Source organism: Sciurus carolinensis, chromosome 1, assembly GCF_902686445.1.
Source record: "Sciurus carolinensis chromosome 1, mSciCar1.2, whole genome shotgun sequence".
NCBI lineage: Eukaryota > Metazoa > Chordata > Mammalia > Rodentia > Sciuridae > Sciurus > Sciurus carolinensis.
In genome coordinates, this window is record NC_062213.1 from 43,566,183 (window position 1) to 43,854,540 (window position 288,358).

Sequence of the window (288,358 nt, forward strand, 5' to 3'; positions counted from 1 at the left end):
GTTGCTGCATCAGTATCAGATCCAACCTAGGGCTTTACACATACTTGGCAAAGCATTGTACTACTGAGTTACATCACCAACATATTAGTGGTTTCTTTCAAAGTTAAAAATAGTCTTGTATGATTCAGCAATTGATCTCCTAAATATTTAGTTAAATGAGATGAAAACTTAATGTCTACCCCAAAATCTGCACACGTTTACAGTAGTTTATTCATATTGCCTCAAACTGAAGGCAAACACAAGGTCCTTCAAATGACAGATAGATTTTTTTTTTTTTTTGGTACCAAGGATTGAACCCAGAGGTACTTAACCACTGAGCGACATCGTCCTCCCTTTTTTACTTTTTATTTAGAGACAGGGTCTCACTGAGTTGCTAAGTGCCTCACTGAGCTGTTGAGACTGGCTTTGAATTCATGGTCCTCCTGTCTTAGCCTCCCAAGTCACTGGGATTATAGGCATGTGCCACCATGTCTGGCAATAGCTTTTATTTTATTTATTTATTTATTTTTAAGAGAGGTTCTTGCTATGTTGCTCAGGCTGTTCTTGAACTCTAGGCTCATGAGAGTCTCCTGTTTCAGTCTCCTGTGTAGCTGGGAATACAGGTGCATTCTACTGCATCCAGCTTTATGAATAAATAAACTCTGTTATATTCAGACAGTAGAAAAATATTTAGAAAGCTATTAAGCCATGAAAAGACAAGAAAGAACTTTAAATCAATACTGTTTAGTGAAAGAAGCCAGTCCGAAATGGCTACATACTGTATAATGCTAACTATATGGCATTCTGGAAAAAGCAGACTGTAGAAACAGTAAATAGATAACACTCTTCTGCTAAGAGGGAGAGAGGGATGAATAGGTAGAGAACAGGAGATTCTTAGGGGAAAGAAGCTGTTCTGTATGGAGGGCAACATGCATTTGTCAAAATTGTACAACACTGAGTAAAACCTAAGATAAACTATGACTTAGTTAATAATAGTATCAATACTGGTTCATCAGGTGTATGAAATATACAAAGTTCCACCAGCAATGTGTGAGTGTGCCTTTTCCCCCATATCCATGCCAACACTTATTATTGCTTGTGTTCTTTATAATAGCCATTCTATTTGTTGATCACCTGTATATCTTCTTCTGTGAAGTGTCTGCCCAATTCCTTAGCCCATTTTTTGATTGGGTTCTTTGTATTTTGGGTGTAAAGTTTTTTAAGTTCTTTATAAACTTTGGAGATTAGTGCTCTATCTGAAGTGTGTGTGTAAAAGATTTTCTCCCACTATGTAGGTTCTATTTTCACATTATTGTTTCCTTTGTTGAGAAAAAGCTTTTCAGTTTGAATCTATCCCATTTATTGATTCTTGCTTTTATTTTTTGCGCTATGGGGGTCTTGTTAAGGAAGTCTGGTCCTAAGCCAACGTGATAAAGATTCGGGTCTGCTTTTTCTTCTATTTGGTGAAGGGTCTCAGGCCTGATTCCTAGATCCTTGATCCATTGCGAGTTGAGTTTTGTACAGGGTGAGAAATAGGGGTTTAGTTTCATTTTACTGCATATGAATTTCCTGTTTTGCCAGAACCATTTGATGAAGAGGCTATCTTTTCTCCATTGTATTTTTTGGCACCTTTGTTTAGTATGAGATAACTGTACTTATGTGGTATATCTCTGTGTCTTTTATACTGTACCATTGGTCTACCTATCTATTTTGGTGCCAATACCATGCAGTTTTTGTTACTATTACTCTACAGTGGAGTTAAAGTCTGGTATTGTGATACCTCCTGCATCACTCTTCCTGCCCAGGATTGCTTTGGCTATTCTGGGTCTTTTGTTCTTACAGATGAATTTCATGATTGATTTCTCTATTTCTATGAGAAATGTCATTGGCATTTTAATTGGAATTGCGTTAAATCTGTATAGTGCCTTTGGAAGTATAGCCATTTTGATAATATTAATTCTCCCTATCCAAGAACATGGGAGATCTTTCCATCTTCTAAGGTCTTATTCAATTTCTTTCTTCATTGTTTTGTAGTTTTCATTGTAGAGATCTTTCACCTCTTTGGTTAGATTGATTCCCAAGTATTTTATTTTTTTGAGGCTATTTTGAATGGAATTGTTTTCCTCATTTCCCCTTTAGATGATTCATTGCTTATGAATAGAAATGCTTTAGATTTATGCATGTTGATTTTATATCCTGCTATTTTGCTGTATTTATTAGGGTATGGAGATTCCTCAGAAAACTTGGAATGGACCCACCATTTGACCCAGTTATCCCACTCCTCAGTTTATACCCAAAGGACTTAAAATCAGCATACTACAGTGATGTGAACATCAATGTTCACAGCTGCTCAATTCACAATAGCTAGATTGTGGAACCAACCTAGATGTTCTTCAATTGATGAATGGATAAAGAAACTGTGGTATATATACACTATGGAATATTACTCAGCCATAAAGAAGAATAAAATTATGGCATTTTCTGGTAAATGGATGAAGCTGGAAAATATCTTGCTAAGTGAAATAAGCCAAGCCCCCAAAACTAAAGGCTGAATGTTTTCTCTGATAAGTGGATGACAATACATAACAAGGGGAGGGGTGAGGAGAAGAAAAGAATGAAGGAACTTTGGATGGTATAGAGGAAAACGGGGTGGGAAGGGGTGGGGGAAGGAAAGATAGTAGACTGAGACAGACAGTATTACCCTATGTATACGTATGATTACATGAATGGTGTGAATCTACATTGTGTACCATAGAAATGAAAAATTTTATCTCATTTGTGTACAACGAATTAAAATGCAGTCTGTAAGAGAAAATGGGAAACTTTAGATTATGTAGAAGGAAATGAGAGGGGGGGGTATGAAAAATGGTGGAATGAGACAGACATCATTACCCTATGTACATGTATGATTACACAAATGGTATGAATCTACATTGTGTACAACCATAGAAATGAAATGATGTACCCCATTTGTGTACAGTGAATCAAAATGCAAGAATTTTTTTTAAAAAATTAAAAGTTAAATTAAAAAGATTACTATATGAATAAAGAAAGAAAAAATAAATATACAAAGTTAAGAAAAGATAATAATAGGGGAATCTTTGAACGGGGAAGAAGAAGGTATATGAGAACTTTCTGTAATATCTGTTCAACTTTTGTAAACTGTTCTAAAAAAAAGAATCAAACTGTCACACACTAATCTCAGGTGTAAAAGACTATCAAAGCTTAAGTGTGTTAGCTTTGTGTCACTGTGGCAAAATATCTGAGAAAACAACTTAGGAGAGAAAAGATTTGTTTTGACTCATGTTTTCAGTCCATGGTCAGCTGGGTTCATTGCTTGTTTGCCTAAGGTAAGGCTGAACATCATGGCAGAAGGGCATAGTGGAGGAAAACTGCTCATCTCATGGCAACCATGGGGAGAAGACAGAAAGAGAGACAGACTCACAAGATATTGTTCTCAAGGGCAAAGACTCACTCCTTTAAGTAGGTCCCACCTCCTACAGTTTCCATCACTTTCCAATAATGCCAGCAAATTAGTAATTTACTGAAGAGGTCAGAGTCCTCATGGTTCAATCATTTCCCCAAAGACCCACCTCTGAACATTGCTGCATTGGGGTTCAAGTCTTCAACACTTAAGACTTTGAGGGACATTCCAGAACCAAACCGTGGCAGTAAGAAAATCAGACTATATAAAGACTAATAATGAAGATACAGAAACTGAGTAATGACAAAATAGAAAAATATTAGAAGTAAATATGAATGCAAAAACTGGTTCTTTGAAAAAACTAATAGTAAAAGGGATATACTATTAGGTAATAGAGAAAACTGGCTGGCAATGGAAGGGGGTGCATGGAAGATTTACTTTGAAGATTAATTAAATATTTAATATTTCAGACATACTAATAGGTACAACCAATAACATAAGGCACACCTTATGAAACCACCACCAAACATAAGAATAAAAGATAGTCCAAACATTTGAAGCCCTTTTGTTCTTGTTCATTACCAATTCCTCCAGCTTGCCACTAACTTGAAGTTTTAGTTTTTATTCCAATGTACTTTATAATTTTACAATATATCTGCCCCTCAAATTTTATATTATTTTGCATTTTGGAAGCATGTAAGTGCTATTTTACTGGGGATCTAACCCAGAGCCTCACACATTCTACACAAGCACTTCTACCACTGAGCCACATCTCCTGGCTTTTAGATTATTTACATTAGAAGACACAGACTTGTTCATTCTTACACCCGTTATATACTCTTATATAAATACACTGTGTACTTATTTCTTGTGTAGTGGCAATCAGGTTTTCAGTTCTTGTCCAAGTATAAAATGTGTATGAACATTCTCATATTTGTAGGTATTTTGGGGGGATGTGCACGAGTTTCCCTAAAAGAGGGGTAGGCATATGTTATTTTACTTGCTATTTCCTAAGTTCTCTACCAGGGTTTTTGCCAATTTAGATGGCCAAACAAGCTGTGTGCATGCATTTCCAGTACCTGCAATGTTCTTCAGCACATGACAGTTTTTTAACTGACCTCCTTTTTATATCATTCATGACATTTTCACTTACACAATTCTTTGAATTTTATTTCAATGAATCCTCACAATCATCCTAGGCGTTAGGTACTATTCTTCACATTTTACAGATAAGAAAACAAAAAGAGTCTCCGTTTGCTGAAACAATTTTCTTTTCTTCTTCTAAAACTCATGCTTTATTTCGCAACTTCGCTCACTGCATCTCCAGAGCTAGAAAGGTTGCTTTTGAGACGGTACAGGGGGCCGGTCCTCCAGAGTCGGTAAGTTCCCTCCGCCAGCCTTTCAAAGCCCTCTCCACCCACCCCTCCCCGAGGTCGTCGTGGCTCCGTAGCGCTACAGAGCCACACGGTTTGGACCACTGGATACGCCGTAGTTTCCTCCTCCTCCTCCCCGCTCCGTCCCTCTGGGCTTTCAGAGGGCGCCCTTCGCCGCGCTGGAGAAGGCGGGGTTGGCCACTTCAGGCAGCAAGGCGCGTCGGGATAGGCCGAGGCTCGAAGCGCTAGGGCTGTGATCGCCGGAAGTGCTTCCGTTTCTCCCTCTCCGGAGCAGCTGTCTCCGAGGTTGGAGCGCTGCCCCGGAAGTCCTCCCCCCGTCCTCCGCCCGCGGCAAACATGGCGGTGGACTCGGCGATGGAGCTGCTATTTTTAGATACTTTTAAGCATCCAAGCGCTGAGGTAAGGCTTAGCGACTTGATTTCGACCCTACTCTTCGACTTGAGGACTTTCACAAAAAAATCGTTAGCGTCCTGGATTTTTCCTCTTACCGATTGTCGCTTTAATTCCTCGTGCACACACACCCCATCCCCCAGCTTGGGTGTGAGCTCCGCGTCTGAGGGAGGGGGCTGCAGACCCTTCACTTCCTTGCTTTAACTTGCATCCCGCTCCCCGCCGTCTTGCTCGAGTTGGCTGCTTTGCTGGCATTACTTTTTAGTGTTATTATTTTTTTTTTTTCTGTCAACTTTGGGCCTTGAGAAGGGTCGAGGTTCTCAGGTTTACCTGGGTGCAGGAGGTGTCTTGGGCCGCTGGTCTTTGACAGGAGTGCAGGAGGCTGAGCAGCTCCCTCTGGCTTCGTGGTTCCCGAGTTAACGACGTTTCTAAATTCCTTCTCTTAGGTTCTTCTTCTGATGGAAGTTATGTTGCTCAGCTGTGGTACACTTTCGGCTCGGGATTGTAGTGCTCTCCAGTTTGTCACGAAACTTTTATAGTTTGAAAAAGATTTCACACATTAGGACATAAGATGCGTACGACGTCTTTGTGTGGAAAATATTTAAAAGTAGGAAGCATTGAGAGAATCGTGTCAAAATTGTTTTCAGAAAGCAAATGTATTGCCTGAGGGGCGAGGGCAGAGTGTTTTGTAGCAGTGTTTCTGTGCCGAATCCTTAGGGGCTCTTAAATGTATGATGCTTGACTATAGCTGGTTAACTACAGGTTTCTGAAAGCCGGTCAAAAATGAACTTTCATGAAGTCCGCAGAGAAATTGCGGGTGTGTATGTGTGAGCAAACCTCCCCTTTTTCTGTCTTAATGTAAATCATTTTAGAGAACTATTCTTTCTTCGAAGTTTTTTTTTTTTTTTTCCTGGTACAGGGAATTGAACCCAGGGGCGCTGTACCATTGAGTTACATCCCCAGCCCTTTTTATTTTGAGAAAGGGTGTCACTAAGTTGCCCAGAATATCCTCCAACTTGTGATCCTACTACCTCAGCCTTTCAAATTAGCTGGAATTACAGACGTGAGCCAACAAGCCCAACTAGACTATTTCTTTTCTTCTGTTTTTATGAAGAGTATATTCTTGTATCAAGCTCCATGAGGACAGGTAGACGTCTCTTATTCTTGGTTGTATTTCCAGTGCTTCAACAGTATCTTGGAAAATGTGGGTGCTCAATAAATGTTTGAATGCAAAATGTTTGAAATAGTCTTTCTTTCATGAAACAGTGATGATATGGGAAGTGGTTGGTTCTTTGATCTTTTTGTTTATTTAAAAATTATTTTTAGTTATTGATGGACCTTATTTTATTCATTTTTTATATGTGGTGCTGAGAATTGAACCTGGTGCATCACACATGTGAGGCAAGTGCTTCACCACTGAACCACAACTTCAGCCCATTGATCATTAACAAATGGTTTATAAGTCAGTAAAAGTCAAACGTTTAGGAAGTTTTGGGTTAGTATATCTTACTGACAGTGAAATAATATTTGACCTTGCATTCCATGTTGGTCAGTTTGCATGGTTTGTTTAATGACTGCTATACTCTGACTGCAATTCCAGCTAAGTTTTAGAAAACCCACAATAGCAGCAGTACTTTAGCAGAACCTGTCATGTACAGAAGTAGAGAACAGGTAAATATTTGAGGAAAGCATATGATGAATTAGTCCTGTACTAGTCTAGTTTAGGAAAATAGGCATTCATTCATTCATCACTTAATCAATCTATTATTCCTTCATTCATTCTCAGACAAACATTGCAGGCCATTGAAGACAGGTCAGGTAGTAAATGCAGTCCTCTGGGGATGACTAGGAAAGCTTTAGTAAAGGTCACATTTGAAATAAGTCTTGAAGGAGAAATTTATGGGAGCTAAGATTTTTTTTTTTTTTTTTTTGTACAGGGGATTGAACCCAGAGGTGCTTTCCACCCAGCTATATCCCCAGCCTTTTTAAATTTTTTATTTTGAAACAGGGTCCCATTAAGTTTCTTAGGACCTTCTAAGTTGCTGAGGCTAGTCTTGAACTTGTGATTCTCCCTCCTCAGCAACCCCCCCCCCCCCAGTCCCTGGGATTACAGGTGTGTGCTGCCATACCTGGAGGAGATAAGAAATCTTGAAATGTTTGTTCTCAAAAATTCATAACTAACTTGGTTGTGGGGACGTGGACCTGTAGTCCCAGTTACTTGGGAGAGTGAGAGCCTGGGTGACATAGTGATATACCATATTAAAAAAAAAGTTTATAACTGAACTGATTGTAGATTAGGTCCACAAAATTAACATTCTAGTTAGAATGTGACAAGTACATAAAGAGGCACAATGGGATTCCTTGGAATTTACCATCTTGTTTCAAAAATGCTTCTCATATTTTAACACCAATTGGTATTTAACTTCCTTTGTGACTATAAAGGCTGCATGATTTCAGAAGAGATACTCTTCTTTTGAGAGTATTAGGAAAGACTTCATCAAGGCATTTAGCAATATGAACTTGGTCTTTGGTGGAAAGGGTATGTATCACAGCTGTAGTTAGGAAAGGAGCATATTTTACTGGAATAGTCAGTCATTTGGATATACTCAAGGTAGCAGGGTGATGTGGCACCTGAGGGACAGTTCAAAGCCAGATCATGGAGCTCTTTGAATGTTCAATGAAGGATTATAGATCTTTTGTACAAGTGGAAAGTTTGTGAGCAGGCAAGTTATATGATTAGTGAACTATATTAGGGGAATTAATTGATTGGTAGTACCTAAATTTATTCAGGGAAAACAGGTGTCCAAATCAGGAAGAAAAAGTAAGACATGATAAAAGGTTGAGGTAGCAGATGGGAATTAATGCTTGTTAGCCTTTGTTGAATACTTTTTTTTCCCCGTGTTGGGGTTTGAACCCAGGGACACTTTACCACTGAGCTACATCCCTAACTCTTTTTTATTTTATTTCGAGACAGGGTCTTGGTAAGTTGTCCAGGTGGGCCTGGAACTTGCCTTCTTTCTGCCTCAGCTTCCTGAGTAGCTGAGATTGCAGGCATGCACCACATTGCCTGGCTGAATTCTTTCTTTATGTGAGACAGTATGTTGATTATTAATTTTTTTTGTTCTTTTTAGGTATACACCACAGTAGGGTGTGTTTTGACATATTATGTATACATGGAGTATAACAGTCTAATTAGGATCCCATTCTTCGGGTTGAACATGATGTGGAGTTTCACTGGTCGTGTATTCATGTATGAACATAGGAAAGTTATGTCCAGTTCATTCTCCTGTCTTTTCTGTTGTGTGTTGGTTATTTAAATAAATTACCTCTGATTCTTCCATCTGTTTTGAAAAGGTAGTTATCTTCATTAGATACAGAAGATGAAGCCTGAGAGGTTAGGCGTCTTTTGTAAAGTGACATAACTAGATTAAGATATCCAGCATGCATTTTCCTGCCGTGGTATATGCTTACCCAGTGGGACTGAACAGGAAGGAATACCTACAATATACACTTTGGATATAAAATTGATAGGATGGAAACTGAATATGTGTATTTAAAATGATAGATTCTAGTTTTAGAGACTAGGGAACTGGTGGGGCTGTTGATAGTGCTGGAAGAGTCTGGAAGTGAGTTTGATGGGAAAAAGATAATTTTAGCTTTTTTTTTTTTTTTTTTTTTTAAGATTTTTGTATTGTAGGACTGCAGATTAAATGTAGGGCCTTGCTAGACAAGTGCTGTACTGTTGAGCTATGTGTCCATCCTGATAGTTTTAGCTTTTTATGTGTTTAGTAGTAAGATTTGCCCAGTAGGAAGTTGGGAATCTGTTTAAAATTATTTATGAAAAATACCTTTTTTTTTTTTTTTTTAAGTATTGATGATTGAACCCAGGGGTGCTTTACCACTGTGCTACATCCCAGTCCCTTTTTATTTTTTTAATTTTGAGACAGGGTCTCATCAACTTGCTTAGGACCCCACTAAGTTGACAAGACTGGCTTAGAGCTTTCAATCCTCCTCTTCGGCATCCTGAGTGGTTGGGATTACAGGCATGTGTGACTGCAGCTGGCTTATGAAAAATACTTTTGAAGGTGAGGGTACAGCTGTAGGAGTGGCGATACAAGTAAAAATAAAAAGCTATTGCCCTTGTTCTCTAAGGAATTTGTAATCTGGTAGGGAAGGTAAACTTTTAGTTACCTTAAAGGGATCTGAGTGGTGCTAAATGAATTACAAATTATGTTTGTGGTTGGTATGATACTCTTATAAAAATGAAAAAATAAATATTTTAGTAAATTTGAATTTCATTCCAGAAAAATTAGAAAATGCAGTAAAGCCTATGCTTTCATAGTACCACCTTTCTCAGTGACAACTGTCATTAATACTCTTTGCTCATCATTTATTTTACAACAATCTCCTTTTCATCCATAAAGAAGTGTTAAACATTTATAAGGTCAATCCCCTGATTTCAGAATATAAGCAGTTAAATTTATTAACAGATCTTGATTATGAGGAAATAATGTTCCAATAAGTGACTAAAACACTTAACATTGGGAATCAAGAATGCAAGATACAACTAAAATTAATATAACATATTTGAAAAATTGTTTAAAGTCAGTCTTAAATAAGAGTAACTGGTAAACAAGTACGAGTGGAGAAACACTGTATTTTGATATTCCTGTTGATATAAGTGAATTAATTTCCTTCCTTTCTCCCCAAACCTATTATAATCAGTATTTACTTAGAATTTTGTAGGAGTAATTAAGTTTTCTTTATACTAATGTTTTCCACACCTTCTAGTGAATATGACTATGCTTAAACATATGTACCCACTTCCTACATTAATGTTCCAGTAGTTTTGTAGTTTCTGTTTTCACCTTATGTGTTGTGCATCCTTATAAATTGAGAAATTCACATATATATCAGTTAAACAGTAAGCTTCATTTTAAAAAATTTTCTTCTTTTTTGACTAGGTAATACATGTATGAGGTACAAATTCAAAAGGTACAAAAGGGTATATAGTAAAAAGTCTTTCTCTCATTCCTGTCCCCTAGCCATCCTGTTTTCTTTTCCTTAGATGTCTTATATAATATCATTTTAAATTATCTGCATATTTCCTTAAATGGTGATACTATTATTTATGTACTAAATTCTCATACGTTTAGGTTCTGACTTTATAAAGAGTGCCGTGATATTCTTGAGTCTGAATTATTTTATACATTTTTATTTCTTTAATATTACTTTTAAGAGTGGAACTGTTGGGTTAAAATATAGTCTTGGGGGAGTGGTCAGTGTTGGAAAGTCCTTCCTTTTTGTGGTCGTTTTAGAGTTTATGAAACCAATTTTCAACTCATCTGCAGAAGTGATGACAGAGGTGATGGGAGCAGATAAGATAGCTAAGGCAGAGGGTAGAAAGAGTACGAAGTTCTAAGAGATGGAAGAATAAGGAGCGGGAGGCAGCTATGCTGTGACCTTTAAACACACAGTAACTCCTGTGGATGAATGTGTCTCAGAGTCATGGAATCTGACTAGTCTATTCTTCATATTTCTGTTACCTCCCTGATCATAAACCTTCCATGATTTCCCATTGTCAACCTGCTTTAAAAAAAAAAAAAAAAAAAAAAAAAACTCTCTGAGAACAATTTGATCACCTTTAAGCATCTATTAAATGTACTTCATTCATTAAAAAATATGCCAAACATTGTGAATATACAGTAAACTGAGACTTGGTTCTCATCTCCTTGCAACATATACTTTAATGTAGAGAGTTAAAAGAGGCAATTATAGTTCAGTTTGATAAGAAACTTTGGGTACACAAGGGAGAGATGCTTAACTAGGCTTAATCAACTTTCTCTTGAAAGTTGTAATCCCAACTTCTCCAGAGGCTGACACAGGAGGTTCACAAGTTTGAGGCCAGACTTTGCAAGTTAGTGGGACCCTGTCTGAAAATAAAAAATAAGAAAGAACTTGGGATATAACTCAGTGGTAGAGCTTGGGTTCAGTTCCCAGTAAAGAAGAAAAGAAAGTTGACATCTACAAGGATTTGGGACATAGGGGTATCAGAAGATTCTAAACAGGGAGAACAGCGTAAATGAGGGCATGAGGTTGAAAAAGAGTGTGGTATGTTAGGGGTGTAACTTTGGAGTGATTAAGGGACCAAGCTTATCTCTAAGACCTAGGAATTTGGCTTGGCTATAGGAAGGAGCAGGGGAGCGATATATTTATAGTCTAGGAAGACCATGTTGCAGTAGGATGGGTCGGAGGGGAGCAAGAAATCCCAGTTAGGAGAATCATTCTTGATATAATTCAGATTAGAGCAGTATAGTACATTGAACTAAAGGAATGACAACAGTAATGAAGGGAAATAGAGATATGAGAGCTATTTAGAATATAATCACTAGGAATTGGTATTTGAATGAATGGGTAATTTAGATGAGACTGAGAAACAAAAGATGATAATTTCTTGGGCATTGGGTGGACAATGGTGCCATCACTGATGTAGGGGAATTAGGTTTTGGATTGCTGCGTTTGTGATGCCTGAGGGACATTCAGGTGGAGATGCCTAGTGGGCTATCCTGTATAACAGTCAGGGGCTCAGGAGAGATGTCCTAGTGGACTGTTGTGTATAACAGTCAGAGGCTTAGGAGAGAGGTCCTAGATAGAGATACAGTTGTGAAGTTGCCTTATGACTGTGGATGAATTATTTCTTGTAATTCTTTCTGATGGTTATGCTCAGCTACTGTGCCCTACATTCCTCCCTCCTTTTGCTCTCTAGGCACGGTAAACTATGCTTGCAATTTCTTGAACCTTCCAAGTTCTTGTTTACATTCTTTTTGTGTATGCTTTCTCCTTTTGCCTAGAAAGCGCTCTTTCTTCCACTGATTCTTGTTTTCCTAGAAGACTTACTTAGCCTAGGTGCAAATTCTTTGGGGATACCTTCCCTGACACATCTTTTCTTCCCCCCAAAATGGTTGCTCAAAATCTGAGCTAGGTAAGTACCACTCTGAGTTTTTCAAGCATCTTGTCTGCCCTGTATGTATCATGGCAGTTTCTCTTTTTACTATAATAAGTTGTTTGTTCCTTAATGGAAGAGATTGTGTCTTGACTGTTTTTCCTTAGAATCCAGCATGCCTACCTGTGTGCGGTGGCACACACCTATAATCCCAGCAGCTTAGGAGGCTGAGACAGGAGGATTGCGAGTTTAAAGCTAGCCCCAGCAATGGTGAGGTGCAAAGCAACTCAGTGAGACCCTGTCTGTAAATGAAATACAAAATAGGGCTGGGGATGCAGTTCAGTGGTCTAGTGTCCCAGAGTTCAATCCCTCCCCCCCCCCCAAAAAAAAAAAAAAAAAAAAAAAAAAGAATCCAGAATACCTTAGAACATAATAAACATTTAGTAATGATTAAAAATAAATGTTTAATAAGAGTGGTAGCAACTAGTAAAGAAACTCTTCTGTTTATAAACAAAATATATTTTGAAAGACTTTTTAAAATTGTTAAATTAATTTTTTTAGGTCCACAGTGAGTATACCCTAACTATTGCTAATACCATTGATTAGCAGAGGAAAGGGTGGAGAGGAGGATAGAATTGATAAACTTTTGTTTAAAGTTTCCTTTGTACATATAAAAGCATGTATAACTGTGTAAGCCAAGGAACTTCTATATAGTAAAGTTCTTTAAAGTAAAGAGGTTGTTACCAGAGGGAAATATAGCACCAAAGTTAGATATATTATACTCATTTCTTTTATATAAATCTAATGTATTTGTTGACTATCTAAAGTATTATCATAATAATTGGGATACAAGTTCAGCTCTAACAAAATCAAACATAATGGCTTTACATAAATAGAATTTTCTCTTTCAGTAATCTAGTTGAAAATAACCTAGGACTCATATAACTGTTCTACAGCATTGGGGACCCAGCTTTCCACCTGTATTGTTCCAGTTATTCTTACAGTATTATCTGCATTCTTACAGTATTATCATAACATCTATATTCTAGAAAGGGTGCAGAGCATTGGAAGAAAAAGTGGAAGATAGGTTCAAAAGTCTGAACCTTCTCTTTAAGGGCATGACCCAGAATTGCCTACATCATTTCCATTTATATCAGTGAATTTAATAATCACATGTTCACATTTGTGTCTTGGGAATCTGGGAAATAGCCTTTGGTTCAGTTGTGCCCAGCTAAAACTTCTCTAGAAGAAGAAGAAAATGGGTATTAGAGAACAATTAACAATCAATCTCACTTTACGTTCATCCCATTTATTTTATTCCAATGTGAGTTTAAAGTACAATTGAAGTGTAAGCATTTTTGTTAGATTTCTATACCTATATATTATAATCTCCAAGTTTAAAATGCAAAATTAGGAAGTCATCCGTTACATTTCCAGGGAAGACTAACCTGAACATTTGTTCTTTTGGTCTGTTATGATGGGCATGATATTCTTTGCAGCTGGAAGACTCAGCCTTTCCAAGTACAAATAAAGTGAACCATTCTTCTCATGGTGAACTTTAACTACAAAGTAAAATGATGGTTGATTGAACTTCTAGGAAAAGATGATATAAAATAATTCAAAAAAAGTGAAATTTTTTATGATTGATCACAAGAGCTGCATTTGTATAATTGTGTCAATAGTTACATAGGGATAAGAATATATTGAATATAATTTATGCTATCCATTTAATTTTTTTGGTTGGAATTCTTCAGCTATTCAGTATCTTAATGATTTCTCTGATCCTTTGACATTATTTGGTATGTAAAGTTTAGCAAAGTAAGCTTATTAAGTACAGCTCTGCAATCATCTATAATTCAGAAATTCAAAAATTCAGAATTCTAAATTTTTAAGTATTATTTTGAAAGTAATAAAACCTTGAAACTGCCCTGAATTCATTTTTGACTGTGCAATCTAATTTGAACTAATATTTTGCTAGTTATAATCTTTATTTAGTGTGAATGCTGATACATTTTGCTGTAGACATATTGTTGTTTTGATTATAAGATATTGATTGTCCCAGAAGCCACTGGAATTCTTAAGTAATATGTAGTATTTGTATCATAACACCTTTCTAAAGATTAAAAAAATCAGGATTTTGAAAAGCAGCTGGCTCCAGATTCACTTAAGAGATTATGAACTATATTCATCTAAGCAAAATATCAGCAGGGAGATAATGCACTGCAGAAATGTTATATTAATTGAGAGACTTAACAGGTGCATTTTATCATCAGCCATTAAAAAATGATTTATGCAGCATTGTAAAATATTTAATGATATGGAGTTTAAGGTAATTTGTGATGTTTCGAATGAGAAAAAATTAAAAGATGAGTTTGTTTTGAATTGGGAAGCATTATTTTGCTTACAGTGTGTCTCTTCTCCCCCTCCTTTTTAAAAGCAAAGTTCTCATATAGATGTGGTTCGGTTTCCATGTGTGGTTTATATCAATGAAGTCCGAGTCATACCCCCAGGAGTGAGAGCCCATAGCAGTCTACCTGACAATAGAGCATATGGGTAAGTCACTTTCATTGCAAAACTGTTTTTTGACTAACGACTGTCTCATTAGAAACTTTTTCTTGTGGATATGGGTATGTGTGTGTGGTGGGGGGTGGGGCTGGGGTGCTGAGGAATCAACTGCCAGGCCTCACTCCTCATGCTAGGCTATTGCTTTTTTAGAGCTACATCCCCAGCCTGTGAAACATCTTTTTTTTTCTTTTATTCTTTTTTTATTTGTTCTTTTTAGTTTTTACATGACAGTAGAGTCTATTTCGACATATTTGTATAAACATGGAGTATATCTTATTCTAATTAGGATCCCAGTCTTGTGGATGTATACAGTGTCGAAACTTACTGTGATTGAAGCTTATTTTTAAATGTAAAATTTTAAGTACTATTTTGCAAGTAAGGGTCACTCTGCATTGTAATTGTAACTCTTAAGTTTTCTATATAATGCCTGTATCAAAATAAACTTAAAAAGTGGAATTATTTGACCTAAGTTGTAGGTGAGATTTTTAAAAATTTATCCTTTTTTTAAAAAAAGGTGATAGAAATGGGCTTACATTTTCCAAAATATTCTGGGATAACATAATAGAGTGGAAAAAGTGTTTTTAACTTGGTTTTTTTCCTTGAAAATAAATAAGAATGAGTTTGAATATTTAGATTTTTTTTTTTTGTACTGAGAATTGAACTCAGGGGCATTCAACCACTGAGCTACATCCACAGCCCTTTTAGAGACAGGGTTCCACTAAGTTGCTTAGAGCCTCACTAAGTTGCTTAGGCTGGCACTGAATTCAAGATCTTCCTACCTTAACCTCTTGAGCCGCTAGGATTACAGATGTGTGCCACCACACCTGGCTGTAAGTGTAATTTTAATACATTATTGTATTTAAATTTTTTTATGATACCAGTTTTCATAACTCAGTGGCGATCTTCTTAGTTCAATACTTGTATCTTTTTATAAATTTGTGACTTCAAATGAGCCATTATAAGTAGTAAGTAATTATTTGGTACTTTCTCTTTCTTAGGTTCTGTGGTAATTAAAATGTAAGACCGGGGCTGGGGAGATAGCTCAGTCGGTAGAGTGCTTGTCTTGCAAGCACAAGGCCCTGGGTTCGATCCCCAGCATCACAAAAAAAAGACTGTAAAATGTAAGACCATCATCTCTGACATGGAGCTATAAATAACTTTAACAACTGACAAAAACAGAGGACTCTAGTCTTTTTTTGTAACATGAATAATCATTATTTTAATACATGGATTAGAGTTATAAGCCAAATTTTGGTTATAGAAACGTGTCTACATATAATATCTTACATTAATTTTTAATTTATAGCCTTGATATTAGTTTTATGTGTCAATACCATATTTCATTCTATAGATGCTATGGATAACTCAATTTCTATTACATAAAAGTGTTAAACCTACTATTTGATGGTCTTATGAGACAGAATCAAAGTTAAAGGCTCATTTCTTCCTAATTGTGAAAAATAGTTGTTTACTTATAGAAATAATCATGAAATCTTCAGAAGTGCTATTCAGAAATTAACACATACAAAATAAAACAATAAGAATGTTTAAAGGTGTTTGCAGTGGCACAACCCCGTAATCCTAGTGGCTGGGAAGACTGAAGCAGGAGGATTGAGAATTCAAAGCGAGCCTCAGCAAAAGTGAGGTGCTAAGCAACTCAGCGAGACCCTATCTCTAAATAAAATACAAAAAAGGGCTGGGGATGTGGCTCAGTGATCGAGGGCCCCTGAATTCAATCCCCGGTACCCCCCGCAAAACAAAATAAAACAAACATTTGATGTTTTAAAATAATTTGCTTTATATCTTTATTTAATTTTTAGATAATTTGCGTTATATCTTTTTCTGCTTAAAAATATTAAAACTCATGTTTTCTTATACATTTCTTCCTACTTTTCTTATAGAGACATGTAGAATGGAAAAGATAGGGTAATGATAGCATATACAACAGTTTTCTCTAATTACACTGCTTTTGACCAAGAAAGGTCTATTAGTTATCTATTTCTCTTTAACAAATAGCAGCAGATTTTTGCAGTCTGAAACAATAAAAAATTATTATCTTATGTTGTTTCTGAGGGTGTTTTAGAGTGGCTTAGGTGGCTCAGATTCCCTCCTGAAGTGGTTATCAGGGAGCAGGTCAGAGCTACAGTCTCAGAAGGTTTGAGAGAGGCTGCAGAGTTTACTTGGAAACTCACTCATGAGTCTGCTGTCAGGAGACTGCAGTTGCTTGCCAGGAGATCCACTCTATGGGATCCATTCTTACATCATGATATGACTTCTTCCAGAGGGAGTGATCTAAAAGTGAGAGAGAGCATGCTCAGGAAGGAAGCCACACTCATTGTGTTTCATAACTTAGTATTGGAACTGACACTATAGCTTTTACCATATTCTATTGGTTACATACTATAGGACAGTGTGGGAGGGGATTATACAGGTTGTGAATACAAGGAAACAGGTCAATGGGGGCCATCTTGGAAGCTGGCCACCATAGCAGGCAAAATGGATTTCTGTCATTAGCTACAGTGGATATGAATATTTATTACATTTTCCCTCCTATCTCTCTTCCTTTTTCTTAGCTAGGATTAGAGGCTTATTCATGTTGTAATAACTCCAAATATGAAAGTATCAGAAACATCTTTATACATGATTAATATGTTACAGAAAAATAAATCATTTATGCAGTAATACAAATGTAAGAATAGGAAGCCTGGAATCTCAAGGTTGAAAGTAATGTTAGAGTGGTGGCACATGCCTGGAGGATCTTGAGTTCAAAGCCAGCCTCAGCAGCTTATTCAGGCCCTAAGCAACTCAGTGAGACCCTGTCTAAATAAAATACAAAATTGGGTTGGGGATGTGACTCAGTGGTTGAGTGCCCATGAGTTAAATCCCCAGTACCAAAAAAAAAAAAAAAAAAGGTGTTAGAGAGCCAATAATATTTATGCAACATACATCACAATAGTGTTTTTTCTATTATATTTCATTAAAATTCAGAAATATGAAGATAAAATTCCTGTAATTGTTCCATCCTGAGAGAATCCTAGCATTTGTTATATGTGTGTATATTCATGAATGTTTGTATATGTAATTTGCTATTTTTTCTAAATATGCTTTCATGTAAATTTAGATATTTTAGAGTTACTAAGTTATAATATAAAAGTCTAGTGCAAATTACCTTCAAAAAAAATTTTTTTTTTTTTGATGGTGCTGGGGGTCTAAATGGAGGCTCTCTGCATGCTAGCAGGTGCTTTACCACTCTACCATTATGCTATACCTCCAGCCCAATCTTTGATTTATTTATTTATTTATTTTTTGTACTGAGGATTAAACCCAGGGGCACTTTTACCATTAAGCTACGTCCCAAGTTCTCTTCTTTTTTTTTTAAATATTTTTTTTAGTTGTCGATGAACCTTATTTATTTATTTATATGGGGTGCTGAGAATCGAAGCCAATGCCTCACACATGCTAGGCAAGCACTCTATGACTGAGCTACAACCCCAGCCCCCCAGTTCTTTTTTATGTTTTATTTTTGAGTCATGGTCCTGCTAACTTGCTGAGGGTCTCACTACTTTTCTGAGACTGGCCTTGAACTAACCCAAGTAGTTGGACTTACAGGTATGTGCCTCTGTACCTGGGAATTTTTTTTTTTTCCCTGGTCCCAAGGGTACTCTACCTCTACCACCGAGCTACACACCTAACTCTTTTTATTTTTTATTGAGATAGGGTCTTGCTAAGTTTCCAAGGCTAGTTACCAACTCCTGCCTCAGCAGCTGGAGTAGCTGGGATTAGAGGCCTGTGCCACCACTACTGGCCTCCATATTTGATTCTTTAAATTTTTTTTCAGTGACCAAGACCTGAGCCTTTGGGAGTTCAAAAGTTTTTTCTTGAGACTTTGAAGGCCATGGTCTAGTATGAAGAGGAAGGATGGGAGGAAGACAGTAGAGTTGCTGGGCACATAATGGTTGATTCAAGTAAAGTAAATGTGTGCTGCTACTTTGACTATACTACATACTAATTTGTATTTTCATTTTTTCATATTATTTGAAGAATACTTTTATAGTATTAAGTATTATTTGAATATGTGATTTATAATACCTGCATAGTCTATAATGAATGACTGCTGTAATTATAGGGCCATTAGATGATTTTTAGTTTTGAAGTTACAAGTAATAGCATGTTTAACATGCTTTTGAAAAAGTCTTTGTTTGATATCAGTGTTTCCATAGAAACCCTTCCTAGATAAAAGTGATAGGAATATTTTTTTCAGGCTTCTGAATTTTATTGCCACATTGCTTTTCAGAATGATTGATTGTACTTCTATCAGAAGTTCACGAAGGAATCTCTTTTGTAGCACTTTTTTTATGCAAATGAACAATAAAGTGTGTGATGTTTAAAATCAAAATTTTAGTTGAGCCTAAGGAATTTCAGTCAAGGGTGCTAGATACAGTATCTTTACATTAAGTATAAGAAGATTTTAGTCTAATGCAAATTGAATAGGATTAAATCTTAACTATAAAATCTACCAAAAAAAGAAAACTTGAAATAGGTAAATTACTACTATACAAATTTTAATTTAGGCTTTATAATTATTTTTGCTGGTGAATGGGACACTAAATATCACAATAATTATTTGTCTTTAAACACATTAAAACTTAAAATATTTAAGGTAATTTACCAAGTAGCAGGTGAAGGATGATTAAAATGATCTTGATTTTGATTTTGATGATTACATTTTTATTTTTGAATTTTATTTATTTATTTTATTTTTTTGTGGTGCTGGGGGTTGAACCCAGGACCTTGTGATGTGAGGCATGCACTGTACCAACTGAGCTATATCCCCAGCCCTAAATTTTTATTTTTAATAATTGTTTATTTATTGGAATTGAATCCAGAGGCACTTTACCATTGAGCAACATCCCCAGCCCTTTTTATTTTGAGACAGGGTCTTGCTAAATTCCTAAGGCTAACATTGAATTTGTGGTCCTCTTGCCTCAGTCTCTAAGGCACTGGGATTACTATGTGCACCACTACACCAGCCTATTTTTAATAATAAAGTGAATAGTTGATTACTTGTGAATTGAATATGGGTAGATTTCATTAAATACCATGATTAATTGCATATTTTAGTTATTTAAATCCTAAGAATGTTATATCCTAATTCTAGGATTGCTCTTAAATTTGTACTTGCTGTATTTTTGTATTAACATAGAATTAATTGTTAGAAAGGCTGATATTTCTACCGTTTTTGCATTTGCAGGGAGACATCTCCACACACGTTTCAGTTAGATTTGTTCTTCAACAATGTAAGCAAACCAAGTGCCCCAGTTTTTGATAGGTTGGGAAGGTATGTACCTGCTAAGTAATTTCATCAGAAATGTTTCATTCTTTAGATGGAAGTAAAGCCTTTTTCTGGTTGTAGACCTGCATTCCAGGGTTTAATTTTTATTGATTGCAATACAAAGGAAATGTCAAATTTCTAAGAAGATGTTGAGTTGACAGAATAAAATTTTACATGTATGAAACATTAGCCAACTTTTGTTTACTTTTTACTTGTATGTGCATTTCTTATGCACATGCTACTGTCACATAATTCGTTAGTTATCTAATTTGGAAAAGATTGTTTTTTGATTCTTAAATTATGTAAACAGGAAATTATATAAACAAATGAGAGTTAATATTTTGAGTGTGTCTTTTATATTACACTACTGCACAATTTGAAATTCCATAGTTACATTTTATAAAATAAGACTTTATTAATAGATGTCTCCTTTTTGGATTATCCAATACATACTAGATATTATTAGAGCTGGTTGTTAAAATGTCTACAATCAAATTGACCACTAAGTGGGTTTATTTAGAACTCATTTTTACAGATCAATAAAGTAAAAAAATTTTAAGACAGTTTAAAAATGGAAAAATTTCTGTTCCTTTCTGTAATTAGAAGCTTCTTACACCTTGCTCTTTTTTTTTTTTTATTGCTTCTTATTTATTATGAAGTTGATAATTTAACCTTTTCTTTTTTCTGATTCTCTTTTTTATTGTATTGCTGGGGATTGAACCCAGGTCATTGTGTATGTTAGGCAAGCACCATACCACTGACCTATTTTCTCTGCCTGACCTATTTTAGAGGACGGGGAATCTAGATAACCTAAATAACTATTTTTTTCATAAGGTAGTTTGTTTTATGTCCATACTTGATAAAAATAGAATGCTTGCTTGCTTTCATTTTGGTTTTGGAAATTGAACTGAAGGCCTTATGTATGCTAAGCATGCATTCTACAGTGAACTGCCCCCAGCCCTTGAGTGATTAAAATTTTTCTTCCTAGTATACATTATTTTTAAGACTATACTGGTGCAATTCTCTGCTCTAGCTCTACGTTATAGTCACCCAGAGTGCTTTTAAAAATACCACAAGCTGATTAGACCAGTCCACAGGAGTATGATTTATACTTTTTCTTGATAAAGTTTTTGGGGCAGCAGGTTTAACCCAAATTTTGTGCTTTATTTAATCAAAACAAAAAATCTATTACTTGGTATATTGAAATAGTTGAATTTAGAAAGATTTCTTCATGATCTGTGATGTTCAGTTTTTGAGTCTGTATATTTATTTCTATTATTTTGGCAGCCTGGAATATGATGAGAATACATCTATCATCTTTAGACCCAATTCAAAGGTAATTGTGGAAGTCAGTTTTCACCTTGTTCACTGCTATTCATTCTCATTATCATTCACAGTTTTTGATCGAAATAAATCAGTGCTGCACAATGTCATTTCTTGTCTGTGTCCCCTTGCATCCAGAAGCTATTTTAAAATGGAGCAAAGACATTACAATGTCATTCTCTACCTAAGGTGTCTAAGAGTATTTTTCCCCTTAATTTATATATGAATCTGAAGAGGCCAGCATTTGTGCCTTTCCTTCTTTTATTTAATGGACAAGTTCATTTTACATTTTTTCCCCATTTTATATTTTATTTTGAAAAAGGGTCTTGACAAGTTCCTTAGAGCCTTGATAAGTTGCTAAGGCTGGCTTTGAACTTGGAATCTTCCTGTCTCAGCCTCCCGGGCTACTAGGATTACAGGTGTTTGCCACCATGCCCCGCTGGGGTCTTTCTTTCTTTCTTCCTTCCTTCCTTTCCCCTTCCCTTCCCTTCCCCTTCTCCTTCCCTTTCCCTTCCCTTCCCCTTCCCTTCCCTTTCCCCCACATATTAATACTTGGGATCACGTGTAGTTTAAAAAAATTTTTTTTTAGTTGACAATAGGCCTTTATTTTATTTATTTATATGTGGTGCTGAGAATCAAACCCAGTGCCTCGTACTTGCTAGGCAAGCATTCTGCCGCTGAACCACGACCCCAGCCCTGAGGTTTGATTCCTAAGACAGGTTCTTCCAACACTTGAATGTTCTTATTTGTTAAAAGGGAATGATAATGTTTGTTTTGACCACCTCTCATATTTATTGTGATCATCTAGCAATTAATGTAGATAAGCTCTGAAAAGCAAAGTTGTTAAATTTATTTTATAAGGAGAGATTGAAAGTTAATGGCATTGATAAGTCTGATCTTTTTAGGAGAAATTTTCTTTACAAAGACAATTCGTTTGATGCCTTTGGGTATCCATACTTTCAAGTGCACCATGGGTACACAAAATATACCTCTGTTTATAATTTGGGAATTTAAGAAGAATGCTATACAATTGCATGGACTTTATTTTTAAGACTGGGCACAAAAAATTGTGATTTTTGTTTATCTCTGTGACCCCTTAGCTACTTGTTTAATTTGCTAATTAGCAATAATTTCCACTTAATTTCATTCTTATTGCTCTTTGTTGGGTCTGGTTACACTTTTTGAATAGGGTTAACAAAAAGCATAGGACCGGAGATATACAGTCTTAGGCCAGGTTTAGATATGGAAACCCTGGAGTGTCATATAAAAACTGAGCCTCTGGGTGAATTTTGCTAATGTGACCTTTTGCATCTTTAGCATGTTGTGAAGTCTTTAGTCAAACCATAAACTAATTTGATTTCAGTTTAGTTCTGGCATATTCATTTGAATGATCCCCCTCCCCCCCCAAATTAGGTGAATACTGATGGTCTAGTGTTGAGGGGCTGGTATAATTGTCTGACTCTGGCAATATATGGATCAGTGGATCGAGTGATAAGTCATGACAGAGACTCACCACCACCTCCACCTCCACCTCCACCACCACCCCAGCCACAGCCAAGTTTGAAAAGGAATCCAAAACATGGTGAGAATTTTTAATTTGCTTTTGCCATCGAACATGTCTGTTATAGTAAGAAAATCTAATTCAGAGAGTCTTCTATCTTAATCCTTGCCTAAGACTTTGCAAAATGCTTTTCCATTTCCCATTCTTTTCTGTAAGAATTGATTTTTATTTTAAAGTTCTTTTTTTTTTCTCTATTTTCCTTTAGAGCTTTTAAAATTAATGAGGGAATGTTTCATTTAAAATGCCAGTGATAATACAATCTAGTGATGATTCTTCTTCTTTTTTTTTTTTTTTTTTCCAGTGCTGGGGATTGAACCCAAGGTCTTGTGCTTGGGAGGCAAGCACTCTACCAACTGAGCTATATCCCTAGCCCTCTTCTTTTTTAACAAACTTACCTCTAAAAGAATTAAAAGAATTTGATATGTATGCCTGAAATCCTTATGTTAATGGAATTTTTTTCAGGAATGCAGTACAAATTTGTTTGAATGAATAAATCTTAACTAATGCAGATTTTTCCCCCTTTTGCGAGTTATTAACTGGAAACAAAAATAAGAACTTCAGTACACTTTAGTTGCTTTTGTTAAGTAGCAGGGCTCATGTTTCACAGGGTCTTTTCTGCCTACTTCAATATTAATCACTATAAGGAGTTGAAATGAGATTCAGGAATACAATTTGAAATTATAATTGAAGTCATGGGTAATTTTTTTACTTTACAATTATTGTTTTATAAGCTTAAATAAAATAGTCTTTGTTTCTCTTTATGCTGATAAGACAGTGTGGGGTGAGACCTTTTTCTCTGATGGTGGTCACACACTGTACTTTTATCTCATATCTTACCTGCTATGCAGTTAATCTTTTACTTTTTCTTTTTTTAATTGGAACTTTATGGTTATATATAGTAGTTAAGTTTATCCCAACAAACTCATACATACATGGAAATCGATTTCAGTTCATTAGTCCCCCCTTTTCCTTCTGTTCCTCCCCACTGCTTGTTCTTCTAATCTTTCATTCTTCTGTGCTTGTCTTTTGTGCCAGATTGTGAACTCCTTCTGGACAGAGAATATGTTTTAATTATAATTATGTCTTTAAAAGTTTTATCACAGTGTCTTACATATATAGTGGCAACTCTAAAATTTTATTCAGTTTATTGACTTTTAAAAAATTAACATGTAAGCTCATATATTTTATTTTAAAATTTATTTTATTTTTAATTTTGTTTGGTACTGTGAATTGAATCCGGAGGTGCTTTGCCCCCGAGCTACATCCCCAGTTCATTTTATTTTTTTATTTTGAGACAGGATCTAAGTTGCTGAGGGCCTTGCTGAGTTGAGGCTAGCCTTGAGTTTGTGCTTATTCTGCCTCAGCCTCCCAAGTTGCTGGGATTTCAGGTGTGCACTGTTGTACCTGGAAAAATTTTTAATTTTTATTTTTTAATTGACATGTACAAATTGTACATATTTATGAGACACTTTGTGATATTTTGGTACATGTATTTGTTATATAATGTTCAATGTTCAAACATTATCATATGATTATCATTTCTTTCTGATGAGAAGACTCAAAATATATAGTATATTATCATCATCTGTAGTCACCCTACTATACACTAGAACACCAGAACTTTTTTCTCCCATAGGAGGTTGCAAAGAAATGTACAGGGAACTCCTGTGTATTCTTTACCCCCACCTAATATTAGTACCTTTATAATTGTAGTATACTATCAAAACTAGAAAATTGGCATTGGTACAACCTGTAGAGCTTGTTCAGATTTTACCATTTAGACATGAACTCATTTTATGTGTGTGTGTCCCCAGCTCTGTGCAATTTTATGTCTGCAGACAGCCTTGAATGATCACCTCCAGAATCAAGATACTCCTGTACCACCATCACAAGATGTCCTTGTGTTACCTCTTTAATGACTGAACCCATCCCCCTGTCTCTAAACTTTGGCAACAACTAATCTGTTTATCCTATCTATAATTATAGTCACAAATGTTCCTTAAATGGGATCATGCAGTATCTTTTTGAGTTGAACTATTTTTGTAGTACTGGGGGTTGAATTTTGGCTTGACTTATGCTGAGCAGGTGCTCTACCACTGAGCTATATCCTGAACCCCAAGATTAACTCTTTATTCAACATAATTTCCTTAAGAATTGTGCCCTTTGTTACACTTACTGATAGTTTGTCCCATTTTTTTCAACTGATTAATACTACATAGCAGTTTTTTTCTCTCCCTTTTTCTTTATTTTTTTATTATTTGTTTTTATTTTAATTTTTGCTTTTTTTTTTTTTTTTTTTTTTTTTTTTTTTTTTTTTTAAGGGTGCTGGGGATTGAACCCAGGTTTTGCCCTAAGCACATGCTCTATTACTGATCTATATCCTAGTCCATACCACAGTTTATTTAACTCTTCACCATTGAAGGACATTTGAGAGTAGGTTCTAATTTTCAGCTTTTACAAATGAAGTTAAATGTCTGTATACATTTTCCTGCATGAAAATAATAGTTATAACTGTAGTTATTCATGCCCAAGAGCATATATATTATATTTTAGTATGTGGGAAGTTGGGAATTCTAATATTACCAATTAATTAGCAAAAATTTTGTTAAGATTCCATGAAGGAAAAGTTATTATTAAAAAATTATGGAGATGAAAAATTCAAATGATGAAAAATATTTTTCATGCATTTATTTCACTTTCATAATTTGAAGGTTTCTTTCTCTATCCAATAAAACCTTAGCTGATGGTGAGAAAGAAGATCAGTTTAATGGAAGCCCTCCAAGACCACAGCCAAGGGGACCAAGAACTCCTCCAGGACCTCCTCCACCTGATGATGATGAAGATGATCCTATGCCTTTGCCAGGTATAAGTAAAATCAGCACTAGGACCTCCCCTCCCCGCTTAGAGTTAATTAGTGCTTTATAATTAAAGGAAAGAATTAGATGCTGGTAATCAGAACTTGATAACTGCCTTCCTTTCTCTCATCCTGTCCAGTGTTTCCTTGTGTTTTTCTTTTGGCAAGTGAACTTGTTAAAAAAAAAAAAAAGAAATTAATTCACTTGAAGCTGAACCAATATTGCTTTGAAAATAAAGCATTAATGTGCTGTAATGGTATGTATAGACAAGTACTAGTTAAAAAGAAATAGTGTGTATTAGAAGAGATAAAAATCTATAAAGTTACCTAAAGGCTAAAAAGAAAAATAGCATATAAATGTAATAGTATACTTTATTAATTCTCACTTTGTACTCTTTTTTTTTTTCTTTTTCTTTTTTCTTTGATACTGAGTATTGAACACAAGGGTGCTTAACCACTGAGTCACATCTGGAGCCCTTTTTATTTTTTATTTCGAGACAGGGTCGGAGTTGCTAAGGACCTCATTAAATGACTGAGGCTGGCCTTGAATTTATGATCCTCCTGTCTTGGCCTCCTGAGTTGCTGGGATTATAGGCATGTGCCACTGTGCCTGATACAATGTATTCTCTTAGTATCTTTTTTTTTTTGTTTTGTTTTTGTTTTTGTTTTTAGTTGTAGATGGACACAGTACCTTGATTTTATTTTTATATACGTAATGCTGAGGATTGGACCCGTTGCTTCATGCGTGCAAGGCAAATGCTCTACCACTGAGCTACAATCCCAGTCCTCTTAATATCTTTTAAAAGCAAGTAATTCTGCCACTTTTTAAAAAGAGTATTTATGAACTAAATCATCCAAAATGCCATTGAGTAGTTGTGGTATCTAGTTCTGCTGCTTCATGTAATTTAAACTATTAATCTGTGCCTTAAATCTAAATTTTTTTCAGTGTCTGGTGACAAGGAAGAGGATGCTCCCCATAGAGAAGATTACTTTGAGCCCATTTCTCCTGATCGAAATTCTGTTCCTCAGGAAGGTCAATATTCTGATGAAGGAGAAGTAGAAGAGGAACAACAAGAAGAAGGAGAAGATGATGAAGATGATGTGGATGTAGAGGAAGAAGAGGATGAGGATGAAGATGATCGACATACAGTAGATAGTATTCCTGAGGAGGAAGAAGAGGATGAAGAGGAAGAAGGTGAAGAGGATGAAGAAGGCGAAGGTGGGTTATATTATATAGGACTTTGGTTTTATGTACTAGAAACTAGATGTTTTTTTAAGCGATGCCCAGAGGATTTGTGACAAAGATATATGGGTTTTAGGAAACCCAGATGTTAGGAAGCCAGGCCCCAAGACAGGACTACAAATGAGATTTTCATCATTTTTATGTGTCTACTTTATTCTCTGTCAATTAACTCTTGTTTATTTTCCTCACAGCTTTAATCTCTGTTTAACCAGCTTAAACTGTGTAACTGTCAGTCACATTTCCAGTTTCCTAGGAGAGAGATTCTGTTTGACTTGCTATGAGTTGCTCCTTGATGCCATCAGCTCTGGCCAGGGAAACAGGGTCAAGTAATAAATACGTGATGGTTAGGATTTGACAGCAATTTTCAGAGTAAGGAGTAATGTTGTAACCTGGAAGGAATTCCTAAAGATTTTTGGCATACAGACCTTTTAGCAAAACACTACATTATTTTTAGAAATTTAGGGATGGAAAGTCTTAATTATACAAGGACATATGGCAGAATGATTCAGTCCTTTAATTAGGTTTATTTTTCCTTTGGAAGCAAAAAGTGAGAGATATTTGAGTTAATTGACTCTGAATTTGTCCTGTAAATTACATGTAATGTTAATGCATTTGTGCAAAATGACAGAAAATCTGCTTGACTTTTTTCTACAATAATGAGGGTGAGGGTCATTTCAGAATCACAGAGCTTTTTACACAATACACAGGTAATTTGATTATTGAGTGATGCTTCTGTTAGTTTCCCCTATTCCCAGATTATCAAATAATATTTTTAGATTTACTGTATATGGCTGGCAAGTAGATTTCATCCAGGCACTTTTCTTAATCTGGGCAATTTGGCAGAGAATGTAAAAGAATGAGGCTGGTTAATTTTTAATATAAGATATTTGGCTTATCTCAGAGCAAGACCCCTAACTGGCCTTTATCTTTTCAGATAGCAGGTATTGCTAAGGTTAAGCAAAGGAATGTCAAAGTGGACTGGAGGAATTCTCTGGATATGTTTTCTTTCTTTAGCCATTATTGCTCATCTCCATTTACCATAGCCAGGCAATAGTAGTGTTAGAAATTAAAACTAACAAGTTTTGGTTTTAGTTTTATTTTATTTGACTTAGAAAAAAAAGCTGAACATGCCATGATAAGAAAGCTTTATTTTGGCAAATCTGAACTTTTTAAATGAATAAATTTTCCATAATAATATGACATAGATCTAGCAAACTGTGTGACAGCCAGATATAGAAAAGTAAAAATTTAGGAATATGAAATATAAAAAAACTATAATATTTTTCTGAAATTGTTCAATTTAACCTTATTATTTTGGTATTAAATATTAATTTTTACTTATCTTTAATAATGTTTTCACACTATTTTTTTCATCTTAAAATACTCTCTCAAGAGGGCAAGCTTAATTTTTTCTCTCCTGAAAGAGATATTTTTGTTACTGAGAGGCATGTCTAATTTTATTTCCATGAGGCAAAGATATCTGTTACAGAGTTTGTTTTAAAGCTGAATATATATAATAGCAGAATTTTCTGTACCCATAATTATCCTACTAGAAATTATGAAATGTTGGCAGTTGTGGGTGCAGAAGTTGATTTTGTTCAGGAAATTATGAAATCTTATTGTTTTCTATACTATAAAATAAACCTTTTTTGATCCACCACAATTTATGCATTAAACAACAAAGATGTAATACTTAAATGTTATGTAAACTGATTTTCAGGTGATGATGGTTATGAACAAATTTCCAGTGATGAAGATGGAATTGCTGACTTGGAACGTGAAACATTTAAGTATCCAAACTTTGATGTTGAGTACACTGCTGAAGACTTAGCTTCTGTTCCTCCTATGACATATGATCCATATGACAGGGAACTGGTACCACTCTTATACTTCAGCTGTCCATACAAGACTACTTTTGAAATTGAAATCAGTAGAATGAAGGATCAAGGCCCAGATAAAGAAAACTCTGGGGCAATAGAAGCCTCAGTGAAGTTAACTGAACTGTTAGATTTGTATCGGGAAGATAGAGGTGCAAAATGGGTAACAGCTTTAGAAGAATTCCAAGTTTAATAATAAAGGGATTAAGCTATTTGCAATTGAAAAACACAAAACAGGACTCCCTTGGCCAGTTGGTAGACTGGACAATGCAAGCTTTAAATTTACAAGTAGCCTTTCGCCAACCCATTGCCTTAAATGTCCGGCAGCTCAAAGCTGGGACTAAATTAGTGTCCTCACTGGCTGAATGTGGGGCTCAAGGAGTCACGGGACTGCTACAAGCTGGAGTGATCAATGTATTATTTGAGCTCCTCTTTGCTGATCATGTCTCATCTTCCCTTAAGTTAAATGCTTTTAAAGCTTTGGACAGTGTCATCAGTATGACAGAAGGAATGGAAGTTTTTTTAAGAGGTAGGCAGAATGAAAAAAGTGGCTATCAAAAACTTCTAGAGCTCATACTTTTAGATCAGACTGTGCGGGTTGTCACTGCTGGTTCAGCTATTCTTCAAAAATGCCATTTCTATGAAATCTTGTCAGAGATTAAGAGACTTGGTGACCATTTAGCAGAGAAGACTTCATCTGTTCCTAACCACAGTGAAACTGATCATGACGCAGATGCTGGACTTGAGAGAACAAACCCAGAATATGAAAATGAAGTAGAAACTTCTATGGACATGGATCTTTTGGAATCCTCAAATATAAGTGAAGGGGAAATAGAAAAGCTAATTAACCTCCTAGAAGAAGTTTTTCATCTAATGGAAACTGCACCTCATACAATGATCCAACCTCCTGTTAAGTCTTTCCCAACCATGGCACGGATTACTGGACCTCCAGAGAGAGATGATCCATACCCTGTTCTCTTTAGGTGAGACATAATTGTTTTGGGGAAATACATTTCATACATCATTATAGGAAATTATATGTGGCGATTTTTAAAATTTTTTTGTAGGTATGTAAATCAAAATAGATATTCAGTAGTGAAACTGAAATATGTTGAGTGAGCCTATATTGTGTTAGTACTTAAAGCAGACTTAGGAACATAAGTGAAAGATAGTAAATAATTAACAGTAATGTGTGTATAAGCATGTCTGTGCCGAGAAATAAATGAGGAACTGCTGAGTTGCTTTTATCTTTAGTTAATACAATTTCACCATTGTAAATAAGAGGATTTTTATTTTGCTTTAATTTTTGAGGCTTACTTTTTTGGTATTTTGCCTATAAATAATTTGCTAACCAACATAAAAAATGGCATTTTTGTTATACTTTATTATTTCTGGGATTTGTTTTTCTTGATTTGGGGCAAAGTGCACTACCAGGATATGGGATCCCTATACACTCTGAAATCTGCACCTATCCATTCCTGGGTTTAGCTGAAGCTATCAGACCTTGTCTTAGCTTGAGTCCTCTCAAAGCATAACTTGTGTCAAAGTCTTGGATGCAAGTAATTTCTTTGAGAGGTTATCCTAGGAAACAAATGTATGAGAAGAGTAAAATAAAGGAGAAGAGAAAAGCCACGAAAGGAGTTATTTTTAAACTTACTGGCTTTAGAGAAAACTCTGAGAAAGAAAGGTAGAGAGGCATAAAGTGAATATTAAGACTGGGTATTGTCAGCCCACAGACTGAATAGTGGGAGAAGGTCGGTGATATAACCTTGGGGAACAGTAATAGAGTAGGAGTTTGGGTGGAATATGTAGAAGAAATAAAAAGATAAAATGAGCTGGGGTTGTGGCTCAGTGGTAGAGCGCTTGGCTAGCATGTATGAGGCACTGGGTTTGACGATTCTCAACACCACATAAAAATAAATGAATGAAATAAAGGTCTATTAACATCTATAAATATGTATATATAAAAAAAGAAAAAATGAGAACTAGGAAAGAATGTTGTTATGAAAACCAAGGAAGAGGTAGTATTTGGGAAACAGTCAAGAGTATGTTGTGTCAGATTCAATGGAGAGTTTCAGAAAATAAGATAAAAAGTCATGTGATGAATTTTACAGTGTAGATTGCAATTGGAACTTAGGCAAAAGCGGCTTAATGTAGTAATGGGAGAGGAAGTGTGAAGAGTCACTGGGAAATGAGGATATGAAAGCAGTCTAGGTTTACTGTTTTGAGATCCTTGACTAAAAGGGAAAGTTAAGAAATAAAACAGCAGCCAGAAAGAGATTCTGGGGTCAAAAAGGAAGATTTGTAGTTTATAGGAGTTTGGAAACATTTATGTATTTTTAAATATCCTTTTAGAAGAGTATCTTTTTTTGTTTGGTACCAGGGATTGAACCCCAGAAGCTTAACAGCTGAGCCGCATCCTCAGCCCTTTTTATTTTTATTTTTTTTAATTTTTACTTCTACAGACTGCATTTTGATTCATTGTACACAAATGGGGTACAACATTTTATTTCTATGGTTGTACTCAATGTAGATTCACTCACACTATTCATGTAATCATACATATACATAGGGTAATACTGTCTGTCTCAGTCTACCATCTTTCCTTCCCCCACCCCATCCCACCCATCTTCCTCTACACCATCCAAAGTTCCTCCATTCTTCTCTTACTGCCCCTCGCTACCCCTTCCCCATTATGTGTCATCATCCACTTAACAGAGAAAACATTCAACCTTTGGTTCTTTGGGCTTGGTTTATTTCACTTAGCTTGATATTCTCCAACTCCATCCATTTATCAGCAAATACTATGATTTTATTCTTCTTTATGCCCGAGTAATATTCTATTGTGTATATGTACCACAGTTTCTTTATCCATTCATCAGTTGAAGGGCATCTAGGTTGGTTCCACAATCTGGCTATTGTGAATTGAGCAGCTATGAACATTGATGTGGCTGCATCACTGTAGTATGCTGATTTTAAGTACCTTGGGTATAAACCGAGGAGTGGGATAGCTGGGTCAAATGGTGGGTTCATTCCAGGTTTTCTGAGGAATCTCCATATTGCTTTCCAGAGTGGCTGCAACAATTTGCAACTCCACCAGCAATGTATGAGTGTGCCTTTTTCCCCACATCTGCGTCAACACATTATTGCTTGTGTTCTTGATAATAGCCATTCTAATTACAGTTAGATGAAATCTTAGGGTGGTTTTAATTCGCATTTCTCTAATTACTAGGGATGATGAGCACTTTTTCATATATTTGTTGATCACCTGTATATCTTCTTCTGTGAAGTAACTGCCCAGGAAGAACATATTTGTAGACTGAGAAGAGTGACATTTAAAGTCAAGGAAGAGGGAGATATAATTTATTATACAGGTGTAGGAGATAGTAATAATTGCTGGTGCAAGTTTTGGTAGATGAAGTCAAGAGTACAGATATGGGAGTTTGAGAGGAGAAAGGAAACCTTATGAGAGTGCAAATATAGATACATTTGTAGTGTTTGAGATAATAAGGGAGTTGAGGCACTTCTTACTGATAACTTCAGTTTTAATAAAATAGGATATGAAGTCATGCAGTGAGGATGACTGAGTAGGGAATATAAAGAAATAGGTGATGCTTTCAGTTACTAAAGAGAAACTAGTAATTAACTGTTTATTAAATGTTATTTTCCCCATACCTGGAGGAAGTATGCTTTCATATCAAACTGGAGAAAACAAAGGGCTTTGGATGCTGTGCTAAGGAATTTCGATTGTACTTTTAGAAATGGGAAGATCTTGAATATTTTGGAGTAGCAGATGTGATTAAAGTAGTGTTCTAAATTTTTATGTCACCATACATATTGGAATGAAAGAGAATTTGGAGTTATTAGGTAAGTAAGCTAGTCTGAAGATTCTAAATATTAGGTATTAAGAACTCAGCCTAATATTGTGGCACTTACCAGGAGTGAAAGGACAAATATGCTTATTATCTAGAGTTTGTGGGACTGGGATTGTAGCTCAGTGGTAGAGTAATTGTCTAGCCCGTGTGAGGCACTGGGTTCAATCCTCAGTACCACGTAAAAATAAATCAATAAAATAAAGGTATTGTGTCCTTGTACAACTAAAAGTATATACATATGAAAAAAGTTTGTGGGGCAGGGGTTGTAACTCAGTGGTAGAACACTTGCCTAGCACATGTGGGGTGCTAAGTTCAGTCCTCAGCACTACATTAAAAAAAGTATGTGTATATATCTATATGTGTGTGTGTGTATTTATTTGTATATGCATACATATATATAAATAAATGTATTGTGTCCATCTACAACCAAAAAAAAATTAAAAAAAAAAGTTTGTGAAAGAACAATGACTAGGACATAGCATTGGGACCTTGTAGGTAAGAGGAAATGGAAAGGACCTACAGTTTTCAGATCTTTAGTTATGGAGACCTCAGTTAACCTCTAGTTAAGGAACTGTGCTTTCCTTGACAGAAACTGGCAAATTAGGAGGAAGACTGGAGTTTTTTTGTTTTTTTTTTTGCGGTACTGGGGATCGAACTGATCAGGGCCTCTACCAGCTGAGCTATCTCCCCAGCCCAAGACTGAATTTTTAAAAGTGAATAATTGCATTTTGGAGGGATTAATTTAAAGTGATAACAAGGCTTTAACAACCTTCAGAAGCAGACACCTTTTTAATGTCCCCAAGATCAGCCCCAGGATTGTCTAGGAGGACTCATAGAACTTAGTGTGTAGATGTATTCAGCAAAGGATCCCAAACACAATCTGTATAGGAATAAGGTACCTGGGCCAAAGACTGTAGAAACCAATCATAAACTTCCAAAATTCCTTCCTCTCTGGAGTCACAAAGGACCTGCTTCACTCCCTCAACAACAGGTGTGGCAACAATGTGAAATGTTGTCCAGGCTTTTACAGAAATTTAATTTTTAATTGACAAATCATTGTGTATGTTGTATATGTTTATGAGGTATAATACGGTGTTTAGATATATGTACACAGTGTAGAATGATTATATCAAGCTAATGGACACCCAGGCTTTTTGTTGTGAGACAGCTATGCAGACACTCATGGTAGCTACCTTGTGCCAGAGTTCTAGACCTCTAGAAGGAAAACAGGTGTTCAACTTAAATCATATTGTTGCATAAATGGCATTGGCACAGTAAGCGGTTTTAACAGTTGATGGCATAGGACCCATCCAGAATTCTAGTTTCCATATGCTAGACAGGGCCATCCTCACAAGCAGGGCTTTCTAAGGATAAAGCCCTTTCTGAGTCCCGCTGTGTTAACTATTTTCTGAATGGTCCTTAAGGTAGCAAAAGATATGCACTTAGAATAATTCTGGAGTTTTGTCATCTTCAGAGTTCTGTTTGGGTTCATGGTAATCAGTCAACTGGGTGATGTTTATTATCACTAGTCATGATTTTAACAAATTATTGATCATGATATGTATTGTCATGAATATCATGATAAAAATATAATAAAGAATCCTGAACAATAACAGAATTGAAAAATCCATTTTAGTTTTTAATAAAAATAATTCTGACCTTTTTTTCCTTTTTGCAGTATAGGGGATTGAATCCAGGGCCTCATACATGCTAGAAAAATGCTCTACCACTGAGCTATACCCTAACCCACCAAATTCTGGTCTTTAATCTACTTGTTACAATTGTTCACAGAAGCTGTTTTACCATTTGCAATGACTAAAAATGTGGAGTCAGACTTTCAAATAATTTTTATTCTTTTTAGCACTGAAAAAATTAGGAATTTTTCCTAACTCAAATTACAAACTTATATTAAGCAAGTCTTCTTTTGTAGCTAAGAGATGTTTTGTTAGATTCCCCCCATTTTTGAATGTTTGAAAAAAAAGTCTTAAATTTTTGTTTTTTTAATCTTTAAGTTTTATTTTGAAAAAGTTGATTTTAGAAGAGTTTAAGCCTGGTAGGCCCTGTAAGTAAGGAAAGAAATGCATAGATAAGGAACCTGATGCTCAAATAAATTGTCTGTGACATTTGTCTGTTTTGGAGTGTTGGTTAAGTTTCACTTTCCCCCTAAAATTATGTATACTAAAGGATACTTATATCTGATAAGAGTGATATATGAGGTAGTATTAACTATTCAAATGCTAAAAGTGTTAATTTGAAAAGTTTTTTCCCCCTAGAGATACTTAGATCTCTGGTAAATCTGCATCTATTATATGCTTCAGATTATATGTAGTATCTTTTTCCTGGCTACACTAGTTCACATATATTGATATGCCTCAGATAGAGTGGTGAAAAAGGAGCATTTGATAAGTGGTTCAGAAAAGAAGGTCTAGAATTTAGAGTGAAGGTTAACACTGGAGAGAGAAAAACTCTTCAACAGTTATTTATTGAGCATGTACTGAGTGTTTGCTAGGAGGAAGCCTCTGAGAACTTTCACTTTTATTTGGCCCAGTGGAGAGAAGACTTGATAATCACATTATTGTTATTATTTTTGTGGTTTTTAGTTAAAGCATAATATTTCTGAGGATAAGGAATTAAGGCCATTAAAATTTTTCACTCTCATCTTGTCTAGTGAATGTTGAATAAATGAGAGTGTTTTGCACTTATTTGACAGTATATCCATTAACTTTTCTACAGGTATCTTCACAGTCATCACTTCTTGGAGTTGGTTACCTTGCTTCTGTCAATTCCAGTAACAAGTGCCCACCCTGGTGTACTACAAGCCACAAAAGATGTTTTAAAGTTTCTTGCACAATCACAAAAGGGCCTTCTTTTTTTTATGTCGGAATATGAAGCAACAAATTTGTTAATCCGAGCTCTGTGTCACCTTTATGATCAAGATGAAGAGGAAGGTCTCCAGTCTGATGGTGATGATGCATTTGCCTTGTGGCTACAGGACTCAACTCAGACGTTGCAGTGTATTACAGAACTCTTCAGCCATTTTCAACGTTGTACCGCCAGTGAAGAAACTGACCATTCAGATCTTTTGGGAACCCTTCACAATCTTTATTTGATTACTTTTAATCCTGTGGAAGATCAGCTGTTGGCCATGTTTTCAGTCTTGAGAAAAATCTACAAAGTCTCATTACTCTAATGGAGTACTATTCCAAAGAAGCTTTGGGGTAATTTTCTACTTACTCCTTAAATTTTCACTTAGATCATTAATGGGCTAGTTTCTTTAAAAAAAAGGTTTTCTTTGAATGCAAAAACTATTTTTTTATATAATACATACCTCATTAATTAAGAATTAGAATGACAGAAATCTCTAAAATATAATATGTGGCTCCAAAGCAATGGATCTTCTGATAACATCTTTCATTTGCTCTATGGTCTTGACAAAGACTGTAATTGTAGTAACCCTATTGATATGTGTAAAAGGGAATCCGAAGACCCAGGGATACATATTTAAAAGCAGTGCACACTCTTCTTGTCTTTTACGCTTGCCTTCTAAAGCATTTGTAGCGCTCTGGTTTCAGAATTGCTTGACTAGGTGGGGGGAATTGAGAATGAATGGTTTTAAAAAGCCTGCTCAGTAGGGCAGAGGGTTTGTAGTGCATGAGAAGAGACATGCCCTCTTCCAATGCGGTAGCATCTCAGTAACTGCCTTCACAATGTGGACTTGATTACTTCTTGAGTGACAAATCTTTGGAGCCTGTGAAAGGCAAACCACAATGGCTTCTATGCCTAGCTATATCTTATTGGTTCTGTAATGGAAGACTGAGTGATAATGTCAGGTAATCACATTTGTTCCTATTTATTCAATTGAACAAAGATTTTAAAGGAGACCAGTGAAGTATAGTCCTAATATTTAATTGTTATGAAATATTCTTGTTAATATTTCATTATTCTTCTGTCTTCATGTCTTAGGAGAACTTTCCTTTCCTTTGTAGTTTGCTTTTATTTTTATATACAGTCGGCCCTCCTTATCTGTGTGTTCTATTTCTGAGGATTCGACCAACCATGAATTGAAATATTCAGAAAAAAAAATTGTGTCTGTACTGAACATGCATGGACTTTATTTTCTTGTCATTCTTAAGCAATATAGTGTAATAACTATTTACATGACATTTACTTTGTATTAGGTATTATTATAAGTAATCTAGAAATGATTTAAAGTATATGGGAGGATGTGTGTAGATATATACAAATACTAAGCCATTTTACATAGGGATTTAAATCTCCATGGATCCTGAGGGATGACTGCATTGTTAAGTAGTGTTTTCAGGTAAACTGGATATGAACTGTAAAATCTGATTTCTTATCTTCAAGAAGTTAGTCATGTTTCATTGTAAATTTCCTTAGTGTCTTTAAATCCGAATAGAAAATAATGTTTAAAAATTATTCCTAAAATACTGTTTTTTTAAATCCCATACTTAAAAACCTTATTTTGTTTCAGCGATTCCAAGTCTAAGAAGTCAGTAGCTTATAATTATGCATGCATACTTATTTTGGTGGTGGTTCAGTCTTCCAGTGATGTTCAGATGCTAGAACAACATGCAGCATCTCTCTTGAAGCTTTGTAAAGCAGATGAAATAATGCTAAATTGCAAGGTATGGTACCTGAAGTTATTTTAAGCATTTATAATACGTGAAGGGAAAAGCCTTGGAATATCTATAAATTAATGCTTTGTCATGTTTTGATAATACATATAGTAATCTGTTTTTAACTTCTCGAAATGACCTTTTGTAAAAATAGTTTATAATACTATAAAACAAAAGGTTCGATTTGTTTTTATATATAAATGAACAGGTTTGAAAATGCCTGAAAAGTCATTAATGTTGGTAGTTGATTAAAGTTTCTAATCAAAACAGAAAAGATAGCTTAAGGGCTGTGGATGTGGCATTAGTGATAGAGTACTTGCCTAGCACATGCAAGACTCTTGGTTGGATCTCCAGTAACATACACACAAAAAAAGTTAAGTTAAAGAAGAACTCAAAAGTTTTGTTTTTGGTATAGCTTTGCCTGTGCATGTATTTTGTTACATATATTTATTTCTAAGTATAGCACTATTCTAAATATAACTTGGAAGTCTACTTGTGGATTAACATTTGTGTTATCCTCAAAAATGAAGAATAATAAATATGAACTTTTTTAAAAAAATGTACCAATTTTTTTTAAAGTGTACTTCATTCAATATTGAGTGAAGATTTTACAAACTTATATGGGCAGTCTTAAAAAGCTTAAGTTAGCTAATCACAATTTTTAAATTATTTTATTGTTTCTTGGTTTTCTAGACATTATCAAGTAGAAATTTTGATAACATTGAGTAAATATTGTAAAAATGCTATAAAATGACATGTGGCCTCTTTTATTTATCTGTCTATCTATTATCTCTCTATCTATCTATCTATCTATCTTCAGGGGCAGTTTCGGGGACTGAACTCAGGTGCACTGGGTCACTGAACCACATCCCCAGCCCTATTTTATGTTTTATTTAGAGACCTTAACCCCTCGCTTTTTTGCTGAGACTGGCTTTGAATTTGTGATGATCCTCCTTGCCTCAGCCTCCCCCACCACTGGGATTATAGTCATGTGCCACCATGCCTGGCTCTTCTTTTATTTTTAATCCTAAATCTTATGTGAGATATCTCCAGTAAAACTTGGAGCTTCCCATAGTGGAAATAATTTTTTTTTTCTAAAGTATGCTCTTTTAAAAGAGGGGCACACAGTACCTTTAATGATGTTATTTTCTTGGTGATAGGTACATGGATATGTCTTTTTAGTATTTTGTTCTTTATATCTTTTATTTGAGCTATATAGTCTGTATAAAACTTAATTTTAAAATGCATTGGCAAATTATTGAGGTGCACAGCTGATGGAGTGCAGAACCAAAGAGACATGTGACTACTATTTTCTTTTTTCTTTAGTCATGCCTGTAATCAGTTTGAAACTGGTATATCACTTTTTACATTAGAATGCTTTTCTAAAAATGTTTTTAGAGAAAGGTTTATACAATAAAACTTCTTGGAGAATTTTAGTTTGGTTGCTATAAATGGCATATTTCACTTGTGTTTGATAATTAGAGTTTGTTGCCATTATTTTGGGGTGCTAGTGATTAATTTTATAAAGGCAAATTAAGAAATTGACAACATTTAAATTCTGTGTTGAGGGAGGAGGCACTCAGTATCTTATGGGGTTGATCCTATGGGAAATTAATACATTTTGTTTGTACTTTTTTGGCAGCAACTAAGTTAGGTAAATATACCTGTATTATATTAGTTTAGAAGCAGTTTATAAATCTTTTTTAGTGTTATAAATTGATTATTGCAAAACATTCATTTTAATTAGGTAGACTAATTAAATGTTTAAGCATTTATATTTCAGTTTTCAGAAACCAGATAGTCAACTACTTATTTTTGAACCAATATAATAGGTCTATATTTCCATTTCATTTTAAAACTTGTTTAAAGAACAAGACACGAGTTCATCCCTGTATGCAATTTAGATATTAAAATCAATACAATTCTGATAATGTTTTTCTTTGGGGAAAATACCTTACTTCCTTTGTTATAAAATTGTCTTTTATTTTTAAAAATCATAGATTTTTGTTTTGTTTTGTTTTCAAGAACTTGGCAAGTGGCTTGAACCTCTGAAAAACCTTAGATTTGAAATTAACTGCATCCCAAACCTAATTGAATATGTTAAACAGGTAAGTAAAACTTAAGTGTTTTAATTTTATGGAACTTTGTGATAGAGCATTAAATCACTTTTATAGATAATACAGATATTGTGTCCTTGATTGATTTATTAGACTGTGTAGGTAAATTGGTGTATGGATGTAGATAATTGTGTGTGTACATGAATACACATGCACATAACCCTGTGTACTGTATTGCTTTCTGCTACCAGGTTTTGTCCTGATTTTTCATTTGAATTGGGAGATATCTCCTGACATTTTGATGATATTTACTAAAGTTTGTAAAGTTAAATGCTACGGTAATATAGCATATAACTATTTCAGTTAAACTTTTAATTACTGAAAAAGAATTTCATTCAAAATACTTAGGTGAAAATTGATAGACCAGTTTCAGCACAGTGGGGACTAATTCTGTTGTTAATTTGAGATAGTCATGTCTATAGTTGAAATAATTCATAAAAGATGAAATCCATAAAATCTATAAAATTCACTGTAGTACAATTAAAAATAATCATGTAATTAAAATAATTCAAAACTATAATCATGGCATTCATAGTCTTGGATTTTTTTTCTTTTTCTTGGCTCCTTAGTTGGTCAATGTGTAGCATAGGAAGGAAGAATAAAGGCATTCATAGATACATAAAAATTTTAAACTGAAGGGCAATATGGACTTTGAATTATCTCTTTTTTCATTTAGCAGGTGAGCTGTGCGTGTGTGTGTTTGAGAGAGAAAAGTATATGTAAACCATTTTGGTCTTGGAATTGCAGTGTATTATTAAAGATATATATAGATATACACAAGATATATGTGTATGTGTGAAAATGTATATACGTGAGATAGATATATTGATACACATACACACACCCGATCTGGGTCTACTGTTTTTAGAATGACTTAGGATAATAGCAATTAATAGATATTATATAGATCATCCAGTTTGTTTCCATTCTGAACTAACAACACAGTATTGTTTGGGTTTGTCTGTTCCAGATTTTTCTTCACTAATATCTCTGTTCTTTTCATTCTCTCCTAAGAATATTTTTTAAGTCCTATGGTGCCATCATGGTCTTTTTGTGTTCTTAGCTCTTTGCTTCAGACATATGCAGCCTTTAATAGTATTGTCTTTTATTTAGCAGAAGTACAATTAATGTCCTGTAAATTCAGATTGTCATGCATTCAGGGTATTCGGGCATGGCAGAGTGAAATAAATATCAAATGACTTTAGTAAAAGTATTTAGTAAGAAATATATTTTAGAAATTCGAATTACATGCTAATTGAAAGTTTTGATTTTTATGTATTCTTATCCTCTTAATTGCCGTTCTCCTCAGAAGTTCTGAAAACAGTAGAACCAAACTGGGTGTGGTGGTGCACACCTGTAATTCCAGCAACTCTGGAGACTGAGACAGGAGGATCACAAGTTCAGAGCCAGCCTCAGCAATTTAACAAGGCCCTGAGCAACTTTGGGAGACCCTATCTCAAAATGAAAAATAAAAAAGGGCTGGGGATGTGGCTCAGTGATTAAGTGCTGCTGGGTTCAATCCCTAGTATCAAAAACAAAAAAACAACACAAACAAAAAAAACTGTGGATCCAAGACTTACTTCATGGTGTTATTCCCTGTTGCCCTATGTATTTTTGTAGAGCTGTAAGAAAAAAATTAAAGGAAAACATTATCTAAAGTAGGAAACATGAGAAAGGATTTTTAAAACTTGTTTATATTCTGAAACTTAGCAGTTAGAGTAGGAAAATTTTGAATTTTTTTCACATTTTAAAACCATGTTTAAGGCTAGTCTATTAAAGTTATAAAAACAGGTCTAACTTTGTTGATAAGAGACGGCAGGTGCTAAGGACCTAAACTATATTTCTTTTTCCTCTAAGAAGGCTCTTGACTTGGTATCTGCATTTAAAAGAAAAATCTATTCTATATAACCCAGAAGCATTCAATGTTGATTCCTCAACTTTGAAAGAGGTTTAGTACCCATAGGGCTTTTATTTTTTATTTTTATTTATTTATATTTTTATTTATTTATTTACTTTATTTATTTATTTATTTTGCGGTGCTGGGGATTGAACCCAAGGCCTTGTGCTTGGGAGGCAAGCACTCTACCAACTGAGCTATATCCCCAGCCTGGCTTTTTTTTTTTTAAAGCGTTTTTTAAAAAAATATTTTTTAGTGTCAGTGAACCTTTATTTTACTTATATGTGGTGTTGAGACTCAAATCCAGTACCTCAGGTATGCTAGGTAAGTGTTCTACCATTAAGCTACAACCCCAGCCCTAGGGCTTTTAAAATATATGCTTCAGTTTTGGGAGAGATGTATAAAATGGGTATCCAGAAAAAAGCTATTTTAAACTCTTAATATAGGACATCTCATACATTTCTGTATATTTACTTTGTTTTAGTACTTTACATATACTTGTATGTTACAGTTCTTTTTATTTATATAATAACAATGTAGTACAGCATATGCCAGATGAAATAATTTGATACATTTCTTTAGCTTGAGGGCCTCTATTTTAAATATATAAAAATGTAAAATGTCCTACATATTTAACTTAAATATATATATATTTTTTTCCCCTTTTCTGCTGTTCTGTTCTTTTGTGCTGGGAATCAAACCAGGGCCTTTGTTAAGCAGGCGCTCTACACTGGAAGCTTATATTTTTAACTAATACCATGCCTGAAATTTTCTCTTATTTGATGGGTACCAAGAAACTAAACACTGTTCATTTTTACTTTTAAAGAATATTGATAACTTGATGACTGCAGAAGGAGTTGGCCTTACTACTGCTTTACGTGTTCTCTGTAATGTGGCATGTCCACCACCTCCTGTTGAAGGTAATGTAACTATTATACATTTTAAACTACTGTTCTTTAAGTCTAATATAAATACTGTTTATTAAATAATCAAAATTCTTAAATGATTATTAACATATAAATAATTAATTTTTTTTCCCCTTATTTTATATAAAGGTCAACAGAAAGACCTGAAATGGAATCTTGCTGTTATTCAGCTTTTTTCTGCTGAAGGAATGGACACCTTTATTCGGGTTCTACAAAAATTGAACAGTATTTTGACTCAGCCTTGGCGGCTCCATGTGAACATGGGGACTACCCTTCACAGAGTTACTACTATTTCAATGGCTCGCTGCACACTCACTCTTCTTAAAACTATGTTAACGGAACTCCTGAGAGGTGGATCCTTTGAGTTTAAGGACATGCGAGTTCCTTCAGCACTTGTTACTTTACACATGCTCCTATGCTCTATCCCCCTCTCAGGTCGTTTGGATAGTGACGAACAGAAAATTCAAAATGACATCATTGATATTTTACTGACTTTTACCCAAGGAGTTAATGAAAAACTCACAATCTCAGAAGAGACTCTGGCCAATAATACTTGGTCTTTAATGTTAAAAGAAGTTCTTTCTTCCATCTTGAAGGTTCCTGAAGGATTTTTTTCTGGTCTCATACTTCTTTCAGAGCTGCTGCCTCTTCCTTTGCCCATGCAAACAACTCAGGTATCACTTACATATAACATGCATCTTATAAATGACTGCAATAACACTTTTAATAAAGCCAGTGATTTGGTTAAAAACAAAAACTAATTCTCATCCCTCTTCCCCCCAAAAGACATAACTGGATGAGGGTGAGTTAAAACTGAAGCAAGTTGGTCATTGAAGAAGTACAGGGGTAATGTTTTAAATAAATTTTTGTTAAAGTGAGTTTTATTATGCTGTTACATGTATTTGTACTTAAATTTTTCTGTTATTTTAAATCCTTTCCCCCTTTTATCATGTGTTAGAATTTGCAAATAACTAGGTTGCTTCACCAATGGACTCTGCTCAACTGACTGCTAACCTGAGAACAATGAGATTTTTTAGACTCATTGAATTCAAAGCAAATGTTTAATTGTATAATAGAAAATTAAATGTTTTAAGCATGCACAAAGATGTTCTTTTTATAACAGTTCTTCCTGAACAGTTTTTGTGACTATAAATAAATATTAAAAATCTATGTACACACACATTATACTTTTTTAACAGGTTATTGAGCCACATGATATATCAGTGGCACTCAACACCCGAAAATTGTGGAGCATGCACCTTCATGTTCAAGCAAAGTTGCTCCAAGAAATAGTTCGCTCTTTCTCTGGCACAACCTGCCAGCCCATTCAACATATGTTGCGGCGTATTTGTGTTCAATTGTGTGACCTTGCCTCACCAACTGCACTTCTGATTATGAGAACTGTGTTGGATTTGATTGTAGAAGACTTGCAAAGGTATTTTTATTTTGCATTAAGAAATTTTTCCTCAAGTTATTCTTGACACAGATACACTTTTTTCACTTAGAATTTGGAAACCGTGGTTTAGAATGCCCAGATAACATATATATGTTGTAAATATATACATATACATGTATGTATGAATAAATATGTAAATTATTTTTAATTAGAACACTTTATTTCATCATTTTATGTACAAGATACCTTGGAGGTCTTCATTTTGGACTTCTGAAAAGTGAACTATAAGGAACTATAAGTGAACTATAAGGAAATAGTGACTTAAGAAAATTGCTGGGCGTGGTGGTGCACACCTGTAATCCCAGAGGTTTGGGAGGCTGAGGCAGAAGGATTGCAAGTTCAAAGTCAGTGTCAGCAACTTATTGAGGCACTAAGCAACTCAGTGAGACCCTGTCCCTAAATAAAATACCAAAAAGGACCCGGGATGTGGCTGAGTGGTTAAGTGCCCCTGAATTCAATCCCTGGTACAAAAAAAAAATTTATATATAAAATATCAAACCTGAATTTATAAAATTTTACAGTAATTGATTGTAAAATTCCAGATAAATTGTCATTATATTCAAGGAATGAAATGTTTCATGCAAAATTTGTATAAGTTTAAATAATGCCTTTAAAATCAAGAGTTGTGTTTACTAAATGTATTGATTTTATTTCAGCACTTCAGAAGATAAAGAAAAACAGTATACTAGCCAAACCACCAGGTTGCTTGCTCTTCTTGATGCTCTGGCTTCACACAAAGCTTGTAAATTAGCAATTTTGCATCTAATTAATGGAACTATTAAAGGTGATGAAAGATATGCAGAGATATTCCAGGATCTTTTAGCTTTGGTGCGGTCTCCCGGAGACAGTGTTATTCGCCAGCAGTGTGTTGAATATATTACATCCATTTTGCAGTCTCTCTGTGATCAGGTATTTATAATCATTTTATAAAATCTGTGTGTGTGTGTGAGTGTACACATGTGTGTGCTTTAAAACTTGTCTTTATATTCATCTTGACTGAATAAAGAGCTCTCATGTATGTTGTATTATTCCTGCTATTTAGGAATATAAATTTGATAAGTGAAGGAACAGTAAAATAATTTGGTGCTTCATATAGGGTTTGTATTTCATGGGTTTCTCCAAAGAATTTTTTTCTTCTCCTTTGTAAGATTGCAACAGTGGTAATTTGCTTTATATACTATTGTTTGGATTTTTTTTAGGTTTGGTTAATATCTGCTATGTTAATTTTCTTTCCAGTTTTATTACACACTAAGCAATTCTTAAATTTTATAGCTGTAGTTTTGGTTGAGTTAAAATGTTAATCTTGTTAGGGCAACTTCTGAAGGCATCCAAGATTACTCTGACAGTTTCAGTGGGTTTTGTCTACTGGGTTTATGACTATTGGCTAAAAGTAGTAGTATTTTCCCTTGCTGTCTACATTATTGTTTCATGAGATAATGATAATATTTTTAAATTTTAAAGCCCATTGGGATTGGAATCTTTAAGGAAGATTACCATGCCTAATTGTATTTTAGCTTGTTTGCTAATATCAAGTGGTTATCAGATGTGATTTTTTTTTTTTTCCAGGCAGGGTATTTTTAAATAAAATCCCAGGTTGGAAGACAAAAATTCGGTTTGTTTACATTTAAGATTCAAATCAAGGAGGAATATTTTTTGTGTGACTTCCTTTAAAAAAAGGAACCTGATAGAAAATAATTTTGCATGTTGTCAAAGGATATTTTAAATCAAAGTGTCCGTTTGATTGGTATTTAAGTAATCCATCTTGGATTGCATGACTGTTCTTCCTCCCATATCACACAGATCACATCCATGACCTCACTTTGTTATCCCTCCCTTCTGATTCACACCTTTGTTTTATAGCCCCAAGCTTAGTTGAATACTAATTTGCAGTTTTTTGAAGTAATTAAAGGTGATTAAATATAAAATATACCCCAGAATACCTCTATATACTTTTGCTTCTGTAAAAAGGGTTGTGGAAGTTTTTAGAGTTATCATTAGTTAACCTTGCTTTGTATTGGAAAACTAGAATTTTTAAAGTATATAAAAAGTAGAGGGGAATATGTAATTGGAGGACTGCTTAAATGTTTATTTGCTCCATCACTTTTTATGATGGTTTAAATTCCCATATTAATATGTTAAAATGTGTTTCTCTGAATGGTTTCTTTATAAGCTAAAAAAAGATACCATGGAATAAATGATAAAGTGATTTAAAATAGTTTAGTCCCCAAAACCTTTTTATTTAATCGTTTGGAAGTAGGAAGTATACTTAATAAAATATAGAAGGAAAGTATTTTTAAAATGTGTTCCTTTAAAGTAAAAATACCATAAAGTAAAATATTCAAGCATTTCTCTAGCGTGTATTGGTACATTAACTCTCTTTGTGTGTGTGGTACTGGAGATTGAACTCAGGGATGCTCTGCTACTGAACTGTATCACCAGTCCATTTTATTTTTCATTCTGAGACAGGGCCTTGCTAAGTTGCTGAGGCTGACTTGGAATCCTTTTGCCTCAGTCCCCATAAATTTGATTACAGGTGTTCACCACTGCACCTGGCCTTAAGTTAACTTTTATAAAAGGGGCAAACAAGTCCTTTGTTCTTGATGTATTTGAATCTATGTTTGGATGGGATCATAACAACAATATTTTAATGAGATAATTTTTAAGAATTAATTGCTCTGTACTTCTGAATAAATAGTTAAAATCTGTTTTTTTCCCGGTTCCTTTCCTCACCTACAGGACATTGCACTTATTTTGCCAACATCTTCTGAAGGTTCTATTTCTGAAATGGAGCAGCTCTCCAATTCTCTACCAAATAAAGAACTGATGGCCTCAATCTGTGACTGTCTATTAGCTACTTTAGCTAACTCTGAGAGCAGTTACAACTGTTTGCTGACATGTGTTAGAACAATGATGTTTCTTGCAGAGCATGATTATGGATTATTTCATTTAAAAAGGTAATGCTTTGTCAAACAAAATATATACTGTTAGATTTAATTTTTTACTATTGTGCATCCCCCAATTAATTGATTTATACCTATTGTAGAAGGTTGAAGGTATTATTTATTTCATGGGAAAATTTTTATGTTTATGGAAAGACTCATTAGCGGTGCAGTAAAAGTGTTTTTTAATTTTTATTTTAACTGGGCGCAGTGGTACACGCTTGTAATCCCAGCAGCTCAGGAGGCTGAGACAGGAGGATTGCGAGTTCAAAGCTAGCCTCAGCAATGGTGAGGTGCAAAGCAACTCAGTGAGACCCTGTAAATAAAATACAAAATAGGGTTGGGAATGTGGCTCAGTGATAAAGTGCCCCTGAGTTCAATCCCCAGTACCAAAAAAAAAAAAAAAAATTATTATATTTTATTGGTGAGTAATATTCTAGCAGTCTAAGTTGTTTTTAACTTCCAGTGATTATGAATAAAGCTATTCTAAACTTTTAATGCAGATACAGGTTTTTGTGTGTACCTTCATTTCTCTTGGGTAGATACCTCAGAGTGAAATTATTGGGGCATGTGCTAAAAGTATGTTTAACCTTTTAAGAAAGTGCCAAATTGTTCTCCAAAGTAGATATATCATTTTGCATTCCCAGCAGCAGTGCTTTAAAGTTCTAGTTGCTCCTCATTCTTATCAGAACTTGGTGTTGTCAGTTATTTTGTTTGTTAAGTGGGGTTTTGCTGTGTTGCCCAGGCTGGCCTTGAACCCCTGGTTCATATAATTTCTACCTCCCAAGTAGCAGGGACCACAGTCAGTACCTCTGTGCCCAGCTTTGTTAGGTTTTTTGATTTTAGATATTCTGATACTTTTTTTTTTTTCTTTTTCTTTTTTATTTCTTTTTCTTCTGCCCCACCCCACCCCCCATACTGGAGATTGAACCCAGAGGTGCTCTAACACTGAGCTACATCTCCAATCCTTTTTATTTTTTCTTTTGAGACAGAGTTTTGATAAGTTGCCCAGGCTGGCCTGGAACTTTTCTGGGATTATAGCATGCACCCCCAGCTTATATTATTTTTTCATAGATTGTGAATGTATAACTCACTTGCTTAAAGTTTTATGTAGTGGCTAATAATTTGTATTGTCCATTTTTTAACCCATTCTTTTTTCATGAACAGTTTTATCTTTTTCTTTATATTTTCTCATTCCTGTATCTTTCCATTTTATTATGTTCTCAAGAGCTGGAATCTTATCTTTCTTCCCTTTGTTTTGCTTCCCCAAAGTCTTGCATGATGTCATTTCAGAATCTAACCATATTTTCCAAACAAACCGTGCATGTTTAATACTAATATCATATTTATTTTCATTTTGGCTAACTATATTATAACTTAAAGAATATAATTGAATATTAGAATAGTTTTTCCTTGAATTCTCTTGGTCAACTAAGAACTGTATAAAGGTCTAGAATTATTTTAGCAGGACTGTATATTATCAAGATTTTAGATATATATTGCAATTGTTGTGCTGAAATCTTTCTGTATTGAGGTTGGCAAACTGTTCTGTAGACTAGATCCAGTCTGCTTCCAGTTTTTGTAAATAAAGTGTTCCTTGAACACAGCCATTGTTTATGTAGTGTCTAATACTACTTTCCTGATGTACCAACAGAATTAAGCAGTAGTGACTGAGACTGCTGTTGTATAAAAGAGGTAAATAAACTGAGCTTGTATATAACCTGCATAGCCAAAATTATGTACCATCTAACTTTTAACAGAGAAGTTGATGACCTCTGCTTTAGACCTTTGATTCTTTTTGTCAGATTAAAGTGTTGTAGGAATAATCATTCTTTGTAACTGTTAGGTAATTTAGGCTTTCTGGGCAAGGTTTTGAGTTAGCTTATGTTAGAGAAGTCCTCAAGTCCCTCAGCAAATAGGGAACTATTAAGTTTCTGATGCTAGGCTTTATAAATTTATTATTTGGGAAATTTTTGTCTTTATAAGCTTGAAGCTTTAAAAGGAATTGGTAACTATAGATATCACTTTGTTACATTGTTTGTGTATATGTGAAAGTATTTTTTCATTTTTAAAAATGTGGAATATGTTTTACTCTGTCTGAACTTAGTTCATTTCTTATACTAGCTTTATATGCTCATATCTCCAACACAATATTTCATCTTTATTTTCTTTGTTTACAGTTCGTTAAGGAAAAACAGTAGTGCTCTGCATAGTTTACTAAAACGAGTGGTCAGTACATTTAGTAAGGACACAGGAGAACTTGCATCATCATTTTTGGAATTTATAAGACAAATTCTTAACTCTGACACAATGGTAAGTGTGTGTGTGTGTTTTACAAACTTAATCATAATTTTAGAAAACACAAGTTAAAAAATATCTTGGAACTTAGAATAGTGCTTTGTTTTCTCTACCCCCATCCTACTCTAAATACTGACTTCTGATGTATTTTAGAAAAATGATATTTAAGAGTAGAATATATTGAGGGTTGGGATTGTGCCTCAGTGGTAGAGTGCTTGCCTCACATGTGTGAGGCACTGGGTTTGATCCTCAGCACCACATAAAATGAATAAATAAAATAAAGGTATTGTGTCTATAACTAAAAAAAAAATTTTTTTAAAGAGTAGAATATATTGAATTTTTTAAAATTTAGTAGGCATTGTTAATTTGTGAAAATCCTATTACTTTGCAAGAGAGAAAAGTACTACCTATATTGCCTCCATTTATAATTTTTGCCCTTGAGTTACCTTGCTGGATTAATCAGAATAGTCAAGTTTTGCCAATCTCTTTTCATGAGTTTTAGTGTTGATTGATCTCTAACTTGAATAAAAAGAACAAGAAAATAAAATGATTATGTGTATTTGTTTTAAAGAGACATTTTACAATATTTTGACATTAAAGGGAAAATAGTCTATTTCTTTTTTAATTCATTGAAAATCAATTGAAGGTAAGGAATAAGATAGAATAGGACAGATCCACCTTCACCATTTTCTATATAACTAACCTTAGGCAAATGAGTCAGGGTATTTGAAATCATCCAGGAAGGTTTTTTTTGTTTTGTTTTGATTTTTTTGTTTGTTTGTTTTATTTTTAACTATAACCTGTCAATTTATGGGGTGCAGTGTGATGGGTTTTCCCCCAACATTTTTTATTGGTGCAATATAGTTGTACATATTTATGAGTTTTGTTATTACAAAACCATAATATTTGTAAGTGCACACAATATAACAATATAATTTGGATAATATGACTACTCAGCACTTCACCCCGCTCTCCCCAACACCCTATTCTCTAAAGTATTTATTTACTGTCAATTAAGCATTAACTGATTGTGTTTTATTTTTTAAGAAATATTTTTAGATGTTTATTTTATTCACTTTTATTTTAGACCTTTATTTTATTCACTTATTTATACGAGGTGCTGAGAATCAAATCCAGTGCCTCACATTTGCTAGGCAAGTGTTCTCTACCACTGATCCACAACTCCAGGCCCCTAAGCGTGTTTTAGATGTGATTTGGGGATGACTAATACTACTAAAGTATTTTGGGTCCATCATAGATATGAATTAAGAATTATTTTGCTGGGTGCAGTGGTGCATGCCTGTAATCCCAGCAGCTCGGGGAGAGTTCAAAGCCAGCCTCAGCAACTTATTGAGGCGCTGAGCTAATCAGTGAGATCCTGTCTCTAAATAAAATACAAAAAAGGGTGGGGATGTGGCTCAGTGGTTAAGCACCCCAGGTTTAATCCACAGTACCAAAAAAAAGGAATCATTTTATTAACTCTAAAAGCTTATTGTTAAAATTTAATTAAGATTCCTTGTGCTGGGGTTGTGCTCAGTGGTAGAGTGCTTGCCTAGCTTGTGTGAAGCACTAGGTTCGATTCTCAGTACCGCATATAAATAAATAAAAATAAGGCCCATTGACAACTAAAAAAAAAAAAAAATTAAAAAAAAAAAAGATTCCTCTTGCCAGGTGTGGCACATGTCTGTAATCCCAGAGAATCAGAAGGCTGAGACAGGAGTTTTGCAAGTTCAAGGACAGCCTTAGCAACTTAGTAAGACCCTAAGCAATTAGTGAGACTCAGTCTCAAAATAAAAATGAAGTAAAAGACTCAGGGTGTGACTTAGTGATAAATGTTCCTGGATTAAATCCTTAGTACTCCTCTGCCCTCCCTTTAAAAAAAAAAAAAAAAAGAGTCCTCAAAATCATGTTGTATTGTGGATCAAATTCCAAAAACCATCAATAGACCTTCCTTTAAGAGGTATTTTGGGGCTGGGGAGATAGCTCAGTCGGCAGAGTGCTTGCCTTGCAAGCACAAGACCCTGGGTTCGATCCCCAGCACTGCAAATTAAAAAAAAAAAAAAAAAAAAAAGAGGTATTTGGGGTAAAATAACTTTGGAAATATTTCCCCCTTTGGAGCTCAGCTGTACAATTTATTATAGTAAAAGGGTTAATAGGTCCTGAAAGTGTTACAGTCAATGCAGCTTTGCTTAAATGTATAGCTTTTAAAACACCTGTGTTGCTGAAACTGGCTTTGAACTTGGGATTCTCTTGCCTCAGCCTCCCAATTGCTGGGGTTACAGGCATATTCCACTCCACCCAGCTTGTCTTGATTAAAGTTTGTCTGTTGTAGGTAGCATATAGGGTTGAATTGTATTTTGTTTTTTACATCCTGTCAGTTCGAATGGTGTCAGTTTAAATGGTGTATTCAATTCATTTGTGTTTCATTACTGGTAAGGTTGTATTTATGTCTGACAGTTTGAATCTTACATTTTTCTTCCCCTTCTTTGTACCCACTATGCCTTTTGTGTTAAACAGATGTTTCCTACTCAATTGCCATTTTGACTTCCTTTATTGTTAGTTTTACTAATTTTTAAAATTTATTTTTGTAGTAATTTCCCTGGAACTACAATTAACATCTTCATTTAATATAGTCAAGTTCAACTTAATACCAACTTAATTTCAATAGTATATCAAAACTACTACAATATGGAGAAAAATAGTTCCTTTCTCTCCCCTTTCCTTTGTGCTGTTATTGCCATACAGAATTCAACCGTATACATTAAGAATCCATCCACACAGTTTTTAGTAATTGCTCTCATTCAGTTGTCTTTTAATTTAGATAGAAGAAAAGATACAAACAAATATGTTTGTACTTTTTAAATATTCACTTATGTAGTTCATTTTTATTGGCACTTTTTATTTCTTCATGTGGATACAGATTAATACCTAATGTTATTTCTTTTCAGCGTGCCTGACATACTCCCTTTAGTATATTTTTATAGAGTAGGTCTGCTAGGACAAATTCTGTTTGTCTTTAATTTCTCCCTCATTTTTGAAAGGGTAGTTTTACAAATTAAAGGATTTTTAATTGGTAGTCTTCCAGCATTTTGAATGTATCTTCCCATTGCATTCTGGTTCCATGTTTCTAATGAGAAAGCAGCTGTTGCTCTTATTGAAGTTTCCTGTTATATGTGTCACCCCTTTTGTCTTTGGCTCTTATGGTTATGATGTATTTAAGATTATTGTACTTGGAGTTAGTTGGGCTTCCTGCAAATATAGATTAATTTACTTCATCAAATTAGGGAAGTTTTCAATCATTTTTTCAGATATTCTGATTCCTTTATTCCTCTTCTTTTGAAATTCTTATTACAGGTTGATGATTTCAATGGTTATCCCACAGATCTCTGAGGCTATTTGTGGTCCTTCATTCTTTTTTCTTTGTTTCTTAAAAGCACGTAATCTCAGTTGACCTATCTTTAAGTTAACTCATTTTTTCGTTGTTGCTGGGGATCAAATCCAGGGTCTCATGCATGCTAGGCACCTAGCTCCAAATTCACTGATTCTTTCTTTGTCATCTCAGATCTGCTGTTGAGCTTTCTACTCACTTTTTCATTTTTGTTATTATGGTTTTCCACTCCAGAATTTTTATTTTTGCTTTCTAAAAAAATAATTCTTAGACCTTTAATTTTTTTGGTACCAGGGTTTGAACCCAGGGGCACTTAACCATTGAGCCACATCCCCAGCCCATTTTCTTTTTTTTTTTTTTTTTGGGTGCTAGGGATCGAACCCAGGGCCTTGTGCTTGCAAGGCAAGCACTCTGCCGACTGAGCTATCTCCCCAGCCCCCCATTTTCTTTTGATACAGAGTCTCACTAAGTTGCTGATCCTGGCTTTGAACTTGTGATCCTCTGCCACAGCCTCTGGAGCCACTGGGACTACAGGCATGCACCACTGTACCTGACTCCAGTTTCCTTTCAAATTATTAACTCTTCTCTTACATTCTGAATAATTCTCTGAGTTCTTATCTTCCTAAGTGAACATCAGATTATGTTTCCTCTATTGCATAATAACTTTTGGTGTCTATAGGATAAATTCCAAACTTTGTAGTATGACATTCAAGAACGTCCACTATCTGGCCAAAAAGCTAGTGTTGCAGTCATTACTTCCTTAGAAAACATTTCTATATTATACCAGTGATCATAAATATATTTTTTATTTTATTTATTTATTTATTTATGTATTTTTTGTGGTGCTGGGGATCGAACCCAGGGCCTTGTGCTTACGAGGCAAGCACTCTACCAACTGAGCTATCTCCCCAACCTGATCATAAATATTTTTTAAAAATATTTTTAGTTGTAAATGGACACAATAACTTTATTTTATTTATTTGAATTTTCTGTGATACAGAGGATCAAACCCAGTGCCTCACACATGCTAGGCAAGTCCTTTACTACTGAGCCACAAACATAGCCCTCATAAATCTTTCTTTCCTTGGTCACATTTCTCTTGCTGATGTCTCTGTCTCCCCCCATCTCCCCCCACTGATAAAACAAATGTGTTTATCAGTGCCTGTTTTAATGAATTTTAATTCTGAAATTTTTTGAGATTTACTCTTCCTTCTTTGCTCTTAATAGCATGTTACTTGGATTTCTTTATTATAAATCATATATATATATATACATATATATATGTGTATATATATATATATTTTTTTTTTTTTTTTTTCCCCACTCCACTTTGTGAAATTACCTCAGGCCATAAATCTGAATTAGCTTTTTCTCAGAATACTTGTACAGTGTCTCATACAGGCTGGGCACAGTGGTACACACCTGTAATCCCAGCAACTCTGGAAGCTGAGGCAAGAGAATCACAAATTTGAGTCAGACTCAGCAATTCAGCAAGACTTTCTCTTGAAATAAAAAATAAAAAGGGCTAAGGATATAAGCTCAGTGGTAAAGAATCCCAGGGTTAGCTGGGTACAGTGCATGCCTGTAATCCCAGCAGCTTGGGAGGCTGAGGCAGGAGGATTGCAAGATGCTATATGAGATAGCTTTTTGCTTCTGGGCTAAGAACCTGTGCAGCACATCACTATATTGAATACTGTAGGCAGTTTTAACACAGTGGTAATGTCTATGGCTTCGCCAGGTGTTAGGAACTTTTCATCTTCATTATAACGTATGGGATCACTGTAGTATGTGCTTTATGTTGTTCACCAAAGTGGTGTTCTGTATTGCCTGAGTGTATTAGGAAGTGCTGGCCTCATAGAATGAATTAAGAACTATTTCCTCTGCTTCCATCTTCTGATCTAATTTCTTCCTTAAATGTTTTATAGAATTCACCACTGAACCCATCTGGGTTTCTTTTCTTTTTTAATAAAGTTTTGAAAGTACTACTCTTAGGCATGTACATGATACTCAACTGTAAGTTTTCTTTTCATATATAACAATGTGGATGATTTTAAAGTAGAAAATATTCACTTTTCTGTGTGATAGAAGGTAGTCTTAAGTGATTGTTGCTGTTTTCTTTAGTTGTTTGCCTTGTCTCTAGAAATACAATTTCAGGGTCTTTCAGTTCTTATTTTAGTAAGTATTTTATAAGTTTCTTTTTCTTTTCACATTTTTAATTGGTGCATTGTAGTTATATATAACTATGGGATTTGTTGTTATGTTTATACGTATATACATTATAACAATATAATTTGGTGAAGTTTTTTTAACTTTTGAGCATCAGTCAGTGTTTTGTGTCCTATGAGTAATAGAGGGTTTGCAATTAAATATTTTTTCTTGAGAATTCTTGATATTAGTAAGTTGAATATACATATGTGTTTCCCTGTTTATTTTGTGAGTCTCAAACTTACTTCAACTTCAACTAAAATCCTTAAAACTGTTTGTACTTAATGTAAAACCAAACATTGAGGAGAAGATTGCAGCAAGTGGCTTAAATATCTAAGTAAGTTTAGAAGCATTTTTGAAAATTTCTCTGCTCTCAAATTTAACTTGTGTGTGATATTTGCAGGGATGTTGTGGAGATGAAAGTGGTCTCATGGAAGTGGAGGGAGCTCATCCGTCACGGACAATGAGTATTAATGCTGCAGAGTTAAAACAACTTTTACAAAGCAAAGAAGAAAGTCCAGAAAATTTGTTCCTGGAACTAGAGAAACTTGTTTTGGTAAAAAAAAAAAAAAAAAAAAAAAAGAAAAAAATAAAATAAAATAAAAGCAGAGTATTCCTGAGGCATATTTTGTTCTTAAACTAAGTTTTTCACAGCAACCTTTTTAAACAGTAATCTTTAGGACTGGGAATATAACTCAGTGGAAGAACACTTGCCTAGCATGCACAAGGTCATGAGTTCAATCCCCAGTAGTGTGAAACAACAACAAAACCACCAACAACAAAAAACTAAGAAATAATTCTTAGCTGGATATTTCTACTACTCTGATAAGTCTTTGGATTAATAATTTGGAGTGGAGTCCTCTTTACTATTGTGAATCTTAAAGGAATAAACGTAAATAAAGGTAGTATTTTTCAAATTGTCAATTTCTGTATTCAGCATACTCCCTGCTGCATTATTTAGAAATAAAATAAAATGGGGAGTGCTGGAGATATAATAGTGATAGAGCTCCTGCCTATCGTGCACAAGGCCCTGGGTTCAATCCCAAACACTGAAAAAAAAAAAACAAAGGGGAAAAAAAAGATGTATGATTTTGGTGTTTATTTTATTTTAATATGTTTAATGTTAAGTTGAAAATTTCTTGATGATGTTCCACATTCTTTAGTAGTGAAATAATTTAACTCTTTCTGCTAAAAAGAGTCAGTAGATTACAACTGTAAGTGTTCAAGTTCTATCTGCACTTTCTTATCCCGCTTTTGTTTATGTCTAGGAACATTCAAAAGATGATGACAATCTGGATTCTTTGTTGGACAATGTAGTTGGACTTAAGCAGATGCTGGAGTCATCAGGTGATCCTTTACCTCTCAGTGACCAGGATGTAGAACCAGTACTTTCAGCTCCAGAATCTCTCCAGAATCTGTTTAACAATAGGTAAATCAAGTAATGTTTTATATTTGAGTAAATATTACCTATGTAATGGCGGGAAACTAGAGAGGGTCAGCTAACATTTTTTTTTGGGATAAAGGGTGAGTTAGTAAAAATTCTGGTTCTGCAGAATGTTCTCTGTTGCATATTCTTTTGTAGTTTTTAAATTTATTTTGCTTTTTAAGAAAAACTTTTTTAAAATATCCAATTGTAATAATAATGTAAATGATGCTGATAAAATGATAGATGTTTAGAATTTGTTTAAGGTAAGGGGAGATGATTCAGCAATAAGCAAATCCAAACAAGAGGAAATCAACAGTTGCTGAAGCTTACAAAGATTTTAAAATCATATCTCTTTCCATGTGCTCTTGTTTGCATATGAAAATTTCCATGATGAAAATTAAGATTACAATAATTGTATTATAACCTATGATTTCTAATGTAATATAATTTGATTATATTAGAATTGTGGGCTACCAAAATGTGTGTTGTCTGCAGAAATTTATTACAAATAAATCAAATCACCATTTGCTTTAAGAAAAAAAAATATCCAAACCATGCATGGCATGCACTCTATGCATAGCATGCACAGGCTGGCAGAATAGGCAAAGATTTACTTATCTCTGATGTAGAGGATATATGCCTCTTAATCTTTGGTGCACTACAGCTTTAATGAGCTTTTGTGTGTGTGTGTGTGTGTGTGTGTGTGTGTGTGTGTGTGTGTGTTAATGGGGAATGAACCCAGGAGTACTGGCCTCAGAACTTGAGATTCTCCTGCCTCAACCTTCCTGGTCACTAATATTGTAGATATCTGCCACCATGCCTGGCTTCTAATGGCCTTTCAAGTTTCTAGTTTTAAATGATTCTTAATTATTGGGAATAACTTTTTGAAAGTCTTTTAAGTGCTAATTTTAGTAATACTTCAGAGGATCATATTTTTGATTATACCCTTCTATAGATTATACTTAGAAGATAAGCTAAAATATTTGATTTTAAATTCTGCTTTTTACCAAATACTTTTCATTTCCTAGGACTGCATATGTGTTAGCCGATGTCATGGACGATCAGTTGAAATCTATGTGGTTTACTCCATTTCAGGCTGAAGAGATTGATACAGATCTGGATTTGGTATAAAGTTTTTTATTACTAAATATTTAGAAAAAAGTGATTGATTTTTTTTGTTCATTTCTTTGTGTGTTGTTAACATTATAATAGTTTACCTATTATATAGCTGGTCAGGTCTACTTCATGATCAGTACATTATTATGCCAGTTGCCCACTTACTGGTATGTAGAACTCTCTGTTTTTTATGCTGCTTGTTTTGCTTCTTTTTAGTTAGTGATTTTTATTTTGGGAATGTGACTTTTAAGGGAAAAAAATGACATTTTTGTGTAACTACTCTGAAGTACTTTATTTTCTTATATCTTTAGGGTATAGAATAGAGAAAATTATCCCATGAAATAACAGTTCATTCTTTTGGGGGTGGCTCAAACAGGGTGTCATACATGTTAGGCAGATGTTCTTGTTCTACCTCACAGTTACATCCCCACTCTCAACTGTTTATTCTTGCATTTGGTGGGGGGGATTTGTGCCAGGGATTGAACCCAGGGGTGCTCAACCACTGGGCCACGTCTCCGGCCCATTTTACCTTTTTATTTTGAGACAGGGTATTGCTAAGTTTCTGAGACTGACTTTGAACTTGCAGTCCTCCTATTTCAGCCTCCTGAGTCACTGGGATTATAGGCATGTGCCAGTGTCTTAAAATAAAGAATGGAAAGGACTGGGAATGTGACTCAGAAGTTAAGCACCCTGGGTTCAGTCCCCAATACCAAAATAAATAAAAGAATAAGATTTTTAAAAATTATATATAATTCAATTGAAATTTCATTAAATAATATAATTTTAGTATAAATTGGTCAGTGAATCATTAGAACTGTATTTTCCAGTAAGACCTCATAGAATGATGGAAATGTTCTATAATCTGTCTGCCCTGTTCAGTACAGTAGCCAGTAGCCTCATGTAACTTTTGTACAGTTGAAATGTAACCAGTATGATTAAGGAACTGAGTCTTATTTTGACTTAATTTTAGTTAATTTAAATTTTAAAAGGTATATGTAATTAGTGGCTATATATGGGCAGTACAGATGTAAAATATTTGTGTTAAAAGTTGTTCTTTTTGACTGGGCACAGTGATGCACGCCTGTAATCCCAGCAGCTTGGGAGGCTGAGGTAGGAAGATCATGAAATCAGAGTCAGCCTCAGTAAAAAATAAGGTGCTGAGCAACTCAATGAGATCCTGTCTCTAAACTACAAAAAAGGACTGGGGATATGGCTCAGTGGTTGAGTGCCCTTGGGTTCAACCCCCCCAGTACCAAAAAAAAAAAAGCATGTTTTTTCATAACTTAAGTTTAACCACAACTGTCCTACAGTGATCATTGTCACATAGATGAGAGAAATTGTAGGTCTCTTAAGCATGATAAATTTGCAATGCAAACTTAATTTTGGTTTCTTTGAAATTAAACTTATGTTGGAACCTCATTAGATGCATGGAGCTTTGGGAATCTGTGGTGAAGAATCATTTTATAGTAGAAATGGGTGGTTATACAAGGCTGGCAGAGTATGTCATTTTCAGATTCTTTTGAAAACATTCTAGAGGTATTGCAGTGTTAATTTATATGGCAAGATCCTGAGTTTCCTCTCAGGCAACACAAGCCCTCTAGATTTATAGCCCTGCTTTGAGAAGGAGTGCCACTAAAGAAAGTCATTGAATTCCTAAGTTGTTTAAAATTATCATTAACTACCAATGATGTTGCTTTCTGAAAAGATGAAGAGAGGTAGATCTATAGTTCATTTACTATGAGAGTTAAATATAATTTATAAATAATTTCTATAGTCAAATGTTACATTAGTAATTATATTTAAGTTGTATTTTGTTTCATTTTTATGACACAGGTAAAGGTTGACTTGATTGAGTTGTCTGAAAAATGTTGTAGTGACTTTGATTTGCACTCAGAATTAGAGCGCTCATTTTTGTCAGAACCATCATCTCCAGGAAGAACCAAGACTACTAAAGGATTCAAACTTGGGAAGCACAAACATGAGACTTTTATAACTTCAAGGTAAAACTTTTTCTGCTAAAGGTACTATTTTAAGATAAATGCATGACTATTTAACATAGCACTTGACTCATGAATGTTATTTGGATTTTTTAAAAGATAATTTGGCTAAGATACACTCATTATTTATGTTATATCTGTCTGTCTGTCTGTCTCTCTTTCTCTTTTTCCAATGCTGGGCTTGAACCCAGGTCCTCAAATTCGCTAAGCACGCATTCTACCACAGAGCTAGCCCCAGCCCCTGTTATGTTGTTATTTATGAAAGTTTGGAAGTGTTGAATAAGAAATGAACTGAATTGTTTTAAAAAATTGTTAATCATATAAATGAAATGTGAGTGCTATTCTTAACTAGTTTGTTGTATTACTGCAGAAAGTAATATAGATACTTGCAAAGTTAACAGAATTGGAGAAAGAAAAAAATGAAATTGAGTTTTCAAAATTGCAAAGATCGACTATTTTCATGAAAAAGATGAAGAAAATTTATTTCATTAAGTATTTTTGTTTTAATAGTGGAAAATCTGAATACATTGAACCCGCCAAACGAGCTCATGTTGTGCCACCACCACGAGGAAGGGGCAGGGGAGGATTCGGACAGGGCATACGACCTCATGATATTTTTCGTCAGAGAAAACAGAACACAAGTAGGCCACCATCTATGCATGTGGATGACTTTGTTGCAGCTGAAAGTAAAGAAGTGGTCCCTCAAGATGGAATACCCCCACCAAAACGACCACTCAAAGTATCACAGAAGATTTCTTCTCGTGGTGGGTTTTCAGGCAATCGAGGAGGACGGGGTGCTTTTCATAGTCAAAATAGGTTTTTTACACCACCTGCTTCCAAAGGTAAGAACTTAGGTGTGTTTTCTAATGGATTAGAATATTGAAATATTAAATTATGTGATTCAAATGGCAGATTTAGATAAAGTTTTTCTGTTACCACAGTTGAACTGCTTGTAGATCAGTTATACCATTGGCAGAGTATTCTGTTGGATAGGGGAGCAACCCCCTGCTTTTTAAGTTAACCTTTGATATAGTGCAGTTTTAGTGAGGACTGTAAAAGAAATCTTGGCTAATTATTTTCCGTTTTACACTGACAATTTTATTTGTCCTGAGTAATATTCATACATTATTTTCACAACTGAACTTCTTAACAATTTCCTTAAAATTGTTCTATGTAGTTCACCATTGCTTCTTATCTCTTTGCTTCCAAGTATTGTATTTAATGTATTTTAAATTGTTTTAAGAGTTTAGAAACTGACTAAGAGAAATTACTCTTCACTGGTGACTTGATTTAGGAGGGTAGAGGGAACAGGATAGGAATTTACGTTAATAGCAAACACTAAATTCTCTTTCAGGAACTCTATAAGCACTATTTATAGTACTCTTATCAATCCCACGATACAGGTTCTGTTAATACCCCACTTTACAGAGAAGAAAACTGTCTGTCAGCTAACTAGTATTTGAACACTGGTAGCCTCTGCTCATAACTACTATCATGCTTCCATGATATAGTATATTCAGTTTATAGAATTAGAGTTTCTCTTCCATTAATTCTGAATATTAAGAAAAATCTGTCACATCTTCCTTAATCCAACTGAGGCTATGAAAAATAAAGATTTCAGTTGCATTATTTGTGTTTAGGAAACTACAGTCGTCGGGAGGGAACAAGAGGCTCCAGCTGGAGTGCTCAGAATACTCCTCGAGGAAATTACAATGAAAGTCGTGGAGGCCAGAGCAATTTTAACAGGGGCCCTCTTCCACCATTGAGACCACTTAGTTCTACAGGTATGTGTCCTCCCTACCTGATACTACTGAGAGAAGGGAAGTGAATTCCTTCTTTTACAATTGTTGAGTGACTCTCATTTGAGAGAGAGTAATTAAGAATATTGACTTACAATTCTAGAGTCAAGTTTATATCTTTGAAATAATGCCCAATGCACATCTTCTGTCAAGGTAATCAGATCTTTAAATTCTGAACTGCCATTTCATGGTGATGTGCTGTATTTTAATAATGAAAGTTAATCCTTATACCCATTTAACCTATTATACGTATTTAACCATAAAGTATTTTTTAGATATACATGATAGTAGAGTGTATTTTGACATATTATACATACATGGAATATACCTTATTCTAATCAGGATCCCATTCTTGTGGTTAACTGCAAAGTATTTGATAATAGAAATGTCTTTATATAATTTATTCTGTTTTTATTTACAGTATTGTGTATATAAGAACATAATTTGTTTCTTTCAGCGCTTGGGATTTAATCCAGGGGTGCTCTACCATTGAGTTATATCCCCAGCCCTTCAAATTTTTTATTTTGAAACAGGGTCTTGAAACAGGGTGGCCTGGAACTTGCAGTCCTTCTGCCTTAACCTCCCAAGTAGCTAGGATTACAGATGTGTGCCACTGCGCCTGACTTGTAATCTTCTTTTTCTTTTTTTTCTTTTTTTTTTTGGGTGCTGGGGATCGAACCCAGGGCCTTGTGCTTACAAGGCAAGCATTCTACCGACTGAGCTATCTCCCCAGCCCCGTAATCTTCTTTTTCTAAAACACTATCAAGTTCAGGATTTTTGCCAGAAGTGGCTTTGGTTTTAAATGCACATTTATTAAATAACAGTTTTATTTGGGTATAATTCATAATTCTTGTATATCATATACTTTACCTACTTAAAGTATACAATTCAGTGATCTTTATTACATTCCTAGAGATTTTAGAAGAGTTTAAATAATGAAGAGGATCTGGTAGCATACGTTTGTAAACCCAGTGACTTGGGAGGCTGAGGCAGGAGGATTAAGTTTGAGACTAGCCTCAGCAATTTAGCAAGACCCTAAGCAACTTGGTGAGACCTTGTTTTAAAATAAAAGATAAAAAGGGCTGGGAGATGTGGCTCAGTGGTTAAGTGCCCCTGGGTTCAATCCCTGGTACCAAAAAAAAAAAAAAAGGAAGAGGAATTTTTGGCTTGAACTGTGTCATAAATTAGTTCCTACTTAGTGTGAAAGGAAAGGATGATGAAACTAAAAACTATGTTCTTTCTTTTATAGGTTACCGCCCAAGTCCTCGGGACCGTGCTTCTAGAGGTCGTGGGGGACTTGGACCTTCCTGGGCTAGTGCAAATAGTGGCAGTGGAGGTTCAAGAGGAAAGTTCGTTAGTGGAGGCAGTGGTAGAGGTCGTCACGTACGGTCTTTCACACGATAAAAATGCTTTGGGGAACATCCTAAGTGTATATGGACATTTCATGAGGACAATAAAAAGACATTTAAGGACCAATTTAGACTTAGCAGTTATCTGGAGACATCTGAGAGAATATTTTTATCTGAAGAAAGCAGATTTTGTTTCATACCTAACCTAAGATTTCAATAAAAATCCAAACTTTGTATGTATGTTTGTATATATTTTTCCCCTTTTTATATGACTATTTATTTAGAAAATTTCTAGGTAGAAAAACTAAATGACTTGTTTTGTATTTTTCTTGCCTATGCCACAGATGTTCCCAGTCTTTCTCAGCCCATGGCACCCTTTAATGTCTCAGTAACTTTTTTACAGCATACTTAGGTCAAAAGAAATACCTGATACTTTTGTTTATTAAGTAGTTAGGTCCAGGCAATTTATGTCATCATCACTAGTAACTGCGGACACTGCACGCCATCTCAGACTTTGGAATCAACATCATTTTCTTCTTCACTATGCTTATTTCATAGTACTTTTTATCATATTGCTGAAAATTTTACAAAGATACGCTGTCATAGAAAGGAATATAATGTTATCTAATGTTGAAAATGTTAAACTACCTCAAATTAGTAGTGTATGTGGTGTCCGACACGTGTTGCTATGTTTCCTCAAAATTTCAAAATATTCTCTGGCATCTATGTTAATTAATTTACTAAGGTGCCCTGGTTAAGGTTTGGGAATCATACCTGTACCAAAAGAAACAAAACACTTCTCTCTCCTACGTTAAAAAGAAAAGCAAACTTACTTTGTGTTTTGGCTTTGGACCATCTGATGTTGTTTTATTATATAGTTCATTAAAGCCTAAAAGGAGGCATATCCTAATACTGTTATTTTGGGAATCAGAAACATCTAATAAATGCTGGACTTTATATTCAGAAGTGAAGCTTACAACTTTGAGGAAGTAGCCATATTTTCCCCAAGGTATGTCTTAACACACTGAGCCTATATAAATGGCATAAAATATAGAGTTCTCTTAAAACAAAAAATAAGTGTATGAGTCTCATTCCATTCTTTTATTACTCTCTGTTTTGGGGAATTATTTGTGAGTAAATAGAAAGTCTCAGTTCTTCAAGAAAATGCCTTAAAGAAAAGCTCAGCTCTAAAGATTCTGATTTTTAACTGGAAGATAATGGAAAACTTCATAACTAGTGGCTTCCCAAAACCCAAATGTCTTAGTATGCTCAGGCTGCTATAACAAAATACCACAGGCTTAAGCAACAAAACTTTCTTATTTCTGGAGACTTAGAAATCTCAAGATCAGGGTGCTGGCATGATTGGGTTTTCATGAGGGCCTTCTTGCTTGTTCTCACACATTCTTTCCTCAGTGGCTTGCTTGCGAAGAGTTCTCATGTCTCTTCCTTTTTTTAATAAATGTACTAATCCTATCATGATGATCCTACCCTCAGGACAGTCTAAACCAAACTTCCCCAAGGCTCTACCTCCTAATATGCTCATATTCAGAGGTTAAAGTTTCAGTATAGAAATTTAGCACATAAATTAACCTAAACCCCCTTCAATCCTGAAACATAATAGGTTCATCTTCTCTAAAGATGTTTTTTACATATTGGGTGAATTAGAAATTTGTCTCTAATGCCTTACACAAATACACGTTAATGTTTCCCAGGTAACTGTTTCTTGAATGAGAACATCTGAATGTGTGTGTGTGTATATACATATATATATACACACACATATATATATATATATATACATATTTTATGATTTATTTTTTGGATAAAGTTGAATATAATCTTCAAGAAATATCAGAGAGGGCTGGGGAGATAACTCAGCTGGTAGAGTGCTTGCCTTGCCAGCACAAGGCCCTGAGTTCGATCCCCAGTACCACACACAAAAAAAAGAAATATCAGAGAACAGTTTTTGTTATTTTAAGTCTTTTAGGTTATTACCAGTAATGCAGGTGAGCAAAGGTAATAAATTATTAGTGTAGAAGCAAATTAATGTCAGGAAAATTGAACGTGTCCTGAGTAACTAAAAGTTCTACATAAATGAGAAGGGAAGGAATCTAATACATTGATCACCCTTATTTGCATATATTACTCAGTATAACAACTTAGCAAAGGAGGTTTAATCCTTATTTTCAGATTGAACAAGCTAAGGAGCATGACTCAAATGTGGTAGAAACAGGATTTAAAACCAGGTTGACTAGTTCCTAATTCCTTACCTCCTGACCATCTTGGAGAAGTAAGAAGCTACTTTTTAGGTTAGGTATTATCAGAATTCATCATATGGAAGTAGAGTTCCAAAGACCTATTTAATTTTAGTTTTGAGACAAGGTCTTGCCTAAATTGCCAAGACTGGCCTTGAGCTTGTGATCCTCCTGCCTCAGTCTCCCAGAGTGTCTAGAATTACAGGTGTTTGACACTGCACTCGACAATGGCATTTTTTGCATGCCATTTTAAAGCAAAAGGGAACAAATGAAATAGACAAATGAAAATTCTTAAAATGTTTTCAAGTTAATAAATCTCAACAATATTTGAGTTGGCAAACTGTACCTTATTCCCCAGTGAAGGTCTCTTGGTTTGCTGGAGAGACTTTGGGACTATTTTTGTTAAGCTTTGAACTAAAGTAAGCTTAATGGCTTCTCTGCTCCCCTCCCAAGTCTGCAGCTGCTTGAAGTATTTACTCTGGGGTGGAGTAACTTCTGTTAGACATTCTGGTAACCCAAGAATGGGACACTTGCTGTTAAGCATTTCACCTGCCCCTTCTTGAACAACTTAGAGTTCTTTGAAATTCATTGTTCTCTAAGTTAAATAAAGAATCAAAAATAATTTACCTGAAAGAATTGTATAAAGCAAATATTGAAAACAGTTCCATAAGCATGTATAACTTTAGAAAGCTGTTCAACAGTTTTATCTCTGAAGCTTATTTGTTCTGATTAAAAAATGGGGAAATTTAGTAGCTAGGTATTAATCTTGGCTTGGTTATTGATTCATTAATTTTCTTTGTGTTATGAACATATTATCGGGGCCTTTTAAGAACACATCTAGGGCTGGGGGTTGTAGCTAGAGCGCTCACCTAGCACATGCAAGGCACTGGGTTCGATCCTCAGCACCACATAAAAATAAATGAAAGTTATTTTAAAAAATAAAAACTGTATTCTAAAATATAAAACAACTAAGAATGAACAAGTATTTGTTGTAGAGTTAAAGTAAAAAGCAATTCAAAATTGGTAAACTGTATCAACTAAAAGACAAATGGGATAACAACTGAAAAAAGAAGGATTGCTAGAAAAACTTAACATCAAACAAAACCCCAAATAACCCAACCAATAAACAGGCTAAGCCTCTGAACAGACACTTCACAAGAAATACAGTCAGTCAATAAAGGTACAAAAAAATGTTCAACATCTCTTTAACAGAGAACTATAAATCAAAACTACTCTTCATCTCACTCCAGTCAGAATGGCAATTACAAGAATACAAACAATAATAAATGTTGGCAAGGATGTGGGGGGAAAGGTACAATTATACATTGCTGGTGGGACTGCAAATTGGTGCAACTACTATGGAAAGCCGTGTGGAGATTCCTCAGAAAACTTGGAATGGAACCATTTGACCCAGCTATCCCACTCCTTAGTTTATACCCAAAGGATTTAAAATCAGCATATTACAGTGATGCAGCTACATCAATGTTTATAGCAGCTCAATTCACAATAACTAAACTATGGAACCAACCGAGGTGTCCTTCAATAGATGAATGCATAAAAAATGTGGTAGATACACACACACACACACACACACACACACACAGGAATATTAGTCTTAAAGAAGGGTGAATTACGGCATTTGCTGGTAAATGGGTGGGACTGGAGAATATCATGCTAAGCAAAATAAGCCAAACCTAAAACACAAAAGGCTGAATGTTTCTCTGATATGTGGATACTAATTCACGATGGGAGATGGCTAGGGAAGAATAGAGTTACTTTAGGTAGAAGGGAGTGAAGAGAGGGGCAGGGGTATGAGGGTAGGAAGGATAGAATGAATCAGACATTTTTACCCCATGTATATGTATAACTATAGGACCAGTGGTAACCTACATCATGTATAAACAGAAGAAAGGGAAATTATACTCCATTATATATGATGTATCAAAGTGCATTCTACTGTCATGTAACTAAGGAAAAAAAATGTTAAAGAAAAAATAACCAAAAAGGGAAACAACCTCAACAATAGCTTGAGGTCTAAGCTATATTACAATGCAATTGTACAAAATTAGGGTTTTTTATCCATAGCATTCTACTGTATCTATTAGAATTATGTTGTATGTATGTTGTAACTATCATAATATTGCCTAAAACACAATAGGTATTCAATAGTAGTTAATGCACAATAAATAATTACATACATTAATAAGTTAAAAAAAAAGGAAGAGTTGCTGGGCACAGCACCCACCTGTAACCCAGCAACTTGGGAAACTGAGGCAAGAGGATGGCAAGGCCAGCCTCAGTAACTTAGCAAGACTCTGTCTCAAAGCAAAAGTTAAAAAGGGGCTGGAGATGTAGCTTAGTGGTAGTGAGGCCCTGAGTCCAATCCCAAAACTACTGCAAAAGATAAAATGGGTAACCAGATTCAAAGGAGGTCTCCATATTTTCTCCTTTCCACCCCCCAGGAGAAATGTTCAGCTCTGATGTTGGTTGTTGGTTAATCAGTTAGCTATTATTACCATAACTAAGAAATAATGTTTTCTAATTCAAAATTAAGACTTATAGGGAGAGGATAAATGAAGTCTCATTTTCTACAGAACAGTAGCCTAACTTGGTTACAACCATCAATGATATATTTCAAAATGACAAGAAGAGTAAGAAATTTCCAATATAAAAATTATGAATGTTTGAAGAGATGGAAGTATTTACAATCCTGATTTGATCATACATTATATCTACATTTTGATTTACTATAATCTATCATATAAAGATGTACATATACTATGTTTAATTTTTAAAAATTTTGAAAAGTTATAGGCAACTTTTACCTCTAATACTTATATTACCTCTAATACATTATATTACCTCTAATACATATAATTTTACCTCTAATACATTATATTGACACTGAAGACAACATAATGTTCTTACAAAAAATATTTAGTGGTGATACACTTGGGTATTTAATGATTAAAGATGGAAATGAACTGAAGTTTACCAATATATTTCTTTCTTTCTAAAGATGTCTGGGTTCACTTAATTGTCTTATTTTTATTTTTTGGACTGGGGATTGAATCCAGTGGCACTTTACCATTAAGCTACATCAGTCCCTTTTTTTTTTTTTTTTTTTTTTTGGTACCAGGGATTGAATCCAGGGGTGCCTACTCACTGAGCCACATCCCCAGCCCCTTTTATTTTCAGGCAGTGCTCTCCGAATTGCCTAGGGCCTCACTAAATTGCTGAGGCTGCCTTTGAAATTGCAATCCTCCTGCCTTAAACTCCCCAGCCACTGGGATTACAGGTGTGCACCACTGCACCACTGCCCCTGGCTCACCAGTCCTCTTATATATATACATATTTTTTAAATGATATATTATCATGCTAAAATCATTAAAAAAACCCTTCCAAAGTCATAGTGGTACACATTCTTTTCAACATGGCATTTGTCATTATCATTGATGGCATACAGCTTCTTCAGATCCTCTTCCCTTCCACAGAAGAATTCAATCATGAATAGCATTATACAACTCAGTATAAAATAAATTCTTCCAAATATGCCCAATGTGATCAATCCTTTATAAACATCAGGAAACATATACCATCAACTTGGATGACCAAGAGTCCCACTGCCTTAGAGGCTTAACACTCATATCTCAGTCATGGTTGCATAACCAGGAAAATGAACATCATGATGGACTCCTGCATCCTTCACATTGTGCTCACGGACAAAGCCAGTGTAGTTTCTATGTGTGTTCTGGGGTGGGGGCAAAGCCCTGTGTTCCACCTGTTACCACCACTTTGACAGTAGTCACTGGCAGCAGAGAGCCATTTCCTGTCATGCTGGTCTGTTCCAGAATTCTGTGGAAGAGTCTCTATCTCCACCAGCACAGGATCAGAAGATGTGGAAGAAATTACAGACAGTAGATCTTAGACTCCAAGCCTGTTGGGAATCATTACTCTGGGTAGAAACATTGTGAACATTGAGTTCTTCAAGTTTTGCTGTACTTGCTTTCAAATGCAAAGTTCTTCGAGAATATCGTTTGCTAGGTCTTTCAAAGATCTTCTTGCCTTACTGGTCTTTGTGGTCTGATACTGTTTTCCCACTATATCTAAAACGTGATCCTAGTGGAATAAATCCTGAATGATGAGAACTCTTTTGGACAGGGTCTCAGAGGTGGAAGAAGGCATGATGCTCTACAGCACATTTCCATAAATGTTTGCATGCTTTTGGATGATCCAGTCTAAAAGCAAATGTATGTTCCTGCTCTTTGCCCTGATCATCATCCTCTATACCCCTAGGGTTGTTTTATTCTTCTTAAAATCTATTTGGGTTATATTGGGTCAAAAAAAAAAAAAAAAAAAAAAGCCAGTTTTAGAGTCTCCTTCAAAAACAAGGACTCCTGTTGGGGTCAGTCCCAAACTATAGTCATCCCCATCTTCAGCCTTGACCACATGCATGCCAACCCCATACATTTCTAGTCATTTGACTTCATTCAGATAATTGGTTTCAACTTGGGCTGGTGTCTGACTTCTGTATTCCTTCCATGCCTCAAAAATAGCCATCTCTTCAATCTGCATGGTCACAAACCTGAACTTGGAGACAAGTTCAGGACTGTGTTCAGCAAGATCATAGTGACTAAGTTCAGCTTGCAGATTATAAGCTGCCAATTGTACTGCTGTATCAAAGGGACATTCTAATTTTCCACTAAGAATATCTTGTTTTAACTGAGGGACAAATAAATACAGGATTAGCTCTTCACAGAGATTATTTGGTTCTGAGGAATACAACTTAACTTGAAGATGCAGATAATAAGGTGAACCAATTTCTACTTTTCTTTTTTATGCTTTCTGTGCCATCCGACCAATGTGCTACTTGTGCAGAATCCATAAATCTCAAACCAAAATAGTCACTTTCAATAAGGTCCAGGTGATACATAATCTGATCAACAACTCTGACTTTTTTAAGGATGGGGACAGCTCCTCAGGGACGCCAAGAAATGGTGACCCACAGCACACACCTCCACCCTGTGCTGATCTCGGGCGGCTCACCAGTCCTTTTTATTTTTGAGACAGGGTCTCACTAAGTTGCTGAGGTTGACCTTGAATTTGTGATTCTCCTGCGTTGGCCTCCCGAGTAGCTGGGATTACAGGTGTGTGCCACCATGTCCAGGTCACATAATTGAATGAAATTTTTATTTGTTTGTTTGTTTGTTTTTGGTGGTTCCTGGGATTTGAACCCAGGGCCTTGTGCATGCATTCTACTTCTGAGTTATATCCTCAGCCCCAAATTTTAATTTTTGAAACTACATTTGCTTCTTTGGTATCTTCTAGTCTCATGACTTTAAATAGCATGTCTACATATTTTAAAATTCCAACCTATACCTTTTCTGTACCCCTAGATTTGCATCTCATCATTTCCACTACATCTCCAATAAATAATACCTCAGTTTGACACAACCAAACTGAACTCCAGCCAACTTCTTTTTCTCAGTAAGTGGCAACTCCATGCTTTTAGTTTCTCAGGCTAAAAACCTTAGAGTTGTCCTTACCCCCTCAGTTGCACACTTTACCCCTGAGCTAGCTGGCTTCCATCTTCAGACCATATCCAACTATTGTCTTCTCCACTGCAATCACACATCTAGTGTTGAGTCAACTGCAGTGTAGGAAAGAAGAATTTTCTTTTTTTCACTCTAAGACTACCCCAAATTCATATATTTAAAAATCCCATCCCCCCAACGTGATGAGATTAGATTAGGAGGGAGGTGTCTTTGGGAAGTGATTAGGTTATGAGAGTGCGGTCCTCAAGAGACACAGCTAGAAGGTAGCATCCGTGAACCAGAGTGCAGGTAGTCATCAGACACCGAATCTGCCAGTGTCACCGTCATGGATTTGCCATCTTCCGGAAATGTGAAAAGTATATTTCTGTTGTGTGTAAGCTACCAGTTTGTGGTATTTCATTATAGTAGACCAAACGGACTAATGTAGAACCTCTAATGACCAAATTTTGCATAATTTGAGAAACAAATAGTGATAAAGTTGGATTACGTTATAGAAAAAAAATAAATATATTTGATTCCATACTGAAATAAAGAAATGATTGAATAGATAAATAAGGGGTCAAAGGGAACAGATAACTCTTTCTAATCGAAGCACTCTAAAAAATGTAAAAGGAATTAGCTCCCTAATTGGTAATTCCATTGGGTAAATATCATACTGGAATTTGTTATTGGCAAGATCACTGATAGATGCTAAAACCAGTAGGTAAAACTGAGTAGAAACAGGATATTAACATTACCTCAAAAAGTTTTCTCCAAGATATTTACCAGTTACAAAGGGAAAACTAATTTTACAATGAAGAAATCCAGAAGATACCTTAACCAAGCTGTCGAATTTAATATTACCAATAAGACATCCAACATCATGTACCCCTTAAGGTGATGTGCTGAGAAGAACTTATCACTTCCACTCTATGTGTGCCCAAACTGCATAACCTTAATGAAATGATGAGAAAACATCAGACAAACCCAATGCAAGAGACATTTCTGCAAAATAGCAGACCAGTTAGTACTCATTAAAAGTGTTAAAGGCTGGGGTTCAATCCCCAGCACTACCACCAAAAAAACAAAAAAAACAAACAACAAAAAAGCCAAGCTTATTGTCATCATGGTACACACCCGTAATTCCAGAGACTCAGGAGACTGAGTTAGGAGGATGGCAAGTTCAAGGACAGCCTCAGCAATTTAGTGAGACCCTATTTCAAAATAAAAAATAAAAAGGACTAGGGATGTAGCTCAGTAGTAAGTGCCTCTAAGTTCGATTCTCAGTACCCCTCTCAGCCCAGGAAAAAAAAAAGTGTCACGGTCATGAAAGACAAAGGAATTCTGAGGAATTATTACAAATTGGAGGAAATTAAGGAGGTAGGACAGCTTAATGCATTGTAGATTGGATTGGATTCTAGATTGGATCCTGGAACAGAAACGAGGTAGTCACTTGCTGGTGGCAAATGCAGTGGTAACTGGGTATTTTTATTGTTGTTGTTTGGGGGGTTATTCTGAAAGTTGATCTAAAAATTGCAGTGGAAAAGCAAAGATGTCTGTTGAGAAGTGAAGGGGGAAAGTTCACTTTCCATATAAATAAGGATATCCTTCCACTGATATATTTTCAGATGAAGTGGACCCTGATGATGAAATGAATACTAAATAGTCACTATGAAGAAGAAATTGTAACTTAGAAGCTCTAGTTCTGCACTCAATGCTGCTGTACTATGCATCCTGCAGAGATATTGGGTGTTCAACTCCAGAACACTGTAATAAATCAAATATCTCAATAGAGTGGGTTAAAATTTTTTTTTGGTTCCCTAGTGCTTATAAGTTAAGTATTGTATGGTATGATATCTTAAAAAAATGTAGATGCCTTAGTTTTAAAGTATTTGAAGCTGATGCACCTATAATGCAGCTACTAAGAAGACTGAGGCAGGAGGATCACTTCAGCCCAGGAGTTGAAGCCAGTCTGAACAACATAGTGAGACTCTGTCTTTAAAAAAAAATTTTTTTAAAAATTGCTAAAAAATGCTATCATCTGAGCCTTTAGTTAGTCACAATCTTTTTTTTTTTTTACTGGTGGAGGCTTTTACCTTATGTTGATGGATGCTGACTGATCAGAATGATATATTGAACAAATACACTAATTAAGGCATTGGGATAGAGATATTTGTGTGATGATTCCTAAGGTTTGCCTTCTAAACAAATATTAATCTCAATATTTAACAAAATGACAGAGCTCTCAATAGCTGTTAAAAACACTGTTGGCACTTTATCACCTCTAGTAACTTCGTTGTTAATTCGAAATCTAAAAGGAGACCTAGTATGCTACTGTATTCTTTAAAAGATTTGAACAGTGATTTTGTACTGTATAGCTTAAAAATCTAGAAGAAAGTATTCTGAATTTTTTGACCCTAAAGAAATAATAAATATTTGAGGTGGTAGATATGCTTAACCTGCTTATACAATGTATAAATGTATGGAATCATCACAATGTAACCCTATTAATATGCACAATATTTGTGTTTTCAATCTATCAGTTAAAAAATAAATTTAACTAAAAAAAAAAGCTAAATAGTATGCTTGTTCAAAATGTAAACGTGGGGCTGGGGTTGTGGCTTAATGGTGGAACACTCACCTGGCATGTGTGAGGCACTGGATTCAATTCTCAGCATCACATATGAATAAGTAAATAAATAAATGTCCATCAACAACTAAAACAAAAAAAAAAATTTTAAATGTAAACCTTGGTCTGGTTGTGGTTGTGCATGCCTGTAATTCCAGCAACTTGGGAGGCTGAGGCAAGGAGGATCACAAATTTGAGGCTAGTCTGGGTAATTTAGCAAGATTCTGTCTTGAAATAAAAAGGGTTGGGCAATTAAAATTAAAAATTTTTTTTTTTCTTAAAAGGACTGTGGTAGGTGCCCTTGGATTCAGCTGCTAGTTTTGCAGGGTGTATGTAAACCTTGGTGCACAGGATACAGAGATTTATAGCTTTTGCAAAGCAGAGAAGAAAATGAACTAGGGTGGGGGAAAAGAACTAATATTGACTAAGTGCCTGTCCATGCTCGTGACTCATTTTACAGACCATCTGAGACATCTTTACTTAAGAACTCGTCCCCCAAAGACTACACTTTCAGGGATCATATCTATAGTTACTAGAGAAGTTTCTCAGGTCTTATAGAGTACGGGAAACCACCGGGGGCGTGGGGGGTGGGAGAGGGGTGGGGGTAGTGTTACCTCCTGAGCTTGAAGCTGGCTCTTGCTGTTTCTTTGCTGTATCTGTTTCTTTGCGGCTGATGATCGTTCTCTTCCTTACTTGAAGAGTGAGAGGGAGAGAATACTGTCTGAGTGGTTTTTGTTATGGGGGAAAAAAAATCCTAAAAAAAGGAAGTAAGCATAATTACTTTTAGATTTGCTAGGGGAGTAAGTGCTTTTGCACTATCTTTGAGAAGTGAGCGGGTGTCGCAAGTTTCCGCCCTTGATTGAGCACTTCCACGTTTCTTTCTTTTCTTCTTCTTTTTTTTTTTTTAATATTTTTCCAGTTGTCAATGGACTTTTGTTTTATTTATATATTTTTACGTGGTGCTGGGAATCGCACCCAGTGCAGTCACTGTACCACTGAGCTACAACCCCAGCGACCTCCCAGGTCAGGACTTTAGGTCAGGACTGCTGTGATTTGGAGGAGGCCGGGGGCTCCTGTCTGGAGGGACCCGTTCACCGGGCGCGGGCAGCCCAACCGGTTGGGCCGTGTCTCTCCAGGACCGCGGGGGCTGCGGGGCGGCGGGACCCCAGGGCAGGAGGGCTTCGGCGACCTTTCGGGGGCGGCAGAGGCGGCGGGCAGCTAGGGTTTGGAGGAGGGGTTCGGAGCAGGGCGCGGGCGGAGTCCAGCCGCAGCTCCCAGCGATCCGGTGAACTCGAGGAACGAGGCGAGGTGAGCCGACCGCGTGCACCCGCTCGGCGGGGCCGGACCTCACAAAGCGATGGCTTCGCCAGGATGTGCAGTTTCCAATCAGATCATCCCTGTGGAAGATGTCTTCACTAGCCTTTGTAAAACCACCCATCCGCTGGCTGATCTTGCCTGCCCTCTCCCGGAAGGAATTGATTGATCTTCTACAGCTTGAGATTTATCTCATTGATGAAGATTTTGAGTTTTTTTTTTTTTTTTTTTTTTTTTTTTTTTTTTTGCCAGTTTGCATTAGACTAGACTGGAAGCAGGCAACCTTGAAGAAAGCACAAGAGATGCTGTGAGTGGGAGAGATGCCATAGGAACAGCGGTGGTCACGTTCACTACCACAGGACCAGAAAAATAGATATATTTTTGGGCTGTGTGTATGGGTTTTAAGTATTTTAAAATCAGAATACTTCAGAATCAGACCAATTAACTATGCTGCTTATCCCAGAGTTGTGTAATTTGTAAATGTTTAACAGAACTCTTTGGAAACTTTCCTTTTATAATTCAGCAGGTGATGTCAACCAAAGTATGTGTTATGTGCACTTAAAGGTTGATTCCTCATCAGTCACTACAGCACTGTTCTCTTGTTCAAGAGAGGTATTACCTTTTTTTTTTTTAAAGCAGTTCTCTTTATAAAGGGTTATTGATGTTTGTGGATTCTAAAAAGCATGTTTATATAAATACCATATAAATAAAATTTGTATTTAACAAAATAATATGTATTTATTTGCTTTTAATTTTTTGCAGATCAAAACAATATGAAATTGTAGATGGAAATGCTTCTGTTAAATTAGGTCTGCCAGTCAGGCAGGGGCACAGGCCTGTAATTCCAGCAGCTCAGGAGGCTGAGGCAGGAGGATCCCAAGTTCAAAGCTAGTAACTTAGTGAGGCCCTAAGTAACTCAGCGAAACCCTGTCATTAAATCAAATATAAAAAGGTCTGGGGATGTGACTCAGTGGTTTAAGCTCCCTGGGTTCAATCCCCGTACCAAAAAAAAAAAAAAAAAAAAAAAAAAAAAAAAAAAAAAAAAAAGGTCTGCCACCAGTTTGTACCTTCATACACATTCAGAAATGCTTCCTTTGGCATTAGGTATGAATTGTTCTGAGTACTGCTACCAGTACTAAAATGAACCAAAAATTTGTACTTAAATGGTGTGAACTCGGAGAATCTATGTAAATGAAACTTTTTCTTACTATCTTCCCCAAATTATGTGGTAATTTGTTTTTATGTACTGTTTATATGCAGCAACATTTGCTCCGATTTTTAATTTTTTTTTGTACTTGTAGATGGATAGCATGCCTTTATTTTATTTAATATTTATGTGGTGCTGAGGATTGAATCCAGTGTCTCACATGTGCTAGGCAAGCCCTCTGCCACTGAGCTACAATCTCAGCCCCTGCTCTGAATTTTTGATGATGTTGGAACATTATCTGCAATTTTACTTACAAATAATAGAAATAGAACATCTTAATTTTTAAAACTCAATGTTAAACATTGAAAGAAGAAAAAAAAAAAGAAAGAAGAAAAGAAAAGAAGAGTCGCCCCTTTGGGAAGGCTAAAGTAGTTGGGAGTTACTTGGAGTCCCAGCCTGTCTCATACAAGGCACCTACGGAATAACTTTAGTGCAATGTCCTTTTATCAGCTTGGATTTCCTTTTTTTTTTTTTTTGATCTTCTATAAATCTGAAAAACTTTGTGAGGTAAACTCAATGGTGGTTGACTGATAAGAAAATCATAAGTTAATGTTTTGACAAGCAGTCAAGGAGGGTGTTAGGTGACTCATTTCCTGACAGTACAGTATCTTTGCCTTGCTGAACTCTATGGATGGTGTACTCAGCTGCGCCCTGAGCAATAGTCAAAAGGCAGGGTATAGTTGAAAGGTAGGATGAGCATTATTTCCTGACAGCATCTGGAAAGGGAGGCACCAGTCCCTTTCAGTCCTTGGAATATCCTGTCTGTCAAGAATGGCAATACTTTGGGCGTGTTGTCATATTGTTCCTGGGAGAATAAAACATGTTGTTTATATAGCTGTGCTTAGAGAGAACAACTAGAAGCTAGTATCTCATCTCTCCTGTAATCTGCCCCATGCATCTTTTACCTTTGCTAATTTTAGTGTGTATGCTTTCACTGTAATAAATCGCAATTGTGTGTATAGCAGCTTTTCTGAGTTCCAAGTCTTTCTAGCAAATCACTGAACCTGAGGGTGGTCTGGGAAACACCAACATGAGAGTAAAAGGGAGATGAGGTTAGAAAGGTTGTACAGGGATCAGATTATGAATTCTTTGAGTGCCATTTAAATAAGTTTATCACTTCAGTTTGAAGACAACTTGCAATACCATCAAACTTAAAGAAAATTTGACAGACCTCTATTGAAGTGTCTACAGTTTTAGCTGAACAGAGCAATAGTGCAGTGGGAACAGGTCTTCACTTCCCATGCTTTACCGATGTACCCTTTGTTAAAAAGGGAAGCTGTTGCCCGATGGAGAAAGCCCCTCCAGACAGAGGACTTACACTCACCTAATGGAAGGCTCCACTGTGATAAGTAAAACGGGAAGTCTTATGAAAGATCCCTGGGTTTTAAAAACATTTTTAATACCTTTATTTTTTTATATGTGGTGCTGAGGATGGAACCCAGTGCCTCACACATGCCAGACAAGTGCTCTACCACTGAGCCACAACTCTAGCCCCAGATCCCTGAGTTTTAATGCAGAATAAACTTAGCTATCCTTTTTTTTTGTAGTTTCAGTGTTCTTTTCTTCCCCCAAAGATGAGTACAGAGCAATTAATTCAGTCACAGTTGGAAGGAAGTGTCAGATATACATTTAGCATTTATTGAGTACCCTTTTGTGTACCTGGTACTGTGTAATTACTTAGTAGCTTATTAGCATTGTAGCTTCTGGGCTCAGAATGTGGGATCATTCCTAAAAGTTTGCGTTTTCCACTGGTAACATCGCTGAAAGCTCATTATTAATGCAAATTGTCAGCAATTGGGATCAGACCCATTGCTCCGTGTATGAGCAATCCCTCAGAGGGTTCTGATGCTGACACTGGTGTGTGAAAATCAGATGTCAGTCTTTCTCTAATAGGGAGCAGTCACCAAGTTTGTTGAACTCTTCATTCAACAAATATATATTGAATGTCTTCTATGAGATGGTACTGTTTAGCTACACTTGCAGGAAACAAAAATTGCACTCACAGCTTAAATTTTGAGAGTAATAGAAAAACAACAAACAAGTATATTAGGGAGTGCAAAGATAAACTATAAAGTAGGGTAAGGAGTAGAGCATGAGACAAGAGAGTAATGGTTGGTCATATAAGGCTTCTTGAATAAGGATTACCTATAATCTGGATGAAGTGAGTAACTGGGTGCAAATCTGGAAGAAGAATGTCCCAGGCCACCTTCAGCCAATCTGTTTTAGGTTTTCTGGATTTTCCAGATGACATTAAGGTAAGCTGCAGACACTATGAGGGCAGGTTGTTTCCTAGTCATAGTAAAATACATTTATATTAAGTAAAAAACATGATGCAGAACAAATATATACACGTACATTTCCAGAGTTCAAGCGGATATACAGTTTTCTTTAGAGGCATGTCAATACATTTCATAGCACTACAAACATCCAAGGCATCTGAGAAGTTTACAGTGGTCCACAGTACTGCAGGAGAGAATAAAATAAAATAAAATAAAATAGCTGTGGATCACTACAAGCTAACTAGACAAAATCAAGTTCCAATATCACCCTTTGGATTAAAGTGCTCTAATAGAACCAAGGCTGCAGTCAGCACAATCCTGAAAAGGGATTCTGCTGCCATTCATCTTGCTTCCTGCACTCACTGTAATGAGGGCATATGCAGAAGAGATTCTCCATTTAATAACTGCCACCATCTCAACCCATGCCCACTCTTACTTTTTTATTTTTGGTCCCAGCCCAGGTTTATGAGCCCTGGACAGGTCCCAGATGGCAACTCTTGTAATCCTGGCCCCAGCAACTGCTAGCAGCACAACTGAAGCTATGAATGTCTCTTTAGGATTGGAAAAAGTCCTGAGGGGCAGTAGTTCTTTAAGCACTTTTTCCTTTTATTAGATGCTGTCATATTGTTGTTACTTTACACATTTACAGTCCTTTTTAAAATTATATTTCTGCAAAGACCTTATTTCCAAACTATTTACATCCTATCTGCAGTGTAAGAATTCTCATCAGTTCACATCTCCATTAAACCCTCATTTTTTTTTTTAAGTTTCTTAATTTTTGTCAAGCTGTTAAATAAAATCCAATAAATGACCTTTGACCACTTTCTATTCTTTCAGACATGCCTTTCTAATTCCACATTTCTCAGGACTGGCCAACTATGTCATTGTCTTGGAAGGTGCTCAGTAAATATCCATTGAATGATGTCACTTCCCTGATTAAAATCCTTTAATGCTTTTCCAAGTCCGGAGGAGGTCCCCTTTTGTAAGGGTCAAGTAATTACTCATCTTTATATTCCCAGAACTTAACAAGGACTTTAAAAAATATCTTTTGAATGAAGGCATGAGTTTAACGACGGGTGCGTTTCTATGATTGCTCTTTTATACTGAATTACAACTTATTACCTGCCCACGTACGCTGTGAGGTCTGTAACCTCAGTCTCTACATCTGTCTCAGCAATAAATCAGTATTTCCTGTATTGAACTGTAAACAGGAGACAAACTTCCAAGTTTGTCTTAAAGGGAAGCGCAAAGGCACAGGCGCAGTGACGTAGCAAGGTCGTCCAATCAGTGGGCCGGACGATGCGCCGGAGCGGAGAGGTAGTGCGCACGCGCGACGCCTCACTCGCGATTGGCTGCGTGAAGGCGGGATGCTTGAGCTCCTGTGGCAGTGAGGGGTTTGCCGTCCGCCCGCGGTTTGCTTCTTAGATTGGGCGAGCAGTTTGTTAGATTGTTGCCGGTGTGTCGTTGGAGGGGTAGGCCTGAGGCTGCGACAGCCGGTGAGCATATGCGGGACAGAGTGGGGAATGGCGCCAGACGGGCCGCTGAGGGGGAAGGAGGGCTTTGGGAGCGTCTACGGCCGCCTCGCGCGGGTCGCGGAGCCTCGATCTGAAGTGCGAAAGTCACCCTGGCTGCTGGCCCAGGGGGCGGAGGCCGGGCGCCGGGCGCCGGGCGGTGGGGTGGTGAGGGCGGGCGTTTGTGTGGAGACTCCCGGTAGGGGCGTTTCCGCCGCAGAGCCCGGGGGTGCGTGCGGGCTCCCGTGCGTTGGGGTTTCGTTCCTACGCGGTGGAGCCGCTTTCCCAGGCCTGGAGGTGAAAGTTCCGCCAGCGCTCCGTATGGTGTCAGCGCAAACGAGGTATAAGAACGAGCGCCTTCCAAAAGGGCTTTTATCCAGCCACAGCTCAAGTCACTCCCCTCTTTTCCCCGCCTCTTTTAAAGCCCTTTAAATTAATTACTATCTGGAGATTTTGTAGCAGATGTAGTGAAGTCAGAAAGTCAATGGAGCACGTAAGGCCTGAAGAGACATAATTATTATCAAAAGTAGCTGCAAGTCAAAAAGCAGGATCAATGGGGGTGTGTGTGGGGGTGAGGGAGTCTGTTGCTGGCTGTTGGCAGAGTTGTATTATTTATATGATTGCATCCTAGAGGTTTGATGGTTGCAACCTCCCCCCACCCCCATACAAATCCAAAGGATCCCATAGAGTTTGGTCATGATCCTGTATGCAGAACTATATTCTTTTCTATCCCCCTCATGGGACGGGACCTTTAACGTAGCTACTCTAGTAGGACCTTATGTATTAAACCCCTAATAATAATTATAGTGGAAATACTACATATAACACTGAGTGCTACTAGGAGTCAAGTTTTGTTCTAAGTACTTTAAGTATTTAATCCTCCCAACATGCCTGTGTGTGAATAACGTATTCACTTATAGATAAGGAGACTGAGACACAAAGAGACTCACAGTGCAAGAGCACATTCTAGGAAGTGTCAGTCTAGATTTTTATTTAGGCATTTGCATTTAAAACTTTGTTCTTGGGTGTGCGTGAGGGGCGTTGGGGAAAAACACAACTTTTGCTCCAAAGGAAATAAGAGAATTTTTTTCCAAGCCAAATATGTGTGACCAAGGCCAGGGAACAGATTCAGGTTACCCTGCATTACGTGCTCCACTGAGGAAGAGTATATAGTCACAGAACAAAAGAAAGTAATAAATCAGTGCATTTACCAAACACGTTGGTGTAAACCTCAGGTGGGCAAAAGCAGAGATAGGGGAATCTCTTTTATAAGTTTTAGATGTTATAACTTTTTTTTTTTGTACTGGGGATTGAACCCAGGGGCACTTAATACTGGGCCACATTCCCATCCCCCCCCCCCCCCCCCCACGGTGCTGGGTATCAAACCCAGGGCCTTGTGCATGCAAGGCAAGCACTCTACTGACTGAGCTATCTCCCCAGCCCCCATCTTTTTAAAAAAATATTTTATTTTGAGATAGAGTCTTGCTAAGTTGCTGAGGCTGACTTTGAATTTGCAATCCTCTGGCCTCAGCCTCCTGAGCTACTGGGATTATAGGCATGTGCCACCATGCCTGGCAGTTATAATGTTCTTAACTTTAGAGTTGGTGGAAGCTAGAGATCTGATAAGCTTAATGATAGATTTCAAGACTTTTACATAGTAGTCATGAGAATGGCTAGTTATACAAAGAGGTTGATGGTAAATGGCCATTAAAAGATATGAAAGCTGGTCGCAATAGCTCATGCCTGTAATCTCAGCTGCTTGGGAGACTTGGGCAGGTGGACGACAAATTCCAGGCTAGCCTGAGCAATTTACCAGACCCTGTCTCAAAATATATAGAAAAGGGTTGAGGATATACTCAGGGGTAGAGCTCAGGGTTCAATTCCCAGTGCAACAACAGTAACAGCAACAACAACCAAAAAGAGACTAAAGACTAAATAAGAATTTTGGATCTCAATCTATAACATTCTGTCTTTTCACAATATTCTAGTCAGCTCTCTGATGGAGACACAGATTTAAAGAGTTATGCCAGCAATTTTTATTTATATATATCTTATTATACCTGATAGTATGTAACCATTATTCTTTGTATTCAGGAAAGCTACAGAAACTAAGACATCTACGTAGCTTTTCCACGGTTGCAATCCACAGTTGCAAAGTGCAATGTTAGGAACTTTGACTCTCAAGAAAGTCCATTGTTTAAAGTTACTGTAAAGTGGGCAGGAACCAGAGAAGTGGAGCTGGTGAAACATTGTGGTTGTCTAGCATAAGAATTCCTCTGTTACCAGGAGCTGTGTGCCTGAGATCAAGGTCAGAGTTGATAAGACTCTTGCACAGAGCCTCCTCATGCAGGGCATTGCCACAGCAGCTAAGCATCTTGTGCCCTTGCATAGTAACATTTCCAGGCACCAGGCATGCCACAGCCATGAGGTCATCAGAGACCCCCAATCTCAGTCACTGCTCTCCCATCCTGTCACTGCTCTGAACATTACATTTCATCATATACGTACATATATACTTTAATATACACAATGAGGTTGTATTTAGCCATAAAGGATGAAATTACGTCATTTACTGAAGAATGTATGGAACCCGAGTACATTACTTTAAGAAAAACAAACCACACTCAGGTTAAGGGTCAGATGTTTTCTCTCTTGTGGAAGCTAGAGAAGAAAAAGGAAAAGAAAAGTGACTGATCTCATGAAAGTAGAAGGGAAATCAGTAGATGGGAGGGATGAGGGGAGGAAAAGGGGAAACACTCAGGAATGATATCTGCTAAATTATATTGTTACATGATGCATGTACAAATAAGTAACAATGATCCCACCATTATATATAACTATAATGTGCTAAAATGTAAAGAGGAAAGCTGTGCCTGCACCTGTCCAAGTGCATCTCCAGGCCACCTTGCCTTGCCTTGCCTGCCTTGCCTATCTGTCCTGCTGCTCCACCACAGGCACCCGGTTGGCTTTAATGCCATCTAGAATAATAGTTTACTAGTAGACACATGATTATTTTATTTCAATTGAGAAATAGTTAACTAAGAGCAGTAAGTTTTTATCTGAACTTCTCATTTCACTTGACAATTAAGTAACTGTGTATAAATGCAGGGTCTAACGTTTACTCATTTTATTGCAGTTAGCTTGTGGCATTTTCAGATTTATATCATGCTAGGGGTGTGACTTTTTTAAAGTTCTACGTTTAAGTGATCAGAAATCATTGGTTTTTATAATTTGCTCTAAGATTGTGCTAATAGGCATCTATTTTATCCTTGAATAAGAAACTGTAGAAAGTCACCTCCACTCTAATCCCTTAAACTATATAGAGACATATCAGATACTTACATAGTTCATCATTTTGACATTGCTGAAATTGAGAAATGTCTAATTATCAATGACTGGCTGCATTTTTTTTCTTGGATACATAAAATAATGGTATAGCTTACAGTTGATGGCATTTTAGATTTAATGAAATATGAGAATTAAAAATCTAATAGGCTGGGCATGGTGGTGCATGCTTGTAATCCCAGTGACTCAGGAGGCTGAGATATAAGGATCGGAGTTCAAAGCCTACCTCAGCAATGGTGAGGTGCTGAGCAGCTCAGTTGAGACCCTGTCTCTAAATAAAATACAAAATAGGGCTGGGAATGTGGCTCAATGGTCAAGTGCCCCTGAGTTCAATCTCCAGTACCCCCCTCACCAAAAAAAATAAAAATGAAAAAAAATCTGAAGTACTTTTTTGCAAAGGTAACATTCCCATTGTAGAAAATTGAAATATAAAAAAATTCAGAAGAAAATAAAAATTACTGGTTATTCTAACACCTAGAAATGATGTCCTAGCATGTGGTTTTCTAGTCTTTTTGAAAGATTGTATATTATAATATGTATTATATCTAATTTATTATAGCTAATTTATGGTAGTATAATTTGCATTGTCAGGCATATGCTTGTTTTTTTTTTTTTTTTTTTTTTTTTTTTGCTTTTTTTTTTTTTGCAGTGCTGGGGATTGAATCTAGGCCCTTGTATATACTAGGCAAGTGTTCTACCATATCCCAGCTCTAGTTAGGTATAATGTTTTATGAGTTTCTGTATACAGTTGATTACATATCCCTGTAACCATTCTATAATCTCATATAGATTATCACTCTAGAAAGTTCTCTTATGCTTTGTTTTCTAGTCCTTTTCTTTTTACTCTTTTTTTCCTTTTTAAAAAATTGGAATGAGACTGAGCATGTTTTATGGCCATGGTATATCAAAAACATTTCTTATGTCATTAAACATTCTTTTAAAGTGTGATTCTACTCTTTCTCCCAATTAATAACTGTAGAATCGTTCATATAACAAATACTGAATGCCTTTTATGTTTGGTAGTGATGAATGGACTACAGGTTGAGTATTACTTATCTGAAATGTTTGGGATCAGAAGTATTTCAGATTTTGAATTTTGAAATGTTTGCCTATACATATTAAGATATCTTGGGAATGAGACACAAGTCTTAACATGAAGTTCTCTGATGTTTCCTGTAACCATAGATAATCTGAAAGTACTATACGATTTTCTTTTTCTTTTTTGTATTCCTTTTTTGATCATGGCCTCCCTTAAGAGAGGTCAGCTATGGAATTTTCACAATGGTGGTTCTCAAAGTTTCAGATTTTGGAGTATTTTGGAATCATATTTTGGATTAGGAATGATTAACTTGTATAAAACTTTATACTTGACAGTTCAGGAGAAACAATAGTAATTTTATTGTAGTGTGGAAAGTGCTTGTATTGTGCATACTTTAGAGGTTTTTCTCATCCATTTTTGCGGTGGGAAGTATACTCAGAGATAAGTGTTACAAAAGATAAGGTGGAATTGCTGGGCATGGTGACTAACATCTGTAATGCAGTGATCTGGAAGGCTGAGGCAGGAGGGTTGCAAATTCAAAGCCATCCTCATCTATTTAGAGACCCTAAGCAACTTATTGAGACCTATCTCAAAAAAATAAAAAGGGCTGGGAATGTGACTCAGTGGTTAAGTGCCCCTGAGTTTATTCCATAGTACAGAAACAAAAAATAAACAAACACCCTCCCACACAAGGTGGAATTAATCAGGCAAAGAAAAATCAGAAAAAGAATTTCCAACATCATGTAGGGGAAAATTTGTTCAAAGATCTAGAGGAAAAGAGTATGACTAGTTTTAGTTGCAATAATAACTCAAGAGTAAATGAATAGAGTGTATTCTATTATGTGGGTGGGTGTACCATAATTTATCTATTACCTTGTTATTCACATAGATTTCCTTTTTTTCTGCTATAAGTAATACTAGCATGATTATCCTTATGCATAATTCTGTGAATGTATTTTTTTAAAATATTTGGTTCTGGGTATCAGACCCAGGGACTGCTGAACTACACCCCTATACGTTTTTCATTTTTAGACGGGGTCTTGCTAAGTTGCTAGGCTAGTCTGGAGATCGTGATCTTCAGCTTCCCAAGTTGGTGGTATGTGCCACTGTGCCAAGCTTGAATGTGCTTTTGATGTTTTCTTAGGGTAAATTACCAGAAATGGAATTTCTGGGTTGCAAAAATAATTTTGGTAGACATGGCTTATCTTGTTTAGTGTTTTATGAAATTGCAGAGAATCAGAGTGCTGCTATCCTTACATGATGTATGTATGTGATGTCCTTGTCTTCCACCTGTTTCTCCTTCTAGTCCTAGTGGAAATAATATTGAACAAAAGTCAGAAAACCATGCACAATTTGTGTGTGTGTGTGTGTGTGTGTGTATTTGTATTCATTTTGGTACTGGGATTAAACCCAGGGCCGCTGAGCTACATCCCCAGTCCTTTATATTTTATTTTTATTTTGAGACGGTCTTGCTGAGTTGCTGAGGCTGGCTTCGAACTTTGATCCTCTTGCCTTAGCCCCTGAAGTCACTGAATAACTGGCATGTGCTACCATCTTGATTTGCATATTTAAAAATCCTATTATTTTAAAGGAAATAGGGTAACTAATTGAATGATAAACATGTCTTGGTAGGATTTTATTCATTCATTCATTCAAAAAGATTTGTTAATGATTGCAGTGTATCTGGCATTGTGATTCATACTGATTTTTTATTTTTTTCTTGGTACTAGGGTTTGAATCCAGGGGCATTTAACCACTGAGCTCATCCCCAGACTGCTTCTTATTTTATCATTCTGAGACAGGGTCTTCCTAAGTAGCTTAGGCTGGCTTTGTTTTTTTTTTTTTTTTAATTGTCGATGGACCTTAATTTTATTCATTTATTTATATGTGGTTCTGAGAATTGAACCCAGTGCCTCAGACATGCCAGGCAAGCACTCTACCACTGAGCCACAACCCCAGCCCTGAGGCTAGCTTTGAACTTGTCATTGCCATCTTCCTGCCTCAGCCTCCTGAGTTGCTGGGATCACAGGCATGTGCCATCATGCCCGGCTTGTACTGCTTTTTTGGAATGATGAAGAAAACAGTCATGATTACCACCCTCATGTGGTTTAAGCTACATGCTTTGTGTGTGTGTGTGTGTGTATGTATATATATGTATATACATACACACACACATAACTATGTTTCCTTAGATTTTCAAATTTTTATTTAAATTAGTTAAAGATAATACTAGGATTATATAATCTGTTGTATTATCCAAATGGAAATAATAATATGCTCAAGTTCACATCTTTCATTTTAACCTATGAGTTCTTTTTAAAAGCCCTTTATTAAAACCATACTAGCTGTTGAACTTGTTTTCTAAGTCTTATTACACGTTTGTTCTCTTACCTTTTATAATATATCATTGCTGTAATAATGAGCTATTTTTAGTGAATGTTGATCCATCGTGGGGGGTGGGTAGGGAAGAATGAAGGAACTTGGGATTTTGCAGAGAGGAGTGAGGGGAGCGGGGGTGGTGGGGTTGGGAAGGATGGTAATGAGACAGATATTATTACCCTATATACCTCTGTGGAAAATTAAAAAAAAAAAATCCATTCTGGGGGAAAAAAAAAAGGAAGGGGCAAACTTCCTTCTATAATAGTTATGCTTGTAATGTTTAATGTTCTGTTCAGAATACATACAAACTTTTGGGGGTGTAGCTATGTTTATGGCATTGATTGTGGTAATAGTTTTACAGGTGTAAAACTCCCAAATTCATCAAGTTTTTTCCTTTTATTTATTTATTTATTATTTTTTTTCAAAAACATTTTTTTTTTTTTTATTTTTTTTTTATTTTATTTTTTTTACGTTTACATAGGGTAATGATGTTTATTATATTTTTCCCCTCCCCCCCACCCCTCCCACCCCTCCCACCCCTCTTTTCCCTCTACACAGTCCTTCTTTCCTTCATTCTTACTGCTCTCCTTAGCCTAACTCTAAACCTAACCCTAAACCTAATGCTAGCCCCTCCCACCCCCCATTATATGTCCTCATCCGCTTATCAGCGAGATCATTCGTCCTTTAGTTTTTTGAGATTGGCTTATCTCACTTAGCATGATATTCTCCAATTTCGACCATTTGCCTACAAATGCCATAATTTTATCATTCTTCATTGCGGAGTAATATTCCATTGTATAAATATGCCACAGTTTCTTTATCCATTCATCAACTGAAGGGCATCTAGGTTGGTTCCACAATCTGGCTATGGTGAATTGAGCAGCAATGAACATTGATGTGGCTGTATCTCTGTAGTATGCTGATTTTAAGTCCTTTGGGTATAGGCCAAGGAGTGGGATAGCTGGGTCAAATGGTGTTTCCATTCCAAGCTTTCTGAGGAATCTCCACACTGCTTTCCAGAGTGGTTGCACTAATTTGCAACCCCACCAGCAATGTATGAGTGTTCCTTTTTCACCACATCCTCGCCAACACCTATTGTTGCTTGTATTCTTGATAATCGCCATTCTAATTGGGGTGAGATGAAATCTTAGGGTAGTTTTGATTTGCATTTCCCTTATTACTAGGGATGTTGAACATTTTTTCATATATCTGGTGATTACTTGTACATCTTCTTCTGTGAAGTGTCTGTTCATTTCCTTAGCCCATTTGTTGATTGGATTATTTGTATTCTTCGTGTAGAGTTTTTTGAGTTCTTTATAGATTCTGGAAATTAGCGCTCTATCTGAGGTATGGTTGGCAAAGATATTCTCCCACTCTGTAGGCTCTCTCTTCACATTTCTGATAGTTTCCTTTGCTGAGAGAAAGCTTTTTAGTTTGAATCTATCCCAGTTGTTTATTCTTGCTTTTATTTCTTGTGCTATGGGAGTCCTGTTAAGGAAATCTGATCCTGAGCCAACAAGTTGAAGATTTGGACCTACTTTTTCTTCTATAAGATGCAGGGTCTCTGGTCTGATTCCGAGGTCCTTGATCCATTTTGAGTTGAGTTTTGTGTAGGGTGAGAGATAGGGGTTTAGTTTCATTCTATTGCATATAGTTTTCCAGTTTTCCCAGCACCATTTGTTGAAGAGGCTATCTTTTCTCCATTGCATATTGTTGGAACCTTTGTCTAGTATGAGAAAATTGTATTTATTTGGGTTTGTGTCCATGTCCTCTATTCTGTACCATTGATCTACCTGTCTATTTTGGTACCAATACCATGCCGTTTTTGTTACTATTGCTTTGTAGTAGAGTTGAAGATCTGGTATTGCAATACCCCCTGCTTCGCTCTTGCTACTGAGGATTGCTTTAGCTATTCTAGGTTTTTTATTCTTCCAGATGAATTTCATAATTGCTTGCTCTATTTCTGCGAGGTACATCATTGGGATTTTAATTGGAATTGCATTGAATCTGTATAGAACTTTAGGTAGTATAGCCATTTTGACGATATTAATTCTGCCTATCCAGGAACATGGGAGATCTTTCCATCTTCTAAGGTTTTCTTGAATTTCTTTCTTTAGTGTTCTGTAGTTCTCATTGTAGAGGTCTTTCACCTCTTTTGTGAGATTGATTCCCAAGTATTTTATTTTTTTCGATGCTATTGTGAATGGAGTAGTTTTCCTAATTTCTCTTTCTGAAGATTCATCACTTATGTATAAAAATGCGTTGGATTTATGAGCATTGATCTTGTAACCTGCTACTTTACTGAATTCACTTATGAGTTCTAAAAGTTTTCTGGTGGAATTTCCAGGTTCCTCTAAATATATAATCATGTCATCAGCGAACAGGGATAGTTTGAGTTCTTCTTTTCCTATTCGTATCCCTTTAATTTCTTTGGTTTGTCTAATTGCTCTGGCTAGAGTCTCAAGGACGATGTTGAATAGAAGCGGTGAAAGAGGGCATCCCTGCCTTGTTCCAGTTTTTAGGGGGAACGCTTTCAGTTTTTCACCATTTAGAATGATATTAGCCATGGGCTTAGCGTAGATGGCCTTTATAATGTTTAGGAATGTTCCCATTACCCCAATTTTTTCTAGTGTTTTGAGCATGAAGGGATGCTGTATTTTATCAAATGCTTTTTCTGCATCTATTGAAATAATCATGTGATTCTTAACTTTAAGTCTGTTGATATGGTGAATGACATTTATTGATTTCCGAATGTTGAACCAACCTTGCATCCCTGGGATAAAACCCACTTGATCGTGGTGCACTATCTTTTTAATATATATTTGTATGCGATTTGCTAAAATTTTGTTGAGAATTTTTGCATCGATGTTCATTAAGGATATTGGTCTGAAATTTTCTTTCCTTGATGTGTCTCTGTCTGGTTTAGGTATCAGGGTGATATTGGCTTCATAGAACGAGTTTGGTAGGGTTCCCTCCTCTTCTATCTCATGGAATAGTTTGAGGAGTATTGGAATGAGCTCTTCTTTAAAGGTTTTATAGAACTCGGCTGAGAACCCATCTGGTCCTGGACTTTTCTTTGTTGGTAGGCTTTTGATGACCTCTTCTATTTCATTGCTTGAAATTGGTTTATTTAAGTTGTGTATGTCCTCCTCGTTCAGTTTAGGTAGTTCATATGTCTCTAGAAATTTGTTGATGTCTTCAAGGTTTTCTGTTTTGTTGGAGTATAGATTTTCGAAATAGCTTCTAATTATGTTTTGTATTTCACTCGTGTCTGTTGTGATGTTTCCTTGTTCATTCCGAATTTTAGTAATTTGAGTTTTCTCCCTCTTTCTCTTTGTTAGTGTGGCTAAGGGTTTATCAATTTTATTTATTTTTTCAAAGAACCAACTATTTATTTTATTAATTTTTCCGATTGTTTCTTTTGTTTCGATTTCGTTGATTTCGGCTCTGATTTTAACTATTTCCTGTCTTCTACTACTTTTGGTATTGGTCTGCTCTTCTTTTTCTAGTGCTTTGAGCTGTAGTGTTAACTCGTTTATTTGTTGATTTCTACTTCTTTTTTTGAATGCACCCCATGAAATAAATCTTCCTCTAAGTACTGCTTTCATAGTGTCCCAGAGATTTTGATATGATGTGTCTTTGTTCTCGTTTACTTCTAAGAATTTTTTTATTTCCCTCCTGATGTCTTCTGTTATCCATTCATCATATAATAGTGTATTATTTAGTCTCCAGGTATTGGAGAAGTTTCTGTTTTTTATTCTGTCATTTATTTCTAATTTCAATCCATTATGATCTGATAGAGTACAAGGTAGTATCTCTATCTTCTTGTATTTACTAACAGTAGCTTTGTGGCATAAAATATGGTCTATTTTAGAGAAGGATCCATGTGCTGCTGAGAAGAAAGTGTATTCATTCTTTGTTGGATGGTATATTCTATATATGTCTGTTAAGTCTAAATTGCTGATTGTGTTGTTGAGATCTATAGTTTCTTTATTCAATTTTTGTTTGGACGATCTATCCAGTGATGAGAGAGGTGTGTTAAAATCGCCTAGTATTATTGTGTTGTGGTCTATTTGATTTCTGGAATTGAGAAGGATTTGTTTGACGTACGTGGATGAGCCAATGTTCGGGGCATAGATATTTATGATTGTTATGTCTTGCTGATTTATGCTTCCCTTAAGCAGCATGTAATGTCCTTCTTTATCCCTTCTGACTAGTTTTGGTTTGAAGTCCACATTATCTGAGATGAGGATGGATACTCCAGCTTTTTTGCTGTGTCCGTGTGCATGGTATGTTTTTCCCCATCCTTTCACCTTTAGTCTATGGGTGTCTTTTTCTATGAGATGTGTCTCTTGCAGGCAGCATATTGTTGGATTTTTCTTTTTAATCCAATCTGCCAGTCTGTGTCTTTTGATTGATGAATTCAGGCCATTAACATTCAGGGTTATTATTGTGATATGATTTGTATTCCCAGTCAATGGACTCATATTTGTTTTTGACATGATTTGGTTTCTCCTTTATTTGGCTATTCCTTTAGGCTAGCGCCTCCTGTTGCTGATTTGCATCGTTGTTTTTCATCTCTTCCTCATGGAATATTTTGCTGAGAATGTTCTGTAATGCTGGCTTTCTTTTTGTAAATTCCTTTAGCTTTTGTTTATCATGGAAGGATCTTATTTCATCGTCAAATTTGAAGGTAAGTTTTGCTGGGTATAAGATTCTTGGTTGGCATCCATTTTCTTTCAGGGCTTGGTATATGTTGTTCCAGGCCCTTCTAGCTTTTAGGGTCTGGATTGAAAAATCTGCTGATATTCTTATTGGTTTCCCTCTGAATGTAATTTGATTCTTTTCTCTCGCGGCCTTTAAAATTCTGTCTTTATTTTGTATGTTAGGTATTTTCATAATAATGTGCCTTGGTGTGGGTCTGTTGTAATTTTGTATGTTTGGAGTTCTATAAGCCTCTTGTACTTGGTTTTCCATTTCGTTCTTCAGATTTGGGAAATTTTCTGTTATTATTTCATTGAATAGATTGTTCATTCCTTTGGTTTGTTTCTCTAAGCCTTCCTCAATCCCAATAATTCTCAAATTTGGCCTTTTCATGATATCCCATAGTTCTTGGAGATTCTGTTCATGATTTCTTACCATCTTCTCTGTTTGTTCCACTTTGTTTTCAAGGTTAAATATTTTGTCTTCAATGTCTGAGGTTCTGTCTTCCAGGTGTTCTATCCTATTGGTTATGCTTTCTATGGAGTTTTTAACTTGGTTTATTGTTTCCTTCATTTCAAGGATTTCAGTTTGGTTTTTTTTCAGTATCTCTAACTCTTTATTGAAATGATCTCTTGCTTCCCGTATTTGGTCTTTTAACTGTTGATTGGTGCGATCATTTAATGCCTGCATTTGCTCTTTCATCTCCTCCTTCAATGCCTGCATTTGCTCTTTCATCTCCTCATTAGCTTCCCTGATCGTTTTAATTACGTACATTCTGAACTCCCTTTCTGACATTTCTTCTGCTGTGCTGTCATTGGGTTTTATTGATGTAGTATCTAGGTTTGTTTGGGACATTTTCTTCCCTTGTTTTCTCATAATGGTCAGTTGTCAGTGGGACCCTGAGATGTTGCAGTTTTCCACTATTGGCTTATAGTGTCCCAGTAGATTTCCAGTGTATCACCTCCCAGCCTTCAGTAGCCTGATGTCTTGGAGGAATCTGATAAAGCAGCTCATTCGAAGAATACTGCCCCTAGCCCCCTACTGGTTCCACGTTTTGGAACTGGCTCTGTGCGGAAATGCTCTCACTGTGGGCCTGCACCGTGTAGCTGGCCGTGTGGGAAGAGCCCACTGCCGGAGTGTGGAAGACTACCTTGGGAAGACTCAAGCTGCCCTGCCCGGCTCTGCTAAGCCACCTCTATCTGGGCCTGCCACCCGGGCTGAGCTTTACCCAGTGGGCAGACTCACCCGTGGCTCCACTTCAGTCCGAGTCTCTCAATGCCTCCCCTTCTTAACTCCTGGGTTGTGGAGCGACCGGAGGTGCAGTCTCCCTCTAGGCCGCCATCTTGGATCGCCCCGTGAAGAGAGCCCGCAGCCGGAGTGGGCAGAGCCGCCTGAAGAGGTCTCCGGCTGCCCTGCCCTTATCCCTGAGGCTGACTGCAGATCGAGGCTCTCCGCTGGTTCTTTGCAGGAGTACACTGCACTGCAGGGGCTCCGGGACTCGGAGCGTGCTCTGTTCAGACAGGCTCTCACTAGGGGGCCAGTTCCGTTCCGAGAACCTGGAGAAGCTGGCTGTGTGGGCGGGGCCCACCGCCGGAGTGCGCAGGACTGCCTGTGGATGACTCTAGCTGCCCTGCCCGGCTCCGATAAGCCACCTCTATCTGGGCCTGCCACCCGGGCCGAGCTTTACCCAGTGGGCAGACTCACCCGTGGCTCCACTTCAGTCCGAGTCTCTCAATGCCTCCCCTTCTTAACTCCTGGGTTGTGGAGCGACCGGAGGTGCAGTCTCCCTCTAGGCCGCCATCTTGGATCGCCCCGTGAAGAGAGCCCGCAGCCGGAGTGGGCAGAGCCGCCTGAAGAGGTCTCCGGCTGCCCTGCCCTTATCCCTGAGGCTGACTGCAGATCGAGGCTCTCCGCTGGTTCTTTGCAGGAGTACACTGCACTGCAGGGGCTCCGGGACTCGGAGCGTGCTCTGTTCAGACAGGCTCTCACTAGGGAGCCAGTTCCGTTCCGAGAACCTGGAGAAGCTGGCTGTGTGGGCGGGGCCCACCGCCGGAGTGCGCAGGACTGCCTGTGGCTGACTCTAGCTGCCCTGCCCGGCTCCGATAAGCCACCTCTATCTGGGCCTGCCACCCGGGCTGAGCTTTACCCAGTGGGCAGACTCACCCGTGGCTCCACTTCAGTCCGAGTCTCTCAATGCCTCCCCTTCTTAACTCCTGGGTTGTGGAGCGACCGGAGGTGCAGTCTCCCTCTAGGCCGCCATCTTGGATCCTCTCTCAAAAACATTTTTAATGAAAAAATCATCTCCAAATAAAATTTCATTCAGTTCCACAAATATTTTTGTGGAGTACTGTCACTGTGAAAGGAGCAGTAAAGAACTTGTAAACTATAATCCCTTTATATAAGGAGCATATAGTTTTTTTTTAATTAAAATATTTTTTTATTTTTACAGACATTTTGATTCATTGTACACAAACGGGGTACAGTTTTTTGTTTATATTGTTGTATACAATGTATATTCATGCCATTCATGTAATCATACATGTATATAGGGTAATACTGTCTGTTTCATTCTACTGTTTTTCCATTCCCACCCCTTCCCACCCCTTTTTCCTCTACACCATCCAAAGTTCCTTCATTCTTCTCTTCCCCCCCCAACCCCCATCGTTTTATATTATCGTGCACTTATCAGAGAAAATATTCAGCCTTTGGTTTTTTGGGTTTGGCCTATTTCACTTAGCATGATATTTTCCAACTTCATCCATTTACCAGCAAATGCCATAATATTATTATTCTTTATGACTGAATAATATTCCAGTGTGTATATATACCACAGTTTCTTTATCCATTTGTCAATCGAAGGACATCTAGGTTGGTTCCACAATCAAGCTATTGTGAATTGAGCTGCTATGAACATTGATGTGGTTGCATCTCTGTAGTGTGCTGATTTTTAAGTCCTTTGGGTATAAACCGAGAAATGGGATAGTTGGGTCAATGGTGGATCCATTCCAAGCTTTCTGAGGAATCTCCATATAGCTTTCCAGAGTGGCCGTGCTAATTTGCAACTCCACCAGCAATGTATGAGTGTGCCTTTTTCCCCACATCTGCGTCAACACTTATTATTGCTTGTGTTCTTGATAATAGCCATTCTAATTGGAGTTAGATGAAATCTTAGGGTGGTTTTAATTTGCATTTCTCTAATTACCAGGGGTGAAGAGCACTTTTTCATATATTTGTTGATCATCTTCTTCTGTGAAGTGTCTGACCATTTCCTTAGCCCATTTATTGATTGGGTTCTTTGTATTTTTGGTGTAAAGTTTTGTAAGTTCTTTATAAACTTTGGAGATGAGTGCTCTGTCTGAAGTGTGTGTGGAAAAGATTTTCTCCCACTCTGTAGGCTCTCTTTTCACATTATTGATTGTTTCCTGTGCTGAGAAAAACTTTTTAGTTTGAATCTATCCCATTTATTGATTCTTGCTTTTATTTCTTGTGCTATGGGGGTCTTGTTAAGGAAGTCTGGTCCTAAGCCAACATGATGGAGATTCGGGCCTACTTTTTCTTCTACTTGGTGAAGGGTCTCAGGTCTAACTCCTAGATCCTTGATCCATTTTGAGTTGAGTTTTGTACAGGGTGAGAGATAGGGGTTTAGTTTCATTTTACTGCATATGGATTTCCAATTTTCCCAGCACCATTTGTTGAAGAGGCTATCTTTTCTCCATTGTAAGTTTTTGGCACCCTTGTCTAGTATAAGGTTTCTGTACTTATGAGGGTATGTCTCTGTGTCTTCTATCCTGTACCATTGATCTACCTGTCTATTTTGGTGCCAGTACTAAACTGTTTTTGTTACTTTTGCCCTATAGTAGAGTTTAAGGTCTGGTATAGTGATACCTCCTGCATCACTCTTCCTGTCATTATTTTTTGACAGTGATAAATATTTAAGACATTTTTTTCATACTTGTATATGGGGTAATAATGTCTGTCTCAATCTACCATCCTTCCCATCCCCACTCGCCCCACTCCTCCCCTCACTCCCCTTTGTATAATCCACAGATCCTTCATTCTTCCTTGCCCACCCCCCACTATGGATCAGCATCCACTTATCAGAGAAAAAATTTGGCCTTTGGTTTTTTTGGGTTTGTCTTATTTCACTTAGCTTGATATTCTCCATCTCCATCCATTTACCAGCAAATGCCATAATTACATTCTTCTTTAAGGCTGAATAATATTCCATTGTGTATATGTACCACATTTTCTTTATCCATTCATCTGATGAAGGGCATCTAAGCTCATTGTATAGTTTACCTATCATGAAATGAGCTGCTGTAAACATTGATGTGGCTGCATCACTGTAGTATGCTGATTTTAAGTTCTTTGGTATAAGCAGAGGCATGGGATAATCTTAAATGGTGGTTCCATTCCAAGTTTTCTGAGGAATTTCCATAATGCTTTCCAAAGTGATTGTACCAGTCTGCATTCCTATCAACAATATATGAGTGTACCTCTATCCCTACATCCTTGCCAACACTTATTTTTGATTGTATTCGTAATAATTGCCATTCTGACTGGAGTGAGATGAAATCTTAGAGCAGTTTTGATTTGCATTTCTCTAATTGCAAGAGATGGTAAACATTTTTCATGTTTGTTGGTCAATTGTATTTCTTCTGTGAAGTGTCTGTTCAGTTTTTTAACCCATTTATTGATTGGGTTATTTGTTTTTTTGGTGTTAAGTTTTTTGAGTTCTTTATATATCTTGGGGATGAGTGCTCTGTCTGAGGTATGTGTGGTAAAGATTTTTTTCCCATTCTGTAGGCTCTCTCTTCAAATTGTTGATTGTTTCCTTTGCTGAGAAGAAGCCTTTTAGTTTGAATCCCACTGCATTTATTGATTCTTAATTTTACTTCTTGCTCTTTAGGATTCTTGTTAAGGAAGTCAGGCCCTAAATTGATATGATGAAGATTTGGGCCTACTTTTTCTTCTGTTAGGTGCAGGGTCTCTGTTTTAGTGCCTAAGTCTTTGATCCACATTGAGTTGATTTTTGTGCAGGGTGAGAGAGGTTTAATTTCATTTTGTTACATATGGATTTCCAGTTTTCCCAGCACCATTTGTTGAATAGGCTATCCTTTCTCCAACGTGTATTTTTGGCACCTTTGCCTAGTATGAGATAACTGTATTTATGTGGATTTGTCTCTTTGTCTCCTATTTTGTACCATTGGTCTACATGTCTGTTTTGGTGCCAATACCATGCTGTTTTTGTTACTATTGCTCTGTAGTATAGTTTAAGGTCTGGTAGTGTGATGCCTTCTGCTTCACTCTTCTTGTTAAAGATTGCCTTGACTATTCTGGGTCTCTAACTGAGCCATATCCCCAGTCCAATTTCTTTCTTTAGTGTTCTGTAGTTTTCATTATAGATGTCTTTCAACTTTTGTTAGATTGATTCCTAAGTATTTTATTTTTTGAGGCTATTGTGAATGGGGTAGTTTTCCTAATTTCTCTTGTAGTGGATGTGTCATTTGTGTATAAAAATTCATTTGATTTATGGGTACTGATTTTATATCCTGCTACTTTGCTGAATTCATTTATGAGTTCTAGAAGTTTTCTGGTGGAACTTTTTGGATTTTCTTTTCTTTTTTTTTTTTTTGGTGCTGAGGATTGAACCCAGGGCCTTGTGCTTGCAAGGCAAGCACTCTACCAACGGAGCTATATCCCCAGCCAATGGATTTTCTAACTATAGAATCACATCGTTGGTAAATAGTGATAGTTTGAGTTCTTCTTTTCCCATTTATATCCCTTGAATTTCTTTCATCTGTCTGATTGTTTTGGCTAGTTTCAAGGACAGTGTTGACTAGAAGTGGTGGAAGAGGGCATCCCTGTTTTGTTCCAGTTTTTAGGGGGAATTTCATTTTTTTCTCCACTTAGCATGATGTTTGCCATGGGCTTAGCATAGATAGGTTTTACAATGTTGAGCTATGTTCCTACTATCCATAGTTTTTCTAGTGTTTTGAACATGAAGAGGTACTGTATTTTGTCAAATGCTTTCTCTGCATCTGTTGAGATTATCATATGATTCTTGTCTTTAAGTCTATTGATGTGGTGTATTACTTTTATTGATTTCTAGATGTTGAACCAACCTTGCATTCCAGGGATGAACCCCACTTGTGGTGCACTGTCTTTTTAATATACTTTTTTTATGCGATTCGCCAAGTATTTTATTGAGAATTTTTGCATCTATGTTCATGAGGGATATTGGTCTGAAGTTTTCTTTCCTTGATGTATCTTTGTCTGGTTTTGGTATCAGGGTGATACTAGTCTCATAGAATGAGTTTGGAAGGGTTCCCTCCTTCTCTATTTCATGGAATAATTTGAGGAGTTTTGGCGTTAATTCTTCTTGGAAGGTCTTGTAGAACTCGAATGAGAATCCATCTGGTCCTGGACTTTTCTTGCGTAGTAGGCTTTTGATGGCGTCTTCTGTTTCATTGCTTGAAATTGATCTGTTTGAATTGTGTATGTCCTCCTGGGTCAGTTTGGGTAGATCTCTATAAATTTGTCAAAGTCTTCAAGATTTTGTATTTTATCTGAGTATAAGTTTTCAAAATAGTTTCTAATTATCTCCTGTATTTCAGTAGTGTCCAGCATGATAATTCCTTTTTCATCACAAATTTTAGTAATTTGAGTTTTCTTAGTCTTCTTTCTCTTTGTTAATTAGCTAAGGGTTTATCAAGTTTATTTCTTTAAGAACCAACTTTTTATTATGTCAATTTTTTGAATTGTTTCTTTTGTTTCAGTTTCATTGATTTCAGCTCTGATTTTAATTATTTCCTGTCTTCTTCTGCTTTTGGGTTGATTTATTCTTTTTCTAGGGCTTTGAGATATGATGTTAGGTCATTTATTTGTTGACTTTTTATTCTTTTAATGTATGAACTCAATGCAATGAACTTTCCTATTAGCACTGCCTTCATAGCATCCCAGAGATTTTGATATGTTGTATCAGTGTTCTCATTTACCCTTAAGTGTTTTTTTATTTTCTCCTTGATTTATTCTTTTTTCCATTCATCATTCAGTAGCTTGCTATTTTGTCTCTGTGTGTTGGAGTAGCTTCTATTTTTCACTTTATTGTTGATTTCTAGTTTCATTCCATTATGATCTGATAGAGTGCAGGGTAGTAGTTCTATTTTTTTGTATTTGCTGTGAGTTGTTTTGTGGCATAACTTGTGGTCTATTTTAGAGAAGGATCTATGTGCCACTGAGAAGAAAGTGTATTTGCTCGATGATGGATGAAATACTCTATATATGTCTGTTAAGTCTAAACATTGATTGTATCATTTAATTCTGTAGTTTCTTTGTTTAGTTTTTGTTTGTAAGATCTCTCCAGTGGTGAGAGAGGTGTGTTAAAGTCACCCAATATTATTGTGTCGTTTCTTAAAATTGAGAAGGGTTTGTTTGATATATGTAGATGCTCTATTGTTTGGGGCATATATATTTATGATTGTTATGTCTTGTTGGTGTATGGTTTTTAAGCAGTATGAAATGTCCTTCTTCATCCCCTACGACTAACTTTGGTTTGAAGATGGGAGCTTCCGCTTCCAGGATAATCAAAGATGGCTGCACTGGCTTTTAAACGTTTTGGCAAGTGGGGAGCTGCAGTTCAGGGCGTGGGTGTGGTTGGGCCGCGGGTCCTGCAAGTCCTGACTGTTGTCTCAAAATGTCAGCAGCCATGTGTAACCAGACCTGCGGGTACTCTGACCATGGACTTCCAGGTAACAACGAGCAGCTGGTGATCCACTGGTGGTCTGCGGTCAGTCTACACGCTACTGGTGGATGATTGGCAGGTGGACCTTGGGCAGTTGGTGATGGGTAGGTGAAGGGCAGTCGATGGGCAGGCAAGAGGCAGGCATACAGGCAAGTGGCGGGTGATAGGTGGCAGTCAGTGAGCAATCTGCACTTAAAAAGTAGTCGATATGCTGGCAGACTGCAAGTGATTACAGTGGACAAATGGGGTAAACAGCAGGGGATCGATAAGCAGCAAAGACTGCCTCACAGAGAAACAGATAGCCTCTGCTTGAAAACTGAGTTACAGAGTGACAAGGAAGACAGCCTCCTTCTAGTCTGCCATCTTGGATCTCCCACTTTGTCTGATATGAGAATGGAAACCCCTGCTTGTTTATGCAGTCCATGTGAGTGATATGCTTTTTCCCCATCCTTTCATCTTCAGTCTGTGGATGTCTTTTCCTAGGAGGTGAGTCTCTTGAAAACAGCATATTATTGTGTCTTTTTTTTCTTCTTAATTCAATCTACCAGACTGTGTCTTTTGATTGATCAGTTTAGGCCATTAACATTCAGAGTTATTATTGAGATATGATTTGTATTCCCGTCATTTTGCTTTAGTTTTTGTTTTTAACTTGATTTAGTTTCTCCTTTGATTCACCTTTCCTTTAGTGTAGTTCCTCCCTTTGCTGGCTTTCATTGTCCCTCCCCCCAACCCATGGAATATTTTGCTGAGAATTGAACAGCCTTTCTAGTTGTGAATTCTTTTAACTTGTTTATCATGAAAGGTTTTTATATCATCTTCAAATCTGAAGCTTAATTTTGCTGGATATAAGATTCTCGGTTGGCATTCATTTTGCTTTAGAGTTTGATATATGTTATTCCAGGACTTCCTGGTATTGAGGGTCTGGGTTGAGAAATCAGCTGAGATCTGAATTCGTTTCCCCCTGTATGTAATTTGATTTTTTTCTCTTCAACCTTTAAAATTCTATCCTTATCTCTGACATTTCTTCTACTGTGTTGTCTATGGATTCTATTGTTGGAGAATCTTGTTTTTTTTTGTGCTGGGAATTGAACCCAGGGCCTTATGCTTGTGAGGCAAGCACTCTACCAACTGAGCTACATCCTCAGCCACATCTTGGTTTGTTTGAGGCACTTTGTTCCCTTATTTTTTCATGTTGTTTGTGTGTCTTCTCATCTAGTGGTATGGAGCTGAGGCAGTACAGACTCTACCCTGTAGTCTTTTAGTGTCCCTAAAGGTTTCCAGTACCTCGCCTTTAAGGGGGAGAACAATATTAACAGCACCCAATGCAAACAATATACCACCTTAAACCAAATGGCTTCTATTAAGGTGTTTACAGTTTTGTCACAATAGACAGAAATGAAGTGTTCAATTATTATCTGCAATATAAACAGTAAGTTTGCTAAGAGGATTTTCCGTTTCAAATGATGGACCATGAGGGAATAGAAGTAGTGTAAGATGTGATGTTTATGAGGGAGAGAAGATACAGGTAAAAATTTATAGTAAGAGCGAGGGAGGAATTAATAGAAGTTGACTGTTAGTATGAGAGAAATGAGAAAGAGAATCTAGGGAGAGAAAAAAATATACGTAGTTTTTTTTTTTTTTTTAAAGTAGAAATATAGGAATACACAACAAAACTGTCATATATTATTCAGATATCCCGTTCCTCAATAAATTTGATGCATGAACAATATTTGGATTCAAAGATGGTAGAGGTGTGAGACAGAGGGTGAAAAATGAAAAAAAATGGAGGAATGTCTCAGTGGAAAATTGATTGAATGATTGCTTCTGTTGTCTTTCAAAAATTTTCTCAGCTTCCCTTGTCCACCAATAGGTGGAGTTGTCTGAAGTTTAATGTTAGTTCCAGTCCAGTGGGTGCCAGACTGGTTGGGTGGGTGAGCTGAGAGCAAGATGCCCTCACATCCTCTTATAGTCTTCCTACCTGTTGTAGCTGGCCCCTTCTGTCTGTGCACACTTCAGGACTCACTGAGCTGGAGAGAGCCCAGTTTTCTCCAGTTTCTTCCACCTGTGTTTTCCTGGGGAACTGCCCCTAGATTCTGGCTTTCTGTAGGCTTGCTGGACCCAGACTGGCGTATACAAATGCAGTTGCAAATCTGATGAACCTGGGCTTCAGCTTCCTCATACCCTGTGTTGCTTCAGTTCCAAGATCTCAATGCCCTTTCAGCTTGCAGAGAGACCACCAGGCAGGTGCTCACAACAAAGAAGTGACCCTGCAAAGAGGCAGCCAGATGGCAGCTACTGCCACACCGACCAGAAGGACCTCAGGTGAAGCTAGACCTGCAGGTACCCCAATATATCTCCAGGCTCTGGCCTGAGTCCCCAGACTGAGATGGCCACGCCCTGAGATGGCGGTTTCCATGGTGTCAAACCTGCAGGTCCTGGCCGTCATCCTCAAATGGTTGCAGCCACATGTAACCAAACCTGTGGGATTTCCAGGCAACAGCGGGCAGCAGTCTGCAGGCTAATGGCAGAGGATTGGGGGGGTGGATGTTGGGCGGTGGGTGATGGGTAGGTGAAAGGTGGGCAAATGTGATGATAGGCAGCAATCAGTGAGCGATCAGCACTCAAAAAGCAGGTGATGTACTGGCAGAGGTGGGTGATCCGAGTGGACGAATGGGGTAAACAGAGGGGCTTGGTGGGCAGCAACAACTTCCTCACAGAGAAACAGTATTTCCTCTGCTGCAATCCCAGTTATGGAGCGACAAGGAATGCAGCCTCCCTCTAGTCTGCTATCTTGGATCCCTCATTAAGTTTTATACATTAAAGACTGCTTTTTGTATATATATAAAAAAAAAGAAAATGGGGAAAAATGAGATATTTTTATATTTGGGTGTGCTTCTAATCAGTCTTGGACAATTTCTGTTTTGGGTATTTTTCAGGTCAGTCAGTGCTGCTGAAAATGAGACGATCTGCAGCACCAAGTCAGTTGCAGGGTAATTCCTTGAAAAAACCAAAATTTGTACCACCGGGAAGAAGCAATCCAAGTTTGAATGAAGAGATTACAGAAGTAAATCCGGATATAAAATTACTTGAGGTAAAATAAAATTATGGAGAATCATAATAGAGAGAAGGCTGTTTTTCCTTTTTTTGGTACCAGGGATTGAACCCAAGGGTGCTTAACCACTGAGCCACATCCCTAACCCTTTTTATTTTTTCATTTTGAGACAGGGTCTCACAAAGTTGCTTAGGGCCTTGCTAAATTGCTGAGGCTGGTTTTGAACTTGTGATCCTGCTGCCTTAGCCTTCCTAGTTGCTGGGATCACAGGCATGAGCCACCTCCCCTGGCAAGAATGTGGTTTTTAAAAATATAATTTAAAGTACTTAACTGCTTATAGAAATTTTCAGTGTTTATGAAAAAATTTTCCCAGAATCTTAGAAATATCTTTTTTTTTTTTTTTTTTTTTTTTTTTGTAGTGCTGAGGATCGAACCCAGGGCACTCTACTGACTGAGCTATCTCCCCAGCCCAGAAATATCTTTAAATATATAATATAAGCACATTTATGATATGCGTGTTTGTGTGTATGTGTGTAAGCTGTATGCTTACCCACTGAGCCACATTCCTTCCTCTTTTTTTTTTTTTGAATTTTTAAATTTTGAGACAGGGATTACAGGCGTGCACAACCATGCCCAACTATGTCATGTTTTAAAGGAATCATACAGTTGAGTTTGTAAAATGAACTTGTGATAACCATAAATAAAAATCTCTTCAAGGGAGAGGGTAGAGATTCTTATAAAAATGAATAATTTTATCATTTTTCTTTTTTTTCATTGATCTTTTAAAGTTATCATATTATAAGTGCAAACTTCTTTAGATAAGATGATTTTAAAGAGAAAATATATAAATAATCCTTTGTATCACTGTTTCTGGCATTTACTTAAATTTTTATCTATTGTGAATAATGCTGTTATGAACATTGGCTTATCAATTTCTAGTTTTGATCTCTGTGTTCAGTTCTTTTGGGTTTATACCTAGGAATGGAATTGCTGGGTCATGTGTAATTCTATGTCTAGTTTTGTGAGGAACCACAAAACTGTTTTTCATAAATCTGGTACCATTTTACCTCCCTATCAGCATGTATAAGAATGCCAATTTTTTTTTTACATCTTCAGAACACTTGTTATCTTCTATTTTTTTTTTTTTTAAATTTTAGCTAGTTTGGTACATATGAAGTGGTATTTCATTGTGCTTCTGATCTCCATTTCTCTAATTACTAGTGATGCTGTAATTAGATGATTTTCTTCATGAGATACAGATCATTTTTTTAACCTTTTTTTGGAGAAATGTCTGTTTAAGTCCTTTGGTTTTTAATGGTTGTCTTTTTGTTATTGAAAAGCATACTAATTTTTGACTTTTTTTTTTGTTCTGCTTGGGTTTCTTTTATTCTGCATTTAAAAAATTTCTGTAGTCTTCCAAGTATATTGTTAGCGTCTACCAAGACAAGAGTTCTGGCATACTGTAAAAAGAAAACATAGGCTTTCATTTTTTTAATAAAGCTTCTTTCTTTTTAAAAATAGCCTTATTTAGATATAATTTACATACTGTACAGTCCACTTACTACAATTCAGTGTTTTTTACTATATTTACAGAGTTGTGCAACCATTACCGTAAACAATTTTAGAATGTTTTCATCATTCCAAAAAGAAACCTCATGCATATTAACAGTCACTCTTCAATTTTCTACAAACATTCCAGCCTTGGCACTGCTAATCTACTTTCTGTCTCCAGATTTGCCTCTTACAAACATTTCATATTAAGAGCCTCATACAACATGTGTCCTTTTGTGACTTTTTTCTCTTATTGTATTTTCAAGGCTTATCCATGTTGTAGCATGTGTTCATAATTCATTTATTTTTATTGCCAAAATATCATTTTTTCTTGCTCCCATAACAAATTACTACAAATTTGTGGCTTAAAACAATACACATGTATATTTTACAGGTGTGTAGGTCAAAAGTGCAATACAGATCTTATTGGGTTAAGATCAAGGTTTTGGTAGGTCTGCATTCATTTGTGGAGGTTTTAGGGAGGAATCTGCCCACCACCTTAGTCACTTAGTAGCTATCTTGGGTGTCAGATCCACTGTTGTAGAATTGCAGTGTGTGTTCAAGTAGCCCTTATTTTACTTAATGGCTTGAAAACACAAGAGTAATGATGCAGGCAATTTGGGTATGCCAAAGAGAAATCCTAAAGTTCTTCCTTCAAGTGAAGAGAGGAAAGTACAATAAGATATTTTGAGAGAGGGTAAGAGAGGAAGACCACATTTACATACTTTTGTTATAGTATATTTTTATAATTTTAAACCACCACTTTAAATCACTTTAAACCACCATTGTGCCTAATTTATAAATTGAGCTTTATTGTAAGTATGGGTATACAGGAAAAGCCATAGTATATATACAGTTCAGTATCATTTGTGGTTTTAGGCATTCACTGGGGGTCTTGGAGCATAACACCATGGATAAGTTGGGGTGGGGTCTCTTGTAATTGCTTGGGGTTTGAATGTGTCTCCCAAAGTTCTTGTGTTAGACATGGTTATGGTTTGAAATTTAAACATTCCTGAAAGGTTCATATACTAAAGGCTTTTTGCCAGTCTGTGGCATTATTGGAAGGTAGTAGAACCTTTAAGAGGTAGGACCTATTTGGAGGAAGTTAGGTCATTGGGGTTGCATAGTTGATTGATATTGGGAACTCAACTGGCACCTTCCTGTGGTATTTTTGCTGCTCAACTGCCCTGAGGTAAGAGCTTTGTTCTATCACATGCTACAGGCCAAGTTATGATGAACTCAAACTTCCAAAACTAAGCTAAATAAATCTTTCTTCCTTTATTAAGTTGATTTTCTCAGGTTTTTTGTTGCAGTAATGAAAATCTGATTAATAGACATTTAATCCCTAATATTAGGTATTAAGAGGTAAGACCCTTAAGAAGTGATTAGGTCTTGTAAGTCTTGTTCCTCATTAATGGATTAATGGATTGATGGTGTTATTTTGGGAGTAGTTATTGTGGAATTGGGTTTCTGATAAAAGGATAGTCTTGGCTTCCTTCCCTTCTTTCTTGGATGTGTGCTTTCTTGCCCTTCTGCCTCGCGTGGAAGGTACAACAAGGAGGCCTTCCATGTGTTTGTTCACACTTATATGCACAGAAAGAGAATAAAACAGGAAAGCAAATGGAGCAAAATGAAAAATTGTGAATCTGGGTAAAGGGCATATGGGAGTTCTTGAACTACTTTTGAAATATTTTTACAAATTTGAAATTACAAAATGTTGCAAAATTAAATTTATGATCAGTTGACTTAGTTTAACATCTTATGAGATAGGTCGTTTTTTAAAAAATGTGACTACAAACCATGGAATTTATTATGATAAATATTTATAGTGATATGACAACTTTGTTATTGTGAATACTTATTATTGTTAAAAAATGTCAAACATATTCTGTGGGAGGCAGAAAAATGGCCTTCCCAAAATCTTCCTGTCTTAATCCATGAAATTTGAAATTATGTTATCTTACATGGCAAAAGGGACTTTGCTGAAATGATTAATGTTAAGGACTTTGGGATGGGGAATTTATTTTGGATTATTTAAGTAACTCTAATACAGGTCTGTAAAAGTGGAAGACAGAGATAAGAGGGTCAGAGAAAGAAACATGACTGTGTTTGGTCAGAGAGGTGTAACATAGTTGACTTTAGAGATGAGGAAGAGGGCCACAAACCATGGAAAACGAGTGGCTTCTAGAAGTTTGATAATGAAATGTGTTCACCCTTTGATCTTCCAGAAATGAATACAGCCCTGCTGATAATCCTGATTTTAGCCCAGTAAGACCTAAGTTTAAGTTCTGATTTATATAACTATGAAATGATAATTAAAAAGTTTTAATGGTACTAAATTTGAGGTAATTTGATACAGCAGCAATAAAAAACACACATGTACAAAAGTAAAGAAAATAGGGTACAGCAAATCTCCTTACCTCCTCTGCGTGTCTTCAGTTATTGACGATTTTTGACTTATCTTAATTTCATCTTTACCTTGAGAGCTCCCTTCCCAGGTACTTTGAAGAAAATCCCAGGACTCTCTTTTCAGTAAATGTTTAGTGTATGTTTCTAATATTTGTAAGGGCTATTTAAATCAAATGAACAATGGACAGATTCTGGGAGCCATCCATAACCTCACATCAGTTAGATTTGAATATCAAGGTATATAATTGCAGGAAAACCTAGCATTTACTATTTTCACACCTAAAAAATAATTGTATTTAAATGTTGATTTTAGTATTGGGAAATTAATCAAGATAAAGAACATTTGACTATATGAATGACAGGTTTTGATTTCTTTGAAAATTCTGATGTTGTTTAAAATACACTGTAGCTATACCCATAGTTTTCATCTGTCATGTCTTTCAGATTTGATAACATAAACTTGTTTTAAAAATGATAGAAGGGGGGCTGGGGAGATAACTCAACTGGTAGAGTGCTTGCCTTGCAAGCACAAGGCCCTGAGTTCTATCCTCAGTACCGCAAACAAAACAAAACAAAACAAAACAAAACAAACCAATAGAAGGGGCTGGGGTTGAGCTCAGTGGTAGAGTGTTTGCCTAGCATGTATGAGACACTGGGTTTGATCCTCAGTACTACATAAAAATTAATTAATAAAATAAAGGTTTTGTGTCCATCTACAACTAAAAAAAATAGAAATTGGGTTTTAATTCTTAAATATCTATTCTTGATGTAGATATACAGAAACTGGTAGCTCATTTAAAATTAGGAGTCTATTATAAAAATATGGGAAGTTAGATTCAATTTCTGCTTAAAATATGTATTTGGTTCTTTTAGGGTGTAGCAAGTAATGCATTTCTTCAGGCAGAGAATGATTCTGGAGTATGCAGTTCAAATCTTTTGCCTACTAAAGGAAAAACTAGGGAAATTAATGATGGGAATAATTACAGTGGGAAATGTTTTGAAGCATCTGCAGTGACAACATTAGATTCACCTCCTTTAGGTAAGACTGAACTTCTTATTGATCAGGTTTGTATTTGACCAGTCATATTATAGTATTTAAATGATTATTCAAGAATGAATGTATTTTATTTGATAACTGTTGATGTAATACCACTAGATTGTTGGTAATTCAGATCTTTTGTTGTCATAACTTATCTTTAATGATTACATTAGTAGCCGTGCAATTGAAGTCTTATACTTTATGACATTGCTTTATTTAATACTATTTTAAGGGAACTTATTGGTCAAATATGATCTTTGCTTCAGGTATCACAATTGTATAAAATTTTATTTAAAATTTTTTTGTAATAAACATGTTAATGGGACTAAAATTAGGGAGGTGTACTTGAAATGAGTTAGTTGTTAATTTATTATAATCTGCAGTAACTTCATATCAGTTACATTAGAATTATCAAGGTATATAATTGCAGGAAAACCAAGCATTTAACATGTTTCATTCTGCCATTGTTGAATTGAATTAAAAGAGTGATTATGGTTCTTTTTGCATCTGTAAGAGATACTATATTTCAGGTAACTAAAAAAAAATATAGTTAAAGTGGTTCACTTGTTTGAATGGACAGATTCTGGGAGCGACTCCATCTGTTGGACTGTAGAATGGTAACTGCCATCCTCATGACACCAGTGCAAATCAGTAAAGTACTTTAAGCATTTAACCCTTTTGAAGGAGGTTCTTGAACTTTGTGATGATTAATGAATTGTACTCATGAATGGGTTCTTTTTTTAAATTTTTTTTATTTTTACAGATTTCATTTTGATTCATTGTACACAAATACATCTTTTTGTTTCTATGGTTGTGTACGATGTAGATTCATACCATTAGTATAATCATACATGTACATAGGGTAATGATGTCTGTCTCATTCCACCATTTTTCATATCCCTCCCTCTCATTTCCCTCTACATAATCTAAAGTTCCTCCATTCTTCTCTCACTCCCCCACCCCCTTCTATATCATCATCCACTTATCAGGGAAAACATTCAGCCTTTGGTTTTTTGGGATTGGCTTATGTCACTTAGCATGAAGTTCTCCAATTCCATCCATTTATCTCCAAATACCATAATGTTATTCTTTATGATTGAATAATATTCCATTGTGTATGTATGCCACAGTTTCTTTATCCATTCATCTATTGAAAGGCATCTAGGTTGGTTCCACAATCTAACTGTTGTGAATTGAGCTGCCATAAACACTGATTTGGCTGCATCACAGTAGTATGCTGATTTTAAGTCCTTTGGGTATTAACTGAGGAGTGGGATAACTGGGTCAAAGGTGGGTCCATTCAAAATTTTCTGAGGATTCTCCACACTGCTTTCCAGAGTGACTGCACCAGTTTGCAACTCCACCAGCTATGTAAAAGTGTGCCTTTTTCTCCACATCCACACCAACATCTATTATTGTTTGTGTTCTTTATATTAGCCATTCTAATTGGAATAAGATGAAATCTTAGAGTTGTTTTAATTTGCATTTCTCTAATTACTAGAGACATTGAACACTTTTTCATATATTTTTTAATCATCTGTATTGCTTCTTCTGTAAAGTGTCTGGATAGATCCTCCAAACAAAAACTGAACAAAGAAACTATAGAACTAAATAGTACAATCAATGATATAGACTTAACGGACATGTATAGAGTATTTCATCCATCATAGAGTGAACATACTTTCTTGTCAGCAGCTCATGGATCCTTCTCCAAAGTAGACCATATGCTATGCCACAAAGAAGCCATTAGTAAATACAAAAAAATAGAGATATTACCTTGTATTCTACCAGACCATAATGCAATGCAATTAGAAATCAATGATAAAAAAAAATTACTCCAACACCTGGAGACTAAATAATATGCTATTGGATGATGCAGTGATAACAGAAGACATCAGGGAGGAAATAAAAAAGTTCTTAGAGGTAAACAAGAATGATGACACAACATATCAAAATCTCTGGGACACTCTGAAAGCAGTACTACGAGGAAAGTTCATTACATTGAGCTCATACATTTCTTGTTGTAGCAGAAAGGAATTCTGTGTTTTCCTGATTGGCCAGTAATGTGGTGTCATGTATGTATTTCTTGGAACTTTTCAAAAACTGTAACTAGTGTCAGGGTGAGGTTGAGAAAGACTTTGGGAGTTGGAATTGATTTAGGAACATACCTAGGGACAGCTCTGAGTTTATCAATTTAATTGCTGCCCTATCTTACTGATTTGCTCTCCCTTTTTTCTTTCTTACTTATCTCCATTCCTCTTTTCTCTCCTCCATCTTTGTTAGGTGAATATCCTATTTCCCCAGGATTTCTTTTTGACTGTGAAGCCTGAGAAAGATAATGATTCATGTGTGCTTGCTTCTTTTCTAGGCTGGTAGCCGATCACGAGAGAATGATATTTAGACTCTGGAATATAATCTGTGTTACTGATTTGGGCTTTTTTTTTTTTCTACAATAGTTTCTCATTCACTTCCCTGCTAAATGTGAGAAGGGAATTAAGAGTTAAGATAAATTGAAGAGAGAATTAATTTACTCAAGCCTTAATCCCTTAATCCTTCTCTGATTTAGTAAATTCACTGGACTGGGGAACCTTTGCCAACCTCCTGATACTTTCCTGCCTCATTCAGAAAGAGGTTAACTAGGGTAAAAAAGCTTTGTGAGAAGTGTTTTGTTCTCTATGGTAGATTGCTGGGGAGAAATCCAATATACAGAAAAACATAGAGATGAGAGACATATAGTATAAGGTACTCACCTTTTACATCCTTTCTGTTCTAGATCTAATCTGTTCTGATGTGAGGTGCAAGCTGGTATGTTCCAGTTAAAATATGTCCCCATTTTTCCACATCATCTTTTCAGTTTGAAAAATTTCCTACAATGAAGAAATTGAAAGAATAGGCCAGTTAACATCCTAAATTCAATAGTTTACCAATGTTTTGCATTATTTATACACTTTTTTTTTTTTTTTTTTTGTGGTTCTGGGGATCAAACACAGGGATCCTCATACATGCTGCACAGGCATCTACTGCTGAATACACCACACCCAGCCCTTCTTTCTCTTTCCTTATGCATATACTTTTTCCCCCTGAACTTTTTAAATGTAATTTGTGTATTTGATGTTATTTTACCTCAACTTTAGCATATATTTCTTAAAATAAATGTTTTCTCCTATATGACATTATTATTATACAAGATTACTATTAATAACATTTAATATACAGTTCATTAGTAATATTATTTTTATATAAGTTGTATAAGTTTGGTTTCTTTCACAATTTGAAGTAGCCCTATTAAGTATATTTTCACTCCATTCAGCTTCACTGGGCACTTGAAGTCTCTTTATAACACTACGTATTCCTCATGAGAGAATGGTCTACCACTGAATGACTTCCTCCAAGGCCCAGAGAATGTGCTTCTTTGAGGGTTGTGGTAGAAGGGCCCACTTCTGTCTTTTTTTGTTGTTCAAGTGTCACAGCCCTTTCTCTTTATGAACAGTCCAGCTTAGTCTTTTGAGATTGGTTTTGTGAAAACCAAGTCCTGTGACAGGAGAAATATAGAGTTGTATTGTGTTCCCTAAGAGAATATGATGAAGTCCTAAGCCTGGGTACCTATGAATGTGTCCTTATTTGGAAATAGATTCTTTCCTGGTGTTAGGATGTTAAGGTCAGAGCAACTCGGGAACCTGAGGCAGGAGGAGTGCAAGTTCGAGGCCAGCTTCAACAACTCAGTGAGACCCTGTCTCAAAATAAAAAACAAGGGATATAGCTCAGTGTTAGAGCATGTGTGAAGTCTTGGGTTGCATCTGGTACCATACCAAACCAAATAAAAAAGCAAACAAAAAACCCCAAAATAAAGATGAGAAAATACTGACTTTTTGCTGTCTCTAAATCCAATGACTGGTATCTTCATGAGAGAGAGAAAGAGAAACAGATCAAAATGAGGCCACGGGACAACGAAAGCAGAGAGCACCAAGGATTGTTGGCAACCACCAGAAGCTAGAAAGAGGCAAGGAAGATTCTTTCTCCTAGAACTTTTAGAGAGCATGACCCTTCTGACACCTTTATTCTGTATATTTGATCTCTATACTCTCAGAGAATTTTAAAATTCTGTTGTAGTACTTTATTACAGCATTCTTAGAAATTAATACGGGAAGTCGTAGACCTCTTAGATATTCAGACTTTCAAAGACTTTCCCCTTTTATAGAAAAGGGAAAGAAGAAAGACATTCTTTAATTCTTGAGTCTTTTTTTTCTGCCAACACTGGAGATATGACTCAGGGGTGCTTTACCATTAAGCTACGTTCCCGGTCCTTTATTATTTTTCATTTTGAGATAGTGTCTCACTAAGTTGATTAGTGCCTGGCTAAATTGCTGAATTTGTGATCCTCCTTGCTCAATCTCCTGGGTTGCTGGGATTACAGGCATGTACCACCAAGCCTGTCTCTGAATATGCCATTTAAAGAGAATCATTAAATATGTAGTCCTTTGTGAATTTTATTTATTTATTTTTTTTGGGGTACTGGAGATTTATTTAACCCAGGGGGCTATCCCACTGAGCTATATCCCTATCACTTTTTATTTTTTATTTTAATACACAGTCTCACTAAGTGACAACCTTTTTTTTTAAAAAAATAGGTAATACATGCACATGATTAAAATTCAAAAGACCTGAAGAATATGGTGAAAAAATAAAAAACATCCTTTCTCTTATCTCTAGCCATCTAGTTCCCTCCTCAGTGGCAATTATTTTTTTGTGTGTATCTTTGAGATATTCTACATATTTGGAAACATATTTGTATGTATATATTTTTCTCATATAGCAGTTTCATTATTTGTGTTGTTCTAATACATTACATTACTAAATAGTACATATTTGAAATGTTTACTAAAATAGTATGTCTTTGTACTAAAATAGTACATCTTTGAAATGTTTTTGTTAATGCATTTAGAATTACCTCATTATTTTTAAAGGCTAATTCTGTTGTAAGGATGTGTCAAATATATATTTAACTAATGCCTTATTAATAGTTATTTAGGTTGTTTTAGATATTTTCTTATTACAAACAAAGCTAAAATAAGTGTTTATATATAATGTACATATTTGATAATACATTCATAGGAGAATACCTTGGAATGTGATGCCGATCACAAGGTATGTGTATTTATCATTTTGATAGTTATTGCTAAATTGCTCTTTGTAGATGTTATTGTGCAGGTTTATACTACCAGCAATGCTTGAGCAATATATGTATCATTTATTGAGATCTCAATTTATATAGAATTAGACTTTTTTGTATTTCACAGTCTAGTAATTAGGAAGTTATTTTGTTACGCTTTTAAACTTTTTTAATATTACATTTTAATATTATTTCAAGCTTATAGAAAAATCCAAGACTAGTACAAAGAACATCAACAAAGTTTATGTTTTTGTGTGTTTTGTGTATGGAATTTTTTGGAGCCATTCGAGAGTGATTTGCTGACATGATGCCCCATCAACCAAAATTCTTCAGTATGTGTTTCCTTATCAATTCTAGACTTCTCTATGATGAAGTTTGAAAGTGTACCTGTCAAAAATCAGGAAATTAACATTGCTATAATACTGTCCCTCCAATTCACAGATCCCATTTCAATTTCTCTGCTTATGCCAATGATATCTTTTATGATTTGAATATTTGTGTTTTTCCAGAATTCATATGTTGAAACCTAATCAATGTTTTGTGGTTTTAGGCAGTAGGGACTTTGGAAGGTGTTTAGGTCACAAGGGCAGAGCCCTCCTGAATATCACTGTCCTTATAAAATAAGCCCCAGAGAGCTGCCTTACCTCTTGTACCATATGAAGAAATGGTGCCATTTAAGAACCAGAAAGTGGTCCTCACCAGATACTGAATCTGCTTGTGCCTTGATTTCAGATTCCTTAGGCTCCAGAACTGTGGGAAATAAATTTCCATTGTTTATAAGATGCCCAACTTGTGGTAACCTGAGTGCATTAAGACAATGTCCTTATGGCAAAAATAAATTTAAATGAACAATAAACTTTTTATCTGCAGTCCAGAATTATGTGTTGTATTTAGTTGTCATGTCTTTTGGTTGCTTATAGTCTGGAACAATCTTAAGTCTTTGCATATCTTTTGTGACTAATAATTTTACAGAGTATGGGTCATTCACTTGTAGAATGTTTCTCAGTTTGGATTTGTTTGATGTTTCCTCATGATCAGAGTAAGTTTATATATTTTGGGCAGGAATATCACAGTAATAATTCCTAGTATATCATCATAGAAGGCATATGATTTTAGTTTATCCCATTATTGAAAAAATTGCTATCTGAAGGGTGTTTTTACTCTAAAATTATTTTTCCTTTGTAATTAATAAGTAAATATGGGGAGTCATTTTGAAAATATTGATTCTTGCCTAAAATTTATTACTATGATTGTTTTCAAATGCTGATTTTCTTAATTTTATGTATGTATGTATGTTTGAAATCAGGGATTGAACCCAGGGGTGCTTAGCCACTGGGCCACATCCCCAGCCTTTTTTTAATGTTTTATTTTGAGATAGAGTCTTGCTGTGTTCCTTGGACCTCCCTAAGTTGCTGAAACTGGCTTTGAACTTGTAGATCCTCCTGACTCAGCCTCAGAGTCACTGGGTTTACAGGTGTATACCACCGTGTCTGGTATTAATATAAATTAATTTAAAATAAATATTTAATTTATTTAAAATAAAAATTTATCAGTTTGAATTCTACTGTAGGGAAAAGCTTTCCTTTCTCCTCCATTATTTGGTAATTAATTTTTATGGATTCATAAATTTGTTTTATTCAGTAGTTTATAATCTATTGTTATAATTATTTTGTAATACTCAGATTGCCTCAGATTTGACTAATGATAACCCCTTTACAAGGACTCCTATTTCTTTTTGACAATTCACATCAATTTTTGAGTACTTTGGTACTATGTAGTCCAATAAGATCTTCCTTGCCCTTGCTCTTGAAATCAACTAAGGACCCGACTTCCATTTTAGTGGAGAGTGGTATTTAAAAACCAGTCTGGTTTTGGTATATTCATTGATCCTGCAGTGTTACTGGTTTTAGCCTTTTCAGCAATCAAAGGTAAGAGATATAGATTACTAACATATATAGGGGATTGAACCCAGGGGTGCTTAATCACTGATCCACATCCCAGCCCCTGTTTGTATTTTATATAGAGACAGGGTCTCACTGTGTTGCTTAGTGCCTCGCTATTGCTGAGACTGGCTTTGAACTCAAGATCCTTTTGCCTCAGCCCCCGGAGCTTCTGGGATTACCAATCTCCGCCACCACACCAGGCTCATATATATTTCTTTATTTTTTTCTCATATATATTAAAAAGAATGAGTTTGGGGCTAGGGATGTAGCTTAGTGTAGAGCTCATGCTTAGCATGTACAAGGCCCCAGCACCAAAACAAATAAAAAACATTCCCCCTGCAAAGCCAAACAACCATGAGTTCATACTGACACCTTCAATTCCAATTTAGTTCCACAGTTTATTTGTAGCACATTCTTTTATGGTGAAAAACTTGATTTTATCCTAAATATATTTACCTGTTTTATTTATTTCACTTTTATATAACCAGTTTATCAAAATGGAACCAAAATTAAAAGTAAATGTTTTTGTGGAAAAAGAAGTTTGATATTTTATATCCTTATTAAGAGTGGTTATTTAACATAATTTATATTCTGCTTTTTCCTAACAAAAATTATGGTGCCAGGACAAAGGTTCTCTTGACTTTCTTAGCACTATCATACAGAGGTTTTTTTTTTTCCCCCCAAAATATTTATGGATTTCTTATTTCCCAAGGGCCTAAAATTCTTTGATATTCAAATCAGTTTTTTTTTAATACACCTAGTATGTCAGCCTGTCATTTTGCAGTTAGTTGTCATTATTGTTATTCAGGTTTTTTTTTTTTTTTAAAGGATATTAATGCTAATCTTTTTTTTAAAAACGTTTATTTTATTTATTCATTTTTTTTTAATGTGGTGCTGAGGCTTGAACCCAGTGCCTTACATGTGCGAGGCAAGTGCTCTACCACTGAGCCACAATTCCAGCCCTGTCATTCAGTTTTAAAAGAGACTTTAATATTCTATTTAAGCCTGAAGGGACATTTGAATGGGAACTAATTTTTAAAAAATCTGTGATCAGTTGATTAGTAAATATTTTTTCTCTTTTGATGACTCATTTTCTCATTTTACAACTTTAGACATAACTGTAAGGAATCAGATATTGATATTAGACCCACTAATAACTTTTTCCCCATAGAAAATTTCCCATACAAAATAAAGGGTTGAGGAGTCCATATTTTGCCCTTTAAGGTTTTTATTTATTTTTATTTTTATTTTTTAAAATGAGGATTTCCGTCAGAATAAACAGGTTTCATGATTTCGGGAGTATGTAGAGTTGTGTTCAGATTATTAGACAATGTCAATAACCCATTCTGTTAATGAGTGGAAATTTGATAGGTGTATCCTCACCCCTTATAAAAACACCATTGAAATAATTCTCCTCTAACTAATTTGCTTTTAGTTCTCAGGTTAAAGAAGGACTTTTGAGGCAACCTACACACTGCGACTGTTCTTTTGATTTTCTGCCTTGAGTATAAGTGAATAATTTTGCTCAAGTTTATCCTGGTATCAGTTTGGTGAAAAAGATCCCAGTCATGTGAATATTGATCTTCTCATATGCATCCTTCTAAATCATTTTGAAGCATATTTGAAACTACTTAGGTATTCTTCAGGATCATTTTAGGAGACTGGATTATTAAATTCTCTCTTGAGCATAGAGCATAACCTACTTTTTTGTTTAAGGAGAGCTCTTATGGAAAGAGGCAACAGTAGAATGATATTGAATAGTAGTTCTTTTCTTTGTCATTTCCTCCTTCTTCTCCTACCCCTCCCACCTCCTCTTCCTCCTCCTTGCAGTGCTGGGGTTGAACCCAGGTCTTGTACAGCTAGACTCTACCATTGAGCTGTACCTTAGCCCAAGGCTCAATTAAATTTGAAAAAAAAAATGTGTATATACATATATATGTATAGTTTATTACATAATGTTATGATATATGTATAAATCCTAAAATGGTTACTGTTATGAAGCAAATTAACATATTCATTCTCATAGTTACTGTTTGTGTGTGTGTGTGTGTGTGTGTGTGAGAGAGAGAAAGAGAGAGAGAGAGAGAGAGAGAGAGAGAGAGGCAGATAGAATCTACTTTAAACCCTAATACGATACAATTTTATTAGCTAGTTCTCAGTTGTGCATTAGAACTCTAGACTCATTAATTCTACATATTTGCTATTTTGTACCCTTTGGGTAGGTCTTTTTCCATTTGCTCCTCCATTACTTCAGGCTCCATACTCTTTGTATGTTTGACTTTTTTTTTTTCCTTCTGATTTTACATATAAGTGAGATCATGCATTTTTCTTTGTGTTTGACTCACTTCACCTAGTATGATATCCCCTAGGTTCACCCACGTAGCAAATGACAGGATTTCCTTCTTTTAAAGGGTGAATAATATTCCTTTTGTGTGTGTGTGTGACATTTTCTTTATTCATTCATCCATTAGTGGACACTTAAGATTGTTTCTGTATCTTACCTATTGTGAATAATTCTGTAGTGAACATGAGAATGCAGATCGCTAGGAGGTGGTGATTTCATTTCCTTTGGGTATATATCCAGCAGAGGGATTAATGAATCATATGGAAGTTCTATTTTTAATTTCTTTAGGCACCTCCATGCTGTTTACTATAACGACTTGCCCAGTCCACATTTCTATCAGCAGTGTATTTCTCCACATCCTTGCCAACATGTGTTATCTCTTGTCTTTTTGATAATATGTGGAGTGCCATCCATGGCCTGCATAAGAGTCAAGCTTGATTGAACTATTAGGGAAATCTGGCTTCAGGAACTCACAATTATGGAAAATTGTTCAAGATTGAAGCATGTGGTCACCTTGCAGTTGAAAGAAGGGCCCGGATGTGGGAATGACCTGCTAGAGCCAAATGGCTTGCTTAACTCCAAATCCTGTTTTTCACAGAAGCAGCTCCTCCTGGTCCCCCTTTGATCTGTACTGCTATAAACAAACACTGAAAAGTGTGGGCTCCTTCCTTTGTTAGAGCCAGTCCCTTATGATTGACTCAATAGGTCATGGCCCTGCTTCAAAGATCATTCTGTCTTATGTCGTTTTTTTATGATAAATTAATTTCTTAACTATTATTTTGCAGCCAGCCCATCCCTTCTACAGGAACCCTTTCCCTTGCCCACATGGACGTGGGTGGAGAATAATAGTCTTCCTAATAAGTGTGAGATGATATCGCATACTGGTTTTTATTTGCATTTCTCCATTGTTTAATGATTTTGAGCACCTTTTCATAAACCTGTTGGCCATTTTTATGTCTTTGGAGAAATGTCTGTTTTGGGTTTTTGCCCATTTTCTAATTGGGTTATTTCTTTTTAATGCTCAATGTTAGGGACTGTTTTGACTTCCGGTAAAATTTGAAGGACCTTGATGGACTAGCTGCAAGTTCTCCTCTTTCCACTCCTGTGGATATGGTCCTCTAGCTGAACAACTCTCCTTATGAAAGGGTTCAGATAGAGTTCCTGTTTATTATGGAGTAACAGGTTTCAGTTCCTAGCTGGCTACAAAAGTAAACAAGCCAATCATATTCTGCAGGAGGCAGTGGACTTCTCATCCTTTTAGTACTACAAACCTTGTCTCTCAAAGCCACTGGTTGTTCACTCTATTCCCATGTACATCCCCTATGAGGCCTTCAGTGAATAGTGTCCCCCACTTCCCCAGAATCTGAGTGCATGTGGAGGTTCGGAGTGCATGTGACTGTTGAACTTCTCTGTCCAGTGTCAGATGTCATGTGTTTGGCTATCTTCGTAACCCTAGAACAGGAATTCCTGCTTCATTAACTGGATGAATAGGAGGCAATTAAAAACAGGGGGAAGTGGGGACACACGTACATACATTTTTCTAAGGAGGGAAACTGCAGCTTTACTGTGTTTCTAAAATAGTTTTAAAATTCTTGCCATCCCTACCCACAAAAACTGCTGAATAAGCTTTGTGAGGTGTATTTTCTGAACTGTCTTTAAATTTTTTTTTCATTCTCTAGCATGTAATTTGGTCTAAGACTTCTCTTCTAATGGCAGTGATTCATAGCATTTTTGTGTATTCCTGATGTTTTAAACTATAGTATCTATGGTCCTTTCATAGAATCTGCTTTAGAAAGTCAAACAGTATATTCATTGTGTATGTAGAACTAAACAATAAATGAAACATTGGTTTCTTGTTTTAGAATTTCATTAAGTGTGAATTTTTTTATATAACAGTACTGTCTGTTGTGGTAGAAACTTTTTTTTCAAATGTTGCTGAAATTCTTTGACAAATGTAGAAGATTCAAAAATATTTACATAATGAATTCATGTATTCATATATATATATTTAACTACTAATAGCATTTCTTAGTAAATTTTGTAAATCCTTTGAGGTAAAATATAACTCAAATGTTAACTGGGTACTATCAATCTTATGTTGTATAACTCCTCATGTAAATCTAAAGAAAAGTAGTTGTGATTTTAAAAAAATTGAATCAGTTGGTCTTTGGTTATAATCTTACATTCTATAGCAATTGTTTGCTTAATCAAAGATTTTCATTTTTAAAACATATCTTAAAAATTTTTCTTTCCAACACAAATATCATAACTGAAATAATACTTTGTTTTTTAAAACTTATCTCCACTAAAAATACTGTGTGTGTGTGTGTGTGTGCATGTGTGTGTGTGCGCACAAAAATCCAAGCTCTTTTCTAGCTGGCCAAAAGTATAAGCTCAGCTCTTATTATAAATAATTTAAAAATATTTCTGGTTATTTAATTATAATTTGAAGTGACTTAATTCATGTCAGTTCTTGTTTGACTCTTGTGAGGAAACATCAAATTTACAGTGTATTTTTGACAATGTCTTTTATTACTGTCTAGTTCATTATCTTTAAAATTTTGTATAATAAACAGCTTATTGAATTTTGTTCTGCTATAGGAAATTTCATAATTACATAACTTCATGATATTGATTGTGAAATTTGAGATTTATTCCAGTTTTTCTCTCCCTCTCCCTCCTTTTTTGTTCTTTTACTATTTCAGTTGGAGGACTAGCTTCTGTATCAGCATGCAGTTCTGTATTACTAATATAGCTTCAAAAACATTTTTGAAATTTATTAATCTGCTTGTGAAATAAATATAGTCTCCACATATAAAGTCATTGAAGAATCTGTTTCATCTTTTTGCCAGCATCAGCATAGGCTTTTGCAGTATTCTGATTTTCTTCATTCCATTCTTGCCGTTTTCTTGAGGTTTTTTAATGTTCATACAGACCATGTCTTGCAAGTCAATTTGGGTTTATTTTTCATTGCATAATCCAAGAAATCCAAAGAAATACCAAAAAATAAATCCAAAAAATCCAAAGAATTGATATTTCTTGGTAAATTCAAGAAATACTGAAGCCAGTTCTACCATCATCACCAAAATGTCTTCTGAATATGAATACAAATATGACATCTAGGGTGATCCTGTACATTTGGGCTAGTTTTACCTGAACTTCTGTTTCCTTTCTTCTTCCTCCTCCCACTCCTTTCCTCCCCCTCCCACCTCCCCTCCACTCCCCCTCCCTTACACACTTTGTTACTGGGGATTGAACCCAGTTGTGCATTACCACTGAGCCACATCTCCAGCCCTTTTCAATTTTTGAGACAGGGTCTCATTGAGTTATTTAGGGCCTCACTTAATTGCTGAGGCTGGTCTTGAACTTGTGATCTTACTGCCTCTGTCTCCAGAGTCACTGGGATTACAGGCATGTGCCACTGTGCCCAGCTGAACTTCTGTTTTAGGTGCTGTTGCCTTCCCCAGGTAAAGGATATTCACCATTCATTTCTTCTGAAGTAGTTGTTGATCACCAACATACTGGTCCAGATAGTTACTGTGACTCATGATGGTGGCCAATCCTCAGGCAGCCAGGGAAGAAAAATTATGTTCTTTTTATTTTCATTCATTTACTTTTTTTGGTGTTGAACTGAACCTAGGTGCTCATGAGAGCTAATTACCTGGTTTACTACTGAGCTACACTCTAGCTCCTTTACCTTCTGTTTGAATTAAAATCTTGTCCAATCTAAATTTTTAAATTAGACAATTTAACAGTAATATAAGTAAAACAATCTCGTTTTACTTACCTAGCATGTGTGAGGCCCATGGGTTCAATCCCTAGAACCACACACACTTGTGTTTCAGTTTAATAATGAATCATAATATAGAATATTACTAATTGTGCTGTCTGTGTGAAATATTCAGATAAGTCCATCACAGTGTTGTATCAGAGCATAGAAAAAAAAGTCGTTCAAACTCACTCATTTTGTTAAACAAGCTCTATTACATTGGTGATGTGTTTATGTATAATGTCAAAAGGAAAAATTGTGCAATTTAGTGAGCCCTTGGCTCGAAAATAAAAAGGGCTGGGGAATGTAGCTCAATGACAAAGTGCCCCTGGGTTCAGTCACCAGTCCAAAAAAAAAAAAAAGTACCTGACAGGTTAAACAGGCAAAGAAAGAAATTTTATTTTATTTTGTCTTTTAAGGATGCTGGGGAATGAACCCAGGGCCTTGTGCTTGCTAAGCATTGGGTCTACCTCTGAGCTCCAGCTCCAGCCGTAGGCAAGGAAGACTTTATTCAATATTAGTGCAATAGGGGAGAGAGTTGGACTCAACTCTCAGTACAACTGGAATTTATAGCCTAGTTGTAGGGTAAGTAGGTAAGTACATGGAAATTTGGTAATGGTACTTGGTTCAGTGTTAAGGGTGGGTGGGAGAAGGAACTTCATTAAATATCAAGTGGGCCATTAAATATCATGGTGGCACATGCCCGTAATCCCAGCAGCTCAGGAGTTTAGGCTGGAAGATTGTGAGTTCAAAGCTATCCTCAGCAACAATGAGGTGCCAAGCAACTCAGTGAGACCCTCTTTCTAAATAAAACAAAAAAAGGGCTGGGGATGTGGCTCAGTGGTTGAGTGCCCCTGAGTTCAATCCTGGTTACATGCCCCCCCCCAAAAAAAAAAATAAGTGGGAGGATGAAGAATTTGATAAGCTACCAACAGTGAGAAATGCTTAATAAACTGTCTTAGCACTATTCTTGTTAAAATTGTCCTCATCAGACCAAGAATTAGTTCTAGTTGAAAAGAGCTCTCAGAGGAGCAAAGTTTGGTTAAGGAGGGAATCCTTGTCAATAATATTAGAAACAAAGTTTCATATGTGACAAAAAGGTTAAGGTAAAATATAATCCTACCAAACAGTAAAGTCGTATTTAAGGGACAAATAATGCTGCTTGTTTTAGTTAGCTTTTTTGTTGCTGTGACCAGAAGACCTGACAAGAACAAATGTTAAGAAGTGGTAAAGTTTATTTTGTCTCATGGTTTCAGAAATCTCAGTCCATAGACGGCCAACTTTTTTGTTCTGGGCATGAGCTGAGACAGAACTTCATGGTGGAAAGGCTTGACAACTAGGAAGCAGAGAGTGCTCTATTCACCAAGGACAAAATATAAACCCCAAAGGCAAGCCCCAGTGGTTGACCTTCTCCATCCACACCTTACCTGCCTACAATTATCACCCAGCTAATCCATATCAGTGGATTAATCCACCAAATCCACCCTTTAGGTTAAATCTCTCATAATCTCATCATTTTTTCTTTGAACTTTCTTGCATTATCTTACACATCAGCTTTTGGGGAAACCTTATACCTAAAGCATAATACTGCCTAAGTTTAAAAATTTGTTTAATTAAAATTTAATAAAGTTAAATTCTGTTTAGACCCATTAAAAATGAACAGTAATCTATATGTGACTTGTATTGAATAGCAAGGTTCTAGATCTTTTTGTGAGTATATTTGTAGAAACATGTATCTGCATTCTCTATTACATAACATTTTCTACTTACAGAGGTATTTAGCTTTATTTTATTTTATTTTATTTTATTTTATTTTATTTTATTTTATTTTATTTTATATTATAAATGTTGGGGCAAGGGTACCATCTCTTTCACTTCTGAAGATTTGATATTTGATATATATTTTTTTGTTTTTGGTATTGGGGATTGAACCCAGTACCACTTAACCACTGAGTCACATCCCCAGCTCTTTTTATTTTTGGGGGAGGAGAAGGTCTTGCTAAATTGCTTAGGGTCTTACTAACTTGCTGAGGCTGACTTGGAACTTGTGATCCTTCTGCTTCAGCCTCCCCAGACACTGGGTTTACAGGCATGCACCACTGTGCCCAGCTGATATTTGAGTATGAGAAATAGGCTTACCAGCAGGATATATTTGAATTTGATAGTAGACTTAATAGCAGGAAAAAGGCATACAAGTCTATTATGTGCATAGCATCATCATAGGGGTATGATGATAGCAAGTATTCTGTAATCCAGGAGATTTAGACGTTTTATATACCCTTCTTTATAGGGTGTAAAGAAGAGAAAAATAAAGAGAGAAATGGGCTATAGGTAATTTTAGCAGAAGAGTAAATGATATTTAGGGTAGATAGAGGACCTGAAAAACAGACATGACCTGGGACAAAGTTCATTTGAGTTCTGGGTATGGTGTTTGACTTTCAGTCTCTTCTGTGATAGCTTAGTCTTTCTTGGTTGATGAAACTGGGAAGGATGGGAGGCAATTGTATTTCCTTTTGGTCCATGGATAGATAGGGGAACTTCACAGAAAGTCTCTTCTTGTACTTTGGGGTAGAAAGGGAAGAGAAATGGAGTGACAGATGAGGTAAGGTGAGAGCACTTTGGTTGTGAGATTGCTCTTCAAAATATTCAGCTTGTGAAGCATCATACTTTGGGGCTCATTTTGGAGCCCCAACATAAGCATAATGGGATTATGGTGTGCATATTTTTAACTTGCTCTTCATTTACCATATTTTAGAACTTGTTTTACATCAATATATAGAAATCTGCCTCTTTCATTTAATGCTGCCTAAAGTAGATATGGATATGCTGTATGATTTTAACTAGTTACAATTAATGTGTTTTTAGATCGCTTCTAATACTATGCAACTACATAGAATACTTCATTGCTTCTTGTGTGTATTTGAGCATTTTTAAGTTAGATTTTGAAAAGTAAGTTTACCACAATTGTACTGTTTTTAGTCATCTTAAATATTAAGATACTCCTAGATCATTACTCATGGTGTCATTTTACACTCTTCTCAACAGTACTGAAGAACACTCCCTTGCACGCTCATTCAATCTATGTGTGTGTGTGTTTGTGTGTTTGTGTGTGTGTGTGTGTGTGTGTGTGTGTATGTGTGGTACTGGGGATTAAACCCAGGGTCATTCTACCACTGAGATACATCTTTGACCCTGTGTATTTTTAATTTGTGTATTTTAATATATTTTTATTTTATTTTACTATTATTATTATTTTTGATACTAAGTATTAAACCCAGGGGAGTGTAACCACTGAGCCACATCCCCAGTCCTTTTATATTTTATATTGAGACAGGGTCTTGCTAAGTTACCTAGGGTCTTGCTAAGTGAATGTTTTTTATTTTTGGGGCCTGCTAAGTTACCCAGTCTGACTTTGAACTTGTGATCCTTCTGGGCCTACCGAGTATGCTGGGATTACAGACTTGTGCCACCGTACCCAGATACCCTCAACCACTCTTAACATTTTCAGTCTTAAAATTTTTTGCAAATCTTTGGGTGAAAATCATTTTTAGTATACATTTCCTGATAATTAGTGAGATTGAGTTCTTTTTTTCATATTTTTATTAGTATTTCATTTCTTAACACAATATTTGTATTTCTCCCAAAAATAAGGCAATACTATCTAAATAAAGTACATATCCTGTGTTTTTGATATCTTTAGTTCTCCTTCATTGTTTCATTTATTTATTTATTTATTTTTATTTTTTGGGTGCTGGAGATTGAACCCAGGGCCTGTGCTTACAAGGCCCCTCCTTCATTGTTTTGAAGTCTTAAAAAAAGCTAGAATGACTTTGACTATAGGGCCGCCTTGTGGTTGTTGGAGTGGGTCAGTTTTTCTTTTTTTTTCTCTTTTTTTTTTTTTTTTTGGGGTAACTGAGATTGAACGCAGGGGCGTTTAACCACTGAGCCACATCCCCAGCCCTTTTTTATATTTTATTTTGAGACAGGGTCTTGCTAAGTTGCTTAGGACCTCACTAAGTTGCTGATACTGGCTTTGAGCTTGTGATCCTCTTGCCTCAGTTTCCTGAGCTGCTGGGATTACAGGGGTCAACCACTGTGTCCAGTGGGTTGGTTTTTAATATGTATCATTTACATTAATATGAATTGAAAACCTCTGAAATGCTTCAGAATCTGAAACTTTTTGAGCGTTGGTATGACTCCTCCTAGTGGAAAATTGCATAGCTGATCTTTTGTGTAGTTGAAATGTAGGTGCACTAAAAATACTGTATAAAATCACCTTCAGGCTATATGTGTAAGATATATATATGAAACATAAGTGAATTTTGTATTTAGACTTGAGTTCCATCCTCAAGATATCACATATCTGCAAATATTCCCAAATTTGAAACCCTAATAACTTCTGATATGAAGCATTTCAGATAAGGGATACTCAACCTATATTTACTGAGCTATAAAAGTACAAAAGCAGAATGAAAAACTAGTACTATTACAGAATCAGATTACCTGTAGAGTATGTCAGAAAACAGGTAGCATTCTGTAGAGCACTCAGCAATCTTTCACCTTTTTTTTTTTTTTTCCCCGACAGATAATACATTGAAATCTTCTAGCACATTTTCCGGTTCAAAGTGATAATAACTTTAATTTCTTCTCTTAAGAGAATGAAAACAAGATAATTGAGAGTATATAACATTTCTATGAAACTACAGTTCCCTGTACAGGAGTGTTTATAGAGTCACCTTTGTTTTCTTTGGGCTTTGCACAGTGGTTGGGAGCATTTTTATGTGTTTGAAAATTCGCTGAGTTGAACCTTTTTCAAATAGATTATAATTAATTCCCTTATCATGAGAAAATAGGTTTGTTTTGTTTACATTATTATTTATCATGTTTTCATACTAGGATTAAGCATGGAAAGTGATGGCCTTGCAAATGGCTAGATTAGGTGTTTCCTTTTATAGTGTATGTTTTGTATTATAGCTAAGTAAAAATTTGTTATAACAGCAAATGTGATTTTGTGGTGCACATTCCTAAGGTGTGATTATGCTGTTTCTCATCATGAATATTTTTACACATGGTAAAGCAGGCTAGTAGATTCACATACATTATAGCTAGAATAATTCATTGCTTTAAAATGTAATTGCTACCTGGTTTTTACATTTAGAGTTCAACAAAAATTTATTCTTAAATAACAACAAAAAATATGCAGGGGCTAATGTAGACTGTGCAATGAAGGAGAAGCTTAGCTTTACTGTGGATTCTGAGCTGGGTGTAACCTAACTAGCTAGAGGATATGCAATTCCTGATTGACAGCAGGACCAGCATTATGCAGATTTTGTAAGAGAGAACACCCAGCTCAGAAACATGATTAGAGCTCTGTTAGGAATCACTACGTTCACCACTCATATCTTTTAGTTTTCGGTCTACTGGATTTGTAAACAAATAGAACAAAACAGTTCCTTTTTTGTTTTTATTAAAGTGATACTGCAGTGCAGTTTCAATCTGACAGGCATACATGTGTGAAAATTTGATATTCTCACTAAATTAGCTAATTTTTAGCTGTGTTTCATGATTATCTTTAGACCTTTGTGCATTAAATTCTATCTGGAGCTGTTCTCTTTATACACAAGTGTGTTTTGCTTGTGCCTTCCTGTCTTCTTCAGTGAGAAGCTTTATGTAGGTCAGGCTTGGCTTAAGCAGATTTCCTGAACCTGCGTCAGCTTAAGCTGGAGGAATTTTAATAAACCCTCCCCTGTAGGCGTGGGCCTAAATGAGGCTAGCCTAGTTAAGCCTGATCTTTTTCTGTTTGTGAAAAGAGCTGAGCAGAGCTGAAGGCTGCATGGTGGTTTCAGAAACTGCCTACTTAATTTGAAAAGAACAATGGTAGGAAAGGCTAGATCTTCCAATTTTACTTTATCTGAAAAGCTTGATTTGCTAAAGCTTGTGAAGCCATATGTGAAAATTCTCGAAGAACACACTAATAAACATTCAGTCATAGTGGAAAAGAATAGATGTTGGGATATCATAGCAGTTAACTATAATGCAATTGGAGTAGACCGCCCTCCACGAACAGCGCAGGGCCTACGCACCCTTTACAAAAGGCTCAAAGAATATGCCAAACAGGAGCTATTGCAGCAAAAAGAGGCCCAATCAGATTTTAAAAGCAGTATTTCTGAGCCAACCAAGAAAGTTATGGAGATGATTCCCCAGATTTCCAGTTTTTGCCTGGTAAGAGACAGGAACCACATACAAAGGTAAGCTTTATTTTATTTTGTTGTGGAAAATTATGGCGCCTCCTATCTATTGGGCTTTGGCTTAGTTGTGATAGAGATATGCATAGTAAGTATCCCCACAACGGGAGCAATGAATAGTGTCTTTGTTTTGCTTTCTTAAAAAAAGAAAAGTGAGGCTATAAGGAATTTTTCTGCTGCATTAGATTTAAGCCACTTTTTACTGTCTTCCCCTCCCCCTTCCCTCTTATAGTTCTAAAAGTGAAGGTTAGGGAGGAATAAATGGGATGAAATCTGTGACATCACTTTATAAACTTTTTAAGCTTTAAAATTAAATTATTTAATTTGCCTCTCAGAGCTACCTTTTTCTTCTATTAAGATTACATCTCACTGGATTTTTCAATTTTATATAAAATTTGTATGAAGTAAGTAGTTTTAGGAGAAAGGAAACCTTTGCTTTTTATGATTTGTCACTGTCTACACTTAATTGAATACATTGAACATAGAACTAAAATCAACATTTAAGTAAACTTATTATTGATATTATTAGTTGTATATTTGAAGACAGGTTAAATTATTTTTCTAACATTTAAAATAAGATAACACAACTAAAGGGAATTAATGCCTAATTAAGAGATTCAGATTACTTAATGAAATTAAGTTTTTGTTTTTATTCACTCATGGTCTAGTTTCACTTTGATCTTGGCTCATTCAGGAAAGGGTAAGCTTTCTCATGCTGCCTTGAAAGGATATCAAACTATGAATTTTATTATACCCATAATAGCAACTGAGTTCTTGTAGGGTTAGAAACAATTTTTGAGTTAATTGTGCTCTAAGTAATGTTTTGTCTGTAAATCTTCAAAACTGTATTATTTTGTCACTAATTGAAATTTTAACCCTTGGCAAAAGATAAAAATGGCAGTTAACATTCTTCTGAACCTTTTAGGGTAATTTAAGCAAACTGTAAACCCCTTGTTAGTTGAAGGGTCTTTTAAACAAAGCTTTTACACAGTGTGCTTTCTTATTAGTAGGAGAGGCTTTATGTAAGCAAAATTATTAATTACCTGTGAAATCTCTTTGAAGTTAGGAGAGGAACAGTAGAAACTTTTTAGCCAAGAAATTCTGTTATTTTGGTAATTTACTAGGAAAATTTTTTCAGCCTAGTTTCTTACTATATACTGCTTATTTCTACACGATAGCACAATTAAAAAAAATCACCAGTGGGAATCCAGGACACTGATACACAGTGGATTAATTCTTGGAACCGCTGGTTAAAATGTTCACTATGATGACAAATGATGAGATCTTCCCAGTGTGCTGGATGTCCAATAAATTCCACAGTAAATTCACTGTATGCCATGCAACACACTCATAATTTCCACCCCCCTCAAATCATAAAGAGTTTTTGCTTTACAGGCATAAAACTACTTTTTTTCCTATTACATTTTCTATAATTCAAAAACTACACATAGAAACACTACAGTTTTAGTTAGTTGAATATTTTAAAAATACAGTGAGTATAAAAGAGAAATAATATGTAAATATACAAGAATCTTTATATTTTGGCCATTTGTATATGTATACATACATCATATAAATGTACATGCAGTTTTGTGGGGGGGGCACTGACTTTTAAAATGAATTGACTTGACTTACACATTTCTATACTTACTGTTTGAATAATAGCAATGTTTTTAGATTTTAAAGGGAAGAATATAAGAAAGATACCACTTAAATTCTTACCCATGTTAGTGTCTACACTGACATTTTCTCTGTATTGGCTTACTCACTTAATATATATTTAATATACTTATTTGATGTCATCTTGAATCTTTATATCAGAAATTTATAATTATTATATACTCTTAATTATGTTTCTACATAAATATGACTCTTAATGCACCAAACTCTTCTTTTTTTATAAGGAAATATTAATGCTTACATTATTTAATGTGTTTAAAAATATATAGCTGATTTGTGAATCTGCTTCTACAACTTACATTGAGTTATGTCTTTATCTTTACCTTTCTTTAATGTCAGATTATACTTTGTTTCTACAGCCTCTTTGATCCTTTAAGTGCAGATCCAAATTTTAGAAGTCCTTTATCATTTTTGCTACTTTTCTTAAGGCTTTTTTTCTAGTTTGTTGTGCTTGTAATGTTTCAACTAAAATGGAATGGAATATTCCAGATATAAGCATATTTTTAATATACATGGGAGGAGTGTTATTTTATGTTTATACTATTATGCATACTAAATTGGAACAGTAATTATGTGAATTTTTAAATTAAAACTTAATTTTTATGTGTAGCTTTAACCTTTTTTCCAATCCAAATTTTAGTAGAGATATTAATAGAAGCAAATCTTTTTAATTTGAATTACATTTATAGTCCATTGTTTTGTTTTTGGAAATCATAAAATGACCAAAAAAACCCCCAATAACAATAAAACAATTTACATAATCTACAAATAGTTTCATTTTTACAATATATCTTGTTGAATTGTTTAATTTGTATCTTCTTAGACAAATATCTGATATTTCTGGCAACTTAACACCATTAGTAAGTAACATATGGGAAGTTTTATTTTTTTTCCTTATTTTCTACTTGAACGTGTTCCAACATTTTAATCATCATCTAGGATGTATTCCTAATGATGTTATTTATCATTTAAAAAATGTTCTTTAAATAATGTTAACATATTTCCATTAATGTTCCAATAATCTCTTTCCTCTCTTTAATTTTTCCTTTTAAGTTAGGCAGAAGCATAATTAAGAAAAAACTCAAACAAGAATATCTATATAGATATATAGATATATATACACACATATACACACACATGTATGTACATATATATGTATATATTCACACACATACATGTATATTCTTAATAGCTTCATGTTATACTTTATTTTTTTAAAAACAGGATTTTAAAGTGCATTGTATTTATAATATCAAAAAATATTATGCCAGCGTGTATATTATGCTAAAAATTCTTAATTGCCTCTACTAGGAATGCATAGTTATGGGAATTGTTGTAAATTTAATAAAACTGCAATGTGTCTGTACAGACCATTTAAAAATACTTCATATAAAAAGCATTTTATTTGTTCATTTATTCAGTCGACACATTTACTGTGTTTTAAGTACTGTGCTATATTATGGTAGATGCTGGGCATACTGTGATGGATAAAACCCCTTGCTCTTGTTAACTTTACCTGCCCGTGATTGAAAGACTTAAGCAACTGCATCATGTGGTTCAGGATAGGTAAAGGGGAAATGCTAGTGTATCTGAAATAGAATAGTTAGGATGACCCCCTGATAGCTGGGCATACTCCACATCCATGTAAGACCTTAGTTTTAGGTTTTGGGGCCAATGCAGGAATTGGTACCCATAGATGGCTTCCACTACCTTCCTAGAAGCCATGAACCTTGATTGTTTTTATAGCAATCCAAAAGAACAAAAGCAGGAGATCTGGATAAGGAGTTCTCTTACTGGGGAGAGTAAGGCACAGAATACAGTAAATGACCCTTAACATTATTTAAAAACCTTGAGGTTATAGGGACAATTAGTATCTCCTTTGAGAGCATTAACAATGGCTTTTCTTTTTTATTTACCTCACTAACCCTATATAATATTTGTACTTTTAAGACCCCAACTTTGAAGTTAATAATGGAGGGCCAGGAATTTGGCTCAGTGATAGAGTACCTGCCTAGCATGCCAGAGGCCAGGGGTTTGATCCCCAGTACCACAAAACAAGACACACAGAAAAGATTATTGATGGGGAGGATACCTATATGTATGTGTTATTGAAATCCTAATATTAGTCTTTTTAATTTGTTATTCCCGGGGTTAAACTTTGTTTCACACTTTTCTTTCTTTTGCTTTCCTTTTCCTTTCTTTTGTCTGCCTTTTCTTTTTTTTCCCTCCTTCCCTTCCTCCCTTCCTTCCCTCTTCTCCCTTCTCTCTCTCTCTCTCTCTCTCTCTCTCTCTCTCTCTCTCTCTCTCATATAGTGATTGAACCCAGGATGCTCTACCACCGAGCTACATCCCCAACCCTTTTTATTTTGAGACAGGGTCTCTCTAAGTTGCTGAGGCTGACCTTGCACTTGGAATCCTCCTGCCTCAGCTTCCCTAGTCACTGGAATTACAGCATGTGTCCCATGGCTTCTTTATAGTTTTCAAGCTTAATAATTAGATGTATATTAAATATGAAGCATGCTCTAAATGTACTCATATCTTCATTTGGTTTACATTTTATAATGCTTTTTTTGTGTGCTGTAGTGCGAACTTGGATGAACCTACACAAGCTGGTACCAGTTCACTACAGGTAATGTTGGATCACCATCCTGTTGCTATTACAGTGGAGGTGAAGCAAGAAGAAGACATTAAACCACCTCCTCCACTGGTTTTAAATCCTCAACACAGTGATATTTTAGAACAAAGAGAAGAACATGAATTAGTACATGTTATGGAAAGATCTTTGTCACCATCACTTTCCTCTGTTGATATGAGAATGACATCGTCTCCATCTTCTACTCCAAGGAGAGATGATTTTTTTCGGCATGAAAGTGGAGAACATTTTAGGTCACTATTAGGGTATGATCCTCAGATCCTGCAAATGTTGAAAGAGGAGCATCAGATAATTTTAGAAAATCAAAAAAATTTTGGATTATATGTTCAGGAAAAGAGGGATGGATTGAAAAGAAGGCAGCAGCTAGAGGAAGAGCTACTGAGAGCAAAAATTGAAGTGGAGAAGCTGAAAGCAATTCGCTTACGGCATGATCTACCTGACTATAATAGTCTCTGAGTTTTTTTTTTTTTTTTTAAGTCTTTCAGTATGATAATTTTAATTTTGTCCAACATTACTTTAGGAATATCCTGAAGCAGAATAGATATTGGAAAATGCTATTATGGAGAAACTTTTGACATGATTTCTTTCTTTTTTTTGAGGCATGATTTCCTTTTTAGATATCAAAACTTACTGATGTGTTGATTGGTAATATTTTTCATCATCTTCCCCAATTTATTTTTAATAATCATTAAAATATATACAAATATGAATGTGTATGTATACACATTCTTTCAAAGTTCTGTCTTCAGCAGTTTTTGTTAGAACTTTGAAAGCTATAAAGGTTTTAGTCAGTCCAATTTGGAAACTATATTGACTTAATAACAAGAAGCTTCTCAGTGAGGCTGCAGATGCAGCTTGGTGGTAGAGTTCTTGCCTAGCATGTATAAGGCCCTGGGTTTGATCCCAGTACGACTGCCACCACTACTGCTTGTGTATGACACTTTTTTTTTTTTTTTTAATTATAGCTTTATTTATAGTTATTCACAGTGGTTAGATTAATACTGACAAACTCATACATGCATGGAAATCATTTTCAGTTCATGATCCCCACTTTTTCCTTCCCATCCTCCCTCCCCTCTCCCATTCTTCCTCTACTCTACTACTTCCTCTATTCCTTTTGCTCATCTATTAATTCATATTCGATTGGTTCTTTATGTTATTCTATCCTTCCCTCCCCCTTTATTTTATTCTAGCTTCTACATACAAGGGGAAATGTTTGACCTTTGAATTTCTGAGGTTGGCTGATTTCACATAGCATGATATTCTCCATTTCCATCCATTTCCTGGCAAATGCCACAATTTCATTATGACATAGTTTTTTATGTTTTCATCTTTGAAGGAGCCTTAGATTTTAGGGGTGGAGGAAATGGAAAATACTTTTCCCCTCCTCTTCAATTTAGAGGTAATGAAACAGGTCAAAGGGGGAACTTAGTGACATGGCTTGAGGTAATAAAGCAATGGCAGAGCAAGGACCAGTACTCACTTTTTCTTTGTGTATCTCTGCCCCTCCCCCTAATTTATTCTATACAAGTAAAAATCTGCTAAAATATTCGCCGGATTTCTAGATTTGAAACTATGAAGAATTTATTTCATTAAAGTTGCTTTTAGGCCTTGCAACGTAGCTTAGCAGTAGAGTGCTTGACTAGTATACATTAGGTCCTAGGTTCAATCTGTAGGATCACAAACAACAGAGCAACAAAGAATTACTGTTAACAATTATTAGGTCATAAAACCAAGGGAATCATATTATCCCATACCCTTTCTCTTTTTTGTTCTGTAAATCGAGATCAGATATCATACTGAAGTTGTATTTTGACTGTGTAAAGTTATATTCTGTTTCATTTTAAATTTATTGTTCTGAAATAGGTTTCTTTAACAGTAAAATCAGAATAAAAAAATGAAAATTTTACTTTGAAAGTAGGAAAAAATGTTTATAATTTAACGAGATAGCCTTGTTTTGGATAAACATTGCTATTTTAATATTTGTGGAAATAAAACGTTGATTTTTAAAAAACATACTAAATTCTGTTAAATTTTTATTATGTGTTTTACTTAAGAATATCTATTTTGGTGGGATTTTGTTGAGGAAGAATTTTAAACCAAGCTTGAGAATGGGTAGCTAAAGTTTCAGCAATACAGAGAGAAAGTATGTTTGAAGTCAGAGTGAGCACTTGAAAAAAGCAATGGAGAGTGGGAAAAAGTAGATCAGGGTGTGCAAGCACAAATGGAGTGCTAAGCCAGTGATTTTAAGTGAGATTATAGAGAGCCAATTCATACTGTGGTAACCAGGACTTGTCTTTGGAGGTAGCTTTTTGTTTAGCTTGAGTAGAATTTTACATGCAGGAGTAAACCAGAAACCTGCCATTTATATAATATTTTTCAATTTTAAAACATTCACAAATAATTCAAAATGTTTTTAAGATACCATACAGACATGTGAGTGAGCTTCATTCAACCATGGAACTTCCAGTTTGTGACTTTTGGAGTAGAGCTATCATTCTCCAAGTGTGGGGCTTTGTAACATCAGCATCACTTGAAAACATTTTAGAAATTCCAGTTGAATCAGAAACTCTGAAGATGGGGGTCCTGCGGTCTTTTGTAATGTGCCCTCTATGGATTCTGATGCGGGTTAAACTTTGAGAGTCATGAAATAAGAGTTTTTTTTTTTTTTTTTAAACAATATTGGGGATTAAATCCAGGAGTGCTCTACTACTGAGCTGTATCTCCACCCCTTTTTAGTTTTTATTTTGAGACAGGATCTTACTAAGTAGCCCAAGGATAATGTGGAACTTGCAATCCTCCTATCTCAGCTTCCTGAGTTGAGGTGCCCCATTGTACGTGGCTTGAAATAGAGTATTTTACAATCTAGCATGGTGCCTACGTCATGTTAGATACTCAAAAATTTTTGTGAAAAAGCACAAAAGTTGAAGTGAGTGAAGGGTTATCAATTTGGATGTTGGTTGATGCCAGATAATGGATTATGTTAAATGTTATTTTTAAGGAGTCAGACTTAACTGGCAAATGTTTGATTATGGAGACAATATGATTAGAGCTGTGATTTAGGAAGAGTATAGTAACATTTAGGAGTAGGCATTGTAGTGAGAGAATATTTAATTGGAAATTTAGATTATGGCTACAAAAACAAACAAAACTCTATGGGTACTATTTTAGCTTGTTGGTTACTTAATTGGTTGAATTAAAAAAGCTTTTTATATCTTCTATTAGAATTAAGTTTTTTATTATAGAAATGCATATATATATCATATCCTTTTGATAATTTTATCTTTCTTTAATCTGTACTATGACTTTCCTTTGAGTGTCATGAGTTTTCTAATTTGAGGTAATATTTTTATAATATAATTCTAGTAAATACTTCTTTACAGTAGACACCTTTACTTTTTGAAATTAGAATAGAGATTGTTTTATGAAATTTAATCATATGATGATTTCAGCATGCTACCACTTGAAATTGATAATGAATGTTCAATTTGAGTATTGACTTTATATAACAAAATCAGTTTTCCAAAATGTGTTTTGTGGAATGTTAATTCTGTGAGATGTTTTTAGAATATTTCTCTGTTCATAAAAGTACAACATATATCTTTTGGTAGTTTGGTTCTAAAGTCATTGTGGAAGGTAAAAAAAAAAATTCATGTATATACAAAATGGTATGTATGTATATTGCCTTTGAAAATTCCTTTACTGCCCATCAGATGGCATAATCTGGTATAATTGTATTTTTCTCCAGAATCATTCAAGTTTGGTTGTTTCAGGTGACACAGTTCCCTAGCATTTAGGACTGTGCAGATTAAGAAACTTTATTTTCATGTATTTTTAAACACCAGAATTACGTTCATTGTATTAAGTGTACTGAAGCAATTTTTTCTGAGTCTATCTTGTTTGATTTTGATTTGCAAAAGTTTAAATGTATGTAATTCTCTATTCTCTAACCACTTCCTTTCTGCAAACATGATTACCATAGTGCAGTTTATAAGAATTCCTAAATAAAGAAAATTGCTCGTTTGACCACTGAACCTTTTTTTTGGAGGCTGTTTATTATCCTTCAAAATATCTTAGGGAAATTCTGAGGTAAACACCTTCCCCGCCTTTTTTTTCTTTTTGATATCGAAATATTTTGAGTTTGGGGACTACTTACCAATTTCCATTAGCAGTTTTTATTGAGGACAATATCACTAAAAGGAGAAAGAAATTCTGCTAGTGCCAGTGAAGTATACATTGAAGCTTCTAGACATCGTGCGTATGGAGCTTTATCTATAAAATGTAGCACTGGGAAAATATTGATGAGTGATTTTATTTGATTTTAGATTTGATTCTGTAGAAGTATTTTAAATTTGAAAAATAAATTGAAAGGTTTTTTCATTTAATGTATTAATCTAGGTAGCGGATAAGTTATTTTTGCCAACTTCCTGTCTTCCTTTTATCCATATGAGCTTAAATGGAGATGTTATTTTTATTACAACTTACGGTTTTTCTAAACTATGTATGATTTATAATGGTATCCTGAGAAAAGTTTAATTTTCTCATTTCTAACATGTCAGGTTTCTTGGAATATTAAAATTCTTTTCATGTAATGAGACAGCTTTTATTATTTCATTTTTGAAAGAGTCGATCTTCCCTTTTCCATCTTTATTTATGTGAAAATGTTTAAAATATGAATTATTTTCCATGTGCTTCTTTTAGAACAATATCAAATTTTAAAGACCTATTTAAATATCTTAGAGTGCAATAAATTGTATTTAATATATACCATTGATGATGGTGGTTAAACAAATCATTTATTAATACTTATTCTTTTAATTATGAGTAGTAACATTATATTGATTTGTATATTTTTTTATTGCCATAGGACAAAGAATTCAATACAATAGAGATGAAATTTTTTGATGAGGCATAATTGAAATAAATTTGTTTAGATGATTGTATAATACCAAATGTACCTGTCTAAATATTATATTTTTTTCAAATGTCAAGACCCATAAATTCTCAAAATCAAAATTTGATAGTGAGGGCTGGGGTTGTAGCTCAGTGGCAGAGGGCCTGCCTAGCACGGGTGAGGCTCTGGTTTAGATCCTTAGCACTACATAAAAACAAATAAAAATAGAGGTTAAATTCTTAAAAAAAAATTGATAGTGAATTTGATTGTAAATAAGAATTAAATGAAATATTGTTGCATACTTAAATACAAGAGTAAATTCTACTGAAACATTAACAGAATCATACTAAATCTTTGTATACAATTTTGAGATTTAATTTTTTATATATCTTTTAAATTGATTAAAACTAGTATTTATGATTTGAAATTAAGTTTTCAATAGCTTTGTAAATAGTGGAAAGCAAAATAAATGAGTGAACACAAAAATACCAATCAAGTCAACCCAGGCAATTAAAAAAAAAATGGACGTATTAGTATTACACTTTACTGATCTTTTGTGTTTCAAAAATATGTGTGGTGCTGGGTGTGGTGATGCACAGGTTGAGGCAGGAGGATTGTAAGTTTGAGGCCAGCCTGGACAAGTTAGCAAGATCTTGTCTCAAAATCAAAATTAAACAGGGGTTGGGGCTTGGGATGTACCACAGTGGTAGAGCACCCCTGGGTTCAATCCTCAGCACTACCAAAAAAAAAACAAGTATGGAATTCACAAAGGTTTTTATAAACCCCAACATTTTTATTAAGAAACCCATCAAGCATACAAGAAAAAGTTGAAAGAATTTCATAATAAATATTCATATGCCTACCACTTAGATTTTGCTTGACATAATGCTTGATTAGAGCAGGCCATATAGCACATCTTGTAGAGTGCCAGCCTCTCATGCTGGAGGCCCAGGTTCGAGTCCCCAGCACTCTGGGGTTCTGGAAATAACAAACATAATGCTTGATTAGAGAACTTATACATTTGACTTTTTTAAAAAGTTTTTATATGTATTTTGTAGTTATAGGTGGACACAATATCTTTATTTTTTTATTTTTATGTGGTGCTGAGGATCGAACCCAGGACCTCGCATGCTAGGCAAACATTCTACCACTGAGCCACAATCCCAGCCCATACATTTGACTTTTAAGAAATTGCCAAACCTGTTCCCAAAATGATTATACCATTTTACAATTCAATCAATAGCATGTTTTCATTTTTAAAATAAAGCTTTACATGTTCAATAATCAGAATGTCAGAATTGAAATTGAATAAGTTCTAATATTTCAATGAATTAAAAATATCAATTAATGTTTTACTATATTTGCTTTATTGAATATTTATCTATACTTTTTTTTTTAAGAAAAACACTGAGCCAGGTGTGGTGGTGCACACCTGTCAAAACCAGCCTCAGCAAAAGCGAGGCTGCTAAGCAACTCAGTGAGACCCTATCTTTAAATAAAATAAAGTTATATTGCTTTGCTAGGAAAGGAGAAACACAGAGTACTCCTTCCCAGAGTCTGTGTCTTAGATCTTCTGGAGACATCCCTTATTCCTGTGGTGGGTGTGTGCTCAAGGACAGATAACTTTCCTAGGATGGGAAAGAAAGGTAATCCTTATTACGCCTTGTTATTCCTCTGGTCTCAGTATATTGTACTACCTGGTGTTTAAGCCAAAAATTTAGGAGCCATTCTTTATTATTGTATTTCCCTAACTCCACACCCAGTCCATTAGCTCATTCTGTTGGCCCTACCCTCAAAAGAACCTCTGAAACTAATTCCTTTTCACCATCTACATTGGGACCAGCCTCAAGAAAAACATTTTAAAACATGTTGCAGAATTAGAATAGTTTACCCCTAATTGTTTCAACATTACTGAGTTTGATATTTATTTACATACAAATAAATATTTGTGTAGTTTTTAGGTAAAACACAAACCTTAAATGTACAATTTGATAAGTTTTGGAAAATACCTACATTTGTATTGCTCAAACCCCAGTGAGGATTTAAAATGGTATAAGAATTGGAGGAAAAGAAAGGTGGATTTGGAGGAGTCTGGGTTAGCCTGAACCCTGCTGATTTAAGATGAATCATTCCACATAGTGGGAAAGAATTTACAATGTTAGCTCTGTGGTAGCCTAGTTTGGTTGAGGCCCTGGGTTCAACCCCCAGTACCAGGCATACACACAAAAGATATAGAATGTTATCATCAGAAAGTTCCTCCTGTCTCTTCCTAATTAATCTCCTGGCACCTTAGGCAACCATTGTTCTAATTGTTTAAAAATCTTGCTTAGGTTTTTCCTGTTCTAGAACTTCATGGAACCAGGCAGTATGCATATTTTCTTCTTTTTTAACTTAGTGTTTACTTAGGTTAACTTAGTGTTTTTAATATTCACCCAATTTCATATATTGAATTAGTAGTTCATTGCTTTTTATTGCTGTATAGTATTTCATTGTATAGATGTATCAGTTTAATCCATTTTCTTTTGATGGACTTCTGGGAAATTTCCAGAATTTGGCTCTTATGTATAAATATTTTATGAATATCCTTCTACAAATTTTTGTGGACATAATGCTTGATTAGGAAATTTTACATTTGACCTTTAAGAAACTGCCAGACCTTTTCCCCAAAGTGATTGTACTATTTTATACTTCAATCAACAGTATATGAGTTTTTTTTTTTTAAATAAAGCTTTGCATGTTCAATAACTGGAATGTCATAACTGAAATCGATGAATAACTTATCTGATATTTAAATGAATTAAAAATGTCAAGCAGATAATTTAGATACCTAGATTTTTTTTCATTTTTGTACTTACTGCATATATTCTCTGATGTGAGGTATTGAAATATGATGAACTGTGTAGTCTTTGTCATCCTCAAAAAGTGTATTCAGAAAATGATCTTTAATGCAAAGAAGTATCTTCTAAGTTTATTTTACACATAATGTTATTTGTACTTAGTTGACATTCACTTTCTTTTATTGGGTAAAGAAAACTATGGCTGATTATCTGTTTGAAGGGATTTGTATATTAATGTTTATATGTTTTTTGGTGTAATAAAACTTTGTCTTAAATTTATATTGCAGTTATATGTTAATGTATGTTAAAAGTTTAAGAGATTTGGTAATTTTGAAACTCAAAAACAATTTGCAAGACTATTTGCATTCTTTATTATATGAGATATTTTAAATTTTATTTGTACCATTGAAGACAACATTAAATTTTTTTTTTAATTTTAGTTGGCAATGGACCTTTATTTTATTTATTTATATGCAGTGCTGAGAATCAAACCCAGTACCTCGCACGTGGTAGACAAGCTCTCTGCCACTGAGCCACAACCCCAGCCTGAAAACAACTTTTGGGTTTATAATATTAAATACTTGCAGTTGTGGGATGTATAATTAAGTCATCCTATACTTAGGAATCACTCATTAAGATGTTAATTCCCACTCTTAATAGTAAATGACATCTTCTGCAAAGCATGGTTCCAAACATCCTTACCTTATGAAACTTCCTGATAGACCTTCATGTGATATGTTCATGCAGACCTACTGATTTGGGAAGTACATTACAGGATCAAGGGGGACTTTGATCAGAAACAGTTTAGAAATAAAATTATTGTTAGATTGGAATTTTTAGAGTGGTTAAGTCAGTGTTTTCTATTGTACAAGTAGTCTAAATTTAGGAGGTTGTGATGTTCCACCATCCCATGTTCTCAATGATCTTCATTGTACTTTTTGGAGTTAACCTCTCTTACCTGCCCTAGTAGATGAATTTTTTTTTTTTTTTTTTTTTTTTTAAACAGTATTGAGGGTTGAACCCAGGGTGTTCTGTCACTGAGCTACATTCCTAGCCCTTTTTTCTTTTCATTTGGAACAGGGTCCTGCTAAGTTGCCAAGACTGGCCTAGAACTTGTGATTCTTCTGCCTCAGCTTCCCCAGTAGCTGGTATTACAGGCATGCACCACCATGCCCGGCACCTAAATAGTATTTTAAATGGGACTGATGGGAACAGGGCAAGGGTAAAATGATGATGACAGTAGTAAACATTTAGGGAAAATTTTCTATGTGACAAGTACGGTTCTAAGCATTTTACATCTCTAATGTTCATGATCAGTTTGTAAGATAGGTATTAATATTACTTTCATTTTATATATTCATAAACTGTCACAAAGGGTTTAATAAGTACTTTTCAGGGCCACCTAACTATTAAGTGGTAGAATCTAAGATTCATACACATGCAGTCTGGCGCCATGGTTTGTGCTGTTCCTTTGCTCTGAAAGAGTATATTAAAGCTGAAGAGTCTAAGGCTATTTCAAAGTTAATTATGAATTATTTCTGAGTTCCCAGAATTTAATTATTATCTTTTGTTTAGTTCAGCTTTTTTTTTTTTTCTTGCTAGTGGTGGTATTGGGGTGTTCTTGGATATAACAATAATTCATTTAGACAGTGAAAATACAACAATATTTGATCTAGGATGTTTTTCCTAGCCATTTTGCTAAGACATTGTTTTTACCCTGCCTTAGGGCAATCTTGGACTATTTAAAGGAAATTAGGTTTTTCTCTTAGATAACCTAATAAAAAGCAGAAGACCACATTTTTAAAAAGCAGAAAGGTATTGTCAGTGCTTTATTTGATTCATAGTAACTACAGCTGGTAGTATTATGTAAGAACTAATTAAAATTGGTTAAAATTGCACAACACAAAATTTTGTAGAGTTCAAAAACTAGTCAAATCATTCCATCTTTTTTGTTATCACTAAAATCATTCAAACGTTCTCTGGGAGATCATGCTTGGTAAAACAACAAAAAGAACATATTGACAATTTATCTGAAAACTGGCCAATATATTTTGACTAAAAATTGGTGAATTATACAATCTTGATTAAATTTAGTTATACAAAATGAGCAAATTACTTTTGTTAGAAATTGTGGTTATAAAAAACTCCTGTTGGTAAAAGCTGTAATCAGTAAGATATGATACAGAAAGAAGTGACTGATGAGGGGCTGGGGTTGTGGCTCAGTGGTAGAGTGCTCGCCTAGCATGTGTGAGGCACTGAGTTCAATCCTCAGCACCACATAAAAATAAATAAAAATAAAGTTTTATGTCCATCTACAGTTAAAAATGTTTTTTAAAAAAGAAGTGGCTAATGACTCTTTCTTATAAAGTTTACTTGGGAAATAATTGATCTGAAGGAACCAGACTTCAAAGTGAAAACAAATGATTTATTTTCTAAAGCTATTTTCCAGATGAAAACTGATTTTGAGATAATTCCATCTTTATTAAATATTTTCAAAAACATGAAGTCAAAATGTATCTACAGTCAAAATGGCAGTTTTGAAGGATACCTATTGTCTGTGAATATGTTGAAGAACAAAGTCAAAACACACCACTCATCTCAGGATTTGAAGTACAGTGGGGAAGGCTGATTCTAAGTAATTTGTTATATAATTAATTGTTGAAATAATGGTGAAATAATAGGGCGACTTGATTTAATCTGTTAAACAGGGAAATTTATACAGAAGAGTGAGTACAAATTTAGTTAAGTGTGTTAGAGGAAGACAAGTAAAAGACCCTTTGACAGTTCCTTGAGAACTATGAATTTTAAGCAAGAGGGATACATGTTCAGATTTATATTTAAAAATAACTAATAAATGTAGAGTATGGTTTTAAGAAACAGTGGAATAAAAAGAACTCAATAGATCTGTAGGGAAATTCCTGTAATAGTTCAGAAATCTTTGTGAGATTTTTTTGAAATAAGTGGAGGCAACAGAGAAGGCAAATAGTACATAACTTTGAGAACTATGTAGAGGGTCAAATTGTCTGGATTATGTGGTTGATTAGCTGTGGGACTGAGAAAGTGGAAAGTATTAAGGATGATTTCCAATTTTCCAACTTGAACAAGGATAGGACAGGAAACTGAAGGAGCTGTAGTTTTTGGAGAGAAGATGAATGGACACAAATAATATGAGATATTGGTTAGACATCCATGTGGACATGGTGGAGACAATTGGGTATACAGATACACAAATCTAGAGTTGTGGTCTGGGTTAGAGACAAAAAAAGTTGTTAGTACATGGAGAATATCGAAGCCATGGGGATGGAAGAGCTAATTTAAGGTATGCATGAGAGTAGAAGAAGGACTAGTACTAAGTTCTTAAGAACTCCAGTAGAAAGCTTAGATAAAGAAGTATGAATTGACAAAAGATGTCTATGAGCAGCAGCCAACAAAGAGGAAAATTTTAAGGGTGTTCAAGAGCTCCAAAAATAGAGTTCATATTTCAAGAAGGAAGTAATAAGCACCGCCCAATGCTTTTGAGAACTTTATATAGGAATAAAAAATAACCTGGATCTATTGATAACTCCTAAGTGACCCTTGACATTTGCAGTTCTGGGGAGAGGATGATACTATAAGTTAGATTGGAGTAGTTGGAGAGTGGGAAATTGAATAGAGGTAATGACTGGGGTGTTTGGATACTTGAAGTAGAAACAATGGAAGTAGACAACTTTTTCTGTTGTTAAAACTTCTCTTTATGTGGTGTATTCTCATTTCTCCCTGAAACATCATGTATTTTTCCATGCAATGACCTTTTCAATGATTTACTGTGGAAAAAGGAGTTAATCAAGTATGAAGCCAAAGAGTGACCTTGTTAAGAACTATTTATTGCCCCTAGAACAATACACTAATTCCTCCTTCACTACTTATTTTATTAAAAAAAATCAAGTTTTGTTTGACTTTTTTACTAAAAAAATTTTTTACTAAAATTTTACACATTGAATATTCATTGATTTAGAATACAGTATAATCCTTATATTTCTAATAAGTGAGTGGGCTTATTTCATCCTGGCACCTTTTAATTTACTAAATATTACATGTTGCCAAAATCTTCTCTCTCTACCCCTCCTTCTTTCTTTTGTGGAGGAACAATGAGAAAAATAGGACAGTCTGTTTAAATGACATGTGTTTATTTAAAGTTTTACAGTTGCTCAATATCTTAGTATCTCCTGTTATGTAAGACATTAAATGGATTCTTGATTGTTTTAGCACAATCAACACAATGTTTTAAGTGTTTTTTAAAAGCATTTTACATAATAAAATGTAATAGATTTGTATTTTTTCTAATTTTGATCAAATTTCTTATTTGTATTCTTTATGCCTATTTTCTACTTAAAAATTTAAGGGAAATTTTGAAAGTACTGGTTGAGAGTCTGGGTTTTAGACTATACATTTTGGACAACATGTTGACTTAAATGAATGTTAGGTGTTTTCTGGTCAGTTTAAAAATGAAAAGAAATGAGAATTCTTTTTCACTTTAAATGGACTCATTTATTGTCACTGTTCCAAATCTACCAAAAAAAAAAAAAAAAAAAAAAAGAAAGAAAGAAAGAAAGAGGAGGAAAATAGAAAAAGAAAGAAAATAATATAACCCCAGCCCAACTAAATTTTCTCCACCCCCACAACGTAATTGTTCCCTAAACCAAACTCAGACTGGTCTTGGTAGAGGAAATGAGAATCTTTTTTCTTTTTTTCCCCTTAGTTATATCCTTTAAGTTTAATGTGACTTAGGGGAGTCAAACAGAGAGGAAATTAAGATATATCTAAAAATGTCTTATCACCAGTAATCAAATTCAAATGACAATATTAAGAAGATACTATTTCTACCAACTAAATTGGTTAACATGAATGTTCACACAAAATGGTCATAGAAGCTTATTGATAGTCAAAAGCTGGAAACAGCTCAATCGTTGTTCAGTATTCCATATAATAATAAAGAGCAACTGGGTGTGCTGGCACATACCTGTGATTGCAGCTATTTGGGAGACTGGGGTCATTGGATTACAAGTTCTAGGCCAGGCTGCACAACTTAGGGAGATTCTGTCAACATAAAAAGGGCTGGATATGTAGCTCAGTAGTAGAGCAACCCTGGGTTTAATCCCTGGTACTACAAAAATAAGCTGTTGCTTATCTTAAAAACATATCAGGTAGGAGAAACCAATCTTGAAAGTTTGTATACTGGATTATTCCATATATTGTATATTCTCGGAAAACTAAAGCTATATTTATGGAAAACAGCTCAGTAATTGCTGGGTTGGTGGGTAGGGTGAGCATGTAGCATGGAAGAGTCTTATGGGGTGGTGGAAGTAATTATTTCTTGATCATGGCAGTTACAGGAATCTGTGTAGAAAGATTCATATATAAAATTTGTAGAACTACATCAAGAAAAAACAAGTTTTACTGCATGGCAGTTACATGAATCTATGTAGAGAGATTCATATATAAAATTTGTAGAACTATATAAAAAAGTTTTACTGTATGAAATATTAAAAAATAGAAAAAAGTTGGTAAAGATGATATATTGTGCTGATGTATGTGTAGTGAAGTAGGCACTCTTGGTGGGAATATCATTGATACAACCTTTTTTGGAGAAAAATTTGCTTTCAAAAAGCAAAAGTTTTAAATTCTGATAAAATTCAATTTACAGGTTTTATTTCATATTGTTGTGTTCTAAAAAACATGTGCCTACCCCAGCATTGGAAATATTTTCTCCTGTTTCCTGTTAGCAGTTTTTCATTTTAGATTTTACATTTAGGTTTATGATTCATTTTAAGTTCAATTTTGAGGCTTAATGGTTGACTTATTTTTTCCAAATTGATATCCAGTTATTCTATCAACATTTGTTGAAAAGACTTTCTTCTTTTCTCCATTGAGTTTGTTTCACCATTTTTATTGGAGATACATGACTAGACGTCTGAGTCTTTCTGACTACTCTTTCATTGCATTGAACTATGTTCAATTTTTTTGGCCAATACCAAACTATTTTGATTCTTGTAGCATTTTAGTAAACTTCCAACTTTCGTTCTTTTAAAAAATTGCTTTGGCAGCTGGAAATGTAGCACAATGGTAGAGTGTTTGCCTAGCATATGTGAGACCTTGAATTCAGTCCTCAGGACCACAGAATAACAAATAAATAAAGTAGTTTTGAGTATTAGATTCTTTGCATTTCCATATGGATTTTCAAGGTAACTTAATTAATTTCTATCAAAAGTATCCTGGGATTTTGATTGGTATTGTGTTGACGTGTATCTACCATTTTGGAGAAAATTGCTCTTTTATTTCGGAGGCGGGGGAAGGATACTGGGGATTGAAACCAGAGAATTTCACCATTGAGCTATACTTCCCAGTCCTTTTTATATTTTATTTTGAGACAGAGTCTTGCTGAGTTGTTGAGGTTTACCTCAAACTTGTGATTTTCCTGCCCGAGTCTCCTGAGTATCTGGGATTATAGTTGTACACCACCAGGTCAAGATGAAAATTGTCATATTAACCAAATTGAATGTTACAATGCATAAAGTAGATGCTTTTTTAATTTAGATTTTGATTTGTTATTTTACATATATATATTTAATTTTTTTTATTTTTAAGACTGCGTTTGATTCATTGTACACAAATGGGGTACATCTTTTTGTTTCTATGGTTGTACACTATGTAGATTCATACCATTCGTCTAATCATACATGTACATAGGGTCATGATGTCTGTCATCATTCCCTATGTTCCACTATGCTTCATACTCCCTTCCTCTCACTTCCCTTATATTTTTTGACTTGTTAATTTTTTTCAGAAAAGCTCGTTAATTTTTTTCCATAGAAGACTTGGATACTTTTTATTTTTTAAGTATTCATGTGTGAGTTTTCTGTTTTTAGAGTTATTGGGAATGGAAATTTTAAAATTTCATTTTCTGATTTCTTGCTAGTTGGGAACAATTTATTTTTGCCAATGAACCTTACATCTTGTGATCCTGCTAAATTTGTTTTATAAGATCTAGTCAGTTTTTAGAACATAGACTTTTTTTTTTTTATTATAAAATTGTAAACAAATGGGATACATGTTGTTTCTCTGTCTGTACATGGCGTAAAGGCATACCATTTGTGTAATCATAAATCTACATAGGGTAATGTTGTTTGATTCATTCTGCCATTTTTTCCCCTTCCCCCCTCCCCTCCAACCCTTCCCCTCCATCTATACAGTCCTTCCTTCCTCCATTCCTGCCCCCCTCCCTAAACCCAACTCCAACCCCAACACTAACCCTTCCCACCCCCCATTATGTGTCATCATCCACTTATTAGCGATATCATTCTTCCTTTGGTTTTTTGAGATTGGCTTATCTCACTTAGCATGATATTCTCCAGTTTCATCCATTTGCCTGCAAATGCCATAATTTTATCGTTCTTTATGGCTGAGTAATATTCCATTGTATATATATACCACATTTTCTTTATCCATTCATCAATTGAAGGACATCTAGGTTGGTTCCACAATCTGGCTATTGTGAACTGAGCAGCTATGAACATTGATGTGGCTGTATCTCTGTAATATGCTGATTTTAAGTCCTTTGGGTATAGGCCAAGGAGTGGGATAGCTGGGTCAAATGGTGTTTCCATTCCAAGTTTTCTAAGGAATCTCCACACTGCTTTCCAGAGTGGCTGCACTAATTTGCAGCCCCACCAGCAATGTAAGAGTGTACCTTTCTCCCCACATCCTCGCCAACACCTGTTGTTGGTTGTATTCTTGATAATTGCCATTCTAATTGGGGTGAGATGGAATCTTAGGGTGGTTTTGATTTGCATTTCTCTTATTACTAGAGATGTTGAACATTTTTCCATATGTTTGTTGATTGCTTGTATATCTTCTTCTGTGAAGTGTCTATTCATTTCGTTAGCCCATTTGTCGATTGGATTATTTACATTCTTGGTGTAGAGTTTTTTGAGTTCTTTATAGATTCTGGAGATTAGCGCTCTATCTGAAGTATGATTGGCAAAGATTTTCTCCCACTCTGTAGGCTCTTTCTTTGCATTGCTGATAGTTTCCTTTGCTGAGAGAAAGCTTTTAAAAATATGGAACGCTTCACGAATTTGCGTGTCATCCTTGCGCAGGGGCCATGCTAATCTTCTCTGTATCGTTCCAATTTTTAGTATATGTGCTGCCGAAGCGAGCACGAACATAGACTTTTGTAAGAAAAATTTTTTTATTTCATGGTCCTAGTACTTTCTAATCAGGAGACAATAATATTTAATGACGTTTAGTCTCATTCATACCTTGCTGTTACATGTGTTCTTGTCTTTGAAAACAGTCATGTTATCTGCAGATAGGTACAGTTTTATTTCTTCCTTGTTATTCTTTTGCTTTTGAAGTTTTTTTTTTTTTTTTTTTTTTTTGCGGTGCTGGGGATTGAACCCAGGGCCTTGTGCTTGTGAGGCAGGCACTCTGCCGACTGAGCTATATCCCCAGCCCTTGCTTTTGAAGTTTTAATGGTCATAATGCAATGACTAGGACAGTGTTGAATAGAAGTGATCATTCTTATTCCTTGTATTAGGATATTTCCTTTTTCTCATTTAAATAAATGATACATTTTAAAAAGTTAAAATTTATTTGGTTTTTGTTAAATTGTATTGTTTTGATGGCTTCCTTGGATTAGGTGTGTATTAGGTAGAAGTCATAGTAAAAGACCCTTTGGTAATGTGGCAATTAGATTTTGTCATCTTCAGCTAGACTAACTTTTGCCTAGTCATTGAAAATATAGTGTACACAAGTTAGGTGAGAAGCAGGAGCTAGGATTCAGTATGAGGGTCTGTATTTCTCATGACAGGCTTGTTGGTATTTTGTGTCTGATCTGTAACTGCCAAGGGGAAAAGAAAGGACATAAGGTCAAACGGGAAGTTTTGTCAAGTATAGTTTGAATTAACATGCTATAGTATAGTAATTTTGCTTCAGAATATTAAAAGACACCATTATTTAGAAAATTATACATTTGTGCCTTCAGTCTATTATACCACTATTTTCTGTTTTAATTTTTTGTGTCATTTTAAAATTGAGATATGGCAGAGGGAGGAGGAGTGGCCCTTCCATCTCCAAGTAAATGGGGAAGAGGGTCTCTGAAACCTTTCAGAGATTTCCTCTGGAACTTGAGAAGCTGGTGTGTGACTTGCCAAGAAAGGTTTAAAACCAGGGGACTGTGCCTGGAAGTGATCCTGATTGCATAAGGATAAAGACCAGTGGGTTGAGTGGTGCTTCCTCTGACAGTGGATGAGGCCCTGTGGATTTACCTGGGAGCTAAATTTGGTGTTGGCAGGAACCAGCTTGATTTCCTCTCCCCAGAGGATGGCCTGGGTTTGTGAAGGGCAGAGGATCTTCAAATTCTAACTATATTGTATGGGAACAAAGTTATTTAAATAGTTTTAAAATGGGAATCAACAGAAAAATGTAACTTTTTTAGTTTTTGCTTGTACCACAGCCAATTTAGAGAGCCTTTGATCGAATAGCTAGGAAGTATAGATCCAGGGCATTTGTTCTTTAATTTTTGTACATTATTTAAATAATTTTAAGAAACATTAATAATTAATTTCCCCCTGCATCATCTTACATCAAATATTAAATTAAGATGTTGAAAATAAATAAAATTTAAATATAAATAAATGTAATAAAAAGATTGCTCTTAAATGGTCAGTTTGGTGATTTTTCTTAATTGTATACACCCACGTAACTATCACTTATAACAAGTTCTCTCCTGCTTCTTTCCAATCAGTTCCCTCAACTCCATAAGCAGCAATCACTGGTTTCTTTCTTTTTTTAAAATACGTATGTATTTTAGTTGATGATGAACCTTTATTTATTTTATATGCAGTGCTGAGAATCAAACCCAGTGCCTCACACACACTAGGCAAGTGCTCCACCATTGAGCTACAACCCCAACTGTAACCGCTGATTTCTGTAGGTTAGTTTTCATGATGCTGGAGTATTTTCTGTGTTAGACTGTATGTTTCCATATAGTGATACTGGAAGTGTTTTTGAGAGAAAAACATAGACTTTTGTAAGAAAACACTTTTTTATTTCCTGATCCTGTACTACTAAATTCTCAAACTGATTACTTTCTAATCGGGAGACAATAGTATTTTAATGAAGTTTAGTCTCATTCCTACCTTGCTGTTACATGTGTTCTTATTTGAAAAATATTTCATAGTACATGATCCATCAATTCTACTTTTAGATGTATAATAAATGATTTCCAAAAAGAAATTAGTATTTTGCACTCCCACATTCACTTCAGTAATATTCACAGTAACCAAGATATGGAATCAAACTAAGTGTCCATCAGTAGATCAATGGATAAAGAAAATATGGTATATACACAATGGAACGCTATTCAGCCTTTCAAAAGAAGGAAAACCATAGACTGGGAATTTAGCACGTGCAAAGACCTTAGGCTGACCCCCAGCTCCTAAATAAATAAACATCCTGTCATTTGGGACTGCATAAATGAACCTAGAGGACATTTTGCTGAGTAAAATAAGTGAAGCACAGAAAGACAATTTCAGTATGATCTCACATATGGAATCAAAAATATAATAATAAAATTCATGGAGAATAGAGGGATGGGGTAGGGCTGGGGGATTGGTAAGATGTTGGTGAAAAGATACAAATTTCAGTTAAGAAGGAATAAGTTCAGAGATTGTAAAACATGGTGTTTGTAGTTAATAAAAAATACTGTATTCTTGAATAATACTATTAAAGTAAATTTCAAATGTTTTCACTATGAAAAAATGTGAGGTATTCCATATTGTATACAATATATCAAAACAGCATGTTGTATACCATAAATATATACATTTTTGTTAATTACACAATAAGCAAAGAAAAGAAAAATATAGGTTTTTATTTCAGAGTATTACTCTATAATAGTATTATACTTTCCGTCAGATTATCATGTCACTGTTAATTTAGGTATTTTTCCATGTTATAGACATAGAAATAATAACTTTGTAGAGTTCCAAAATGTTTACAGTGATTATTGTCATTCTACTGCAGTTACGTTTATTAAACTTACCTATGATAAGAAATTTACCTTCATTGTATTCATGGTAATGCTAGCAGCTGGCATTTGAACTTTTTAGTTTCTAAAATGCTAACATGAGCATAATCAAATATTCTCATACTATTTAATACAATCTGACTTTCTTGTACCTTTTTTTTTGTTTGCATGACCTTAATACTTAAACATTGAAGTCATCTCTAATAATGTGGTTTTATTTTTGTTTTATTTTGATTCATTTAGCTCCTAAAGAAGTAACAGAGTTCATGGGACAAGAAGAGGAATCTGATAGCCTCATTAAATATTTTAATGTTGTTTGGTGTAAACCTTCAAAGAAAAAACATAAAAAGTGGGAAGGTGATGCTATTCTTATTGTAAAAGGAAGGTCATTTACATTGAAAGATTTGGAAGGCAAAGACATTGGAAGAGGTATTGTGATATTACCTAATGTTTATGATTTGATCTAAAATTTGTATGTTTTTGATTATTAAAATTTAATTGGGCTTTATAAAGTTCATACTCATGCCTTAACTGTATATGATACATAAATTATTTCGTATTGATTAGTGATCCTAACAATCTTAGGATCTATGCTGATTGTATAAGCCAGATTCTACTTATGGTTTCATTTTTTTCCAAAGTGGTCAGACAATTAATACAGTTATTTTGTCATTCTTTTGAGATTAAGCAGTTTATGTTGATATGCTTTTTCCTCCTTTTTTTTTCTTTTTGCAGAATGATTAGTGATTAAAAGGTATTAGTGATTAAAAGATATCAAGAGTTGAATAATACACTTTCAGTGCTATGCAAGAAAATTTTGAGAAACAGAGTGAGGAATAATGGTCAGGCTTGACATAGATTAACACATCTAAATTAGAGGTCATCACCATTTGTATTATAAAATGTTGCCAGTATAATTGGCACTAATACAGGTTAGCCTATACGTTCAAAATGCTTAATATTATAGTTTTTTGCCTTGCCTCCTGTACAGTTTTGAGTATGGCCAAATTATAAAATATGTTTCATATGTTAATTCCTTCACTTAAAAATATTGTTTGTAGGGCTAGAGATGTGGCTCAGTGGTTAATTGCCCCTGGGTTCAATCCCTGGTACCAAAAAAAAAAAAAGAAAGAAAGAAAAAAAAAATCTTCAGTTTGTAGTTTTTAGTAACTTATGTGTACCACTATGCTAGAAGTAAAGAATTAAAGATTATTTTAATTTATAGTTTACTGGGGGCAATGCAATTAATAATTAGGAAACAATAAGATAATTGTTTCAATGAATTTTTATTAGGTGTAGTGAGAACATAAAAGGACCATTTAACTTAACCTAGGACACTTAGGGATAAGTCTCATCAGATTTACTGTTTAAGGAATATATATTGAAGGTAAGTAATTGGGAGGTCATGTGAAAAGGTCTTGTGTAAATGGAAGAGCATATGCAAAAGTACAGAAGGCATGAAAGAATTGAAACTAGTTCAGGGTTTCAGAAATGTAGTATATAAAGGGCAGTGACAGTGATAAGGTTGAAACTGAACTAAATGATCTGCAACAGAATTTTAATTTATTATAAAAATAGGGGACAGCCACTATGTATACAATATTGTATTTAGTAAATAGAGGACAGAACTCATTTCATGTTGTTAAAGTAGATTGGGGCTAGGTTTTTAGAGAATTTGTTCATGCAGTGGTGTTGCTTTTTTTTTTTTTAATTCTAAATCCATCCAGAGAGGTACAATTCTCAAAATTACTCTGGAATATCTTACTCATAAAGTATAGTATACATAATTTTTTTTATGTATAGTTTATAATAAAATGATCTTTCATTTGCAGGTACAAAAATTAAGTTAAACTAGTGGGTTTTTAACCCTGGTTGTATAAGTAGAACCAACTGAGGTGCTTTAAAAATGCTAATGCCTGGGCTCTAACATCTGTGGCTCTAATTTATTTCATGAATAGGTAAAGGGACTGGTCATAGGTGTGTTTTAGGTTTGTAGATGATTCAAATATCCAGTCATGTGAACCAGTTGTAAACAATAAAGGGATTATATTGGTTTTCAAAATAAAACATCTAACTATAGGACTTGGCTTTCCTAATTACAGCATTAATAAGAGTATTAACTGTGAGCTAATTGTGCAAGTTACTACCCATAAACAAGCAGATTTCCTTTGAAATAATTGGATATATGGGATTTAAGTTTGCTATAGGGATAGACGCTAAGAAAACAAAACTGGAACACTAGAATTATTGGTAACTGTGTGAAGCGAGCAGCACCGCAGCGCTTCTTTGTCTTGAAGGGCAGCTAGACTTCTCTGAGTTGCCAATCAGAGGACGACGAGACGTACGGGATTGAGGACACGATCACACGGAGATGGCAAACCAACGAATGGTTTATTTTATGATGCTCTCTCACACACAGGGGGGCACGCCAGCCGGCTTAATGACCTGACCGTGACCGTGCGCAGACGGTCTCGGAGCAGGTATTAGCCCCAAGCAGGGTTACAATCCGGGGTTTTTATATGTTTCACACAGGGCATATCTTATCTACCACACACAGCTTAGTACTTTATCTAGTCCTACAGCTTAGGGTTGCCTAATTTGCATAATTAGTATCAGTGCACTCCTCTTAGTACTTTATCTAGTCTTACAGCTTAGGGTTACCTAATTTGCATAACTAGTATCAGTGCACTCCTCTTAGTCTGAGCTTAGAGAGCTCTTGTTTTACATTTGCAAAGCACTCCTCCTGGCCTGAGCTTTAGAGAGCTCTTGTTTTACATTTACAAAGCACTCCTCCTGGCCTGAGCTCAGAGAGCTCTTATTTTACATTTATAAAGCTCTGTTTTACATTTATAAATCTTTGCTCCATTCACTGTGATAAGGCAGTGAGGCTCAATGGCCACTATTATACAATATCCAGCAGGAAAACAAAATGAATTACAGGGTGGAAAACAAAGGGACAGTTAAGAAAGTCTTCTGAAGAGATCTTTGAAAGGGTCATTACTATGGACCAATATAAAGTAAGAAATCCTGGAATTAAAAAATGTTAAAGATGTCCTCAAATTCTTATTCTTGTCTTCCATTTTCATGTAAAACTAGGATTCTATAAGAATAAAATATAAAACTATAATCTTCATTTATGTGGAGAGGTCAAGACCATTGCTGAATCAGAATGGAGTGAAGGGACATCACTAAGCACATTCAGAACGTCAACCAAGCACAGGTTGAGCATTCCATATCAAAATGCCTGGGACCACGGTGCTTCAGATTTTTTTTTTCCTGGTGTTCTTGTGTAATATTTATGTAAAGCTTTACTTTTTCTCCGTACCTACTCTGAAAACCCAAAATATGAAATATTCCACAATCTGAAACTTTCTTTTATATTTCTATGAACTGTCTTTTATTCATCAGCATGACTAGTGATTTGATTAAATACAAGCTTAATATATTAGGGCTTTTCTGCAAGAATCATGTGCTTCCAGTTGTTCCCTATGGGCTATAAATATTTGTTTAAACCTCAATTTTCTATTTTAAAATCATAAGACTTTATTTTAATGGGAAAAATTATTTGTTAAAAAATTTAAATCTATGCAATACACAGAAGTGCCTGTGCCCACCTGTAATCCCCGCAACTTGGGAGGCTGAGGTAGGAAGATCACCGCAGGTTATAGACCAGCCTCAGCAACTTAGCAAGACCCTGTTTCAAAATAAAACAAAAAGGGGCTTGGTGTAGCTCAGTGGTTGAGCACCCCTGGGTTAAATCCCTGTACTACACACACACACACACACACACACACACACACACACACACATTAAATTATTAATTTTTGGGGGGAGGGTGCCAGGGATTGAACTCAGGGGCATTTGACCACTAAGCCACATCCCAGCCCTATTTTGTATTTTATTTAGAGACAGGTCTCACTGAGTTGCGTAGTGCCTCAATTTTGCTGAGGCTGGCTTTTTTTTTTTTTTAATTAAAATTTTTTTTTATTTTTACAGACTGCAGTTTGATTCATTGTAAACAATTGGGGTACAACTTTTCATTTCTGTGGTTGTACACAATGTAGATTCACACCATTCATGTAATCACAAATATACATAGGGTAAAACTGACTGTTTCATTCTACTATCTTTCTGTCCCCCACCCCCTACCACCCCCTTTTCCTCTACAGCATCCAAAATTCTTTCATTCTTCTCTTCCCTCCACCCCCCTCATTATATATCATCATTCACTTATCAGAGAAAACATTCGACCTTTGGTTTTTTGGGCTTGGCCTATTTCACTTAGCATGATATTTTCCAACTTCATCCATTTACTGGCAAATGCTATACTTTTATTCTTCTTTATGGCCTAGTAATATTCCATCGTGCATATATACCACTGTTGCTTTATCCAGTCATCAGTTGTAGGGCATTTCAGTTGATTCCACAAATTTAGCTATTGTGAGTTGAGCTGCTATGAACATTGATGCAGCCGCATCACTGTAGTATGCTGATTTTAAGTCCTTTGGGTATAAACTGAGGACTGGGATAGCTGGGTCAAAAGTACAATCTTGAAACTTTTTGAGCATCATGTAAGTGCTCTAAAGATTTTGGATTTTGGACTTTTTCATATTTAGGATTTTTGAGTTAGAGGTATACAACCAGTAAAGTCTTCCTACAGAAGAACGTTAAAATTAAAACATCCTTTATCATAAATAATTAAAAAATATGTTAATTAAAATTGAAAAATGTTAAGAAATAAAATCTAAAAAACTGGTACTGATAATAAATTTAAGATTCGTTTAAATGGGGCAAATTGTAATTTTCAACTACTTAATGAGTCATTTTTTGAAATATGACAACCTATTAATATTTTTTAGAAACTTAACAGTTTATGATATACACAGTTCCTGCCCTTTGTGATGGCACAATAACTATGCATTTTATATTTTAACTCACTTAATAGGCAAGTATGAGAGTCTAAAATTCCACCTGACTAGTTAATGAGCTCATTTCCATCAGACTTGCTGAATTATTCATATTTATATTCCATCAGCACCCTACACATGGCAACACTTAAATATTGATTAAATTAATAGTAATTCAGATAATATTATAAGATATATCACTTTATAATTAAAGAGCTAGAACTTGTATTATCAGGAGCTTCTTGCCACAACTGTATTTTAACTAGGCTATCTCAGTACAGTACTAGTTGTGGTAGCCATTACTTTTATTGCTGTTTCTTCACATTTCCAGCTGTTTCTAATTAGAAATAGATATCATAGTTTCTTTCTAGTTTCTTCACAAAAAAAGAGGGTCATCTAGCCTGTTACACTACTTTCTTGGCTTGAGTTTTTTTTAAACCAAAGATGGCAAGACTATAAAGAGTACAATAGGCTTATTTTCAATTAAAAAAAAACTTGTTTTTGTTACAGCATGGCTAACTTTTATAGTTGTATCATCATTTCTTCTGACTTTTAGGTTTTTTTCCTAAGGAAAATAAAAAAATTACGTTTCATTTGGACTAACATGTTATACACAGTTATTTACGTGCAGAGTTTTCATCCTGTACTGTTATGGAAAGGTGACTATAGTATCACTGTCATCTTAAATGTTAGTTCAATTAATTTGTTTTTCTTTCTCAACCAAAAGGCATTGGATATAAATTCAAAGAGCTTGAAAAGATTGAAGAGGGCCAAACACTGATGATTGCGGGAAAAGAAATAGAAATCATGGGGATAATTCCTCCGGATGACTTCAACAGTGGCAAGTGTTTTCAGCTTGGAGGAGGAAGTCCTGCTACCCCAAGTTCTCAAACTGCCAGAAAGAGCTTTTCTAACCCTTTCAAGAGTGTTTGTAAACCAAGTTCAAAGGAAAATAGACAAAATGGTTCCCAAAATTGCAAACCACGCCATGATCCACATGCACCAAGTGAGATTTTAAAAATAATTTGAATATCCTATTTTTATTGTCAAAAGATTTGGATATGCAAATTAAAGTTTAAAATTTTGTTTTATAATTTTCAGGCGAAATACATATTTTTCTTGATATATGCAGTCTTACATAAGGGATAATGTTAAAGTCAACAAGAACTTGGGAATTATTTAATATGTAAATTTATAATCCAGAAATAATCAAAATATTATATATATGTTGAAGAAAAATATCTAAATTGTAGATGTATACATACACAAAAGTATAATTTTTAATGAAATCAGACTTCTGTAGGAAGGAGAAAAATTAGTAAATTTATAAATCAGAATTATGATTACACTTATGCTTTGAATGGCATATACTTGGATTATGTCTTAATGTATGAAAATGTTGAATGGTGGGATGCTATGCAAAGAATTCAAATTTTACCTGTAAAAGTTCAGTTTAATTCAGTTAATTTTCACATTGATTAATTAATTTTTAAAAATTTGTATTACAAAGGAAGCCTAACCTGTTTCTGATTATTCTTTTATTTGATTATTTCACTAAACCAGTATTTCTTGATTGTCTTTTATGCTTTGGGTCTAGAAAACTTATCACAGGACAAGTAAATTTGGATGAAAGTATAGTAAATATAGAAAGTTGGGGAAAGAATAGGTTTTTTTCATATCTGTAGCAAAATGAAAGTATGCCAAGTATTATTTTTCCTTGTAACCATTATGAAAACATAAGTTTTGAGATAAAGTAGCCTTGAGATCATATCCCTTCAAGTGACATCTGAGGAAACTGAGATCCAGAAAGAGGAACTGACTTACCTAAATTCAGCAACAACTGGCATAATTGGGACAAAACTCCACAATTAAAAATTTCTACTATTTCTATATTAACTTTAATCCTAAAGACTTGGTTGAAATATGGTAACTGAACTTTATTTAAAGACTTCAGTTAGAAACACAGTTTTGCCACTGACCTAACTGGTTCTTGATCTCTTGGGGTAGTCACTTTCCTCACTAATATTTTGCTTCCTTATGTGTAAAATGTGGATCCTAATAAATGATATAGAGATTTAAAGGGTCTAGTATGTATTACTTTGTCCAATAAATATTTGTTAAGAAATTTTACTGTGACATTTATGCATGTATATGAAGTGTATGTATGTGCATGCTTATGAGTATATTTGTATTTGTACACATGAAAGCACTTTGTGTAAATGGTTGATTATTCTTGTTTATTTATTTCACCATGCCAAGGATAGAATTAGGTGTCATGCCCAAGAGATTTTTGTTAGCATTAAATGATGACGACTCATCTTGTGAAGATAAAGGGGCATCTTAAACTACTATTCCATTATTGTGACTGTTTATTTATTTATTTTTTTTCTTAAAGATGGGACTTTTGTTAGATGATAGGTCTTTTTGTTATGATCCTGTGGTCCTTGGTGGAGCAGTGTGTGATTTTCATCTCTACCCTCTTTCCTTCCTTGTCCTTTTTCAAAGATACTGGTGGATGGGAAGAATGGGGCCATTTCTTGGTTAGAAATCCACAAGGAGTATGCTTTTGGTTTGCTTTGGAGATATAGAGGAAGACCGATGGCTACACTATCCATTTTTACTTTCTAATCCCTTACCTAGTAGGAATTGAACCCAAAGATGAAAGCATTTTCAGTTATTCAGAAACCTGGAAAGTTGCATAGAAAATTTATCCTCTGGGTGATTTCTAATGGTAAACATGATCAAAATTCATTTTGATGTGGCTGTATATTTCCACATCAATGGATAAGTTTGCTTAGCATTAGTATTACTAAATTTCATGTTTTTTCCATAAATGATGGCAAGAGTTCTATCTTAGAAATAATGAAAACAAGATAGTGTAGTTACTGACAAAGTGAAATTACATTTATAATTATACTTTTACCTTTCTTTTAAGATTCCCTTGTTATGCCACGACCAGACAAGAATCACCAGTGGATGTTCAATAAGAACCATTTCCCTCTTGTAGATGTAGTGATAGATCCTCACCTTGTTTATCATCTTCGCCCACACCAGAAAGAAGGAATCAAATTCCTTTACGAAACTGTAATGGGAATGAGGTAGGAAAAGAAATCATATGTTTAGTCTAATTTGAATTTTGATATACCCTGTAACATAAAAATGCTTTTCTAAGAATAACTTGATATGATGAGTCTAAAGGGCAGACTGAATTTTAGTTGGCAGGAAAGGTAAGTGATACTTAATGTGGGTATTTATTACAAAAGTGGTTCTTGATGGATGCCATGTGCCAGAAACCTTGCTAGGAGGTAGTCATATGGGAGTTAGGACCATGTCCTTACTCTTAAGTAGTTCTTAAAATATTTTACTAAACAAATACTGTTGACATTAAAGTGATCAATAAAAGCTTGCTACTAGTATGATTAGGGGTTGGGGAGCAAACAGAAGAAGCTCTTAATTTTATTTAGGAGAATTTTGGAAAAAGATTTTCTTCTATTTCACCTCTATTTCTAAAAAAGGGGAAAAAACAGCCCCTCCCCCTTTGAAGTTTTTCTTATTAAGCAATGATAGTATCCTTAAAGTTATAAGACACACACCCACAGAGCAGACAGAAGAAGGAAAGAATCAAAGTTCCCCCCAAATTAAATACTCCAAACATCTTGGGATATTTCTTTTTTCGTTTTGTTTTTAAATGCAAAGGACTTTGATTTTTATATTTGTCATTTAAAGGTAAATGTAACTTTTCCCCAGCTATAAGAACCCCTTGAATGATAAAGAAATACTGTCGTCTCCCAGAAACTTTTAGCTAGACTCAAGTTCTGTCTCAAATCTCCTCCTCCTTTTGGGGATCTTATCTTAGTTATCCAAAGAATCTTCTTTGATTTCTTCTCTTTTACCTTCTGATCTAATCAAGCCTGAACTTAAAAAAAAATATTTTATTAGAGGTTTGTAGTTATATATAGAAACTGGGTTCATTCTGACAAACTCATACATGCATGGAATTCAAACTCAGTTCATGTCACTACCTCCTTTCCCTCCTGTCCTTTCTCCCCTGTCCCATTCTGCTTCTTCTACTCTACTAGACTTTCTTTTGTTCTTCTACTAATTTGTATGTGATTGTTTTTTTCTACCAATGCATAAAGATGAAGTTCCCTGTTGTATATTTATATATGCACATAACATGACTTTTAAGAATTCATTCTGTAACCTCCCCTCACCCATCCTCCTACTGTCTCTTGATCTCCTTTCTTCTATGTTACTCATCTTTCCTTTAAGTTATCCTGTCCTTCCCTCCCCCTTTCCTTTATGTTACTCTAGTTTCTGGATATGAGAAAATATTTGACCTTTGGTTTCTGAGCTTAAGCCTGAAATTTTAATTATTTTAGCTTCCTAAATATTATTTGATTTCTAACTTTTTCTGGCATCTCATGTAGCAGCCCATAGTAAATGACATCATAGAAACATAGTAGCTTGTCTGGACTATATTGTAGTAACTCTTGAGTATTTGCTTCTGATTCTTCTCAAATCTAATCTTCAAACGACTACCAGCTTGAGTTTTCTGAAAAACAATTATGAATGTATCATTCCCTTACTTAGAATTATTTATTGAGTCCAAGAATTTAAAGCAATGTGTCCTAATATCTGATTCTTTCTCCACTGATGGTATGTGGAATCATTTGGTGGTGATAAACGGGCAAGATTTAAATTAAAAAAATTTTAATAGTAGTATATTTCATTAATGAATTACTAGAAAAGTAGCACTTTAAATTTTGAGTTTCACAGAGAAGGTATACTTAGAATTTTTTTTCAAATAAATTTGTTAAAAGTGATTTTACTTAAAGGAAAATAACATAGTAGTACATATATGGCAAAAAATAATGATGGTCATCATGAAGGACTGATATTTGGGAAATACTGATCTACAAGTACAGTCTAAGCTCTAGAGTACATATCATCTTTTGTCTTTTACATACTTAGCCAGCTTTGTATCTCTGTATTTTCTCTCTTGGAATTCAGTTCAAGATCCAACCATATTAAATTGATGATTGAGTATAGTAAATTTCTGTTTACTCTTTAAAATTCTTTGCAAGGTACATCTTCTCTGTGTAAATTTCCTGCTCCCTTTTCTCCCACCTTGAAAGGTGGATTTCTGTTTTTTTCTGCTATCATTATTCATGTCTCATTTGATAAGCATTGGCCAGTTGCTTATCTAAAATAATAATGGTGATTTTAATTCATGTTTGAAATGGAAAGCATATATAAAATTATTTATTGGTTCTTATTTCTACTAATAAGAAATATCATTAACTAATAAACTATATTTATAATTCTGGTAATATCCTTAATTTCCTTGGACTTTGTAACTTTTAAAAATATAAAGTTGTATAAAAATACATGATTTTAATATTAAATTGTATTGATTTAGTAGACCAGAAGGATAGCATACTTTTATTAATTTATGTTGATTTGATCAAGTATTTAGTAGTTTTTTAAAATAGTATTTAGAGCTATTTTGGTGAGGATTGCATGTTCTGCCAGGGACGAATTATTTTTCTAAAGTAAATTTCTTTATTTTTAATAAATGCAGCTCAGTAGATCTTGCTGATACAATATTTTAACTGTTTTGATATCTAATGCAGAAACTGATGAAAATTGCTCAACTATAGTGATGAAAAACAATTATAGTTAAATTTTCCAAATGCAGATATAAAATTGGGATTCATTTCTAGACTCCAAATATGTACATATAAACAGTAACTGATGTTTTAGATTCAGCTCTTAATTTCAGATTATGTTTTGGTAATTTGGTTAAAAATATGTAAAGGATATAATTATCAAAGATGCAAAAGAGATGTGTTGTGAATAAGCCAAATGAAAAACCATAGAGCTGGGTGTGGTGGTCTGTGTCTGTTGTCCAAGCTATTCTGGAGACTAAAGAGGGAGGACTGCTTGAGACCAGAAGTTTGAGAATAGCCTGGACAACATAGTGAAACTCCTCCATCTTTAAAAGGAAAAAAAAAAGAAGAAGAAGAAACACCGGGAGATTCTTCATAATTATAAAACATCAGTTTCTGGGTTTTGATGATTTGGAGAATATAAAATATTTTCTGTAATTATTAAAAAAAAGTAAATTATTTTTAACAGAATGAATGGCAGATGTGGAGCTATTCTTGCTGATGAAATGGGTTTAGGGAAAACGTTGCAGTGTATTTCACTCATCTGGACCCTACAGTGTCAGGGACCCTACGGAGGAAAGCCAGTGATAAAGAAGACACTTATTGTCACACCTGGAAGCTTGGTGAATAATTGGAGAAAAGAATTTCAAAAATGGCTAGGAAGTGAAAGGATCAAAGTATTTACTGTTGATCAGGTAAGAGATTTTTAAAAGTTTAGTCTTAGTCATTCTTTATTTATTGATTTTTTAAAAATATGATGCACTTCACGAATTTGCATGTCATCCTTGCGCAGGGGCCTTGCTAATCTTCTCTGTATTGTTCCAATTTTAGTATATGTGCTGCCGAAGTGAGCACTTAGTCATTCTTTAAATCTCTAGCTTTTCAAATCACTAATTCAGTTTTTATCTCTTTATGATGCAATATTTCAAGTATAACTTCCCAAAATCTTTGCACAGAAATGGAGTCTTCGCTTACATTTTGATTTTGGGTTGTCAGGGACTGAATGTTTATCCCTGCCAAATCTGTATGTTGAATCCTTAATCTCAATCTGAAGATGCTCCCTGACTTGCTATGGGGTTATATAATATCATAAATCAAAAATGTTTTCAATACATGCAACATGTTTGACTATTTCAGCCTATCTTACCTTAAGCATGCTCAGAACTCTTAAACTGGCCTACTGTTAGGCAAAATTATCTAATAAAAAGCCTGTTTTACAATAAAATGTTGAATATCTCATGTGATATATTGAATCATGAAAATAAGAAACAGAACGATTATGTGGGGATGCTTTTGCACCACTGTAAAGTAAGAAAATTGCAAGTCAGTCATCATCAATCAGGGACCTTCTCAGAAGGTGGGGCCTTTGGGACGTAATTAAGCCTAGCTTAGGTCTTGAGAGGGCAGAGTCCCATGATAGAATTAGTGCTTTATAAGAAAAAGAAAAGACACCAGAACTTTCCCTCTCTACCATGTGAGGATATAGCAAGAAGGCTTCCATCTGCGAGTCAGGAAGAGGGCCTTCACTTATTGTGTTGGCACCCTGATCTCAGACTTCCTAACCCTCAGAACTATGAGAAATAAGTGGCTATTGTTTAAGCTACCTAATCTGTGGTCTTTTATTACCACAACCTGAGCTGATCGTGACAGAAGAAGTTAACATGTTCTACTAGGTAATAAACAACGGTAAGAAATATGCTACTTAAATTTGATTTCACAAAGTTTCTGCTCATAGTTTGTTAAATATTATCTTTTTTCCTTAGGACCACAAAGTTGATGAATTTATCAAATCTACATTTTATTCTGTTCTTATCATCAGTTATGAAATGTTACTTCGTTCCTTGGATCAAATTAAGAATGTAAAATTTGATCTTCTAATCTGTGATGAGGGGCATCGTTTGAAGAACAGTGCCATTAAGACAACTTCAGCCCTCATCAGCCTCTCTTGTGAGAAAAGAATAATTTTAACTGGTCAGTATTCACTTCTGGGAAGACATGATGGAATTTTTGCCTAGTGAACATGTAAGATTTATAATCTGATGTTTGGAATCCAAAGAACTGGTTGTGTTGAGTGGAATTCATACTAATAAACTCCTGTTAATTAAACCTTGGTAGGATTCTGATTCTTCAAACCCTTTTGTGACTTTTCTGCAGCCCTGATTTTGAGGATTTTTGAGGAGTAAACACAATGGTACCATAGTAAAGATATAAGAGATGGAGGGCTGGGGAAGTAGCTCAGTGGTAGAATGCCCACCTAGCGTGGTGAAGCCCTGGGTTTGATCCCAGCACTGTAATAAAAATAAAATAATAAAAATAAAAAACTAAAATCCAAACCATAGACCAGTAGTTCAAAAAAAAGAAACATAAAGGAATATAGGATATGGGGCTAAATTGCCTGTGCTTAGTTTCTGAGTCAACTGTGACATTTACAACTATGCTACTTGGGCAAATTATTTAACTTCTCTGTGTCCTAGTTTCCTTATTCAATGAAACAGGGATATAGTATCATCTACTATATAGAGTTATTCTGATGGTTGAGCTGTTCTATGTAAAATTCTTGGGACTACTTGACATGGTAAACATTTAATATCAAGGTCCACCCCCCAGTACTGGGGATCAAACCCAGGGCCTTGCACATGCTAGACAAGTGCTCTACCACTGAGCTCCATCCCCAGCCCACTGTATCAAGCATTTTATGTCTGTGCTACATGTGCATGGCATATTTGCTGGCCAAACTTCTGGCCCAGATGGTCTGGAAAGGTGTGATAAACTATGTGTAAATATAAGAATTCTTTTTTACACAGTTCTTTTAAGCTTAAGGCCTAGAGTCAGGTCTGAATTGCTTAGCATACCTTTTGTTTCATACCTCACCTTGATCTTGTGTCATCACTCAGGTTTGCCTCTCTGGCAGCAGCAGAAGGAAGAGAATTGTATTCATCCCTATACTTACAAACCCTCTGTTTTCTACTTGAGACTCCATTTCCCTACTGTCTTCAGCCTTTCTGGCAGGAATGGGCAGGGCATGATTTTTCTTCTTTTCTTCTCTTCTCTTCTCTTCTCTTCTCTTCTCTTCTCTTCTCTTCTCTTCTCTCTTTTTTTCTTCTCCCTCCCTCCCCTCCCCTTCCCTCCCTCCCTCCCTCCCTTCCTTCCTTCCTTCCTTCTTTTCTTTCCTTTCTTCTGTTTTTTAATTTTTGGTACTGGAGATTGAACCTAGGGGTGCTTTACCAGTGAGGTGCAAGGTCTTGCTCAGTCGCATAGGTCCTCTCTTAAGTTGATGAGACTGCCTTGAACTTGCCATCCTTCCCTCCCAAGTCTCTGGAATTACAGGGGTGTGCCACCATTCCTGGATTTTTTTTTTTTTTTCAGGGTGAGGGGTGATTAGATTTATTCAGACTTTTGTCCTTTATTCCATATTCACTCATTTTAAGATAGGATGTGTGTGTGTGTATTGTTGTGCTGGGTGTTGAACCCAGAACTTTGAGCATGCTAGGCAAGCGTTCTTTTTCATTGAGCTACATTCCAGCTCCATGATTGTTCTTACTATATCATGAGATCTTTTATGTATTTTTTAATCCTTTGTATATTCTTTATGCCTGTCAGAGCTCTTCTTCGAAGTCAAAATGAAAAAGAAGAAGTGTGAATAACTGCTTGTTCCTTTTTTCTAAATCCTTAGGGTAGAAGTATTTCCCAAAGCAACAAAGAACAGAAAATTCCTCCTATTCTTTTTGACTTTGGGTGAGGAGGGAACCTATCTTTAAGTAGCTCATAGTCATTTGACATCCAGTTTGTGTAGAAATATTGTATTAATCTTTATCAGAGGTGATTTTTAAAACTTTTTTAAAACATAATTTTGAAGCCTGGTGCAGTGGCCTGTGCCTGTAATTCTAGTGACTCAGGAGGCTAAGGCAGGAGGATGGCAAATTTGAGGCCACCCTCAGCTATTTTTAGCTACTTGGTGAGATCCTGTTTCAAAATAAAAAATAAAGAAGGGCTGGGGTTGTAGCTCAATGATAAAATGCCTCTGGTTTCAACCTCATCACCAAAAAGAAAAAATAAAATTAAGAAATGTTAAATGATCTTTTTATTTTTTGAATTTAGTCACATGTCACTTAAAGATGAAAAAGATAAAAAAGATTGACATAAAATATCATAGTTACTTCTTTCCTCAAGATTTAGTAGATATTCAACAAATGTTTGATAATAATAGTGATATGGAAACCAGAGAACATAAAGGCTGGTATTGGATATTTATAAAATGTTATTTTTAAAGGAGAAAAGGAAATGGGGAACAGAAAACTTCATCTATGTGATTTTCCTGTCTTTGGCTGTTTAAGCAATTGAGTCTGCTCTTCATTCTTAATTCCCAAAGCCACAGTTCAGACTTCTTGACTAGCCTTTGATCTTGATATCCTTGGGACTGGAAAAGCAATGGAAAAAGACTTAGCTGAATTTAGCTATGTTGTGTTAGAAGAGAAAAACAGATTATTCTTATTGCTCAAGATGGGGTCAATATTGCTTATCTAAAGAGTAGTTGCAGCTATGAAATAAAAAAGATTGGCACTAGAAATGAGGAATAAAAGAAATAAAAAGGAGGAGTGAGAAATGAAGGTTATTGAAAAGTATTGACGGTCAGGAGTAAAAATAAGATCTTCCCCTACTTGAAAATTAGATAATTTTCTTTAGTAAAGATGGAAAGTTTTATTAATAATTTTAATTATGAGCAAATACCAATTTGACAAGCATTCCAGATTAAATTTAGTCTTTGCAGTAAAATAAAATTGATTCTGGGACTTCATTCAAAAGGAACATCCTGGTGGTGTAGTGAGATAGTTTTATTTGAGTGGTAGCATTGTCCTCTGTATCCTTACTTGTGAGTCTTACATTGTTTCTGCTCTCCTGTCCTTGTCACTTCAACTCCGTGAGCTCTGAATTTGGGTAAAAACTAACACTTACTAACCTCTTCAAATTAGAAGTACTCATTTGATTTTTATATATTTAGATTTGCCTGAATGAATTCTTTGCTTATAGATATTGCTTCCAGGCGGGATATATTGCTCTCAAGGTGATTGGTTCCTTGTTAAATTATGTGTCTGTATTGAGTATGTACAGTGCTATGTAAATGATGGGTGCTTAATAATTAAGAATAAAATGAGCCAGGCGCTGTGACGCACACCTTATAATCCCAGCGGCTGAGGAGTCTGAGGCAGAAGGATCGTGAGTTCAAAGCCAGCCTCAGCAAAAGCAAGCACTAAGCAACTCAGTGAGACCCTCCCTCTAAATTAAATACAAAATAGGGCTGGGGATGTGACTCAGTAATCAAGTGCCCGAGTACAATCCCCAGTACCCCTGCCACCCCTCCCCCCCAAAAAATACAAAAGAATAAAATGAAAGAAATTTTGGTTTTGTTTCCTGATATTATCTATTTCAGTGTTGTGGAAAACATTCAGTTAATATTGACTGGAAAATGGTTAGGATTCAGATTGGCTTGTAAAGGTGTATTAGTTTGCTAGGGTTGCTGTAACAAAATACCACAGATTGGGTAGCTTAAACAACAGCTACTTATTTTCCTACAGTTCTTGAGACTGGAGGTCCATGTCTAGGCAGCATTCTGTTATATGGATTGGCTGGTTTGATCCTTACATCCCAAGCAACTCCTCTTATTATCCCCACTTTATAGATTATAAACTAGTGTAAGCAATTTGCTCAGGACCACTTAGGGATGAAGAGATGCAGGTAGGATTTGAACCTAAATAGTCAGACTCCAAAGCCTGTACTCAGCCACTATGCTGTTAAAACTGGAGTTCAAAATTTATGTGATTATTCATATTTTTTACTTGATTTGACTACTCTTTCTTAGTTTTAAGGAATTTGCTTGTGTTATTTATACCTCTTAGGGAAGAGAGTACAAATTTCTTTAAAGATCTTGATTATAAAACAAATGACCTTCTTATCATTTGTATCTCGTCTTAGGTACTCCAGTTCAGAATGATCTGCAAGAATTTTTTGCATTAATTGATTTTGTAAATCCTGGAATATTAGGTTCTTTGTCATCTTATAGGAAAATATATGAAGAACCCATCATTATGTCGAGAGAACCTTCTGCTTCTGAGGTAAAATTTATTTTAACAAATAAAAAGAACTGCATGCAAACAGGCATAGTGGTACACACTTCTAATTCCTCAGCTACTCGGGGCTAAGGCAGGAGGATCTTTTGAAAGTAGGAATTCGAGGCTAGCCTGGGTAACAGTGATACCTCTGGGAAAAGTAAAAATAAATAAAAAATTAAAATTAAAAAATGGTGTATATATATTGTATATATCTTGTGATCTGGTAATGCTATTTTAAGAACTTATAAAGCAATAGCAAAGGTTTGATGAAATATTCTCCCATAGGGTAACAAATTGGAAATATACTAAAGGAAACTAAAAGGAAACAAACATTTCAAAAGATAGGAAAATGGTTAAATTATGGTTTATATGTTATATAGACACTTTATTTCATTGTCTCTACCATACTACCAATTGTAGGATATATATTATTATTTTATGTATTCTAAGGAAAACATACTATCAGTTGAAATTGTTAGAAGTCATTGATTGTAAAAAACACCCTATTTCAGCAAGTTAAAAGTGTGAAAATAATATTCTATTTCAGAATTCATAAAGCATAGTAATTTTTCAATAAATATTCATTGAACATGTTCCATGAACCAGAAACTATACAAAATAATAGTTTACGTGAATTGTGTGTGTGTGTGTGTGTGTGTGTGTGTGTGTGTGTGTGTGTATGTATGTGATGCTATGATTTGAACTCATGGCTTTGCACATGCTAAGCAAGTGCTCTACCACTGAGCTACACTCCCAGTCTGGTTTATGTGATTATATAGTAGCATGGAAAATGTTCATGATCCATTATTTAAATGTGAAATCATTCATTGATTTATCCAACATATATATTAAACATCATAGGTGGGCCAAAGGCTTAATGCTAGACAGTGGGAAATAGACAGTGAGCCAAACGGGTTTTTTGTTTGCCTGAAGCTTTGTAGTTTGAGATCCTGTTTTTGTTACAAATAAAAGTTAATCATTTGTGTTATTTATGTAGAGAACAAGACTTAGAAGAAACATGCAAAAATCTTGATAACAGTGGTTGTTTCTGGTTGGTTAATATTGATTTTAAATTTCTTATTTTTGCATAAATGTAATTTCTTTTCCTTAGCGAATGTATTATTTTCTTAATAAAAATCAAGCATTGTTTTAAAATACAAGAGAATAATTTCTGATTCACATAGGAACAAATATATATATGGGATTTATTTTATACTTTCCTGTAAAGTTTCATATGCTCAGGAGGTTCTATATAGGGAATTTGAACATATATTTTATTAATAGTTTTGACTTAAAATAATTTCTTGTAGGCTTAGTTTAGGATCAATACTTGTCAAAATATTTGTTTCTAAGAATTTGCTCTATCATGCATGGTGATGCATGCCTATAATCCTAGCTGCTTGGGAGACTGAGGCAGGAGGATTGCAAGTTTGAGGCCAAACTCTAGAACTTGATGAGACCCTTTCTCAAAATAAAAAGGGCTGGGGATTTAGCTCAGTTCAATCCTTACCATAAAAAAAAGAAAAAAATTTTTTTTGCATATCAGTTCTTTGTTGATGATTTTAAGATTATTTAAATGTACTATTTTTCCATAGGAAGAAAAGAAGTTAGGAGAAAGAAGAGCAGCAGAACTTACCTGCCTTACTGGAGTTTTTATTCTTAGAAGAACCCAGGAAGTTATAAATAAATATCTTCCACCTAAAATAGAGAATGTAGTCTTTTGCCGACCAGGTGCACTACAGATTGAACTTTATCAAAAGCTGTTGAATTCTCAGGCTGTCAGGTTCTGTCTTCAAGGGTTGCTGGAAAATAGTTCTCATCTAATATGCATAGGAGCTCTTAAGAAACTATGCAATCACCCCTGCCTTTTGTTCAACTCTTTAAAGGTAAGTAGTGTATGAAACAGTGTCAGGGATATCAGATGAGGGTTCTATGGTATGTGAGTCCAAGAAGGCAGATTGTACTAATCCCTAAGCTTGCATTTATGGGTTTTTGAAAAGTTCTGCATACCTTCCACTGTGGCTATGCTATAGAGCTTCTCCAGCTTTCTACTTGTTCCCTGAAGCATGTCCACGTTCGTAGCTACAGTGGGGACAAGAAGGGTTCAGGCACTGCCTTATAGAGGTTGTGCCCTGTGCCCTTTAGGAACATTTCTAATACTTTGCCATGGTATCCTTTCCTATTTTATGTTAACGTAGTCAGCTGTTTTTGTTCGTTGCTAACAATATGAAATTTACCATTAAAAATAATTTATTTTTCTCATTATAAAAGTGATACCCAATTCTTGCAGGATATTTGGAAAATTCAGAAAATCACAAAAAGTAAAAATCATCATAAGCTTTCTACACAGAAAAAACCACATTTTGGTATTAATAATAATAGTAATATTAGATAGCAGTTATTAAACAAGTCATCATGTACCAAACACTTAAGAGCTTTTCTAGTTTATTTACTCTATGTGCAGCTATGTGAAATAAGCACTATTATTATCATCCCTGCCTTTTTTTTTTTTTTTTTTTTTTTTTAAGGAGACACAGTCTCACTGTGTTGTCCAGGCCAGTCTCAGAATTCTGGGTTCAAGTGATCTTCCTGCCTCAGTTTCCTGAGCGACTTACCCTAGAGGAATATACTACTCTCCTTATTTTTTGATGGGAAAATAGGAGCTTAGAGATGTGTATTTATCATCTTATTCTAGAAAAACTTAATTTTAATAATATTGTGTTCACTATTTTAAAATTATTTTTTCCACTAATTTGTGAATATTTTCACAAATTTAGATACCTTCTACAAGTACAATTTTTTAAATAACTACATAGTTGGGCTTTTGGATATTTAATAAACATAAGGCAGTCTGGAGTATGGTAAGAGTTTTCTATTTTGAAATTAGAATTGAGTATTAACCCCCACTTTACTGCTTATTAATTCTTTAAACTATCAACAAGTTACATAATCAAGTTAAATCTGTGAGCCTTGGATTTCCTATCTGGAAAACAGCCAATGAAAGCTGATGATATTCTTGTGACAATTGGGTAAGAAATTATGGAAAAAGCCTAGCAGAATGCCTGGTCATATGTGTTGCACAATGCTCATAAATAATTATTATTACTAGTTTACCCTGAACAATTTTTCTTCTTTTAATTTTTTGAATAGTAAAATCAAAAATTTGGTCAAAAAATAACCCACCAAAACAAAATCTATGATAAGGTGCTACATTATGCTTGAAGCCATTAATTATATACTTAGAAAATGGAGTATTCTACCAGAATTCTCCAAGTTTGTTCTACACTGGATTATATTTACCTAGTTTATCATAGAAAGTTTATCAGCTTTGTGTAACTTTACAGAAGGCAGCAGGATTATAATTATTAAATAACTTATAAAGAAACAGATTCTATATACAGTGGTAAAAATTAAACCCTTTGGGCATGAAGCCCAGCAAAAATAGAAACTAGAAATTCCTCCTTACGTGGAAGACTTTATGATACCCCAGAATGTACCAGTTGATTTAAAATATCCTTACATGTTCTTGAAGAAAGCAGCAAGGGACTCTGGGTGTTTCTCCATTGTTGCCTTTTGGCCACAAATAATGGGCAGAGGATACTACAAGCTTCAAATAGTCATGTCTGAGACTTATTCAGAAAACTCTTTCCTCTAACAACCTAATTTGCTCAACAAATAAGCATCAATATGAATAAGTAAATTTAAACAATGGTTTCTTAATATAAATGTGTTCCTATTGAAAGATTGTTTCCCAAGTTCAGTCAAAATAATGGATCTCTCTTCAGGAAATGTGAATAACACATGTAACAATTTTAGAACAGTAACAGTATTATAATGCATGATCAAGATTATTGGGTTACATGGAGTCAGGGACATCTTGTGTCCCTGATAGAATCCTGACTAGTAATTCTCTGTAATAGAGGTGATGCATCAGGCTGTGACAGCATAAAGATATTATCCATTAGTTGATTATTAACTAGTGGTATATAGAGCAATGTTCTGGGAAGCTTTTAAAGCTGTAGTTAGCCATATGTTAACACATGGGGATTGATTCAGAATCTCTGAAAATAGGATCCAGGCATGAGGATTTTTATGAAGCTTTCACAAGTAATTCTGATTATGTGGTCCTGGTTAAGAACTTGTGCATTGTGTCCCTTGTATTCTGATGTAATATTCACCAGACAACCTTCTGCTAGGGATTTGTTTTCTCCTTTGGATTTTTTTTTTCATGGGACAGATGGATAGACCAATTCATTTAAATAGGTGTGTCTCATTTGCAGATCAATAATTTTCTAGAAAATACTGAATTCTAATTTATTCAGTCTCTGAATTTTGTTAGCTTGAATCATTAATTCCTTAGAGCTTAAGCATATTCAGGATTTTCAACATGAAGAGCTGTGGACTAGACCTTGGACCTGTGGTCCTTTGATAACCAAGTTGCAGGCATTTTAGCAGACCTAAGCTGAGGCAGCTAGCAACCATCTCTTTCCCCTCATATGTATTATTGATATAAATACCTTAGATTTCCAAGTATTTTTAATCCAGTGAATTTACTGAAGTATTGCTATATTAGTACTTAGTTCCCAGCATCTTACATTACAGTATTTACTACCCATGAGGTATTTGTCATACTATTCAAAAGGGACTACAACACTAATGAAAATATTAGGGAAATATAATAGTTAACTGTTTAAATAAGGTCAAAGCTGAAATGTACTGGGCAGGAGAGAAAAAAGGCTGTGAATAATTGGGGGAATTTGCATTGGGTCCTTAAGAGAAAATTGGGCCAAAAAAAAAAAAAAAGCATTCCAGATCATGGGTGTAGATTGAATAGAATTTTGAAAACAGTGATGTATCTGTTAAATGTGGAAGTAAGGAGACCTGCCAGTTTGGGGAATTTAACCTAAAGTGATTAGTCATTAATAACTTAATCTTATATTTATGTATTCATATGTTAACTATGCTGTTTTGGGGGAGGAATTTCAGAGATGCTGATGATCACTTTGGAATAAAATTATTCTAAAGACTATTAGTAAAATAGGGGCTGCAGGTAGCTCAGTGGTAAGAGTACCTGCCTCTTATGTGTGAGGCTCTTGTTTAATCCCTAGCATGCCCTTCCCCGGAAAAGAGACAACTATTGGTAGAATAAACTAACAATATTATTGTAAGAATAACATTGGGTAAAATTGTAACTTCTTACCAAAAAAAAAAAAAAAAAATGTAAGGTTAAGTAAACTATTGTGCTTTTGAATATTACCTAGGAGATGTTATATGCAGTCCACAACTTAGATGAAAAAAGAATAGGAAGGGAAAGGAGAGAGTGAAATAGCAAAAGAAGTATTGATAATGGGAAATATCAGGGTTTTAGAGAGGACAGATCTTATACCAATGCTTGACCTTTATGTTCCTCTCCTTTCTTTCTTTGCCCTCTACCCCCCATAATTGTGTGTGGGTAATAATACTGCACTTGTAGGGTGGAGGCAGCAGCCACTAGATGACTGCATTAGAACTGCTCAGTAATTAACCCAGTAAAACGTATGTTACTTTTTAAAAAATGATTGAATCCTGACCTATAACGTTTTCCTTAAGAATGAGCTTGAACTTTTCAGGTAGTATTGATCTTTACCCACCACCCACCCATAATTTTGGCATTTTTGTCTCCTTTTTAAAAAAACAATCGCAAGCCAGTATTAACATCATCATTTTGAATAGGAAAAGGAACATAGCTCAACTTGTGATGAAAATGAAGAAAGGAGCCTATATGAAGGCTTGCTAAGGGTGTTCCCTGCTGATTACAACCCTCTTCTGTTCACTGAAAAGGAGTCAGGAAAACTACAGGTGCTGTCAAAGCTCTTAGCAGTTATCCACGGACTTCGTCCTACTGAAAAGTAAGAGATGAGGTTAACAAATTGCCCGTAAGCACTCGTGGACTTTTGATTGCACTACTTCTGACTTCTCCCCTGCTTATCTTAAATAAGAAAACTTAAGAAAAAAAACCATTCTTCTTTGAGGTCATGAACAGCTCCTGGTATTTTGTGATGTTGAATAATGTATAAGTTTTATTTAAGAAAAACTAAATGTAATTTATTTGAAAAAAAACCTATTGATATTTTCTGATATATAATGTAACTTATTTTTCTATCTCCTTTTTTCTTTTATTGTCCCTTAAATGTTGACACACCCTCGTCTTTTCTCTTTATTCTTCTCACTTTCAACACAATTCCTGGGGGTTGATCTCTACTTCTCATACTTTCAACTATCATCCTTATAATATTGACTCCATGTCTGTATCTCTAGTCCAGTCTTCTCTTTTAATTTCCACATTGTTATTTCTGCTTAATTGGCATCTTAATCTATTGTGGGTGTCCTGTAGGCCTTCAAGCTTCAGATGGATGTCTAAAACTAGCTTCCACATTTTGCCATTGCGAACCTGATCTTTTCTTTATCATCCCTTGGCTTGATGAGTGGTGTCATTATGCATGCAAAAACCTTGAAAGTTATTCAGGACTTATTTTTTTTCCATTTCCCTAACACCGTCAGTTACTAAATCCTATTTGTTTTATTTCTTATCTCAGAAATCCCATTCTTTCTGATACCAAGATTTTGATTCTTATAATTCCTTCTTGGGCTTATCATGGTCTTTTGTGAACCACTTCCCTCTTATATTCAACCCCATTGCATACTCAGCATTGCCCTTAGTTATATTTCTAAAATATGAATATGATCATGTCACTCCTTTTATTAAAAAATTCATTCAAAAACTCTTAGTTGTCCTGTAGAAATTTCTAAACTCCTGCACCTTTGACAGGACCAGTGCCTCCTTTACCAGTCATACCAGCCATAGGGTCCAGTCATACCAGACTATGTGTGAAACCTGTAATTTGCCCTGTTTCTCACTCTGTGCCCTTGAATGTTGCGGGTTTCCATATGTACTATTATCTCTGCTTCTCATTCTGAGGCCAGCCGTAGCAACTTAGTGAGGCCCTTTCTCAAAATAAAAAATAAAAAGGGGTGGGTAAAGCATCATTGTTAACGTATCCTTGGATTCAGTCCCCACTTAAAAAAAAAAAAAAAAAAAAACAAAACTCTCTCTTTGATACTTGTGTTTTGTTCCCATATTGCTATCCCATCCTGGTTTCCTTCTTGATCTGTATTTTCCTCATATTTAAGACAGTGTTTTAAAGTTTTTGTCTAAGTTTTAGGCCTATGTTTCTTTAGGGCTGGGTTTGAAGATTTATTTTGTTCCTTTAAATGGACCATGTTTTCCTGTTTCTTTGCATCCTTCAGATTGATCTTTTGTTGAAGATTGGACTTTTGAGGAAAACCTCTCCCAGGATTGCTTTTTTTTTTTTTTTTTTTCTTTTAATTTTTTCAATACTGGTGGTTGAACCTAGGACCTTGATTGAGCATGTTAGGCAAGTGCTCTACCACCTAGCCATACTTCCAGTCCTAGGATTGATTTTAAACATCTTAATTTCCCCAAGAGTCTCATCTCTGCTACTTCTAGGGACCTTAGCTGTTCTCAATAATATCTTGTCCCAGAGATCAATGGTCCCCTTTCAGTTTTCATAGGCCATGTCCATTGCTTCCTGTGGCTTCCCCTAGCCTGAGATCCCAGTTACTTTCTGTTCTCTGTGGCTTCCAAGTTAGGTCTCAGAGACCAATCCCTCAGGCTGCATTCATATAGGTTAGAACTTTTTAGCCACTCTGCTGGCTTCAGTTTATAGAAGGAAGCTGAGAATTGGGCTGCCATATTCCAAAGAATCCCTCAAGCCTTGCAGCACAGGGGAGGGGTTAGGGCAAGTAAAAACACCAGGAATTTTCCTACTCATTTATGTGTGTTTTTTCCAGGTGGGTTGTTTGGCTAGTTGCAGTGGGTCTTTTACTGGCTTCCAGAGCTCCTATAAAGTTATTTTAGTCAGTTTCCAGATGTTATTTAATGCTTCTGTAGGGGAAGAGGGTTTTGAACTTTTCAGGGCTACCATCTTGCTAACATCATTTGCCTGATTCATTTTTGACTTTTATGTAATGACTTTCTTTCATGGTTGATGAGAATTTAGTGCTCTTGTGTCCCCTTCACCTTCCATCTTTCCAAGACAAGTCATACTACAACTTTTGGCTAAATTAACATTTAATACTTATATTATTGCAACTAAATGTTTTTTATTGCTATGCTAAATGTTACCATGATACATTCATTTCTTTAATAATCCCTCCCCCAAATGCTTTTTACCCATCTTCCCATTTATTTCATTCTTTTTAACAATTACAGAGTATCCTTATGCACCTCAGTAGTTTTTCAGCACAATGTTCCTGTTAGTCTTTAAGTTATTTTGTACTTTTTAAACCTTTTCTCAATGAGTCCTCTGTTCTGCTACAATTTGAACTGATTGTTTTCTAATCTTGCTACATAGATGTCACCATGAGACTTTTAAAAAAATTCATTACATATAAATTTCTTTTTCTTTTGTGTTCAGTCTCCTATTTTCTGTGTTTCATGTTTGCTAGAATATCCTAGTATTTTCCTAAGAGAAGATGGGAAGTAAATTTCTGACTTCTTTCAAGTTTGAAATTGTCTTTATTTTACCCTAGCACTTGACTAACAACTTGTCTGATTATAAAATTCTAGGTTGAAATAGTATTCCTTTAGAATTCTGACAGTATTGTTTTATGTCTCTTCTAGGTTTTAGAGTTGATTTTGAGAAAACTGATGCTTTTCAAATTTCCATTCATTTGAATGTAATCTGTTTTAAGTTGTGAAAGCTTTAGCAACTTTTCTTCTTTTCTTACACTTTGAGTTGATGTGCTTTATTAGAAATCATTAATAGTCATTTAATAGGAGTCATTAAGCTAGGCACTTTATAGTCATCCTTTTAATCTGAAGAGTCCATGTTTGGGAAATATTCTGTCTTTCATAAAATGAGTTCCTTCCTTTGGAATTTCTACCAGTCAGTTATTGAATCTTTTGAAGTGACTTTTTAACTCTGTTATGTTCTTTCTCCTTTTGGTCATCACTTTTTTTTTCAATGTATTTCCTGACAGACTCTCTTGTTATCTTCCAATTCTATTTTGATTGTCATTTTTAAGACATTTTTCTTATTCTTGATTGTTCCTGTTAAAATTGCATCCCCCCACCCCACCCCCTGCCCAGATGGGGATCAAACACAGGGCATTGTGCTTGCTGGGCAAGTGCTGTACCCCTGAGCTACATTTACAGCCCTGTATCTTCCTTTTGTGAATGCTATTTGTTTGTTTGTTTTCTTCAAATTGTATTCTGTTTCTTTCATTGTTCTGTTTTATTTAGATTTCTTCTTTCTTATCTATTTGTTTTGGTTTCTTCTTTTCATGTCAGTCTCACATCAAATAGCTGGTAGTCCTTAGTATCCATATTTAGGAGTGAGGCAGTCAAATGTTTATCGAACACTTCCTAAACTTGTTGACTCATGGTCTTCACTGGTAATCAGACTCTAAACTGGCTTTTCAATTTGGGAACTTCCTATCCATGGACCTTTTCTGGAGTCATTCAAGTGTTTCCATAGACAGTCCTTGGGGGGTTGTGACGTGAGAAGGATACCTGGCTACTTACTCATCTGGGAGTTTGCAGGAAAAGGGGACTAGGTTCTTACCATCCAGTATCCAGGCTTTCATTTTTATTTGACACAGTATCCTGCCTTATACAATCCCCTGGTCTGAGCTTCTTTGTTTTATTTTCCAGAGAGTAAACATTCCATTTGATTAAGAAAAATCAGCTGTTCACATAGGGGCAGGGTCTGGGTTCTCTTTGCCAGTTTTTATAATAGCTGCAGTGTAAATTATTACTTCCCCCAGAGCTGCTGTAGCAAAATTCTAAAGTGTGAGTGAACTTGTATTTATTTCTTACTGGAATCTGCCTCTTAGATTTCTCCTCTGTGCTCCAAATCAGGCCACTGCTTTACTCTTCCCTTTTTACTTTCATGTATAAATGTCCACTTGTTTTATCAAAGGTAGAGTGCCTTTTTGTTCACTTGTATATTTTGCTAATTTTCCTGCTCTTTGTAGGGTGATTTCAGAGAAATGAAGTAGGCAGAAAGGTCTTTATTCCTCTATCTTAAAACTGAAAATTTAGACGATGACTTTAAAAATTGAATGTTAAGGAATATTTATGTTGTAATTGTATAAAGTCATTGTTGCATGTTCTGTAAATATCAGTAACAATAATATGGTGGTATTTTCCTTCAACTAAAAAAAGTTATTGTCTTTAATTGTGTATAAAGAATCTTTTTGATTACAGGGTGGTGTTGGTATCCAACTATACACAGACCTTGAATATTTTACAAGAAGTATGCAAGCGTCATGGATATGCTTACACAAGACTTGATGGACAAACACCGATCTCTCAAAGGCAGCAAATTGTTGATGGCTTCAATAGTAAATACTCTTCTGATTTTATTTTTTTGTTAAGTTCAAAAGCTGGTGGTGTGGGACTTAATCTTATTGGAGGATCTCACTTAATTCTTTATGACATTGATTGGAATCCAGCCACTGATATCCAGGTAGGAATATTTATGTATCAGACATTATTGAATGATGTGGATATTGATGATGATGATGTATAAGTAACTGCTGCACATTGAGTCCTTATTTTGTGTAAGGTGCTCTGCTAAGTGCTTTTCATTTACCAACATTTTAATCTTCATAATACCCCTGCAAATATGGATATTAGTAACCCCATTTTTTACAGATAAAGAAATGGAAGCTTATTGTAGGTCCTAAAACTTATAAGAGGCAGAACCAGGATTCAAACCCAAACCTTGTATTTCCAGGCCCTAACTTCACACTGCATTTAGGTCTTCATGATACTCATGGCCATTAGGCGAAGACAATAAAATGTTATGAATTGCTGTGATCAATTTTTGCAGGCTACAGTAAGGGTATAAAATTAGTTTACTTAGGAAATGTTTGACTTTTTTTTTTTTTTTTTAGCAAGCATTGTTTTCCCACATTTTTTATTGGTTCATTATAGTTGTACATAATGGTGGGACTTCTTGTTACATATGTGTACATGAACACAATATAACAATATAATTTGACCAGTTTCATTCCCTAGTGTTGTGGGGCACAACTTAAGAACAGACCAATCACAACTGAGAAGTCTAAATTTGAGTCTTTATTTGCCGGCCAGCTGACTGTTTCACACAGTTCCCCAAAAATGGCTGTTGGGAGAGCAGCACTGACTGTAGGGTTGCAGGGGTTTTTATACCATAAGTCAGCACATCAATCATAAGTAGCTGTTGCTATGATTCAAAACTACAAACTAACATCATGAGATCTAAAATCATAAGCAGAAAGGGAAGTGGGTCAAAATGACCTTATTTGGGTATAAGTTAAAGAATGGTTACTAACATCTAGACAATCACTGTTGACATGGTACATTGTTTAGGAAAAATAGGAATCAAAAAGAGAACAATTTTTCATTATATAAGAATTGCCATTTTCTGTTACCGAACATGTTATGCTAAGCAACTATTGGTGGGTACAGAAGCAGGGTGTTTCCATGGGGGAAGTATTTCCTACATAACATGGAGTCTCAGGGTAAAATGGAGTCTGTTTAGTCATTGTCCATATAGTCTGGCCTATAACATTTCCAGGGAGTCAAATATGCTCACCTGTCATACCCAGTATTTCCTTTCCCTCCCCTTGATCCCTTTTCTCTACTCGAATCCCTTTGATTTTCATGAGATTCTCACCCTTTTCTTTTCCTTTTTTCTATCTTTCACATATGAGAGAAAATATATACCATTGACCTCCTGAGTTTGGCTTATTTTGTCTAACCTAATGGCCTCAAGTTCTATTCATTTTCCTACAAATGACATTATTTCATTTTTCTTTATGACTGAACAAAACTAAATTGTGTATATGTACCACATTTTCTTCATCCATTCATCAATTGATGGATACCTAGGCTGGTTCCTGAAAAGAAACCTTTGGTTTTCTTTAGTATGTAGTCTATATTCATATATTTTGAGATTTCTACTAGATTCGTAACTAAGTTGGTATGTGCATTAGGAAATCCTAAGACAACCCTCTGGTTTACTGATTCACTAGAAGGACTCACAGAACTGGGAAAAGCAGATGTACTCACATTTGGTTGTATTAATGTAAAGGACACTAAAATTGCCAAAGGAAAATGTGCATATGGCAGAGTCCAAGAGGGACTGGGCAAAAGCTTCCATTTGTCTTTCCCAGCAGAGGTATATGAACGACTCTTAATTCTTCCAGCATTAATAATGAGTGATGATATATATGAAGTATCACTAACCAGGAAAGTTCACCCAAGCTCTGGTGTTTAGAATTTTTGTTTTGGTCAGTCCTGTAGGCATGGAGCACATGCATGACTGAGCTTATTTGCTTAGTCTCAGCCCCTTCAGAGGCCAAATGTAGACCACATGGCCCAGGGCCTTCACCTGTATCATACTGTTAACATAAACTGTCAAGTATGGCCCAAGGCTTCAGATAAACAGGACACTGTTTTGAGACAGGATGTTCCAAGGGCTTAGAGAAATGATCTCTTAGGGGCTGGTTGGAGGCCAGACTTTTCTTTGAAATGTGCAGAGTTTGAACATCAAACCTTTATAGTATCATTGTTAATCCTTAAATCACAGGGATCTACATAGAGGCTGAGTTGATTGCAGATATCCTAGGGGATTTTGGGGGCTGAAACTTTAGCTATTTTGGACTGGGAATGAACCCTTCATGCTCATGCTATTCTTGGTTCTTTACCTTCTTGCTGTCCAAAATTACTGTCTCATTATTTTTAAAGATATACCCTCTTACTGTGTGGCAACCCTGCAGTTTGTTTTACAGTACCTCAGTGAGTGCTCAATCCTCTCTTATCCCTAGGACAAAGATATAAAGTGGGATATGCTTGGACATGTGTGTAGGTTTTGGTTTTTGAAGTTTTGAGTAAAATCCAGAGTTTTTAATCTTAAAATATATTCTTGCAAATTACTCATTAGTTTCTGCTGTACTCAGAATTATCACTTATTTTCTATAGGCTATGTCTAGAGTATGGAGAGATGGTCAGAAGCATTCTGTATATATTTACAGACTCCTAACTACAGGTAATAATTATTCTAATGTGACAAAAAATATATATCCTTTGAGTAATAAAAATAATTTTTTTGGTTAAACTGTGTTTTAATGTTAGAAATACATTATTATTGTGTTAACTAGTATGGTAATAAGCATGTTTACCCTACAGAAATAATAGCTATAAACAGCTGAAGGAACGCTAATGAATGTTTTTTCTTCAGGTACTATAGAAGAAAAGATCTATCAAAGGCAGATCAGTAAGCAGAATCTTTCAGGGGCAGTTGTAGATGTAACTAAGACATCTGAACATACACAGTTTTCAGTAGAAGAACTTAAAAATTTGTTCACATTACATGAAAGTTCACTTTGTATCACTCATGACCTGCTTGACTGCACATGTACAACAGGAAAAGATCATACAGGTTTGTAGTATTTAATTCTGTTGCTATGTTAAAGTTAATATGTCTCTCTTTAGAAATTGAAAATATTTAAAGAATAACTTCAGAATATTTATCATTTGCAAATGTTGGTTTTCTTTTTTCCCTCAGGTCACAGAGCAACTGCCAGATAGATATTTGAGAAAATATTTAGTTAGACTCATTTTAGCTTCTTAGTTCTGAATTGATTGTGAAAAATTAACTTGTTTAAGGGAAATCTTTCAAAACCTGGTATAATGCATTAGAGTTAAAAAAAATGAATGTTTTTAATCCTTGCTTCTATTTCATTAAAAATATTCAACAAAATAATCCTACTGTTTGTTTATATTGGGTAGAACTTATTCATAAGGGGGTCAGACTTTCTGGGATACTTAGCGTGGTCTATTGTTACACATAGTACTTGGTGAACCACTAGTGCTGCTTAAGTAAAGCTGAAAATGTCAACTGTCCAAAATTAGACACTATTCAGAAACCAACTAGATCAAGAGTAGGACTTGAACAACAAGACAAGCAATGTCCAATAGTTGAAAGTCACTTGATAGATTTGTATTGAGATATGTTTAAGAAATTAAATTGTATGAGACTAACACGAAATAATTTGTTATATTAGCATATAAGGTAATTTATATAAAATTTGTATATTCTAAAATTTATTTATTTTATTGTAAACAAATGGGGTATAACTTGTTTCTCTGGTAGTACATGAAGTAGAGGCATACCATTTGTGTAATCATACATTTACATAGGGTAATGGTGTTTGATTCATTCTGTTATTTTTTCCTCCCTCCCCTCTTTTCCTTCTATACAGTCCATCCTTCCTCCATTCTTGCCTTCCTCTCACCTCCCATTATGTATCATCATCCGCTTATCAGAGAGATCATTTGTCCTTTGTTTTTTGAGATTGGCTTATCTCACTTAGCATGATATTCTCCCATTTCATCCATTTACCTGCAAATGCCATAATTTTATTCTTCTTTATGGCTGAGTAATATTCCATTATATATATATACCACAGTTGCTTTATCCATTCATCAATTGAAGGGTATCTAGGTTGGTTCCACAATCTGGTTATTGTGAATTGAGCAACTATGAACATTGATGTGGCTGTGTCACTGTAGTATGCTGATTTTAAGTCCATTGGGTATAGGCCAAGGATTGGGATAGCTGGCTCAAATGGTGGTTCCATTCCAAGTTTTCTAAGGAGTCTCCACACTGCTTTCCAGAGTGGCTGCACTAATTTGCAGCCCCACCAGCAATGTATGAGTGTACCTTTTTCCCCCACATCCTCTCCAACACCTATTGTTGCTTGTATTCTTGATAATCGCCATTCTAATTGGGGTGAGATGGAATCTTAGGGTGGTTTTGATTTACATTTCTCATTATTAGAGATGTTGAACATTTTTTCATATATCTGTTGATTGCTTGTAGACCTTCTTCTGTGAAGTGTCTGTTCATTTCCTTATCCCATTTGTTGATTGGGATATTTGTATTCTTGGTGTAATGTTTTTTGAGTTCTTTATATATTCCGGAAATTAGTGCTCTATCTGAAGTATGAGTGGCAAAGATTTTCTCCCACTCTGTAGGCTGTCTCTTCACATTGCTGATAGTTTCCTTTGCTGAGAGAAAGCTTTTTAGTTTGAATCTATCCCAGTTATTGATTCTTGCTTTTACTTCTTGTGCTATGGGAGTCCTGTTAAGGAAGTCTGATCCTAAGCTGACATGTTGAAGATTTGAACCTACTTTTTCTTCTATAAGATGCAGGTTCTCTGGTCTGATTCCAAGGTCCTTGATCCATTTTGAGTTGAGTTTTGTGCAGGGTGAGAGATAGGGTTTAGTTTCATTCTGCTGCATATAGAGTTCCAGTTTTCCCAGTACCATTTGTTGAAGAGGCTATCTTTTCTCCATTGCATGTTTTTGGCACTTTTGTCTAATATGAGAAAACTGTATTTATTTGGGTTTGTGTCTGTGTCCTCTATTTTGTACCATTGATCTACCTGTCTATTTTGGTGCCAATACCATGTTGTTTTTGTTACTATTGCTCTGTAGTATAGTTGAAGTTCTGGTATTGCAATACCCCCTGCTTCACTCTTCCTGCTAAGGATTGCTTTAGCTATTCTGGGTTTCTTATTCTTCCAGATGAATTTCATGATTGCTTGCTCTATTTCTGTAAGGTACATCATTGGGATTTTAATTGGAATTGCATTGAATCTGTATAGCACTTTTGGTAGTATGGCCATTTTGACAATATTAATTCTGCCCATCCAAGAACATGGGAGATCTTTCCATCTTCTAAGGTTTTCTTTAATTTCTTTCTTTAGTGTTCTATAGTTCTCATTGTAGAGGTCTTTCACCTCTTTTGTGAGATTGATTCCCAAGTATTTTATTTTTTTCGAGGCTATTGTAAATGGGGTAGTTTTCCTAACTTCTCTTTCTGAGGATTCATCACTTATGTATAAAAATGCGTTAGATTTATGAGCATTGATCTTACATCCTACTACTTTACTGAATTCACTTATGAGTTCTAAAAGTTTTCTGGTGGAATTTCCTGTTTCCTCTAGATATATAAGCATATTATCAGCAAATAGGAATAGTTTGAGTTCTTTTCCTATTCATATCCCTTAAATTTCTTTTGTCTGTCTAATTGCTCTGGGTAGATTTTCGAGGACAATGTTGAATAGAAGTGGTGAAAGAGGGCATCCCTGCCTTGTTCCAGTTTTCAGGGGGAATGCTTTCAGTTTTTCACTGTTTAGAATGATATTAGCCATGGGCTTAGCATAGATGGCCTTTACAATATTAAGGAATGTTCCCACCTTCCCTATGTTTTATCCCTTTCTAGTGTTTTGAGCATGAAGGGGTGCTGTATTTTATCAAATGCATCTATCGAAATAATCATGTGATTCTTGACTTTAAGTCTGTTGATATGGTTAATTACATTTATTGATTTCCTGATGTTGAACCAACCTTGCATCCCTGGGATAAAACCCACTTGATCGTGGTGCACTATCTTTTAAATATATTTTTGTATGTGATTTGCTAAAATTTTGTTGAGAATTTTCACATCAATGTTCATTAAGGATATTGGTCTGAAATTTTCTTTCCTTGATGTTTCTCTGGTTTAGGTATCAGGGTGATATTGGCTTCATAGAATGAGTTTGGAAGGGTTCCCTCCTCTTCTATTTCATGGAATACTTTGAGGAGTATTGGAATGAGCACTTCTTTAAAGGTTTTGTAGAACTCGGCTGAGAACCCATCTGGTCCCGGACTTTTTTTTGTTGGTAGGCTTTTGATGACTTCTTCTATTTCATTATTTGAAAATTGATCTATGTAATTTAATTTTTTTCTCTCACAGTCTTTAAAATTCTGTCTTTATTTTGTATATTAGGCATTTTCATTATAACGTGCCTTGGTGTGGGTCTATTGTAATTTTTGTATATTTGGAGTCCTATAAGCCTCTTGTACTGATTTTCTATTTCATTCTTCAGATTTGGGAAATTTTCAGAAATTATTTCATTGAATAGATTGTTCATTCCTTTTATTTGTGTCTCTGTACTTTCCTCAATCCCAATAATTCTTAAATTTGACCTTTTTATGATAGCCCATAATTCTTGTAGATTCTGTTCATGATTTCTTACTACCTTCTCTGTTTGGTCAACTCTGTTTTCAAGATTAAATATTTTGTCTTCAGTGTCTGAGGTTCTGTCTTCCAGGTGTTCTATCCCATTGGTTATACTTTCCGTGGAGTTTTAAATTTGGCTTATTGTTTCTCATTTCAAGGATTTCTTTTTGTTTGTTTGTTTGTTTGTTTTCAGAATCTCTAACTCTTTATTGAAATGATCTTTTGCTTCCTGCAAAACTGTTGATTGGTGCCATCATTCAAAGCTTGCATTTGCTCTCTCATCTCATTGTTTGCTTCTCTGATCATTTTAATTATGTACATTCTGAACTCCCTTTCAGACATTTCTTCTGCCATGCTGTCATTGGATTTTATTGCTGTAGCATCTAGGTTTGTTTGGGACATTTTCTTCCCTTGTTTTCTCATATTGCTCAGGTATCTACCCCTCTAGTAGTGAAACTCTATTGTGTTTTATAATGTCCCTGTAGATTTCCAATAACTCGCCTCCTAGCCTTCAGTAGCCTGAAGTCTTGGAGGAACTTGATAATGCAGTGCTTCACAAGGAAGCTGCCCCTCTGGGGGTGGTGGCCTTCAGGTTGGGTATATTCCCTGCTAGTGGGCAGAGGTGCCTCCACTTGTTGACCGATGGTCTGTCAAAGAGGGACTAGACTGCGGGCTGGGGCATGGCTGGTCTGGGCCTGTGTCTCTGTCTCTACAGCCCTGGTGGGAAAGCCTCACTCGGTGGGGAATACTCACGGGGGCTGGGGGGGGGGTTGTCTTGCTGGACAGCTCTCCTCCGAGAAGTTTCCTTTTGTCCAGAACTACCTCCTGGGTTGGGCAGCCCTCCTCTTTGACGTTCCCTGGGGTCTGGACCTACCACCTGGGCCATGGAGCCTTGCCTGGGAGTGAGTCTCTGGGGGGCGGCCCTCCTTTACAGCGCTCCCTGCTGACCGGGTTCACCGCTCTAGCCGGGGAGTCTCGCTGGGCAACTCTACTCCACGAAGTTCCCTGCATTCCTGGACTACCGCCATGGCCCTATTCTAAAATTTATATTCACTAGAACTAATATAATTAGGTATAATTGTATATAATTATAATTTAATTATAATAAAACATTAGGTATAATATAAAATATGTGTATATATATTTTTAGTGGGTAGATTTTAAACTTGAGATGTTTTCAGATTTCCTCTTTATAGCCATTTTTGGTAATAAATCAACATTTTATTCTATTATGTATTCTTTGTTTTAATAATATTATTATTTCCTATCTTCCTTTTTACTTATATTTACTCTAATATTCTTTTTCTAATTTTAAGTCAGATACTTAATTAAATGATAGCATCACAACCAGCTGAGGTTTTTAAAGTTGTGATAAAATTTAAAAGAAGTCTTTGTCTTTTAGAAATGCATAGTGAAGTATTTGTAGGTAAAATGATATATGCTTTGTATTTATTTCAGAATATGGAGGAAGTGGTGAAAATGTGGGAATTTAAATAAAAAATAATTGGCCATCTGTTGGTAGTCACTGAAGATTGAGTTATATACAGAGTCTTTATTTTTATCCTACCAGCTCTTATATTAATTTGAAATTTTCCATAGTTAAAAGGTTAAAAAATAAAATGTTCTAGTAACTTCTTATTGCTCTGAGGATATAATCTTTTTTTTTTTTTTTTTTTTTTTTTTTTCTGGTACAGAGGATTGAACCCAGAGATGCTTAACCACTATACCACATACCCTGGCTTTTTTATATTTTGTTTTGAAACAGGGTCTTGCTAAGTTGCTGAGGCTGGCTTTGAACTTATGATCCTCCTGCCTTAGCCTCCTTAGCCACTGGGTTTAGAGGAGTGCACCACCATGCCCAGCTAAAATATTTAAAGTGGTTAGTAAAGATAGGCTGAGTACTGTAACAGGAAACTAAAAAAGCACAATGTAATTATATTTGTCATTCATATAACAGGTTACTGTGGCATTTAGTGGATAGTTTTCTGTAATGTGATTAAACAATCTAGGCTTCTTTTACTTTGGGCCCTTCCACCCTTTGCTCCTTAGAGTCCTCCATGGAGATCCCCTGCATCTGCTGTCTAGCGGTGAGAGAAGAAAAAATGTAGGGAATTGTGCATAAGGGTGATTTTTATAGGCCAAACCTTGAAATTTCATTGTCACATCCCATAGGCCAGACTCAGTGGCTATATCTAACAGTAAGGGAGGCTAGGAAATGTGGCTGAGTGCCTTGGAGGAAAAAGAAATGGATTTGGTCCCTGCCATTTGAGTCTTGCATAATTCAGCCTTTGAATACTTGCTTCAGTAATACTGAACTTCTCCTCTTGCATTGTTCTTTGCCTTTACTCTTAAGGCTCTTAATTGTTTTGGGCTACTACTAGTTCTTCAATATGTCAGCATCTCTTTCCTTGCATGACTTTAATAAGCGCTTTTCATGGAATGCTTTGTCTCTCTTCCCCATCTAGTTTTTTGTCATCCTTTAGATCTTTTTTTTAAATTTTTTTAGTTGTAGATGGACAGAATATATTTATTTTATTTATTTTTGTGAGGATTGAATTCAGTACCTCACACATGCTAGGCGAGCACTCTGTCACTGAGCTACAACCCCAGCCCCATCCTTTAGTTCTTAATAGAACATTTCCTCAGGGAGCCCCTCACTTAACCTTCCAGACTAGGTCAGCCTCTCTTTCCATTTGTGTTTAGAGTTCCCTGTATCATTCCGTAATACCCTTACCTCTGTTTGTAATGTAGCCCCACAGTTCCTTGTCTTCAGTTCTGAAATCTACAATGCTCAAACAACCCAAAGATTTTTTTTCCTACATAAATTTACAACAAAATTATTTGTGGCAAAATGCCTAAAACAGATATGTTTATTGGTAGTCTAACGCATTTCATAAGACTTTTCATCTGACATGCTGTAGAATACTAATGAGATTGATTATGGAGTGCTTACCACATTATTCCAGTTATATTCTGAATTTGAAATCATATCTGGCCTCATAGATTTTAGATAAGGGATTGTTAACCTATAATACATTTTTGGATGATTATTTATTTAATGTAGGTTTGTTCCACTGAACTTAGGTTCTTGATTTCAGAGTCTATGTTTGTTCACAATTTTTGCTCACAATGATTAATTCAACACATAGCATATAATTTGTGGAAAGAATGAACTGAAAGTTTTATCTTGAACTATGGTGATCAAATGTTATAAATCACAAACTCATTGTCATTAAACAAAAAAGTATTGCATAGAGTAAGATATTGGTTGGTTTAAGAATTTTCTCATTGTTATTTATTTCAGATGATTCTTCGGAAAAGTTTGCTGTGTCTGGACATTGTCAGCTTGACCCACACCACCAGAAATCAAACTCCTTGAAACCTCTTTCCATGTCACAGCTGAAGCAGTGGAAACATTTTTCTGGAGATGATTTAAATCTGACAGATCCTTTTCTTAAAGGAATAAGAGAAAATGTGTCATTCTTTTTTCAGAACATAACCAATCAAGCTACTGCCATGTAATGAAAGATCGCTTCATGATGTTCCCTTGCTCCCATTGTAAAATTTAGCATAGTGATTAAATGTAATTTTTGAAAATTAATAAATTACTTAAATTATGTTTTGTTGCAAAATGTATCAGTTCTTATAAAAAATAAAATTAAGTTAATTAATTATACTGTCATGTATAACTACAAAGACCAATTTTTTTTTTTTACTTTAATGGGTTTATTTTCTTTCCACATTTTTTATTGGTCCTTTATAGTTGTATATAATAATGGTATTTGTTACATATTTTATGTGCACATAATATAATAATATAATTGGGCCAATATCACTTGAGTTGCTTAATTTTTGTGTATATTCTTAAAATTTGAAAATGAAGCATTAAAGATGTGCTTCTTTCATACAGTTATTTCAAGATTTATGTAGTTTTGTTAAGTATTGACGAAAGCTTTTTTTTTTTTTTGACTAAAGCATTTTCATAAGGAATATGAAAAGGTAAAATACTTTGCCTTTGAGAAACCTAATCTGGTGAAGAGTATTAGATATATACAACTGAAAACTTGATAAAATAAAATCGTAGCTCAAGGGAGAAAGAATCTGAGGCTAGAATTGCAGATGCTGAAGATGTTGAACATAGTTGGCTGCAGGGCAATTTGAGTGGGGGACTTTAGAGCACTAGTTCCTAGGCTGGGACCAAAGACTCTTGGTGGCCTGATATGCTACAATAAAGCCATGCCCATTAAATATTGTTTGCACACTGAGTAAAGTTCAACTCCTATCTCCTGAGGATTGTCTGGAGTAATTTTTGGCATTAAAAAGAGTTTTAATGCACAAAGCAAACTTTCGAGGACTAAGATCTACAAAGAGAAAGGAATTACTCATTTAATCTCTAAATGGTAGTCAACTATAGTCAGCTTTTGCTTCCACTTTGGAAAATTTCTTTTAGACTGAATATAGTCTTAAGGTGTTGAATAAAGATTCAATTATTGAGCAGGCTTGGTGATGCATGCCTGTAATCCCAGCAACTCAGGAGGCTGAGGCAGGAAGATTGCAAGTTTGAGGCTTGCCTCAGCAATTTAGTTAGGTCCTAAGCAACTTAGTGAGAACCTGTCTCAAACTAAAAATTGAAAAGAACTGGGGATGTATCACCCCTGAATTCAATCCCTAGAACCACCCTCCCCAAAAGAAATTCAGTTACCAAATATGATTCTTCATCATATCATCGAATATGACTTCTTTAGATATGTAGTACTATATCTGGGCATTTCACCATCTAGGCTTCATAAACATGCAATTTGGGACCAAATTTGTCAGGCAGTAGTCAACTAATAATAAATAAAAATGGCATTTCTTGACACTGTATGAGACTTCCAATATATGTCTTGAATCATATTGTCAGATATATACCCTTAAAAAGTGATAAGAGGGGCTGGGGTTGTGGCTCAGTGGTAGAATGCTTGCCTAGCATGTGAGGCACTGGGTTTGAGTCTCAGCACCACATATAAATAAAAAAAATCCACTGACGACTGAAAAATTTTTTTGCAAAAGTGATAAGAGCCTTATTAACTTGACTATCTTGTAGTAGGTGCTAGGGTATGCTGCCTGGATTGCTCCCTTTAGTACCAACATGCTTATTTTACTGGTTGCCACTACTGTCAACTGCTGAACACTCATAGCTAAATCCTGTCCAAGCATAGCCCTCATCTGAAAGAGGCTTCCTCTCCCGAGGTTAGACTCTCCCCAAGTTGACTGGCATCTAGTGCCAGCATCCTTCACTCAACTTGGGACAAATCTAATGGATCATTCCAGTTCCACAGATCCTCAGACAAGGCATTTCTTGCAACTTCATGATAAATGAGCTTCTCCCTCAGTTCAGTTTTACTTCCTTCACTCTCTTATGTTGTTCCAAAGAGCGCTTCCCACCAAATCCCCTGCATGCAAATCTGCCTTGGTCTGTTTTCAGGGAACCTGGCCTAAGGCACTTTCCACTGAAGAAAAGCCATCTTAATCTTATAATTGATGACATCAAATTGCAAATACTTGTTGGCAGATGACCATTTAATGGAATGAACTGATAGTGTGAAAGATTTTTTGAAAATTAGCTTTATATCACTGTTTGCATTCCCTAAAATTCATATGTTGAAGTGCTAAACCCCAGTGTGATATAGGGAGGTTGTTCCTTTGGTTGCTAATTAGGTTGAGGGCAGAACTCTCATGAATGGGATTGAACTTCTTAAAAGAAGTCTTGAGAACTTGCTTCCTTTCTCTGCTCTCTGTTCTTTGCCTTGTAAGGATACAAGGTGGCCATCAATAAAACAGGAAGAATGCCTTCCAGACAACAATTCGGCTGACACCTTTATCTTGGACTTCTCAGCTTCCAGAAGTGTGAGAAATAAATTTATCTTGTTTAAGCACTAAGTTTATTCTATTATAGCAGCCTGAACTAAGATAAGCACATTTTAAAAATAGGCCATGCCCAAAAGAATTGCTGCTTGTTCTAATTCTTTTTTTTTAAATAAATGTTTATTTCAGAATAATTTTAGATTTATAGAATGTGCTTATTTTTAATGCCTCTTGGGCATTGTGCTGTAGTTTGGGTGTGGAATGTCTCTCAAAGACCCAGATTTGGTCTCCACAATGGCATTACTAGGAGATGGTAGGAGGACTTTTGGTCTTTGGTGGTGAGCTCTTGAAGGGTATAGTGGAACCCTAACCCTTCCTCTTTCTCCCCACCCCCCCATTTTCTAGCCATGAAGTGAATAGCTTTGTTTCACCAGATACCAACCACCATGATGCACTGCCTTGCCATGGACCCCAGAGAAAGAATGCCAACTGATCATGGACTGTAACCTCCAAAACTGTGGACCTTTTTTCTTTATAAGTTAATTTATTTCAGGTATTTGTTATAGTAATGGAAACTGACTAATAATTCATAATATTGTGCAATCATCACCGTTATCCATCTCCAGAAGAGAATTCTGTTTTACTATATTATTTTTTAGTTGTTGATGAACCTTATATTTTCTTTATTTATATGCAGTGCTGAGAATCAAACCCAGTGCCTCACACATGCTAGGCAAGTGCTCTACTACTGAGCCACAACCCACGCCCTCCAGAAGAGAATTCTTAATGGCTCTTTTCATACTTCCCTATAACTGTCAACCCAAAGCTATTTTCCTTTAGTCATTCCTCAATACCGCAAGACCTTCATCCCAATGGCTCCCTAGTTGACAAATGCAGTGAATTCTTTTCAGTCTTATCTTGGCTTCTGTGTGCTTTAGATATTGATGAATGCTTCTTGAAACTCCTATCTTCCTAAATTTTGATTAAATGATTAAATAATTCATGACTCCACATGAATATAACAGGAAAAGTCTGTATCTCATGATACTTTCATTCTAACATGCAGAGAGAGAACAATGCACATATATATATGGTGCGTGATGGTAAACAATATGGGGAGAAATAAGCTGAATAATAGTGATATTAAGTTGGGAATAGAGATTGCTATTTATTTAAGGTGAATTTATGCAGAGACCTGGAAAAAGTAAGGAAGTAAGAACCATGACATTCCCTGGGGAAAATGTTGCAGACAGAGGAAACCTTAAGGACAAAGGCCTTGAGATAGGAGGAGGAGTATTGACATGTTTGAGAATCAACCTGGAAGTCATTGTGAGTGCTAAGAGATGAGGTCAGAGAGGTAATGGTGGTGGGGATCAGATATTACAAGGCATTGAAGATCATCGTGAGGTCTTTAGCATTTACTTTGAGGAGATGGAAAATCATTTCAATTTGAACTGAGGAATGGCATGATCTGAATTGCCCTGTGATGGGAGCAGGTTGGTTAAATCAGCAGGTAGAAGCAAGAAACATTAGGGTAGTATAATCTAGGCAAGGAGCTATGGTGACTTAGGCCAGGTAATAGACATTAAGATGTTATGAAGTGGGTTAGATTCTGGATATTTTTAAAGGCAAAGCAAAGAAGATTCTATAGTGGATTGAATGTAGGGTGTAAGAAGAAAAATCAAGGTTTTGGGCCTGAATAAATGGAGAATAGAATTGTGGAAGAATGGGAAAATTGTTGGAGGAGAGGCCTGTGGAGGAAAATCAGAAGGGTTTGTTTTGGCTTTACAGTGCTGGGACTTGAACCCAGGGCCTCATGCATGTTAGGTAAGGGCCTAATGCATGTTAGGTAAGAGCTTATCCCTGGCCCCAGAGGTTCATTTTTGATGGTGTCAATTTTGATATTCCTATTAGACATCCAGAGGAGATGTCAAATAAACAATTTGATATACCATTTAGTTCAGAGCATTGGTCAAGCCTGGAGATTAATTCAGGAACTGTCAGCATCTCAATTTAAAGTAAAGATTTAGATAATGTTATCCAGATGGTAATGTACACTAGAAAAGAGAGAAATCATCTTAATATAGGGATAAACTAATATTTGCTAGCATTTACTAAGTGCTTATTGTGTTCTAAATGCTAAGTGCTTTGCAAACATAAGCAGTTCTATGAAACAGGATTTTATCTTGGACAAACTGAATTTCCCCATCTGTTCAGCGATATATCCAAAGGCGATTGTGAAGCTTTTCTATGAATTGTGCAGGGAGATCAAGTAGCGAGGTTTGGATAGCACATAGAACAATAATTAACTCATTGCATCAGAATTCTTTTGTCTCCTTAGTCTATTAAACTCAGGTGAATCTCTCAAAACCTTGAGTGTTTGTTGCCATCAAAATACAATGAAGAAAAATTTGGAATATGGAAGACAATTTGAGAGGGAAGAATGAGGAGAGGGAAAAATGAGAATGTAGAGGAAGGCTGGGACTCAGTTAGATAAGAAACTCCCCATGTTAGGGATGGGAGTGTATTAGTCAGCTTTTGGTCACTGTGACCAAAGTACCCAATGTAACAACTTAAAGGAGTAAAGATTTGTTTTGACTCACGCTTTAAGAGGTTTCAATCCATGGTCAACAAGCTCCAAGGCAGACGACATCATGATGGAAGGGCATGGTGGAGGAAAGCAGCTCTGCTCATGGTGGCCAGAAATGGGGGATGGTGAGCAGGTATAAGATATAGTCCCTAAGGGCATGCTCCCAGTGACCTACTTCCTCCAACCATACCTCACCGGCCTACAGTTTCCACCACCTCCCAGTATTCCATTCCGTGGATTAATCTGCTGATGAGATCAGAGCTCTCATGATCCAAAGTCCCACCCCTGAGCACTGCTGCTCTGGAGCAAGCTTTTGACACATGAGTCTTTGGGGAACATTTCATATCCAATATCTATAATGGGGAGAATACTGGAATAACAGAAATTCCTGTTCTGCAGGAAGTCGAATGCTAACAATTATGGGAAGTAATGTTTTCTCTATCTCTCTGGACCCAGTCTGAAATCTGGATTCTTCCCATGATACAGTCTCACCTATAGAGAGGTAAGTGATTTTTGTAGTAGCAATTTCAGAAGAGGCTGTTTCATGAGAGAGTTCAGGTGACAAGGGACAAAAACAGTGTGACATGAGAGACCACAGGCTGGGAAGCATCCAAGATGGCAAGTCTTCTGAGAATCATGAAAGACCTTTGGACTTTGGCAGTCTAGGTATTTGTGGGGGCCCAGACTCAATTCAGACTTTAAGGGACCCCCAGTTAACATCTGGGGTTGCATGTATAAAGCATCTTTAACAGATGCTCAACTTTTGAGAATTTGCCTTCCCTCTGCTTTGTGGTGCTGGGAATTGAACTCAGGGTCTCACACATGCTGGGCAAGTGTTCTACCACTGAGCTACACCCCCAGCTGTTCCCCTTTCTCTAAGCTCCTACTCAGGAGCTCTGCTGTGTAGCTCTTAACACATCTATAACTGCTTATTTTCTTTCTTTCCATTCTCATTAGACTGAATTCTTTGAGGGCAGGGATTTCATTTTACTCATCCTGTTATTCTCAGGATGTTCTGTGGTCCTTGGCAAAGAAACAGCTACTTAGAAATTGAATAAGGTAGTTCACCTCTTTGTCTTTAACTAACTTGTTCAGTTTCAAAGTACTTGCTAGGCCAATTGCTGAGCACAGTCTGTGCTTGATTTAAAAAAAAAAAAATACCACCGAAAATGCACTCTTCTTTTTCTGTTTCCATGATTTCTGTCAATATACTGCATGAACCGACAAACGTTATTGGTGCAATTGGTGACAAATTTGAGTCACATAATTCAATTCTAATTACACAAATATGCCTTTCCCATAACTTTATGTGATAATATTCTTGTTCTAATTGACAATATAAATGTATTTCAATCATGTTCTCTTCAGGACTGAATCATTAATGATGAAGTAAAATGTGAACAGATCTGATGCACATAATTTAACTTCCAGACAGCCTGTCCTCCATGCATCCCTGAAACAGAGTGTATGATAAAGAATCAAATAAAAAAACTCAGCTGCCACTTACTTGAGTTGTGTAATCATGGCCTATAGTTTATGCTGCCTGGGCAACTTAATATATGTTGGCAAGATTGAAATTCTATGACTTGCAGCAAAACAGTATGTACCATCAGCAGATGGCACTGTTTCTCTAATTTGTTTCCAAATCTCTACTGTGTCCCAGAGGGGTTTGTAGATGTGCTGTTTTGGGGTTCAAGGAAGGATTCAACATGACTCGGTACAAAGGGATATTATTTTATCCTACCTTGTATGATGCAGATTTTCTTGGTTAAGACTAGTTTCCTGTGGCACTTTGTTATGGTTAGACTGTGCTTTTTGCCTCAAGCCATAGCAAATTTCCATCTCTAAGACTATTTTTTTGTCCATAAAATCAATACCAATTCAGAATTCAGCTTTTATCTTTTTTTTAAAAACTATATGCGGGGTACCCTTTTGGAGTTTGTTATCCTTACTTGAAAATCTGAAGTGTTAAATATATTTTGTGTAAATTTTTTAGACTTATAAAAATTATAAATTTCTTGAGTATAGCAATTTAGAAATATTTGGTTGGCATCTTCCTTGTTATTCAACTTAGATCTAGGATGCCTAGATATCCCAAGTGATTTAGAAACTTGTGTGATTTGATCACCCGATGGAGATATTCACTCATTATTCTGGGTTTGGGACCTCTCGGAATCAAACTCAGAGCCTTCCACCTGCTAAACATTCACTCTACCACTGTGCTGTGCTAAACCCAAGTCCCCATATCCTGATTTTGAATCACATTGGGAGACCCTAAAACCTAACAATAACCTTCTCAAATCTGCTTCAAACCTTCCAATGCAGGTCCTATATTAAATCACATTCTGCCTAGACTGTTGTTTGTTTCTCTCCCTGAATTCTGGCTGCTACAATGTTTAGTTCCATCTCCTCAGCAAGTCCTTGAAGCAAGGGACATCCAAGGTCTCCAAGACACAATCCTCTAGTTGTCCAAAGAGGGAAACAGAAAACATCTCCCATTTTGAGAACCATAATCTTAACTGTACATCTGTAAGTTCCCTTCTGCCTGAAACCTGACATTTCACAGGGATACAGAAATTAGGGTGTAGATAACTTTTGGGGGCCATTCTGCCTATGGCATTAAGGAAAACGTAGGAAACCACTGCTGACATTGATACTGGTGTTGAGAATCAGGTTCAACCCTTTCACCTGGTGTTGAAGAAAGGGTGGGGGAGGGAGGCACTCCTCCACAGAAAAGGGGGTCCAAATTGATGCCTGAGGGAGTGGGGGTATCCTGCCCTTTTTATTTTTTCTTCTCATGCTCTCTTCTCCCCTTATCTTGCCTATGTGGGTAAAAGGTGGGAGAAGGGTCTTCCAGGGGTTCCTCTCTATGTCTTCCCAAAAGGGCAGGAAGGGAGCTACCCAGGGGGTATTCATTAACCACCTCTTGTTGGGAGGAACAATTCCCTGGAGACAGGTAACCTTGGTAACAGGTTGGAGGAGGGGGAAGTGCTCTGGAGGTATTAGCATTTTCTTTCCTTTTGGATCAGCCTCCATCTTCCTGACCCAATCATTCATTACCTACCTTGACTGTCCTTTTATCCCCCTGCCTCAACATCATATGTGCCCACACACTTATAAATCTGGTGATGATTTAGTGGATCATGTAGTCTTACCACTTAAAAACTGGTTGGCAGGAGTCCACCCATCAATTCTGCTGTCACCCAAGGAAGAATGACTTCCTCCTCTTCCATTTAAGAAGTTCCATGAGTGCAGAAGCTAATCACATCTAGAATCCAAGTGGTAAGAGAGTTTGAGAAAGTTTTTAGCCTATCTTGCTCTGCAAAATAGAAGTGAGTGGAAATAGAAACTGAATGCCAAAAAATAATACTGATCCCAAAAGATACCATCCTAGAACGTGATCTGGGATACAGTAGTTTGGGGAAATTATGAAGACTTGAGTTCATTTGCTTATGGTACCTCAGGTTGTGAGATTGGTGGCCTGCAGGATTCCTGGGGGCTGGATACACTCACCTCCATTTCTGAATCTGTCGTTAGGAGGAAGGTCTTCTCAGAGAACGGTAGTTTGTAGCTAGCAGCTGGGGGAAAGCCCTCCTTCTGTATGGTAGAAGGTAAGAGAGTCACAGCAATCACAGGGCCTTCTGTCTTCTTGTGTAGTGAATATATCAGACTGCAGGATTCTCTGATGGGGCTGGATAAATGAAGAAATATTCTCAAGTAACTGAGATTTCAAATTCCCACTAACCCTGATGGGTGGGGAAATCTGAGCCATGTCCATCTGAAAAATAATGACATGATAGTTAATCTTATGGTCAGCTCGATGGGCTAAGGGATGCCCAGATAGCTGGTAAGACATTATTTTTGAATATGTTTATGAAGGTGTTTCTGGAAAAGACTAGCATTTGATGAGTAAATTAAAGATCACACACACCTGTGTGGGCAGGTATCAACCAATCTGTTGAGGGCCTGAAAAGAACAAAAGGACAAGAATGAGGAATTTGCTCCGCTCAAGCTGGAACATCCATCTTCTGCCCTCGGATATAGGAGCCATTAGTTCTTGGGCCCTTAGTCACACTGGGACTTTTACAATAAAACTTGTGTTACTGGCTGGTCTAACAAAGTTCCATACATTGAATGACTTTTTCTTTTAAAGAACAAGGAACTGGAATTTATTTATCATATTCTTGGAGGTTGGGAAGTCCAACATCAAAATGCTGGCAAGTTGGGCCTGGTGAGGGCCTAGTCTCTTGTTCACAGATAGTAATGTCTAGCTGTGTCTTCATGGTGGAAGGAGCAAGAAGTTTCTCTCGGGTCTCTTATTAAGGACACTAATCACTCCCAAAGTCCTCACCTCCTAATAACATCACACTGGTGATTAGGTTTCAACCTACAAGTTTTGGGGAACACATTCAGACCAACTCCCCACCCCCGTACTCTCCCTTCTCAGGCGTTTAGTCTCATTGGAACTTATACCATTGGCTTCCTTGCTCATTAGGTCTCTAGGCTTAGACTGAACCAGCTTTCCTGGTTCTCTGGGTTTAGATGACAACTTATAGTTGAACTTTTTGTTTTCAGTAATCACATGAGCCAGTTCTTCCTTTTCTTCCTCCCTTTTCCTTTTCCTCCTCCTCTTTCTGTGTGTGTGTGTGTGTGTGTGTGTGTGTGTGTGTGCGTGCATAGAAAGTATTGGACAACTTAACACAGATGTATGTCATTGTTTAGCATCTGAGGAGAGCAAATTTATACCTCCTGTATTTCTTTAAAGAAAACACAGGGCTGGGCATGGTGGCACACACCTGTAATCCCCATGACTTGAGAAATGAGGCAGGAGGATTGTAAGTTTGAGGCCGGCCTCAGCAACTTAGCAAGGCCCTAAACAACTCAAAGAGACACTTTCTGAAAATAAAAAGGGCTGGGGATGTAGCTCAGTGGTCAAGTGCTCCTGTCCCTCAGATAATATAACGGTACTAAGTAAAAATTTAGTGTTTATAAATAAACTAATTTAAATAAACGAGAGGTTTATACTTCAAGATGAGATAAAAAGACTTCTGAAACAGACAAAAATGAACATGAAAAAATTGGGTGCTTGCAACATAAGTGATAACCTACACTTATTTAACTCTTTTAATTTTTTATCTGTTTTGCTTCTCACAACAATGCCAGGAGTTAGAAGGAACAAGTATTCTGTTATCTCCATTTTATAAATTAAAAGCTTAGAGAGATAAAGTGATTATTTAGATCATTCAATGACGGAACTGAAACTTGTACACCTTTTCTCTCTTTGACTTCAAAATCCAAAGTTCTTTCTGGTGCATTGTTCAGTCTTCTCTACGTGATCTCACAGGCCTGTTTCCTTAGATGTACAAGTGAGAATACAAATGAGCTAAGCTGAGCATTTGGTATTGCTTTCTCTTTTCAAGGGAATCATTAAAAGAATTGGGTTTTAGTTAGAGTGTGAATTTTGTAAAATATGAATATTATGTTCAAGAAATAAAATGCACACCCTAACTAGACAGATGAAGTGAGAAGATTTTACATAAGTAAATTATCATCTTGGGAAATAAGGTGACAACCTTTAGAAGTCTCTTAAAGTATTGATATTCAATGCATATATATTATTTTATGGAGGCTTTTACTAATTCAACATTTACTGATTATTTTATTTGTAGTATATACTATACTAGATGTCAGGAATACAAAATGCCTGACAGCCTTTTCCCTCAACAAGTTCACATTGGAACGTGAACATTATGTGCATGTTGGAATGGACATACACATAAACAGATTTGTGTGTGTCTGTGTGTATGGTGCTCAGAATTGAACTCAGTGCCTTGTGGATGTAAGGCAATCCAACTGAGCTGTATCCCTAGCCCTAAACAGATGGTTTTGACATGCACAGGCAACTCAGAGCTCACAAGAGAAGGGCATGTAAAAATGCCTGTCAAGTTCTGGGAAGGTTTACCTGAAGCAGGGACTACCCAACTTCCTTGTTAAGAGTGAGCCATTTTATAGAATGGAGGTGGAGACAGCAGGGACATAATGTGGGTTAGGAGTAGAAACCCATCTCAACATATTTTCCTTCACTTTTGTTGTTAATTTTCATCTTGATGGAGATACTTGCACATAGATGTTTATCCTGTCACAGAACAATAGAAGTAGTTTACAGTTGGTGCAGCTGATTTGATTGCCTCACCTATTCTGTTTAGATTGCTTGTCAACTCACAAGATGCTTTGGGCTACATCCAGCTTCAAGCTTACATCTTTAACAAAGCATGCCAATTGCCATTGCTGAATGAACTTTTATTATTCCAGGTAAGGCTTCCAAATGTCACTGTCTACTTGGGATACCTGTAGTCATGTGAGACAGACGGAGTGTGGATAGTGGGAGCCATCAGCTCAGGGATTCTTTCAGCTCTTTCTCATGCTAAGCTTGAGAAATAGAGTAAATATGGAGGTCAAGATACCCCTTTCATAACAGCTTACCTGGTGGGCCTGGTTTAATATCTGTTACCCAAGGGTGTTTGTTAATACTAAACTCTGACCTGCCCTTGAGGAAACATTCCCTTGGGTAATGTAGGAGGCCGGGGATCACCCTGCCTCATTCATTTGAAAAAGGAGGTTGGAGATATTTCCTTTTTGTTTGTTTAACTGAAACTTTGCATAACATAAAATTTACTACTAAGGACAACTTGTTGAGGTGAAATTTATGTAACATAAAATTAATAATTTTAGAGTGAACAATTCAGTGGCATTTAGTCATTCACAGTGTTGTAAATCCATCATCACTGTCTTATTCCAGAATATTTTTATTACCCCTCAAAAGAACTCCTATATCTTTAAAGTCTTACTCCCAGGGCTCAGAAGAATCATTATCATTGTGGTCCCTCTCATTTTCTGCTGCAAACCAGCAGCAATGGAAGGAGGAAGACTGTATAGGTGAGGTTCACTGATATTATGGAGGGTGGCCTGTTTACCTAAGTGGTAAATGTTCACATTTAAGAAATACCTTCACAGTAACCTCTAGACTGGTTTTGGAGCAAATAACAGCACCGTAACCTAGCCAAGTTAACACAAAATTAACCATCACACCATTTATTTTATTTACCATATTTATTTTATTTTTGGTTATTAGCCACTGTGTAGTATTCACTATGTGCTAGGGACTTTGTTGAGTGATTTTTAGATATTAAGGCAGACCCATTATATGTGCATGAATACAGACCATAGTATATAAATATAAATCATGACTTGTTAGGTTGGTTACCCAAATATTTGTTTTGCTTCCATTTATTTACCTTTTTTTTTTTTTTTTTTTTTCAGTACTGGGGATTGAACCCAGGGCCTTGTGCTTGCAAGGCAAGCACTCTACCAACTGAGCTATATTCCCAGCCCCATTTATTTACCTTCTGCTCAAAAAAAAAAAAAAAAAAAGTTTTTAAATTTTCTTTTCTAGGTTTATTCTCTTTCATCTAAAAAAGGCATGTTCCCTGTACTGAGAATTGAATTCAGGGTCACTTAACATCTGCACTGTTTCTATTTTTTATTTTGAGACAGTGTCTATCTGTTTCTCTCTCTTTGGTACTGGGGATGGAACCCAGGGGCCTTAACCACTGAGCCTTAACCACTGAGCCACAATCCCAGCTCTTTTTTCTATTTTATTTAGATACAGGTTCTCACTGAATTGCTTAGGGCCTCACTAAGTTGCTGAGGCTGGCCTTGAACTTGGGATCCTCCTGCCTCAGTCTCCCGAGTTACTAGGATTACAGATGTGCACCTCCCCAGTCTTTTGTTCATTTTTAATCTTAATCAACTTATGCTTTTATTGGAACTTATTCCTCTGGGTATCCCTCAGTGGATTTTTCCTAGGCTGAGCCCTTTCCCCCTGTGTTCCTGGACTTCTTGCTGCCATTCTATGGCTGCGATGGTCAGAGAACTCAAAACACAGGGGTTTAAAAATGAGGCAGAAATTTACTTTTCAGGTATAAGTCTGGCTTGACAGTCCAGACTGGTGTGGTAAGTTCACAGTCCTCAGGACTCAAACTCTTAGCTCGTTCCTCAGTCCTTACTATGCAGCTTCCACTTTGTTGCCCAGACTGGCTCCAGCATTCACCTCTGCATTTTAGGTAACAGGAAGGAGAATGACAAACCTTCCCCTTAACAGTTCATCCTCAAAATTGCAAACCACACTTTCACTCTACTCCTGTTAATTTGTTTTTGATAAATTTACCAATGAGATATCACTTCTCCTAGGGGCTGGGATGTATAAAGGAGCAAAGGAGGCCAGAAGTTACATGAATGGAAGAAGCATGTCCTGTCATAATGGAGAGTAGCAGAATCCTAATGAGCACAATGAATGTAGAGTCATTCGCTAGGCAACGGGGGATGGTGGGGAGTATGGTACACCATAACTTTTGGAAACATTACTTAAGGGCTTTGTAAAACAGGCTGATAAACATATAAATTAAGGTTTATTTTTTCTTTTGAGCACTGTAGAATTTATTTTCAAGTTTTAGACTGAGCATTATCATTTATATGACTTATTTAATCCCATAATGAAAGTAGCAGTAATGCTAATGGCCTGGGGCTTATATCAGCACTTTGGAAATGTTAACATGGTAATGATGTTTCCTACTGTAAGCAATGACCATCGCCATAGGGTGTCACATTAACCTTTCTCCTCTGAATCCTGTTCGTACTTTAAAATTCAATCACTGGCAAAGCAGACACTGTCAGCTTTATTAGATGGAGCCAGCTGCTCTAATCTTTGTCCCTTTATTCATTCAGACTCTGCCATCAGGAAATTATGGAGAAGCAGCCTTGTATTTCATCAGGAGGTTTCGTTAAACACCATCAAGATGGAAATACAGCCAGATTTCCCCACAGAGTTGACCTTGGAAATCTGTTTCTGACTCAGAGGCCAGCAAGCAAGGTGGCACTGATGCCCTGTTCTTCATTCCTGACCTTAGTGCTCTCTTCTACTCCATAGCAAGCTACGTTCAGTCAGCTCTCAGGTTATACCAGGGTCCTTAGGTCATGGGGAAGGCCCACAGCTCTGGCAGCCAAGGGCATCCTAGCTGGCATGAGGGACTTGGTTATCCCTTAGAGGAGCTATTGTCCTGCTCAGCCCCAACATTTCCGAGAAGGCGAAAGTAGAAAAGTTTAAGAAAGTAAGAAGGTGTTGAATGGTGTGGGACAGATCCCAGTCACGCACAAATTCACAAGACCACGCTATGGGCCACTCTGAACCTCTGGTTCAATCCTGAGGCACCTGGGGGTGTCTGTAGAAGGCCCTTTGACAAATGGCCAGGGTGATGGACACATGGTACCTAATACTGGGGTATCTATTTTAAGTATTTTTTTTATTTGTTAATTTTGCTCTTAACTACCAATAGAAAAAAATACTAACTCCCCACCACCCAATGAAACTTCATTATTCCCTTACTCAGAGTATAAATTAAAATCCCAGCAATGACAGGCCTGATGTGGTCTGACCTCATCTCCCTTTCGCTCTATTCCCATTCTCCCCCTTGCTATTCCTTAAATGCCAAGCATACTTCTGCCTCAGTTTCTCTCCTGGTGCCCTGGGGCCTAGCACATAGTGAGTAGATGCTCAACAACTTGTTGGAGGATTTGAATTGGAAAAAGGAGTGATCAATGGTGTCTAAACTTTTGATGGAAACAAGGAGGTATGTGGGACGAGAGAAGGCCATGCATGAGTACTGCTCCTAGTGAAGATACCAGGAAGTAGCTTTGGAGGATGGTTACACAAATTGTCATATTGTCTCTGCAGACAAAATTCTTAGGTGTATGGTTATGTCCTTAAAAGGCAATCAGGAAAGAACTCTATAGTTCAGCAGTGGATCAGTGCTGATGTGAAAAGCATTGCTATTCATTTGTTTTCCTCTCATTTTGTCCTGACATTAACTGTGCAGAACTAGAGCCTTGAAAACATAATAAGCAATAAAGGAGGCTCTGGTGCCTGTGTACCATGAGGGGATTGAGACCAATCGCCAGACCTTTCTAACACTTGGGAATGATCTATGATCCTTTAGAAAACTCTAGTCCCTATAATGAAGTTAGTTGGACACACAAATTCTGTAAATTTCTGCTCTAGTCTTGGATACCACTAAGTTCCTATATTTAGTTTCCATGCAGTAAGTTCATTTCTGAAGTGTGGAGAAGTCTTTGGAGATACTTGTGTTGAGAACATTGCAGACATAGGAACAATTAATGTATGATTTAACATTTGATGAGACAGCAAGTCTAGAATGATTACTTGCTCAAATAGAAAGGGCAATCATGGGAGTGATCAATCAGTGGAGTGAGAATCTATTTTAGGATAATGCTTTAAAGGTACCTGTGCGAGATTATTATTGATGTACAAACACTCCACTCCCTCTCTCTGTAGACAAGCGCACCTTCTTTGGCATTGCTGGTCTTCGCAACTCTTGAATCTACTAATCTTTAGCAACAAAGCTAGATGGAGAATTCACAGTTTATGTCTTACACTGCAGGAAACTTCCTCAGTGAGATATTAGAAAAATCTGTACCAAGCAGTCTCAAACAAAGGGGATCTATGACTTTGATTCCTACCATAGCCTAGCCTAGAAACCATTTTTACTAATTGCACTGCAGGTGACTCTCATGGTTATTCTCCACCGTGAATACATTTTATGATATTACCTGACAGAAACAAGTCATGGAAAGCTGCTTTATTTCTCTGAAGCTCAGCAAAAGTAGAAAATTTCAGAACTGAGAGAGAAATCTCATGTATTTACTTCTTATGAGAAATAGTACCATGAAAATACCACTCTTGCCAGGCACGGTTTGGCAAGCCTATAATTCCCAGTGACTTGGGAGCTTGAGGCAGGAGGATTGCAGTTTCAAGGCCAGCCTCAGCAACTTAGTGAGGCCCTAAGCAACTAAGCAAGACCCTGTCTGAAAATAAAAAATTAAAGGGCTGGGGATGGTGCTCAGTGACAAAATGATCTGAATTGCTTAATCCCCAGGAAAAAGAAAAAAAGACACCACTTTTATCATCCAGTGGGAAGAAAGTTATTAGCTATTGTAGGGATGTCCAGTAGACCTGCTGATTTGTGTAGTTCTGGGCTCATAAAGAACATTACTTTTTAATTAATTTGTTATTTTTTTATTAGTGCATTCTAGTTATACACAATTGTGGGGTTCATTTTGACATATTCAGAAAATGCATACAATGTAATTTTCTCCTTTTAAATCTCCAGTACTGTCCCCTTCCCTCTTTTCCTCCTTCCCCCGATTTCTTCCTATACTCTACTTGTCTTCCTTCTGATTATTTATGTATTTATTTTGGTACTGGGGATTAAACCCAGGGATGCTTTACCACTGAGCCATGTTCCCACTCCTTTTTATTTTATTTTTTTTGAAACAGGGTTTTGCTAAGTTGCTTAGGGCCTTGTTAAATTGCCAAGGCTGACTTTGAATTCATGATCTCCTACCTCAACCTCTCGAATTGCTGGGATTACAGGGGTGTACCAGTATGCCTGGAGTAATAATTTATCTTAATTGGTGCATTATAGTTATACATAAAAGTATAATTCATGGTGATGCATTCACACATGCACATAATATATATTGGCCAATTTTATTCCACAGTTCTTCCCCTCTCCTGTTCTTCCTCCCTCCCCCTTAAGCCCTTTCTTTGACTCCACTGTTCTCCCTTCTATATTCATAAGATATTCTTTATAAAGAATAAATTCCTTATTTCTCTCTAGTTTCTGCATATAAGCGAATACATTCAACCTTGACTTTCTGAGTCTGGCTTATTTCACTTAGAATGATTTTCTCCAGTTCCATTCATTTACTAGCAAATTACACAATTTCATTCTTCTTTATGGCTGAGTAAAACTCCATTGTGTGTGTGTGTGTGTTTGTGTGTGTGTATCCATTCTTTTATTGATGGACACCTAGGCTGGTTCCATAACGTGACTATTGTGAATTGCGCTACTGTGAATATTATTGTGTGTATATTACTATAGTATGCTGATTTGAGTTTGTTTGGGTAAATATCAAGGAGTGGGATAGCTGGCTCATATGGTGGGTTCATTCCTAGTTTTTTGAGGAATCTCCATTCTGCTTTCCAAAGTTGTACCGATTTGCAGTTTCACCAACAATGCATGAGTGTACCTTTCCCTCCACATCCTTGCCAACATTTATTATTTGTATTCTTGATATCTGCCATTCTAACTGTCGTGAGATGAAATCTCAGAGTAGTTTTGATTTGTATTTCCCTGATGGCAAAGGATGTTGAACATCTTTTCATGTATCTGTTGGCTCTTTGCATTTCTACTTCTGAGAAATATCTATTTAGTTCATTTGCCCATTTACTGATTGGGTTATTTGTTTTCTTCGTGTGTGTGTGTGTGTGTGTGTGTGTGTGCGCGTGTGCGTGTGTGTGTGTGTAAGTTTTGAGTTCCTTATATATTCTGAATGTTAATCTGTCAGAAGAGTAAGTGAAAAATTATATTTGCAGCAATTTTGTATCTATCCCAAGGAAACCAGAGCCTTTGTATTAATTAGATAAATAGGGAGTCAGCATCATTGCAATATGATGGTCCAAGTCCTTGGTTTTGAATCAGCATATCTGGAGGTTTTAGTAAAAACTATCCTGATGATATATATGCAAGTCACTTAAATTTTGTACTTTTTTGTAATTATAATAACGAATCATTCATTGATTACTTTCTATCAATCCATGAAAGCTTTATGTGCATTGTTCCATTACTCCTCTAGCTAATCCCAGGACTTAGATGATATTATTTTTATTATTATTCCCATTTGGCAGGGGAGGAAACTAAGGCATAGAAAAGCGAGATATTTGTAAGAGCACAATGCTAGTTCATGTTAGAAGTTGGACCTAATTTCAGATTGAGGTGGCTTTAAAACTTGCTGGCATGCACCAGACTTAGATTCACAAGCTAAATAAAAATTTAAGGAATATCTCGCAGCAATCATTAGTGTAATGGACTGTACAGTCCATTACTGTAAGTCTTAATCTTTTAATGCCAGGAGCACTTATTCTCAAGGGATATTTACCAGGAACATGATCTCAACAAACAAACAAACAAACAAAGAATTGAGGCCTTATGAATAAAATATGTTGAATAGAAAATATGGAAAAAGATTAGTCCTATTTCTAAAAGAAAAGAAAGGGTATGAATAGTAGATTTTTAAAAAGTAACTATTACTGAGGATACCCATGAGGGACATTGTTATTTTACCTAATTAAGTGGCCTGGTTAAATAATTTGGTGGTTGAGAAATATCTGTAGATGGGTTAGAAGCAAAACAAAAAGCAAAGGAAAATAGCATCTTATGAGAATAACCTGCTGGCGGCAGCAACAGATCACAGTTTTCTCTCATCTCATCAGAAATTCTAGGTATGTCATGAGGCACAAAGCTTTCTGTTTTTGTAAGATCTCAAATCACAAGCTGCCATTATGATAGCTATAAAAATTGGCAAATCATTTGAGCTATCAATGTGCCTGAGAGTATAATTTTCTACAACATTTTATGTTGCCAGAGTTTTACACTCATTTTTTTTTCCCTGTGGGTTTTATGGGTAGGATGGATGGGGAGGGGGACATTAAATTATAAATCAAATGAAAAGTGAACAAACATTTTAAAAATTAATGGAAATATCTGTTGAATCTGTAACATCTCAGTTATTAACTTCTGATTTTGTCGTGAGATGACTATAGATTTAATAAACAGACTTTTATGTAGAATGAAGGTAAAAGATTTTGGGAGAGCTCCAGTACCAATTTTTTAGTTCTCCTCCATGAACATTATTAAAGGATTTTTTTTTTTTTTGGACTGTCAAATGGGTTTGAAAACACAAAAACAATGTTTATTCAATAAGTAGCACATGAAAATATATGTTTTGATTGCTGTATTTATGCCTGGGGAAGTGTCCATGAAGAGAAATTTTCATCTGCTGCAGTATTTGATGAAAGTCAGCCTCAGGGCACCAGCAGGAACTGTCTGACTCGCAGCAGTGCCTGGGAGGCCCAGGTGGAGAGGTTCACAAGAGCCACAGTCACGCTTTGGCCTGGATGTTGCTTTTCCTCTGAGTGCCTTAGTCTCATGGGCTTTCCTACCTCTGAGCCTGGTTTCCGATTCTACGGTGGGAAAGGGCTTGTGCTGCTGGGGAAGATCAGATAGAAGAGTCACACTTTTCTGTTAATACCATGTCAGCAGACCACACGCGGGCTCTGCTAATGCAGGGAACAAATAATGGAGACTTAGAGGATGTGGAATACCTTGTAAGTCAAAGAGGATCCACCCGCAAGTTGGACCCGGATGGAGCTCTTTCTCAGGAGGAACTTGATTGACATCTCAGGCCATGCCGAGTCTTTAATCATTACTATACTTTGTGATGATACTGGCACCAAGCAAGTGCTCAATCTAGTTGACTTAAATGGACAAACGGATGAATCAAACTAATAGTAAAATGCAAGAGAGCTTCCTTCACTTCTTTTGTAAAGAGCTCTATGTCTCATTCATTTCTTTTGTTTTTGTTTTTGCGGTGCTGGGGATTGAACCCAGGGCCTTGTGCTTGTGAAGGAAGCACTCTACCAACTGAGCTATCTCCCCAGCCCTGTCTCATTCATTTATTCAACATTTGCCGTATAGTTTTTGAGAACTGATGTTATTCTAGTTTTTTTTTTTAATACCTAGATTCCAGGATGCTTATTTTCATTTCTGCAGGTTCTGTAATCTGTAATTTTGGTGTGAGGAATGAGGTAGAAATCTAAGTTTTAGAAAATGATTGCCCAATTGTATCAATAACACTTAAATGATCCATTTTCCCCCCTCACTGATGTGAAATGTCGCCTGCATCCTATAGGTGTACTTCTGGATTTTTTGTCTATCAATGTGTCTGTTCTTGAACAGTGGATTTACTATGGATTTATAAAATTTATTAATATTTAGTAGGTCAATTCATCTGTAGTATCATTCTTTTCAATATTTTGTTTTTTTAATTAAATTAAAAAAATTTTACAGACTACATTTTGATTCATTGTACACAAATGGGGTACAACTTTTCATTTCTATGGTTGTACATGATGTAGATTCACACCATTCATGTAATCATACATATACATAGGATAATACTGTCAGTTTCATTCTACTATCTTTCCATCCTCCCTACAGGAAGAAAGAATTTTCTTTCTTTTTAAAGGTTAAATAATATTCCATTGTGTATATATGAGAGTAAAGTTGGACCCTTACCTAACACCATGTATAGTGTTAACCATTTTAAATCTATAGTGCAGTGGTATCAAGTGCATCCACCATCTGTGCGGTCACCACCATCATCCATCTCCACAGTACTTTTCATCTTATCAAACAAATTCTATACCTGTTAAGCAATAACTATTTCTGCCTCCTCTCAGCCCCTGGCAACCACCATTCTACTATTTGTCTCTATGTTTTTGACCTACTCCTATAAGTGGATTCATATGGTATTTGTGTGTGTGTGTGTGACTAGCTTATTTCACTTAGCATAATGTTCTCAAGGTTCATTCATATGGTAGAATGTGTCATAATTTTCTTTCTTTTTTAAGGGTTGAATCATATTCCATTGTGTATATATGAGAATAAAGTTGGACCCTTACCTAACACCATATACCACATTTTACTTATCTATTCATCTGTGAATGGATATTTGAGTTGCTTTCATGTTTTAGCTACTGTGAATAATGCTGCTAATAAGCACAGGTATACAAATGACTCTATTTTTAATTCCACAAGGGATATTACTTGAACATGTGGTCAGTTTATTTTTTAATATCTTGAGGAAATGGCATACTGTTTTCCACAGCCGCGGTACCATTTTACATTCCTATGAACAGTGCACAAGCATTCCAGTTTCTCTGTATCCTTGCCAACACTTCTTGTTTTCTGGTGTTTTGATTTTTTTTTTATTTGTAGTAGTCATCTAATGGGTATGAAGTGGTATCTCATTGTAGTTTTGATTTGCATTTCCTAATGATTAATGATGTTGAACATCTTTTCATGTGTTTACTGGCCACCTATTTATCTTTGGAGAAATGTCTGTGCAAATCCTTTGCCCATTTTCTTAATTGGGCCTTTTGTTGTTGGATTCTAGGAGTTCTCTGTATTCTGGATCCTAATTCCTTATCAGTTATTTGATGTGCAAATATTTTCTCCCACTCTGAGGGCTACCTTTTTAATGTTGATGTTATCTGTTTTAAAAAAAATTTAGTTGTAGATGGATACAATACCTTTATTTATTTTATTTTTATGTGGTGCTGAGGATTGAACCCAGTGCCTCACATGTACTAGGCAAGCGCTCTACCATTGAGCAACACTCCAGCCCCTTAGAGAAATATGGAGGAACTTTAGATTCTATAGAAGGAAATGAGAGGGAGGGGGCTACGAAAGATGGTGGAATGAGACATCATCACCCTATGTACATGTATGATTACACAAATGGTATGAATTTGCATCATGTATAACCATAGAAACAAAATAATGTACCCCATTTGTGTACAATGAATCAAAATTCAGTCTGTAAAAAAAATAATAATAATAATTAAAAAAAAATTCTTGACTTTTCCCTATGTCCAGTTAGCAATACCCTGTTTCAAAATAAAAAGAAAAATGTCTAGGGATGAAGCTCAGTGGTAAGCACCCCTAGGTTCAATTCCTGGTACAAATTAAAAGAAAAAAAATTCTAGGGCTGGGTTGTGGCTCAGTGGTAGGGCAAATGTGGTATAAACCCTGATATTATCTTTTTTTTTTTTTTTTGGCGGTGCTGGGGATTGAACTCAGGGCCTTGTGCTTGTGAAGGAAGCACTCTACCAGCTGAGCTAGCTCCCCAGCCCCTGATATTATCTTTTAACACATAAAATTAAAAAAAAAAATTCATGCAGTACAGTTTCTCTGTTTTTTGCCCCCTCTATTTTGGTGTCATTTTCAAACAGTCATTGCCAAATCCAGTGTTGTAAAGATTTTGCCCTGTTTTATTCTAAAAGTTTTATGGTTTGGCTCTTACATTAGCTACCTTACATTTGATACCTTTTGTGTTGTTTTCTGCACATGGTATTAGGTAAGTGTTCAACTTTATTCTCATGGGTGTGGATATCCATTTACCCCAGCACCATTTTTTGAGGGGAGATTATTCTTTTCCCAATGCTTTGACATCAGGGTAATGCTGGCCCATCTCTTTCATGTATTCACATTTTGCCCCATTTTTACAGGTCTTTAAAAAGAAAATAAAAGAAATCCTGTTTTTATTTAAAAATTTCCTGGTAATTTTGTATGTAAAAGTAAGCAAGTGTAGATATATATTTTCAAATTATCTTTTTTCATTTAGTGTTATATTTTAAGGATTTACCCATGTGGACCATGTTGCGCTAGTTCTTTCCTTTTAACAGTGGGTTAATAAACTGCAGTTCATTTACTCATTCTCTTGTTGGTGGATACTTAGGTTGTTACCAATTCTGCTACTGCATACATTGCTGCACCAAAAATATTAGTGTATATTAGAAGTTGATTGACTATGCATCTTCATCTTTATCAGATGTTGCCAAACCGTTCTGTAAAGTAGGTATATCCCAGCAAGAGATGAGAATTCTTGTTTCCCAAGGTGCTTGCCAGCACTTAGAACTTACTAGCTTTGAAATTTTCAATCTGGATGACAAAGGAAATATTATTTCTTATTTTCCAGATTAATAAGAGTATGTTTAATAAGCCATTTGGATTTTATCTTCTCTGAATGATCTGCTTATTTATGTTGTCTATCTTTTTGCTTTTCTCCCCTTTTCTCATTGACATATAAGATTTTAAATATTTAGATTAGTTTAAATATTTAACATTTAGTTTGGTTACTAACATAGGTAGTGTATCTTTTTGCCAGTCTGTTTTTTATTTGTTGAAGTCTTCAATTTTAATACAGTCAAATTTATCTCTTCTTTTTAGATTATGTCATTTTTTTCTTTATTGAAAAAATTCTCTCTTGCCCCGAAATGATAGAGTCTATAGTTTCTTCGAAAAGTTTTCTCTTTCACATTTAATTCTTCATTTATTTGTATTTTTATTTTTTTGATACTGTTAATTGAACCAAGGGGCTCTTTACCACTGGGCTTCATCCCCAGTCTTTTTTATTTTTTGTTTTGAGACAGGGTTTCACTAAGTTGCTTAGGGATTTGCTGAATTTCTGAGGCTGGCCTCAAACTTGTAACTGTCCTGCCTCAGCCTCCCAAATTACTGGGATTACAGGCATGTGCCACAATGCCCAATTCACATTAAGTTCTGGAATTTATTTTTGCAGGTGATGTGAGATAAGTCTATTTTTAAACTTTGGTAATTACTCGTTCTAATAATATTTGTTGAACAAATTCATCCTTTCCACCAGACAGGAATGCAGCTCCACCTTTTAAGTTTCAAGTTTCCACAGCCCCATGGATAAAGTCTGCATTTTGTATTCTTTTATATTGGTTTGTTAGCCTAAACTTCAAGAAATATCACATTCTCTTTAACGTGACTTTTAAATAAGTCTTGGTAAATATGAGTGGAAAATTTATTTGTTTGACATAAAATTTGTACTGACTTGTTCTTAGTCTTTTGCTCTTTTATAGGTATTCTAATTTCAGCTTATAAAGCTACACAGAATCATTGACAGTATTTTTGTCACTTGTTCTTTAATATACTTCAATCATGCTACCAATTTGGTAAGAGTAAATTTGAAAATAATATTTTAAAAAAATATATGGAATGCTTCATGCATTTGCTTGTCATCCTTGCACAGAGACCATGCTAATCTTCTCTGTATCGTACCAATTTTAGTACATGTGCTGCTGAAGTGAGCACAAAAGACCTTACCACTCCCAAAAGCCATTATGTGTTTGTGTATTTTCTTGGATTCTGTTTTCTACATCAGATTTTAACTTTTTGATAATAAACCTGGCCAACTCTTTTTGGCTAGGGCAGATTCTTATCCATATCCCCTTCTCTCCTGCTCTCTTGTCCCTAATCCTCTTCCTTTTCTTCTTTCTGCTTTAGTCAATCTTTGAACATCTTCTGAAAGACCCATCTCCAAAGGTTCTAAATCATATTGAGAAATCCAAGTTTGCAGTTATTTAATTATAGATTTTCTTAAAATGGCTCATATTAATCCCACCCCCCAACCCAATCTCAGTGGCTGAAACCATGTTGTAATGATTGATCCTTTGAGCTGACATTTTCTTTAGACTAAGGGTTGTGCCTAAGTCTTTCCCAAATCTTGAGTAAAACAATGTTAATGATCCTGAGATTCGCTGCACCTTTGATGAATGATCATTTTCTCTGGACAGTGCAAAATTTCTACTTACTCGAGGTGCTCTAATTCTATTGTCTATTTGGCTGTCAGTAGCCCTGCTAGTTGGACACACCCATAAAGCATTGCAATAAAAACTTAAAACTACTTCGTTTAAAGTGCTGATGAGGTCGTTCTGTGTTCCAGGATTTTCTGTACAGGCCATTGTTAGTGTTTTATACTCCAGTAAATAAAAAATGCAATATAGATTGATGTTTGGGTACCTTCTATAATGTAGATAAAATCCTAGAAGCAGAAACATGTCCTGGCAAGATGTTGCTAGGCAATACCAAATTCAGATTTTGGGGGGTGCTCTGCTGTAAAGGCGCTCTCCTGCTGGGTCTTGGAGCTACCCTGGCCTCTGCTGAGAATGGCTGTGTTCCCCTGGTCAGATTGGCTCAGGTTCATTCCCTCTCAGAGAGGATTTCCGTGTCTCCCTTGGAATGAATCCACAAGAACAGAATCCAATTTCCTTCTTGCAGCATTACCACAGATGCTCCTTAACCGCTGACTCAGGTTGGAAATTTCAGGCTGCTGCGCCATCAACCGCAGTTTTGGAAGCGCTGCCATGCCCCATGGCCATGAGCAAAATTCTTTGTCAACAGAGATCTCTTTGATTGGGTCTTGAGCTAGCAGAGTTGATTAATGCCCATGAAAAGAACTTTGACAATTACTGGACTGGGGAAACTGATATAAATTTAAAAAAAAATGGTATTTAAATTTAAAGCTCATACCAGGCTTCCTTCTTTCTTCCATGCAGGCCCTGTAAAGCTCATGCCCTTGGAGGAAGATGTCTGAGAGCCCTCTGTGTTGCTGACATCCATGCCACTTGGTTGAATGTGTTAATTTATGCATCTCATTTATTAATGACTCAATCATTTGGGTCACTGTCCAGATCCCTAACACTAATTCTGTCACCAGACAAGTATTCAGTATCTGTGTCTGCAATTTTTTTTCTTCTTTTAAAACTATGGAATCCTTTAAACATTTAAATAATATATAGTGCCAGGTGTGGTGGAGCACACCTGTAATCTCAGCGGCTCAGCAGGCGAAGGCGGGAGGAACTGCAAGTTTAAGGCAGCTTCAGCAACTTAGTGAGGCCCTAAGCAACTTAGAACCTGTTTCAAAATAAAAATGGCTGGGGATGAGGCTCAGTAGTAAAGTGCTCCTGGGTTAAATCTCTAGTACCAAAAAAGAAAAAAAAAAAATGTACGGCGTCACTGTAACTACTTATGACATTAGGATCAGACCACCTCTGTACCTGTACTATATTGACCATTTTGAGTGAAGGGCACATGAAAAATAGTAGGTGTAACAAGGTCTCTTTGATTTTCCTTTTGTTTCCTAAAAGCAGGAGATAAAGTTCCCTTGTAAAAGATGTCCTCCCTGTGCCAGAAGGAAAGTATTATTCTTGCCATCAAGAACAGAAAGTTGAGATGAGAGAAATCTGTGCAAATAAACCTTGCTTACCCCTCATCTTCCTGGTCACTTCTCTACTTAATCAACTGCCTTAGCCCACATCCCTTTGCCTTGTCGCACTAAACCCACCCCCTTCAGGTAAGTACATCAGTGTTCAACTCTCCCTGCGCCTGTGGGCTCTCATGTCCTCATGAAGGCTCCTGTGCCAGGGAGAACTCCTACTAAATGCTGTGTATTTTTCTCCTGTTGATCTTTCTCATGTCAACTTAATTCTAAGGAAAAGCCCTAAGCGAGTAGAGGTAAAACTCTCTTGCTTGTACAACCTGTGTACATACCACACAGCTTTACACAATCCTAACGCCTTGCTGTGTTTGCCTCGGATCTTTTTTTCATTAAGAAATAAAATCTAACAAATACAATAAAACCCACCAAGACACCATTCCCAGAAAACATTACTATCCTGAATTCTGTGCATATCACTGCTATGCATCTTTTTTATCTTATCACTGCACATGTATTTATTCATAATTTTTGTATCAATAATTTGCAGGCTGTAACACTTCATGTAAGTGTTATAATTCTGTGAGTATTCCTTCAACCTACTCTTTCTATACATGCTTAAAATTTTATTCATGTTGGCCCATGTAGCTCTAGTTTTCTAATTATTGAATACTATTAAATCATATGAACACATCACAATTTATTCATTTTTATCCTGTTGGTGGACATTTGGGTAGTTTCCTTTTTTTATTTTTATAAACAAGGCTTCCAAATTTATTTTTGTGCACATTTCTGTAAATAGGGCCAAAACTTTGTCTGGAAGTGGAATTGGTTGGCCATTAGGTATGTCTGTGTTCAAGGGAAAATTACTCTCCAAAGTGGTTTCACTAACCTATATGGGAGTGAAATTATATTTCAGTGTTATTTTATTTTGCATTATCTTAACTTCAAGCAGAATTGAATATACTGTCATATTTTTATTGAGTGTTCAGGTTTTTGTCCCAGAGAATTGTTTTACTTTAAACCTTGGACTTTGTCCTTTTCTTTTTTATTTTTGATATGAATTCTCCCCCCCCGCCCCACTTTCCTCTTCCTCCTCCTTCTTTATTTTTATTTTTATTTTCTTTGGTACTGGTATTGAACCCAGTGGCAGTGGTACTTATCACTGAGTTACTTTCCCAGTCCTTTTTATTTTTTTTTTTTGAGGAAAGTTTTTGCAAAGTTGCCCAGGCTGACCTTGAGTTTGTGTGTTGCTCCTGCTTCATGCTCCCAAGCAGCTTGGATTACAGGTGTGCAGCACCATGCCAATCTGTTATGAATTCTTTATATATTCTGAATACCATTCTTTTGCTAGTTGCAGGACACATACTTCTTTCAAGTGATTCATATTTTCATTTTGTTAATAGTGTCTTTTGATGTACAAAGGTTTTTAAATTTAATTTTTCCTTATGGTATATTTTGGTTCCAAAATCCTTCCCTGTCTGTGGTCACAAATATAATTTTCTACATTTTAGTCTTAAAATTTTAATGTTTGCTTTTCTGATTTAATTGTTTCATCTCAAATTTTTATATATGCTATTTAATAAAGATCTAATTTTTACTGTTTTCTTCTTTTTAAAAATTTGTTCTAATTAGTTATACATGACAGTAGAATGCATTTTGACACATCATACATAAATGGAGTATAACTTCTCATTCTTCTGGTTGTATAAAATGTAGAATTACACCGGTCATGTAATCATATATGCACATTGGGTAATAAACCCTTTTCATTCTACTATCTTTTCTATCCATACCCCCTCCCCTCCCTTTACTCCCCTCTGTTTAATCCAAAGTACTCTATTCTTCCCTAGCTGTACCCCCTTTATTGTGAATTAGCATATAAATATCAGAAAAAAAACATGGCCTTTGGTTCTTTGGGATTGGCTTATTTTGCTTAGCATGATATTCTCCAACTCCATCCATTTACCTGCAAATGCCATAATTTCATTCTTCTTTTAAGACTGAGTAATATTCTATGTGTATATATATCACATTTTCTTTATCCATGCATCTGTTGAAGGGTGCCTAGGTTGGTTCCATAGTTTAGCTATTGTGAGTTGAGCTGCTATAAACATTGATGTGACTGTATTACCGTAGTATGATGATTTTAAGTCCTTTGGATATAAACCGAGGAGTGGGATAGCTGGGTCAAATGGTGGTTCCATTCCAAGTTTTCTGAGGAAATCGCCATACTGCTTTCCATAGTGGTTGCCCCAGTTTGCAGTCCCACCAGCAACTTGAGTGTGCCTTTCCCCCCACATCCTTAAAAACATTTATTGCTGCTGGTGTTCTTGATAATTGTCATTCTGACTGGAGTGAGATAAAATCTTAGCGTAGTAACTACTTAGATCCAAGCCACTTATTGACTAGTTGCTTCTATTTCCATGATCTATAGTGTCCTTCATACTGTGCCATGATTTTTCCACAAAATATTGCACATGAATTGTAGATTTAGTCCTTAGTCATATCTAGTATTTATTATTTGTGAAAAATATGGTATTAAATTAAATATTAAATATTAAATGTTTGCTGCTTGTTTGGTGCTGGTGTATAGAAAGTGATTGATTTTTATATTTCAATTTTGTATCCCAATAACTTTCTGAACCCTAAAGGTTTATAAATTCTCTTGGATTTTTGTATGTTGATAATCATATCATCTATCAATAATGACAGTTTGGTATTGATTTATAACCTTTTTAATACTTTTTTGTTATTTCACTGTACTAGCAAGGTCTTTCTTATAGTACCATGTCTGATAGAATCAGAAATACTGGGCCTACTATACTTTTTCTACTTTAATGAGAATGTAACTAGAAATTACCATGAAATATGACATCTGTGTTAGGAATTTTCTTTGATTTTCATTCTTCGATTAAGGATATTCCTATTATTATTTTGCTATGATTAAAAACTATGAATGGGTTTTATATCAAAAGCATTTTCTGCAGCTATTGAAAGAATCACATAATCTTATTTGCCTTGTTAATGAGTTGTTACATTTTTTTTTTCTAATATGCTCTATTTATATTTCTAGGATAAACACAGTTTGGTTAAGATTTTTTTTTTTTTTTTTGGACTGGGGAGATACCTCAGCTGATAGAGTGCTTGCCTTGCAAGCACAAGGCCCTGAGTTCAATCCCCAGTACCGCAAAAAAAAAAAAAAGATTTTTTTTTTACATACTCAGATTTTAATAAAAACTTTAGTTTTGACTTTCACATTTATGTTCAGAAGTGAGATTAGCCTATAATTTTCCTTTTTCATTTCTTTATTTAGTTTTGATATAATGGTTATTTTAGCTGCATTAATGAACTATTAGCTTTGTTAAATAAATAAGAATTTGTCTTATTTTTCTATATTGTGGAACACGAGATTGAGCTTTTCTTTGGGTATTTGCTGGAACTTGCCTGTGAAACCCTTTAGATGCATTGCCTGTGTGTGAGTTTATGTGTGTATGTGTAGAAAGGGGCAGTTTTGTTTGTTTGTTTGTTTTGTTTTTGACACTGGAGATTGAACCCAGAGCACTGCACCACTGAGTTACATTCTCCACCCCTTTTTATTTTTTATTTTGAGATAGAGCCTTGCTAAGTTACTCAGGCTGGCCTCAAACTTGTCATCCTCCTGCCTCAGCTTCCTGAGTATCTAGGATTACAGGTATGGATCATTGTGCCTAGCTAATTTTTAATCAATAAAACACTTGAGTGGTTTTGGTTTATTAGGTTTTTTTTTTTTTTTTTTTTTTTTTTTTAAGAATTCTCTTTAATTAGTTTGGTAAGTGATATTTCTCTGAAGTTGTCATTTTCAAATGTATACACATTTTTCCTTTTTTAATATGTATATTTCCTTTGTAGTTATGTCTATTCTTTCATTCATGTTTTTTTTTTTTGTGTGTGTGAATATTCTTTTTATTTTTTTATTTTTTTTTTATTTTTTTTTTTTTTCTTTTTATTGTAAACAAATGGGATACATGTTGTTTCTCTGTTTGTACATGGCGTAAAGGCATACCATTTGTGTAATCATAAATTTACATAGGGTAATGTTGTTTGATTCATTCTGCCATTTTTTCCCTTCCCCCCCTCCCCTCCCACCCTTCCCCTCCATCTATACAGTCCTTCCTTCCTCCATTCCTGCCCCCCTCCCTAAACCCTACTCCAACCCCAACACTAACCCTTCCCACCCCCATTATGTGTCATCATCCACTTATTAGCGATATCATTCTTCCTTTGGTTTTTTGAGATTGGCTTATCTCACTTAGCATGATATTCTCCAGTTTCATCCATTTGCCTGCAAATGCCATAATTTTATCATTCTTTATGGCTGAGTAATATTCCATTGTATATATATACCACATTTTCTTTATCCATTCATCAATTGAAGGACATCTAGGTTGGTTCCACAATCTGGCTATTGTGAACTGAGCAGCTATGAACATTGATGTGGCTGTATCTCTGTAATATGCTGATTTTAAGTCCTTTGGGTATAGGCCAAGGAGTGGGATAGCTGGGTCAAATGGTGGTTCCATTCCAAGTTTTCTAAGGAATCTCCACACTGCTTTCCAGAGTGGCTGCACTAATTTGCAGCCCCACCAGCAATGTAAGAGTGTACCTTTCTCCCCACATCCTCGCCAACACCTGTTGTTGCTTGTATTCTTGATAATTGCCATTCTAATTGGGGTGAGATGGAATCTTAGGGTGGTTTTGATTTGCATTTCTCTTATTACCAGAGATGTTGAACATTTTTCCATATGTTTGTTGATTGCTTGTACATCTTCTTCTGTGAAGTGTCTATTCATTTCCTTAGCCCATTTGTCAATTGGATTATTTACATTCTTGGTGTAGAGTTTTTTGAGTTCTTTATAGATTCTGGAGATTAGCGCTCTATCTGAAGTATGATTGGCAAAGATTTTCTCCCACTCTGTAGGCTCTTTCTTTGCATTGCTGATAGTTTCCTTTGCTGAGAGAAAGCTTTTTAGTTTGAATCTATCCCAGTTATTAATTCTTGCTTTTATTTCTTGTGCTATGGGAGTCCTGTTGAGGAAGTCTGGTCCTAAGCCGACATGTTGAAGCTCTGGACCTACTTTTTCTTCTATAAGATGCAAGGTCTCTGGTCTGATTCCGAGATCCTTAATCCATTTTGAGTTTAGTTTTGTGCATGGTGAGAGATATGGGTTTAGTTTCATTCTGTTGCATATGGATTTCCAATTCTCCCAGCACCATTTGTTGAAGAGGCTATCTTTTCTCCATTGCATATTTTTGGCCCCTTTATCTAGTATGAGAAAATTGTATTTATTTGGGTTAGTGTCCGTGTCCTCTATTCTGTACCATTGATCCACCTTTCTATTTTGGTACCAATACCATGCCGTTTTTGTTACTATTGCTTTGTAGTAGAGTTGAAGATCTGGTATTGCAATACCCCCTGCTTCACTCTTTCTGCCAAGGATTGCTTTAGCTATTCTGGGTTTTTTATTCTTCCAGATGAATTTCATAATTGCTTGCTCTATTTCTGTAAGGTACATCATTGGGATTTTAATTGGAATTGCATTGAATCTGTATAGCACTTTTGGTAGTATGGCCATTTTGACAATATTAATTCTTCCTATCCAAGAACATGGGAGATCTTTCCATCTTCTAAGGTTTTCTTGAATTTCTTTCTTTAGTGTTCTGTAGTTCTCATTGTAGAGGTCTTTCACCTCTTTTGTGAGATTGATTCCCAAATACTTTATTTTTTTCGAAGCTATTGTGAATGGGGTAGTTTTCCTAATTTCTCTTTCTGAAGATTCATCGCTTATATATAAAAATGCCTTCGATTTATGTGCATTGATCTTATATCCCGCTACTTTACTGAATTCACTTATGAGATCTAAAAGTTTTCTGGTGGAATTTCCTGGTTCCTCTAAGTATACAATCATATCATCAGCAAATAGGGATAGTTTGAGTTCTTCTTTTCCTATTCGTATCCCTTTAATTTCTTTGGTCTGTCTAATTGCTCTGGCTAGAGTTTCAAGGACGATATTGAATAGAAGTGGTGAAAGAGGGCATCCCTGCCTTGTTCCAGTTTTTAGAGGGAATGCTTTCAGTTTTTCACCATTAAGAATGATATTAGCCATGGGTTTAGCATAGATGGCCTTTACAATGTTAAGGAATGTTCCCACTATCCCTATTTTTTCTAGTGTTTTGAGCATGAAGGGGTGCTGTATTTTATCAAATGCTTTTTCTGCATCTATCGAAATAATCATGTGATTCTTGACTTTAAGTCTATTGATATGGTGAATGACATTTATTGATTTCCTGATGTTGAACCAACCTTGCATCCCTGGGATGAAACCCACTTGATCATGGTGCACTATCTTTTTAATATGTTTTTGTATGCGATTTGCTAAAATTTTGTTGAGAATTTTTGCGTCGATGTTCATTAAGGATATTGGTCTGAAATTTTCTTTCCTCGATGTGTCTCTGTCTGGTTTAGGAATCAGGGTAATATTGGCTTCATAGAATGAGTTTGGGAGAGTTCCCTCCTCTTCTATTTTCTGGAATACTTTGAGAAGTATTGGAATGAGTTCTTCTTTAAAAGTTTTGTAGAACTCGGCTGAGAACCCATCTGGTCCTGGACTTTTCTTTGTTGGAAGGCTTTTGATGACTTCTTCTATTTCATTACTTGAAATTGGTCTATTTAAATTGTGTATGTCCTCCTCGTTCAGTTTAGGCAATTCATATGTCTCTAGAAACCTGTTGATGTCTTCGAAATTTTCTATTTTGTTGGAGTATAGATTTTCAAAATAGCTTCTAATTATGTTTTGTATTTCGGTCGTGTCTGTTGTGATATTTCCTTGTTCATTCCGAATTTTAGTGATTTGGGTTTTCTCTCGTCTTCTCTTTGTTAGTGTGGCTAAAGGTTTATCAATTTTGTTTATTTTTTCGAAGAACCAACTATTTATTTTGTCAATTTTTTGTATTGTTTCTTTCGTTTCAATTTCGTTGATTTCAGCTCTGAGTTTAACTATTTCCTGTCTTCTACTACTTTTGGGGTTGGTCTGTTCTTCTTTTTCTAGGGCTTTGAGCTGTAGTGTTAGGTCATTTATTTTTTGAGTTTTACTTCTTTTATTAAATGCGCTCCATGAAATAAATCTTCCTCTAAGTACCGCTTTCATAGTGTCCCAGAGATTTTGATATGTTGTTTCTTTGTTCTCGTTTACCTCTAAGAATTTTTTAATTTCCTTCCTAATATCTTCTGTTATCCATTCATCATATAGTAGCATATTGTTTAATCTCCAGGTGTTGGAGTAGTTTCTGTTTTTTACTCTTTCATTTATTTCTAACTTCAATCCATTATGATCTGATAGAATACAAGGTAGTGTCTCTATCTTCTTGTATTTGCTGACATTAGCTTTGTGGCATAATATATGGTCTATTTTAGAGAAGGATCCATGTGCTGCTGAGAAGAAAGTGTATTCACTCTTGGTTGGATGGTATATTCTATAAATGTCTGTTAAGTCTAAATTATTGATTGTGTTATTGAGATCTATGGTTTCTTTGTTCAATTTTTGTTTGGAAGATCTGTCCAGTGGTGAAAGAGGCGTGTTAAAATCACCTAGTATTATTGTGTTATGGTCTATTTGGTTTCTAAAATTGAGAAGGATTTGTTTAACATATATGGATGAGCCACTGTTTGGGGCATAGATGTTTATGATTGTTATATCTTGCTGATTTATGCTTCCCTTAAGCAGTATGAAATGTCCTTCTTTATCCCTTCTAACTAACATTGGCTTGAAGTCCACTTTATCTGAAATGAGGATGGATACTCCAGCTTTTTTGCTGAGTCCATGTGCATGGTATGTTTTTCCCCATCCTTTCACCTTTAGTCTATGGGTATCTCTTTCTATGAGGTGAGTCTCTTGCAGGCAACATATTGTTGGATCTTTCTTTTTAATCCAATCTGCCAGTCTATGTCTTTTGATTGATGAATTCAGGCCATTAACATTCAGGGTTATTATTGAGATATGATTTGTATTCCCAGTCATTTGGTTCATATTTAAAATTTTTGACACATCTTGGTTCCTCCTTTATTTGACAGTTCCTTTAGGATAATTCCTCCCTTTGCTGATTTGCTTCTTTGTTTTTTATCTCTTCCTCATGGAATATTTTGCTGAGAATGTTCTGTAATGCTGGCTTTCTTTTTGTAAATTCTTTTAGCTTTTGTTTATCATGGAATGATCTTATTTCATCGTCAAATTTGAAGGTAAGTTTTGCTGGGTATAAGATTCTTGGTTGGCATCCATTTTCTTTCAGAGCTTGAAAAATGTTGTTCCAGGCCCTTCTAGCTTTTAGGGTCTGGATTGAAAAATCTGCTGATATCCGTATTGGCTTCCCCCTGAATGTAATTTGGTTCTTTTCTCTCACAGCCTTTAAAATTCTGTCTTTATTTTGTATGTTAGGTATTTTCATTATAATGTGCCTTGGTGTGGGTCTGTTGTAATTTTGTGTATTTGGAGTCCTATAAGCCTCTTGGACTTGATTTTCCATTTCATTCTTCAGATTTGGGAAATTTTCTGATATTATTTCTTCAAATAGATTGTTCATTCCTTTGGTTTGTTTCTCTAAGCCTTCCTCAATCCCAATAATTCTCAAATTTGGCCTTTTCATGATATCCCATAGTTCTTGGAGATTCTGTTCATGATTTCTCACCATCTTCTCTGTTTGTTCAACTTTGTTTTTGAGGTTAAATATTTTGTCTTCAATATCTGAAGTTCTGTCTTCCAGCTGTTCTATCCTATTGGTTGTGCTTTCTATGGAGTTCTTAATTTGGTTTATTGTTTCCTTCATTTCAAGGATTTCTGTTTGGTTTTTTTTCAATATCTCTAACTCTTTATTGAAATGATCTTTTGCTTCCTGAATTTGCTCTGTTAACTGTCGATTGGTGCGATCATTCAATGCCTGCATTTGCTCTTTCATCTCATCGTTTGCTTCCCTAATCATTTTAATTATGTACATTCTGAACTCCCTTTCTGTCATTTCTTCTGCCATGCTGTCGTTGGATTTTATTGATGTAACATCTAGATTTGTTTGGGGCATTTTCTTCCCTTGTTTTCTCATATTGTTCAGGGATCAGTGGGTCATTAAGATATTGCAGATTTCCTCTATCAACTTATAATGTCCCTGAAGATTGTTAGTATATCCCCTCTTATCCTTCAGTAGCCTGAAGTCTTGGAGGAGGTTGATAATGCAGAGCTCCACGAAGAAGCTGCCTCTCTAGGGTGGTGACCCTCAGGTGGCGTATATTCCCTGCTAGTGGGCAGAGGTGTCTCCACTTGTTGACCAATGGTCATCCAACGGGGAAGTAGGCTGCGGGCTGAGGCAAGGCCTGTTTGTGCCTATGTCTCTGACTTTACTGTCCCTGTGGGAAAACCTCCCCTGGCCGGGAAGAGTCACTCGGTGGGGACGTCTCGCTAGTCAGTTGCCCTCCTAGAAGTTCCCCTCAATCTACAACTACCCCCTGGGCTGGGCTGTCTTCTTCTGCAACGATCCCAGGGGCCTGGACCTACGTCCTGGGCCTGGGAGCCTCACCCTTCGCGGGCGAGTCTCCTTAGGCTGCCTCTCCCAGAGAGTCTGCCTGCCGCCCTGGAAACTTCGCTCCGCCCCTAGGCGTGTCTCTGTGCGGCTCTTCCAGCAAGAAGCCACCTAGCTCCTGGGACCCTGCTCTGCACCAATCGCCTGGCTATGCAGCCCCTCCCCTGAGCCACCACCTGGAGCCCCGTACAATAGCTTGGAGACACAGAGACCCGCCACACACCTCCTCCTCCGGACAGCCGCCCGGTTTCCGACGCAGACACTAGGAATCCAAACAACTCACTTTGGGTCTCCTCCTCCCACCAACCACCCGTAGCCCTAGGCAGTCACTCCAAGTCCAAGTGACCCGCCCTGTTCCTCCTCCTCCTCCTTGGGGTAGCCGCCTGGGTGTTCAGGAGCGGTGGCTCCGAGACCAGGTGACTCACCACGCTCCTCCTCCAGGCAGGCCACCGGTGTTCCGGAGTGGTCGCTTTTAGTCCAATCAACTCACCACTCGCCTCCTCCTCTGGCAACCGCCTGTGGTTCTGATGCAGTCACTCACAGACTAAGTGTCCCACCGCTCTCCTCCTCCAGGCAGGCCACCAGTGTTCTGGAGCAGCTGCTCCGAGTTCAAACAGCTCGTCACGCAGCTCCTCCTTCGGCAACCGCCCACAGCTCTGATGCAGCCACTCCCAGGTCAAACAACAAGCCACGCTCCTCCTCTTCCTCCGGGCAACCTCCCGGCACTCAGGAGCGCCCACTCTCAGTTCAAACAGTTCACCACGCAACTCCTCCTCTGGCAACCGCCTGTGGTTCTGATGCAGTCATTCCCAGACCAAGCGTCCCGCCGTGCTCCTCCTCTTCCTCCGGGCAGTCCCCCGGCGCTCAGGAGCGCCCACTCTGAGTTCAAACAGCTCACCACGCAGCTCCTCCTCTGGCAACCGCCCGTGGCTCTGATGCAGTCACTCCTAGACCCAAGCGACCTGCCGGGCCTCTCCTCCTCCGGGCAACCCCCCGGTGTTCGGAAGCGGTCACTCTGGGTCCAAACAGCTCACCACACAGCTCCTCCCCAGGCAGCCGCCCGGAGCCCCAGCGGCTGCTCGAGTCCAAGCGCTGTGCTGAGCCGCCTCCTCTACGATGATCCCAGTTGTCCGTGTTTACCGCTCCAGTGGGGGGAGGGGCGTCTCGCCGAGCAACTCCACTTCACAAATTCCCTGCGTTCCGGGGCTACCGCCCCATCCGGGACGCCTCCCCAACAGGAGAGACTCACCCGGCAGCTTTGAGTTGGTCCCAAGTCTCTCACTATCTCCTCTTCTGAATCCTGCGTCCTCTCATTCATGTTTTTACAATTTTTTTTTTCATGATAAATCTTGCCAGTCTGTCTTTCTCTCTTCTTTTAAAATCAACATTTGGTTTTGTTGGTTATGGTAGTTATTATTGTTTCCTGATTCATTAATTTATGTTCTTATTTTTAGTTTTTCATTCATTACATTTCTTTGGGCTTGCTCTGAGTTCTTTTTCAAAAATTTTAAGTTGGAACATCTTGCCCATTCATTTTCAGCATTTCTTCTTTTTAAGATAAACATTTAAAGGGCTTCCCAAAGGGAGGAAAGACCCCAAATACCAGGCTGAGGTCTCTGAGATTTCTTCTTCTCCTTGATCTTGACTCTGTCATTCTTCACTGCCTTCTGGAGCTCTCAAATTTTTTCAAGTAGACTAATTACATTGCGATTTGGATTAATGTTATTATTATAAACTTTGCTGAGGTAATTGTTAAGGTGTAGTCTATATATGGTAAACTGTACATAATGAAAATGTATAATTGGTTAAGTTTTGACATACATATTTAACATGGATTTATTTTTGTTTATGTCTTTGTACACAAAGTGGAATTGCAATTGTATTGCACATGTATGTAACTGTGCAACCATTATCACAGTTAAAATAGTGAACAAATCCATCACCTGCAAGCGTCTTCATGGACCTTGGTAATCTCTTCTTTGCCTGCTCTCTCTGCCATCCCAACTCCCCATCCTCAGGTCCCCACTGATTTACTTTTTGTCACACTGAACTAGTTTGCATTTTCTAGAAAGTTATATCAATAAAAAACAACCTTTACTCTGTTTTGTCTGGATTCTTTCACTCAGAGTAAGTATCTTAAGATTCATCTATGTTGTTGCATGTATCAATAATTCACTCTTTTTTAGTAGCAGTACTCCATTGTATAGATATACCCTCAATTTGTTTATCTGTTTATCTATAGGTAGGTATTTGGGTTGTTTTCAGTTTTTGTCTCTTGTAAATAAAATTACTATGAATGTTTGTGAGTAGGCATGCATTTTAATTTCTCTTTGGTGAATAGCTAGGAGTTGAGTAGTTGAGTTCAATAGTAGGTGTATGTTCAAGAATATTTTGCCTTGTTTTCAGCAGGATAGTTGGTTGGATTATGTAATCTATGATTTTAAGAAGTAGATGTCCCCTGTATTATCTTTTTGCATTTTTGTCATTTCTTTCTTTCCCCCTTTTGAGTCTCTGATTCTGCTGGAATTAATTTTGGTGTGAAGAGTGAGGTATCTAACATTTTTTTCTTCCATTGCATCAGGCAATTGTTCTATCAGCATTAGCTCTATATATTGGCAACAATATAAATAAGTTGATACTGGAAGTGTGCTCTTAAAACTCATTAGAGGATTGAATAAAGGTTTGGAAATCTTGTTGACCAAAATAAACAGAAACAGAGACTTGTTTCTCCATTCTGAGAAGGAGGCTTGGAAAGTCAATAGGGAAGTGAACTATCATCAAATGAAACATTAATTATGATTATTCTGAGGATTTTTCTTTGCCATACTTAATAGAAGAAAAGAAAACAAAAGATATTTTAACCTCAAATATTTATCTCAGACAATAATTTAATGTAGTCTGTGTTTTTCCTCAAAAACAACTATGTAACTTTAAGAAAACAAAATTGTTATTTTGAATTTTAATCATGTCTGTTAAGTGTGAAATGAGGATAAAAAATGAAATAGTCTTTCAAATAGACCAGTGTGAAAAATATAAAACAGCGTTAATGCAATTCTTTGACATGATTCATAGTCTAAAAAGAAACATTTCTTATTTTTTGATTTTCCAATGATTTCTCAAGTTAAAGTAAATTATTCATGCAGGGGAAAAATTTATATTTATGAAAATATAAAAAAGAAGCAATCATTGGGAAAAACAAACATTCCTAAAGAATGTGTATTGTGACTTTTGGGTTACTATGTTATAAAGATAATTCTTGAATATTTTAGATTACAATTTTGGGAAGAATTAGAACTCTTGTTCACATATTTACACAGAACTTTGGTCGAAGAAATTTATTGTTTTCTAAACTTTAAGTCTATAATTAAATGCATTGCCCCCCAAAATAAATATAAGAACTACAAATTGAATTTGGATTGTGAAATGTTGAATATTTGATAAAAGAACAAGCTTACTATAATGCATGATTTGTGCAAAATGAATATTTGCTTTTAAAATCACCCAAGTTTGTTGTTTCAAATACTATAAACTTTAAAAAAATATAAATTCTCTAAGTTTTGAAAGTATTTTAATTTATTTATTCAGCCAATATTCGTTACTTTATTCAACAGATATCTACTGCTACTATGGACAACTAGCCCTGGGCACTAGTATGGATGTTGAGAGCACAATGAAGGTCAAAGATGAACAAGACCAGGTGGTCTCACGAAGTGTGTGTGCTATTGGGGGAAGCAGAAAATAAATACATGCACGCACAATAAGATCACTGCAGGTCATAGTAAATATTGTGAAGAAAATTAACTGAGGGTACCGAGGGAGAGTGGGTAAGGTGGGCAGTGTGCAAGGGCGTGGGTCCTGGGTGTGTGTCGAGCACTGTGCCAGGCCCTCTCAATGATGTGAACCCCAAAGGGCACCTGAGATATGGCTTTGGAGAAGAGCCCACCTGGACTAAATCCCATTTCTGCCCAGGAGGCAGATTTACTATCATCTAATGCTACTTCAACCTCAGGGCCCCTCACTTGTCAGGTGGCAACCAGGAAGTCTTTTCTATGTAAGCATTTTAGGAGAATTGTCCAAAGTCCTCTTAGAGGAAAAGGGTTTGCATATCTAAAGCTCAAGTAATAAGTCTTGATTTTCTGTTTTCATTCTGAATATTCACTTTCTTACCTAATTTTGTATGATTGAAAAATTTTTTTCAAGACAGCTTCCCTACCCCAATTGGTATAAGCTTCAAGCCCCATGAACTTGATTTTGGTCCTGGCTTAGTCATCGACTGTCTGTTTGATTCTGCACAAGCTGTTTCAACTTTTTGTTCCTCTGTTTCCTCATTGGTAAAATAGAAATATTACCTCAGTCATCAGATTGTGTGGGCATTAAATGAAATTAAATATAGTACTTCAAATATTATGCACAATGTTTGGCACACAGTATTTCATAAGTGATGGCTATTATGATTATTATAAATAATCTTTTAAGCTTTTGGAAGGTTTATAATTTTGCTGGGGGAAGCAAAATCAATAAACATAAATCTATAGGAACCTAGTACCCAGAGTACCCTAGAACCTAGTTTAGAGATTGGAAATGAGAGCTCTGGAGTCAGAGAAGCCTGTCTAAATTCTAGTTCTGTAACTTGCTGTGTGAACTTTAGCCTTTATTTCTTTTATCCTCTTTCATTAATGTGTAACTTTATGTTCCTCATTTGTAGAATGAGGGTGATATCGGCTACCTAAAAATTTGTTTTAAGAATATAGTACTTAGAGCATGAAAAATCTTTAGTAACATTAAGGTACATAAAATTTAAAAAGCTTTCCCATAAAAGTTCAATAAACTTTACATTAAGTTTTCCATTACTTCTTGGTTTGCCATAGGGAAAACTTGGAAACAAGCCAATTGTTAAAACAAGTTGTGTTACTTATACAATGGATGACTATTTAGCCATTAAAATGAATGAGGTAGATACAGGGTTTTGATATTAATAAGGGTAAAAACAAGTTTCAGAATGGTATGTGCACTGAGGCCACTCATATTGAATAAAAAACCTACAAAAATGCTACCGTGTATTATTTATGAGCTTATGTTTTCATGGTCTTTTGCTGCATAACAAACCACCCTAAAACTTTGTGACTTAAATTAACAAATATTTTGTTTGCTACAATTCTGCCAACCAAGCTCAATTCACTGGACAATTCTCCTGCTCTTTTTGGTCAGTTGGTGGCTGATAGGTCAGCTTAAACTGGGACCTACAGGGACTTGGGGGTAGGCTCTTTTTCTCCATGTAGTTTCCGGGCATCTCCCTCTGCATGTAGCCTCCACACATGTAGGGTTCTCACATGGCCCAGTTTCTTAGATGTTGGCTTTAGGACTCTGAGGAGTACAAACGCAGAAGCAGCTGATCTTTTTCAAGCTTACACATGAAACTGTCCCAATGTCAATTTCACCATCCACCCACCAGCTCCGACTAAAGGGAGAGATTTACTAAATGATGTGAATTCTGGAAGATGTGCTTCACTGGAGACAACTGCTGTATCACCATATTATGTATATGTGTATGTGTGTGCGCCAGACATAAAACGATGTGGACAGTTCAAGTTCAAAGTAGTAACGGCCATTGGCTAGGGAGACAAAGTAATAGTAGTGGGAACACAGGGGATATTCGGTATACCTGTAATGTATTTCTCAGAAAATTCAGTCCGAAATAAATGTGACCGACATGATAACATTGTCATTCTTAGTTAAATCATCAACATCTTAAATCAACAACATTCAATAAAAGGTAGCTATGATTAACATATAAGAAGATTTTGATGAATAAAAGCCGTTTGTTTTTAGAAACATTGTGTTTCCTTCTTTCCTCATGGCATGGTGGCATGTTTCTGATTAACACGAAACAGGCAACTTTAATGGCAAAGCTCCGGATATGCTGATGGAGTGTATATTCATAAATGTTTAGCATGATTCTGAATGTTGGGTTTGGTGGAATGGTGAAAAAAATGTGCTTATAGTTATTCAACTCATCCAAGATTTCCCTGTATCATTGGAGAACAGCACAAAGTAGCATCAATTAACAGGGCCTGTTACAAAGAAGGGGAGAAGAGGGGATTCAATATGGGCTGCAAACATCAGTGAAAGCTTTGGAGAACATGCGATGTGAATTAGATGTTGATTGATGTTTGGGTAGATTTGGATAGGTGGACCAGATGGCTCAGGACTCAGGGTGTCAGAGGAGAGAAAAATGTCCTGGAAGAGTGGAGCTCCAGATGTAGGAGACTGGGTGGGAGAAAACATGAAGGTCCTTAAAAATAGCCCTAATGAGGTGTTGAAGAATCATAAAAACCTCATAACAATAGCAGGCAATTTGAAATTTCATTTAAATAAAAAATTGGATTTGTATTGAAAAAATTTTAAATTTTGTTTCTATTACTAGTTTATTTCATATTCCAGTTGGCTAAGCTTTTGGCCTTAAAGCCACGGAGAAGAAAAGCATTTCTTTCACCTTGGCACTGAGTCCTTGGGTCACAACTCTGAGAAGCAATTTAGTCAGTTATGACTTGCCCAAACAATTAAGACTGGGCTGACTCATTAGTGGCTTGTTTTACTAAGAATGGTTATTTAGCTAACAGAAAGGGAATACTTCCAGATGGTTAGTGTGTCTAGAACCAGCTAATCACTCTTGAGCACCCTGAATGTTAGAGTAGGAACGTCCGTAGGAGCGAGGGTATCTGCCACATCCAGACAATTGTAGAAAATAGATACTGCACTTAATACATCCCTGTATGACTAGACAGGTAATGAAAACGTCAATAATTAAGTGGAGGAAATTTTAAAAAATATTTAATGAAAAACATTCCACTAAGAAGAAGGTCTTGTGTAATTCATTGTTTCGGCAATTTGAATTAATCTACTTCCTAACACAAGCCTGGGGCAGCCTTGAGGCTGTCTGTCATGACATAACACCTCTTTAAAGAATGGACAAGTAGAGGGCAGCAGGACAGATCAATTATAAACAACCTCTGGGCAGATGGCCAAGGAACATGTAGGGGTCAAATACAGGAAGGCCAACAGGTGAAGCCAGCGGCACATCAGACACCCAGGCCCACAGTGGATTTGTATCACTATAGGAGAAAACTGTTTCTGCTAACTCAATTTAGGGCATGTTATTTTGGCGTATTGGTCACACGGACTAACAAAAATCGGTGTTAGATATATTTCAAACTTGATGTTTCAGTCTTTGAAATGATAGGATACGTGAGATGGTTAAATTATTACTTTGAAATTTGGGGAATTTTAATCCCTTGGTCTGTCTTCTCTCCTCTCTTCTTCTTGTCCTTTCCATCTTTCCTCCCTCTCATTGAATAAGCTCAATAAGAGCATTGGGCCTTTAAAATCTGTGTATGTGGGCTTGGGTTATAGCTCAGTGGTAGAGCATTTCCCTAGCATGTGTGAGACACTAGGTTTGATTCTCAGCATTTCATTATAAATAAATAAGTAAAATAAAGGTCCATTGAGGACTTAAAAAAAAATCTGTGTATGTAGTTTTTAATATGGGTAACTCTTACATGCAAAGTAACGAAGGTTAAAATGTCATGATGATTTTTGGATATAAGAATGCGGGCAATGGCACATGCCTGTAATCTCAGCTACTCAGGAGGATCACAAGTTCAGGCCAGCCTCAGTAACTTAGTGAGTCTCTAAGCAACTTAGAGAGGCCCTGTTTAAAAAAAAAAAAAAAAAAAAAAAAGTTGGGGATGTAACTTAGTGGTAAAATGCCCCTAGGTTCAATACCTAGTGCCAAAAATAAATAAATAAATAAATAAATAAAATAAAAAGAATAAAGGCAAATTTTGATATTAAATACATGATTTAAGTTAATGATCTCCAAACACTCTATTTTTGTGGTACTGGAAATTGAACCTAAGCGTGCTTTACCATTGAACTGCATCTCCAGAACTTCTATTTATTTTTTAAATTTTGAGACAAGATCTTGTTAAATTACTGAGGCTGGGAACTTGAGATTCTCCTGCCTCAGCCTCCTGAGTAGCTGGAATTACAGGAGTGTGCCATAGCACCTGACCACTTTTTAAATTATGTAAGGTCTACCCTATAAAAATTTTTAGTCATGTACTTTTAGCATATAGAATTTATTTATAAACTAGGTACATTTAATACTTTATTAATTGAATTTCTAATACTTTTCCCCTGTATTTTGATTTGTGTTTCTGGAGTGCATGAACTCCCTTCCCCTAAACTCTAACTTCACATAATGGTTTAAATAGCTCCTTAACTAATTTAAAGAAAGAGGTTTTTAATGTTATCTTAATTCTAATCATTAAGATTAGGAAAGGACATAATCCATAATTTTCAGAATGTAATCTTTGTTGTCAGTATTGTGCTTTCTAAGCCTAACCTCTTTATTATAAAGTCAAAAAATAAGATTCTCCAGAAACTGTATAAAAAGAGAACAGGGCTGTTATGGGTAGGAAGTTGGGGACAGAGAAGAATTTCTTTTAATTCAATTTTGTCTATTGTGGTCTGGACACTGGGACATCAAGCTATAAAAGAAATAATCTTGCCCCTAAAGTTGCTTATAAAAACCTTAATAACTTAGAGAAATTTGTCTTTTTCTGGAAGAAAACTCCAGATAAACCTAACTATCCATGTGTTAGCTTAGTCTGCATGAAAGGAAACAATAGAAGCCCCCAAAATGTTCCCACTAGTAAATGAATTATCAGTTGATATCCACTCTGTGGCAGACGTTTTTTATACATTATCTTATTTAATATTCTCAAGGATATTGAAAGACTGGCTATTTTACTCTTGTACAGAGGAGGAAATAGAGGCTCAGGTTAGACAAGGTCAACAAGGGGTAAGTGGAATAACTGGGATTCCAACCTGACAGAAAACGGTTCCTATCTGTTGAGGGTTTCTTACGCCCCGGGCAGGGATAGGTGCTTATTTATAGCATCGCACTGCCTTTCCAGGACAGCTCTATTATTTTGCCCTGTTTATGGGTGAGGAACCTGGGACTTGGAGAGTTGCTCATGGCCTACTACAATGTAGGGGCAGACCTGTCATCTGACTCCTTTCCTGAGTGGTGCGTCCTCTGACACTGGGGCAAGAAGGCATCGGCACACGGGAGAGACAGGCCATGACTCTGAGGACTAACCTGTGGTGGGAAGATGGCAGACTCCAGTGGTCTACAGGTGAATTTTATGGGCTTATTTAAGCCATAGCAAAATGGTATATCTGTAAATAGTTGGGTATGCGTTAGCTAAATGTTTAGTAAATTTGCTTTTAATCTTAACCATAAAGTATGAATATTGCATTCTTCCCAGGAAACTTCCAGGCATAAAGCCTCAATTTAAGAACAATGGTAAGGCATTGTTTGTGTCTAACTTAGATCCTGCTGACTACTGAGCATCTCAGACCTATCCTGGTAACCAGGACGACAGAGACCCTTAGACCTCTGCACAGGATGATGTTAACAGGATTTATTTCAGCCTGCTCTTGAAACTTGCTGTCCTCATTCATCCTCATTATCTCTCAGTCTTCTGAGTCATCTCACCTGAAGGTCCTAGAGTTCTGCTTCATTTCAGGAACTGCGGGCAACCACGTAGGTAAATAATGTTTTTACTCTTCCCTGATCTCATTAAAGTAGAATTGTGACTCAGTTACATTCTCCAGAGAGTCCAAGTTATACTCATAGATGTCTAGGCAAAGAGTTAGTCACATCAACAGCATGGAGTTGCTAAGCAATGCCATACACATTTCATCAATTGCAGAAATGGCACTGTTTGCTCTCAGTGCCCAGGGTACATGGGGGATTCCACGTCAAAGTTCTGGTAAAGTCCAGAGGAGCCATAGGTGGTATCTTTTGATTCAGTCCATATTCTCTATCCTCCTTTTCAAATCCTTTTGGATTAATTTTACACTTAGTGGTCAGGAGTGCAGTAATGAGACATGAAAATAGGAGAGAGGGCTAATGAACTGTTTAGGGCTGAGCGTGTCAGTCAGCTGAGGGGTTAACATGTAGGACTTGTGTGTGTGTGTGTGTGTGTGTGTGTGTGAGTGTGTATGTGCTTGTGAAATAATTCAACTCTACAAACACCTGTGGCTGGGTTCTACTGGCTCTGTAGGTTCTGATTTGAATATCACATTTCCCCAAAAGCCACCTAAGACTGGATTAGGCATCTCCTGGTATGTATTTTTGTTGTTTCTGGTTATTAATATCAAAACCTTCATCTCTGGCAATTAGGGAAATGCAAATCAAACTAAGATTTCATCTCACTCCAGTCAGAATGGCAATTATTAAGAATACAAGCAATAATTAGTGTTGGTGAGGATATGGGGGAAAAAGGGACACTCATGCATTGCTGGTGAGACTGCAAATTGGTGCAACTGCTATGAAAAGCAGTATGGAGATTCCTTAGAAAACTTGGAACAGAACCACCATTTGACCCAGCTGCTATCCCACTCCTTGGTTTATACCCAAAGAATCTAAAATCAGCACACTACAGTGACACAGGCATATCAATATTTGTAGCAGCTCAATTCACAATAGCTAAACTATGGAACCAACATAGATGCCCTTCAACAGATGAATAAAGAAAATGTGGTACACAATGGAATTTTACTCAGCCTTAAAGAAGAATGAAAGTATGGCATTTGCAGGTAAATGGATGGAACTAGAGAATATCAAGCTAAGTGAAATAAGCCAATCCCCCAAAACCAAAGTCCAAATGTTTTCTCTGATAAGTGGATGCTGATCCATAGTCGGAGGGGGGCAGGTAGGGAAGAATGAAGGAACTTTGGATTGTACAGAGGGGAGTGAGGGGAAGGGTGGGCAGTGGGGATGGGATGGATGGTGGAATGAGATGGATATTATTTCCTATACATACGTATGATTACACTAGTGGTGTGACTCAGCACCATGTACAGCCAGAGGAATGAGAAGTTAAGCTCCATTTGAGTACAGTGTATCAAAATGCAATCTACTGTCCTGTATAACCAACTAGAACAAATTAAAAAAAATAATAAAAAAATCAAAACCCTATGGAATATGGGGCAGAATCCCTTATTTCTCTTTCCTCTGAGGAAGCTAAAGTGGGAGGCATTCTTTCTCTCCCACCTCAAGCAGCGCAAGTCTTATTCAATCAGAATGTACTTTCTGGCCTTTTGGATCCGAGACAGTGACAAAAAGACAAGAGAGATGGTAAGAAAGCATTCATTATTTCCAGTGGGGGCAGTTCGTTCCTTCCGTTGGCATTTAGAGCTTTCTAGGGTTCTCTCCCTTTTCTGAGATTGCTCCTCTAGCCCTTCTAGACCCTGTTAACCCTCTATAGATGTTTTTGTATCCCACCCCATGCCCTTCCAGGGAATCTTTTTTGCTTCAATCAGCCAGAATCAGTTCACAAACTAGACCCAAGCGTCCTGAATGAACCACTCTTCCATGAGTTCTTAATCACATCTACCAAGGTCTTCCTTTCTTCTTTTTTGCCCCCTCCTTTTTCCATGTGAAGCAGCAATCACAAGTTCTAAGGATGGGGCATGGATATCTTCTGGGGACTGCTTTTCAGCTACCATTATATCCTCAACTTGTCCCTCTGTAGCTCTGGTGGATGACTTACTTCTCAGTCTCCCTTACTGGTTTAAACTCCTGGATCTCGGAAGCAAATTTTCTTGTCCTCATTTATTCCTGATTCTTTATGTAGTGACAAAAAATTATTCATTGAATGAATCAATAAACAAGTTAAATTCAAGATGCAGTTATTAGTGCATCTTTTCCTCACCACAACTTTTGAAGCTTAAAAATTCCCAGGCAGGGGCCGGGAATATAGCTGAGTTCATAGAGTGCGTGCCTCGGAAGTCCAAGGCCCTGGGTTCAATCCCCAGCACAGCAAATTTTATTTCAGCTTTGTAATTAGCATGTTGATAAAGAACTGTCTCTCTGTTTAATAAGGTTGGTTTGCTTTTGAACTTCTCGTGGCTCTCCTCTACTATAGGACTAAGTCAGCAGACATGTGGACCTCTATCCAACTTTGAGGGCAGACATTGCTAATATTTTCTCAAAAGCCCAAACACTGCTTTAGAATCCTTGACACAGTGTGGCAGGCAGCTGCTCCTTATTGAGTGAAGTTGAGCTGCAAGATAAAAATTCAGAAGATAAAAAACCATCCTCTTCAGTCTGGTCCCATCTTAGCCATTTTCTCTCTCATTATTTCCAATGTTCAGTCTACTTCATCCAGGATCAAGCATACTACATTTCTCCACTCGGTATTCATAATGTTCTTCTCTCTCGTCTAGCCAGGCAGCAACTCTCCTGCAGGGCTCAAAGCAAGTCTCCACTTCAAACAGAAGAGATTTTTCTTTAACCTTGACACACATACTCATTTCTTTCCATGCTGCCAACAATGATTTGTTTTCTCCCCAGATCTCATATCATAATCAGCATCTACTGACCGCAGTGAGGTTCCTTTTCTTACTCCATCATACTGACATTTAATTTATTATCTATCCCCAAAAAATAATATGTTAAATACTTCAAGTCTTTTCTGGGTTTTTCAGAGGAGACTCTCCTGACCTGCCAAGTGGCTCCAGCAATTGCCAAGTGATACTTCTGAGCCCTCCCCTCCACATTGTGTCTGGTTATGGAGACCGTCCCTGGGGTGTCTGCTGCTGACCAGCTGTAGCCTGAACCCTATCTCTGGGCTGAGTTGGAAGGACCCACAAGCCTCTGACCTTCACCTTCCCAACAGGGTGATTTCAATGGCAAAGTGAGTGATAATGCTTCCAATACAAACAGCTTAGTCACCAATCAATGCAATCCTTCAGCAAGGAGAGCATAGCAAATGTTTCCCCACAGCATTTTATGCTGCACTGTGAGCCACCCAGCCCACTTAACCTTGGAGAAACGGTAGTGTGGAAATAAATGATCAAGATGTTATCTTTCTTTAGAGTCACGGTTGGCCATCTTTCACACAGGAATATAAGCCCAAAGTGGAATACATCACCTAAATCTCATGAAACATGCATGTTTTGATAATTTGTTTAAACATTTTTTTTTTTTACCACCCAATACTGCTCTAGTATGGATAGTTATTCATCTCTTTTTGGTAATTGTTGATATCTCTGGGTTGGATTCTGACAGGGTTAGTATGACTGTTCATAATGATGTGTCAGTAGCTCTAACAGCTGATACTGGTAATATAGGCCTCAAGAGCTCATTCACTCTGTGTCATAGTTCAAACTGTGTATTCTTCACATCTTGGGAAGTAGAACTGGGGCATGAGAAGCACACCATGTTCTTTCCACGGTGTGTGGAAGACATCACAAGGGCCTTAAATCACTGGGCTGCTCTCTAGCTACTGCAGTTGAAGCACACTCATCTGATGTCAACAGACTGGCCAGCCTGTTCCAGCTCCAGACCCTTTGCTCCTTTTCTTCCCCTTTCTAGGTTGTGACTCTGGATCTTTGGCCTGAGAGCCCCAAAGTTCATGAGTCCATTATTCTCTCTCCTCCCACATTGACTATATGTAAAGTAATACATGAAAAAAGTTTTTCACATTTTTTACAGAGTTTAGAAAATTCTTTACATTTTCTACTGTTGGAAAGAGTGGACAAATATTCTTTTGCAGTAATTTTTAGACTGTTTGATTTTTTTTTAACTTGGTTCAAAATTTATCTGCCATCTTCAAATCCCCTTATGAGTTTAACTTCTCTGAAAGGAGGAACATCAAATAAAAATGAAAATTTTGTTAATCATTGTACCCAGACCTCCAAAGGAACACAGACAACTGATCTAGCTTTACCAATCTTTCCTTTTTCCTGCTGTTCTTTTAAAGGCAGTGTTCATGAGGAAATATAAAGATATCCATGGAATCCAAGAATGGCGAGCAGACCCTGGGCTGGATACTGACAGAGCAGGATAGAACTCTTTAAGTACTTCTAATGGGAAGATGGTAGAACAGAATACCCTTCAGATGACTCTGCAAGTGAGAAGAGTCAGGGCAACAAAAGGGAAACTATATTCCTTGCAGAGAAAGAGAAGAACTCTTGAACCAACAGAAAAGTGACTGGAAACCTTATTATCAGTGTGGAGAAGCAAAATGACAAATCAGAGCAAAGTACAAAGTAATTTGGAACTTCAGTCCCTGCTACCCTGTTCATGGTGGGGAACTGATCCTGCAAGCATAAGGTAAGTGGGAGATGGCAGAAAACCCCAATGATGACAGCAAACTGGCAGTCCTAACTGTGGGGCAAAGCCATGCTTCTTACAAGCTTCCCTCCCCTTCCATGAATAAGACTTTTTATTTGTCCCTATTAAAAATCTGAATTTTAAACAGATTCTTGGACTGGTGGTTCATATTCATCAACTTGTTCAACTTTAGCACCTGTCTCATCCCCAGCTTTTCCAGAACTACTATCTTCACTAGGAAGCTCCATGAGTTTTCCCAATTCCAAGTTGGGCTTCTTTAGCTTTTTTTACTTTGCTTGCAAAGACATCATAAAGAGGATAAATAGATTGTGAACTTTTTCTATATCTTTCTCAATACTCTCTGGAATCAATTTATCAATCACTTCTTTCAAGTCATTTTTTGCACCTCTGGGGTCATGATTTCCATGATATCCTTCCAGATTAGGCAGATCAGTTGGTGCTGAGTGGAAGAAGTCTTCTGTATTTGATTGTTGCATTCTTTAAAGTAAAAACCAACAAGGAACAGATGCAGCAAATAACCATCAGTAGTCTTGATATCAACATGAGCTTCAATCATGGTCTGCCATTCTTTTGACCATGCAATTCATTTTGTCACTGCTCAGATCCATGCATTGGAAGTTAGGCAGTTTTGCCCTGAACATCCTCAGTAATCAGCTTGAACTTTCTACATGCAATTTAATTATTCTGCAGATCAGCAAGACTCAATTCAAACACAGGCCATCAGATGCAATTTTGATTCCTTGAGGTCTTGTGGCTAATGTTTTTCCAATATTTCTTATATTGAACATAGCTGATGCTTTCACATTATACCAAATGTTCTTAGAAATATTTCTTCTTGGCTCCCTTCTTGCCACCTTTTGTTAGGTGCTTGTTCTTGCCTACTGCCAAGGTGCTGCTCAGAGAGCCAAAAGGGTCTGAAAAGCTTCAAACCAGAGTTTTGGCCTGACAGTGACTCCTCCTGCATAACAAAGTAGCTTTAGAGAAGAGATTCATTACATCACTCGGCAAACTCTAAGGGTGCTACAACCAGGAGCCATCGTGAGAAGGGTCTTCTGTTAGGGACTGAACTTCCCTGGGAAACAGAAAACAGAACAATCAACTCAAGGTCCCTGGGGACGCCCAACTGCAGTGACTGAGGGAAGACAGCCACATGAGATAATTGAGATAGTACTGAATAGAGAAAGTGTCTGTCACAACCAGGAGAGGACTATGAGAAGTGGGGAATGTGGGCTGTGATGCACAGGAAGGGTCTGTCGTCCTGCCTTCTGTGATGAAGAGTGTGGTTTGGTAAGGATGCGGGGAGGTCTAATAGCACCTAGACTGAAACTGGCAAATCAAAAATTGAAAAAAAAAAAGAAACTGGCAAATCACTCAGCTGACCCCCACACCCTGACCCTGCCTGCATCCCTGCCATCCAGTGCAGAACTCAGCAGTGTGACTGCTTACCCTGCTGACAGAGGCATTCCTGAATACTCATGACTTGGATGTTTGCTATTCCCCTGGCTCACAGACTGAAGGCCTCTGGGGCAAGTGTGTACCCACCTGACTGGTCCATAGATTTCTGAAGCTCAGTCGACATATGAGGATTTTAGTGCCTCTGACTTTCAGCAGGTTCCTGAGTGTGCATACAAAAGTTCTCAGGAGTGAATACAGTTGTTCTGTTGTCAATATTCTCTTAACTTGCCTGGTGAGACACAAGGCACAGGGTGTGCCTGCGTACCATCCCTATCCATTTGGATGGAGTTGAGAGGAATCACAACTGGTTTCTGCTAAGACCCACTATCTCCCTGCTATGCCTGGAAGACTCCAATATTAGAAGACCCAGAAAGAAACATCTCCAATCCAAGTATCTCAGGTAGGAGAAATTTTTGACCCATTTTTTCTTTATTTCTTTCTTATTTGATCTTATTGACTTATTCTTTCTCTCTTCCTTTCTTTTTCTACAAATTCTTCAACTGGATCCAAGTATTATTAATTCAATAAACCATCAAAACTTAAAGATGAATAAAGGAGAAACAAGTGAACATAGATTATTCAAAAGAACCAGAAGAAAAACAACACAATGACATGTACTATGTCATGCCGTTAAATAAAAATTCTGAATATAAATGATCTTAATTATCCAATTAAAAGATGCAGACTAGCTGATTGGATTAAAAAACAAGAACCAATTGTTTGTTGCCTGCAAGAGACTCACTTATCAGCAAAGACATTCACAGACTGAAAGTAAAAGGATGGAAAATGTTATTCTAAACAAATGGAATAAAGAAAAAATAAGTAGGAGTAGCTACACTCATATCTGATAAAACAAACTTCAAGCCAAAACTGGTCAGAAAAGACAAAGAAGGTCAGTGCATATTACTAAAGGGAACAATTTATCAAGAAGAGAGAATGATTATAAATATATGTGCACTGAACATCAGAGCATCCAATTTTGTAAAACGAACACTAAAGGACATAAAGGGAGAGATAGGCCCCAATACAATAATAGTGGGTGACTTCAATATCTCTCAATACTCTCACCAATAGATAGATCATCCAGAAAACAAAATTACAAAGAAACATGAGAGTTAAATGAATTTAAGAGACATCTACAGAATATTCCATCTAATAGTTGCAAAATTCACATTTTTCATCATTATATGGAAGGATTTTATTCCAAAAAAGATCTGATTTTAGGTGATAAAGTAAATCTTAATAACTATAAAATTTGAAATTATTTATTTCATCTTATCACATTATAACTGAATTAAAATAGAAATTAATAGTAAGAGAAACTACAGAAATCATGTGAACACATGGGGACTAAGTGTTATACTTTTGAACAAATGGTGGGTCATTGAAGAAATTCAAGGGGGATTAAAAATTTCTAGAATCAAATGCAAATAGAAGCACAACCTACCAGAACCTAAGAGGGAAGTATATGACTATGAATGCCTATACTAAAAAAAGAGAGGGGCTGGGTTTGTAGCTCAGTGGTAAAGCACTCACCTAGCACTTGTGAGGCACTGGGTTCCATCCTCGGCACCATGTAAAAATAAATAAATAAAAAAGTAAAGCTATATAAAAAAAGAGAGATCCTAAATATGTAACCTAATGATATATCCCAAGATCTAGGGAAAAAAAACCCAACCAAATCCCAAATCAGAAAAATCGGAAGGAACTAAATAAGAAAGATCAGAGCAGAAATAAAAGAAACAAAGACTAATATAAAGAATCAATGAAACAAAGAGTTGGTTCTTTGAAAAGACAAAACTGACAAACCCTTAGTCAAATAAACCAAAAGAAGGAGAAAGTGAAAGAGAAGATTCAAATAAACAAAATTAGAGTTGAAAAAGGGGAATATTACAACAGATACCACTGAAATTCAGAGGATCATTAAGGAATATATTGAAAAGTTATGTCAATAAATTGGAAAATCTAGAAGAGATGTACAAAGTTTTAGATACATAAGACTTATCAAAACCGAACTAAGAGGATATAAAAGACCTAAATTTATCAGTAACAAGCAATGAGATTGAAGTAGTGACAAAAATATTTCCTAATGAAGAAAAGTCCAGGATTGACGGATTTACCATTGAATTTATCAGACTTTTAAAGGACTAGCACCAATGACCCTCAAACTATTACATACAATAGAAAGGAAAGAAACCCTTCCAAACTCATTCTACAAAGGCAGTGTTACCCTTCTACCAAAATGTGATAACACAACAAAACAACAAAGAGAAAAATATGCCAATCTTTGATGAACATAAATGCAAAATTCTCAACAAAATACCTGCATACTGAATTCAATAACAGAATGAAAAGATCATACACCATGGTCAAGTTGGTTTTATTCAAGAGATGCAAGGATGATTCAACATATGCAAATCAATAAACAATACAACAAATAAATAGAATCAATGATAAAAATCATGTGATCATCTCAATAACTACAGAAAAAGTCTTCAGTAACATTCAGCATCCCTTCATGATAAAAATCACTGAATATACTAGGTTTAGAAGGATTGTACCTCAACATAATAAAGGCTATATACAAAAAAGCCCATGATCAACACCATATTGAATGGGAAAAACTAAAAGCATTTCCTCTAAAACCAGGAACAGGACGAGGATTCTCACCACTCTTATTCAATATAGTACTTGAAATTTTAGCCAGAGCAATCAGACAAGAGAAATAAATAAAAGGGATACAAACAGGAAAGGAGGAGTCAAATTATCCCAGTTTGTAGATGATATAATTCTATACTTAGAAAACCCTAAACATACTGTCAAAGATGTCTTAGAACCTGATAAATTAAGCAAAGTAACAGGATACAAAAAATCAACACACAAAAATCAGTAGCCTTTCTAGAAACCAATAGTGAATTCACCAAGAGAGAAATCAGGAAAACAATCCTGCTCGCAATAGTTTCAGGAATAAACCTAACAAAAGAGGTAGAAGATTCCTGCAATGGAAATTATAAAACACTGATGCAAGAAATTGAAGACACTAGAAAAATCTACTATTTTTCATGAGTCAGTATAGTTAAAAGGGCCATATCACCAAATGCTATCTGTAGATTCAGTGTGGCCTTCATCAAAATACCAATGACATTCTTCACAGAACAGAACAAAACAAAACAACCAAGCAACCTCTGAAATTCATATGGAAGCACAAAAGACTATGAATAGCCAAAGCAATCCTGAGCAAAAAGAAGAATGCTGGACAGATTTAAAGTTAAAAAAAAAAAAAGAAGAAGAAGAAGAATGCTGGAAGCAACACAGTATCCAATTTCAAAATACACAACAGAGCCCAAGTAACAAAAACAGACACATAAGCCAATGGAATAGAATAGAAAATCCAGAAATAAAACCATACACATTGATAGTCATTTGATTCTTGTATTGGAGAAAAGATAGCCTCTTTAACAATGGTGCTAGAAAAACTGGATAATGCACATACAGATTGAAACAATATTCTCTCTCCCTCTATATAAAAATCCACTCAAAGTGGATCAAACATCTTTTTTTTTTTTTTTTCAGTGCTGAGGATTGAACCCAGGACCTTGTACTTGTGGAACAAGCACTCTATCAACTGAGCTATATCTCTAGCCCAAACATCTCTTGTTTTCATGGCTCTTTTCCGTTTGTTGTGTGAAGGAGTTGCACTAATCCAAGTTAAAAGCAGACCACAAATGGTTATATTATGCACACTGTGAGATTTAAAGACTTTTGACAAAGGACAGAAAGGATATTCTACTTATTGCAAGTAAATGCTCAGTTTCAGTGAGCCACAAGCATTTAAAACCCACAAACCGTCAACTGTCATCCTGGGTCAGTCCAATCTTTACCAGGAGCTGGCATGTGTTCTTGTGCTGGTTCCCCAGTAGCTGAATGATTTCTCAATATGCTCAATTATAGTACCATCACAGGCAAATTTCTTAAAACACCTTCACTAGTTTCTTTGATGGTAATCATCAGCGATCCTTTGGACAGTAATAAGAATCTTCTTGTCATTTCTCTGTTGATTTTTTATATGGATAAAATCCTCAGTGCCAGCAAGAAGCAGGTCATCACACTAACTTGCATCAGCAAGGAGGCTGAAAGCGTGGAGGTTCCAGATAGCGTACATATGATACAATTCTTTTCTTGGTTGGAAACAGCCTGTGGAAGGCGGCTGTGGAAGAAGGCGTGAGAGGTGGCTTGCCAGGTTGCTAAGTCTTCAGAGGCAGCTCAGTGACTTGGATCAAAGATCTTAATGAAAGACTTGACACTTTGAACCTACTAGAGTAAACAGAGGAAACCCTTCGAGATATTGGCATCAGGCAATGATTTCCTCAACAGGCTTCCAATAACTCTGGAAATAAAAGGGAGAATTAACAAATGGGATTGCATCAAATTAAAAAGCTTCTGCAGAGCAAAGGAAACAATCAACAGAGTGAAGGGTCAATCTACAGGATAGGAGAAAATTCTTGCTAGTTCATCATCTGACAGAGGATTGATATTGGTGTAGAAAATGCAAAAAACTTAACAAAAGAACAAGTAACCCAGTCAATAAATGGACAAAAGATCTGAACAGATACTTCCCCAAAGAAGTAAAAATGACCAATAAAAATATGAAGTGCTAAATATTTTTAGCCATCAGGGAAATAATGCAAATCAAAACTTCATTGAGACTCCATCTCAGCCTAGTCAGAATGGCTATTATCAAAACAAACAGAAACAGAAGATAAAATTACAAAAAAATCCCAAAGAATAACAAATGCTGGTGAGAATTTGGGGAAGAAGGGACACTTAGACACTGTTAATGGGAATGTAAATTGGTACAATCATTATGGCAAACAGTATGTGGAGATTTCTCAAGAAACTAAAAATATAGAGCTATCATATGATCCAGTTATGCTACTCCTGGGTAATTTCCTCCTAGAGGAAATGAAGTCAGTATACAAAATTGTTATCTGCATACCCATGTTTATGGTGGCACTGTTCACAATAGTCAAATTATGGAATTAGCCTCAGTGACAGTCAACAGATGAATGGATTTAAAAAATGGAAAATGTGGTATATAGACACAATGGAGTATTATTCAGCCTAAAGAAGAATAAAGGCATGTCATTTGTAGCAAAATAGACGGAATTGGAAGTCAGCGTGGGAAGCAAAATAAGTTAGACACAGAAAGACTAATATCACATGTTTTCTTTCATGAATGGAAAATAAAAATCAAAACCCAAAACCAAAAAAACCCAAAATGATGTCTTGAAAGTAGAAGAGGATTATTAGGGAAGGGAAAGGAAACCGGTGGGGGGAGTGAGGGAGAAGGGAGGGCAAAGGATGGAACTAGGGAGGGTGGATATGATGGAAGCATGATATATGAGTATATTAAAATGTCACAGTCAAACCCGCCAATTCATAAAATTAATATTCATTAATAATGATAATAAAAATAAGCATCTTGCTTAATAAGATAGGATTATGCCAAAAGAAGATGTTTTCCAAGCAATTTTGTTGTTTAGAGATAATAAAAATCTCTAACATAACTAAAATGATGTTTCCTATGTTTTAGAGTGAAAATTGCAAACACTGACCTAGGTACCTGAGGTCATTGTTCAGTGCCAATATCTTCTGGGTGGAGGGAAAATCTTTAGGCTCTGCAGTTAACTGGTCCCCAAAGCATTTTCTTAAAACACAATTTTTGCCAGAACCAGACCAATTAGAAATCAGGTCCCTGTTGTCTTATTTGCTTTGCAGCATCAAAATATGAATGCTTATAAAATTGTTCCATCTTTGGGTTGTTTTCCAGTGTGTAGTGCTAACCATCTGATATTTGTGCTACATGGGGTTAGAGAAATATCAGTGGGGGCGGCTTCCCAACACAACAGATTGTGGGGAGGCCTTTCAGCAATAGTAAATGGGCATTTGGATTCACCGATGTCCATCCGGAAAGGGAGGTGAGAGCTATAGTCTTTGGATGCCTGGTATTTCACTCTTGGATGCAGCCTCACGTAAACATCTGGTCCAGTCTTTGAGGCAGGCAGGCAACACTGATTAGTGTTGTTTATAACAAATAACGAAGGACTTTAATTTAATTTATTTGTTTTTTGTCCAAGTACTTGGTTTCAGGAAAACAAGAATGTTCTCTGAAAAAGTCTCCTATCAAGTGTTGTATTCACCAAAGACGATGACATGACAAGAAAACAGACTTTGGGAGGGCCCAGCTCTCACTGTTTGCAGAATGTTCTAGAGCAGTGCTTCTCAGACTTGAATGGGCTCATCAACTTGAAACCACAAATTAATTCCGTGGTGGGGCCTCAGAGTCTGAATTCCCAGCAAGCTCCCAGAGGATGACTGATATTGCTGGCCACGGACCACTCTTTGAGGAGCAAGGGTTTGTATCCATACTCATGGGTGGGCAGGGAGGGTATGTGTAAGAACTAATCGGAGAAAATTCTTTGAGAACACACATTCCCTCTTCCCCCACGAGTACTACCAAAGTGAGGTTGACGAGGAGCATTTTTAGTTTAATTGAGGTACAATTTATATATCATAACATTTATCCCTTTAAGCATGTAATTCAGTGATTATTAGTATTAATTGTGAAACCATCACTGTACTCTTCTTTTAAATAATTCCTATCACCCAAGCACCCTTTGGGCTTGTTTGCCATCCATCATTCCTTTTGTCCACCCGGCTCCAGACAACCGTTAACCTATGATCTTTCTCCATACAAGTGTCTTCTCTTGACTGTTCTTATAAATGTAATCATACAACATATGGTGTGTGGGTCTGACTTCTTTCACTTATTGTGTTGTTTTTCAGATTCATCCACTTTCAGGACTTTCTTCATTTTTATGGACATAGGGTCTTTGGGAAAGTTTTTCAGGGTGGTTCCAGGGTCTCTTTGTTGAGGACTACTGTACATACCCTATATTAGTTTAGAAATTATTGTCTTCTTTTCTCTCTCTCTCTCTTTTTTTTTTTTTTTTTTTTTGTGGTGCTGGGGATTGAACCCAGGGCCTTGTGCTTGCGAGGCAAGCACTCTACCGACTGAGCTATATCCCCAGTCCTGTCTTCTTTTCAGATGGAGCCATCAGAGGCTAAACCACTCCAGGCAATTATAATTGGAATCAGTATCCTTTTACTTCAAACCTAAGGCCCTTCTTCTGATGCACACTCTCCTTAAACCCAGCAGATAACAGGTTTGAGGTCAATTCAGGCACAAAGCTCACCAGAATGCAACCAGTATAAGACTTTGCATCCATCATAGCAAGGGGTAGTAGCAGTCAAAAAAAAAGTATGTATTTCCAATTTCAAGAAAACCTCATAAAGGGATTTTAATCTTTTTACAGTCTTGAAATTCCTACAGGAGGCACGGGTTGGGGGCATTACACAGCATGATTCATATATATCAAACTAATAATCCTCTTTGAGTGCCACATTTCCTCCAAATTACACTCAGTCCATTAATTACCTCCTCCTCTGGGCCTCCCTCTGTCTCTCCTCTTCCCCAGCCTTCCCCCTCAAGCTCCAGCTTGTGCTGGCTGGTCTGTCTTCAGCTATCTCCTCTAGGGAGGTGTGATTTTCTTTGGTGCAGGAGTTCCTTGCCTTTTTCTTACAAATTAAGTTACTTTCTCTCTGCAATTTTTTCCCTTGTCCATGTGTTTGTATCCTTTTCTCAGAGTGGCTCTCCAAGAATGAGGGTGGAGAAGGCTATGTGTAATTTTTAATTTTTTCTGTCTGGTTCCACAGGTATTGGAGGTGGGTTGTATTCTGAACGACCACAGCCTGCCATTTGAAGAGATGTCCAGGGGCAAGCATCAAAGCTGATGGCTCACATCCAAACTGAAGAGGGATAAAACACTTTCCTCCTCTTGCCTGATCTTCTTTGGCTCCTGCCATCCCTAGACAGCTTTCTATCACTATAATCAAACTTAATTACCTTAAGTTAAAAGGTGATTAACTTAAAAAGAGAAAAGGTTTATTTTTGGCTCACAGTTTTGGAGATTTCAGCCCAGGGTCAATTAGCCCCATTGCTTTGAGCCTCTGGTAAGGCAGCACATCACAGCAGGATTGTGTGGTAGAGCAAAACCACTTACCTCGTGGCCAGGAAGCAAGATAAGGGGAGGAAAAGTCAGGTCCCTCTATCCTCTTCAAGGGCACACCCCCAATGACTTAAAGACCTTCCATGAGGCTCCACTTCTTAAGGGTTCTATATATACATATATATGTATATATATATATATAAATTTTTTAGTTGTCAATGCACCTTTATTTAATTAATTCATTTTTATGTGGTGCCTAAAATCGAACCCAGTGCCTCACACGTGGTAGGCAAGTGCTCTACCATTGGGCTACAACCCCAGCCCTAGAGTCAACCTTTTTGATTAGTACCTAGTAACAAAATAATGATGTAAGGAGACTTTGAACACTCAATAGTTTCAACTCACTTCAATCTAACAGTTTTGCTCTTCTTTTGGACACAGATGATCTATTCTTAGTGGGTTTTATAATCCAGGCCATCTAATACGTGGAACACAGCAACTTGGCAATTTGGCAGTTTTAGTATCTCTGATCTCGACTTTGTCCATGACCTAGGTGCTTCTCCCTGCATCGAGCTTCCTTTCCTTATTTAAAAATGAAGATCGGGCTGCCCAGAATCCCAGGATCCCAGAAAGAGAATCGAAAGGTTCTTTACAGCTTATCTTCTTCAATACTCTTATTTTCCAGGTGGGGAAACTGAGGCCCTCAGGGGTGAGGTGTTTTGTAGTTATTGTCAGTAATATAGCTGTGTGTGTGTGTGTGTGTGTGTGTGTGTGTGTGTGTGTCCTGTTTATTTGAGAAACAAAGGGGAAGAAGAAAATAAAATAGATTCTATACATAGCCAAGAGCAAAAACTGATATAGCAGAAGCTAGGAAAACAACAACATTTGAAATGGAAATAAATCCCCAGACAAAAGTGCCTCTCCAGCACCTGTCATTTGGGACAGAGGAGTGACAAGAATATTAAGATGCAGTGTTGGAAACTGGCAGGTGATGAGGTTAGGGCTTTGGGGAGAAAAGGATTCTGGATAGCTTCTGGAAACCACATGTTGAACACAGTCCTGCTGCACAGCAGGGGCTGAATAAATATTTGTTGATGATCTCAAGTGAGATTACAAAAGGTAGGTATGCTTCAAGGTGTGTGCAGAATGAATAGGCTGCAATTTCTGCATTTGCAAAGAGCAAATTTGGTTTGCTCTTCTTTCCGGACTGGCAGGGCTCTTCGTGGCCTTGGAAGTGTGTCCTGCTGGTGAGGAGACTCTCAGTGTCTATCTAATGGCAGATTTGGCTGTGTTCAACTCTGCAATGAAGACTTAGTGAGTGCGCCCTCCTTTTTAACCCTTCCTAGAAATCCGAATTCAAAAGGAATAGAAAGGAGAGGCAGGGAATAGTGTGTCTTGTAGGTTTGATAATTTCTGTTTAGCCACAGCAACCGGTAGTAGCAGGGCTTTTCAGTGTGCAGAACGATCTCACACAGGCTTTTCTTCCCGGGTTCCCTCAGCAACCCTGTCAAGCCTAGACTCTCGAAACAAACATCGGGCTGCCAGAGTCCAGGTCAGTGCCTAGTATTCTCTACGCCCTGAGTTCTTTCAGGTCTGGCCCCCCAGTGAGGTTTCCATGGCACCCTGAACACTTTATCCCAGCATCTTCAGCAGGACCTTTCCTGGGTGCTGCTTCTCCGTCAGTGTATCCTCTGGCAGAGCTGCCCTCAGAGTCTGGGGCCCCCACAGCCCTGGCTTCCCTCAGGAGATGTTCTGTGCTCAGGGCCATGAGATCATGACTCATGAGCTACAGGAAGTTCTTGGCATGCTCCCTGCAGGCTGAAAGAAAATTAATGGCTCAGAAGTTGTGCTTGAGAAGGAGGAGGTCACAGACAATTGGAGTGAAGTTCCCGGTTGGAAAACACCTGCAGGTCCATAGGGAGGCTGGCCTGGGCCAGACAGTTTGTGTGGGGATCTCAGGTGCCCCCTCACCTCCTTTCATTTGCATCTCCCTATTTGAGGCAGATGCACCAGACTTCCATACGTGCACTGCCCATGTTGTGGATTGGTTTCTGCTCCTCTTCCTCAGTCCCCTTCCTTCCATGAGCCTTACTTCAGCTGGCACTGAGGAAAGCAGCTGGTTGCACCTTACCTCAGGTGGGCTTATAAGGGCTATTCTTTAAGGAGATGTTAATCATCCATTCATCCATTCATCCATTCATCCATCCATTCATTTTTTCAAAGAGCAAATACAGAAGTCCCTCCGTATCTGTGGAGGGATTGGTTCTAGGATCCCTGCAAAGATCAAAATCAGCAAATTTTCAAGTCTCTTATAAAAAAATGACATAGTAATTGCCTATGACCTTGCATATCCTCCTATATATTTAAAATTATCTCTACATTACTTATAACACCTAATAATTGTAAACACTATGAAAATAGTCGTTATCCTGTATTGTTAAAGGGATAATGACAAGAAAAAGTCTTTGTGTTCAGTACTTTCTTTTTCTTTTCTTCCTCTTTTTATTTTTAGGAAAGGATGAAGTAAGTGTCTTTATTCGGAGTTGCCATAATTTTCCATTGAGAAAATCCTAAAGAATACACAAAAATTTACTAGAATAAGTAAGTTTGGTTAGTTTGAGATTAAGATCAATACACAAAAATCAACTAAATTTCTATATGCTAGCAATGAACAATTAAACATTATAATTAAAATAACAGCATCATTTATAATGAACATGGGATACTTAAGAATTAAATCTAACAAAATATGTGCAAGATTTGCTATAAGCTACAAAGCACTGTGAAAGAACTCAAAGACAAAAATAAATGGAGAGAGAGACTGTTAATGAATTAAAATATTAAATATTCTCAGTAAGTTAATTTCCCCAAATCGATCTATGAATTCAACACAATCCTAATCAAAATTCCAGAAAGAGTTTCTTGTACAAATTGATAAATTAGATACAATTTTTTTTTCCTAATCAGCAGTTGGTTGGAGCCATGGATGTGGATCCACACCTGTGGATGTGGAGGGCTGACCATATTTATTATGAGTCCACCACAGTAGGGTCTGGGAGACAATGGCAAGGTCTATCCTGATGGAGCTTTGAAGAAAGTATACTTGGGGACAGGACAATTAAATAGGTGAAAACACTACAGCATGAAAGAGGAAGGACAACGTGCCTTGGAGCATATGACAGGAACATCTAACCACTTTTAAGTGCAGTTGGGACTTGTTAATTGAGAGGTGGAAAGTCAGGCAGTAAAACAGACTTCTCAGGAGAGGTTAGTGCTCTGGGCTCTGCCATCCAGTTCCAGTCTTGTTCCTAACCAGCCCTATGGCTTCGGCAGGTTAGTTTGCTTCTTGACCTTGTTTTCCTTCTCAGTACAATAAGGGCATAGGTCTTGATGGCCTCCAAGGTCCATCTGTGTGCTAAAAACTTAGTAGGAACCAGAAGGGTCTGGTGTATTCCTCCAGGAGGCTGATTCTCTGTATTTCTAGATAACAGATCTCTTGGAAAACTGTTGACTTTCTCCAAAGAAAAACATACTTAAGTCATACATTATGCGTGTAATTTCAGGGGACTCTCTGTGTTGGACAAAACCTGTTGAATCACCAGTGACCGTGACATGGGGGTGTGAAACCCAGTGAATCTGACTTTGTTTGTGGAACACCGACTCCAACCCTTAAAGTGGAGGCTCTAGGGGCATAGGAGCCCATTGGAAAGTAAGACCCTGGGAAATGTTTGGGTAACCCTTCCTATCCACTTCCCTAGGTCTCTTGTTACTCTCTGAGGAGTTGAGAGGCAGTATAAAGGGGTTGAAGAATGGGCTCTGGTTTATACTGTGGGGAGACCACATCTGTCTCTGCCATGAATTGGTGAGTGACCAATTCAAGTAAATTGGTGGGCAATTTACTTAACTAACCTCTCTGTGCTTCAGTTTCCTCATCTACAAACCATTGAGAATGTAACATCACAAATAAAGTGAAAAATAGCTCAATAAAAAAGAGCAACCATCAATATTAAAGCAGCTTGTGTGTTGATTGTCTATCTCCTAGATGGAGGAAAGACTCCTTAACCTTGGCTGAGACACCACCATGTTGATTCCATGTCACCTCTGTGTCAACTGGATTGACTGCAAATATTATCTTCAGCTGCAAGTATTGGGAGGATCATTAAAAAACTGGTTTACACAATAAGGAAATCCAGTCTGTCATAGAATCTGATGTCTATAGTTGGTGGTTCCAGGCTCATTGGTTCAGAGCTGGATGGTGTTAATCAAAACCCAATCTTTTCCATCCTCATCGGATCCTTGGCATGTTGGTTCATTCTTGGGCCTGTCTCTTTGGTGTCAGAGACGGTTGCAGCGACCCTCAGTATCAGGCATGGAGGTGTCACCTGGTTGAAGAAATGGCCATTTCCTCCCAAGGATTTCTTTTCTATCTTGGAGAAGACAACCTCCCCAGAAGTCCTTTGACCTCAAAGACCCTTAGTCTTTGATCTAAGGGACTTCCCCTCAGGACCCTCTGGCCATGATTGGGTCACAGGCCAGTCTTGCTCTCCAGGAGACTATGGTGTTATCTGATAAATTCTGCTTTGGCTGTGTGGGGCATGGTTGTGTGAGGGCAATCTACAGCCTTTGCCTTGCTAACATCAGGGTGGCCTTGCTCCAGACTTTCCAGATGAGTTTGTGTTTCTCTTTAGTAGGAATGGTATCAAATTAAGGTGTGCTGGGACAACTCCTCATGTAGGCTGTAGCTTCCATGGCAGTAGCATTTGTAGACCCCAGTTTGAGAAACCCAGAGCTGGAGCTTAACAAATATGGCAGCTTTCACTGAAAATCTTTTTGAAAAGTAAAGGGACTCCGACAGAAAACTGAATCCCCCAGATTTCAGGGTGACATGTTCCTTGGTTGGAGGTGGCTTCCCATGGAGGCTTCCATGTTGGAATAGCCACTGTGTTGTCTCTCCTGATTTGGTTACTCACACACGAGGACAGGCTGTGGCATTACTCTGGTTCCACCAAGCAGGAAGGAGTCCTTGTATAAGACCTTTCCCTCTAAGGTAGTGTGGAGAGAGGCACCAGACTTCCCTTCCCCACCAGACCTTCTGCTATCTTAGCCGCCCATGCTATGGTTACCCTTGGACTTTCTGTAAGGAATCCCACAGAAACCACGCAGGACATGGGAAATCACATAAGGGAGTTTATTAAGCAAACAGAGTGTCTTCCTGCAGGGTAAGAGAGAAAATGAGAGGAAAAGAGAAAGGAAAGAGAAAGGGTGCACACTAGAGAGAGTGGAAAGCAAGGAGGAGAAAGAGAGTCAGGGGGAGAGAAAAGCAAGAGAGAAAAGATGGCAGTGAAGCTGTCTTTAAGAATCCTGCTGGGCTAACAGGGGACCAATAATGGAGAAGGATACTTGCAAGCTGACTGATGAACCAATAGCTAGCTAGGATGTTCACAGATTGACAAGTGGTTGGGAGGCAGGGAAAATGGCTGCACCGGAAAGGGTGGGGAGAGCAGCTTTATACATTACACTTTCCCTCTTGCTGAACCTCATAGGAAGGGAGGAGAGTGAGTGCCCCAACTCTGCAGCCCATCCTGCGCATATCCCCAGGCAGCAGAGGCCTATCTACATGCTACACACACACACACACAAAACCTCTAGTTTTCAGTAGTTAGATTTTAAAAGAAAAAGAGTTTTTTGGGCTGGGATTGTGGCTCAGCATGCATGAAGCACTTGGTTCGAACCTCAGCACCACATACAAAACTAAATAAAATAAAGTTTAAAAAAAAAAAAGAGTTTTTCAGGCAAGTGGCAGGTGAAGATTTGTGACAATTTTACAGTGAGCCAGCTCTTCTCAGAAATGCTTCTGACCAGGTGCGGGCTTACTTTGCAACAGAACGAGAGCCCCGTGATGCAGAGCCTCAGGTCCTGCTGCAGCTTGAGTGTGGCTCCTCCGAGGCCGGCCCTGGGGTGGGGGCAGGGACAGCATGGCTGGGAAGTCCTGTTTGTTCTTTGCTGACCAGAGAAGGCACAGTGCTCATCTGGATTCAGTCAGCTGTCAGCTGGTTACTAAACACTAACATGCCCACAGATGTCTCTGGATGGCCTGTTCACAGCCGAGTTAGAGGTGCGTGTGTTCTGCCACCCTGGGGTATGGCGTTTAATTGGAGGGGGTCTGTTTTTCATTACAGAGGTTGACTAGAAGTTAACTTTCCACCTGGTAGCATTTTTTTGACTTTTCAAACATGTTCCTCCCAGTGGTCAGAATTTCTCTCCCTTTGCCAAGGGAATAAGTCCTCCTGGGTTTCCTAACCAGCCCCTTCTGTAAGTGCTAGTGATGAGTCATGCGGATGGTAGGGCAGCTCTCAGGCAGCAGGCCAGACTCTGCCTCCACTCTGCCCAGAAGGACCGCTGTCTTGCTCTTTTCAGGTATGCTTCTTTTGTGCAGCAGAGAGGAACCAAATTGCCCAAGAATGAACTTTCTGCATTGCCTTGGGCTGGGTAGTCTCCCTGTCAATGATTTCTGTATGCAGAGAGGGAGAAGACAGAATTCCTGCCCTCGAGAAGGGAATAATCCAATGGGAAGACAGGACATACACATCTACAGTGGAATGACAAGACTTACATGACAGGGCAAGAGTCAGCCCCAACTGAGACACAGTAACTGTCACGGACAGTCAGAGACCTTGATGGCAGGTTGTGCTTCCTGAGATAGTTAAGTAGGAAGGTGGGGTAAGGAGGGGTGTGGCAGCTTCCACATGGCTGAACCATGCTGGGCTTTGAAGACTTATGGAATTTGGACAGTGGAGTACTAGCAGTAACAATGATGGTGGCCATTTACAGAGCACTTGGAGGGTACAAGCACCCTGCCAAGCACTATGCAGTTACTAATTCAGTTACAAAACTGTCTAGTGGCTGCTACAGCATCTATTTTATAGAGGAGGAAACTAAATCAGAGTAATTAAGAATTAAGTGAAACAGCTGGTAAGAGGGGATCCAGGATTTGAACAGAAGTGAGTCCATCTCTAAAGTCTATGCTTTCATTTTCTGGTGGTTGTGGGAGGATGACTCTTCAGGTGCCTCTTGTGTTTCTGCATGTCCCATGGGTGGGCACTGGCTGCTCTTTATTTGCTACTCTTTCCAAAGATGTTTATATAGTGAACAGTCTTGAAAGGTAGCACTGAGGTCTCATTCTAGAACAAGGAACAGACGTGATCACGGCTCATTATAAAAGATTCAAGTTCCCCAAGCATTGGGCTTCTCTTCTGTCATGCAACCCCACTGCATGAACAAGTGTCAACTGGCTGTCTTCATTTTGCCCTGTGGGGACTGAAACTGGGGATGCCAGCGACCAAAATATTGATGCTTATACTGTTCGCCATGTCATGAGTAATAAAGTCCTTTGTTTCTGGCCCAGGAGTCTTGTGTCTTCCGCCAGCATCCATGGCACTATTGTAGACTACATTTTTAGTTTTTAAGTAAGGGGTAAAAAATCTCTGACCCGTCATAGTTCTCGAGAGTGGTGTGGTAGTGTTTTTGGTCGTTGTGTGTCCTTGCATCTGGGAGCCAGATCACATGGGAATAGGGAAGAAAGTGGGAGAGGTGTAGAACTTTGAAGGTCAAAATAGGGAAGCAACCTGTCATGGTGGCCCATGCCTGTAATCCCAGGTACTTGGAAGGCTGAGGCAGGAAGATTACAACTTTGAGGCTAGCCTGGGCAACTTAGTGAGACCCTATCTAAAAATAAAAATTTAAAGGGCTGGGTTCCATCTCCAGTACCAAAGGGAAAAAAAACCCCAAAAACGTGGAGTCAGGAAAAGGAAGAAATCAGTATGTAAGTGAGTTTGTTCTGCATGGAGAGCTTGTGTGAGGGAAAATGGGAGATAAAGTTGAAGGGACTATAGCCTGGCAGTGTCTCTTCAGTATCACACACAGGGATACATTTTAATGTTCAGCAGTGACAGCATGCTCTAAGCACTTGGCTACGGACACCAACAGCCCACACTCCAGGCCTGCCGTGCCCAGCTGCCTCGTGGTTTGTGGACCATTTGGGGACCCTGCTTTTCTCATTTCATGCCTGCCCATTTCTTCGTTGTCTGCCAGACTTATCTGGACTTCAGTGGAAAGGCCTTAAGCAGCCCATCTCTCCAGTGCTGGGCACAGAGCTGGTTTTTGAAGTGCTTTGCTTTGTCTGGACCCCTTTTTATCCTGAACCGTGGCTAGGAATTGTGGCCTGCTGGGTGTCCTTTCTCTTGGCAGTCAGTCTGCACATAGTCTTCCTGACTCCTGCTTTTGGCCTTTTTCACCCTGGGTAGCAGCTCCTGGCGGTTATCTTTGCCTGCCCAGTTAGGGGTGTGAACTACCAAGCTTCACCAACCAACACAAAGCTGGGCGGTGGCAGAGACGAGGTTGGCTCTGGTGGCCGACCATCTGGCAGGAGTGGAAGGAGGCTAGAGATGGTTATATAGGCTTTCCCATGGCACAGTATATTCCTAGGAATGTGTCTTCTCTTTCCTTTTCTTCCTGGTTTGTGGATACTTTCTTGCTGCTCCAACTCTCTAAGGATATGACTCTTTACCCTGGTAGGGAGATACACTTGAAATCTCAGCTGACTGAAAGTTAGTGCAGAAGCCACGGTGGGTCCTGAAATTGGGCAGGGCAGCTGCTAGGACTCTGCCCATACTTTCTTGGCCTCACAATGCCCATGCAGGCCTGCCCCACTGCCTCTTGCCAGTGCCGCTTCTCTTTGCCAGAGAACCTACTTTTGCTGCCAAGACCCTCTTTCCCTATGTCCTGGGCAGACTAGAAATGTCAGAGCATTAATGCCTTCAGGAAACACATAAAGAAAAGAGTTCAAAAAAAAAAGAAAGAAAAGCAAATGGTGTGTTGGTGAACTGTGGTACAATCAAGTGGTCTACAATGGAGATCTAACTGGAGTCCTTGAATGGGGTGGGAGGGGGCAGACAATTTGCAAAAATGGCTACATCTTATTTTATTGTTTTAATGAACTATGATATATTTAACCACCTCTTATTGTTGTACATTTATGTTATTTCCCATTTTATAACATTAGAAATTGCATTTTAATGAACATTGTTGTACCTTAAAAATATTTCTGTATCTTTCTATTTCCTTGGAATAAATGCCTACGACTATGTTGGTGCAAAGGATGTGAACATCTTTAAAGCTTTCAAGATTTATTTTTAAATGTTCTTAAGACATATTGATCCAATTTACTCTTCCATGAGCAGTCTATGAGGTGCCTACTACCCTGTACCTACACACACAGTGGTCGATCTTTGTCCTTTTATAGGTGTAGTGATATTTTTGTTGTTGTAAAGCTGCCTTTCTTTGATTATTACTGAAGTTGACTATGAATTTTGCTTCTTACTTACAGAGCTGTGTACTCACATCCATTGTTCATTTAAACTTTGTATTGTCTGTCTTTTTCTAGCTGATATTGATTATGGATGCTGGAAAGTCCAATCCACAGACCTAGGGAGAGCTGATGTTCTAGTTTGAAGACCTTCAGGCAAGAACTGATTTTGTAGATCTAGTCCAAAAGCAGGATGCTGGAGAGTTCTCTTTTATCTGGGGGCAGGGGTGGTCTTTTTGTCATGTTCAGGCCTTCAACTGAGTGGATGAGGCTCACCCACACTAGGGAGCGCATCTTCCTTTGCTCTATAGATTAAAATGTTAATCTAGTATAAAATTAATTTCATCCAAAAATACCTTCACAGAAGCACCCAGAATAATGTTTGACCAAATATCTTGGCACCTGATGGCTCAGTCAAATTGATACAAAAAACTGATCATCACAAGCACTTAAGGGTCAGAAGACCCCAGAGAGGTAAGAGGATAAATCCAAACCTTGACCACTGGCTAAACAACGTAGTCTTAAAAATACTTGTCTTTTAGAGTCTCCAAATGAAATAATTTTGATAGTGTTCTGTTTTTGCTAGAATGGGACACAGATTTGTCTGAAAGGAAGCCTCAACTATTATGAAGAAACTTACCCTGAATGATGGGAAGAATATAGTACAGATATAAATATGAAGTAAAGAGTAGGGAATCATTTTGCTCTCATCTTTATTTCAAATTAATAAAAGTTGTATCTAAATTTTCTGTAGTATCTTTTCTAAAAACTCATTAACATTTATCTTCACACTTAATTCTTATAAGGAAGATGGGCAGATACCACAATTCCTTTTTTTTTAGATTTTTAAAAATTTATTTTAAAAAAAATTTTACAGACAGCATTTTGATTCATTGTACATAAATGAGGTACATCATTTTGTTTCTATGTTGTACATGATGTAGATTCACACCATTTGTGTAATCATACATGTACATAGGGTAATGATGTCTGTCTCATTCCACCATTTTTCATACCCCCTCCCTCTCATTTCCCTCTGTGTAATCTAAAGTTCCTCCATTCCTCTCTCATTCCCCCCCCCATCCCCATTATATATCATCATCCACTTATCAGGGAAAACATTTGGCCTTTGGCTTTTGGAGATTGGCTTATTTCACTTAGCATGATATTCTCCAATTCCATCCATTTATCTGTAAATGCCATGATATTATTCTTCTTTATGGCTGAATAATATTCCATTGTGTATATGTATACCATGGTTTCTTTATCCATTCATCTGTTGAAGGGCATCTAGGTTGGTTCCATAATCTAGCTATTGTGAATTGAGCTGCTATAAACATTGATGTGGCTGCAGTATACTAATTTTAAGTCCTTGGGTATAAACCAAGGAGTGGGATAACTGGGTCAAAAGGTGGGTCCATTCCAATTTTTCTGAGGATTCTTCACACTGCTTTCCAAAGTGGCTGCACCAATTTGCAACTTCACCAGTAATGTAAAAGTGCTTAAACTTTGTGTCTCCTAAACTCCAATTATTTGCTTATTATCTTCAGTATTGTTGCCTTACACTCTACTATGCCTGTAGTAGTAAGTGATTTAAATCCATTTCAATCCATTTAATATATTTATATTATTTTCTGTACTGGGGATTGAACCCAGTGACACTCTATGACTGACCTGCATTCCAGCCCTTTTTTATTTTTTATTTTGAGGCAGGGTCTCACCAAGTTGCCCAGGCTGTCCTTGAACTTGTAATCCTCTGCCTTGGCCTCCTGAGTAGCAGAGATTACAGGAGTATATCACTGTTCCTGATTTATTTAATATGTTTTAAAACCAAACTTTGTAGGACTCATTTATAAATTAAGAACCAATATTACTTATTATAAATAGTAGGTCCCCATAACAATAAATACACTAAAACATTAAAACATTTTAGCTACTGTTGTCTGTAGAATACACTAATACAATATTGAGTAAAACATGTAAAACTTGTAGGTATTGTCTGTAGTCTGAGCTGGAGGCTGGCTCTTTCTTAGAAAAGACACAGTGGGTATTAGAGGCTTGTTTGAGGTTATCACTGAGTGGAAACCTCTTTCTTGATATAATCAGAAGATTTGAAAGCTTGCTGTCATTTAATCATTCGTCCTGAAACCTGAAACCCATGCTATAGTCTGAATGTTTTTCGTGTGTTGAAACTTAACCCGCAGTGGGATGGTACTAGGATGTGGGACTTTGGGAAGTGATTACATCATGCAGTCCTCTATGAACCAGGATGTTTTAGTCAGCTTTTTTGCTGCCGTGACTAAAAGATCTGATAAGAACAATTAGAGGAGGAAAAGTTTATTTGGGGACTCATGGTTTCAGAGATCTCAGTTCATAGATGACCTGCTCCATCCCCCGGGGGTTCAAGGTGAGGCAGAACATCATGGCGGAATAAGGTGGCAAAGGGAAGCAGGTCAGGACATGGCCACCAAGAAGCAAAGAGAAAGCTCTCCTCACCGTGACCAAATACATACCCCAAAGGCAGGCTCCCAAGGACCCCCCTCCTCCAGCCACACCCTACCTGCCTACGGTTTCCACTCAGTTAATCCCCATAGGGGGATTAATTCACTGATTGGGTTAAGTCTCTCATAACCCAATCATTTCACCTCTAAACCTTCTTGCATTGTCTCACTCATGAGCTTTTGGGGGATGCCTCGCATCTAAATCATAACACAGAAATGGGTCCTTCCCAGACACCAAATCTGTCAGTGCCTTGATTTTGGACTTCTCAGACTTCAGAACTGTGAGAAGTAAACTTCTCTTGCTTATGAGCCACCCAGTCTATGATATCTTGTTATAGCAGCCCCAACATATTAAGAAAGTATCACTCCTATATGGAGAATACTGTCATCTCTCCATATGATCCACAGATAATTGTTTGTTTTTATTTGCATGGTTTGTGAGCAACAGACATTGAATGAATGAATGATTTATTGAAAATGCTCAGGCACTTTGAGTGTGTGAATTAGGATATAAATTTATATCCCCTGAATTTGAGTCCCGTGTGTTCTCTCCTGGATGGGTCAACATCTGGGCTGACAGAAACAACCACCTCTTCCAAGAGTTAAAATCTGGTCCTTCTGGAAGGTAAAGGTTGGCTGGTCAGGCCCAATTTTCCTCTTCCTAGGGCTGATTCCTTCCTTAACTGGCTTCTGACACCAGCCAAACTTCGTTTCCACTGCTTTGGGATTGTTTACAAAGCCAAGAATTATCCCTTAAACAATCTCTTCTTTAAAAACCTCTGAATAATTAACAACAGAGAGGCTACCGCTGGGTTTCCTGTTGGGGAAGAATAGAAATCCTAGAGGGCTGTGCTTCAACTTGCCTGCCCTAAAGCCTCATGGAATGGAGAAGGCCAGAAGAAGGTTGCCAAGACCTGGGACGAAAATCAAAGTAATTAAATAAAATCTTCCTGAGGAACAAAAAAACTTTTCATAAGGGCCTGATTGTTGGGAAATCTGAGGTACTTTGCAAGGCGTCCAAGCTGCATCATATTAGCTGGGGCTATTTTCCTTAATTGCTTCCCTTGAAACATTTTGACTGTTTTTAGGTTTCTCCTGAGTTGCTGCCCCTCTTTTTTTTCCCTCTGTAGTAGCGACAGCTAGGTCCTTTGTGGGACATGAAATATAAGTGGTGGCCTCCCCCTCAACATATTGAGGACAATGACAGATAATTTACAGTTTTCCTGGTGATGTGCTAAGCATTTTACAAGCATTATTTAATTTCCCTCTCACAATGACCCTGAGAAGTAGTGCTCCATTGTTTCCACTTTACCGATGGAAAACTAAGCGCCGAGTGCCAGCCAATGGCCTGGGTCACAAAGCTGGGACTCAAACCCACACTGGTGTGGCCTCTGGGATGGAGGCTCAGCCACTCCACTGAGTCCCCTTCTCACCATCCCGCTAGTGATTTATACAATGAACCTCTTAGCTACCAAATCTTTACAGTACCAAAAAAACCACATGATGAAGTGTTCAAAATGAATTAACATCCAAGTGTACACTGAAAGGGTAAACTTGCAATCATGCATAGCTATAGGAATAGCTTTTCATTTTCATTTCTAATTATCAATATTTTAGAGGAATTCAGGCACATCGTAACTCCTGCCCCAAGTATTCCTGAAAGGCATAAAATGAAAAGCAAAAGTCTTCCACCTGTATTTGTGCCATTGTGTGAGAATATTCGATTCTGCTATCAAAGAAAACAAAACAAATGACAAGATAAAGCTTGGAAGAAAGGTTAGGTATACACAGTAAGCAAGTGGTCTATGAGAAACAGGCCTGATTCCTAGGATGTGTCCAGTACATGTTAGTATCCTGTACAGCACTAGATAAAAAAAACAGTGGCACAAAGAGGACTGGAGCCCCTTGAAGACTCTGTGTTCCCCTTCCCGTCCCACAATGTGCTTCACCTAAAAATGCCAATAAAATTCTGGTCAGCAGGACAGTTAATTAAAAAAAAAAAAGTCTAAAAGACATCAAATTTTAAAAGTGATCCAGGCTAAACAGTACTGTCTAGGGATGTACACATGGTGATAAAAGAATAAAGTAGCTGAGGACAAGATTAGAATAGGGCCAGTGAACCTGGCAGAGAGAAAGGGGAGGGATTTCTGGGGTCGCCGCGTTGTATTCCTTGAGCTGAAATGTGGGTAAATGGATGTCTCCCTGACAGAAGTCAATGATGCCATATTTTTGGCTTTTAGGTTTCCCGTACCTTTAAATTCTTATGTTAAATTCAATTATTTCTCTGATACGTAATAAACAAAACATTATACACATTAATAGGGTACCGTGTGATATTTGGATACATGTTATATTTAAATTGGGTTAAGGACATGGATCTTCTCAAACATTTTTCAAGTCTTTTAGTTAGCTTTTCAGCATGGTGACAAAAAACTCAACTCACAGGAGGAAAGATCGACTTGGGCTGGCACCTCAGAGGTTTCAGTCTGGGGTCACTTGGATCCATTGGTTCTGAGCCTATGGTAAGGTGGAGCATTATGACAGAAGGGTGTGGCAGAGCAGAACTGCTCACCTCATGGTGGCCAGGAGTCAGAGAGAGAATGAGACAGAGGCAGAAGAAGGGACTGGGGACAAGATAGAGTCCCAGGGGCATGCCCCCAAGGACCTACTCTCTTCAACTAGTTTCTACCACGTCTCAACAGTTCATTCAAATTATGAATGAGTTAATGGATTAATCCACTGCCAAGGTTAGAGCCTCCATGATCCAGTCATTTTCTAAAAGCCCTCCCTCAGAACATTGCTCTGCTGGGAACCAAGTCTGGAAGACATGAGCCTCGGGGAACATTTCAGATCCAAATCATAGCAGTCGGCCAGGGTATCATGATTCTGCGATCAGTTCACAAGAGGAAATAACTCTAAATACATAAGTACCCAATATCAGAATACTCAAACGTATTTAAAAAATCCATAAATCTAACAGGGTGAGGGGTTGTGGCTCAGTGGTAGAGCGCTTGCCTAGCATCTGTGAGGCACTGGGTTCGATTCTCAGCACCACATACAAATAAATGAATAAAATAAAGGTCCATTGACATCTAACAAAAATAACATAAAAAACCCTAAAGGAACAGCAGACTCCAACCCAGTAATAGTAAAGGACTTTTACACTCCACTTTCAGCAGTTGACAGATCATTCAGACAGAAAATCAACAAAGAAACAGCAGAGTTAAATTGCACCATAGACCAAATAGACCCAACCAACATCTACAGAAGACTCTATCCAACTACTGCAGAATACACAGTCTTCTTTTCATCAGTACATGGAATATTTTCCAGGATAGATCATATGATGGGCCACAAAAAATTCTCAGCAAATGTTTAAAAACTGAAATTATATCGAATATCTTTTCCTTTTTTTTTTTCTCTTAGATTCCTTTTTTACTTTTAATTTGTGGGTTGGTGTGTATGTATGTGTTACTGGAGTTCGAATCCAGGGCACTGGGTATATCACTGAGCTACATCCCTAGCCCTTTTAAATTTTTAAAATTTTAGACAGGGTCTCACTAAGTTGCCCCTTCTGGCCTCAGACTTGTGACCCTCCTATGTCAGCCTCCCAAGTAGTTAAAATTACCGGCTTGCACTGGTTACATTTAAAGGAATTTATTTTCCAAAAAGATTGTATGGGAGGTAATTTTTCTGAGTTCTGGTATGTAAGAAAATGTCAACCTTTTTACCTCTCACTTCATTGAGAACTTGGTTATGTACAGAATATTAGGTTCAAAATTATTTTCCCCTTAGAACATGGAGAATGTTTTTTAAACATTCGTTGTTGCTGATGTATGTGACGCAAATCTAATTTTTTACTTTTAGAGTTAACCTTGATTTTTTGGAGGGGGTTCTGGACAAATAGATCTTCCTTTTGTCCTTGGTGTTCAGAATTTTTACAATGATGTACCCTTATGTGAGTCTTTTTTATTTAACTGCTCTAAATTTGCTGAGCCCTTATAATCTATAAAGCCATATATCTCTCTTCCTCTTTGAAGAATTTTATTATTTATTTCATTTTTTCCCCTACTATATTTTCACTATTTTCTCTTTCTGAAATCCGTATGAGGGGATGCTTCCTGGATAAGCCCTTAGAATGAGTAAAAGTTTGCTCATATTTTCCATTTCTTTGGCTTTTGCTCTACTTTCTAGATCTTCTTGACTTCTTCTTGTAGGTTTTTAAGATTTAAAAATATTTGTAATATCTTTTATTGTTCCTTTTTTTTTCTTTTTGTGGCACTAAGGATTGAACCCAGGGGTACTTTACCCCTGAGCTACATCCCCAACCCTTTTTTAGTTTGTATTCTGAGATGGGGTCTTGCTAAGTTGTTGAGGTGACCTTGAACTTGTGATCCTCCTGCCTCAGTCTGAGCATTGTTGTCTTAAATCTCTGTAGGTATTCTAATTAAAATTATTTTTAGATTGTCTTTGTGTCACTTGATTATCTGTTTCCTTTGAGGTCAGATATTTTGTTTGAGCATCTAGGCCCTATTTTGTGTGATTTTTCCACTATTGTATACATTTACAGTCCTTTATCAACCTAAAACCAGTGGGTGTGGACTGGAAGCCTTTACTATCAACTTATTAGTCTATTTTCTGTTACTATAACAAAATGCCCAAGGTTGAATACTTTATAAAGAGATTTATGTAGCTCATAATTTGGGAGGTTGAAAGCAGAAGATCAGGTGGCCCTATGTGTCTGACCTTTGGTGAGGGCACTCCCTGGCCTCAATACAACATGGTATAGAAACAGAGAAATTGGCATGTGCAGAAGAGTCTAAGCATGTGAGGTGCCCTTGCTGTATGCCAACCTGCTCCTACAGGGACTCTCACTGAACAAGACCAGCATGCATCCCTTTTGAGGGCAAAGTCCCATGATCTAATTACTTTGCACTAGGCCTGCTTCGTAAAGTTTCTACCACTCTCAACATCGGCACAATGGGAACCAAGTTTTCAGCACATGAACCCTTGGGGGACAAACATCCAAACCATATTGGGGTAGATGGTGAGAAGTCAAGTGCTAAATAAGAAGGGCTTAACTGTACTTTTATATGTGAGTTATTGTTTTTTTTTAGATGCAAGGGAAATTTACTGAAAAGATATGGGGGCAGTATATACATTCTCAGGTGAAGCAGAGGGACCAGGGTCAGAAGAGGACAGGGGTAGGGCCCACAGGAACCAGAACATCTCCGGGCATTTACTTCTAGGCAACAACCACAGTTTAGGAACCAACCGTTTCTTCAGAGTATCATTAGAGGGTGAGAGAACTTGGTCCACTTTCAGTCTTTGTTTTAGTCTGTTAGGGAAATGATCTGATTGGCCTCACTCAGGTGAGGTGTCCATTTCTTGGCCAAGAGAGGAACGCACTTTGGTTTTCAGGCTTTTGATTGACGAGATGTCAATGCAAGATGTGAGACTTCCAAAAGCAAAACTGGGGTTCTAAAAGAAACAGGAATAAACACGAGGCAGACCAAGTGATGGGTGCTTGTTGGAGGTTGGGGGCATGAACTGCAGGCTGAGTTCTCCCGGAGGAAATTTTTTCACTATCAGTCAAAGGTAGCTCAGGTTTATTCCCAGGAGTAATCCTCCAGCTGACACTTATTCTCCAAATGTAAGGGCAGGGGCGTAGCCCGACTCGCCATCTCTTGCTGTCACAAGCCTTCCATTTGTCATCCTGATTTTGACTCCACTTCCCACTCTGTTCTTGTGACCTGCAGACCTCCCTGCAAATGGCTCCAGCCTTAGACACAACTTTCTCTGGTGTACCTTCTGAGCGATGGCTGCTTCCTCTCTTGTTTTTTCTGTCAATACAATCTCATCTGCTCCCCTTATGCCCAGAAATCTATCGAGTTTCTGACCTCTTGAAGGTTTCCATTTATGATATACAATACTTTATTTTTCCCCTTCTTTACCATCATGTCAATGTGATTTTAGAGAGGAGGAGAGGTAAGGGCCAGTTTAGTCTACCTTCTTGAATCAAAAGTCTCAGTAGATAGATTAATCTCTTGATTTCTTTGAGTATTTCCAAGGAAAGTTGATTTTAAGGGCTCCCTTGTTCTTGGTAAATAGTCCACATTTGGTGAAAATTAGATGGGAAGCCCCTGGCGTGTCTACCTTTCCTTGCCTAGGATAGATGCTAGACTTTCTGTTTATGTAGAGCTATGTCCAGGTTTCAGTGGGTACTCCATAGATCCAGGCGCAAGGCCCCAGATTATTCCTGGTATCCTCTGCCAACTGAACTGAGCTCATTGCAGACAGACTCTTGTTTATCTTCTCTCTTGAATCTTGTGCTTGTCTGGATGTGAAATTTTAAGGAATACTCCCTTTCCTTATCTTCCCAAAGAAATTAAAGTAAGGATCTGTTCCATTTTCAAAGGCTTAGGGTTCCTCTATTTTGATAGCCTACAGCTGAATAAAATTTTATCTTTAGAGAAGGGAAGGGGCATGGAATAGTTTTTAAAAGTAGAAATCAGGAGGCCTAAGGTTTTATCCCTTGCCATGTCACTTGTGTGTGACCTCCAAGAGGTCTCCAAGTCTCAGTTTCACCTTCTGAAAGATGTGGCTAGGCATACTGCCTCTGCTTCCTTTACCTGGAGGTCAAAAAGATAATATTTTGAAAAGCACATTGTAAGCTATTGTAGAAACAAAAGTCATTGTTCAGAAGGGTCAGCATCATTGAAATAATCTTTATAATTGTCTTCAGCCTATGAGCATTAGAAAGAGTGTGCATTTGGGGCAGAAACGAGACTTTCGTTTAGGTCTGACCTGTGCTCTAGGGCGTGCTGGCCATAAGGGCATGTTTATTTGTTCAATGATTATTCACCAACTAGCTTCTCAGTGTCTGGCGGAGTACGAGACTCCGGGGATTTTATGGTGAATCAATCAGTATGGTGGAACCTGTTGACTGGACAGGGATATGGACATTATCCCAAATGACCATCTAAGTTAAAACAGTAGAATGGAAACCATGTGACAGCAGAAATGACTCCACTACTGTGGTGTCTTTGGTGCTTAGAATGCCCAATAAATCCTCAGTAAATATTTGTTGAACCTGTGGTCAACCCCTCGGAAGGAGAAGTACAGGAAGCCTTGAGGACAAATCTTAGAGGGCCTGACTTAGCTTTGAAGGCTTATCTGAGGAAAAGATGCTTGATCCAAGATTGGAAGGATGATTAAGAATTAACTTGGGGGAGGTGGGAAAGGAGCGTTCCAAACTCAGAGACTGAAGGAGGAAAGAATTTGGCATGTTCTAGCAACTGAAAGGAGGTCAGAGGATATGAAATAGCCAGAAAGAGAAGCAATAGGAACATGAATAGGACTGAGGGAGGAGTTATGGGGAATTATGGAGCTTTAAAAATGAACTGGACTTTGTCCTGAGAGCAAAGGGAGCCAGTGATGGACTCTGAGAAGGGGAAGGCTAAGATGAGATCTGTGGGGGGTTTTTGGTATTGAGGATTGAATCCAGAGGTGCTTTACCAGTGAGCCACATCCCCAACCCTTTTTTTAATTTTTATTTTGAGACAGGTTCTTGCTAAGTTGCTTAGGGTCTTGCTAAGTTGCAGAAGTTAACCTTGAAGTTGTGATCCTCCCACCTCGGCCTCCCGTGTCACTGGGATTACAGGTGTGCACCACCAAGCCTGGTGAGTTTTCTTTTAAAAACCTCTGACTCTTTTATCTCCTGATTTTATTCTTGCACGCAAAGGTTGCCTCTAAGAACCCCACCACAGAAACTATCCCAGATTCAAGAAAGGCTTATAGAACAAATTAAGATGCTCAAATCACATGGTTATTATGCCAATTATTTAGTAACAGCAAAAAGCAAAGGGAAAGAGCGCGGGGCTGGTTACATACAAAGTCCACCCTGCCTGAGTCCTGGGCTATGCAATGTTCATGTGTGTTGCCTCTTTTGGCTACCATAGCATTCTCTGCTGATGGTGTGATTACAAGGACTGAGTTGAAGTTTGAGTAGCAATGAATGAAATGTACTGGGGACAACACATACCCTTGTCTTATCAGCAAGGCATAGGGGCAAGCACATTTGGCCTCAGGTGTCATTTACTAGTTAGCCAACCAACCCACTAGATTTCATCTTTATTTCTTGTAAAGAACAAACATAGGGCCAGGATAGGGGCATTATGGACGCCGCTAATAGGTTGTCAGTACCAGGGGTTCATCGCCGTCAGTTCAAAGGCTGTGTAACTATCCTTTATGACTTGATCTTTCCACCCTTCTAGAATCTATAAGTAATGCTATATATTTTTTAATTTTTAAAGAATCGAGGCTTATTTTTTATTTTTGATTTTTTTGGGGGTACTGGGGATTGAACTCAGGGGCACTCAACCACTGAGCCACATCCCCAGCCCTATTTTGTATTTTTTAATTTAGAGACAGGGTCTCACCAAGTTGCTTGACTCTTCACTTTAAAAAAAAAAAATTTATTTGTTATAAGTAACACTCTTTCTTGCTCTATCATACATTCTATTCTATTTTTAACAACTGACAGATTACTGATGTCCTTATTCCTTATATTTAAAATATCTTAAGAATCCTGCCTTATTCTCACAGGCTACTCACTGACTCATCATCCGAGTTTAACACTTCCAATGAGTTTAACTGACACCTCATGCTATTCACTTACGTTCGTGGGTTTCATCTAGCCCACTGGTTTCTCTTGCCTTTTATAGGAGAGTTGCATATTCTAAAAAATAAAGCAAACATATATTACCTACTCTCTTCAGAAAAATCTTTTGAATTTTGTAAGACACCTAGCACAAAGTCTAGTGTTAGGGATCCAACAATAGGAGTAACTGTGTGATATATTTTTGTTTTATATGCAGGCATGTTTGATTTTAGTCAAACAAAATTATAAAAATCTTGACTAAGATGGTATATTAGTTGATGCTCATTCATTTTAAATGGTGGTGTTTCATGTTACAAATGATTTTTCCATAGTCAATTCTCCCTAGTACTTAAACTATTGGAACTTTGCCTGTGATCTTGGGTCACTCTTCCATAAAGTGAGGTGCACTCAGATCACGTAGGGCATTGTTTATTATCTCTCCTCCTCAGTGGCTGTTACCTTGTCTTGACTTATAGACATACTTTAAAAGACAGGGCCTAATACCACAGAAAAACAAAAAATGGACAGGAGGACATCAATTAGAGCACCAGTGTGGTTGCTATTGCCTACAAAATAATAGTGGCTTTAGACAAGATAGAAATGTCTTTCTGTGGTAGCAGAGTAATGGCCTTCCAAAGACATGCCCTAATCTTCAGAACCTGTGACACTTAACTGACACAGCAAAAGGGACTATGCAGATGTGACTAAGGTTGTGGGTCTTGAAATGAAGAGCTTTCCTGAATTATGTGGTTGGGCACTTAAAATGGAGAATTTTCCCTGGCTGTGGTCATGGAGACAGGTAACACGGAAGAAGAGTCAGAGAGACGATGAAGATGCCACCTCCTGTCGCTGACTTTGAAGGTGGGGGAGGGGAACCATAGGCCAACGAGTGGCGGTAACTTCCAGGAGCTCAAAAAGGCAAGTAAACAGATTCTCCCCAACAGTCTCCAGAAAGGAATCCAGTCCTCAACTTTTTAGCCCAGTGGAACCCATGTTAAGATTTCTGACCTATAGAATTGTAAGATAACAAATATATATTGTATTAAGCCACTAAATTCGTGATAATTTGTTATAGCAGCAATAGAAAACTAGTACAGATTTTGGTATCTGGAAGTGGGTTGCTGTTGGACTTGAACCACAGGCAGGGCCTGGAAGAATTCTGAGGAACCTCGACTGCTTTCAACAGACTGAGAGTAGGAACATGAACGCTGAAGTCTTTGCTGATGAGGGTTCAGAAGAATCAGCGTAGAGCATACCCAAATGGTTGTGAAAGACTATTAATAAAAATCTAGAGTTTTAAGGACACTTCTGCTGAGGACTCAAAAAGAACCAGGAGCATGTTACTGGAAACTTGAGGAAAGTGATTCCTTGTTACATGGCAGCAGGAGAGTTAGCAGAATGGTGTTTGCACTTATGTAAAAACAGAGCTTGTAAACAACAAACTTGGATATTTCGATGAGTTTTCAGGCAAAGTGTTAAAGTTGTGATCTGATTTCTACTTTCTGTTTATTATAAAAATACGAGAGGAGCAAAATAAATGTTAAACAAAAAAGAAGCAGGGGTTGAGGTTTTGGGAAATGTTCAGCCTATCCACATTGCAAAAGATGCTAAAATTGAGAGATTTATGGTTAGGAAAGAATGCTCTGGAAAAATAAATAAAGCTAAGGGTATGGTTTTACAGTTTTTTGCTAATACCTCAGAACGATCAAACGGATCTGCCACATAAAAGCCTTTCTGAAGGATATGACCCACAGATACCTCAATCAAACCAGAGAGCATCTAAGAAGCTTACAGACATTGTCCCTCAGCCACTGCAGCAAAACAAACAAAAAATGGAGATTGGGTTATCTAGCAAAGATCTGTGTAAGAATTTTGTATCAGTATAAATTCTGCTAGCTTATACTAACAGAGACAGAGTATGAAATGAAGGAAGACTATTACCCTCCGCATCTATTACGGTTTGGATATGAGGTGGCTCCCCAGAGCTCTTATGTTAATGCAGTAATGGTCGTAAAGGGATTAGATTGTTAGAGCTCTAACCTAACCTGCCCATCCTAGTTTGAATAGACTGACTGGTAACGGCAGGTGGGGTAAGGGTGGAGGAGGTGGGTCACGGGGGGTGTGCCCTGGAAGGTTCATCTTCCCTGAGGCCCCTTCCCTCTCCCTCTCTCCTGCTAGGAGATGAGCAGAGCAGCCTCCCTTTGCCATACCCTTCCCCCATAATCTGTCTCCCTTCAGAACCAGAGCAATGCAGTCTGCCCTCTATGGATGGAGACCTCTGATACTATGAGCCAAAATAAACTTTTACTCCTCTAAATTGTTCTTGTCAGGTATTTTGGTCACAGTGACGCAAAATGTGACTAACACACCACCCCAGACTCAAATTCTAGAGTTGGGAAATGGGCTGATAAAGTTACTTAGCTGCAAACCTGTGCCACCTTTCATGAAAAGGCTGTGTGGAGAAAAAGAAAGGAGGGAGAACTTAAAAAGTAGGCACTTCTGGGGGCCCTTCTAGACAGATGTTCAATAAAATGGACCCATGATTTTACTGTGATGAACTACAAGTAACCCCATCTTCCCATCATAATGGACAGTGGTTATGTTGCTATCAGCTATTGTGGGGCAGGGTTATGTTTATAACCCTGATGTTATACTTATATATTTATAACCCCAATTATATCCAGTATGATCAGTGTTATTTTGATAGTCATAGAAACTAATATAGAGAACTAACACACATATTCAAGGAGATGTCAAAATTAGTCTCATTCCAGCCAAACTCTTCGGAGAAAACAAGTTTTCATGCCAATGTAAGCAGAGAAAAGAGGAAAGATAGTGGCATAAGAGTGGAATTGACCAATATGTCAGTACCCATGTTTTAAAAAAAGCACTGGCAGTTTTAATTTTGAAATTCCTCTTTCATCTAGTTGGCAACTAATTGACTGTATTTTCAAAGACTTGTGTATTCATTTAAAAACATACCTTCAGTGTGTGCCAAGTCCTATATTAGGTTCTAGGGAGAACAGTGCTCATTAAAATGTGTTTTGCTGCTTGTGTAGCTTGTGCTAAGTGGCCACAAATTCCTCCCATTCCTGAATCCAGTGCCCTTAGTTAGTCCGGTGACTTTGCCTCTCCTCCCTTCAAAAGGTGAGGTGCATTTCACACCTTAAATGTGGGCTGACCTGCAACTCACCTGGTCAATAGAATGTAGCAGGAGAGACTTTATGAGATGTATAGTGGTGGGAATTCTGGGCTTTGCAGTCTCTAGTCTTGCTCCTTTGGAATGCTGCTGCTGCCATGGGAAGAACCAACTTAGTCTCGTTGGTGATAAGCCACATAGAAAGACAGAAGCCCAGCCGAGCCAGCCATGGGAGCAGGCCATTTTGCAATACCCAGCCCCTACTGAACTGCTAGCCAGGAAGAGAGCTACCTGTCTGCATCTAGCCCAGTAGCATCAGAGGCTAATAAATTATGATTGTTTTAAGCCACTAAGTTTTGGGGTGGAAGTTATCATACCAGAGCATACAATTGCTATTGAATGACCCATAGTCTAATGAGTGTCTATCTATGACTTCTTCATTCTAGAAGATTTACCAAGGAATTCCTTATTTAATTTGCAATAGTTCAAGTCATTGACTTTCTCATATTGACATATTCTAGTTTGCCTATTTATACTTGCAAGTGGTATGAATGCATAGAAGGGTGGTCCAACTTCATATGCGCTTTCCATAAGGGAAGAACACGGTCAGAATTTCTTTCATGGTCAGGCCCAGACAAGGTACTCCCAAAACACTCAGATGTCAAGGGGACTTGACCACTTCTGAACTTTGATAATAAGGTGTATTCAATTTTAGATGTCATGTCTAACTTATCAGTGGTTCACTGGATGATCACTGGAGTCATACTTGGTAAAAGTGCTTTAGACCACAAGATGGGAAGGAGACCTGTGGCAGGGAGGGATCATCCAAACTGGATTTGGATCCATTGCAAGACGAAGGGTTCTTCATGCACAGGTTACTTCTCCCCTTGACTTCTGAGCCTGGGTATTCAAGAGTACCTCGTTTGGGCCGGACTGTGAGAGCAATTCTGACCAGCGTTCTTCCCTTATGGAAAGAGTGTATGAAGTTGGACAAAATTTCTGTGCACTCCTACCATTTAAAATAGAATCTTACACTTCAGGGTCGCAAGTGAGTGCCCCAAGTAAATATTGAGTGACATGTGGGCAAGATTACCTTCTGTGGTTACCAATCAGTCAAAACTCACTATACCCCTAATGGGTTTTTTCCTTCCTGCGAAGTGCCACCTGGGCCGGCACCAAGGATCAGTTTGTCTCTGCTCACGATTAAAGAACTTTCTGATGCTCAGAGGACCTGTGTCTTCAGTAGGAATGTGCTCACTAGTGACTGGATGTTTTAGGCTATAATTAATTGGAAGCTGGGCTTGTAGCTAGGAGATCAAAATATTTAGGATCTTCTTTGTAGCATAATGTGTCTTTTTCTAAAATTCCATTGGTTCTCAGTGATATTGTCTTTTGTTCTTACGAATATATTATTTCCTCTGTGTTTATGTGTTATATTTCACCTTAATTAATGTTGAGAATTGAGGTATGGTAACATTTAATATCATTAGCTCAGTGAGGAGCAGGAGAGAGAGAGAAGATATTTGTATATTGTGTGTCTCTAGTTGTTTAAAAAAGTAATTTACAGAGGATTTTACAAAAAGAATCACAATCTTATTGCTAGGATTGTATGGCCTTAGTTACCAAGAAGTTATGTAGCAGTCTTAATGATTGTGTTTTCTTTTAATCTATCAATTGCTTGTCCTTTTGTATTTTAAGACCCTCAGAAGTAGATATCTGAGGAGAATAAGGCTTGCTAAAATACCGGTTGAGGGTACAGTAGTATACTGAATGGTACAATAGGAATTTTATTAAATATATGTGAAATGATAAGCTAGTTATTGCCTGAGAATTTTAAAAAGCTCATGGAGATTCCTAAGAAGCTCATTTTATGTCCAGAGAGTATTTGGAGACAGTACAGGTCTTTTATAATCTGAGTGCTAGAAGTTCATGGTCCCTTTTGAGGAAAACTGTCAGACCTGTAGCTCTCTTCTGGGAAAAAACCAAAGCAGACAGCTCTTTACATTTAATTTCCATCCTGTAACCTGGTAACTCCACAACCCTGGCTATAGCTGATGGGATCAAGGGTTGAAAGATTTATGACAGACCCCAGGGGAGCTACATGTCAGTTTAGGTTGACAGGTATATCCAAACTGATCTGCTTTTGGGGAGAGTGAATTCTCTTCACTCAGATACCAGAAGTAAAGTGGCAGAGAAGCCAAGAGACACTGAAAAGGCTGTAATAGAAGGCATGAAACAACAGAAGCTACCGTGCAGTAAGTGTAGGAGAGACTATTAGTATTTAGCTCACCATAACTCAGGGTCAGGACAGGGAGCAAGCAAAGCCTGTGGGGAGACATCAGATTAGCCAAAGATTAACACACACCTTTTGTGGCACTTGTTCTGTTCATAGCAGTCCCTTTATTCTGAGCATCCTTCTTTCTCACTCTTGATGCTCCCCTCTGGCAGCCATGTTTATGCTGCGTGGCTCTGCCTTCCAGGCTTCCCTTGGAAGAACTTCATCCAACATGAGCCAATCAGATGCTTTTCCCTGGGACTTTGGAATTGAGACTAAGTCTCTTTCTGCCTGTGGCTGGAGCAAAGGGTCATGGAACTGTAGGGCAGAAAGACAGCTGGTGTGTGGGGAGAAAAGAAAGAAACAAAGAGTTAATGTAGCAAGAAGCAGACATGGAGGGGCCCTTGGAAAGCAGGAGGGAGAGAGCAGTTTGTCTTTCTGAAAGTGTTCCATTTCCAGGCTTTGATTCCTCACAGAGTCTGTTAGGGACTCAGGATAGGTGCATTTTTATAATAACTACTACCACTTTTTTTTTTTTTTTTAAGTTAAGGAGGCTCAAGGCAGCTTCCAGTTTTTGCAATGAGAGTCTCAATGAGATTGTATGGTAACCTGCATGAACTTTGTGTTCTCTGGAAGCCCAGCAGGGCAGTTGTTGAGATGGTTTCTTGCCTCTGAAATATTTAAGTGGGTAACTAAGTATGTCTCAGTTTTTTTTTTTTTAATTTTTATTCTTTTGTAACCTAGAAAGAACTGTTAAACAAATACATCTGGAGAATACAACATACTAATGTTCCATTATGCCTTAACAATGGAATAATGAAGTTTAGAATTAATAGGATTAGATTTTCAAACACCAAATGCCAATGGCTCTTTCAGACTACCTCTGATATTTTCTCTCCTGGTTACCATTTTCTTTATATATGTGTTGGTATCCTTGGAGGACAGAGACTGTCTTGGTTAGCAGGATTGTGGGAACCCCATGCTGAGAAGAGTTCTTTAGCTCTGAGGTCTCACTCCCCAAACTGAAATCTCTATGATCTTACCCATCTGTACTGACAGGACTTGGCCTTTGAGGTGAACAGAAACTTCATGACTAAATATGAGCTTAGTGATTGAGACTTTATTAAGGTCAAGGATGAGGTTGCTTATCATTTGTGTACTCCAGAGCCTAGCACATGGCCCAATACTTAATAGGCCCTCCATCAAAATTTATTGAGTGAAAGTCTGAATAAATAGTTTTTCTCATTGGCAATTTAAAAGATACAGAAAACAGAACATAAAACCTGAAACCAAACCACATATTAAATTATATAATCTGAGCATACAAATGGATGGATGCCTTATAAAATTCTTCAGGGTAATAACTATAATGATGGTATCTTTGCTACGCAATTTCTTAACCCAAGGCATGAATTTTCCAGTGTGGGAGACATAGATAAGGATATTGGGTCTCTGTGTCATTTGCAAAGAGCTCATTTTTCCTTTACCCCAGATTGCATTTTAATTTTGGAAAAAAAAATTGCAAGGGCTATTGCCTCTGGGGCATGCATCACTCTTGCTGAATTCCCCAGTGGGGAATGACTTCATGATTTCTCAAAGGCTTCTCCTTATCTCATTTGTCAGAGGAATGTTTACAGTTTTCATATAAATTTTAATGGCTGGAAACATCTGTTCCCCATCCATGATATTTCAAATTGGGTCTAGATGGTGATCCCTTGGCTGAACACAAACCATATTTGCTGTTTCTTGGATGCTCAGAAAAATAATGTGGATTAAACACAAAGAAGTGGAGAGGAGAGTGAGAGGACAGATAGGGTTGGAGAGCAGAAAGTGGAAGTAGTGAACAGAAAGTGGGTGTTTGTGCAGGGAACTTCCCCCTGGTGTGTGTGTGGGCACCTCCCTGGCTGGTCCTGGTGGATTCCAGGCTCCTTTGCAATTCTCCTTCCCAGCAACACAGCCAGTGGTCTCATGAACTTTTTAGCTTCATTATATGGAGTTGCTTTCTCATAAAAATCATGGGCACTTTCTGGTTTGTAGATGGGAAAGGGTGGATGTGTACCTACATGTAATGGTTCCTGCAGCCATTTGAACCTCCAAGTGGATGGGAATGACTTCCTCTTTTTTGCTTCTGGACCTTGAGAGATTGTTCCCCACCTCTTGTCACTTAGCTTGTGTTAGAACTTTGAGTCACTGATGTGAGACTGAACAGGGCATTGGGCTCTTTTATAGCTCAGCATTTATTAAGGACCCCTGACCATCTTTCTGTCCCCCCTCTCATTTCTTCCACAGTTACCCTGTTCCCCAGCCATTCCAAATGGTCTGTGTGTGCTATTTTTTTGCATATGCACATCCTGTCCACATGGTGGTATATGCAGATGCCTAGAACATACATATAAATACATATACAACCCCAAGTGCACACACACAAATACACTTCCCTACCAATTTCTTTCCATACATAGAACTCATGAGTGAACAAAGTTTTCTCTGATCCATTCAAACATAGTTCATCAGGTCTTTCTCGCTGCCTCCACTGTTCTGAACGTGTACCTCTGGGATAATGTCTGTCATGTTGTTTTGTAATGCTGGTTAATGGTGGTTTTGAATATAATGGTTCCCACTCTGAAGTCAAAATTGCTTAAGTATAAACCAAGAAATGTGATCCGAGCAGTGTGATCCTGGGTAAGATACTTAATGTCTCTGTGCCTTGGTTTCCTAGTTTGTAAAACATGGATAGTATTAATGAGGACCATGTAGGGTTGTTGAGAAAATTAAATGAGATAATAAAACCAAATCACTTAGTAAAACACCTGGATGTATAAAAAATAGCTATTTTAGCTAGATTGTGGAACCAAACTAGATGTCCTTCAATAGATGAATGGATAAAGAAACTGTGGTATATATACACAATATAATATTAATTAGCTATAAAGAAGAATAAAATTATGGTATCTGCAGGTAAGTGGATGGAACTGGAGAATATCATGCTTAGTGAAAGAAGCCAATCCCAAAAAACCAAAGGCTGAATGTCTTCCCTAGTAAGTGGATGCTGATACACAATGGGGTAGGGGAAGAGAAGAATGGAGGAACTTTGGATTGTGTAGAGTGCAATGAGGGGAGGGGAGGGGAGGGGGCAGGGAAAGGAAAGATGGTGGACTGAGACAGACAGCATGACCCTATGTACATGTATGATTACAGGAATGGTGTGAATCTATGTCATCACAACCATAGAAATGAAAAGTTGTACCCCATTTGTGTACAATGAATCAAAATAGTCTGTAAAAATAAAAACAAATAAAAAATAGCTAGTTTTTCTTTTTTTCCACATTCTTTTATTGGTGCATTATAGTTGTACATATTGATGGGATTTGTTGATATGTATTTGATGGACAGCTATTCATGTTACTAATTGCTCAGGTTTTCTTCCCCAGCCATCTGTACAGAGACTCTCTCTTGCATATTCTTGTATTGCTAGAGACCAGCATGTAATAGGCATTTCATGTGTTGCTAGGGATCAAAACCGGGTCTTCACATGGAATTGAATTGTTGAATGGGTGGCTCCCAAATGACCTATGGGGTTAAGCCATGGTCTCTGAGTCAGAACTTTTCTAGCTGTGTGACCTTGGGCAAGTTAATTACATTTTCTGTTTTAGTTTATTCATGAGTAAAATGATAATTATGAAAGTACTTAGCTTATAGGGTAGTCATGAGGATTAAAAGAGATAATCCATTTTCACAGTGCCTAGATTATGGAAAGATCTCAATAAATGTTAGTTTTGATTCTTATTAACATAATGAGCATTACTACATTTAAGACTCATTTTAAATATCACTTTCAATCAATCATTCTAGCTGGAAGTAATCTCAATCTTGTTTTTTTTTTTTCTTTTTTCTTTTTTTGGGAGTAGGGATTGAACCCAGGGCATCATGCTTGCTAAGCAAGAACTCTACCACTATCTATATCCTCAGTCACTTTTTTCAAGTTTTATTTTGAGACAGGGTCTTGTTAAATAGCCCAAGCTGGCCTTGAAGTTGTGATCCTCCTGCCTCGGCCTTCTAAGCAGCTGGGATTATCATTCTTTACTCTATTATTCAAAAATAATTATTGAACATCAGCCATGAGCCAGGGACCATGTTAGACATTGACTGTGTAGTGATAAATAAGTCAGGTATCTTCCCCACGTTCATGTAAGTTGGAGTTTGAGTGAGTGACAAACCTCAAGGTTCTTAACTTGTAGATTGGGAGTCAGAAAGAAGTGGGATGGTAAAGGAGGTTTTCTCTTATGAATTAGGAAATTCCTTCCCAGGAGCTTTCAAAGAGATACCCTTTGCATGTTATTGGCCAAAGCAGAATCATGTGCCCATATTTACAACAATCTCTAGCAAAGGAGATGATTTATTTTGGCTGACTGAGACCAATCCTGACCCACCTTTTGATGCCAGAGGCTCTCCATCTACTATCTGAACCTCTAAAGAGAAGAGGGACCGAAAGAGCTGCTGGAAGGTCACCCACAGAGATTGCCACACTGTTCACACAGCGCGACTGCAGGCTCTCCCCTACAGCTGTGTGCTGCGGGAAGGGTGGCAAGAGGAAAATAACCACCCATTCGAGAGGCACTCTGGTCCGACGAGCAAGAAGCAGGAAGCCCTATTTCTCACACTCAGTTTCTTCTTTGATGTCTCCAATCGGGAAGGTCACCCCCTCCACGGAAGGGATGTGTACCAGCAGGGGAGCAGCCAGGGGGTTCTCAACGCTGTTCTTCCAAGAGAGATTACAGCAGTGTGTGGCAGGGGCGCAGGCAGGCATGCTGGAGGAGGGGAAGGCTCTCCTGCCCCAGAGGTCATGTGGTCACCACTTCCTCTTGTGTCATGTCTAACATGGCGTCTCACATTCTACATCAGAACACAGTCTGTGTGTGCACATCTTTATGCCCTCCGGTCCCAAGCTCCTTCAGTAATTGGGCCTTGTCGTACCCTGAGTTGTGTACCTTGCGTAGCCTCTCACATGCGTCCTTGCACATAGCAGGTGCCAGCACATGGTTGTTGAGCCACTCAGCTCCTCCGTGTGGCCTGGAAGCCCATTGCATTCAGGCTGCTTGATAGAGATCTGTCCTGCTGAAGGGTCACTGTGAGGCTGGAATGAGGGAGTTTGAAGCAGCTGACTGGATAAGTTGGGTGGTGCATGCTGTTCATTTTTTGGTTTTCAAAAGGCACTTATTAAGAACCCACCATCCACGCCAACACTTACTATTGCTTGTGTTCTTGATAATAGCCATTCTAATTGGAGTTAGATGAAATCTTAGGGTGGTTTTAATTTGCATTTCTCTAATTACTAGAGATGATGAGCACTTTTTTGTATAGCCACTCTGGAAAGCAGTGTGGAGATTCCTCAAGAAACTTGGAATGGACCCACCATTTGACCCAGCTATCCCACTCCTTGGCCTATACCCAAAGGACTTAAAGTCAGCATACTACAGTGATGCAGCCACATCAATGTTCATAGCTGCTCAATTCACAATAGCTAGATTGTGGAACCAACCTAGATGGCCTTCAATTGATGAATGGATAAAGAAATTGTGCTATATATATACAAGGGAATATTACTCAGCCATAAAGAAGAAAAAAAATTGGTATTTGCTGGTAAATGGATGGAGTTGGAGAATATCATGCTAAGTGACATAGGCCAAACCCAAAAAAACAAAGACCAGATGTTTTCTCTGATAAGTGGATGATGGGGGTGGGGGAGTTGGGGGGGAATGAAGGAACTTTGGATGGTGTAGAGGAAAATGGGGCAGGAGGGGGTGGGGGAAGGAAAGATAGTAGAATGAGACAGATAGCATTACCCTATGTACATGTATGATTATATGACTGGTGTGAATCTACATTGTGTACAACCAGAGAAATGAAGTTACATCCCATTTGTGGGCAATGAATCAACATGCAGTCTGTAAAAATAAAAATTAAAAAAAAAAAAGAACCCTCCATGTGCCAGGTTCACTTTTAAAAGTTGAGATCTAGAGATGGACATGATATAGTCCTGCCTCCCAGTAGCTCCCTATCTTGCGGAGGGACTGACCTGCATGTGCCACCTCTGTATTCATTGACGTAACATTGTTCAGTTTTTTCCACTGGGCAATTTCAGATTGTTGCCCACAGTGGTTTCACCACATTGTTGCGTTTCTGTCTTTGTGTAATTTATGTAAGATGTACATTTAGAAGTGGAATTGCTGGGTGGTAAAGGATATAAACATCTTAGGTGTTGATGTTTGACCTTCAAAGTGGCCATACCAACTTACACTCCCACCAGCTGGGCATGGAACTTCCCTTGTTCACATTTTCACTTGCCCAAGCATCTTTGGACTTCTTGGTGGGCACGCTCCCAATGTTACTTTACACTTCTTCTCCGGTATTTTCAACCCCTCTTGTTTTTTTTTTTTTTTTTTAATTATTTGTTCTAATTAGTTATACATGATAGCAGGATGCATTTCAACTTATTATACACAAATGGAGCACAACTTCTCATTTCTCTGCAAAGTCACCCCATTTGTACAATCATACATGTACATAGGGTGAGAATTTCCATCTCATTCCAGGGTCCTTCCTCTCCCCCTCCCCCTCCCCCGCCCCTCCCTTGCTTTGCAGAGGACAAAGCTGAGGCTCAGAGAGCCTGCTCGTGCTCGAAGAATGACTGAATGAATAAAAGTGGTGATACTTTGTTTAGTTAACTATTGGATCAACTATTTCTCTTACTGGAACAGACGTTTCATGAGTGTAAGGACCTTCTCCCCAGCTCTTAAAAGAGATCCTTGTATAAGTAGACGCTCTATGGTTTTCTGGATGTTAAATGAATGAACGGAGGAATCTGCTCTCTCCCAAGGCCCTTCCTGCTCACCCTCTCTGCACTCACTGCAGGACTTTTGAAGCTGGGCCCTGGCTATCTCTGCCTCTTTGGCTGTCTAGGTCTGTAGCAGGCTGGGTTAACGGAGTGGCGGAGGGGTGCTAGCTTGGAATTTTTTCAATGGGATATCAAATCTGCTCAGCAGGAGTCTGATGAGAAGCTGGGGACTGGTCTGAGGGAGGGTGCAGCTGGAGGGGCTGTCCATCTGGAACTTGCAGGCCTCTGGATGTTGAGAGGTTATTCTTAGCCATCTTTTTCTTCAATATTTTCTCCTAATCAAGGCTCTCTTGATTTTGCAGTTGGAACCCCCACCCCTTCCTCCTGTAAAGCAACGATTTTCCATATAGTAATTCTTTCCTTCTTTAGAATTCCCCCAGTGGGTGGGTGGTTCCTTTTGTGCTCAGACACTTTGCACATTGCCTCCCACCCAGCTCCTCCCCTGATATTTCTGTGGCTGGTGGAGACCTAGTGTGTTTACAAAGAATGTAACCATGCCACTCTTCTTGCTAATTACTTTTTCCTAGTAGCGTTAAATATGAGTTCATCTCCTGACCTTCCCCCCTCCGCCTCATGTGTCCTGAATTCTGCTGGAGTCATTTAACTTGATCTTGAGGAGGCAGCAAAACCAAGGGCAGGAGGCGGAGCTCCAATGCTTGGCTCCTGCGTCAGGGCTGCAATCACTCCCGTTGACGCTGTGCTCTGGGGTTGGGGTTAACGGGTGCTTCCACACTCAGTGCGTCTTTAGTCCTCAGAAAACTGGGCCTCTGGGGTTCAGTAACATCCCCAGCATCATGAGGCTAAGAAGAGGCAGGACCTGGGTTTGAACTTGCTTTTCTGATGTCAAATTCCCTACATTTTTCTTTCAGCCCATGCAGGGATCACAAAGTCAAATGCCTTTAGGGGCCAAGTCAATAGTATAAACCAGAGCGGCTGGTTGGAGTAGAAGTTAGGGATTAGTAAGGACCTGGGGAACCGGAGAGCCTGTCTTGCCTAAAGGCATGAAAACGCAAAACACTTGCTATACATTCCATGTGGAATGGCTCCCACAGGTTCCCGGGTAAAAGGCTGGTCCTCTGGCTGGTGCCTTTGGGAGGTGATGTAGACCTTCAGGAGGTGGAATTTAGTGGGAGGTCCTTAGATCATTGGAGCTGTGCCCTTGAAGGGGATATCTGTTTCATGGCTTCTGATTTTAGCAGTTTTTGCTCTGCCCCATTGCTCCTGCCATGATGTGCTTGCTTCCTTGATAGAGGCCCAAAGCAAACGGGGCCACCCAATCCTGGACTAAAAACCTCCAGAAACCATGAGCCAAATAAACCTTTTCTCTTTAAAAGTTAATGACCTCAGGTATTTCATTACAGTAATGGAAAGCTAACCAATACAATATTTAATTTTGAAGTAGTTGTGATGTGGGGGTGTCTATATATCTTAAGGTGACTGACTAAGGTAATAAATCATGCAGTAAATACAGTCTGCATGATTTGAAATTTAAAAAAAGTAATGGAAATGCTTTTCATATTGATCGTATTGGTTACATATGTGTCAAAATGTCAAAACTGATCAAATTGCATATTTCAAATATGTGCATTTTTTTGTACTTCAATTTTACCTCAATAAAGCTATGAAAAAAAAATTAAAAACAATGGGAAAAAAGAAAGTCATTTATTTTATCACCTACTCTGTGCTGGGTCTATTATCTACCTTCATTAGTAGAAAATGGAGAGCATTTGTGTGGTGTCACCTTTCCCATTGAGTAACCTTAACTTGATGGCACAGGTAAGCACCACCTTGGTTGTATTAAGTCTGTGGTATGAGGCAGCATAGCGTGTTAAAGGTAAGTGAATGCTCCTGTTGCTTTTAGAATAGAATTACAACTTTTAGAATAACGTAATTGATCCTGGCATGCAGAGATCCTCATCATCTCTCCTCCCCTTGAATTTTCAAGAGATGGATTCCAAGTAATAATATATTAGTGGTTGTGCAAGCTCCTGGTGCCCTTATTCACAACCCTAGTTGAAAGCTCTACTTCTCCTTGTCCACTCTTCCCTCCCTCTCTCATCCCATTGGAGAGTATGGAAGGCTACACATTGAGGGAACAGCGACAGTGACAGCAAGATGGGCAGGTCCCTAAGGGGCCACAAGTTCACCTTCTCACCCAGGGCCTGGGGCCTACAGAAAGAGAGAGAAAAGTGTGGTCCATGTCTTTGAGAAGAGTAATCCCACCCAACAGGAAAATGTGGCCCGGCAGATGGGATGGACTTTCACCAACACATAAAAATGCTTTCTCTTTTGAGGGAAGTGGGAAGGAACTAGGCTTAGTGTTCCTCCTACTAGTGGGGCTAGGATGTGTGCAGGGGCTGGAGCATGCTCTCCTTGAAACAGAACAGTGGTTAAGACTGTAGCCCCAGAGAGCACAGCTCTACCACCCACCAGCTATTATTCAAGGTCGTTCCTCAGAATTTCCATCGTAAAATATGAGTAACGGCAGTGGTGATGAGGATTAACTGACATAAGGCATGTATATTGGTCAGTAAATGTGAGTTATTTTTGTTGCTTTAAGTTCTGCCTCCCTGCTCTACTCTCGAGCTGCTTATTTTAGCTAGGACTTGAGGAGGCCTTCAAACTCTGGCAGAGAGAATATAGAGAGACTAATTCATAGAATAAGAACTGGCAATAGTGTGCCAATTTCTCTTCAGAATTCATCACTTGCCCAAATGTCCTGATTTTGCTTTTTTTTTTTTTTTTTTTCGTTATCCAGTTCCATACCCTCAGATGGTTCCAGTGAGCTGGAATCCTGGACAGGTAGCTGGCTCTCAAATGTGCTTTTGGTGAGGTGCAACTGTGACTTTTCTCTAAATATTCATTCAACAATTGCAGTGCAGTTGAAATTTTTCCTAAGTAGTTGTTTTTATTTTTTCATTTGTCCTCATCTGGCTTCTTGTGAGACAGAAAATTAAAAAGGCAGATCCTTTTATTCAAACACACCATTGCTGTGACACCTTCCAATCCCAATTTTTGTTAACTTTTTTTTTTTGGTGTGTTTTACCATATTACCATTGAAAAATAGTCCATAGTGAAACTGAAGTTTTGAAATGAAACTTTATTCCTCACTTCTGCTGGCAGGTGAGACTGGAGTTTCTCCGCTTCTGTTGGCAGGTGGGTTCTGCATAAGGTTGCAGGGCTCCACAGCTGAGACGTGTTGCAGCTCTCAATGTTCGGCCATACCAGACCCCAGCAGCTCACCATTAATTTCTTCTTTCCAGGTTCTTGTGATGTGAATTTAAAGAATAAAATTCACAGGCCAGGATGAGTTGGTATAAGAGCAGGATTTATTGAAGAATAGAAACAGGAACAGAACTTTGGCAGTGCAAGAGGAACCCAATAGCAGGTTTTCTCCATTGGAGTGCTAGTCTAGGGGGTTTATATAGCACAAGGGTCACTGCTATTGGTCCAAACTTATGCTAATTAGGGTTTGGAGAAGTACACTATTGGTCAATGCTTGAGTCCCAACCTCCAATCAGGTCTGCCTGACTTCCATTTTCTCACTATAGGGCAGGAAGCAGGAGTTGGGGTCTTGTGATGGTCTATGGTTGCAGGCTTTGGGCTGCAGCATTGCATGGAGTGGGTTTCTGCAGCAGGAGTTCCTAGTGTGCCCAGGTCTGGCTGCTGAAGGGTGACAAGTCAGCATGCCTTGGTTCACAGTGCCTCAGGCCCACCATGCCTGCATGGTGGGCTCCGCACTGCCCATGCTCCATAGATTCTTGTTAATGTGAGGCTCTTATTAGTGTGCTAAGAATTGAGAGACTATATGATATAAACTCTGATTAATTCTTAATTAGTTTTCACCCCTCTAATGTTTAGGTTAAGACCAGCTGACAGAGCAAGAGGCTTAGCAAGGGAAAATGCATGGATAATTCTGAAATGCAGATAATGCCTAAATTGTATGTATTTTAATGATATACACTTGTGAGTGATCTCTCTGTTTCTTCTATCTCCTTTCCCTCTTCTTTTCCCCACATCTGTAGCTATTCTCTTCTGGTTAAACCCAGAAGGAAAACCGGACAGATGTGAAGGGCATTATTCAGAAAGTTATGATATCCAGATTCTAGTTCCGACTCTACCATTTCCTAACTGAATGATCATCAGCCTTCCAAATCTGAGCTTCCTGTGTATAGAATAAGTAGGAGATTGGGGCTAGACTCCTGAGACTATGGAGCTGTAAGTTTTCATTATTGTGCAGATTCCAACTTTGCCGGCTTGGGGCCTGGCAGGCCTCAGCAGCTGGCCACTTAGATAATCCCCAAAGCCTATAAATGCGGGCAGGATAAGAATTGACTAATCACAGGAGAGTCCAGCCTCTCTAATAGGTACTGGTGCCTTCAGCTGCTCCTGGAGCCACCAGCCAACCCAGAGATGAAGCTGGTTGGAAAAGTGAACAGACATGTTGGAAAGGATCTGAAATGTCCATGTCCCTGGATAAGAGGTCACAGAAACCCTTTGTTTGGTGGTGCAGTGCAATTCAGACAAACCAGGTTTTGAATGCTGACCCTGCCATTTATAGGAGCTCTCTGACCTTGAAAAATTTCTCTTGCAGTGCCTCATTTTCCTCCCTCAGACAGTGGATGTAGCAATCTCCTCACATTGCAGAACTGTAGTAAGGAGTAAGGTCCCTGGAGGCCTAACTGTACCTAAATATAGGTCCTAGGAAGTGCTTAGTAAATGGCAGTAGTAGTTGTTATTATCCTTTGCCCTTTATTCACAGGAGTCCCTCCTGGATTTGGGCTTGAGTTCCTCCCCATGGCTGGGAAGCCTTGGCTCCAAGCCTCAGGCCCAGCAATGCCAGGGAGCCTGGTTCAGAGATGATGCTGATTGGGATGTGATTAAATTCCCCGATTGAGGAACCTCAGCATTCTGGTTCAGAGTAGGAGGACCAGCAATATATAGCACTATCTGCTTGGATCCCGAATTAACTTATTTTTCAAAACTATCCTTTACAAGGTCTCCTCCCCTTTCCTCACCTCTCTCTGGGTCCCATCCAGAAAAGGAAAAAAAGCAGTGTGGGGCTCCCCGCAATTCAGGGAGCAGGTTACCAGGAGGGAGGCAGAGGCTGTTTGCCTTGCAAAAGATGTAGCTTAAACAAGCTCTGGCCATTCGAGGCGGCTGCAGCCCCATCCTGAAAGCTACGGTCCCGCGCAGCGCACACCGGCTGATTCCTGTTTTCTTGGCAAAGCTGGGCTCGCTACTCAAATGTGTCTTCTTCTCCATCCTTTATCCCGACAGCTTGCAAGTGCTCTGCTGGGAAGGGCGATTAAGTAGCGCTAAGTGTATTTTTCCATTTTCCAGTGTCCACCTGGTAAAAATAAAATAAAACAAAATAAAGGAAATCCAGGATTGAACTGTCATTATTATTTTTTTTTAAAAGGGGAGAGGGGGTCACATGACTGCGAGTAACTGATTTAGCCAAGTGGCTGCAACTCCGAGTTTGCTGCAGAGCCGCCCCCTCCCGGCGGGAGCGCTGACGTCACGGAAAAGCCCCGTCGCGGGTCGGCGGGGCTCGGTATAAACGGCGGGGCCGCGGCGGCTGCAGGCTGCAGGCTCGGACGACGGGCACGGCGGACGCTCCCGGCGCTCAGCGGCCTCGGCATCCCAACGCGGACCCACTCACCGACGCCCACCCGGACGGCCCGGCGGAGCCAAGTAAGGGGGCGTCCCGAGGCGCTCTTGCAGCGGCGCTGGGAGCGGGAGGGCAGGGAGTGGGCGTTCCCCGCCGGTGGAACTTTCTAAGTTAAGGGCGCCCCTGGAACTTGCTGTCTGCGCTGTGGTTTTCTGATAAGGGAAAGAACTTCGGATACAAGGGATGCGCTTCTCATTAGCAGGTTCCTTAGTTCAGTTCAGGAGGAGGGTCACCTCTCCCTGCAGATTGTGTGGTCAGCGGGTAGCCCTCAATGACACTTTTTCCGTTGTTTGAATGCTAATCGACCAACGAAGGGGCTGCCTTTAAGAGATCAAAAACTCCCCATCGGTCGGTGGTCCTGGTATGTGGCCAAGAGTTGGGGTGTGGAGTGTGGGGGTGAGGTTTGTGCATCCTCACTCTCCCGTGGATCTTGCTGATTCAAATGTGAATGCATCTATTTTACCTCAAGCAGCCTGGGAGAACAGACCTCCGTGCGGAGTGAGGTAGTCTTGCAAGGGAAAAGTTGTAGGAAGTTGGTGAATATGGTTTAGAAAAGTCTTTGGCCTTCTGATTTGTCTCAAGAAGGTGAAAATATGAATCGAATTAAAGAAACCTTGGAGAAGATGTGGTTTGATAGGAGTGAAGCACTTGTCTGCAAATGAGATGGGTCTGAATGTGAGTAGGTCATTTCCCTGCCGGAATGACTAGGCTTGGGGCTGGGATATTTTAAAGGTGGTGACTACCGGCAAGAGGCAGAGCTGAGGCATAAACCTTGAACAGAAATTGCCCCCACTCCTCAAATAATGGTCCGTTCAGGCAGCTGGAGAGCATCAGGGCAACTTTACTAAACATGGAAGTTCCCATAAGTGCCTGTCCAGTCCAACCAGGGGGAGTGATGTCATTGCCACGTGTTTCCCACTGAGGCACAAAAGCCTGCAGGATGCTGGTGCAATTAAGAGCCATGTTTAGACAAGAGCAGCTAACCTGGCCAGCTGGTCCCCAGCAGCACTGACTTGTTGCTTTTCAGGCCATCTCTGGAGGCTGTGGTTTCTTTTCAACTGCCTTTGTGCCTAGCTCAGAGTGGGGACCCCCAGGCTTCTTTGAGGATGGAGGAAGCTCATGGGCAGCGGGCAATGTTAATGGTACTTTTTATTTTCTGTGCAAATGACAGACTACCTGAGGATCTGGTCACTAATTGTGTGTGTGTGTGTGTGTGTGTGTGTGTGCACGCATATATCTCCCCATTTGAAAGCCTGGCTTATTGGGGTTTGGAGGCTGTTTCTTTGGTGTTGCTTAATGATAACTTGATTCTTACCCATTTCATAGAATACCACTGATGACTGACCATGTGTTTAAGTCCCCTGAACTTTCACTCTTCCTTACCAATGCCAGCATCTTGGCTGATTTGCTTCCTAGGACCCCACGATGACTCTGAATAATGTCACCATGCGCCAGGGCACTGTGGGCATGCAGCCACAGCAGCAGCGCTGGAGCATCCCGGCAGATGGCAGGCATCTTATGGTCCAGAAAGAGCCCCACCCATACAACCAGCGCAACAACCACTCTGCCACCCCTGAGGACCCCTGCCGTCGGAGCTGGTCCTCTGACTCTACAGACTCTGTCATCTCCTCCGAGTCAGGAAACACCTACTACCGCGTGGTGCTCATAGGGGAGCAGGGGGTGGGCAAGTCCACCCTCGCCAACATCTTCGCAGGCGTGCACGACAGCATGGACAGCGACTGCGAGGTGCTGGGAGGTAGGTGGCCCAGGCTTGCTGGGCTTCTGTCTCTTAGCAGTGGTCCAGGCAGAAAGAGAGCCAGAGGGTCATTTATCTGCAGACTTGGAGCTGAAGTTATGCCTTCTTGGCACTGGATGGGGAGCTGAGTCCCCAGAAAGGCCCTGGCACAGGCCCTCATGACAAGAAAATGAAAATGCTTGTGTACAAGACCAAAGTCTGTTGAACTTGAGCCATAATGGGTGTTTCTGAGGTTCTAAGTCTGAAGGGTCTGAGGGAGGCTGATGAAAGAGGACAGAGCCAGAGGTCAGGATCCTACTTCTGGCTTCTGCTGACTCTGGCCTGGATCAGATTCCAAGAGCTCAGTACAGGGGTAGCCTTTTCCCATGGTTATACCTACAACAAAACCCACTGAAGAAAAACAAAGAGCAAAAACTATTTAAGTGTATTCACCAGCCTGTTTCCACCAATATTGAAGACTTACTGGTGTAAAATAGTTCAAAATCTGTATTTGAAATAGTATGATATTTTAAAAAATTTTTTGAAATAATGACAATGATGATAAATAACTTGGTGTGGAGTCTTAGAGTTTTTTCAAGATAATTTTCCCTGTACACTCTCATTCCAAATATTTATTTGTTGAAACCCTGTTTCTAAAATTATTTAGAGATGATATTATTTCATAAATGCATATAAAGGAAAACCTTATATTCTGGGATGGAATATGAGGACCCTAATAGCCAATGGTGTCCATGCAGTGTCCTTCAACTACAGTGCTGATCTTAGTCCATGTAACCAGGGCAGCTGTGTGTCCCTATTTACAACTATAGAAATGAAGGAAGAACTGTCCAGTGCACCCAGGTCACGTGGTTTGTCCATATTTCCAGCTGCAACACACAACTGAATCACAGACTTCCGGGGTAGGAAGATGGCTTAGTGGTGACTCACGTTTCCTCCCCATCTGATGCATATGAATCCTACTCCTCACTACATCAGCCCATTTCGTCTAAAGGTTTTATTCTTCTTAACTGTCTCAGTGTCAGGGAGTTCACTGCTTCAAGAGGCAGCTCAGGAACTGGGCTATAAATGATGACTCACTGATGTAATATCAATTTCTCTCTCACTTCTGGAATCTCAGGGGCTATGGCTAAGCCAGAGTCGAGGGAGAAACAGGGCCAGTGTTATATGGTTAATTCTTTTCTTGTGAAGGATGATGAGTGGATGTGACTAGAAAACCGCTCTGGGGCACCCTGAGATGGGCAAACTACACTGTGTCACTAAGGAGCTCTGTGCCAGTGGCTATAATTGAGATCAGGGTGAAATTAATTTAAAATTCTTAAATTACTTAAGAAATAATAATAAAGTGTTTTGAGGATCCTAAGAGTTAAGGATTGACAACTCTTTCATTGACCAATAGTTTTTGTTTATTTTTAAGAGGGAGGGATTGAAAGAGTAATAGACTTTCAAAAATATCTGTCCATTAGAATAGGGTGGTGTGTATCCAGAGGACACGATCCCCATAGGCTTAAAGTATTGAGAAGAGTGATTCATACTGGAATTTGGATAGGCAACCTTCTGCATTTGGGAACTTCTTTGTTAGGAGAGAGGGAGAGGAGGAGAGAGAATCTGTTCCTTACCTCCTTAAACTGAGAATCTTAGATAGTGAGAAGCTTCTCAGGTGCTTCCTATCTTACATATCCTATTCGAGTAACTTCATTTATACCACCTAGGATGATATTCCTTATATATAGACCCTGTTGGAATCACTAGTTGGCTTTGTGTTTCCCAAGACGGAGGTTTTCCAAGGCATACCCCTACATTCTTTTCCTTTTTTCTCCCCACAACGAACCATAAGAAAAAATATACACAATATTCTCATCCTCATTTCTCCCAATAAAGATGGATGCTGTTTCAGTTTCATTGTGATAATCTTACGACTCTGTGCACATTTAATGCCATTTATTCATTCATTCCTAAACAGTTACTGAACACACACCATGGAACTTGGTGAGTCCTGTGGGGACATGCAAATGTCCTGGGGCTCCCCCCATAGAGGTGCTCACGGTGCCCCTTGGAGGTCAGACATACACCACTGTAACTGAAGCTAGGGTGTCGTGGGAGAATTGCAAGGGGAACAGGCTGTGAGAAAGTGGAATTTGAAGGAGAAATGAGTTCTGTGAAAATCAGAAAAGGCTTCAGGAAAGAGGTGTTGTCTGAGTTGCACCTTAAAGACCACCAGGATTTGGAAGCATTGTGCTAGATGTGAAGGCGGAGCACATGCAGGGAAGGGCAGGAAGGAAGACTGGGCACAGAGTCTGATGAGTGGACTTAGATCCCACTGTGACACAGACTTACCTAGGTGCTCTTGGACAAACCCCTTAACCTCCTGAAGCCTCCTCATTAGTGTCATTGTGACAGTACTTCACAGGGCATTATGCAGACTAAAAGAGCAGACATTAGGCAGGTAGCATAGTGCACACACAGGGGACATGTGGAATAAACGTACTTACCATGGACTCTGGATCTGCTATCTCCTTCCCATGTGCTTACCTTCCAGAACTGTGGTTTCAGTACCTGTAAGCTCCTGCTCCCTGTCTACCCACCCGCTTGTCATTCTTGCCTGGGGCCCTTTCAGATGTGCAGAGGAGACATGAGCCAATAGAGGAGAGGAGCACGAGAGCAAGCATTTCTTCCAAGGTTCCTTGGTGCCTCTTGGGCTCTGAAAGCTGAAAGTAGTTGAAAGTTCTTTTGGTGGGAGAGATGCTGGAGTTTCAGAGCTTTGAAGGGGCTGCAAGAGCCAGTCCTTGAGCCAGTCTTGGGCAGGAGAGGCCTCTGAGCACAA

General features: G+C 37.0%; 4 protein-coding genes, 1 long non-coding RNA gene, 4 other non-coding genes and 3 pseudogenes across 13 annotated transcripts in view; 6 read left to right on the forward strand and 6 right to left on the reverse strand.

Annotated features, from left to right (window-relative positions):
* The first annotated feature begins 5,115 nt into the window (after positions 1-5,115).
* Positions 5,116-62,544, forward strand: Virma (vir like m6A methyltransferase associated). Its single transcript, XM_047563252.1, is given in 27 exon segments — positions 5,116-5,196; positions 14,568-14,683; positions 19,947-20,033; positions 21,315-21,363; positions 22,764-22,932; positions 25,652-25,774; positions 26,712-26,984; positions 28,729-29,064; positions 29,067-29,868; positions 35,494-35,882; positions 35,885-35,978; positions 37,253-37,383; positions 37,386-37,406; positions 39,423-39,505; positions 42,238-42,331; positions 42,467-43,011; positions 43,537-43,772; positions 44,450-44,702; positions 46,530-46,747; positions 48,913-49,045; positions 55,027-55,179; positions 55,892-56,052; positions 57,078-57,174; positions 58,999-59,165; positions 59,673-60,004; positions 60,803-60,946; positions 62,211-62,544. Coding segments are annotated over 27 exon segments (5,424 nt in total). The 5' UTR covers positions 5,116-5,133; the 3' UTR covers positions 62,366-62,544.
* Trnat-cgu (transfer RNA threonine (anticodon CGU)) lies at positions 53,256-53,329 on the reverse strand. The gene has a single exon. It is a non-coding gene; the product is annotated as a tRNA-Thr (tRNA).
* Positions 62,545-68,208: 5,664 nt separating the features above from the next.
* LOC124964185 (band 4.1-like protein 5) lies at positions 68,209-69,501 on the reverse strand (annotated as a pseudogene).
* Positions 69,502-73,226: 3,725 nt separating this feature from the next.
* On the forward strand, positions 73,227-73,458 carry LOC124968886 (uncharacterized; annotated as a pseudogene).
* A 5,446-nt stretch (positions 73,459-78,904) lies between these two features.
* Rad54b (RAD54 homolog B) lies at positions 78,905-186,317 on the forward strand. Of its 5 annotated transcripts, XM_047529190.1 has the most exons (15): positions 78,905-79,024; positions 101,187-101,341; positions 106,136-106,301; positions 149,148-149,333; positions 154,539-154,817; positions 156,747-156,909; positions 159,953-160,178; positions 161,247-161,454; positions 165,454-165,593; positions 167,186-167,476; positions 171,303-171,478; positions 175,861-176,122; positions 178,624-178,690; positions 178,883-179,083; positions 186,019-186,317. In XM_047529190.1, the coding sequence occupies exons 2-15, from the start codon at positions 101,207-101,209 to the stop codon at positions 186,234-186,236; spliced, it is 2,718 nt and encodes a 905-aa protein (XP_047385146.1). In that variant the 5' UTR covers positions 78,905-79,024; positions 101,187-101,206; the 3' UTR covers positions 186,237-186,317. The 5 variants fall into 5 exon arrangements, with proteins under 5 accessions (XP_047385146.1, XP_047385163.1, XP_047385173.1 ...); XM_047529207.1 differs by lacking the exons at positions 78,905-79,024; positions 101,187-101,341 and adding an exon at positions 130,036-130,081 and having other exon boundaries at positions 106,244-106,301; XM_047529223.1 differs by lacking the exons at positions 78,905-79,024; positions 101,187-101,341; positions 106,136-106,301 and adding exons at positions 125,697-125,775; positions 130,036-130,081.
* On the forward strand, positions 125,372-131,036 carry Fsbp (fibrinogen silencer binding protein). The gene is made up of 2 exons (XM_047529236.1): positions 125,372-125,775; positions 130,036-131,036. Exons 1-2 carry the CDS (start codon positions 125,402-125,404, stop codon positions 130,559-130,561), a joined length of 900 nt encoding a protein of 299 aa, XP_047385192.1. The 5' UTR covers positions 125,372-125,401; the 3' UTR covers positions 130,562-131,036.
* On the reverse strand, positions 145,927-146,034 carry LOC124969032 (U6 spliceosomal RNA). Its single transcript, XR_007105913.1, has one exon. It is a non-coding gene; the product is annotated as a U6 spliceosomal RNA (small nuclear RNA).
* Positions 160,232-160,338, reverse strand: LOC124968993 (U6 spliceosomal RNA). The gene has a single exon (XR_007105908.1). It is a non-coding gene; the product is annotated as a U6 spliceosomal RNA (small nuclear RNA).
* A 23,605-nt stretch (positions 186,318-209,922) lies between the features above and the next one.
* On the reverse strand, positions 209,923-210,029 carry LOC124968238 (U6 spliceosomal RNA). Its single transcript, XR_007105653.1, has one exon. It is a non-coding gene; the product is annotated as a U6 spliceosomal RNA (small nuclear RNA).
* Positions 210,030-230,547: 20,518 nt separating this feature from the next.
* On the forward strand, positions 230,548-235,866 carry LOC124958085 (uncharacterized). Its single transcript, XR_007103832.1, has 4 exons — positions 230,548-230,735; positions 230,933-231,149; positions 234,097-234,305; positions 235,374-235,866. It is a non-coding gene; the product is annotated as an uncharacterized LOC124958085 (long non-coding RNA).
* On the reverse strand, positions 235,867-236,784 carry LOC124980440 (40S ribosomal protein S3a-like; annotated as a pseudogene).
* Positions 236,785-283,673: 46,889 nt separating this feature from the next.
* Positions 283,674-288,358, forward strand: part of Gem (GTP binding protein overexpressed in skeletal muscle) — a 12,185-nt gene continuing 7,500 nt past the window's right edge. Inside the window, exons 1-2 of the mRNA XM_047525118.1 lie at positions 283,674-283,804; positions 285,198-285,537. Coding sequence (XP_047381074.1) covers positions 285,207-285,537 — 331 coding nt within the window. The 5' untranslated portion in view covers positions 283,674-283,804; positions 285,198-285,206. The remainder of the gene's footprint in view (positions 283,805-285,197; positions 285,538-288,358) is intronic.

Coding starts and splice junctions, on each gene's coding strand:
- Rad54b (XM_047529190.1), top strand. CDS start 101,207: ATGAGACGATCTGCAGCACCAAGTCAGTTGCAGGGTAATTCCTTGAAA. Junction 106,302..149,147: donor ATTAGATTCACCTCCTTTAG/GTAAGACTGAAC, acceptor TGATTCATTTAG/CTCCTAAAGAAGTAACAGAG. Junction 171,479..175,860: donor GGACTTCGTCCTACTGAAAA/GTAAGAGATGAG, acceptor TTTTGATTACAG/GGTGGTGTTGGTATCCAACT.
- Fsbp (XM_047529236.1), top strand. CDS start 125,402: ATGGTAGGAAAGGCTAGATCTTCCAATTTTACTTTATCTGAAAAGCTT. Junction 125,776..130,035: donor GACAGGAACCACATACAAAG/GTAAGCTTTATT, acceptor TGTGTGCTGTAG/TGCGAACTTGGATGAACCTA.